The sequence below is a fragment of the Oncorhynchus mykiss genome, chromosome 17 (assembly GCF_013265735.2).
Source record: "Oncorhynchus mykiss isolate Arlee chromosome 17, USDA_OmykA_1.1, whole genome shotgun sequence".
Taxonomy (NCBI): Eukaryota; Metazoa; Chordata; class Actinopteri; order Salmoniformes; family Salmonidae; genus Oncorhynchus; species Oncorhynchus mykiss.
The window spans coordinates 16,446,004-16,716,126 of NC_048581.1; the positions used below are offsets into that span (position 1 = coordinate 16,446,004).

A 270,123-nucleotide genomic window follows, 5' to 3' on the forward strand; every position below is an offset into this window, starting at 1 on the left:
ATATAGGTTGACAAGATATCAGAGCTCTGTCTCATTCCGGATAGTGAGGAAAGAAGGAGGAGAACATAAGGGGGGAAACCTTTAAAGAAAGAAAGGTGAGTAAAAAGTGAAGGAAAAAGGAGGGAGGAGAAAGAGAGGTGGTAAAATTATACCTTCTTCCCTCATTCGTTTCAGTGACCCTCTATAAAGGGGTCGTGCCTGGGGGAGTCTGTGCTTTGTGCTTAGGACTGAGTTGACCGTTGTCTATTACTGCAAACCAAATGGCACCCTATTCCCTACAGAAAGAGGTAGTTGTATTGGGGGGTATCTAGGTAGTTGTATTGGGGGGTATCTAGGTAGTTGTATTGGGGGGTATCTAGGTAGTTGTATTGGGGGGTATCTAGGTAGTTGTATTGGGGGTATCTAGGTAGTTGTTTTGGGGGAATCTAGGTAAAGAAAGAGGTAGTTGTATTGGAGGGTATCTAGGTAATTTTATTGGGGGTATCTAGGTAGTTGTATTGGAGGTATCTAGGTAGTTGTATTGGAGGGTATCTAGGTAGTTGTTTTGGGGGGGTATCTAGGTAGTTGTATTGGAGGGTATCTAGGTAGTTGTATTGGAGGTATCTAGGTAGTTGTTTTGGAGGTATCTAGGTAGTTGTTTTGGGGGAATCTAGGTAAAGAAAGAGGTAGTTGTATTGGAGGGTATCTAGGTAGTTGTATTGGGGGGTATCTAGGTAGTTGTATTGGAGGTATCTAGGTAGTTGTATTGGAGGTATCTAGGTAGTTGTATTGGAGGTATCTAGGTAGTTGTATTGGAGGTATCTAGGTAGTTGTTTTGGAGGTATCTAGGTAGTTGTTTTGGGGGAATCTAGGTAAAGAAAGAGGTAGTTGTATTGGAGGTATCTAGGTAGTTGTATTGGGGGGGTATCTAGGTAGTTGTTTTGGAGGTATCTAGGTAGTTGTATTGGAGGTATCTAGGTAGTTGTATTGGAGGTATCTAGGTAGTTGTTTTGGAGGTATCTAGGTAGTTGTTTTGGAGGTATCTAGGTAGTTGTATTGGGGGGGTATCTAGGTAGTTGTTTTGGGGGAATCTAGGTAAAGAAAGAGGTAGTTGTATTGGAGGGTATCTAGGTAGTTGTATTGGGGGGGTATCTAGGTAGTTGTTTTGGAGGTATCTAGGTAGTTGTATTGGAGGTATCTAGGTAGTTGTATTGGAGGTATCTAGGTAGTTGTATTGGAGGTATCTATACCAGAATAGAGGGCTGCTCTGACTTTCGAAAGGTCCAGTCTCTATGGGCTTCTTTCTATCTCTTTCTCTATGCTGTTTCTGAGACTCTTTCCTTCCCTCGTTCCTCTAACTTTCTCTCTCATTCTCCCACATTCACCCCCTCAACCTCTCCTCCTCATCCTCCCCCTCTTCTTTCTCTCTCTCCAATCCTCCCTCGTCCTTTCACCTATATTTATACAGTTTCTCTCCTCTTCCTCCTACTCTCTCTCTCTTCCTTTTTTCTCCTCCTTTAAATATTTTTATCTCTCAGTCTTTCTCCAACTCTTTCTCTCCCTCAGAACGATGAGGTGGTATACACGCCGTCGCTCTCGGACTGTCTGTCTATCGCTGGTCGTTGCCTCCCTCTCTCTCCATCTCCTCCTCACCGTACTATCTCGCTCCATCTACCAGAACCACTGTGACACCCCCTCCCCTCGTCAGACACACCTCCACACCCTCCGAGCCCTGGTGGATACCAACTACACCTCCAGGATGTCGGACAACCACGCCAGCTATGCCAAGACACCCCCGGGCACCAGAAAAGTGAACTCTTCCCATATGGACAGCAATGGCCCTCAAAAAATGTCCGAAAAGGACGCGGTCACAACCAAAATGGCCGTCAAGGTAGGTCATGGACATAAGGAGGAAGGGCCTGTAGACTCACTCACCATGACGGAAAGGGTAGGAAAGTTTGGCTCGATGGGGATTAAGCCTATGGGATCCGGGATGTCAAAATTAGAGGCTCTTTTTAGCCACCCGCTCTACAACATGCCAACCCCGCCCATCCATGAAGATGATTGGCTGCTGAAGGTGAAGCCCAAAGGGAAGGCGCGCGAGACGAGCACACAGATGTGGTGAGTTTAGGGAAGTAGCGTGATTGTTCTGAAAAAACAGATGCATGCGGCATGATCCTTTAGTTCATTACGGCAAATATCCCTCCTATTTCTCCTGGCGCCTCCTCCACTTCCTCCTCTGAACTACTTCTCTCTTGTCCTCTCCTCCTGTTGTCTCCTCCTCTTAACTACTTCTCTCTTGTCCTCTCCTCCTGTCGTCTCCTCCTCTTAACTACTTATCTCTTGTCCTCTCCTCCTGTCGTCTCCTCCTCTTAACTACTTCTCTCTTGTCCTCTCCTCCTGTCGTCTCCTTCTCTTAACTACTTCTCTCTTGTCCTCTCCTCCTGTCGTCTCCTCCTCTGAACTGCTTCTCTCTTGTCCTCTCCTCTTGTCGTCTCCTCCTCTTAACTACTTCTCTCTTGTCCTCTCCTCTTGTGTCTCCAACCCTCTTCTCCTCTCCCTCTCTTTCCCCCTCCACCCTCCCCAGGGTGAGTGACAGTGACATCGGCGATGACTCAGCCCATTGGAACAGGAGCAGTGACAGCCACCCCCCCTGGCTGAGGTTCCATCTTGGTATCTCCCGTTGGCAGCTCTACCCCCACCTGGACCCCAACATGGCACCTCTTGCTCAGCAGCTCAGCACACACCGTATCGTCAGCGCAGGTGTGCATGTGGTGTGTGGTGTGTGGTGTGTGGTGTGTGTGTGTGTGTGTGGCGGAATAGGGGGAAGTTCCCCTTTGACACTGATCTTGGATCAGTATAGCAATTTCCCCACTAAGGGGGTTAAGGTTAGAATTGGGGGAGGGGAAGCTGATCCTAGATGTCTGTCAAAGGGAAACTTCACCCTGGAGTGTGTGTGGGTGGTGTGTGTGGGTGGGTGATGTGTTTGGGTGGTGTGTGTGTTGGGGAGGGGTCTTGGGAGCCTGACTGTTGGGTGTGGGAGATATGGGGGCATTATGTCCTGTACACACAGAGAATTAAGTAGCACCCTAGAACACTATGTAGTTTACTACACCAGTGCCCTACTGTTAAAATCGCTGGGTGAGTTCCATTAATATCTCCTGTAGTGTACACTCGTATACTATTACACCAAACGCATTGGATTGGTGGAGGCATGGGCTAGTGGGAGTTTCCAACATATTTCTTATACCAGTCATGTCCTTTCAAATTAGTGAAGGGAAGTGAACAGGTGCACACTTTGGGAGAAAGGACAGATTGGGAGAATTGCAATTGCATTTCATTAATCCCTCCCCTCTTCTCATCCGATGGGTTTTGAGAAGGAGGTGAAGAGAGAGGACGTGAGGAATCAAGGCAATGCAGTTGAGATTCTCCCATAGCTGGGAGGTAGTCTCTGTTGTGACGTTTAGAGTCAGGTATGAGGAGACCCCTAGTGGAATAATGTAGAACTGCAGGATGAAAACATACAAACTGGATGACCTTATTTAGTTTCAAACAGGGGAACCCTGTGTGTGTGTGTGTGTGTGTGTGTGTGTGTGTGTGTGTGTGTGTGTGTGTGTGTGTGTGTGTGTGTGTGTGTGATAGAGAGAGCTCAGTGTGTACTCAGTATGTGAAGTTCAAGTGTTGCTATGGTAACCCGTCTCTCTCTCTCTCAGTGCAGAAGTCTGGAGGGACACAGCTCAAGCTGGTGATGTCATTTCCAAACTACGGACAGGCCATCCTCAAACCAATGAAGTGAGAGACTTACACACACACACGTACACACGTACAGTACCAACAGTTTGGACCCACCTACTCACTCAAGGGTTTTCACTTAATTTGTACTATTTTCTACATTGCAAAATAATAGTGAAGACATCAAAACTATGAAATAACACAAGTGGAATCATGTAGTAACTAAAAAAGTGTTGAACAATATCTTTTATATTTGAGATTCTTCAAAGTAGCCACTCTTTGCCTTGATGACAGCTTGGCACACTCTTGGCTTTCTCTCAACCAGCTTAATGAGGTAGTCACCTGGAACGTATTTCAATTAACAGGTGTGCCTTGTTAATGTTCATTTGCGGAATTTCTTTCCTTCTTAATGCGTTTGAGCCAATCAGTTGTGTTGTGACAAGGTAGGGGTGGTATACAGAAGATAGCCCTATTTGGTAAAAGACCAAGTCCATATTATGGCAAGAACAGCTCAAATAAGCAAAGAGAATGACAGTCCATCATTACTTTATGAAATTAAGGTCAGTCAATCCGTAAAATTTCAAGAACTCCGAAAGTTTCTTCAAGTGCAGTCGCAAGAACCATCAAGCACAGAGTTCAAGTAACAGACACATCTCAACATCAACTGTTCAGAGGAGACTGTGTGAATCAGGCCTTGATGGTCGAATTGCTGCAAAGAAACCACTACTAAAGGACACTAATAATAAGAAGCGACTTGCTTGGCCCGAGAATCACGAGCAATGGACATTAGACTGGTGGAAATCTGTCCTTTGGTCTGATGAGTGCAAATTTGAGATTTTTGGTTCCAACCGGTGTGTCTTTGTGAGACGCAGAGTAGATGAACAGATGATCTCTGCATGTGTGGTTCCCACTGTAAAGCATGGAGGAGGAGGTGTGATGGTGTGGGTGTGCTTTGCTGGTGACACTGTCAGTGATTTATTTAGAATTCAAGGCACACTTAACCAGCATGGCCACCACAGCATTCTGCAGCGATACGCCATCCCATCTGGTTTGTTCTTAGTGGGACTATAATTTGTTTTTCAAAAGGACAATGACCCAAAACACACCTAAAGCCTCTTGAAGCTAGGGGGCACTATTTTTATTTTTGGAAAAATAATGTCCCCAAAGTAAACGGCCTATTTCTCAGGACCAGATGCTAGAATATGCATATAATTGACAGCTTAGGATAGAAAACACTCTAAAGTTTCCAAAACTGAAAAAATATTGTCTGTGAGTATAACAGAACTGATGTTGCAGGCGAAAGCCTGAGAATAATCCAATCAGGAAGTGACTCTTATTTTGAAACCATTGTGTTCCTATGCATCCCTATTGACCATTGAAAGGGATATCAACCAGATTCCTTTTCCTAATAGTCTTCAGACATAGTTTCAGGCCTTTATTTTGAAGAATGAGCGTGAACGACCACATTGCGTAAGTGGATAGGTGGGGGCTCTCAGAGTGATTCTTGCGCAAAAGAGAGAGGCAGCCATTGTTCCTCCCGGTCCTAGTGAAAAGCCAACTGTCCCGGTTGATATATTATCAAATAGATATTTGAAAAACACCTTGAGGATTGATTATAAAAAACGTTTGCCATGTTTCTGTCGACATTATGGATATAATTTTGAATTTTTGTCTGCGTTGTCGTGACCGCTCTTTCCGGTGGATTCCTGGGCATAACGCACCAAACTAACGGAGGTATTTGGATATAAAAAATATCTTTATGGAACAAAAGGAACATTTGCTGTCTAACTGGGAGTCTCGTGAGTGAAAACATCCGAAGATCATCAAAAGAGACAGTTCATTTGATTGTTTTTCTGATTTTCGTGACCAAGCTTCCTGATGCTAAGTGTACATAATGCTATGCTTAGCTATCGATAAACTTACACAAATGCTTGTATTGCTTTCGCTGTAAAGCATAATTTCAAAATCTGAGACGACAGGGTGATTAACAAAAGGCTAAGCTGTGTTTCACTATATTTCACTTGTGATTTCATGGATATGAATATTTTCTAGTAATATTTTTTGACTGTTGCGCTATGCTATTCAGCGTTGCTGATGACAAATATACCGGATCCGGGATGGGTAGTTCTAAGATTAAGATGTGTAAGGGCTATTTGACTAAGAAGGAGAGTGATGGAGGGCTGCATCAGATGACCTGGCCTCCACAATCACCCGACCTCAACCCAATTGTGATGGTTTGGTGTGTATAGTCTGTGAATATCTGTGTTCCTGTGTTGACTGTGTATGGTCTGTATAGCTGTGTTCCTGTGTTGACTGTGTATAGTCTGAATATCTGTGTTCCTGTGTTGACTGTGTATAGTCTGAATATCTGTGTTCCTGTGTTGACTGTGTATAGTCTGTATAGTTGTGTTCCTGTGTTGACGGTGTATGGTCTGTATAGCTGTGTTCCTGTGTTGACTGTGTATAGTCTGTATAGCTGTGTTCCTGTGTTGACTGTGTATAGTCTGTATAGCTGTGTTCCTATGTTGACTGTGTATGGTCTGTATAGTTGTGTTCTTGTGTTGACTGTATCTCTGTCAGACAAGAGCGTGATGAGGAGACCAACTTCAACCTCTACTACTTCTCTGACTTTGAGAGACACAACGCAGAGATCGCTGCTTTTCACCTGGACAGGTAAACAATGAGTCTGTTTCTCACCTTGATAGCAACAGTCAGGGAGTATACAGCATACCACACCACTGACTGAATGGTGGAGAGTAGAGCAGACATTGAGAAGCATTAAATATGGACTCCTCTCTCTCTCTCTCTCCCCAATCTCTCTCCTCTCCATCTTTCTATCCCCCCACCCCCCTCTCTCTCTCTCTCTCTCCCCCTCTCCCATCTTTTCCTGCCTCTCTCTCCTCTCCCTCTCTCTACACCCCCACCCCTCTCTCTCTCTCTCTCTCTCTCCCATCTTTTTCTGCCTCTCTCTCCTCTCCCTCTCTCTACACCCCCACCCCTCTCTCTCTCTCTCTCTCTCTCTCTCTCTCTCTCCCCCTCTCCCATCTTTTTCTGCCTCTCCTCTCCCTCTCTCTACACCCCCCCACCTCTCCCTCTCCCATCTCTCTCCCCTGTCCCTCCTCTCCTCTCCACTCCCCTCGCTCTCAGGGTGTTGGGTTACAGGCGGATCCCCCCAGCCGTTGGGAGGCTGGTTGACGTGGTAACAGAGATCAAAGACATCACCACTGACCACAAACTGGCCCGGACCTTCTTCACCTCTCCTGGTCTGTTTATCATTATTTCACTCCTTCCTTCCTTCACTCTATCCCTCTGTCACACTCCCCCCATCTCCCTCTCTCTCACTCCTCATTCTTTACCAACTCTCTCCTTATATTACATGTTTCACATCTCTGTTTTCTCTAGTGGGGAATATGAAAATAGATGCTGCATATTATTCAGCTGAAAGGCAATTTTTGCTGAATTAATTTCTTTCATTTTCAATCTTTCTCTCTGTCAGCTCTTGAATTGCTGCCTCTCCTGTCATCTACACTGATGATGAAGAGAAGAGTGCACTCAAACTCTCCTCTCCTCTCCCCCCTCCACCCCCCTCTATCTCCCCTAGTGAATAATGTGTGTTTCTATGGCCAGTGTTCCTACTACTGCAGTACGGAGCACGCTGTGTGTGGTCGACCCCAGAACCTTGAGGCCTCCCTGGCCATGATGCTGCCGGACACCTCCTTGGCCACCAGACGTAGCTGGAGGTCTCCCTGGAAACGCTCCTACAGCCGCAGCAAACTGGCAGTGTGGGTATAGAGTCTATAGCTATATCTATAGATAGATAATAACTCTAACCCTAACCTCAACCCTAACTCTAACCCTAGCCTCAACTCTAACCCTAGCCTCAACTCTAACACTAGCCTCAACTCCAACTCCAACCCTAGCCTCAACTCTAACCCTAGCCTCAACTCTAACCCTAACCTCATCCCTAACTCTCAACCCTAACTCTAACCCTAGCCTCAACTTTAACTCTTACCCTCAACCCTAAATCTAATCCTAGCCTCAATCCTAACTCTAACCCTCAACCCTAAATCTAATCCTAGCCTCAACCCTAACTCTAACCCTCAACCCTAACTCTAACCCTCAACCCTAATTATAACCCTCAACCCTAATTCTAACCCTCAACCCTAACTCTAAACCTCAAAACTAATTCTAACCATCAACCCTAACTCTAACCCTATCCTCAACCCTAATTCTAACCCTCAACCCTAACTCTAACCCTCAACCCTAATTCTAACCCTCATCCCTAACTCTAACCCTATCCTCAACCCTAATTCTAACCCTCAACCCAAATTCTAACCCTCATTCCTAACTCTAACCCTCAACCCTAATTCTAACCCTCAACCCTAATTCTAACCCTCAACCCTAACTCTAACCCTATCCTCAACCCTAACTCTAACCCTCAACCCTAATTCTAACCCTCAACCCTAACTCTAACACTAGTCTCAACTCTTACCCTGTTGTCATGTTGCAGGTGGGAGAAAGACCCAGACTACTGTGACACAGTGAAGAAGACCCCACCATACAACAAGGGAACCAGACTGGTGGACCTGATAGACATGACAATACTAGACTTCCTCATGGGTAGGTCTGGGCTGGGGAGGGAGACTGGTGGACCTGATAGACATGACAATACTAGACTTCCTCATGGGTAGGTCTGGGCTGGGGAGGGAGACTGGTGGACCTGATAGACATGACAATACTAGACTTCCTCATGGGTAGGTCTGGGCTGGGGAGGGAGACTGGTGGACCTGATAGACATGACAATACTAGACTTCCTCATGGGTAGGTCTGGGCTGGGGAGGGAGACTAGTGGACCTGATAGACATGACAATACTAGACTTCCTCATGGGTAGGTCTGGCCTGGGGAGGGAAGGAGACTGGTGGACCTGATAGACATGACTATACTAGACTTCCTCATTTGTAGGTCTGGGCTGGGGAGGGAGACTAGTGGACCTGATAGACATGACAATACTAGACTTCCTCATGGGTAGGTCTGGGCTGGGGAGGGAGACTGCTGGACCTGATAGACATGACTATACTAGACTTCCTCATGGGTAGGTCTGGGCTGGGGAGGGAGGGAGACTGGTGGACCTGATAGACATGACAATACTAGACTTCCTCATGGGTCGGTCTGGGCTGGGGAGGGAATGAGACTGGTGGACCTGATAGACATGACAATACTAGACTTCCTCATGGGTTGGTCTGGGCTGGGGAGGGAAGGAGACTAGTGGACCTGATAGACATGACAATACTAGACTTCCTCATTTGTAGGTCTGGGGCTGGGGAGGGAAGGAGACTGGTGGACCTGATAGACATGACAATACTAGACTTCCTCATGGGTAGGTCTGGGCTGGGGAGGGAGACTGGTGGACCTGATAGACATGACAATACTAGACTTCCTCATGGGTAGGTCTGGGCTGGGGAGGGAGACTAGTGGACCTGATAGACATGACAATACTAGACTTCCTCATGGGTAGGTCTGGCCTGGGGAGGGAAGGAGACTGGTGGACCTGATAGACATGACTATACTAGACTTCCTCATTTGTAGGTCTGGGCTGGGGAGGGAGACTAGTGGACCTGATAGACATGACAATACTAGACTTCCTCATGGGTAGGTCTGGGCTGGGGAGGGAGACTGCTGGACCTGATAGACATGACTATACTAGACTTCCTCATGGGTAGGTCTGGGCTGGGGAGGGAGGGAGACTGGTGGACCTGATAGACATGACAATACTAGACTTCCTCATGGGTCGGTCTGGGCTGGGGAGGGAATGAGACTGGTGGACCTGATAGACATGACAATACTAGACTTCCTCATGGGTTGGTCTGGGCTGGGGAGGGAAGGAGACTAGTGGACCTGATAGACATGACAATACTAGACTTCCTCATTTGTAGGTCTGGGGCTGGGGAGGGAAGGAGACTGGTGGACCTGATAGACATGACAATACTAGACTTCCTCATGGTTTGGTCTGGGCTGGGGAGGGAGACTAGTGGACCTGATAGACATGACTATACTAGACTTCCTCATGGGTCGGTCTGGGCTGGGGAGGGAGACTGGTGGACCTGATAGACATGACAATACTAGACTTCCTCATGGGTAGGTCTGGGGCTGGGGAGGGAAGGAGACTGGTGGACCTGATAGACATGACAATACTAGACTTCCTCATGGTTTGGTCTGGGCTGGGGAGGGAGACTAGTGGACCTGATAGACATGACTATACTAGACTTCCTCATGGGTCGGTCTGGGCTGGGGAGGGAAGGAGACTGGTGGACCTGATAGACATGACAATACTAGACTTCCTCTTGGGTCGGTCTGGGCTGGGGAGGGAGATTGGTGGAACTGATAGACATGACTATACTAGACTTCCTCATGGGTAGGTCTGGGCTGGGGAGGGAAGGAGACTGGTGGACCTGATAGACATGACTATACTAGACTTCCTCATGGGTAGGTCTGGGCTGGGGAGGGAGACTGGTGGACCTGATAGACATACTAGACTTCCTCATGGGTAGGTCTGGGCTGTGGAGGGAAGGAGACTGGTGGACCTGATAGACATGACTATACTAGACTTCCTCATGGGTAGGTCTGGGCTGGGGAGGGAAGGAGACTGGTGGACCTGATAGACATGACTATACTAGACTTCCTCATGGGTAGGTCTGGGCTGGGGAGGGAAGGAGACTGGTGGACCTGATAGACATGACTATACTAGACTTCCTCATGGGTCGGTCTGGGCTGGGGAGGGAAGGAGACTAGTGGACCTGATAGACATGACTATACTAGACTTCCTCATGGGTAGGTCTGGGCTGGGGAGGGAAGGAGACTAGTGGACCTGATAGACATGACTATACTAGACTTCCTCATGGGTAGGTCTGGGCTGGGGAGGGAAGGAGACTAGTGGACCTGATAGACATGACTATACTAGACTTCCTCATGGGTAGGTCTGGGCTGGGGAGGGAAGGAGACTAGTGGACCTGATAGACATGACTATACTAGACTTCCTCATGGGTAGGTCTGGGCTGGGGAGGGAAGGAGACTGGTGGACCTGATAGACATGACAATACTAGACTTCCTCTTGGGTCGGTCTGGGCTGGGGAGGGAGATTGGTGGAACTGATAGACATGACTATACTAGACTTCCTCATGGGTAGGTCTGGGCTGGGGAGGGAAGGAGACTAGTGGACCTGATAGACATGACAATACTAGACTTCCTCATGGGTAGGTCTGGGCTGGGGAGGGAAGGAGACTGGTGGACCTGATAGACATGACAATACTAGACTTCCTCATGGGTAGGTCTGGGGCTGGGGAGGGAGACTAGTGGACCTGATAGACATGACTATACTAGACTTCCTCTTGGGTCGGTCTGGGCTGGGGAGGGAAGGAGACTGGTGGACCTGATAGACATGACTATACTAGACTTCCTCATGGGTAGGTCTGGGCTGGGGAGGGAAGGAGACTGGTGGACCTGATAGACATGACTATACTAGACTTCCTCATGGGTAGGTCTGGGCTGGGGAGGGAAGGAGACTAGTGGACCTGATAGACATGACTATACTAGACTTCCTCATGGGTCGGTCTGGGCTGGGGAGGGAAGGAGACTGGTGGACCTGATAGACATGACTATACTAGACTTCCTCATGAGTAGGTCTGGGCTGGGGAGGGAAGGAGACTAGTGGACCTGATAGACATGACTATACTAGACTTCCTCATGGGTCGGTCTGGGCTGGGGAGGGAAGGAGACTGGTGGACCTGATAGACATGACTATACTAGACTTCCTCATGGGTAGGTCTGGCCTGGGGGAGGGAAGGAGACTGGTGGACCTGATAGACATGACTATACTAGACTTCCTCATGGGTCGGTCCGGGCTGGGGAGGGAAGGAGACTAGTGGACCTGATAGACATGACTATACTAGACTTCCTCATGGGTCGGTCCGGGCTGGGGAGGGAAGGAGACTAGTGGACCTGATAGACATAACTATACTAGACTTCCTCATGGGTAGGTCTGGGCTGGGGAGGGAAGGAGACTGGTGGACCTGATAGACATGACTATACTAGACTTCCTCATGGGTAGGTCTGGGCTGGGGAGGGAGACTGGTGGACCTGATAGACATGACAATACTAGACTTCCTCATGGGTCGGTCCGGGTCAGGACATAATAATATATTAGAACTATAATAGTAATGAGACTGTAACAGTAATACCTTTCTATTGTGCTGTTCATGGAGACCAAAGTCTTTTCAATTAGCAGAAAGAGGAAAAAGGTGAAGATAAAACACAAACAAACACACGTTCAACACTAACTATTGTGTTCCAGGTAATATGGACCGACACCACTATGAGACGTTTGACAAGTTTGGCAACAACACTTTCCTTCTGCACTTAGACAATGGGAGGGCGTGAGTATCCTGACAATGACATTGATGATCTGTTTTTCTTAATGGTGTGTGCGTGCATGTGTGTGTGTCTGACACTGTCTGTGTGCTGACTACAGGTTTAACTGACGTTAGTTGATTGTAACATTGACACTGTGTGTGTGCTGACTACAGGTTTAACTAACGTTAGTTGATTGTAACATTGACACTGTCTGTGTGCTGACTACAGGTTTAACTAACGTTAGTTGATTGTAACATTGACACTGTCTGTGTGCTGACTACAGGTTTAACTAACGTTAGTTGATTGTAACATTGACACTGTGTGTGTGCTGACTACAGGTTTAACTAACGTTAGTTGATTGTAACATTGACACTGTCTGTGTGCTGATTACAGGTTTAACTAACGTTAGTTGATTGTAACATTGACACTGTCTGTGTGCTGACTACAGGTTTAACTAACGTTAGTTGATTGTAACATTGACACTGTCTGTGTGCTGACTACAGGTTTAACTAACGTTAGTTGATTGTAACATTGACACTGTCTGTGTGCTGACTACAGGTTTAACTAACGTTAGTTGATTGTAACATTGACACTGTCTGTGTGCTGACTACAGGTTTAACTAACGTTAGTTGATTGTAACATTGACACTGTCTGTGTGCTGACTACAGGTTTAACTAACGTTAGTTGATTGTAACATTGACACTGTCTGTGTGCTGACTACAGGTTTAACTAACGTTAGTTGATTGTAACATTGACACTGTCTGTGTGCTGACTACAGGTTTAACTAACGTTAGTTGATTGTAACATTGACACTGTCTGTGTGCTGACTACAGGTTTAACTAACGTTAGTTGATTGTAACATTGACACTGTCTGTGTGCTGATTACAGGTTTAACTAACGTTAGTTGATTGTAACATTGACACTGTCTGTGTGCTGACTACATGTTTAACTAACGTTAGTTGATTGTAACATTGACACTGTCTGTGTGCTGATTACAGGTTTAACTAACGTTAGTTGATTGTAACATTGACACTGTGTGCTGACTACAGGTTTAACTAACGTTAGTGGATTGCAACATTGACACTGTGTGCTGACTACAGGTTTAACTAACGTTAGTTGATTGTAACATTGACACTGTGTGCTGACTACAGGTTTGGACGTCACTCTACAGATGAACCCTCTATCCTGACACCTCTGGAGCAGTGCTGCAGGTATAACATGGGGTGCATAATTAAGCCCCAAGACTCGATGTCCGCACCCCCGCAGGAATCTAAGTAGCATAATAAAAACATCTCCATAAAAATACATCTGTTTCTGATAGAGATATCTGTTTCTGATAGAGATATCTGTTTCTGTTAGAGATATCTGTTTCTGATAGAGATATCTGTTTCTGTTAGAGATATCTGTTTCTGATAGAGATATCTGTTTCTGATAGAGATATCTGTTTCTGATAGAGATATCTGTTTCTGTTAGAGATATCTGTTTCTGTTAGAGATATCTGTTTCTGATAGAGATATCTGTTTCTGTTAGAGATATCTGTTTCTGTTAGAGATATCTGTTTCTGATAGAGATATCTGTTTCTGATAGAGATATCTGTTTCTGATAGAGATATCTGTTTCTGATAGAGATATCTGTTTCTGATAGAGATATCTGTTTCTGTTAGAGATATCTGTTTCTGATAGAGATATCTGTTTCTGTTAGAGATATCTGTTTCTGTTAGAGATATCTGTTTCTGATAGAGATATCTGTTTCTGTTAGAGATATCTGTTTCTGATAGAGATATCTGTTTTTGCATGGGCTGCGTCTCAATCCACCCCATCCACCGGTGTTGGCCTTCCTCATCTACAGTGGGAGGTGGCAGAGCCACACCGGTGTTGGCCTTCCTCATCTACAGTGGGAGGTGGCAGAGCCACACCGGTGTTGGCCTTCCTCATCTACAGTGGGAGGTGGCAGAGCCACACCGGTGTTGGCCTTCCTCATCTACAGTGGGAGGTGGCAGAGCCACACCGGTGTTGGCCTTCCTCATCTACAGTGGGAGGTGGCAGAGCCACACCGGTGTTGGCCTTCCTCATCTACAGTGGGAGGTGGCAGAGCCACAGCGGTGTTTAACAGACCAGCAGACATCCAGAAATGTGTATTTCTAAAAACATAGATAGCATCCGAACGGTTTGGCGTACAAAGTAATGTGACCACTCTATGGAAAGATAAGACTCAGGAACACGATGGTGTTCTAACAGAGTAATGTGACCACTCTATGGAAAGATAAGACTCAGGAACATGATGGTGTTCTAACAAAGTAATGTGACCACTCTATGGAAAGATAAGACTCAGGAACATGATGGTGTTCTAACAAAGTAATGTGACCACTCTATGGAAAGATCAGACTCAGGAACACAATGGTGTTTTAACAGAGTAATGTGACCACTCTATAGAAAGATAAGACTCAGGAACACGATGGTTGTTCTAACAGAGTAATGTGACCACTCTATAGAAAGATAAGACTCAGGAACATGATGGTGTTCTAACAGAGTAATATGACCACTCTATGGAAAGATAAGACTCAGGAACACGATGGTGTTTTAACAGAGTAATGTGACCACTCTATGGAAAGATAAGACTCAGGAACACGATGGTGTTCTAACAGAGTAATGTGACCACTCTATGGAAAGATAAGACTCAGGAACACGATGGTTGTTCTAACAGAGTAATGTGACCACTCTATGGAAAGATAAGACTCAGGAACACGATGGTGTTCTAACAGAGTAATGTGACCACTCTATGGAAAGATCAGACTCAGGAACATGATGGTGTTCTAACCAAAGGGGTTAAACATGTGTAAAAAACAATAGAATAATTCAGTATCATTTCTCATCTCAACTCTTTGATAAAGGAGACACTTGAAAACAAACTTCCTTCTGCTGCATTGTTTTTCCGTGTATGAATCTGTTATTCAATGTGTTTCTGTAGGATAGTATTTAAAAAAAAATATATATATACCAAGAGGTCCTAAAATTCTAAATAAAATAACTAAATGACCATCTTAAAACAATTCAGTATGTTATCTTAGTAGAACCCCCATCACTACCCCAGCATCATCATATATTCCTCTTCTGTCTCATAGCTCTCACTCCATCACTCTCTCTCTCTCTAGGATCCGTCGCTCCACACTCCTACATCTGCGTCTCCTCTCCCTGCCCCAGTACCGTCTCAGTGATGTCATGAGGGACTCCCTTTCCCATGATCCTCTATTCTCCGTGGCCCCCCTCCTCTCAGAGCTGCACCTCTCCGCCCTGGACCGTCGCCTAGTGACCGTGCTCCAAACCGTGAGCCGTTGCCAGGAGCGACAACGTAGTCGCCATGGAGAAGGCGATGATGATGTCATCTATGATGATGTCACTGATTATGAGACTTTGGTTAAACACGTGACACCTGCAGGGTAGTGTTGTCACGTCCCCTCGACAACAGCATTTCAACCATCTGAAGGAAATATGTCATGGCGCATCACCATGGTGATGATGATTTGTGTGTGACATCATTGCATCAGCAAGTCACAAGAGTGACATAATTACATTTAGAGTTCTTGGCATCATTCATTTGGCTCCTAACTGTTAGAGAGAGGATAGCTGTGTCCGCAGTGTCACAGTAGTTAGGGAATAGGATGCCTTTCCAGACACAGACTATGTGTAGGTTTAGTGTGGTGTATGAATGGATTAATGTTTATGTTTAAATCACTGTGTACATTTATTATAAGGCCTCATTAAATGTTGTCTTATTTAATACATGGAGCGTACTTAGTGAAATCAAGCTCAGTTTTAGCATATACTTTTATTTAAGAGGATAGTTCAACCCTAAATCAAAGTCATTCTAATTGAGTAATGATATTGCATTTTATAAAAGTGTTTTACAAAGAACAAAAAAAAAATATGATATTAAATAGAAACATGTGATTGAAGGGCCCGATTCAGACTTGAGATGAGTAGACTCAACATTGTGACTTAAGTCCATGTGAAGTCAAATTATCTTCAGTATGAATAGGGCCTGAAGTGAATAACAGTGTGGTTGTACAGTCTTGTACATTAATTGTTAACAGTAATGAAGCTACTGTAATGATTCCCCAATTTGTTGTGCCGTCACCCACGGCGACCCAAAAGACTATGGGCAACATTTTCCTCTCGCTAAACCTCACGCAAAGAGTTAAAGAAATACTGCTTAATGACAAGTTTGGTATTGTCTTTATACAAAGCAAAGCTCAGTCAAAAGCCATGAGACATGTAGAAATAGGCCAAGATGCTATATTATACTATATTAAACTCTATATTAGACCCTATATTATACTATATTAAACCCTTTAGTAGACCCTATAGTATACTATATTAAACCCTATATTATACTATATTAAACTCTATATTAGACCCTATATTATACTTTATTAAACCCTATAGTAGACCCTGTAGTATACTATATTAAACCCTATAGTAGACCCTATCTTATACTATATTAAACCCTATAGTAGACCCTATATTATACTATATTAAACTCTATATTAGACCCTATATTATACTATATTAAACCCTATAGTAGACCCTGTAGTATACTATATTAAACCCTATAGTAGACCCTATCTTATACTATATTAAACCCTATAGTAGACCCTATCTTATACTATATTAAACCCTATAGGAGACCCTATATAATACTATATTAAACCCTATAGTAGACACTATAGTATACGATATTAAACCCTATAGTATACTATATTAGACCCTATATTATACTATATTAAACCCTATAGTAGACCCTATATTATACTATATTAAACCCTATAGTATACTATATTAGACCCTATATTATACTATATTAAACCCTATAGTAGACCCTATATTACACTCTATTAAACCCTATAGTAGACCCTATATTATACTATATTAAACCCTATATTATACTATATTAAACGCTATAGTATACTATATTAAACCCTATATTATACTATATTAAAACCTATAGTATACTATATTAAACCCTATATTATACTATATTAAACCCTATAGTAGACCCTATAGTAGACTATATTAAACCCTATAGTATACTATATTAAACCCCATAGTATACTATATTAAACCCTATAGTATACTATATTAAACCCTATAGTATACTATATTAAACCCTATAGTATACTATATTAAACCCTATAGTATACTATATTAAACCCTATAGTAGACCCTATAGTATACTATATTAAACCCTATAGTATACTATATTAAACCCTATAGTAGACCCTATAGTATACTATATTAAACCCTATAGTAGACCCTATAGTATACTATATTAAACCCTATAGTAGACCCTATAGTATACTATATTAAACCCTATATTATACTATATTAAACCCTATAGTAGACCCTATAGTATACTATATTAAACCCTATAGTATACTATATTAAACCCTATAGTAGACCCTATAGTATACTATATTAAACCCTATATTATACTATATTAAACCCTTTAGTAGACCCTATAGTATACTATATTAAACCCTATATTATACTATATTAAACCCTATAGTAGACCCTATAGTATACTATATTAAACCCTATAGTAGACCCTATAGTATACTATATTAAACCCTATATTATACTATATTAAACCCTATAGTAGACCCTATAGTATACTATATTAAACCCTATATTATACTATATTAAACCCTATAGTATACTATATTAAACCCTATAGTAGACCCTATAGTATACTATATTAAACCCTATTGTATACTATATTAAACCCTATAGTAGACCCTATAGTATACTATATTAAACCATATAGTAGACCCTATAGTATACTATATTAAACCCTATAGTAGACCCTATAGTATACTATATTAAACCCTATATTGTACTATATTAAACCCTATAGTAGACCCTATAGTATACTATATTAAACCCTATATTATACTATATTAAACCCTATAGTAGACCCTATATTATACTATATTAAACCCTATAGTAGACCCTATATTTAGTCATATAAAGTAAACATGTCTAAAAAGTGTCTTCTGCTGACATTGCAGTTTTTCAAGAATTTTCCTGATGTTTGCAGAGATCATATTTGCGATAAATGCTGCGGATGTTGGCTTAAATCAACTTTAAAATTCAAGTGTAGTATGCTTGTTGACTATGTGCTTTCAATTCAATCCCAAGCAGAGTCATCTTGTGTTCAGAACTTCTTGTTGTGTTCAGGTCTCCTTTCATTCAGGTCAATTTGCTTCCGTGTGTGTTGACAGTGCTATAAACCACAGCGAGGTCCTCCTGTGAGAGAGGTCTGATGAGAAAGGATATGTTGTCATCAAACCTCACTTCTAGGATCTCATTTAAAGTAATTGTTTCAAGTTTCAAGTTATATTAGTCGTATGTACAGGATACACATGGTATACACCGTCCAACTAAATGCTTACTGGCAGGTTCCTTCTCAATAATGCAACAAGACATAATAACAGATAACAATACAAACATAAAGAAAATGTCTCAGAAAATTAGAACAAAGATTTTAGCATAAGTATAATACAGGAAGAAAAATAAACTAAAGTATAAAATAAATAAATAAATAAAACCTATAAAAATAACAATAATGAGGCTATACAGGGGTACAGGTTAGTCGAGGTTATTGAGGTAATATGTACATGTACTGTAGGTAGGGGTAAAGTGCAAATGGTCCGGGTAACCATTTGTTTAATTGTTCAACAGTCTTATGGCTTGGGGGTAGAATCTGTTAAGGAGCCTTTTGGTCTTAGACTTGGCGTTCGGTACCGCTTGCCATGCAGTAGCAGAGACAACAGTCAATGACTTGGGTGGCTGGAGTCTTTGACAATGTTTTGGGCCTTCCTCTGACAGCGCCTAGTATAGTCCTGGATGACAGGAAGCTTGGCCCCAGTGATGTACTGGGCCGTACGCACTACCCTCTTTAGCGCCTTACGGTCAGATGCTGAGCAGTTGTCAAGATGTGCTCAATGATGCAGCTGTAGAACTTTTTGAGGATCTGGGGACCCATGCTAAATCTTGTTAGTCTCCTGAGGGGGAATAGGCATGGTTGTGCCCTCTTCACAACTGTCTTGGTGTGTTTGGACCATGATAGTTTGTTGGTGATGTGGACACCAAGGAACTTGAAGCTTTCGACACACTCAACTACAGCTATGTTCATATGAATGGGGGCGTGTTCGGCCGTCCTTTTCCTGTAGTCTACAATCAGCTCCTTTGTCTCGCTCACCTTGAGGGAGAGGTTGTTGTCCTGACCTCCTCCCTATAGGCTGTCTCAGTGTTGTCGGTGATCAGGCCTACCACTGTTGTGTCATCTGCAAACTTAATGATGGTGTTGGAGTCATGCTTGGCCATGCATTCGTGGGTTAACAGGGAGTACACGAGAGGACTAAGCACGCACCCTTGAGGGGTCCAGTGTTGAGGATCAGTGGCAGATGTGTTGTTGCCTACCCTTACCTCCTGGGGGCAGCCCGTTAGGAAGTCCAGGATCCAGTTGCAGAGGGAGGTGTTTTGTCCCAGGGTCTTTAGCTTAGTGATGAGTTTTGTGGACACTATGGTGTTGAACTCTGAGCTGTATTCTCACATAGGAGTGCCTTTTGTCCAGGTGGGAAAGGGCAGTGTGCAATTGAGATTGTGTCATCTGTGGATCTGTTGGAGGGGGGTATGCAAATTGGAGTGGGTCTAGGGTTTTCGGGATGATGGTGTTGGTGTGAGCCATGACCAGCCTTTAAAAGCACTTCATGGCTACAGAGGTGAGTGCTACAGACAGGTTACCTTGGCGTTCTTGGGCACAGGGACTATGGTGGTCTGCTTGAAACATGTAGGTATTACAGAGAGGTTGAAAATGTCAGTGAAGACACTTGCCAGTTGGTCCGCGCATGCTGTGAGTACACATCCTGGTACTCCGTCTGGCCCCGCGGTCTTGTGAATGTTGACCTGTTTAAAGGTCTTGCTCACATCTGCTACAGAGAGCACCTAAAATACCAAAGTAACCCATCGGTTTCATCAATTAGTCAATTATCTTTAAATCAATTCATTCAGGACTGAACAATAACACTTCAGTGATAGTAAGAATCGTGGTAAGATGCAAATTTTAAAATTATGAATAATCTTTCGCAAAAAATACTGTAGTTACAGACTCACACACTGCAGGAGAGTGCAGATCCTCGTGGCCTTTTACAGCTGTTCGGTTGTGGAGGAGGAGACTCAGCCAAGGAGAAAGAGTTAAATATCAGTACTTGTGTGAGATTTTTGGGGGGTCTGAATTACAGCTGTATTGACCCTTTGGGAAGAATTAAACTTGGTTAAGCTTCTCTAGTGTCGGTGAGTTATTTACTCTGAAAAATTAGAACATAACAGTAAAATCAAATCAAATCAAATTTTATTTGTCACATACACATGGTTAGCAGATGTTAATGCGAGTGTAGCGAAATGCTTGTGCTTCTAGTTCCGACAATGCAGTAATAACAAGTAATCTAACTAACAATTCCAAAACTACTGTCTTGTACACAGTGTAAGGGGATAAAGAATATGTACATAAGGATATATGAATGAGTGATGGTACAGAGCAGCATAGGCAAGATACAGTAGATGGTATCGAGTGCAGTATGTACAAATGAGATGAGTATGTAAACAAAGTGGCATAGTATAAAGTGGCTAGTGATACATGTATTACATAAGGATACCGTCGATGATATAGAGTACAGTATATACGTATGCATATGAGATGAATAATGTAGGGTAAGTAACATTTATATAAGGTAGCATTGTTTAAAGTGGCTAGTGATATATTTACATAATTTCCCATCAATTCCCATTATTAAAGTGGCTGGAGTTGAGTCAGTGTCAGTGTGTTGGCAGCAGCCACTCAGTGTTAGTGGTGGCTGTTTAACAGTCTGATGGCCTTGAGATAGAAGCTGTTTTTCAGTCTCTCGGTCCCAGCTTTGATGCACCTGTACTGACCTCGCCTTCTGGATGATAGCGGGGTGAACAGGCAGTGGCTCGGGTGGTTGATGTCCTTGATGATCTTTATGGCCTTCCTGTGACATCGGGTGGTGTAGGTGTCCTGGAGGGCAGGTAGTTTGCCCCCGGTGATGCGTTGTGCAGACCTCACCATCCTCTGGAGAGCCTTACGGTTGAGGGCGGAGCAGTTGCCGTACCAGGCGGTGATACAGCCCGCCAGGATGCTCTCGATTGTGCATCTGTAGAAGTTTGTGAGTGCTTTTGGTGACAAGCCGAATTTCTTCAGCCTCCTGAGGTTGAAGAGGCGCTGCTGCGCCTTCTTCACGATGCTGTCTGTGTGAGTGGACCAATTCAGTTTGTCTGTGATGTGTATGCCGAGGAACTTAAAACTTGCTACCCTCTCCACTACTGTTCCATCGATGTGGATAGGGGGGTGTTCCCTCTGCTGTTTCCTGAAGTCCACAATCATCTCCTTAGTTTTGTTGACGTTGAGTGTGAGGTTATTTTCCTGACACCACACTCCGAGGGCCCTCACCTCCTCCCTGTAGGCCGTCTCGTCGTTGTTGGTAATCAAGCCTACCACTGTTGTGTCGTCCGCAAACTTGATGATTGAGTTGGAGGCGTGCGTGGCCACGCAGTCGTGGGTGAACAGGGAGTACAGGAGAGGGCTCAGAACGCACCCTTGTGGGGCCCCAGTGTTGAGGATCAGCGGGGAGGAGATGTTGTTGCCTACCCTCACCACCTGGGGGCGGCCCATCAGGAAGTCCAGTACCCAGTTGCACAGGGCGGGGTCGAGACCCAGGGTCTCGAGCTTGATGACGAGCTTGGAGGGTACTATGGTGTTGAATGCCGAGCTGTAGTCGATGAACAGCATTCTCACATAGGTATTCCTCTTGTCCAGATGGGTTAGGGCAGTGTGCAGTGTGGTTGAGATTGCAGTATATACTGTATTCTATTCCACTGTATTTTAGTCAGTGCCACTACGACATTGCTCGTCCTAATATTTATAATCTGGATGGGTATCTCATATTTTACATCTGCAATGTTTAAGAGTTTGTTTTGTAATATTTAAAATGCCAGATGGTCATGTTATCCTGTTGATACTTTCAGATTGACATGAGGATGTTAGCTTCTTGCTAGCTGAATACCAGGGCTCTCAGAACCACGTTGTGGAGAGATGAGGATCTACTGTTCCATATGGGGTTAGGGTAGCACGTGGCCAGCGTGTAAGTATTCATATTGTAATTGATGACAGAATGGATTTGAGTTTTTTTGTTGATGGACATCTTGTACTCAAGACATTTGAAACGCTAGAAAGTCCATTCTAACTGTGAACATTGTGGTCTTTGTATTTGATTGTATTTTTGTTGTTGAAAGCAGAGCCACTCCTCTTTCTGCAGTTCATTTTGTACTTATTGTACATATTGTTTTAATGCACTTTACTAACAGCTTTTTTTCACTTGATGGTGATTTAGACTGAACTTTACTTTATGGTGACTTCACCTTACATTATCCTATTTTAAATGTAAGCTTTGACAAAATGAACAAACCCAAATGAGTTTTGTGTCCTGTGCTGGGTTTACTTTCGCCAGGCTACACTGATGTTGTCATTCCACAGTCATTGAGTCCATCTCCACACAGACCACTGTAGCTCTCAGTCAACTGACTCCAACAGACTCACCTGTCCAGGAGACTGGAGACATTCAGGTCCTTCTACTGTTTAGGAGTATCTGCCTGCATCCTCACTGCTGACTGGGTCTTTGAGTTGGTGTACCAGATGTAGGTGGAGTTGTCAGAGTACAGGTGGTGCTACAGGTCACTTTGAGTTGGTGTACCAGATGTAGGTGGAGTTGTCAGAGTACAGGTGGTGCTACAGGTCACTTTGAGTTGGTGAACCAGATGTGCTACAGGTCAGTGTCAGATTCCTCTGCCCCTTTGTCACTCACTCCCTACATCACAAGGGACTTGCTGTGGGGTCGTACTCTGGTGACCTGGTTCTCATGCTCAGAGCGGTGTATGTGTCACTGTTAGGATCAGGCGGACTCTGTTGGAGAGAGAGACACACAGAGTCATGGGTAACTGCATACGTGGACTGTGTCTGGAAGTGGGCGTTCTGAAACAAGTGGGAGGCTCAACATCAGTGGGTGTATTGAATCCTAACCGCTAATTTGGCAGATTGGTTGCAACCAAAGACTGTTTAAAGTAATTGCTTGCTGCTTCCTTGTAGCATTTTAACTAAGCCTAACCCTTTTCCTAACCTGCTAGGTTAGTTATCCTAATCTGACACGTTAATTATCCTAACCTGCCTAACTCAAATCAAATGGTATTTGTCACATCCGCAGAATACAACACCTTACAGTAAAATGCTTACCAACAATGCAATTCAAGAAAGAGTTAAGAAAAGATTTACTAAATAAACTAATGTAAAAAAAAGAGTAACAAGAAAATTAAATAATAATAACGAGGCTATATAACAAGGGACACCGATACTGAGTCAATATGCGGGGGTACAGGTTAGTTGAGGTAATTTGTAAAGTGACTATGCATAGATAATAAACAGCGAGTAGCAGCAGTGTAAAAACAGGAGGGGGGGGGGGGGGGGGGGGGTCAATGTAAATAGTCTGGGTGGCCATTTGATTAATTGCTGTAAAACTTTTTGAGGATCTGGGGACCCATGCCAAATCTTTTCAGTGTCGTGAGGGGGAAAAGGTTTTGTTGTGCCCTCTTCACAACTGTCTTGGTGTGTTTGGACCATGATAGTTTGTTGGTGATGTGGACACCAAGGAACTTGAAATTCTCGGCCCGCTCCACTTCAGCACTGTCGATGTTAATGGGGGCCTGTTCAGCCCTTCTTTTCCTATAGTCCCCGATCAGCTCCTTCGTCTTTCTCACATTGAGGGAGAGGTTGTTGTCCTGGCACCACACTGCCAGGTCTCTGACCTCCATATAGGCTGTCTCTTCATTGTCGGTGATCAGGCCTACCACTGTTGTATCGTCAGAAAACTTAATGATGATGTTGGAGTCGTGCTTGGCCACACAGTCGTGGGTGAACAGAGTACAGGAGGGGACTAAGCACGCACCCCTGAGGGGCCCCAGTGTTGAGGATCAGCATGGCAGATGTGTTGTTGCCTACCATTACCACATGGGGGCGGCCCGTCAGGATGTCCAGGATCCAGTTGCTGAGAGAGGTGCCCAGTCCCAGGGTGATTAGCTTAGTGATGAGCTTTGTGGGCACTATGATGATGAACGCTGAGCTATAGTCAATGAACGGCATTCTCACATAGGTGTTCATTTTGTCCAGGTGGAAAAGGGCAGTGTGGAATGCGATTGAGATTGCATCATTTGGGGATCTGTTGGGGCGGTATGCGAATTGGAGTGTGTCTAGGATTTCTGGCATGATGGTGTTGATGTGAGCCATGACTAGCCTTTCAAAGCACTTCATGGCTACCGGCGTGAGTACTACGGGGCGGTAATCATTTAGGCAGGTTACCTTTCTTGGGCACAGGGACTATGCTTGTCTGTTTGAGACATGTAGGTTTTACAGACTCGGTCAGGGAGAGATTGAAAATGTCACTGAAGTCACTTGCCAGTTTGTCCGCACACGCTTTGAGTACACATCTTGCTAATCCGTCTGGCCCAGCAGCTTTGTGAATGTTGACCTGTTTAAAGGTCTTGCTCAAATCGGCTACGGAGAGCGTGATCACACGGTCATCCGGAACAACATGTGCTCTCATGCATGCTTCAGTGTTGCTTGCCTCAAAGCGAGCATAAAAGGCATTTAGCTCGTCTGGTACGCTCGCGTCACAGGGCAGTTCGCGGCTGGGTTTCCCTTTGTAGTCCGTAATAGTTTTCAAGCCCTGCCACATCCGATGAGCATCATAGTAGTACGATTCGATCTTAGTCCTGTATTGATGCTTTGCCTGTTTGATGGTTCATCAGAGGGCAGAGGGGGATTTCTAAAAGCTTCAGGGTTAGAGTCTCGCTCCTTGAAAGCGGCAGCTCCACCCTTTTGTTCAGTGCAGATGTTGCCTGTAATCCATGGCTTCTGGATGCAGTTTTTACATAGAGTTGTGGCCAAAAGTTTTGAGAATGACACAAATATTAATTTCCACAAAGTTTGCTGCTTCAGTGTCTTTAGATATTTTTGTCAGATGTTACTATGGAATACTGAAGTATAATTACAAGCAATTCATAAGTGTCAAAGGCTTTTATTGACAGTTACATGAAGTTGATGCAAAGAGTCAATATTTGCAGTGTTTGCCCTTCTTTTTCAGGACCTCTGCAATCCGCCCTGGCATGCTGTCAATTAACTTCTGGGCCACATCCTGACTGATGACTGCCCATTCTTGCATAATCAATGCTTGGAGTTTGTCAGAATTTGTGGGGTTTTGTTTGTCCACCTGCCTCTTGAGGATTGACCACAAGTTCTCAATGGGATTAAGGTCTGAGGAGTTTCCTGGCCATGGACCCAAAATATCGATGTTTTGTTCCCCGAGCCACTTTGCCTTAAGGCAAGGTACTCCAGGATCATGCTGGAAAAGGCATTGTTCGTCACCAAACTGTTCCCTGGATGGTTGGGAGAAGTTGCTCTCGGAGGATGTGTTGGTACCATTCTTTACTCATGGCTGTGTTCTTAGGCAAAATTATGAGTGAGTCCACTCCCTTGGCTGAGAAGCAACCCCACACATGAATGGTGTGACCATTGTCCTCATGCAGTGCGACATCTCCTTCCCATAAGATAAAGGATTTAATGTGTTTTGTATTGAATACATGTATCGTGGAAATTACTACCAGGAACTCAGTCAAACTTTAATGAATAATTATTTTTTATCAGCAAGCTGGAGAGATTGCAACAAACATAATGCACCAGAGTACACATCGGTCAGGAGCTCTTTCGGGGCAGTCCCGTTAGTTCTCTTATATACTGCTTACACAGACAAGTTATATTTACATGATTTACATTATTCATCATGAATTCATCATTAACATTTGGTTCCTGCATGTGACTGGCGTCATCTATCTTAACTTATACAACCTCTTCTGGTCATTCTGCCAAAAGGTCTGAGGGTCCTTGACCATCTCCCCCCTCACATATCTACCCAGCATCTACAGGAACCAATGATTGTATAAGACAAGATGAACAATTTCTCTTCAGACAACATTTCCCCCAGATAGATCAGATAATGGATTTAATTATTAATCTTTTGAATACATGAATACACACCTGGTATTGTTGAAATATTATTCTACATAAAAGTTATTTAATGGATAATAGGAATTAATTAAATAAGATACAGCTCTGAACAACCCCACCCCACCAGACACACACGGCACTCCTACTCCGAGACGCTTGACACATATGGATCCAGAGCTGCATATTATCCACATTATCTACACGTTACCATAACTGACTTAAACAGTTAGAGAATGGGAGTTGGATGACTCTTCACAAGATGTTTTCTATTCAACTTTTAGGGATCTGGAATCGGTGCCAGAGAGGAGGGAGATGAAAGAAAACATGTTTGAGCTTTCTGGTGTTTTTTCAATGACCCTGAATAAGCAAAGCTCTTTCCACATAGACAGGAGTAAGGTTTCTCTCCAGTGTGTGTGAGCTGGTGTGTAGTCAGGCTGGAATCTTGAGAAAAACTCTTCTCACACTGATCACAGCTATAAGGTTTCTCTCCTGTGTGTATGCGTTGGTGTTTAGTCAGGTGTTCTGACGTCCTGAAACTCTTCCCACACTGATCACAGCTATAAGGTTTCTCTCCAGTGTGTGTGAGATGGTGTTTGGTCAGGGTGAAATCTCGAGCAAAACTCTTTCCACATTGATCACAGCTATAAGGCTTCTCTCCTGTGTGTATGCGCTGGTGTATAGTCAGGTGTCCTAAATTCCTGAAGCTCTTCCCACACTGATCACAGTTATAAGGCTTCTCGCCCGTGTGTATGCGCTGGTGTATAGTCAGGTATCCTGAACGATTGAAGCTCTTCCCACACTGATCACAGCTATATGGCTTCTCTCCTGTGTGTATGCGCTGGTGTGTAATCAGGGCTCCTGAATGATTGAAACTCTTCCCACACTGATCACAGCTATAAGGCTTCTCTCCTGTGTGTATGCGCTGGTGTGCAGTCAGGTTTCCTGAACGATTGAAGCTCTTCCCACACTGATCACAGCTGTAAGGCTTCTCGCCTGTGTGTATGCGCTGGTGTGCAGTTAGGTCTCCTGATTGATTGAAGCTCTTCCCACACTGATCACAGCTGTAAGGCTTCTCTCCTGTGTGTAAGCGTTGGTGTATAGTCAGGTGTCCTGATTGATTGAAGCTCTTCCCACACTGATCACAGCTATAAGGCTTTTCTCCTGTGTGTGTGCGTTGGTGTTCGCTCAGGGTTCCTGAATGATTAAAGCTCTTCCCACACTGATCACAGCTATAAGGCTTCTCTCCTGTGTGTATGCGTTGGTGTGTAGTCAGGTGTCCTGAATGATTGAAGCTTTTCCCACACTGATCACAGCCATAAGGCCTCTCTCCTGTGTGTATACGCTGGTGTGTAATTAGGGATCCTGAAAGAATGAAGCTCTTCCCACACTGATCGCAGCTATAAGGCTTCTCTCCTGTGTGTATGCGCTGGTGTGTAACTAGGGATCCTGAATGATTGAAGCTCTTCCCACACTGATCACAGCTATAAGGCTTCTCTCCTGTGTGTATACGCTGGTGTGTAGTCAGGTGTCCTGAACGATTGAAGCTCTTCCCACACTGAACACAGCCATAAGGCCTCTCTCCTGTGTGTATGCGCTGGTGTGTAGTCAGTTGTCCTGAACGATTGAAGTTCTTCCCACACTGATCACAGCTATAAGGCTTCTGTACTGTGTGTATGTGCTGGTGTGCAGTCAGATCTCCTGACATCCTGAAGCTCTTCCCACAATGATAACAGCTATAAGGCTTCTCTCCTGTGTGTATGCGTTGGTGTGTAGTCAGTGCTCCTGATTGATTGAAGCCCTTCCCACACCAATCACAGCTATAAGGCTTCTCTCCTGTGTGTATGCGTTGGTGTGTAGTCAGGTGTCCTGATTGATTGAATCTCTTCCCACACTGATCACAGCTATAAGGTCTCTCCCCAGTGTGAATCCGCTGGTGAATTATCAATTCTGTCTGTTTGGCAAAACTCTTCCCACAGTCAGAACAGCAGTGGTGAGGTTTCTTCCCTATACGTCTCTGCTGGTGTTTACTGAGATGTTCTGATCTGGAGAGACTCTTCTCTTTCTTGTCAGCATCATGTTGTTGTTGAGGCTCCCCAGATGATAAGCCCCTCCCATTGAGAGAGCAACGGTTAGGGCTGTCTGCTGTGAAACAAAGATATTGAATAGCAGGTTAACTAATGGGACTTTGATAAATACAGAAAATTGCAGCCTTATCTCTTTATCTTGCCCCTTCCTTTCATTGTGTGACAAGCCGTCATATCGGGTTAGTCAACTAGGGACTTTTCCTTGCATGATGTTAGTAATCAATTCAACCTATACTGTGTGAGTATGTATTTCTGTGTGGTAGTTAGTAAATAAATTAGCCAATTTGTGTATCACTGAATTCAGAATGAAACTGATGAGGTAAGACTTAATAATTGACTGATTGAGGTAAGAGATATCTATATCTATAGAGTTTAGTCGGGAGATAGTAACTCATTAAATAACTTCTCCCGTGGTGCCCCAAGTTACTACTGAGTTAATTGTTACATTATTAATTTAATCACATAATGATTAAACAGTTAATTGTTTTTATAAAATAGCAGTCAACACATTAATAGTCATGTCACGACAGTGAATTCGTGCAAAATAATGACACGTGCGCTGCTCGTGCTAGCACATGCACAAATTAAATATTCCTCTATGAATCTGATGAAGGCCTTTACATGTCCTAATGAATTCTCAAGATTGCTCAGAAAACCAGGTGTTTTTAAAGGCGTATGCTTACCTCGATTATGACCTTAAGCCAATTAAGATATTTACACGACTATTGCCATACTCGGGCCAACTGCCAGAACTAGTTTAATGTCAAATGATGTGTGCATGTAAACACATGCACTAGTTATTTTGTTGCTTTGACAAAGTCCTTTTGAAGACTATTATCAATGTGATTAGTGACCCTCATTTTAAGGTCAAACCTGTTACATGAACTGAACTCTAGTTTTAATATGGTTTAACTATTCCTTTAAAAAAGAATAAAGAAAAAAAAGAAACATTGAACATCTAATAGTAAAATCACAGAGTAAAAGCAGGTGAGCTGGTTCTACTGTCTATCAATTTACTGCTGTTTTGTGGTGGAGAACTGGGGAAGTCAACTCCTCTATCCAGACAGACATGCTACCAATGTTTTAACATTCATTTTTTTTTGTGAAGATTGCATTCAATTGCCACTCCCTGTTGCACAAAACAACCTTCCATTCCCCATGTCACATGCATTATTCTGGATCCTTTAAAGCACTATTTTACCCATGTAATCGGCTTGTTTTGTTGTTTTCAGTAGTCCCCTGTTACATGCTGACCAAAGCAAACCAGACACGCGTGTATCTGCGCGCGCCATCACGTGCATGTTGATTTTGTTCACCCACACCAGAAGTGATCAGGACATGCAGGTTGAAATATGAAAACAAAATTAACCAATTATATTAATTTGGGGACAGGTCATAAAGCATTAAACATGTTTGGCAATTTAGCTAGCTAGCCTGCTGCTGCTAGCTAACGTGTCCTGGTATATAAACATTGGGTTATTTACCTGAAATGCAACTGACAATTAATCCACAGATAAAATGGTAAACCGAATTCGTTTCTCGTCATCTCTCATCCTTCCTTGAGGCTTCTTTTTCTTCTTTAAACTTTATATGGCGGTTGGCAACCAAGTTTACAGCATTACTACAACCTACCGGAGTGTGGACCTAAATTCATCTTTCAATCACCCACGTGGGATATGCTCCTAAAAACCAACAAGGAGATGGGAAATGCCGAACTTGCAGGCAGTTGAGTGTCACCAATTGAACCAATTTTTATTTGACGATCGCTGCTCGCGGTGGTGCAATGATTGAACCACATTTATGTGCATGTGACGGGAGCAGTGTGGTCAGCATGTTACTTTATTTGGCACATAGGCACTTGGTATAGTAATATTTTAATTCAATGTTTTGAAATGGGGAAAAAAATACATGTATTAAGATGTACATGACAGAATGTTAAAATTAGGTGAAAAATATTTTTGGACCAAGGTACACTTAAAAATCGGTGGAATGACCGATATTTTCATCAATATATAATTATTAAATTAATGACTAAAGTTCATAGAGATGGCAGAATTCTGATATGACGTCATTGTTTTAGCACTATACACTGAGTTCTGAAACAATGGTGCGCAACATTGTGTTGATTGATTGGAACATTGAACAATTTACTTTTTTGGTTTTTCAAATTGCCGACATCTTGAAGCTAAAATTAGGATCATGTTTACTGTGCTAATGACCATACCAACAGTAAAGGACAGCAAAGTAGAATACAGTAAACTCAGCAAAATGAGTAATTTGTGGTAAGTAATGCAGGCCGCCATCTTTATGCACCTCCGCTATTGTTTCAGAAGCAGACTGTAGTCTAATCTACACACCATGGTTCTTACTTAATGAAATCAAATCTCCATCTTCCTTCTCTTCTCCTCTCTCAGTTCCATTCTGCCCCGGTGTTTTCCTGCAGTCAACCAGACCCAGCAGTAAAGCAGTCCCGGGAGACGTTTGACCTGGGGACTCCAGGAGTGTAGAATGGAACGGAATAGCTTTGTCCTGTTGGACACAAGAAATATTAAATCATAGTTAATTATTAAACTAAATATTTGATTAATTTAGTCTACAACTCTGATTGATTTGGGTGTATCCCTAGAATAACTCATTTTCTTCAAATGTTCAATCGTTCACTACTTCCCACTAATCTAATAGTATTGGGTTGGTGGAGGCATGGGCTAGTCAGTTTCCACCATATTTATTGATTAGGTTGTTACGAGTGTACTGATAAAAAGAAGGACACGTGACATGCCGGCAACTTTGAGAAAAAACACTGAATGGCCAGGTTGACACCAGCTACCACAGGCCTTCTCAAAAATGTATCTTCCTAAAATGTCATCTTAAACCTGATCTTAACCACACTGCTAACCTTATGCAACTTAAAATCAAAAAATAACATTTTCTACAAAAAGAACAATATCTACGATATACATTTTTGACTTTGACTGTTAACAACTGCCTTCCATTTTAAAAAAAAGAAAGTATTTGTCATTGCCATTACATATTAGAAGGCAATCGCTGGGAATTAATTGGGTTTAGTTACAGGAATGTGGTGTCTCACCCCACAAAAGGGGAGCTACAGAAAAGTTAGGAGAATGAATGTGGACAGAATAAAAGCTTTGGATGGGTGGGTGATAACCAGAAGAGGCAGATGGGATTGTATTGCAGGAACTTTAGCCCCACGGTATCGTGGGGAGTCCACAATGGCTCCTCCCACCTCCAGTAGTTGATTTACACGTGTTGGAGAGAGTATAGAAAGACAGGGAGGGGGTTGATCCATGACAGTTCTTTAAAAGGTGACTGTAAATCAGTATTTTTTTGCCCATATATACAGATGGATCAAAAGACCCAAGGACAGGTCAGACTGGACCAGCCTTTGTTGAACAGGAAAGTGAGGTGGCTGTCAGGAGACGTATTACAGACCACCTGGCTGTGTACATGGCAGAGCTGATGGCCGTACTGCAGTGGGCAGAAGAAGTCAAACCAGACAGTGTAGTTATATGTTCTGACTCATGTGCTGTGTTTATGAGTCTACAATCATTTAGCTCACATGGGGGGGGGCGGCAGGGTAGCCTAGTGCTTAGAGCGTTGGACTAGTAACCGGAAGGTTGCAAGTTCAAATCCCAGAGCTGACAAGGTACAAATCTGTCGTTCTGCCCCTGAACAGGCCTTTTCCTAGGCCGTCATTGAAAGTAAGAATTTGTTCTTAACTGACTTGCCTAGTTAAATAAAGGTAAAATTATTATTTTGAAATATAAAAAAATAGCAGACAAGGAGCACTACATGAGGGAATTCAAATTCCTGCCCGGGTGAGACAGATGGGTGTCCACATAAGCTTTGCTCGGGTCCCAGCCCATGTGGGGGTGGAAGGGAATGAGGAAGTAGATGTGCTAGTTAAACACGTCCTTAGGAGACAGGAGGTGGAGGAGCCAATGAGCAAGGCAGAGGCTGAGGGAATGATATGGGCAGTGGTGGTGCAGAGATGGCAGGAGCAGTGGAACAGTGACAATAAGGGCAGGCATAAGGGCAGGCATTCATTGTTTATATTTGAGTCATTTAGCAGAAACTCTTATCTAGAGCGACTTACAGGAGCAATTAGGGTTAAGTTGCTCAAAGGTACATTGACAGATTTTTCACCTAGTCGGCTCAGGTTACTGGCCCAATGCTCTAAACCACTAGGCGACCTGCCACCCCTATTCCAGGTACAGAGTAAAGTAGGGGAGGATGGTAGGAATGGACAGAAGAGAGGAGGCTTTCCTTACAAGGGTAAGAGTAGGACACAGCCAGCTGAATAAGTGATTACATGTGATGGGAAATCATTCAACAGGAAGATGTGAATACAGTACAGTAGGTGGCCTAATGCACCATAACGTTGTATGCCAACAGCCGATAAACCCCACAGAAGAAGGTGAACAGTGGAGGTGAACAGGAGGAAGGAGAGATAATTAAGTAATAGACACAGATTCCTAAACATGATAAAGTTGTAGGTTACTTTGCCGAAGGAAAACAAATTCCAACAAGTTTTACCGTCGTTTTTGTCCATCCATTAACACAGTCCACAGGGATGTGGTGGATCACAGATTATGAATACTAGGCCTAGACATTTTATATAGCACATCTGGCCTATACTGTTAAAAGGAAATCAGACTTACCGGATCCATAGTTGAAACTATGCATTTCTTCGCTTGTCTAATTTTATAAGTGTGTTGGCTACAGTAGTACAGTTACTTTGTTTTAAGTGTTCCGGGAGTCGACATTTCCTTCCGCAGGAAGGGCACTCAGTCCTTAACGAAACACAAAACATGGCGACAATGTCTCTTGCTTCGGATCTGAAACCAGTAGTAAACAAAAACATCAATGCCAGTTCAACTTAAAACACATATGACATTCCTGCGCCACAATAACATTGTCGCCGAGGATGGCTAACTAACGTTAGTGTTTGATTCAGATCATCCGTTTTGTCATAAAACAGCCTAGCTAGGTAGCGAAATGCTAACTAGACTCGGGAGTTCGTGTGGGACATGTGCTTCAGGAGACTGTGGGTTTGATATTATTCCACCATGGACAACAACAACAACTGGCTACTAGTTGGTTTTCTGACAAATGTTCAACTCAGCTAGTTTATCCACTGACCATCGCATTTGAAAGAACAACAGGCTGGCTAGTTAGTATTCTGACTCACACTGGCCATGCAGTAGCAAAATACACAGCTATCTCGATTTAAGAGTTCCTAGTAGAGATATTTAAAGAAATTAGAATATAGGAACCCCATTCGTTAATGAATGGAGGAACGTATATCGCCTCACCCAGCAAGACGGTCGACCAATCTTGTTCACGGTGTCATGCTGGGTCACAAGGTTCCCAAACGAATCGTCACTCACAATCCCTTCTCATAGTCAGGGTATGAGTCGAGAAACCTGCATATTTTCCTCCACCGTAGATAATGTCACGATTCCAAATCTATACGATATTACAGAGAACAAGTAAATTATCTCACATACAGGAAAATATTTGTAAAGACGAAATTGTTCTGCTTTTTCTTCTTCAGTTGACTTTATTGGTGTGTCAACCAATATTTTTCATTATCGCCCCCAACTGGACTATTGAATAAAGCCATTACACTTTAGGGCCGCCTTGTTTACAGTATGGGTCGCGACCCGGACCTGTTAATGGTGGGTCGCGGCGTGTCAGTGTACATTTATAATTGTTTCATTAACTACTGTTATTGATTTGGCCAAGTGCATCTGTGCTTTCTGCTTAATTAAGCAGCGGTCTCTGCTCAGTTTGGCAGCTGCGCGAGTGAGAGATGCCTATGTGCTTCCGGGTTTACCGGATCTCTTTTTCTGCAGTTCTCTTGAAGATCACTCCGCGACACACACGACGCAGCGCAGTCGTTCAGGCAGTAGATGAAGCGCTGTCAGCCACTGACTTGTCATTCCCACTCGCTGTCGTCATCAAATGGAATCATGCTAGCCATAGGTTCTGACTGAGCTCAATTGTCATGAAACGCATATACAGCGATGAGGTTCTCTCTCTTTCATACAAATGTATAACGAGGAGCGCCCACAATATGTTTTGTGTGTGGAAGTGCTTAGCAATGATACTTGCATAACGAACAAATTATTAAAACGACACGTCCTGACCAAACATCCACAGCATGATGGTAAACCCAGAGAGTTATTTCAGAACAGGGTAGAATGCTTCAGGAACTCTCATAGTAGTAGATGTGAGTTTCTCTTTCAAACAATCCCCTGGCCTTGTACACAGCTAATAGCTAACATTCGCCAAAACAAGATAGCTACTGATACTGCAACCATAAGTAACAGTACAGACGAAGATGAAAAATGATCAGGCCTACTTTACATCTTACCGTATACATTATTGTTGTTAACTAGTCTAGGTTGGAACTGTTGCTGTTAAAATACAATAATAATTGTTATTCTGGAATTAACTGATTGAAGCAAGATACTTTTTGAGGCAAACACTCAGTTCTGGGTTGTTCATGTACAGTAGGAAGCGATCTCCTGCCTGACTGAGAAAGCAGTAGATGTTCTGGTCCAGTTTGGCACCACATCCCTATGTGAGTCAGGGTTCTCAACTCTGACACTTAACAACATGTACAGAAACAGTCTCAAGGCTGAGCTTGACCTCAGTGTTACACTGTCAAAAACAGAGCCCAGAATAGACCTGCTCTCATTAGGACTGTGTGGGGGTTTTCTGGTCTACAGATGTGATCAATCACTTTATTCCAGGACAGAATAAAAACATATGTATTGTATTTTGACAGCAACAGTTCCAACCTAGACTTTCTTTCAACAATAATTTATACAATAAGATGCACAGTAGGCCTGATCATTTTAATTTCTACAGTAATATGTACAGTGTGTGTGTGTTCTGTTATTCATCTGTGTGATGTGATCAATCCGTTTATTCCAGTTAAGAATGAAAATGACTGATTGTATTTTAACAGCAACAGTTCCAACCTAGACAGATATGTGTTTTTAATGGAGGAAAATAAACTAATGCATATTTATATGGATATTTCATTATTATTTGTTTTTGTCTATATTGCATTTGTTTTAGGCATAAGAGCAATAAAATGTACAATATTTATTTATATTTATGAATAGCTTGGGTCCCAGGAAAACACAGAATATCTAATTCGGGTCCCAGGCTGAAAATGTTTAAGAACCCCTGCTTTAGGAACAGGCAGAAATGTATGCACTTACTCTATTTCCTTTAAGAAATGTGGGAGGGTCATGCTTTTTCCATTTCAGTCAGGGAGAGGGTTTAGTGTTTTTATATTCAGTCCAGGGGAGGGTCATTATTTTTCCATTTCAGTCAGTGAGAGGGTTTAGTGTTTTTATAGTCAGTCCAGGGGAAGGTCATATCATTTGTAATGGATTAAATGTCAGTATTTGTCACCATTTTGGAATGTACGTATTGAATTCCCATCTAACTTCTGTGCACAACCCTCCTCTCTCTCTCTCTCTCTCTCTTTTCTTTCCCTCTCCCTCTCTCTCTCTCTCTCTCTCTCTCTCTCTCTCCCTCTCTCTCTCTCTCTTTTCTTTATCTCTCTCTCTCTCTCTCTCTCTTCTTTATCTCTCTCGCTCCCTCAATTTCAATTTAAGGTGCTTTATTGGCATGGGAAACATATGTTTTCATTGCCAAAGTAAGTAAAATAGATAATAAACTAAAGGAAAATGAACAATAAAAAAATTAACAGTAAACATTACACTCACAAAAGGTCAAATTGAATGAAGACATTTCAAAAGTCATATTATGTCTATATACAGTGTTGTTATGATGTGCAAATAGTTAATGTACAAAATAAAATTAAAATAAACATAAATATAGGTTGTATTTACAATGGTGTTTGTTCTTCATTGCTGCTGCGATTGCACACTGTGGTATTTCACCTAATAGATATGTGAGTTTATCAAAATCGTATTTGTTTTCTAATTCTTTGCGGGTCTGTTTAATCTGAGGGAAATATGTGTCTCTAATATGGTCATACATTTGGCAGGAAGTTAGCAAGTGCAGCTCAGTTTCCACCTTATTTTGTGGGCAGTGTGCACATAGCCTGTCTTCTCTTGAGAGCCATGTCTGTCTACGGCGGACTTTCTCAACAGCAAAGCTATGCTCACTGAGTCTGTACATAGTCAAAGATTTCCTTCATTCTGGGTCAGTCACAGAGGTCAGGTATTCTGCCACCGTGTCCTCTCTGTTTAGGGCCTAATAGCTTCTAGTTTGCTCTCTTTTTCCTTCTTCATCCCCTGAAGATTTCTCCAGCAGTTCACTTAATCCTGGCTCATCAACCCCATTACTCCTCAAAACTAATAACAATCGCTCCCTTTCCCTCACATATTTCTGGCAATGATCACACCTCCCAGTCAGATGTCTCCCCACCAATTTCAATGTAATATTGAGCCTTGTGTTTCTCAGCCTTGTGACAACACTTTCCTCCCTTCTCTCTCGGCCTGAGGACCTCCCTGCCCCCACTTTTTCCTGGATCTCATACAAGTGTCTTCCCTTTCTCTCCTTGTTCCTGTATCTCATACAAGTGTCTTCCCTTTCTCTCCTTGTTCCTGGATCTCATACAGGTGTCTTCCCTTTCTCTCCTTGTTCCACAACTCTTGCCATTTGTTTTATTAACCCCTTGGCTTCTGCTTTACGGATTGACAATCCCATCTCAACATTATGCAGTTACCTGTATGTGCTTGTGATAAAATGTCAACTTCCACAGTTCTTTTTTTGAAACTATTGATCCTCTGTGGATAAATGATGCTGTCTGGTGTATTTTGAAAATTTAGAGTGAGCTCCTGTGGTTGGATAAAAAAAAATAATTTGTATTATATTTTTTTGCCTCTTGGGCTTAGTCAGCACCTGACTCACACAATTGCCCAGTAACAGTTATTTATTATGCAGTTGATTTGTTTATTTTTTCTTAATCAGTTATCCATCAAGGCATTGTCCCCCAGTTACCCACGTGGTTACCCGACCTCTTCTCCTCCCCCAATCTTACGATTGTCATGTCTACTCCCACTCCCCCTCTCTGATGCTTGACGTCTCCGGTCTACTAACCACCGGTCCTGGCAACCAATCATTACGCACACCAGGCAACTTTCATTACGCACACCAGGCAACCTTCATTACACACACCTCCGCCTCATCATTAGGTACACCTGGACTTAATCACATCCCTGATTACTTCTCCCTTATTTAGCCCTCTGTTATCATCAGTCCTTAGGTGTTATTGTTTTTTCTCACGTTCAGTACGCTCCCTGTGTTTGTGCTTTTGTATTTGTTCAGTATTAAAACTCACCTTCTGCACCTGCTTTCTGACTCCTGCCGTATATGTTATAATGATTAGCAGAGTGGCAGCAAGCAGCAGCAGCAGACTGTCTACACTGAGAGCGGGTTCCTTCGTGCTCCTGTCATTGGCGGTTGCAGTAAAAAAAATACATATATTCATATATATATATATATATATATATATATATATATATATATATACAGTACCAGTCAAAAGTTTACATACCTACTCATTCAAGGGTTTTTCTTTGTTTTTACTATTTTCTACATTGTAGAATAATAGTGAAGACATCAAAACTATGAAACAACACATGGAATCATATAGTAACCAACAAAGTTTTAAACAAATCAAAACAAATTTTACATTTGAGATTGTTCCACCCTTTGCCTTGATGACTGCTTTTCACACTCTTGGCATTCTCTCAACCAGCTTTAGTCACCTGTAATGCATTTCAATTAACATGTGTGCTTTCCTAAAATGTTATTTGTGTAATTTAATTCCTTCTTAATGCGTTTGAGCCAATCAGTTGTGTTGTGACAAGGTAGGTGTGGTATACAGAAGATAGCCCTATTTGGTAAAAGACCAAGTCCATATTTTGGAAAGAACAGCTCAAATAAGCAAAAGAAAATGACAGTCCATCATTACTTTAAGACATGTCAGTACGGAAAATGTCAAGAACTTTGAACGTTTCTTCAAGTGCAGTCGCAAAAACCGTCAAGCGCTGTGAAGGAAGGCTGAACACACCGTTCGCATTGCGTGCGTGAGCGTTGCAAAATACATTTAGAAATATATATCATTTAATTATTGCATCCCCACTGCTCGCTCGTGCCAACGAGCGTCTGTGATGCCAAGGGCTACAATAGAAGTCAGTTCTATTTGTGAGGCAGGTACTCATGTGCCATTTCCTCATTGCTTATACCCACGTGGGTGACTGAAAGAAGAATGAGGTCAGTGGCGGTAATGCACCTAATTTATAAAAGTTGCCAATCGCAATATAAAGTCAAGAGGACAAAAAGCCTGGAAGGAGGACAAAAAGCCTGGAAGGAGGAGAGATGACTAGAAACGATTCGGTTGACCATTTTGTGTGGATTAATTGGCGGAGTAGAGGACCTTGTGCATTTCAGGTAAAATAACAACTCAATGTTTATATCCCAGGACAGATTAGCTAGCAACAGCAAGCTAGTTAAATAGGACAAATTAGCTAGCAAGTGCAAACTAGCTAGCTAAATTGCTATAAATGTTTAATGCCTTTCGACCTGTCCCCAAATTAATATAATTGAATCAGAGTTTGTTTTGATATTTTTACCTGCGTATCATTATCGCCGTTGGTTTGGGGGGACAAAATGCATGTATGCACGATGGTGCACAGGCGCAGCCTGTTTCGGTTCCTTGTTCTTAATGCTTCACAGAGTTCAAGCAACAGACACATCTCAACATACCTGTTCAGGGGAGATTGCGTGAATCAGGAATTCTTGGTCAAATTGCTGCAAAGAAACCACTACTAAAATACATCAATAATAAGAAGAGAGTTGCTTGGGCCAAGAAAGATGAGCAATGGACATTAGACTGGTGGAAATCTGTCCTTTTGTCTGATGAGTCCAAATTTGAGATTCTTTGTTCCAACTGACGTGTCTTTGTGAGACGCAGACTAGGTGAACAGATGATCTCTGCATGTGTGGTTCCCACCGTGAAGAATGGAGAAGGAGGTGTAATGGTGTGGGTGTGCTTTGCTGGTGACACTGTCAGTGATTTATTCAGAATTCAAGGCACACTTAACCAGCATGGCTACCACAGTATTCTGCAGTGATACTCCATCCCATCTTGTTTGTGCATCCCATCTTGTTTGTGGAACTATCATTTGTTTTTCAACAATGACCCAAAACATGCCTCCAGAATGTGTAAGGGCTATTTTGACCAAGAAGGAGAGTGATGGAGGGCTGCATCAGGTGATCTGGCCTCCACAATCACCCAACCTCAACCCAATTGAGATGGTTTGGGATGAGTTGGACTGCAGAGTGAAGGAAAAGCAGCCAAAGAGTGCTCAGTATATATGTGGGAACTCCTTCAAGACTGTTGGAAAAGCATTCCTCATGAAGCTGGTTGAGAGAAGGCCAAGAATGTGCTCAGGTGTCATCAAGGGAAAGGGTGGCTACTTCGAAGAATCAAAAATATAAAATATATTTTGATTTGTTGAACACTTTTTTGGTTACTACATGATTCCAAATGTGTTATTTGATAGTTCTGATGTCTTCACTGTTATTATACCATGTAGAAAATAGTACAATTAAAGAAAAACCGTTGAATGAGTCGGTGTGTCCAAACTATTGACTGGCCCCTGCATTAATCCAGCCCTGATGGCATCACACAATTCTGCCAGGACCACAGCTCGTGAGAAAGAGAGTGGAATGAGTATAACTAACCTATAGCGTATGGTTCATTTTGCCCACATGGGGCCAACCCACAGAGGACCCGGGCCACACTAGAAGAGATCCAGGACTCCAACCACAATGGAAACATTGCTGGCACACAATGTGAGGAACACGGAGGAGAGGGTGCTCCTTTGTCATTGGCAGTCAGGGCATGTCAATATCAGGCAGGAGCTGTGTCCAGTGACGGGATGCTCCCCCAGTTTTAGCAGGCTGGACCGGCACATGGACTCACACACAGAGCTCAACAGAGCATAGAGGAGACAGGCTTTAGATGCCGTTAGGAGACGGCTGACGATGGAGCGGTTGGTGACGTTGAGGGCTTTGATCCCTGTCATCCTACTGGCGACCCATTTGGATATTGTGAAGGTTGCGATGCAGGACTTTTTAGATTCACCTCCTTTGGCAGAGGAAGAGGAGGACGTGGGCATCAAAGATTATTCCTGCAACTGCCAAGTGCCGATCCGCATCTAGGGGAACGTCTCGCTCGTTTAACTTCCGCATCTAGTTCAACATACACTCAAGGGCTCCCCCTGGCTGGGCCATCCAGGGGCGCTATGCTGTCAGTCTTGCAAGGACGTCTCCGTGAGGGTCATGGCTAGCATTCTAGCAAACCATCATCATGGGTTGGTTAGCTAGCTAACTTGGCTAGCTAGTGTCATCGGCAAAACTTGTACTTAGCTGAGTCGATCTCTCTCAGGTCTGTGATTTTAAGGGTGCAGACATTCTCTTTTTTTCCCACCGAACTCAGCACAACCTGCATACTCTGGCATCGACTTTGACCCAGCCTATTGGAACAGCAGCAGTGAGAGCCACCCCCCCTGGCTGAGGTTCCATATTGGCATCTTCCGTTGGCAGCTCTACCCCCACCGAGAACCCAACATGGTACCTCTTGCCCAGCAGCTTAGCACTCACTGTATCTTCAGCGCAGGTCTGGCGATGTGTGTGTGTGTTCTGGAGGGGGCTCTGGCTCCTGATTGATGAAGGACTGAAGTGTCAGATGTGGTGGGTAGCACCCTGGAACTTCATGTGGTTCACTGAGCCAATGCTTGTTCTACTGTTACAGTCACCGCTTGAGTTCCAATATTTTCACCTGTAGTGTACACTCCTTCACTACTTCCCACAAATCTAAAAGCATTGGATTGGTGGAGGCATGGATTAGTGGGAGTTTCCACCATATTTCTTATAACTGTAATTTCATTTGTAATCATTGAAGGGAAGTGAACAAGTGTACACTTTTGGAGGAAGGAGAGATAATTGGGACAGACTGTAGTTGTGGTGTTTTGAGTCAGGTGTAGAGAGACCACTAGTGGATTAATAGACTGTAGTTGTGGTGTTTTGAGTCAGGTGTAGAGAGACCACTACTGGATTAATAGACTGTAGTTGTGGTGTTTTGAGTCAGGTGTAGAGAGACCACTACTGGATTAATAGACTGTAGTTGTGGTGTTTTGAGTCAGGTGTAGAGAGACCACTAGTGGATTAATAGATTGTAGTTGTGGTGTTTTGAGTCAGGTGTAGAGAGACCACTAGTGGATTAATAGACTGTAGTTGTGGTGTTTTGAGTCAGGTGTAGGGAGACCACTAGCGGATTAATAGACTGTAGTTGTGGTGTTTTGAGTCAGGTGTAGGGAGACCACCAGTGGATTAATAGATTGTAGTTGTGGTGTTTTGAGTCAGGTGTAGGGAGACCACTAGTGGACTGTAGTTGTGGTGTTTTGAGTCAGGTGTAGGAGACCACCAGTGGATTAATAGATTGTAGTTGTGGTGTTTTGAGTCAGGTGTAGGGAGACCACTAGTGGACTGTAGTTGTGGTGTTTTGAGTCAGGTGTAAGGACAACACTAGTGGATTAATAGAGTGTAGTTGTGGTGTTTTGAGTCAGGTGTAAGGACAACACTAGTGGATTAATAGATTGTAGTTGTGGTGTTTTGAGTCAGGTGTAGGGAGACCACCAGTGGACTGTAGTTGTGGTGTTTTGAGTCAGGTGTAGGGACAACACTAGTGGATTAATAGACTGTAGTTGTGGTGTTTTGAGTCAGGTGTAGGGACAACACTAGTGGATTAATAGACTGTAGTTGTGGTGTTTTGAGTCAGGTGTAGGGAGACCACCAGTGGATTAATAGATTGTAGTTGTGGTGTTTTGAGTCAGGTGTAGGGAGACCACTATTGGATTAATAGACTGTAGTTGTGGTGTTTTGAGTCAGGTATAGGGACAACACTAGTGGATTAAAAGAAGAACTGCAGGATGAAAGCAAACCAACCAGATGAGTGACCCAGTGTGAGTCATGTGTGCAAGCACATGTATGTTTGTGTTTGAGCAAACTGTGTGTGTAAGGTTAAAGCTATGATGACTCTCACACCGCTTTTTTCAAGTGTTCTGACTGAAAGTTTTGTGATGACAATTTAATTGATTTAGCTTTCGCCCATAGTTTAGGGATCCCCATTGTTCCTGTGGCTGTGCCCTTCCCCATTCACGCATTAGATAGTCGACCGTTAGGGTCAGGGTTGATTAGGGAGGTCACCGCTCCTCTGGGCTTGGTGACAAAGGGAGTTCACAAGAAGAGAATTAGTCTCTTCCTTATTGACTCTCCTGCGTTTTCCGTGGTGCTAGGCCTACCCTGGTTAGCTTGTCATAACCCCACTGTTTCTTGGCCACAGAGGGCTCTCACGGGGTGGTCGTGAGAGTGCTCGGGGAGGTGTTTAGGCTATGGAAACATATGTCTCCGAATCCCTGCATCAAGGGTACATTCGGTCCTGAACCAGATCACTGTGAGGTATAGTTACCTGCTACCGCTCATAGCCACAGCGATTAAGGCAATGCACAGGGTGCGCTTCTTCACCAAACTCGATCTCAGGAGCGCTTACAACCTGGTGCGTATCCGGGAGGGAGACGAGTGGAATAAAATAAAATCCCCACTCGGGGTTTCGATCAGCAGACCAAGCTTCCCCCAATTACTAGATGGCTAAAGGTTGCAGACCATGTTTTTCTCCATTAGGAGGACAAAGGTTGTAGACCATTGCTGAATCTTTTAACCATACCACGTGGTTAAACTCTTAGACTATCGATCCCGACAGAATAAGAACAAGTCTTTGATATTGATTACTAGTCTGCAGCTAGGAATTCGGTATCATTGAACGCGAAGAACGGCAACCGCCGAAACATTCATTCTATAACAAATGAATGAATGTCACTTTGAACTATCCCCTCTAACCACAACAGAGAGAGAGAGAGGGAGAGAGACAGACAATTCCACAAAAGACACAAACCTTTCACCAGCGATCAAGACGACACACTGAGCGTAAATATATATATTGATTGCAATTGTTCCCGAATGAGTGAGTGTTCATGTGTAAAGGATTAGCATTTCAATTGTTATAATAATTAACTGTAGTGAATTCTTAGTCGACCCCCACTACCACTTTTATCTAACAAGCCGCCATGCCGGTTTAGCCACTAGGGCACATTCCCCTATCATTACATTTACCTTGTTTGTTTGTTTATGCATTTCTGTGAATTACTTAGTTAGTAATAAATAAATTATTTAAGACAATTTATGTATGGATGACTCATAGTGAAGACTGGGTTCGTGCAGATAACCAACAATTTGACGAGACTTACGTAACGTAAATAATTAATTAATTAGACTAATTAGACTAACTAATTGATCAGAAAAAATATCTGAAAAGTTATTTTAGGAAATGATAACTTTGTCATCTGAATATTTTTCTTTGGTGCCCCGATTGAGAATCATACTTCTGAGCTGGAGGCAGCGAAAGCCGAGAGGCGGTGGTATGAGAAGGCAGCACGGCGGCGCGGTTGGAAGCCCGAGAGACAGCCCCAAAAATGTATTGGGGGTGCACACACTGGGAGTGTAGTGAAGTCAGGTAGGAGACCTGCGCAAACTTCCCGTGCGTACCGGAGAGAGAGAGGGACCGGGCAGGCACCGTGTTATGCGGTGGAGCGCATGGTGTCCCCAGTAGCGTGCTTAGCCCGGTGGGCTACATCCCAGCTGGGCTAGAGTGGGCATCGAGCCAGGTGCCATGAAGCCGGCTCTGCGCATCTGGTCTCCAGTGCGTCTCCTCGGGCCAGGGTACATGGCACCAGCGTTACGCATGGTGTCCCCGGTTCGCCAGCACAGCCCTGTGCGGGCTATTCCAACTCGCCACACTGGCCTGGCTACGGGAAGCATTCAACCAGGTAAGGTTGGGCAGGCTCGGTGCTCAAGAGCTCCAGTGCGCCTTCACGGTCCGGTCTATCCGGTGCCACCTCCACGCACCAGCCCTCCGGTGGCAACTCAGGACAGACGGGAGACTCTGGCAGCTCAGGACAGACGAGAGACTCTGGCAGCTCAGGACAGACGGGAGACTCTGGCAGCTCAGGACTGGCGGGAGGCTCAGGAAATAGGAGACTCTGGCAGCTCAGGACAAACGGGAGACTCTAGCAGCGCTGGAGAGAAGGAAGGCTCTGGCAGCGCTGGACAGGCGGGAGCACCTGTAGGAAGGAGACGGAGAGACAGCCTGGTACGGGCTGAGTCTCCCGTCTGTCCTGAGCTGCCAGAGTCTCCCGTCTGTCCTGAGCTGCCAGAGTCTCCCGTCTGTCCTGAGCTGCCAGAGTCTCCCGTCTGTCCTGAGCTGCCAGAGTCTCCCGTCTGTCCTGAGCTGCCAGAGTCTCCCGTCTGTCCTGAGCTGCCAGAGTCTCCCGTCTGTCCTGAGCTGCCAGAGTCTCCCGTCTGTCCTGAGCTGCCAGAGTCTCCCGCCAGTCCTGAGCTGCCAGAGCCGACCCCAGTCCCGAGCCGCCAGAACCGCACCCAGTCCTGAGCCGCCAGAACTGCCCGCCAGTCAGGAGCTGCCAGAGCCGCCGGTTGGTCAGGAGCTGCCGGAGCCGCCGGTCGGTCAGGAGCTGCCAGAGCCGCCCGCCAGTCAGGAGCTGCCAGAGCCGCCGGTCGGTCAGGAGCTGCCGGAGCCGCCGGTCGGTCAGGAGCTGCCGGAGCCGCCGGTCAGCCAGGAGCTGCCGAAGCCGCTGGTCAGCCAGGAGCTGCCAAAGCCGCCGGTCAGCCAGGAGCTGCCAGAGCCGCCAGTCAGCCAGGAGCTGCCAGAATCGCCTGTCACGCCGGCGATGCCAGAATCGCCCTTCACTGCTGGAGTCTCCTGTCCGTCCGGTGCTGCCGGAATCTCCCCTCCATCCGGTGCTGCCGGAATCTCCCGTCCATTCGGGACCCGTGGCTGTGGTCCCCAGTCCGATGTCGGCGGCCACAGAGGGGAATAAAGAGGCGGTGAAAAACTGTGGTGAAGTGGGGTCTACGTCCCGCGCCAGAGCCGCCACCGCGGACAGACGCCCACCCAGACCCTCCCCTATAGGTTCAGGTTCCACCTTTGGGGGGGGGGGGGTACTGTCATGTTCTGACCTTAGTTCCTTTGTTTTGTCTTTGTTTTAGTTGGTCAGGGTGTGAGTTGGGGTGGGCAGTCTATGTTTGTTTTTCAATGTTTGTTTTTGAATTTGTCCTGGTATGGTTCTCAATCAGAGGCAGGTGTCGTTAGTTGTCTCTGATTGAGAATCATACTTTGGTAGCCTTTTTCCACCTGGGTTTCATGGGTGTCTATTTTCTGTTTTGTGTGTATTCACTAGACAGGACTGTTTCGTTTGTTCGTTCTTCCTAGTTATTATTTTGTTTAGTGTTCAGTGTTGATTATATTATATTAAAAATCATGAACACTTACCACGCTGCACCTTGGTCCTCACCTTCTTCCACCGACGACAGCCGTTACAATAGTAAAGACACGACACCAGGCTCCCAGAAGGTGAAGGCAGATGCATTGTCTCGGCTGTATGACACAGAGGAGCGGTCCATGGATACCACTCCAATACTCCCCGCCTTCTGCCTGGTGACGCCGGTAGTGTGATGAGCTGGACACGGACATTGAGCAGGCGTTACGTGCAGAGCGCGCTCCCGTCCAGTGTCCTGCTGGGCGTCTGTACGTCCAGTCTGCTGTTCGTGACCGGTTGATCTATTGGGGCCGGAAGCTGGGTCTGCAGTTTGTGGGGCCAAAATCCCTGCTGCAGTGTGTGCAAACCTGGTCAAGAACTACAGGAAAACGTATGATCTCTGTAATTGCAAACAAAGGTTTCTCTACCAAATATTAAGTTCTGCTTTTCTGATGTATCAAATACTTATGTCATGCAATAAAATGCAAATTCATTTCTTAAAAATCATACAATGTGATTTTCTGGATTTTTGTTGTAGATTCCGTCTCTCACAGTTGAAGTGTTCCTATGATAAAAATTACAGACCTCTACATGCTTTGTAAGTAGGAAAACCTGCAAAATCGGCAGTGTATCAAATACTTGTTCTCCCCACTGTAATTACATTTAGAGTTCCTGGCATCATTCATTTGGCTCCTAACTGTTAGAGAGGATAGCTGTGTCTGCAGTGTCACAGTAGTTAGGGAATAGGATGCCTTTCCAGACACAGACTATGTGTAGGTTTAGTGTGGTGTATGAATGGGATGTTTAAATCACTGATTTATAGTACATTTACTATAAGATCTCATGAATAACGTTGGTTATATTGTGTTATTTAAACCTGGAATCTTTAATGCTGAAACTGTTTGTTTGAGATATGACAACAACAAAGTTACTGTAAAAAATTAACCGTTTTTATCCCCTCTGACCATAATAGAACAGTAGAATATGGACTGAACAGTTTAATTTACAGGCCTGTACTTTAATTTAAATAGATAGTTCAAGCCGAAATCAAAGACATTCGAATTGAGGAATTATATAGCAATTTCCAAAAGCATTTAAAAAAAAATAATTACATTAAAAGCCACAATGTCTATAACCTATGATTGGATTGAATCCCTCCCAATGTCTATAACCTATGATTGGATTGAATCCCTCCCAATGTCTATAACCTATGATTGGATTGAATCCCTCCCAATGTCTATAACCTATGATTGGATTGAATCCCTCCCAATGTCTATAACCTATGATTGGATTGAATCCCTCCCAATGTCTATAACCTATGATTGGATTGAATCCCTCCCAATGTCTATAACCTATGATTGGATTGAATCCCTCCCAATGTCTATAACCTATGATTGGATTGAATCCCTCCCAATGTCTATAACCTATGATTGGATGGAATCCCTCCCAATGTCTATAACCTATGATTGGATTGAATCCCTCCCAATGTCTATAACCTATGATTGGATGGAATCCCTCCCAATGTCTATAACCTATGATTGGATTGAATCCCTCCCAATGTCTATAACCTATGATTGGATTGAATCCCTCCCAATGTCTATAACCTATGATTGGATTGAATCCCTCCCAATGTCTATAACCTATGATTGGATTGAATCCCTCCCAATGTCTATAACCTATGATTGGATTGAATCCCTCCCAATGTCTATAACCTATGATTGGATTGAATCCCTCCCAATGTCTATAACCTATGATTGGATTGAATCCCTCCCAATGTCTATTGAGCAGCACTGGGGCTGTTGAATTTCACAGTAGCGTACTGGAAATCCTCGTCCTGTTTCTGGGGGTGAGACGGTGGGACGGTGGAGTCCAGAGGCACTTCCTGGTTTCTGTGTTGGATGCTGGCGTAGGTAATGTCATCCTGCTCGTCTGTGATCGCTCTCTGTGCTGCAATAGGGGCCATGGTCATGCCTGAGATGTTGTCATACACTGGATTAGAGTCTCTCTGATGGGGAGAGAAGACAGACAACATGAGGGGTGAAAGATATTACCACAGTCATTGAGTCCATCTATACACAGATGATTGCAGTTCTCAGTCAACTGACTCCAAAAACATCACCTGTCCGTTCTCTACTGTGTCTCTTCTGTCTCTTGTGTCAGAGGTGGATTTGGAGGCCTTCTTCCTGTTTTGTGAAATAATTAATCAATTAACAGAGCAATATACATATTTTGATCGATTATACCACAGAATGTGAAAAGGGATAAATTCATCTCACTCACCTGAACCACACAAACCCAAAGAGACAGAGTATGAGAATTAGAATAACCACTATGATTCCTACAACTGCATTCTTCAAAGACTTTGGCTCCCCAAAGAACGTAACAGGAGAACGGAGATTCTCGTAGCCTTCAACACCACAGGAGTAGCTGCCTGCGTCCCCACTACTGATTTGGTCTAAGTAGAGGAAGTTATCTTGGGTGTTTGGGTTGGTGAGAAGTTGTCCGTTCTTGTACCAGATGTAGGTGGGGTTGTCAGTCAGAGTACAGGTGGTGATACAGGTCAGTGTCACCTTCCCTTCCTCTGTGCCAGGAGTCTCCTTCACCTGCAGGTCTGAAAAGAAGGAAATGAAGACAAAATAACACAATCATCATTATTTCCACCAATCATATAATGACTTAGACTAGATTATATAATACTGTAAGGACAGTATTACCTGTGACAATCAGAGTTGTTCCAGGGAAGCTGTATCCCCATTTTACCTCCGTTGTTGTAAATCTAAACTTATATTCAGCAGAGTCACTCTCTCTCAGGTCTGTGATTCTCAGGGTGGAGCCCTTGTCTGTAGTTGGATGGTACTTCACACGACCTGCATACTCTGGGTCCTGGATTAGATCTGTAGTAACTCCAGTCTCCCATTTGTTGAACCAGGATACTTCTGTGACGTTATGCCAGCTGGGATGTCTATACGTGCAGGTAATGTCCACTGTTGACCCCTTCAAGGCACAGATACTCCTCTTGGTGTAAGTCACATTCAAACAGCTCTGACCATGAACACCTGAAACAAAATGTAACTGATCAATTCCTCAAACCATAATGAGACGATTTCAAGTGTTTTAGATGTATTGGACTGGTTCATTTAAAATGAATAAAATATATAGACACACACAGAGCATTCAGAAAGTATTCAGAACCCTTGACTTTTTTATTTTGTTACGTTACAGCCTTAATCTAAAATGGAATAACTAGATAACATCCCATCAACAATTTCTACCTTGTATATTATACCATATACTTTCTACTAGTGTTACTATCCAAGAGTGAACAGATTTGTCTATTTTTCCCCACATGTTCTACTATTGGTCCACAGGCCTTAATGATTGATACTTAAGATGATTATTATAGGTGAGTTCAGACTCACACACTGTAGGAGTGAGAAAATCATCGTGGTCTTTTACAGCACAGGAGTAACTGTCTGTAGAGTAACACCCGACCACTAGAGTATTACAGGAGTATTGTTGGGAAGTAGGGTCATGGAGATGTTGTCCGTTCTTGTACCAGATGTAGGTGGGGTTGTCAGTCAGGAAACAGGTGGTGCTACAGGTCAGTGTTCTCTTCTTTTCCTCTGTGGAGGAAGACACCTTCACCTGCAGGTCTGAATAATAATTATTAGAACTTGCAATATGATATTGTACTGGATTACAATTAAAATATTTGTATAAGTAGTTGTGGTAGATATGATATATTACCTGTGTTAGTAGTTATAGTAGTAGATATTATATATTACCTGTGTTAGTAGTTATAGTAGTAGATATTATATATTACCTGTATTAGTAGTTGCAGTAGTATATATTATATATTACCTGTGTTAGTAGTTGTAGTAGTAGATATGATATATTACCTGTGTTAGTAGTATATATTATATATTACCTGTGTTAGTAGTAGATATTACATATTACCTGTGTTAGTAGTTGTAGTAGTAGATATGATATATTACCTGTGTTAGTAGTAGATATTATATATTACCTGTGTTAGTAGTTATAGTAGTAGATATTATATATTACCTGTGTTAGTAGTTGTAGTAGTAGATATTATATATTACCTGTGTTAGTAGTTATAGTAGTAGATATTATATATTACCTGTGTTAGTAGTTGTAGTAGTATATATTATATATTACCTGTGTTAGTAGTTATAGTAGTAGATATTATATATTACCTGTGTTAGTAGTTATAGTAGTAGATATTATATATTACCTGTGTTAGTAGTTGTAGTAGTAGATATTATATATTACCTGTGTTAGTAGTTATAGTAGAAGATATTATATATTACCTGTGTTAGTAGTTATAGTAGTAGATATTATATATTACCTGTGTTAGTAGTTGTAGTAGTATATATTATATATTACCTGTGTTAGTAGTTATAGTAGTAGATATTATATATTACCTGTGTTAGTAGTTGTAGTAGTAGATATTATATATTACCTGTGTTAGTAGTTATAGTAGTAGATATTATATATTACCTGTGTTAGTAGTTATAGTAGTAGAAGTAGTAGATATATATTACCTGTGTTAGTAGTAGAAATTATATACTACCTGTTTTAGTAGTTGTAGTAGTAGATATTATATACTACCTGTTTTAGTAGTTGTAGTAGTATATATTATATATTACCTGTATTAGTAGTTGTAGTAGTAGATATTATATATTACCTGTGTTAGTAGTTATAGTAGTAGATATGATATATTACCTGTGACAGTCAGAGTTATTCCATGGAAGCTGTACCCCCATTCTGCATACTGTGTTTTAAATCTGAACTTGTACTCAGCTGAATCTCTCTCTCTCAGGTCTGTGATTCTCAGGGTGCAGTCTTTCTCTTTAGTCCCAAGGTACTCAGCACGACCTGCATACTCTGGCACCGAGCTCAGGATTTTAGGCGTCTCATTATATTTATCTTGGATATACCAGTTTGGTTCTGAGACTACATGATTATTTGGATGTTGATATGTGCAGGGCAGTTCCACTGTTGAGCCCTTCAAGGCACAGATACTCTGATGGATGTAAGTCACGTTAAAACAGTTCTGACCCAGAACACCTAAAACAGTAGGAGGCCCATTCATTATTCATTTCGTTTGAATTATTATTATTATTATTATTACACTGAACAACAATAGAATCACAATAATAAACCATTTCTAAGATTTTACTGAGTTACAGGTCATATAAAGAAGTCAGTCAATTGTTCTAAATGAATTAGGCCCTAATCTATGGATTTCACATGACTGGGAATACAGATGTGCATCTGTTGGTCACAGATACCTTAAAAAAGGTACCCGGTGCCTGGTGTGACCACCATTTGCAGTGGGACACATCTCCTTCACGTAGTGTTGATACGGCTGCTGATTGCGACCTGTGGAGTGGCTGTGCAAAGTTGCTGGGTATTGGCAGGAACTGGAATACGCTGTCGTACATGTCGATACAGAGCATCCCAAACATGCTTAATGGGTGGCATGTCCGGCGAGTATGTAGACCATGGAATAAATTTTAATTTTTCAGCTTCCAGGAACTGTGTACAAAAAATTGCCATCAATGAAATGCAATTGTGTTCGTTGTCTCTACCTTATGTCTGCCCATACTATAACCCCACTGCCACCATGGCACTATGTTCACAACGATGATATCAGCAAACCGCTGGCCCACATGACGCAATACACTGTCTGCCATCTGCCCGGTACAGTTGAATTTGGGATTCGTCCGTGAAGAGCACACTTCTCCAGCATGTCAGTGGCCATCGAAGGTAGAGCATTTGCCCACTGAAGTCTGTTACAACAAAGTAAGATCAAGACCCTGGTGAGGACGATGAGCATGCAGATGAGCATCCCTGAGATGGTTTTTGACAGTTTGTGCAGAAATGATTTGGCTGAGAAAACCCACAGTTTCATTAGCTGTCCGGGTGGCTGGTCTCAGACAATCCCACAGGTGAAGAAGCTGATGTGGAGGTCCTGGGCTGGCCTGGTTACACGTGGTGTGCGGTTGTGGAGGTCCTGGGCTGGCGTGGTTACACGTGGTGTGCGGTTGGGGAGGTCCTGGGCTGGCGTGGTTAAACGTGGTGTGCGGTTGTGGAGGTCCTGGGCTGGCGTGGTTACACGTGGTGTGCGGTTGTGGAGGTCCTGGGCTGGCGTGGTTAAACGTGGTGTGCGGTTGTGGAGGTCCTGGGCTGGCGTGGTTACACGTGGTGTGCGGTTGTGGAGGTCCTGGGCTGGCGTGGTTAAACGTGGTGTGCGGTTGTGGAGGTCCTGGGCTGGCGTGGTTACACGTGGTGTGCGGTTGTGAGGCCAGTTGAACATATAACCAAATTCTTTCAAACGCTGTTGGAGGTATGGCTTATGGTAGAGAAATTACTATTCAAGTCTCTGGCAACATCTCTGGTGGACATTCCTGCAGTCAGCATGCAAATTGCACACTCCTTCAAAACCTAAGACACCTGTGGCGTTGTTTTGTGTGAAAAAGCTAATTTTAGAGCGGCCTTTTATTGTCCCTAGAACAAGGTGCACCTGTGTAATGATCATGCTGTTTAATCAGCTTCTTGATAAGCCACACCTGTCAGGTGGATGAATTATCTAGGCAAAGGATACATGCTCATTAAGAGGGACGTGAAGAAAATTGTGCTCAAAATTTAAGAGAAATAAGCTTTTTGTGCATATGGAAAATGTCTAGGATCATTTATTTTAACTCATGAAACATGAGACCAACACTTTACATGTTGCGTTTATATTGTTGTTCAGTATATTTTCTTATCAGCTGATTTAGGACTGAACAATACAACTTTAGTAATAATCTAATAAACTTTAAAACTGTAGCTGAATCCAGACTCACACACTGCAGGAGAGAGGAGATCCTCATGGCCTTTTACAGCACAGGAGTAAATGTCTGAATAGTAAATGTGGATAGGATATTGTTGGGAAATGTGCTCATCTAGACGATGTCCATTCTTGTACCAGATGTAGGTGGGGTTGGGGTTGTCACTCAGAGTACAGGTGTTGCTACAGGTCAGTGTCACCTCCTGTCCCTTCACTACGTTGGTGGGAGGCACCATCACCTGGCTTTGTTGTCCACACCTTGTTGCTGTATTTGCTGAGTTGAGTGTAAATGAAAACCGTAGATTAGCATAACTTAGTGATGTGTGACAGACAGCTGGGTCATTCCACACAGACTGCCTTTTGCTTCCCTTTGTGTAGCAATATTGAATTTTAAAAGCCTGTTATAGTAAATGAAGTGCCCTTTAATATAGACAACATGAAGAATTCAATAAATCTGATTGCCCCTCTAAGGTCAATGTCCGTGCCCCGCGAAAATCTAATTAGCACAATACAAAAATCCCCATAAACATCCATCTATTTAAGATAGAGATATGTTTTTTTTTGCATTGGATGAGTCTCAATCCACCGTATCTGCCTATTTCGCACTTCTGCATCTGCTGTGAAAGGTGACCGAGCTAGAGCGGTGTCTTCTCACCAAATCATCTGAAGCGTCCGAACGGTCTAGGAAGTCCAGAGGTCTCACAAGACTCGTCTGAAGGTCCCCCGTACCAGTTAAACGTGAATGGAAGTATATATGGACACTGATTAGTGCCAAAAATAAGGAGTTAAATACATGTAAAAATATATATATAATAATCCTGATCTCTCAGATATACAGTACCAGTCAAAGGTTTGGACACACCTACTCATTCAAGGGTTTTTCTTCATTTGTACTATTTTCTTGTCACACCCTGACCTTAGAGACTTTTTATTTCTCTATTTGGTTAGGTCAGGTGTGATTTGGGTGGGCATTCTAGTTGTTTTATTTCTTTGTTGGCCGGGTATGGTTCCCAATCAGAGGCAGCTGTCTATCGTTGTCTCTGATTGGGAATCATACTTAGGTATCCTTTTTTCCACTTGTTTTTGCATAGTTGCTGTCGAGCCATGCAGAACTTTACGTTCGGTTTTGTATTTTGTTGTTTTGTCAGCCTTCAGTATTAAAAATCATGAACACTTTCCACGCTGCGCTTTGGTCTCATTCATCTAACGACGGAAGTAACATTTCTACATTGTAGAATAATAGTGAAGACATCAAAACTGTGTGCAATGCTGTCATCAAGGCAAAGAGTGGCTACTTTGAAGAATCTCAAATATAAACTATATTTGTATTTGTTTAACACTTTTTTGGTTACTTCATGATTCCATGTGTGTTATTTCATAGTTTCGATGTCTTCACTATAATTATACTATGTAGAAAATAGTAGAAATAAAGAAAAACCCTTGAATGAGTAGGTGTGTCCACACTTCTGACTGGTGCTGTAGGTCAGATACTTCAGAACAAACTTCTGACTGGTGCTGTAGGTCAGATACATCTGTTAATCAATGTGATTGTATGGGCTAACACCTGTAAGTGATTTATTTCATTTTGGGGGGGGGGGGGGTGCTTTAAGGAGTCTTAGAATTCAATATCAAGTAGTAAAATGGTCCTTGGTATGACCTTCTTAAAACAATTACATGTAACTTCGTTGAATATCTAATAGTTAAATCATCGTGTAAAAGCAGGCGAGCTGGTTCTACTCTTTTTACCCATTTTCTGGTGTTTTGGAAAACTGAGCGGGACGAGAATCACACGTCAACCCTGTTACCCACAGATAGACAGGCTAGAATAACACGTCAACCCTGTTAGCCATAGATAGACAGGCTAGAATAACACATCAACCCTGTTACCCATAGATAGACAGGCTAGAATAACACATCAACCCTGTTAGCCATAGATAGACAGGCTAGAATAACACGTCAATCCTGTTAGCCATAGATAGACAGGCTAGAATAACACATCAACCCTGTTACCCATAGATAGACAGGCTAGAATAACACGTCAATCCTGTTACCCATAGATAGACAGGCTAGAATAACACGTCAACCCTGTTACCCATAGATAGACAGGCTAGATATGTTTTAACAATTCAAACATTTTTGTGAAGCTTGCTTTCGAATGCAACTCCCTTTTGCACACAACAACCTTCCATTCTCCTTATCACAAGGGGATTAACAGCGGATTTAAGATGAAATCATCAACCCTGTTATGTTCAACTCTGTTATGTTCAACCCTGTTATGTTCAACCCTGTTATGTTCAACTCTGTTATGTTCAACTCTGTTATGTTCAACCCTGTTATGTTCAACTCTGTTATGTTCAACTCTGTTATGTTCAACCCTGTTATGTTCAAACCTGTTATGTTCAACTCTGTTATGTTCAACTCTGTTATGTTCAACTCTGTTATGTTCAACCCTGTTATGTTCAACCCTGTTATGTTCAACTCTGTATCTTTATTTGGAACTTAAGAGGCACTTACTGTAGTCATTTTTTATTGAATCTCTTGAGATGAGAAAACACATGTTTTTATTAAGTTGAACACGTGCTCTTTGACAGAATGTTAAAATTAGGTGAAATCTGAATAATCTTTTGACCAAGATACACTTCTCAGAAGGCACCGAATTGGTGGAACAACCCAGCTTCTGAAGGGAAATGGGAATGCCTAAAAGACCCCTGAACACACCAGAATATTCATATTCATGTTGTCCTGAACTGTCTCATGGCATTTTGTAATTGTCTGTAGATGTAATAGCAACAAGGATAGCTATCATAAGAAGACTATTACAAATCAAAGAATGTGACCATACAGTACCTGCCATTGACAAGAGAAAGACCACAAACACACGTCCTGGTTTTCTCAAGGCCATTGTTGCATCACCCACCCTGTAGTGTTAGAAACATAAACAACAACTCACTCTATACCTGGTGAATAACTAACTACTCCTTATAAATGAATTAAGAGGTAAACAATTACTTATTGAACAGAGCTGTCTATAGCACTGTATACCCGTAATAATCATTTTATTGCTCAAAATCTGTTTTATTCTTACAATCCTATAGCATTGAGACATGAGTCCCTAGTATTATCATTAACCAGAATAATATGGTTAATCACTAAAAACATACTACCAAACACAATTTTATAAGATATATTCAAGTGTACTTACAGAGCAAAGTGGAGAGGTTTTGTAAGACAACTCACTGGCAGTATGAAAACAAGAAGTAAGTGAGTGGTTGACACATGATGTAGTCAGGGCACAAGTTCCTGTAATTTCCTTCCTTTTCATGCAAAAAGACAACTACTTTTGGACGGTTTACAGGCAGAACACATTTCAGAAGTTGCATCACGGCTGACAAAAAAAACGTGTTGCATGGCGGCATTTGCCCCAGCACATTAGATTCTGTTTAATGAAATAGTTAGACGCAAAGGGGACAAACTGCTGTTTTTTAAACCGATTTGCCTCATGGTTTTGTCAACTAACACAAAGATTGCTGCTGCAGGCTCTTTGTATGTCTTGACCAATCAGATTAATTGAAATCGCAAGTCGCGCAGTTTGGGCACAACCCACAAAGGTCAAGGAGCGCACTCCACTGTCCTCCTTTATTTATTTAGTAAGCATGATAACACATCAGTCCAGACAGACAGAAGTACCCGCTTGAGAGAGAAATTTGCAGAAGAATTTGCAAAATGTATAATGATTATTTATTTACTAAATTATGTTCAAATGTTAAACAATTTACTTTCATATGAATTTTGAATTAACTGATGTTAATTAACTGATTAACTGTTGTTTATCAGCCCATTGCTAAGCTAGCTAATGCTAGTAGGCAACCTCGTCCTGCTTATCAGGTGTTTAGAGATCAACAACTCAACTAACAAGGCCTAGTTGTAGATTCAGTAATGCATCAGTTGTGAAGACCCGGACAGTTTTAAAATCATTAATTGGGGAACATGCTAGCCAGCTAAATACATTTCCCCCATTTGTTTCCAGGGACTAAAGTGGGCACCTGATCGCGTTTCACTCCATTGCAGTGGTTTGGCAGGAGAAAACAGTCGTGCCCGTTTTGTTTGCAGGGAAGACATGTTAAAAAATAAATGCCATCTGATGAAATAGTGGCAAATGCAGCCAACTATTTTATTAGATCTAGGCTTGCAAGCCAGCCAAGTTATTTGTGCATTCTCTGTTGATGAGTCTGTTTAGCTACTTTGCTAGCTAGCAGCATGCAGTGTCTGATTGGGTTTGGTGTTACCAGTTAAAATGAAATATTGTTTTTCTACTCTCATTCTAAACTGACCAAGCCTATGAAAAACTGTTAACAAAACTATTGCACATTTAATAAAGGTAGTTGAGGCTTCAGAAACATGAATCAGCACTGAGATTTGGTCAGTGAGGTTAATTTCTCCCCCCTTGTCTCTGCTTGTTCCACCTTGAAGGACACCTGACCCCGTCATCCTGCAGATGTAAGGAACTTGTTGTGAACCTCCCAGCCACCAGGATGATCCCCATATCCAATGATGTTATTAAGGACTGTGCAATATCACAATGTTAGGAATGGATTCACCAGTTATTGTTTATCATGCAGATTTGTCTGAACATCGTAATTTATGAAACTCATTCTTAAATACAGACATGAATTTCTGTCCCCGGGGAATTGCACTATGTGCACATCTTCAATTTAGATCACAATTATTTGAATGAGGTGTTAGTAAAGGGCTGGAACAGAAACGTGTAAACTCCTGTCCTGTGTATAAAAAACATCCTGTGGCGGTCATGACAAAATCATGTAGTGAGCAATCTGATGAACGTTGGAGGTTCATCTCCCTGGAGATGTCACTCACGTGGGAATGACTTATTTTGTACAATGGACTGTGTATTAAGGACTCGTGCACAGGTACAGAAACAACTATAAAAGTGTAACATTTATTCCAAATTGCAAGTGATGCCTTCACGTGTTTTGGTTTTGAGAAATCAACAGAAGAAAGGCCTCAATAATATTACCATGCTGTATTCATTTAATTGAATATATATCCTATTTGATATGCATTTAAATATACTGAACGAAAATATAAACACCTCATGCAACAAGTCAACTGTAAGTGCTGTTATTGTGAAGTGGAAATCAATGGCTCTGCCAGGAAGTGGTAGGTCACACAAGCTCACAGAACGGGACCGCTGAGTGCTGAAACAAATAGAGCGTAAAAATTGTCTTTCCTCGGTAGCAACACTCACTACCAAGTTCCAAACTGCCTCTGGAAGCAAAGTCAGCACAGGAAATGTTTTTGGGTGCTTCATGAAATGGGTTTCCATGGCCGACCATCCGCACACAAGTCTAACATCATTATGCACAATAATAAGTGTTGGCTGGAGTGGTGTAAAGCTCACCGCCATTGGACTCTGGGGCAGTGGAAATGTGTTCTCTGGAGTGATGAATCACGCTTCACCATCTGGCAGTCCGACAGCCAACTGTAAAGTTTGGTGGAGGAGGAATAATGGTATGGGGCTGTTTCTCATGGTTCCTGCTAGGCCCCAAAGAACACAGACTGCGAGCCAGGCCTAATCACCCAACATCAGTGCCCAACGTCACTATTGCTCGTGGCTAAATAGAAGCAAGTCACCGCAGCAATGTTTCAACATCTAGTGAAAAGCCTTCCCAGAAAAATTATGGGCTGTAATAGCAGCAAAGGGGGGACCAGCTCCATATTAATGCCCATGATTTTGGAATGAGATGTTTGACGAGCAGGTGTCCACATACTTTTGGTCATGTAGTGTATGTTAGTGCTGGGCTTGAACAGAAGTCTGCACATCCAGCATACCTTCAGGAGAAGGATTGGCCTGCTACAGTTGTGATACGTTTGTAGCTTACATTGTGTGTGACTTTTAACTTTGTTGTATACAACATTTGTCTAGTTAGAGAAACAAGTCCTCAAGTGGCAGCTTCATTAAATAGTACCCGCAAAACACCAGTCTCAATGTCAACAGTGAAGAGGCGACTCCGGGATGCTGGCCTTCTAGGCAGTGTTCCTCTCCCCAGTGTCTGTGTTCTTTTGCCCATCTTAATCTTTTCTTTTTATTGGCCAGTCTGAGATATGGCTTTTTCTTTGCAACTCTGCCTAGAAGGCCAGCATCCCGGCGTCACCTCTTCACTGTTGACGTTGAGACTGGTGTTTTGCGCTGCCAGTGTGGCAGAGTCAGGAGTCAGACCTGAGCCAACTCCCCCCGTTTATCGTGAGGAGCCAAGGAGGAGCTCAGAACCAGAGCTGGTGTTGGAGGTGAGCGAAGCAGAGACTGTGAAGGAGTTAATGGGGAAATTGGAGGAGAGAGATATGAGGGAGTTGCTGGTTTGGTGCATGAGGCACGGCATTCGCCCGACGAAGTGTGTCAGGGATTTAATGGCACCGGGGTCAGCTCTCCATACTCATCCTGAGGTGCGTGCTAGGGGTCTGGTGAAGACTGTGCCAGCCTCACGCACCAGGCCTCCTGTGCATCTCCCTAGCCTTGCACGTCCTGTGCCATCTCAGCACTACAGTGCTCCTAGCAGTGCTAACCGTGGCGGGCGTGATGCTGGTCAGGTACCGTGTTATGCGGTGGTTCGCACGGTGTCCCCAGTACGCGTGCTTAGCCGGTTGCGCTACATCCCAGCTCCCCACATCTGCCGGGCTAGGGTGGAGATCCAGCCAGGGCGGTTGGTGCCAGCCCTGCTCTCAAGATCTCCAGTACGCCTTCCCGGTCCGGTCCATCCTGTGCCACCTCCACACACCAGCCCTCCGGTGGTAGCTCCCTGCACCAGGCTTCCTGTGCGTGTCCTCGGCCCAGTACCACCAGTGCCAGCACCACGCATCAGGCCTACAGTGCGTCCCGCCTGTCCGGCGCTGCTAGAGCCTTCCTCCTCTCCAGCGCAGCCGGAGTCACCTGCTTGTTCGGCGCTGCCAGAGCTACTCAGTCCAGCGCTGCCAGAGCTACTCAGTCCAGCGCTGCCAGAGCTACTCAGTCCAGCGCTGCCAGAGCTACTCAGTCCAGCGCTGCCAGAGCCTTCCTCTCCAGCGTTGCCGGAGCTTCCCGTCTGCCCAGCGCCGCCTGAGCCACCCGTCTGCCCAGCGCCGCCTGAGCCACCCGTCTGCCCAGCGCCGCCTGAGCCGCCCGTCTGCCCAGCGCCGCCCGTCTGCCCAGCGCCGCCAGTGCCGCCAGTCTGCCCAGCGCCGCCAGTGCCGCCAGTCTGCCCAGCGCCGCCAGTGCCGCCAGTCTGCAAGGAGCCGCCAGTCAGCCAGGGGCCGCCAGTCAGCCAGGGGCCGCCAGTCAGCCAGGGGCCGCCAGTGCCGCCAGTCAGCCAGGGGCCGCCAGTCAGCCAGGGGCCGCCAGTGCCGCCAGTCAGCCAGGGGCCGCCAGTCAGCTAGGGGCCGCCAGTGCCGCCAGTCAGCCAGGGGCCGCCAGTCAGCCAGGGGCCGCCAGTGCCGCCAGTCAGCCAGGGTCCGCCAGTGCCGCCAGTCAGCCAGGGGCCGCCAGTCAGCCAGGGGCCGCCAGTGCCGCCAGTCAGCCAGGGGCCGCCAGTGCCGCCAGTCAGCCAGGGGCCGCCAGTGCCGCCAGTCAGCCAGGGGCCGCCAGTGCCGCCAGTCAGCCAGGGGCCGCCAGTCAGCCAGGGGCCGCCAGTGCCGCCAGTCAGCCAGGGGCCGCCAGTCAGCCAGGGGCCGCCGGGGCCGCCAGTCAGCCAGGGGCCGCCAGTGCCGCCAGTCAGCCAGGGGCCGCCAGTGCCCCTCAGCCCAGAGGCGCCAGTGCCCCTCAGCCCAGAGGCGCCAGTGCCCCTCAGCCCAGAGGCGCCAGTGCCCCTCAGCCCAGAGGCGCCAGTGCCCCTCAGCCCAGAGGCGCCAGTGCCCCTCAGCCCAGAGGCGCCAGAGCCCCTAGTGCCCCTCAGCTCAGAGGCGCCAGAGCCCCTCAGCCCAGAGGCGCCAGGCCCCTCTGTCCCGAGCAGCTGCCCCTCTGTCCCGAGCAGCTGCCCCTCAGTCCAGTGTCATTAAGTAGGGTCGCCGTGGCTAGGAGGCCACGGAAGCGGACAAGGGAATGGTGATTCTAACTATATCGTGGGTATTATATGCTAGCGTACTGGGAATGGTGATTCTAACTATATCGTGGGTATTATAGGCTAGCGTACTGGGAATGGTGATTCTAACTATATCGTGGGTATTATAGGCTAGCGTACTGGGAATGGTGATTCTAACTATATCGTGGGTATTATAGGCTAGCGTACTGGGAATGGTGATTCTAACTATATCGTGGGTATTATAGGCTAACGTACTGGGAATGGTTAGGCTAACTCGGATGCAGTTTCTTACACAGTTGCTGAGAGATGTGTGTAAACCACAGGCCTATTTATCTATTCCTGCTCTTCTCAAGCCCATTGTTGCATCTCCCTCCCTACAGCCTTACAAACATAAAGAGAGACAACAAACACACTTTATAACTGGTGAAAAACTACACCTGATACTTCAATTAAGCAGGAAAAAGTCTCTATTATAACAGATGAGTAGCACTGTAAGACACGTGTTTCTCTGTTGTTGTTTTAAACCTGTTTTATTCTCAGGACCAGGACTATATATAAAAAATCCAGAAAATCACATAATAAAATTATAATTAAAATAAAAATAAAAAATGACAACAGTTTTATCTGAGTGCACAAATCAGTATGCCTACCTACCAAAGTCCAGCGATACTAGTATACTATATTAAACCCTATAGTAGACTATATTAAACCCTATAGTATACTATATTAAACCCTATAGTAAACTATATTAAACCCTATAGTATACTATATTAAACCCTATAGTAGACTATATTAAACCCTATAGTAAACTATATTAAACCCTATAGTAGACCCTATAGTAAACTACATTAAACCCTATAGTATACTATATTAAACCCTATAGTATACTATATTAAACCCTATAGTATACTATATTAAACCCTATAGTATACTATATTAAACCCTATAGTATACTATATTAAACCCTATAGTATACTATATTAAACCCTATAGTATACTATATTAAACCCTATAGTATACTATATTAAACCCTATAGTATACTATATTAAACCCTATAGTATACTATATTAAACCCTATAGTATACTATATTAAACCCTACAGTAGACCCTATATTATACTATATTAAACCCTATAGTAGACCCTATAGTATACTATATTAAACCCTATAGTAGACCCTATATTATACTATATTAAACCCTATAGTAGACCCTATAGTATACTATATTAAACCCTATAGTAGACCCTATATTATACTATATTAAACCCTATAGTAGACCCTATATTATACTATATTAAACCCTATAGTAGACCCTATATTATACTATATTAAACCCTATAGTATACTATATTAAACCCTATAGTAGACCCTATATTATACTATATTAAACCCTATAGTATACTATATTAAACCCTATAGTATACTATATTAAACCCTATAGTATACTATATTAAACCCTATAGTATACTATATTAAACCCTATAGTATACTATATTAAACCCTATGGTATACTATATTAAACCCTATAGTATACTATATTAAACCCTATAGTATACTATATTAAACCCTATAGTATACTATATTAAACCCTATAGTATACTATATTAAACCCTATAGTATACTATATTAAACCCTATAGTATACTATATTAAACCCTATAGTATACTATATTAAACCCTATAGTATACTATATTAAACCCTATGGTATACTATATTAAACCCTATGGTATACTATATTAAACCCTATAGTATACTATATTAAACCCTATAGTATACTATATTAAACCCTATAGTATACTATATTAAACCCTATAGTATACTATATTAAACCCTATATTATACTATATTAAACCCTATAGTATACTATATTAAACCCTATAGTATACTATATTAAACCCTATAGTATACTATATTAAACCCTATATTATACACTATTAAACCCTATAGTATACTATATTAAACCCTATAGTATACTATATTAAACCCTATAGTATACTATATTAAACCCTATAGTATACTATATTAAACCCTATAGTATACTATATTAAACCCTATAGTATACTATATTAAACCATATAGTATACTATATTAAACCCTATAGTATACTATATTAAACCCTATAGTATACTATATTAAACCCTATAGTATACTATATTAAACCCTATAGTATACTATATTAAACCCTATAGTAGACTATATTAAACCCTATAGTAGACCCTATAGTATACTATATTAAACCCTATAGTATACTATATTAAACCCTATAGTATACTATATTAAACCCTATAGTATACTATATTAAACCCTATAGTATACTATATTAAACCCTATAGTATACTATATTAAACCCTATAGTATACTATATTAAACCCTATAGTATACTATATTAAACCCTATAGTAGACTATATTAAACCCTATAGTAGACCCTATAGTATACTATATTAAACCCTATAGTATACTATATTAAACCCTATAGTATACTATATTAAACCCTATAGTATACTATATTAAACCCTATAGTATACTATATTAAACCCTATAGTATACTATATTAAACCCTATAGTAGACCCTATAGTATACTATATTAAACCCTATAGTATACTATATTAAACCCTATAGTATACTATATTAAACCCTATAGTATACTATATTAAACCCTATAGTATACTATATTAAACCCTATAGTATACTATATTAAACCCTATAGTATACTATATTAAACCCTATAGTATACTATATTAAACCCTATAGTATACTATATTAAACCCTATAGTATACTATATTAAACCCTATAGTATACTATATTAAACCCTATAGTAGACTATATTAAACCCTATAGTAGACCCTATAGTATACTATATTAAACCCTATAGTATACTATATTAAACCCTATAGTATACTATATTAAACCCTATAGTATACTATATTAAACCCTATAGTATACTATATTAAACCCTATAGTAGACCCTATAGTATACTATATTAAACCCTATAGTATACTATATTAAACCCTATAGTATACTATATTAAACCCTATAGTATACTATATTAAACCCTATAGTATACTATATTAAACCCTATAGTATACTATATTAAACCCTGTAGTAAACTATATTAAACCCTATAGTATACTATATTAAACCCTATAGTATACTATATTAAACCCTATAGTATACTATATTAAACCCTATAGTATACTATATTAAACCCTATAGTAAACTATATTAAACCCTATAGTATACTATATTAAACCCTATAGTATACTATATTAAACCCTATAGTATACTATATTAAACCCTATAGTATACTATATTAAAACCTATAGTAAACTATATTAAACCCTATAGTATACTATATTAAACCCTATAGTATACTATATTAAACCCTATAGTATACTATATTAAACCCTATAGTATACTATATTAAACCCTATAGTAGAGCCTATAGTATACTATATTAAACCCTATAGTAGACCCTATAGTATACTATATTAAACCCTATAGTATACTATATTAAACCCTATAGTAAACTATATTAAACCCTATAGTATACTATATTAAACCCTATAGTAAACTATATTAAACCCTATAGTATACTATATTAAACCCTATAGTAAACTATATTAAACCCTATAGTATACTATATTAAACCCTATAGTATACTATATTAAACCCTATAGTAGAGCCTATAGTATACTATATTAAACCCTATAGTATACTATATTAAACCCTATAGTATACTATATTAAACCCTATAGTAAACTATATTAAACCCTATAGTATACTATATTAAACCCTATAGTATACTATATTAAACCCTATAGTATACTATATTAAACCCTATAGTATACTATATTAAACCCTATAGTATACTATATTAAACCCTATAGTATACTATATTAAACCCTACAGTAAACTATATTAAACCCTATAGTATACTATATTAAACCCTATAGTAAACTATATTAAACCCTATAGTATACTATATTAAACCCTATAGTAGAGCCTATAGTATACTATATTAAACCCTATAGTATACTATATTAAACCCTATAGTATACTATATTAAACCCTATAGTATACTATATTAAACCCTATATTATACTATATTAAACCCTATAGTAAACTATATTAAACCCTATAGTAAACTATATTAAACCCTATAGTATACTATATTAAACCCTATAGTATACTATATTAAACCCTATAGTAAACTATATTAAACCCTATAGTATACTATATTAAACCCTATAGTATACTATATTAAACCCTATAGTAGAGCCTATAGTATACTATATTAAACCCTATAGTATACTATATTAAACCCTATAGTATACTATATTAAACCCTATAGTAGAGCCTATAGTATACTATATTAAACCCTATAGTATACTATATTAAACCCTATAGTATACTATATTAAACCCTATAGTAAACTATATTAAACCCTATAGTAAACTATATTAAACCCTATAGTAAACTATATTAAACCCTATAGTAAAATATATTAAACCCTGTAGTATACTATATTAAACCCTATAGTAGACCCTATAGTATACTATATTAAACCCTATATTAAACTATATTAAATCCTATAGTAAACTATATTAAACCCTATAGTAAACTATATTAAACCCTATAGTATACTATATTAAACCCTATAGTAAACTATATTAAACCCTATAGTAAACTATATTAAACCCTATAGTATACTATATTAAACCCTATAGTAAACTATATTAAACCCTATAGTATACTATATTAAACCCTATAGTATACTATATTAAACCCTATAGTAGACCCTATAGTATACTATATTAAACCCTATAGTAAACTATATTAAACCCTATAGTAGACCCTATAGTATACTATATTAAACCCTATAGTATACTATATTAAACCCTATAGTATACTATATTAAACCCTATAGTATACTATATTAAACCCTATAGTATACTATATTAAACCCTATAGTAGAGCCTATAGTATACTATATTAAACCCTATAGTATACTATATTAAACCCTATAGTAGACCAATATTTAGAATAAAAAGACAAAAATGAATTAAATATGAAATCAAATCAAAGTTTATTGGTCACACATATTTTGCATTGTTATTGCGGGTGTGTTGGTGTAGTGAAATGCTTGTTGATAGTCTTCTGCCGATAATAAGGCTTTTAAAGACAATTTTCCTGACGTTTGCAGAGATCACACTTGCGCTAAATGCTGCGGATGTTGGTTTAAATGAACTGTAAAATGAAAGTGCAGGATGCTTGTCCATAATTTGCTTGAATCCCAGGCAGAGTCATCTTATTTTCAGGTCGCCTGGTGTTCAGGCTTGCATCCAAAATGGCACCCGATTCCCTACATAGTGCACTAGAGTGAACAAAGTACCATTTGGGATGCATCAAAGATCATCTTGTGTTCAGGTCTTCTTAGTTCTGGGTTCGTTGACTGTTCTATAGAACACAGAGGAGACCTCCTCAGCTTCCTGTGAGAGAGGTCTGATGAGAAAGAAGATGCAATATGTCATCATCAATCCTCACTTCTGGGGTCTCATTTAAAGTTTCAAGTTTTGTTAGTCGTATGTACAGGACACTCATGGTGCACAGCATCCAACTAAATGCTTACTGGCAGGTTCCTTCTCAATAATGCAACAAGACATAATAAAAGATAACAATACGAACATAAAGAACATGTCTCAGTAGAATAGAATAAACATTGTAGCTTAAGTATAACACAGGAAGACACTTTATAGTCCGATATTTACATGTGTTCTGGGGAAAAGGGGGGGGGGGGGGGCAAGAGTCTGGTAGCAGCAGTTGTGGTGTGTGTGTGTGTGTGTGTGTGTGTGTGTGTGTGTTAAGGTGCGAGGAAACGGTGCAGGTGGTCAGTCCAGTTCAAGTGTTAAGCAGTCTGATGGCTTGTAGATAGAAACTGTCTCTGAGCCTGTTGGTATCTGAACTCGTGCTCTGATACCGTCAGCCCGACGGTAAGGGTGTGAAAAGCTCGTGGCTGGGGTGTGTGGGGTCCTTGATGCTGGGGGACTTCCTCAGGCACCATGTAGTCCATATAGATATTAATACATTTAAACTAAACTGCTTTGAAGTCATTGTAAATCTTAATACATTTAAACCAAACAACTGCTGGTTTGCTTAACATACAAGTGTTGTATGCATTTTTAACTGCCAAGTACAAGGACCATCTAATTTTGAAAATATCTGGGATGTTGTAATGGCTTAACTTGCTCACCGGGGGGGCAGCACTGGAGCGGTTGAATTTTACAACAGCGTATTGGACATCCTCATCCTCTTTCTGGGTTTGAGGCAGTTGGACAGTGGAGTACAGAGGCACTTCCTGGTTATTGGAGCCAGAGAAGTGGATGCTGGTGTAGTGAACGTCATCCTGGTTGTCTGTGTCTGCTCTCTGTACTGAAGTAGGGGTCATGGCCATGCCCGATATGTTGTCATTCATGGGACTAGAGTTTCCCTGATGGAGAGAGGACAGACAAGATAAGCAGACCTGGGGACTATTACATTGGTTCTGTTGTGCCAGGCAAGATTAATCAAGCAGTGAAAGAACTCTGAAAATAAAACAAGTACGGTTTGACCTGAACTCACCTGTCTATTGTCTACTGTGTCCCTTGTCCCTTGCCAGCAGTGGGATGCAGGGTGGTATGCTGCTGGTAAAATGGTAAGAAGAGTGTAACCAGCATCACTCTGCTGCTTCCTTCCTCACAAGCTCGCAAGGAGATTAGATCTCAGATTCTCTGTCTTGCAAACACGTGACATCTCTCTTAAACTATTAACCATCTCCGTCACCAAAAAGCGAGCATGATGCAGTTTGGGGGTATTTCCAGTTCAGGAGGGAGTTTAAAGAGCACACACAGTACAATGAAGTTTAAACCGTCATTTTTTACAAATACTTACAAATTACAGTCAGAGTCTCTTCAGGAATGTAGAGATTATTGTGGCCTTTTACAGCACAGGTGTATCTGCCTGCATCTTCACTGCTGACTGGGTTTAGGATCAGGGAGTTATCTAGAGTCTTTGAGTTGGTGAGATGTTGTCCGTTCTTGTACCAGATGTAGGTGGGTTTGGGGTTCTCAGTCAGAGTAAAGGTGGTGCTACAGGTCAGTGTCAGATTCCCTTTCTCTGTGGCAGGAGTCACCTTCACCTGCAGACCTGAAATTAGGTGTAGATGCATCACTCTGTCAATACTCTGTGCCATAGACCAAGACTCCATATCTTAAACGGTTTGTGTAATATTACCTGTATTAGTAGTTGTACTAGTAAAAGTAGAAGATATTATATATTACCTGTATCAGTAGTTGTAGTAGTAGATATTATATATTACCTGTATTACTAGTTGTAGTAGTATATATTATATATTACCTGTATTAGTAGTTGTAGTAGTAGATATTATATATTACCTGTATTAGTAGTTGTACTAGTAAAACTAGTATATATTATATATTACCTGTATTAGTAGTTGTACTAGTAAAACTAGTATATATTATATATTACCTGTATTAGTAGTTGTACTAGTAAAACTAGTAGATATTATATATTACCTGTATTAGTAGTTGTACTAGTAAAACTAGTAGATATTATATATTACCTGTATTAGTAGTTGTACTAGTAAAACTAGTAGATATTATATATTACCTGTATTAGTAGTTGTACTAGTAAAACTAGTAGATATTATATATTACCTGTATTAGTAGTTGTAGTAGTAGAAATGATATATTACCTGTATTAGTAGTTGTACTAGTAAAACTAGTAGATATTATATATTACCTGTATTAGTAGTTGTAGTAGTAGAAATGATATATTACCTGTATTAGTAGTTGTACTAGTAAAACTAGTAGATATTATATATTACCTGTATTAGTAGTTGTAGTAGTAGAAATGATATATTACCTGTATTAGTAGTTGTACTAGTAAAACTAGTAGATATTATATATTACCTGTATTAGTAGTTGTAGTAGTAGAAATGATATATTACCTGTATTAGTAGTTGTACTAGTAAAACTAGTAGAAATGATATATTACCTGTATTAGTAGTTGTAGTAGTAGAAATGATATATTACCTGTATTAGTAGTTGTACTAGTAAAACTAGTAGAAATGATATATTACCTGTATTAGTAGTTGTAGTAGTAGAAATTATATATTACCTGTATTAGTAGTTGTACTAGTAAAACTAGTAGATATTATATATTACCTGTATTAGTAGTTGTAGTAGTAGAAATGATATATTACCTGTATTAGTAGTTGTACTAGTAAAACTAGTAGAAATGATATATTACCTGTATTAGTAGTTGTAGTAGTAGAAATGATATATTACCTGTATTAGTAGTTGTACTAGTAAAACTAGTAGAAATGATATATTACCTGTATTAGTAGTTGTAGTAGTAGAAATGATATATTACCTGTATTAGTAGTTGTACTAGTAAAACTAGTAGATATTATATATTACCTGTATTAGTAGTTGTAGTAGTAGAAATGATATATTACCTGTGACAGTCAGAGTTATTCCATGGAAGCTGTACCCCCATTCTGCATACTGTGTTTTAAATCTGAACTTGTACTCAGCTGAATCTCTCTCTCTCAGGTCTGTGATTCTCAGGGTGCAAACTTCTCTTGAATCGCAAGGTATTTTGGGGGGGTCTTAAGGTACTCAGCACGATCCAAGTTCAGGACTTTTAGCACTTCATCACGTTTCTCTTGGATATACCATTTTGCTTTTAAAACTTTGTGATTATTTGGGTGTCTATATGTGCAGGGCAGTTCCACTGTTGAGCCCTTCAAAGCACAGATACTCTGATGGGTGTAAGTCACGTTGAAACAGTAATGACCGAAAACACCTAAAACAATTGGAGGTCCATCAAATGGATACAATAGTTTCATGGTACTGTAAATAAGCACTGACTAAAGTTATCTGTCGTGGTATCCTTGCATTGGGTAATCTTAGATAAAAAAAATGTACTGTAGTTGAATCCACACTCACACATTGCAGGAGAGAGGAGATCCTCAAAGCCTTTTACAGCACAGGAGTAACTGGTTGAATGATAACTGGTAGATGACAATGTGGACTTGGATGACGATGATAGACGTTGTCCGTTCATGTACCAAATGTAGGTGTGGTTATCAGTCAGAGTACAGGTGGTGTTACAGGTTACTGTCACATTCTGTCCCCACACTGCATTGGTGGGAGACACCATCACTTGGATTTTCTGTCCACGCTGTGTTGCCGTAGTTGCTGAGTTGAGTGTGAATGGAAACCATAGAGAAGTGTCAGAGAGGTGTGAGAGACAACTACTAAAGTGACATGGAGACGCCTAACAGACAATTCCACTGAACACACCAGAATAACATGAAGTAGCATCTTGGATTGTATGTTGATTGAACAATAAAGAAAGAGGGTAAGAAATGAATGAGCCCATACCTGCCACGGACAAGAGAAGGAGCACCAACACACTTCCTGCTGTTCTCAAGGCCATTGTTGCATCACCCTCCCTGCAGTTTTAGAAACATAAAGGACCCACCAGCTGCACTAAAACCTGGTGTTTCCAGTATACTGTACCACAGCACTCTACTGGCAATGTACTGTACCACAGCACTCTACTGGCAATGTACTGTACCACAGCACTCTACTGGCAATGTACTGTACCACAGCACTCTACTAGCAATGTACTGTACCACAGCACTCTACTGGCAATGTACTGTACCACAGCACTCTACTGGCATCTCAGCACAACAGCCATCAATGTGACTCAAACCATCTCTCATCCTGCAATCTTTGCAACATAACTAACTATAGCTGGTGAATAAATACTCCTTATACATCAAATGAGAGGTGAAAGGAATTCTATAAAATATGTACATTATAGGAACACCTGTAATTACAAAAGTACAATGGTTCATGTTTTGCTTTAGCTTGAGATTTAGAATCAGTGCTAGAGACTTTAAGTGTATGAAGAGATCAACTGTACAGAAGTCAGATGTCTGTGTGTTTAAACTATACTTTCAGTGCCTGTTGATACAATGTTCCAGTCTTACTTCTGCTGGCACCTGATAGCAATAGGAGGAAGAAGGATTGGTAACTAACTGCAAATAACAAGAAGCTGAACTCCGCCTAGCAGAGACATCTTTGTATTAGCAACTATTAATTATGAGCTTATGGTATTAAAGTGAAGGGACATCACCCTGGGCGGTGTGATCCTCAGTAGGGGATACAAAGGGAAAACACCATCTTTTGTACTGAGTGTGTTACTTGCAAATTACTGTAAGTGTATACTCCGTCTTGCAATCCTTAATGAACAAACTAATATCTGATCAAATAGGTTTCCTGTGGTCTCTTGTATAACATAGGGCAAAATTCCCTTACAGAGGTGAACAATTCCTTATTGCAGTGTTTCCCAACCCTGGTCCTCCAGTTCCCACAACATACATTTGAATTGTAACTGGTCAAGCACACCTGATTCAACTTGCCAACTAATCGTCAAGTCCTCAATGAGTTGAGTGAGGTGTTTGTCCAGGGCTATAATTAACATGTGTACTGTTGGGGGTGTTGGAGGACCAGGGTGAGGTGTTTGTCCAGGGCTATAATTAACATGTCTACTGTTGGGGGCGTTGGAGGACCAGGGTGAGGTGTTTGTCCAGGGCTATAATTAACATGTCTACTGTTGGGGGTGTTGGAGGACCAGGGTGAGGTGTTTGTCCAAGGCTATAATTAACATGTCTACTGTTGGGGGTGTTGGAGGACCAGGGTGAGGTGTTTGTCCAGGGCTATAATTAACATGTCTACTGTTGGGGGTGTTGGAGGACCAGGGTGAGGTGTTTGTCCAGGGCTATAATTAACATGTGTACTGTTGGGGGTGTTGGAGGACCAGGGTGAGGTGTTTGTCCAGGGCTATAATTAACATGTCTACTGTTGGGGGTGTTGGAGGACCAGGGTGAGGTGTTTGTCCAGGGCTTTAATTAACATGTGTACTGTTGGGGGTGTTGGAGGACCAGGGTGAGGAAACACTGACTTATTGAATAGATCTGTCAGTAGCTCTGTTTACACTGTATACATGATTCATTTATAGCTTCAGATGTGTAATATTCTCATAATCCTGACTATAGTACTAATACCTGGGGCCCTATCATTATCAGAAGAGATGGTGTATCACTAAATCTATCAAACACAACACTACAAGATATACAAGTCAAGTGTACTTAGAGTGAAGAGAAGGGGGGGGGGGGGTCAACTTATTGGCAGTTTATAGAAACAGGAAGTGCGAGTTCTGTGGTTGACATATATTTGAAATAGTCAGGACAAAAGTGGCTGATACAGAACTTCCTCTATAAGTCATTAGCCTGCATGACACAGTCTACTTATTACTATTATAATAAGACATGGAATTTACAGAGTGCTTTTCAAAGACCTAAAGACACATGCAACATGACTAATGATGTCACATGGGCCTACAGATCTGTGCCCCAGTTAACAGAGTAGATGACTATATATTGAACAGAGAGGAGAAAGATGGTCATTATTATTATTATGTAGATTACACCTATGTCAAGTTATGCTATCGTTTGAATAAAGACAACCTATTTAATTACTGATAATGCTAATTACTGAATGCAATTAAGTGGTATCAGGCATTTCATTAATTGGCTCCATTTTAGGACCACTATCGTTTTCACTATATATTTTACCTCTTGGTGATGTCATTCGGAAACATAATGTTAAACTTTTACTGCTATGCGGACGACACACAGCTGTACATGTCGATGAAACATGGTGAAGCCCCAGAATTGCCTGTGAAACACAGGAAGCCTGTGTTTCAGACATAAGGAAGTGGATGGCGGCATATTTTCTATTTTCAAATTCAGACAAAACAGAGATGCTAGTTCTAGGTCCTAAGCAACAAAGATATCTGCTGTTTGACCTGACAATTAATCTGAATGGTTGTACATTAGTTTTAAAACTGAAGGACACCTGAAGGACAACAAAAAGATGGCGCCGATAGAGATGGTCGCCTCGCTTCAGGTCCTTAGAAAACTATGCAGTCATTTTGTAAAATGTATTATTTCTTACATTGTTAGCCCAGAAAATCTCAAGTGTTATTAGATACAGCCGGGAACAAACCACCAAGAACAAGTAGAATGGTAATGTAACAAGTACTTACAGAGTGAAGAGAGGAGTTTGGTAGGAGACCTTATACTGGCTGTGTGAAACAGAAGAGTGTGAGTTCTGTGGTTGACACCAACCAGATGTACTGAGGGGCTTCCTGTCCTCACAAAGCTTCTTCCTGACAACCAACACATCCGTAAATGGCTTATAAACAATATGTGAACATCTTTTTGGAGCACACTTATTAGAAAAGGAGGAATGTTGGAAAATAACCCTATTAAAATTATTTTAAATGTTAACATAATTTGATCATACTAATAAGGCTGTAGTTCTGTGTGTCCAACCAGCTACACTAAAACCTGGTGTTTCCAGTGTACTGTACCACAGGGCTCTCTACTGGCAGCTCAACAAAACAACCATCAATCTGACTGAAAGACAGTCTATTGAGTAGCACTGTGTCACAGCTGTTGAAGGAGGAGGACCAAGGTGCAGCGTGGTAAGCGTACATATTCCCTTTTTATTCAGGATGACGCCGACAAAAACAATAACCAATCCAAATCCAAGCTTAAGGCAATAGTGCCAACAAACAAAGACAACTTCCCACACAGAAAGGAGGGAAATGGCTACCTAAGTATGGTTCCCAATCAGAGACACCGATAGACAGCTGTCCCTGATTGAGAACCATACCCGGCCAAAACATAGAAATACAAAATCATAGATAACAAAACATAGAATGCCCACCCCAAATCACACCCTGACCAAACCAAATAGAGACATTAAAAGGCTCTCTAAGGTCAGGGCGCGACACACTGGGGAGGTTGAATTTCACAGCAGCGTACTGGACATCCTGGTCCTGTTTCTGGGGCTGACGCAGCTGCTTCCTTCAAATATAATTGTTCCCCAACAGACAATACAGGAGTGTGGAGATTATTGTAGCCTTCTACGGTACATGAGACAAAACTGACATATTGGTTTCTCATCTATAAATAACTACTAACTACTAATAATTTGAAATAAAATTGTATTTCTACATATTTTAGGATGATTTTGTTAGCAGTTATTCTTCAATAACACAGACCCCAAAGCAAATCCGTGGGAGAAAGATATATGTATTCAAAGAGAAGAAATCATAGTTGTTATGCTGGGAAGTAGATGGTAGATGTTTATTCTTCCCTGTCCTCAGTGTTTTCTCCACTGAACAAAGAGACAGGATGTAGTTATACCCAAGCCTAGCCTGTGGTTGACCAAATAGAATTCCTTGCAGTAAAATTGGGCCTATGGCCAAATACCAATATCCTGTTTCAGGCCCAATGTATAGACACGATCCGGCTGTTTGGTCACACATATGACTTTCTGGGGTCTGAAAAAAAAAAAAAAGAAAAAAAAAAAGCATCCTATGGGCCAGATGCGGTCCAAATGTTGAAGATATTTGCCTGGTTAAAATGTTATTTTACAGGGAACAGTGGGATAAGTGGCTTGTTCAGGGGCAGAATAACAGATTTTAACCTTGTCAGCTCGGGGATTTCATCCAGCAACCTTTTGATTACTGGCCCAATGCTCTAACCACTAGGCTACCTGCCGCTCCAAAAGTTGTGGATGGTTTGTCCTCTGAGAAATCAATGGTAAGTTTCGGTGTTCCTCAAAGTTCAGTTTTAGGACCACTAATGTGTTCACTATATATTCTACCTCTTGGTTATGTCATTCGGAAACACAATGTCAGCTTTCAATGCTTTGCAGACGACACACTGTTGTACGTTTCAATGAAACCGAAGCCCCAAAATTGCCTACCCTGGAGTCTGTGTTTCAGACATAAGGAAGTGGATGGCAGCAAATGTTTTGGTTTTAAATTCAGACAAAACAGAGATGCTAGTTCTAGATCCTAAGAAACAAAGATATCTGCTGTTTGACCTGACAATTCATCTCAATGGTTATACATTAATTTCTAATAAAGCTGAAGGATCACTTTTGACAAAACATTTTCAAGAGCAGTTTTTTCCATCTTGGTAACATCTAAAATATCTGAAACCTTTTCTCCAAAAATGATGCAGAAAAGCTTATCCATGCTTTTGCACATCAAGATTAGACTTCTGCAATGCTCTACTCTCCAGCTACTCGGATAAATAACTAAATAAACTTCAGCTAGGGATAAATACGGCTACTAGAATCTTGACTAGAACCATAAAATGTTGCTCCAGTGCTAGCCTCTCTACACTGGCTTCCTGTTAAGGTTTTACTGCTAACCTACAAAGCATTACATGTACTTGCTCCTACCTATCCCTCTGATATGGTCCTGCCGTATATACCTGCATGTACGCAACAGTCACAACATGCAGATCGCCTTACTTTTCCTAGAATTTCTAACCTGGAGGCAGGGCTTTCTCCTACAGAGAAACATTTTCATGGAATGGTCTGTCAATCCATGTGATAGACGCAGACTTGGCATCAACCTGTAGCCTTTTCCTGCAGTCAAATGACCTAGTGGCCTCATGGGTGGAATGATATTAATATTTTTCATAATTTCATAATTAATAGACATATTTTTTGTAATGTAATGTATATAAAGTGTAATATTGGGATGGAAACTCAAAATGGAATCAATTTAAACTCTGTAGCTGACATGGTACAGGTGTCTTCTTTTTTGTAAGCCCATAACCATGTGTTTGAGGTGAATACTTTTGTTTCAAAGTAGATTTGTTTGGCTACCAAGAAACACTCTGTGTGACCCTGATTTAGCCCACTGCAGTAACAGGTTAAGTCTTTACTGAAGACTCATCTCTTCAATTGGTCCGATGATTGAGTGTCCCAGGGGTGCGAAGGTGAACGGCAAGGCACTGGAGTGACGAACCACCCTTGCTGTCTCTGTCTGGCTCCCCCCTCTCCATTTGGGATTCTCTGCCTCTGACCCTATTGCGGGGGCTGAATCACTGGCTTGCAAGTGCTCTCCCATGCCTTCCCTAGGAGAGGTGCATCACACCGTGCCAGGCTTTTTTCGCTATGCTCTAATTGAGTGAGTTGAGTCACTGACATGATCTTTCTGTCCGGTTCTGCTGTATTTGGGCTTGTGCAGTGGAGGAGATCTTCATGGGCTATACTCCACCTTGTTTAGTTGTATTTAGTCATTTATTGAGGACCTCACCTCATTAAACAAGGTGGCATAGCAGCTACAACCTTCAACCTGTTGAACTGGTATCATTTGTTTGGCCCTTAACAGTTAAAGAGGAAATCTGTGTCTGAAATGTCACCTGACAGTAGTTAGGGAATAGGATGCCTTTCCAGACACAGACTATGTGTAGGTTTAGTGTGGTGTATGGATGGGATGTTTAAATCACTGATTGATAGTACATTTACTATAAGATCTCATGAATAACGTTGGTTATATTGTGTTATTTAAACCTGGAATCTTTAATGCTGAAACTGTCTGTTTGAGATATGACAACAACAAAGTTACTGTAAAAAAAAAATGTATCTTCCCCCCCCCCTCTCTTTTGAGCAGCACTGGGGCTGTTGAATTTCACAGTAGTGTACTGGAAATCCTCGTCCTGTTTCTAGAGGTGAGACGGTGGGACGGTGGAGTCCAGAGGCACTTCCTGGTTTCTGTGTTGGATGCTGGGGTAGGTAACGTCATCCTGCTCGTCTGTGATCGCTCTCTGTGCTGCAATAGGGGCCAAGTTCATGCCTGAGATGTTGTCATACACTGGATTAGAGTCTCTCTGATGGGGAGAGAAGACAGACAACATGAGGGGTGAAAGATATTACCACAGTCATTGAGTCCATCTAAATACAGATCACTGTAGCTCTTAGTCAACTGATTCCAGAAGACTCACCTGTCCGTTCTCTGCTGTGTCTCTTCTGTCTCTTGTGTCAGAGGTGAAATTGGAGGCCTTCTTCCTGTTTTGTGAATGAATGAATCAATTAATACATCAATCAACAATCAATCAAGCAATATAAATGATTTTGATCATTATAAAATATAATTTGAAAAAGGATCAATTCATCTCACTCACCTGAACCCAAAGAGACAGAGTATTAGAATCAGAACAACAACTATGATTCCTACAACATCATTCTTCAAAGACTAACGTAACAGGCAATTCTCGTAGCCTTCAACAGCACAGGAGTAGCTGCCTGTATCCTCACTGCTGACTGGGTCTAGGATCAGGAAGTTATCTTGGGTGTTTGGGTTGGTGAGAAGTTGTCCGTTCTTGTACCAGATGTAGGTGAGGTTGTCAGTTAGAGTACAGGTGGTGCTACAGGTCAGTGTCACCTTCCCTTCCTCTGTGCCAGGAGTCTCCTTCACCTGCAGGTCTGAAAATGGGTAAATGAAGACAAAATAACACAATCATCATTATTTCCACCAATCATATAATGACTTAGACTAGATTATATAATACTGTAAGGACAGTATTACCTGTGACAATCAGAGTTGTTCCAGGGAAGCTGTATCACTCTCTCTCAGGTCTGTGATTCTCAGGGTGGAGCCCTTGTCTGTAGTTGGTTGGTACTTCACACGACCTGCATACTCTGGGTCCTGGCTTAGGTCTGTAGTAACTCCAGACTCCCATTTGTTGAACCAGGATACTTCTGTGACGTTATGCCAGCTGGGATGTCTATACGTGCAGGTAATGTCCACTGTTGACCCCTTCAAGGCACAGATACTCCTCTTGGTGTAAGTCACATTCAAACAGCTCTGACCATGAACACCAGAAACTAAATGTATCTGGTCAATTCCTCAAACGATAATGAGACTATTTTCAAGTGTTTTAGACGTATAGGACTGGTTCATTTAAAATGAATTAAATATATAGACACACACAGTGCATTCAGAAAGTATTCAGAACCCTTGACTTTTTTATTTTGTTACGTTACAGTCTTATTCTAAAACTAATTCCAAAATTATAATTCTAAAACGATATAACAAGATAACATACCATCAGCCATTTTCTACCTTTTCTATTATACTGTATAGTTCCTACTAGTGTTACTATCCAAGAGTGCACAGATTTGTCTGTTTTCCCCACATGTTCTACTATTGGTCCACAGGCCTTAATGATTGATACTTAAGATGATTATTATAGGTGAGTTCAGACTCACACAATGTAGGAGCGAGAAAATCCTCATGGCCTTTTACAGCACAGGAGTAACTGTCTGTAGAGTAACACCAGACCACTAGAGTATTACAGGAGTATTGTTGGGAAGTAGGGTCATGGAGATGTTGTCCGTTCTTGTACCAGATGTAGGTGGGGTTGTCAGTCAGAAGACAGGTGGTGCTACAGGTCAATGTTCTCTTCTTTTCCTCTGTGGAGGAAGACACCTTCACCTGCAGCTCTGAATGATTCTAATGAATTATTAGAATTAGATATTATATATTACCTGTGACAGTCAGAGTTATTCCAGGGAAGCTGTACCCCCATTCTGCATACTGTGTTTTAAATCTGAACTTGTACTCAGCTGAATCTCTCTCTCTCAGGTCTGTGATTCTCAGGGTGAGTCTTTCTCTTTAGTTCCAAGGAACTCAGCACGACCTGCATACTCTGGCACCGAGCTCAGGATTTTAGGCTCCTCATTATATTTATCTTGAATAAACCAGTTTGGTTCTGAGACTACATGATAACTTGGATGTTGATATATGCAGGGCAGTTCCACTGTTGAGCCCTTCACAGCACAGATACTCTGACAGGTTTAAGTCACGTTGACAGTTCTGACCCACAACACCTAAAACAGTAGTAGGCCCATTCATTATTCAATTAGTTAGTTCTATAATTATATCACTCAACAAAACATACATTTGTACGATTTTACTGAGTTACAGTTCATATAAAGAAATCAGTCAATTGTTATAAATGAATTAGACCCTAATCTATGGATTTCACATGACTGGGAATACAGATACAATTAAAGTCAGAAGTTTACATACACTTAGGTTGGAGTCATTAAAACTTGTTTTTCAACCACTCCACAAATTTCTTGTCAACAAACTATAGTTTTGGCAAGTCGGTTAGAACATTTACCTTGTGCATGACACAAGTCATTTTTCCAACAATTGTTTACAGACAGATTATGTCACTTATAATTCACTATATCACAATTCCAGTGGGTCAGAAGTTAACATACACTAAGTTGACTGTCTTTAAACAGCTTGGTGTCACGTTCCTCGTAAGAACATTCGGACCAAAGCGTATTGTGATATGGGTTCCACATGTTTATTAAATGAAACGCACAAAAACAATAAAGAACGAACGGAACGTGAAGTAGATGAATTGCTGACGCAACTACACATAAACAAGATCCCACAATACACAGTGGGGAAATGGCTGCCGAACCAAAATAGAGAATAAAAAGGCTCTCTCCCGGACTGGGCACCGGCGCAGAGGAAGGCTCCTGCCATGGAGCTGGACTGGACGCCGTGCCTGGACTGGGCACCGGCGCAGAGGAAGGCTCCTGCCTTGGAGCTGGACTGGACGCCGTGCCTGGACTGGGCACCGGCGCAGAGGAAGGCTCCTGCCATGGAGCGGGACTGGACGCCGTGCCTGGACTGGGCACCGGCGCAGAGGAAGGCTCCTGCCATGGAGCTGGACTGGACGCCGTGCCTGGACTGGGCACCGGCGCAGAGGAAGGCTCCTGCCATGGAGCGGGACTGGACGCCGTGCCTGGACTGGGCACCGGCGCAGAGGAAGGCTCCTGCCATGGAGCTGGACTGGACGCCGTGCCTGGACTGGGCACCGGCACAGAGGAAGGCTTCTGCCATGGAGCGGGACTGGTTCCGGACTGTTGACCGTCGCTGGAGGTTCCAGACTGTTGACCGTCGCTGGAGGTTCCAGACTGTTGACCGTCGCTGGAGGTTCCAGACTGTTGACCGTCGCTGGAGGTTCCAGACCGTTGACTGTCGCAGGAGGTTCCGGACTGTGAACCGTCACAGGAAGCTCTGGACTGTGAACCGTCACAGGAAGCTCTGGACTGGGAACCGTCGCCGGAAGCTTTGGACTGTGAACCGTCACAGGAAGCTCTGGACTGTGAACCGTCACAGGAAGCTCTGGACTGGGAACCGTCACAGGAAGCTCTGGACTGGGAACCGTCACAGGAAGCTCTGGACTGGGAACCGTCACAGGAAGCTCTGGACTGGGAACCGTCGCCGGAAGCTCTGGACTGGGAACCGTCACAGGAAGCTCTGGACTGGGAACCGTCGCCGGATGCTCTGGACTACCAAATACTAATTGAGTGTATCTAAACTTCTGACCCACTGGGTATGTGATGAAAGATATATAAGCTGAAATAAATCACACTCTACTATTATTCTGACATTTCACATTCTTAAAATAAAGTGGTGATCCTAACTGACCTAAAACAGGGAATTTTTACTAGGATTAAATGTCATGATTTGTGAAAAACTGAGTTTAAATGTATTCGGCTAAGGTGTATGTAAACTTCCGACTTCAACTGTATGCATCTGTTGGTCACAGATACCTTAAAAAAAACGGTAGTCAGTATCTGGTATGACCACCATTTGCCTCATGCAGTGCGGCATAAGATAAAGGATTTAATGTGTTTTTGTATTGAATACATGTGTCGTGGAAATTACTACCAAGGACTCAGTCAAACTTAAATTAATAATTATTTATTATCAGCCAGCTGGAGAGATTCCAACAAACTTAATGCACCATAGTACACATCGGTCAGGAGCTCTTTCGGGGCAGTCCCGTTAGTCCTCTTATATACTGCTTACACAGACAAGTTATATTTGCATGATTTACATTATTCATCATTAACATATGGTTCCTGCATGTAACTTATAGAACATATTCTGAGCGTTCTGCCAAAAGGTCTGAGGGGGTCATGACCGTCTCCCCTCATATCTCTACCTACAGGAATTAATGACAGTATGAGACAAGTACAATTCAAGGCTCTCTCTTCAGATAACATTTCCCCCACACATGAATATACACCTACCATTGGTGAAACATTTTATTATACATTATTTAATGGATAATATGAGATCATAAATTAAAAGATAGCTCTGAACACCTCCTCCCCCACCCCACCACACACAGCACTTCTACTCCAAGACGCTTGTAACATACGGATCCAGAGCTGCATATTATGCTACACATGTTACCATGGCAATTAGACTTACTAAAGTGTTAGAGAATGGGAGATGGATGACTGTTTACAAGATGTTTTCTATGTAAACTTTATTTAGGGATCTGGAACCGGTGCCAGAGAGAAGGGAGATGAAAGACGACATGTTTGTGCTTTCTGGTGTTTTATCAGTGACCCTGAACGAGCAAAGCTCTTTCCACACTGATCACAGCTATAAGGCTTCTCTCCTGTGTGTATTCATTGGTGTATAGTCAGGTCTCCTGATCGACTGAAGCTCTTCCCACACTGAACACAGCTATATGGCTTCTCTCCTGTGTGTATGCGTTGGTGTGCAGTCAGGTGTCCTGATTGATTGAAGTTCTTCCCACATTGATCACAGCTATAAGGCTTCTCTCCTGTGTGTATGAGTTGGTGTGCAGTCAGGGTTCCTGATTGATTGAAGCTCTTCCCACACTGATCACAGCTATAAGGCTTCGCTCCTGTGTGTATGAGTTGGTGTGTAGTCAGGTCTCCTGATCGACTGAAGCTCGTCCCACACTGAACACAGCTATATGGCTTCTCTCCTGTGTGTATGCGTTGGTGTGCAGTCAGGTGTCCTGATTGATTGAAGTTCTTCCCACATTGATCACAGCTATAAGGCTTCGCTCCTGTGTGTATGCGTTGGTGTAGAGTCAGGTCTCCTGATCAACTGAAGCTCTTTCCACAATGATCACAGCTATAAGGCTTCGCTCCTGTGTGTATGAGTTGGTGTCTAGTCAGAGATTCTGATCGACTGAAGCTCTTCCCACACTGATCACAGCTATAATGCTTCTCTCCTGTGTGCATGCGTTGGTGTTTGATCAGGTCTCCTGATCGACAGAAGCTCTTTCCACAATGATCACAGCTATAAGGCTTCTCTCCTGTGTGTATGCGTTGATGTAGAGTCAGGTCTCCTGATCGACTGAAGCTCTTTCCACAATGATCACAGCTATAAGGCTTCGCTCCTGTGTGTATGAGTTGGTGTCTAGTCAGGGATTCTGATCGACTGAAGCTCTTCCCACACTGATCACAGCTATAAGGCTTCTCTCCTGTGTGCATGCGTTGGTGTTTGATCAGGTCTCCTGATCGACTGAAGCTCTTTCCACAATGATCACAGCTATAAGGCTGCTCTCCTGTGTGTATGCGTTGGTGTAGAGTCAGGTCTCCTGATCGACTGAAGCTCTTTCCACAATGATCACAGCTATAAGGCTTCGCTCCTGTGTGTATGCGTTGGTGTGCAGTCAGGTGTCCTGATTGATTGAAGTTCTTCCCACATTGATCACAGCTATAAGGCTTCTCTCCTGTGTGTATGCGTTGGTGTAGAGTCAGGTCTCCTGATCGACTGAAGCTCTTTCCACAATGATCACAGCTATAAGGCTTCGCTCCTGTGTGTATGCGTTGGTGTGCAGTCAGGTGTCCTGATTGACTGAAGTTCTTCCCACATTGATCGCAGCTATAAGGCTTCTCTCCTGTGTGTATGCGTTGGTGTGCAGTCAGGGTTCCTGATTGATTGAAGCTCTTCCCACACTGATCACAGCTATAAGGCTTCGCTCCTGTGTGTATGAGTTGGTGTGTAGTCAGGTCTCCTGATCGACTGAAGCTCTTCCCACACTGAACACAGCTATATGGCTTCTCTCCTGTGTGTATGCGTTGGTGTGCAGTCAGGTGTCCTGATTGATTGAAGTTCTTCCCACATTGATCACAGCTATAAGGCTTCTCTCCTGTGTGTATGCGTTGGTGTGCAGTCAGGGTTCCTGATTGATTGAAGCTCTTCCCACACTGATCACAGCTATAAGGCTTCGCTCCTGTGTGTATGAGTTGGTGTGTAGTCAGGTCTCCTGATCGACTGAAGCTCTTCCCACACTGAACACAGCTATATGGCTTCTCTCCTGTGTGTATGCGTTGGTGTTCAGTCAGGGTTCCTGATTGATTGAAGCTCTTCCCACACTGATCACAGCTATAAGGCTTCGCTCCTGTGTGTATGAGTTGGTGTCTAGTCAGGGATCCTGATCGACTGAAGCTCTTCCCACACTTATCACAGCTATAAGGCTTCTCTCCTGTGTGCATGCGTTGGTGTTTGATCAGGACTCCTGATCGACTGAAGCTCTTTCCACAATGATCACAGCTATAAGGCTTCTCTCCTGTGTGTATGCGTTGGTGTAGAGTCAGGTCTCCTGATCGACTGAAGCTCTTTCCACAATGATCACAGCTATAAGGCTTCTCTCCTGTGTGTATGCGTTGGTGTAGAGTCAGGTCTCCTGATCGACTGAAGCTCTTTCCACAATGATCACAGCTATAAGGCTTCTCTCCTGTGTGTATGCGTTGGTGTGCAGTCAGGTCTCCTGATTGATTGAAGTTCTTCCCACATTGATCACAGCTATAAGGCTTCACTCCTGTGTGTATGCGTTGGTGTAGAGTCAGGTCTCCTGATCGACTGAAGCTCTTTCCACACTGATCACAGCTATAAGGCTTCGCTCCTGTGTGTATGAGTTGGTGTGTAGTCAGGGATCCTGATCGACTGAAGCTCTTCCCACACTGATCACAGCTATAAGGCTTCTCTCCTGTGTGTATGCGTTGGTGTGCAGTCAGGTGTCCTGATTGATTGAAGTTCTTCCCACATTGATCACAGCTATAAGGCTTCGCTCCTGTGTGTATGAGTTGGTGTTTGATCAGGTCTCCTGATCGACTGAAGCTCTTCCCACACTGAACACAGCTATATGGCTTCTCTCCTGTGTGTATGCGTTGGTGTTTTCTGAGGGTTCCTAATTGACTGAAGCTCTTCCCACACGGAACACAGCTATAAGGCTTCTCTCCTGTGTGTTTGTGTTTGTGTTTAGTCTGGGCTCCTGACTGGTTTAAGTATTTCCCACAATCCAAGCAAGTATAAGGTCCCTCCCCTGAATTAATTCTCTGGTGAGATTTTAAGGTATTAGATGCATGCTCTAGAGTGTGAATTTGCTCATGATTTGTCAAGTCCTGTTTAGCCAAACTCTTCCCACAGTCAGAGCAGCAGTGTTGAGGTTTCTTCCCTGTACCTCTATGCTGGTGCTTCTTGAGGTGTTCTGATCTGGAGAGACTCTTCTCTTTCTTGTCAGCATCATGATGTTGTTGAGGCTCCCCAGATAAGCCCCTCCCTCTAAGAGAGGAACGATTAGGGATGTCCCCTGTGAAACAAAGGCATTGAATAGTTAGGTTTTGCAAATATGAGTCCGTAAACAGATGGGTCCTTCCATGAAATTAAGGCCTTTTGGGTCCCTTTCATATTTTCCAGCAGAAATTGTACATCAGTATTATATTTTAAATCATTGACATGCTTTGAAAGAACAATCTCTCTAATAAACCTGTTTACATGGACACATCTGAAATCAGGCTGATGGGACTTTGATAAACGCAGAAAATGGCTAATCAAAATAAACTTTCTACCACAGCCACTTATTTTTTATGAAGCAATAGGGAAAAATAAGGTTTGTATATGCAAACTATTTCTAAGCTGCATATTTTCAGTTTTTCCTGAACTCACTGCATTCGGTCAAAATAATTTTTTGTGCTGCTTGTGTTAGCACACACACAGATGAAATACACCTCTGTAACTCTGATTAAAGTGTTTACATGTCCTAATCATTCTAAAGAATTCTCAGAAAACCAGGTGTTTTTAAAGGCGTATCCTTACTTCGGTTATGACATTACACCAATTAAGATCAGCAGTGTAAGGTGTTTAATGGCAAATTATGAGTGTGCATGTAAAGCCCTAGTTATTTGGTTACTTTGACAGTCATTTCTGAACATTATTTATTTCATTTAATTAGTGATTCATTTACGTCTGTCCCTCATTTTAAGGCCATGTTGTAATATGGTGAAACTGTTCCTTACATTTTTGGGGCAAAAGAAACATTGGACATTAAACAGTCAAATCATAGAGCAAAGGCAGGTAAGCTGGTTCTAGTCTTTTTATCAATTCTCTGGTGTTTGTTGTAGAAAACCGAGCAAGTGAACCATTTACCCATGAATTGATATGGTAGAATTGAAGCTTGTATTCAATGTTCAATCCCGGTGGAACAAAAGTAGCTTCCATTGACCCTGTCATAAGCACATTTGTGCCCGATTTAAAAGGACTATTTTACCAATGTAAACTAGTGGTTTTGTTGTTTTCAGTTGTCCCCTGTTACTTTATTTAGCACATTGGCACTTACTACAGTATGTATTTTCATATAACCTCTTGGGAAAACATGTTTTTATGAAGTTGAACATGTGCTCTTCATGAAAGAATGTTAAAATTAGGTTCTCTTCTCAAAATTAGGTGAAATCTGAAAGTGTTTTGGGGGGAGCTTCTCAAAATTAGGTGGAACGACCAGATATTTTCATCAGTACATAATTAACCAATTAATTGTTACAGAAGCAGAATGTAATCTAATCGACATGGTTCTTACTTAATGAAATCACATCTCCATGTTCCTCTTCTCCTCTCTCAGTTCCACTCTGCCCCGGTGTTTTCCTGCAGTCGACCAGAACCAGCAGTAAAGTACGGAGAGGCGGTTGACCTGGGGACTCCTGGAGGGTGGAGGGGGACGGGCTAGCTTTGTCCTGTTGGCCGCAAGAAGTTTTACAGTTGACCATTAAACCAAATATTGTATTAATTCAGTCTAACCCTCTGATTTGGGTGCATCCCTCGAATATCTAATTTTTACCTGAAATGTTCAATCGTTCACTATAAGCCACAAATCTAAGAGCGTTGGATTGGTGGGTATGGGCTAGTTTCCATCATATTTCTTTATAGCAGTCATTTCCTATCAAACAGCGCGGAAGAGGAGAAGCAAGAGGGATAACTGGGCCCAAAATCTGGCTTCTGGCTTATTTGATCATATATACATTTTCGAAACGAGTAGGTTGTTAGGAGTGTATTGGTAAAAAAAAAAGGCCACGTCACATCCAGGCAACTTTGAGAAAAAAAAAAACTGAGGGAATGGAGACTAAAACAATTGCAAACTCTTTAGGCGAAATAGGGATCTTGTCAAGTGATAAGGATAGGATATTATTTCTGAACTAATATTCTAAAAACAAAGATGAATTGTTATACAATTTGTGCTGATTATTACAGATATAATATATGTGTGGAGAGAAATGATGCTTCTAAATGAAGGTTAATGACTAGAAAACCTGCTGATGAAAAGCAGAGTTTCACTGGAACTTCGTCAATAGCAAACCAACATGAAGTTAAGGCCACCAAAAGTAGAAAAGGCATGATGAGGAATAAAGTTTCACATAGAAGTAGGTCTTCTTAGGAAGTGTTTTATCAAATTGATCTTAAAAGTATTATTTAAGGTAGGAATGTCCAGAAAATTCAGCCCACCATACTGATAAGTGTTCATTACAACAGTTTCCTAATGTGACGGGTTCGGTTTCTCCACAGAAAGTTAAAAAGCATCTGGTCTGTTGAAAGGGTTCTACATGGAACCCTAAAGAGTTCTACCTGGAACCAAAGAGGTTCTAACTGAAACACAAAAGGGTTCTTCAAAGGGTTCTCCTATGGGGACAGCCGAAGAACCCTTTCAGGTTCTAGATAGCACCTTTTTTTCTTAGAGTGTAGTACTGCTACACCCACTCCTCTACAACACTTCAACCGACCAAATAAATGATGTCATGGAGCATCACCATGGCGATGATGATTTGTGAGACGTCATTGGGTCGACAATCCACAATAGCGACTTAATGACATTTGGAGTTCCTGACATCATTTGTTTTGGCTTCTAACTGTTAGAGAGGATGGCTGCATCTGAAATGTCACCTGACAGTATATAGGTAATAGGATGCCATTTCAGACAGACTCTGTGTAGGTCTGTTCTAGTCTGGTGGATGGATGGATGGTGTAATAGATTGGTCCTGAGTGGAGTAGCGTTCTAAGGTACAGCATCTCAGTGCAAGAGTCGTCACTGATGGAAGACAAGACTAAATGAAAAGTGGATCGGCGATGGCTAGAAGGTCGGTGACGTCGAACGCCAAACGCCGCCCGAACAAGAGGGGACCAACGTCGGCGGAAGTTGTGACACACGAGTGCTTTCTGGTGTTTTATCATTGACTCTTTCCACTGTGGTGGACATTTTAATATTTTATTTTTATATTATTCTACTATACTGTTAAATTAGACATACTATACTGTTAAATTAGACATACTATACTGTTAAATTAGACATACTATACTGTTAAATTAGACATACTATACTGTTAAATTAGACATACTATACTGTTAAATTAGACATACTATACTGTTAAATTAGACATACTATACTGTTAAATTAGACATACTATACTGTTTTTACTTAGAGAATTGTCTATTGTTATATGCTAATATATTACTGAGAGAATTGTCTATTGTTATATGCTACTATATTACTGAGGGAATTGTCTATTGTTATATGCTAATATTCTTTGCTGATACAGGCTTGTCTTGTGCGACTTCGTCATAACTCTGAGTGTACAGATGTATGAGCTGTTTAGGTGCTACCACAGTATGTGACCTCCGCTGTTTACAATCAGCAGGAATGTAGCTATGTGGGAAGTGCAAGAAGGAACAGTGAGTGGTGGTGATATCAGCCATCATGATCTACACAGACCAGCTAAATTACTTCATACAAATCTGTTTCCAGTGCCTGTTTCTGCACATCTGCTAACTGTCAAAGATAAAAAAGGATGTACTTTCAATAAAAGGCAAAAGACAGCTCTGTTCATTGAGCTTTCAACACGGACTATTCTTAGTGATGGTTGATTGCTTCATTTTTGCATATCTTACAATAAATATATTGTTTGAAAAGTCTCTCTTCCTATAGCATTTCTCTGACACCACAAAGACAGGAGTGAGGATTCTCTCCAGCGTGTGCAAGCAGGAATTGAGTTTAATAAGAAGAACATTGTTAGATACAGTCGTAAATATTGATACGTTTAAGAGAACAGGGCTGGGAGATAGGATTTAGTTGCTGGCCCACACTCCAGTACAGTAGGTGGTGTAATGTACCATAAAGTTGATAGGATTTAGTTGCTGGCCCACACTCCAGTACAGTAGGTGGTGTAATGTACCATAAAGTTGATAGGATTTAGTTGCTGGCCCACACTCCAGTACAGTAGGTGGTGTAATGTACCATAAAGTTGATAGGATTTAGTTGCTGACCCACACTCCAGTACAGTAGGTGGTGTAATGTACCATAAAGTTGATAGGATTTAGTTGCTGGCCCACACTCCAGTACAGTAGGTGGTGTAATGTACCATAAAGTTGATAGGATTTAGTTGCTGGCCCACACTCCAGTACAGTAGGTGGTGTAATGTACCATAAAGTTGATAGGATTTAGTTGCTGACCCACACTCCAGTACAGTAGGTGGTGTAATGTACCATAAAGTTGATAGGATTTAGTTGCTGGCCCACACTCCAGTACAGTAGGTGGTGTAATGTACCATAAAGTTGATAGGATTTAGTTGCTGACCCACACTCCAGTACAGTAGGTGGTGTAATGTACCATAAAGTTGATAGGATTTAGTTGCTGGCCCACACTCCAGTACAGTAGGTGGTGTAATGTACCATAAAGTTGATAGGATTTAGTTGCTGACCCACACTCCAGTACAGTAGGTGGTGTAATGTACCATAAAGTTGATAGGATTTAGTTGCTGACCCACACTCCAGTACAGTAGGTGGTGTAATGTACCATAAAGTTGATAGGATTTAGTTGCTGGCCCACACTCCAGTACAGTAGGTGGTGTAATGTACCATAAAGTTGATAGGATTTAGTTGCTGACCCACACTCCAGTACAGTAGGTGGTGTAATGTACCATCAAGTTGCTAGGATTTAGTTGCTGACCCACACTCCAGTACAGTAGGTGGTGTAATGTACCATAAAGTTGATAGGATTTAGTTGCTGACCCACACTCCAGTACAGTAGGTGGTGTAATGTACCATAAAGTTGATAGGATTTAGTTGCTGGCCCACACTCCAGTACAGTAGGTGGTGTAATGTACCATAAAGTTGATAGGATTTAGTTGCTGGCCCACACTCCAGTACAGTAGGTGGTGTAATGTACCATAAAGTTGATAGGATTTAGTTGCTGACCCACACTCCAGTACAGTAGGTGGTGTAATGTACCATAAAGTTGATAGGATTTAGTTGCTGACCCACACTCCAGTACAGTAGGTGGTGTAATGTACCATAAAGTTGATAGGATTTAGTTGCTGGCCCACACTCCAGTACAGTAGGTGGTGTAATGTACCATAAAGTTGATAGGATTTAGTTGCTGGCCCACACTCCAGTACAGTAGGTGGTGTAATGTACCATAAAGTTGATAGGATTTAGTTGCTGGCCCACACTCCAGTACAGTAGGTGGTGTAATGTACCATAAAGTTGATAGGATTTAGTTGCTGACCCACACTCCAGTACAGTAGGTGGTGTAATGTACCATAAAGTTGATAGGATTTAGTTGCTGGCCCACACTCCAGTACAGTAGGTGGTGTAATGTACCATAAAGTTGATAGGATTTAGTTGCTGGCCCACACTCCAGTACAGTAGGTGGTGTAATGTACCATAAAGTTGATAGGATTTAGTTGCTGACCCACACTCCAGTACAGTAGGTGGTGTAATGTACCATTAAGTTGATAGGATTTAGTTGCTGACCCACACTCCAGTACAGTAGGTGGTGTAATGTACCATCAAGTTGATAGGATTTAGTTGCTGACCCACACTCCAGTACAGTAGGTGGTGTAATGTACCATAAAGTTGATAGGATTTAGTTGCTGACCCACACTCCAGTACAGTAGGTGGTGTAATGTACCATAAAGTTGATAGGATTTAGTTGCTGGCCCACACTCCAGTACAGTAGGTGGTGTAATGTACCATAAAGTTGATAGGATTTAGTTGCTGGCCCACACTCCAGTACAGTAGGTGGTGTAATGTACCATAAAGTTGATAGGATTTAGTTGCTGACCCACACTCCAGTACAGTAGGTGGTGTAATGTACCATTAAGTTGATAGGATTTAGTTGCTGACCCACACTCCAGTACAGTAGGTGGTGTAATGTACCATCAAGTTGATAGAATTTAGTTGCTGGCCCACACTCCAGTACAGTAGGTGGTGTAATGTACCATAAAGTTGGATGCCAACCACCGATAAACCCCAAAGAAGAATATGTATTTTCATTGTCAGAGTGAGTATCTGGTCATATAATGGATAATCTGACTTTCAAATCAGTGGAGGTGAACAAGTGCACATTTTGGGAGGAAGTAGAGATATATTAGGTAATATGACAGATTTCCAAACATGATATAGCTGTAGATTAACGTTACTTTGCTGAGGGAAAAAATATCCTAACAAGTTTTACAATCATGTTTATTTTTGTCCAGCAGTTTAAACCGAACACAGGAATGTAGAGGATTAAAGGTGATGAAAACTAGTCCTAGACATTTTATACAACACAGCGGGCATATGTTAAAACCAGATTTACCTGATCCATTGAGGAAGCCATTGTTTCTTTGTATGGCATGAAATGTTGTAGGGTACAGTTTGACAACTTTGTTGTAGTGTTCGGATAATGACAGCTAGTAATGAGTTGCTGAGAGAAAATTCGATTCTCAAGACTGCAACAGATGCGCCCCTAGACCAGAGCAATCAAACATCTATTTAAATATCCAAACGTAAGTCAGAACAAATAAACGTCTCATGTAGCCTAGTATTACTTCAGAAAGTTCCTGGATAACATTTTACGTGATCAATAAAAGTCGAGTAAAGTCAAGAAAATGTTCAACAACACCCCTTTCACTAAGAATCCTGTTGTCTGCTATCGTCTACTTTTACCTGGCAGCCACTTGGAACAGATGCACAAAGAGGGAGGATCTCAACAGGCCTCTCTCTCGTGAGGGAGTGTCGGAATGAAATGTTCCGTCTTTCGCTGCTGATACAATGGCACCTGCTGTTCACTACCAGCACAGATAGGAAAAAAAGAGCTATTTATGCAAGTCTTTGCAATGGGTGCATCAAACCTAATTCACAAGTAATTCTCCGGTCAAAAATAAGTCCAGTGGTGAACAACTGACCCAATTGTCATACCTGAGTAAAGTGAAGATACCATAATAGAAAATGACTCAAGTAAAAGTCACACAGTTAAATCTACTTGAGTAAAAGTATTTGGTTTTAAATATACTTAAGTATCAAAGGTAAATGTAATTGTTCAAGTATAAGTATGAGTAATTCAAATGTCTTTATACAAAGCAAACCGGAAGGCACAAATGTATTGTTTTTTAAATTATTTACGGATAGGCAGGGGCACACTCCAACACTCAGACATAATTTACAAAAAAGTATTTGTATTTAGTGAGTCCGCTAGATCAGAGGCAGTAGGGAGGACCAGGGATGTTATCTTGATAAGTGTGTGAATTGAACCATTTTCCGGTCCTGCTAAGCATTCAAAATGTAACGAGTACATTTAAGGAGTAAAAAGTACATCATTTTCTACAGGAATGTAGTAAAGTAAACATTTTCAAATATATAAATAGTAAAGTACAGATACCCAAAAAAACTAATTATGTAGTACTTTAAAATATTGTTTATTTAAGTACTTCACACCACTGTGTAAGTCTTTCTTCTTAACTAAACTACAGTCAAATATACTGTATTTATAACTAACACCCTTCTGTCTATGTATATAACTGGTATACAATAAATACACAAAAGCAAAGCACAGCACAGCAGGCCTATACTGTTAAAAGTAAACCAGACTTACCGGATCCATCGTGGAAGCTATTGTTTTCTTCAGTGTTTCTTACTAAGACAAGAAATGGGTAGGCTACATACAGTACAGTTACTTTGTTCTCACAGAGTTCAGATAAGGATTAGGGGGTTGCAGGGGGAGAATTCCTGTCTCAAGTCTGCAACTGATGCACCCCTAGACCAGAGCAATCAAACATCTATTGAAATATCCAAGCTTGATTACGTTATGACAGCATAACGTCTCACATCTTTATTTAACTAGGCAAGTCAGATAAGAACACATTTTTATTTACAATGACGGCAGAGGAACAGTGGGATAACTGCCTTGTTCAAGGGCAGAACTAAAGTTGTTTACCTTGTCGGCTCGGGGATTCGATTTAGCAACCTTTCGGTTACTGGCCCAACGGTCTAACCACTAGGCTACCTGCTGCCCCAGGCTAATCTTACTTCAGAAAGTTCCTCGATAAGATTTTACCAAAACTATACAGATTGAGTAAAGTCAAGAAAATGTTCAACAACACCCCTTTCCAAAAGTATCCTGTTGTCTACTATCGTCTACTTTTACCTGACAGCAACTTGGAACAGAGTTCTATTTGAGTCCAGATGTTCTCAAGGCTGTTGTTGCATCTCCCTCCCTGCAGCCTAGAAACATAAAGAGAGACAACAAACACACTTTATAACTGATGAAAAACTACACCTGATACTTCAATTAAGCAGGAAAAAGTCTCTAAATAACAGATGTGTAGCACTGTAAGACACGTGTTTCTCTGTTGTTGTTTTAAACCTGTTTTATTCTCAGGACCAGGACTATAACACTGAGTATTGGGACCCAGGCTAACAACATATCCTGGTCTCTATTCTCAGGACCAGGACTACAACACTGAGTATTGGGGCCCAGGCCAACAACATATCCTGGTCTCTATTCTCAGGACCAGGACTATAACACTGAGTATTGGGGCCCAGGCCAACAACATATCCTGGTCTCTATTCTCATGACCAGGACTATAACACTGAGTATTGGGGCCCAGGACAACAATATATCCTGGTCTCTATTCTCAGGACCAGGACTATAACACTGAGTATTGGGACCCAGGCCAACAACATATCCTGGTCTCTATTCTCAGGACCATGACTATAACACTGAGTATTGGGACCCAGGCCAACAACATATCCTGGTCTCTATTCTCAGGACCAGGACTATAACACTGAGTATTGGGACCCAGGCCAACAACATATCCTGGTCTCTATTCTCAGGACCAGGACTATAACACTGAGTATTGGGACCCAGGACAACAACATATCCTGGTCTCTATTCTCAGGACCAGGACTATAACACTGAGTATTGGGGCCCAGGCCAACAACATATCCTGGTCTCTATTCTCAGGACCAGGACTACAACATTGAGTATTGGGACACAGGGTAACAACATATCCTGGTCTCTATTCTCAGGACCAGGACTATAACACTGAGTATTGGGACACAGGGTAACAACATATCCTGGTCTCTATTCTCAGGACCAGGACTATAACACTGAGTATTGGGACACAGGGTAACAACATATCCTGGTCTCTATTCTCAGGACCAGGACTATAACACTGAGTATTGGGACACAGGGTAACAACATATCCTGGTCTCTATTCTCAGGACCAGGACTATAACACTGAGTATTGGTGCCCAGGACAACAACATATCCTGGTCTCTATTCTCAGGACCAGGACTATAACACTGAGTATTGGGACACAGGGTAACAACATATCCTGGTCTCTATTCTCAGGACCAGGACTACAACACTGAGTATTGGGACCCAGGACAACAACATATCCTGGTCTCTATTCTCAGGACCAGGACTATAACACTGAGTATTGGGGCCCAGGCCAACAACATATCCTGGTCTCTATTCTCAGGACCAGGACTACAACATTGAGTATTGGGACACAGGGTAACAACATATCCTGGTCTCTATTCTCAGGACCAGGACTATAACACTGAGTATTGGGACACAGGGTAACAACATATCCTGGTCTCTATTCTCAGGACCAGGACTATAACACTGAGTATTGGGACACAGGGTAACAACATATCCTGGTCTCTATTCTCAGGACCAGGACTATAACACTGAGTATTGGGACACAGGGTAACAACATATCCTGGTCTCTATTCTCAGGACCAGGACTATAACACTGAGTATTGGGACCCAGGCCAACAACATATCCTGGTCTCTATTCTCAGGACCAGGACTATAACACTGAGTATTGGGACACAGGGTAACAACATATCCTGGTCTCTATTCTCAGGACCAGGACTATAACATTGAGTATTGGTGCCCAGGACAACAACATATCCTGGTCTTTTCTACAGAATTCAACTAAACTTTGAAAAAAATATATATTTAAAAAAAAATGTATATCCAATCAGCAACGTAAAAGAAAACATGAAACCACATTCGTATGTATGTTTTACAATGACATTTACATGCAAGCATTCGTTCCACATAACAAATCACCAATAAAAAGTTGAATGGTGAGGTATAAGATATTATCAAGTGTATTTCCAGTGTGAAGAGAGAGAGGTTTGGTAGGAGAACTTACTGGCTGTGAGGAAACAGAAGAGTGTGAGGTCTGTGTTTGACATGACCTACAGGTACTGATGGGCAGAGCTGACTTCCTGCCCCCATGATGCCTCTTCCTAACAACCAACACATCATTCGATTCACAATCAAATGTGTGAACATCTCTCTGGAGCACACTTAATACACAATAAGGAAAGTTCAAAGATATCACAAATTAAATCCTTTAAAATAAATTCAACAACTTAATTTGACGACACTAATAGTCCTATGTCTTCTGTACTTCTATGTGTCCCATCAGCTACACTAAAACCTGGTGAAAGGTTTTAAAATAAATATGTGAACATCTTTTAGGAGCAAACTAATTATACAAGAGGACTATGGTCCTTTTAAAAATTGATTATTAGATTTTTAAAAACATATAATCAATGTCATAAGCAGACGTTATTGAGCAGATAATGGAATGTATTTATTGATCTATTGAATACATGAATACACACCTTGTATTGTTGAAACAATTCATTAATAGATAATAGGAGTTATTGAAGTAAGATACAGCTCTGAACCCCCCACCCCACCACACACACACACCACTCCTACTCCAAGAAGATTGATACATGGTTCCAGAGCTGCATATTATCAACACAGGTTACCATGGTAATCAGACTTAGAGAATGGGAGATAATAACTCTTTACAATATGTTTTCTGTTCAAACTTTATTTAGATATCTTGAACTGGTGCCTAAGAGGAGGGATGAAAGAAAACATGTTTGTGCTTTCTGGTGTTTTTTCAGTGACCCCGATTGAGCAAAGCTCTTTCCACATACACCTTACTCCTGTCTCTCTCCAGTGTGTAGGCGTTGGTGTGTGCTCAGGGCTGCTGATTGATTGAAGCTCTTCCCACACTGATTACAGCTATAAGGCCTCTCTCCTGTGTGTATAAGTCGGTGTTTGGTCACGGTGAAATCTCAAGCAAAACTCTTCCCACACTTATCACAACTATAAGGCTTCCCTCTAGCATGAATCCGCTGGTAAATGACCAATTTTCTCTGTTTAGCAAAAACTCTTCCCACAGTCAGAGCAGCGGTGGTGAGGTTTCTTCCTATAAGTCTTTGCTGGTGTTCATTGAGACGTTCTGATCTGGAGAGACTCTTCTGGAGAGACGACTTGTCAGCATCATGTTGTTGTTGAGGCTTCCCCTTATGATAAGCCCCTCCCACTGAGAGAGCTACGGGTAGAGTTGACCGCTGTGAAACAAAGCTAATGAATAGCAGGTTAACTGATGGGACATTGATAAATGCATACATTTGCCTATCAAAATAAACATACTACCACAGCGTCCATGTTATTTTTGATTACCATATTTGAATCCGATTTTGGACATATTAAGTTTGTATGTGAAAACTATTTCTAAGATGCATACTTTCAGTTTCCCTGAACTTACTGCACTCGAGCAATAGGAGGAAGCTTGCACTGCTTGTGCTAGAACATGTGCAGATTAAATATGCCTCTATGAATCTGAAGGCCTTTACGTGTCCTAATATATTTAAAAAATTGCTCAGAAAACCAGGTGTTTTTAACAGCGTCACTTCGATTGTCAACTTAAGCCAATTAAGATAAGCAGAGTAAGGTGTTTAGGTGACCATACTGCCATACTCGGCCAAATGCCACAACTAGTTTCATGTCAAATGATAAGTGTGCATGTAAACACACTCATTGTAGGAGCACTAGTGTATGCACTACCTGGGTTTGAGCCACAAGGAGAGGGCGGTGGAGCACCCTACTGGGTGCCTGTTTTGTGTGGTGTTCTCAGAACGCCTACGCCTGGCGCGATTGGAGGCCATGCACGGGTGCGTCGGCCAGGCTCGGGCTCAGGCTGGGGACGAGCTCCCTCAGGAGTGGTGTGCCAGCGAGCTGTTAGTCCCTCTACTGGGTCCAGTAACCCTCCCAGGAAGTGTGGCCGGAGCCACCGCAGGCAGTGCCCATCTGCTGCCAAGCCTGGATGGGGGCAGGAGTCGGACCACTGGGGCCACCTTGAACAGAGGGTGCATGCCCTGCCTTCAGCAGGGCTTCATCACGAAGCCTATTCACTCAGGTAGCCACTGCACTGGACATCAAACTGGTGGCCAGTGATGACTTTCCATCTGTCCCCATCTCTGCTGAGTTCCGCGAGGCCTTGCAGGAGAGCGGGGTCTCTCCAGGGGGCTCTCTGACTCACAGCAGAGACTGGACCATGGAGTTGTTGCAGGCGTACTGTCCCTCTGCCTCTGGGAGTACCACACAATGATAGCTGCCATGGTCCTCCCGGACCAGGAGATTATAGAGCGGAACCCGCGACTGATGCCGGGACCCCCAGGATCTTTGATGCGGACTTGTAAGCCACATATGGGTACCTCTGCTCTCTTGACCGCCTTACCAATGCGACTATGTTACTGAGATCACGCGGGGTGCAGTATGTCCTCCAATACTTGCAGCCTCGCTTGGATGAGGGCTTAGCAGCCTCTACACTGAGAGGGTATTTGGCCTCTATATCTGCCTGCCATGTGTGGTGGATAGACAGGCCAGTGGGGCGCCATCCCTTGGTCTCCAGGTTTATGAAGGGGGTTCGTCGCCTGCGTCCAGCTAGGACGCGCTCAATGGCGAGCTGGGATCTGGATGTGGTCTTGGCAGCTTTGGCAAAGCCGCCTTTCGAACCGTTGGAGTCTGCCTCCCTGAAACACATCTCTACGAAGGTGGCTTTCGTGGTAGCAATAACTTCCATGAAGAGGGTGGGTGAGCTCCATGCTCTTTCAGTATGTTCTGAGTGCTACCGGATGGACCCCGGTAGGAGGAGTATATCTCTTCGCCCCAACTCTTCATTCCTCTGTCTGTCAGACAGTTATGTCAACATCCCTTTTATCCTGTCTGCTTACGACCCCCCGGGAGCGGCGGAAGAGCCTGGCGCTCCCTCCGGCATGCTGTGCCCTGCACGGGCTCTGGCTGTCTATGTGGAGCGGACACGGGCAGTGAGAACAACAGACCAGCTCTTTTTCTGCTATGGTGAGAGTCCTGGGGACTGGGTTATCAAAGCAGAGGCTCTCTCACTGGATCGTGGACACGATTACGACAGCATACCGCCTGGCTGGAAGGCCAGTGCTGGGATCTGTGGTGGCATATTCAATAAGAGGTGTGGCTGCATCCTGGGCTCTACTGAGAGGAGGGCCGCTCGCTGATATCGTTGCTGCAGCCAGCTGGGCTTCCTCTTGCACCTTTGCTAGGTACTATCGGGTAAATGTGGCACCGCTCTCTGCAGTTGGTTCAGTGGTCCTGGGCATCGCATCCCCTTCCGGGGACTGTGCCGGAACCCACCTTCCACATTGACGGCCCCTGCGTCTCGTTCCCGCGCTGGGACTTCGCCGTTGGCTGGCAGGGTCCCTCTAGCACCGACTAAATCTGGTACGGGTATACCAGTATATTGGAGTGATCCAATATAGTGAAACATAATGAAGGTAACGTATGTAACCGCGGTCATGGGAGCTATATGGATCACGCCATTCCTCTACGGTGCTAGAGGCTCCTCAAAAATTATGTAGAGAACGTGTGTCGCGGCCATGGGTTCTATATATTGGGGCGGACCCCAGTCATGACACAGGTGTACAGGGGAGTGAATCTGTAAGTCCTCACCTTTGATGTATCCCTCCGCCGCGGAGTGATACCAATATATTGGACATATCCATATAGCGTACATAACCATGGTAACATACGTAACCTTTGTTTTGTTGTTTTTAGTAGTCCCCTGTTACTGTCAACCCTGTTACTTTATTTGGCACATAGTATAGGAATATTTTAATTCAATGTCTTAATAAAAAACATGTTTTCTTAAGTTGACAGAATGTTAAAATTAGGTGAAAAATATTTTTGGACCAAGTTACACTTTTAAAAATGAGTGGAATGAAACATTTAAAATATATCTAACGGTCGCCACCAGCGTGAGTTTTATGCACGTGATGTCAGAATGCACTCACTGTTACAAAATGTGATTATTACGCAACAGGACAGTTAACACGCGCTGCCTGCTAATTATCTATAGGGTGTAATACTTAGTCCAACATTTGCCAACAATTTCAGGTATGTTCATCCCAATTTATTTTCGTTTGCGTCTGTTCAAGAAACATTTTAACAGAATTGGCGGAACGAACACATCCCTGATGACGCGTAGACACAGGAGAGCAATGTAGAATACAGCGAACTCAGCAAAAGGAGTAATTTGTGGTAAGTAATGCAGGCCGCCATCTTTATGCACCTCCGCTATCGTTTCAGAAGCAGACTGTAGTCTAATCTACACACCATGGTTCTAAATGAAATCAAATCTCCATCTTCCTTATCTTCTTCTCCTCTCTCAGTTCCACTCTGCCCCAGTGTTTTCCTGCAGTCGACCAGAACCAGCAGTAAGCGGAACCAGGAGATGTTTGACCTGGGGACTACGGGAGAGTAGAGGGGAACGGGCTAGATTTGTCCTGTTGGCGGCAAGAAATATTAAACATAGTCTATTTAGTCTATTTGGGAATCCCTAGAATCTCTTTTTTCCTCAAATGTTCAATTGTTAACTACTTCCCACTAATCTAATAGTATTGGGTTGGTGGAGGAATGGGCTAGTTTCCACCAGATTTATTATACCAGTCATTACCTTTCAAAACAGAGGAAGAGGCGACTTGTGACGCAAATGATTGAATATACATTTCGTAATTATTAGGTTGTTACGTGTGTACTGATAAAAGTAGGACGCGTGACATGCCAGCAACTTGGAGAAAAAAACAACAGTATTGCCAGGTTGACATTAGTTACCACAGCCACAAAGTCATGAACCACGACTATTTCAAAAATGTATCTACTTAAAATGTCATCTTAAACCTAACCACACTGTTAACCTTATGACTCACCCTAACCTTAAAATAAAAAAGCGAATGTTTGTTTCCATGAACTTCCACGACATACATTTTTGACTTTGTGGCTGTGGTAACGACTGCCTTAACATTTAAGAAATGCATTTTCATTGCCATTACATATTAGAAGGCAATCGCTGGGAATTAATTATTGGGCTAATTTATAGGAACATGATATGTCTCACCCCACAAGAGATGCTACAGAAAAGTTAGGAGAATGAACGTGGACAGAATAATAGCTTTGGGTGAGAACCAGGCGAGGCAGATGGGATTGTATGGCAGGGACTTAAGCCCCACGGTACCTATAGCTGTGAGTCCACCATGGCTACTGCCACCTCCAGTAGTTGATTTACACGTGTTGGAGAGAGTACAGAAAGACAGGGAGGGGATTTATCCATGACAGTTCTTTAAAAGGCAACTAGAAACTGTAAATCAGTATTTTTTGCCCATAAATACAGATGAAAGACCCAAGGACAGGTCAGACTGGACCAGCCTTTGTTGAACAGGAAAGTGAGGTGGCTGTCAGGAGACGTATTACAGACCACCTGGCTGAGCTGATGGTCGTACTGTTGGCCTTGCAGTGGTTGGAGGAAGTCAAGCATAGTTATATGTTCTGACTCATGTGCTGTGTTGATGAGTCTGCAATCATTTAGCTCACATAGCAGACAAGGCCTGCTATATGAAGGAATTCAAATTCATGCCCGAGTGAGACAGATAGGTGTCCTCATAAGCTTTTCTTGGGTCCCGGCCCATGTGGGGGTGGAAGGGAATGAGGAAGTAGATGTGCTAGCTAAACAGGCCCTTAGGAGACAGGAAGTGGAGGTGCCAATGAGCAAAGCAGAGGCTAAGGGAATGATATGGGCAGTGGTGGTTGCAGAGTTAGCAGGAGCAGTGGAACAGTGACAATAAGGGAAGGCATCGATTCATTAATTACATTTTAGTCATTTAGCAGAAACTCTTATCTAGAGCGTCTTACAGGAGCAATTCGGGTTAAGTTGCTCAAAGGTACATTGACAGATTTTTCACCTAGTCGGCTCAGGTTACTGGCCCAATGCTCTAAACCACTAGGCTACCTGCCACCCGTATTCCAGGTACAGAGTAAAGTAGGGGAGGATGGTAGTAATGGACAGAATAGAGGAGGCTTTCCTTACAAGGCTGAGTAGGACACAGACAGCTGAATAAGTGATTACATGTGATAGGAAATCATTAAACAGGAAGATGTGATTACTGTCAGGAAACAGAGACAGTGGAGAATGTACTGATACAGTGTGGGCAGTATGATAGGGAAACAGAGACAGTGGAGAATGTACTGATACAGTGTGGGCAGTATGATAGGGAAACAGAGACAGTGGAGAATGTACTGATACAGTGTGGGCAGTATGATAGGGAAACAGAGACAGTAGAGAATGTACTGATACAGTGTGGGCAGTATGATAGGGAAACAGAGACAGTGGAGAATGTACTGATACAGTGTGGGCAGTATGGTAGGGAAACAGAGACAGTGGAGAATGTACTGATACAGTGTGGGCAGTATGATAGGGAAACAGAGACAGTGGAGAATGTACTGATACAGTGTGGGCAGTATGATAGGGAAACAGAGACAGTGGAGAATGTACTGATATAGTGTGGGCAGTATGATAGGGAAACAGAGACAGTGGAGAATGTACTGATACAGTGTGGGCAGTATGATAGGGAAACAGAGACAGTGGAGAATGTACTGATACAGTGTGGGCAGTATGATAGGGAAACAGAGACAGTGGAGAATGTACTGATACAGTGTGGGCAGTATGATAGGGAAACAGAGACAGTGGAGAATGTACTGATACAGTGTGGGCAGTATGATAGGGAAACAGAGACAGTGGAGAATGTACTGATACAGTGTGGGCAGTATGATAGGGAAACAGAGACAGTAGAGAATGTACTGATACAGTGTGGGCAGTATGATAGGGAAACAGAGACAGTGGAGAATGTACTGATACAGTGTGGGCAGTATGATAGGGAAACAGAGACAGTGGAGAATGTACTGATACAGTGTGGGCAGTATGATAGGGAAACAGAGACTGATCCAGTATGAGGGAGAAAGGGGTACAGGAATTGAGTTTGATCAGCATACTGAGTAGAACATTGTTAGATACAGTGTGGGCAGTATGATAGGGAAAGAGAGACTGATCCAGTATGAGGGAGAAAGGGGTACAGGAATTGAGTTTGATCAGCATACTGAGTAGAACATTGTTAGATACAGTGTGGGCAGTATGATAGGGAAAGAGAGACTGATCCAGTATGAGGGAGAAAGGGGTACAGGAATTGAGTTTGATCAGCATACTGAGTAGAACATTGTTAGATACAGTGTGGGCAGTATGATAGGGAAAGAGAGACTGATCCAGTATGAGGGAGAAAGGGGTACAGGAATTGAGTTTGATCAGCATACTGAGTAGAACATTGTTAGATACAGTCACAAATATTTTTATTTTTTAAGAGAAACAGGGCAGATAGGATTTAGTTCCTCAATCCCTGTCGCTGGCCCACACTCCAGCACAGGAGATGGCTTAATGCACCATAATGTTGGTTTGCCTACCGCTGATAAACCTGACAGAAGACGTATTTTCATCGTTAGTGTCTGGTCATGTAATGGATAATCTGACTTTCAAATCAGTGGAGGTGAATAAGTACACACTTTACGAGGAATGAGAGATAATTAAGTAAGAGACACAGATTCCTACACTTAATAAAGTAGTGAGTTACTTTGCGGTTGGAAGAAAAATCCCAACCAGTTTAACCGTCATGTTTTCTTTGTCCAGCCATTAACAGGGATGTGGTGGATCAAAGACTATGAAAACTAGTTGGAACCGGTTCTGTACCGGTACCGTTCTGCATTGTGTTCTTGTAAGGTGTAGGTGGAAGACAAGGCTCTGGACACAATTCTGCCGGTTGTCTCTCTTTTAATGACTGCATGGAATAGATACAAATACAAGACTAAGGTTGGTGCTGCTGTCTGGACTCCCATACAAGTATATTTGCCTCTCCTCATCACGCTCTGAGCAAACTCATTAGTAAAAGCATAAACAAAAAAATATATTGAAAATATGAACTTGTACAAAAGACTCACATTTCATTTGATAAATGTTGTACACCAATACAATAATAATTTGCTAATAAGTGATACATATTTCTTAGTGTACTATTGTACCATTATACTTGAGGCATACAAATGAAGCAACAATGCCATTTTTGACATGACCGGACAGGTAGCAAAATGAACGACAGCTAACTAGGCACATTAAACATGAAATACAATATCGTCCCATTTCACAACATACCTGCATGGAACAGATACAAGGCTAAAGTTAATGCTACCGTCTGGACTCCCATACAACTATATTTGCCTGATAAAAGACAGTGCAGAATGCCAGTGAGAAAAGTATTTTTGTATCTCAGCTGCCGTCCACCTATCAGCTGTTTTGAACTTGAAAACTGAAGAAAGAGAAGGATCTGGGCAGTGTTTCACAAACATCATCTCGTTACCTCTCGGCTGAAGTACTCGATGTGCCGACCCTGCCTCCTCAAACACTCCTCGGCCACATCTATTGCCTTGTTCAACCGGATCCAGTACTCCATGACGTTTTCTCCTAGTACTGGCAAAGTGTTATAAAAAGAAAATCGGCAAGAGGCATGGTTGAATATGTCGACTCACTGAAAAGTTATTTCAGTATATCTATCACTTTGGGGTTCTCGTGAGGTTTCAGAGATGTATTGCTGCGGAGTTTTATCTTTACAATGTCTCTACCTCTCCGCAGAAGCTTGGTCATGATCTCCTGTGACTGTTCTATGACCGACACGCCCCTCTTTCTCAGGTAAGCGTCCATAAGCTCCTCCCATTCATGTACTGAGTACTTGTCAGACCCCTCCCCTCTGAAACATGGAGTCTCTCTCACGTCAGACTGCACGAACTTCATACCAGATACATGAAGGGAGGGTGTGTCAGTGAATGTCTGTCCTGCACTGGAGCTCTGTGAATGTGTGCCTCTATCCTCCTTCCTCTCACCTTCCTTCCTAATTTGAGCTGATATAGACTGTCCTATCTGATGGGCAAGTTGTGTGGTAAGATTTCCCAAGTCAGGGCTGGCCACCTCTGAACTATCTGAGTGTCACTAAGCATAATGAAAGGAGCCGAGGGTGTGTCGTTAGGCACCCGAGTAGAGCAAAAATGTGGTGAATCGACATAGTTCTAGCTATAGTTCTAGCTGGGGTCTGAGGCAACTACCTGAAAAACATCCCTCTCCCAAGACCCAGTTGAAGCTCATCACTGAAAACACGGTCTCCTTTTTCAACAATATACAGTTGAAGTCGGAAGTTTACATACACCTTAGCAAAATACATTTAAACTCAAGTTTCACATTTCCTGACATTTAATCCTAGTAAAAAAATCCCTGTCTTTGGTCAGTTAGGATCACCACTTTATTTTAAGAATGTGAAATGTCAGAATAATGGTAGAGAATTATTTATTTCAGCTTTTTTCTTTCATCACATTTCCAGTGTGTCAGAAGTTCACGTACACTCAATTAGTATTTGGTAGAATTGCCTTTAAATTGTTTAACTTGGGCCAAACATTTTGGGTAGCCTTCCACAAGCTTCCCACAATAAGTTGGATGAATTTTGGCCCAATCCTCCTGACAGAGCTGGTGTAACTGAGTCAGGTTTGTAGGCCTCCTTGCTCACACATGCTTTTTCAGTTCTGCCCACACATTTTCTATAGGATTGAGGTCAAGGCTTTGTGATGGCCACTCCCAATACCTTGACTTTGTTGTCCTTAAGCCATTTTGCCACAACTTTGGAAGTATACTTGGGGTCATTGTCCATTTGGAAGACCCATTTGAAAACCAAGCTTTAACATCCTGACTGATGTCTTGAGATGTTGCTTCAATATATACACATAAGTTTCCTCATCATGATGCCATCTATTTTGAGAAGTGCACCAGTCCCTCCTGCAGCAAAGCAGCCCCACAACATGATGCTGCCAGCCTTGTGCTTCACGGTTGGGATGGTGTTCTTCGGCTTGCAAGCCTCCCCCCTTTTCCCCCAAACATAATGATGGTCATTATGGCCAAACAGTTGTTTTTGTTTCATTAGACCAGAGGACATTTCTCCAAAAAGTACGATCTTTGTCCCCATGTGCAGTTGCAACCCGTTTTTTAATGGCGGTTTTGGAGCAGTGGCTTCTTCTTTGCTGAGCGGCCTTTCAGGTTATGTCGATATAGGACTCGTTTTACTGTGGATATAGATACTTTTGTACCTGTTTCCTCCAGCATCTTCACAAGGTCCTTTGCTGTTGTTCTGGGATTGATTTGCACTTTTCGCACCAAAGTACGTTCATCTCTAGGAGACAGAACGAGTCTCCTTCCTGAGCGGTATGACGGCTGTGTAGTCCCATGGTGTTTATACTTGAATACTATTGTTTGTACAGATGAACGTGGTACCTTAAGGCATTCGGAAATCGCTCCCAATGATGAACCAGACTGGTGGAGGTCTACAATTTTTTTTCTGAGGTCTTGGCTGATTTCTTTTGATTTCCCCATAATGTCAAGGAAAGAGGCACTGAGTTTGAAGGTAGGCCTTGAAATACATCCACATGTACACCTCCAATTGACTCAAATGATGTCAATTAGCCTAACAGAATCTTCTAAAGCCATGACATCATTTTCTGGAACTTTCCAAACTGTTTAAAGGCAGTAAACTTAGTGTGCATAAACTTCTGACCCACTGGAATTGTGACACAGTGAAATAATATGTCTATACAATTGTTGGAAAAATGACTTGTCATGCACAAAGTAGATGTCCTAACAGACTTGCCAAAACTATAGTTTGTTAACAAGAAATTTGTGGAGTGGTTGAAAGACGAGTTTTAATGACTCCAACCTAAGTGTACGTAAACTTCCGACTTCAACTTGAAGTCATATTCACTATCAAAATACACAAATAAAATGGAATATATGTAACAACAATTTCAAATGTATCAGTTAATCTAAGAGATATACCAAACAAACCATTAGCTATTTTTTGGTGTGTTTAAGAGATTTCACTTCCAACCTATTTATAGCATAGCAACTCCCGGTGACCAAGCTGGTGTTGATCAACGGCGATTCATAATGATCCACGTTGATCTGGATCACGGCACCAATGTAACCGGCTCGGCACCGGTACCGTTCTGCATTGTGTTCTTGTAAGGTGTAGGTGGGAGACAAGGCTCTGGACACAATTCTGCCGGTTGTCTCTAGTAATGACTGCATGGAATGGATACAAATACAAGGCAAACGTTAATGCTGCCGTCTGGACTCCCATACAAGTAAGTATATTTGCCTCTCCTCATCACGCTCTGAGCAAACTCATTAGTAAAAGCATCAACAGAAAAATATTTCGTTTTAAAAATGTTGTACACCCATACAATAATAATTTGCTAATAAGTGCTAAATATTTCTTAGAGAGAGTACTATTGTACCATTATACCTGAGGCATACTAATGAAGCAACAAAGCTTTTTTTACATAACCGGACAGCAAAAAAAAAATTTGCGACAGCTAACTAGGCACATTAAACATGAAATACAAAATCGTCACATTTCACAACATACCTGCAAGGAATGGATGCAAATACAAGGCCAATGTTAATGCTGCCGTCTGGACTCCCATACAAGTATATTTGCCTGATAAAAGACAAAAGACAGTGCAGAATGCCCGTGAGAAAATCACCAGAAAACTCAAGATGTCTGCACCTGAAAGAGACCCTCTCCCGCAACAAAGCTAACGGTAGCTGGGCTAGCCTTGCAAAGTTGCACTCGGAACATGATCCCCATTCACATGAATATATATTCATATAAACAGCAATGCAACAGTAAATCAGTGACGATGTCACTTTTGCTTGTCTCTTCTTGTGCATTTGTGAAAAGACCGGAGCATACATAACACATACATACATACATACCTCTCCTCATCAGGCTCTGAGAAAACTGAGGAGTAAAATAATGGCTCCCGTTGATGACATCACAGCATTAACACAATTTAGAAAATAATGACAATAAAATAGTTCACTCATGAAAGTAATGTAATATATCCCAAAATAACCTTAAAATAAATATGAGGGATTTTCGGTGAAATACATAACGTATATTTTACACCTGTTACATAGGCCTATACATTTTATATTGCAACAGCAGGCCTATACTGTTAAAAGAACCAGACTTACCGGATCCATTGTGGAAACTACGCGTTTCTTCGCTTGTCTTAGAAAATAAGAGTGTTGGCTACAGTAGTACAGTTACTTTGTTTTAAGTGTTCCGGGAGTCGACATTTCCTTCCGCAGGAAGGGCACTCTGAGTCCTTAACGAAACACAAAACATAACGGGCAATTGATCTTACTTCGAATCTGAAACCTAATAGTAAGCATCAACTTCAATGACAGTTAACATAAAGTTAAAACACAAATATGACATTCCTGCGCCACAATAACATTGTCGCCGAGGATGGCTAACTAACGTTAGTGTTTGATTCAGATCAACCGTTTTTTCATAAAACAGGGACATATGTGCTTCAGGAGTCTGTGGGTTTGATATTATTCCACCATGGGCAACAACAACTGGCTACTAGTTGGTTTTCTGACATATGTAATCCAATATCTTGCATTACTGCATCAATACTATAGTATACATCCATGTATAATTTAGAGACAGGCAGAAATGTATGCAATTACTGCATTTCACGGAGGAAAACGGGGGAGGGTCATGCTATTTCAATTTCAGTCGGGGAGGATTTTGTGTTTTTTAAAGTTTAGTCCAGGGCAGGGTCATTTAATTTGTAATTGATTAAATGTCAGTATTTGTCATCATTTTGGAATGTACGTATTGAATTCCCATCTAACCTCAGTGTACAACCCTGCTCTCTCTCTCTTTTCTTCCCCTCTCTCTTTCTCTCTCAATTTCAATTTAAGGTGCTTTATTGGCATGAAAAACACATGTTTACGAGTGAAATGGTTAATAAACAAAGTGAAATAAACAATACAAAAATGAACAGTCAATTTTACACTCAAGAAAGTTCAAAATGAATGAAGACAATTCAAATGTCATATTATGTCTATATACAGTTTTGTAATGATGTGCAAATAGTTATTGCACAAAAGGGAAAATAAATAAACATTAATATAGGTTGTATTTACAATGGTGTTTGTTCTTCACTGGTTGCCCTTTTCTTGTGGTCACAAATCTTACTGCTGGGATTGCACAACTGTGGTATTTCACCTAATAGATACAGTGCCTTGCGAAAGTATTCGGCCCCCTTGAACTTTGCGACCTTTTGCCACATTTCAGGCTTCAAACATAAAGATATAAAACTGTATTTTTTTGTGAAGAATCAACAACAAGTGGGACACAATCATGAAGTGGAACGACATTTATTGGATATTTCAAACTTTTTTAACAAATCAAAAACTGAAAAATTGGGCGTGCAAAATTATTCAGCCCCCTTAAGTTACTACTTTGTAGCGCCACCTTTTGCTGCGATTACAGCTGTAAGTCGCTTGGGGTATGTCTCTATCAGTTTTGCACATCGAGAGACTGACATTTTTTCCCATTCCTCCTTGCAAAACAGCTCGAGCTCAGTGAGGTTGGAAGGAGAGCATTTGTGAACAGCAGTTTTCAGTTCTTTCCACAGATTCTCGATTGGATTCAGGTCTGGACTTTGACTTGGCCATTCTAACACCTGGATATGATTATTTTTGAACCATTCCATTGTAGATTTTGCTTTATGTTTTGGATCATAGTCTTGTTAGAAGACAAATCTCTGTCCCAGTCTCAGGTCTTTTGCAGACTCCATCAGGTTTTCTTCCAGAATGGTCCTGTATTTGGCTCCATCCATCTTCCCATCAATTTTAACCATCTTCCCTGTCCCTGCTGAAGAAAAGCAGGCCCAAACCATGATGCTGCCACCACCATGTTTGACAGTGGGGATGGTGTGTTCAGCTGTGTTGCTTTTACGCCAAACATAACATTTTGCATTGTTGCCAAAAAGTTCAATTTTGGTTTCATCTGACCAGAGCACCTTCTTCCACATGTTTGGTGTGTCTCCCAGGTGGCTTGTGGCAAACTTTAAACAACACTTTTTATGGATATCTTTAAGAAATTCTGTTGCTTTCTTCTTGCCACTCTTCCATAAAGGCCAGATTTGTGCAATATACGACTGATTGTTGTCCTATGGACAGAGTCTCCCACCTCAGCTGTAGATCTCTGCAGTTCATCCAGAGTGATCATGGGCCTCTTGGCTGCATCTCTGATCAGTCTTCTCCTTGTATGAGCTGAAAGTTTAGAGGGACGGCCAGGTCTTGGTAGATTTGCAGTGGTCTGATACTCCTTCCATTTCAAGATTATCGCTTGCACAGTGCTCCTTGGGATGTTTAAAGCTTGGGAAATCTTTTTGTATCCAAATCCGGCTTTAAACTTCTTCACAACAGTATCTCGGACCTGCCTGGTGTGTTCCTTGTTCTTCATGATGCTCTCTGCGCATTTAACGGACCTCTGAGACTATCACAGTGCAGGTGCATTTATACAGAGACTTGATTACACACAGGTGGATTGTATTTATCATCATTAGTCATTTAGGTCAACATTGGATCATTCAGAGATCCTCACTGAACTTCTGGAGAGAGTTTGCTGCACGGAAAGTAAAGGGGATGAATAATTTTGCACGCCCAATTTTTCAGTTTTTGATTTGTTAAAAAAGTTTGGAATATCCAATAAATGTCGTTCCACTTCATGATTGTGTCCCACTTGTTGTTGATTCTTCACAAAAAAATACAGTTTTATATCTTTATGTTTGAAGCCTGAAATGTGGCAAAAGGTTGCAAAGTTCAAGGGGGCCGAATACTTTCGCAAGGCACTGTATGTGAGTATATCAAAATTGTATTTGCTTTCAAATTCTTTGTGGGTTTATTTAATCTGAGGGAAATATGCGTCTCTAATATGGTCATACATTTGGCAGGATGTTAATTAAGAAGTTAGGAAGTGCAGCTCAGTTTCCACCTCATTTTGTGGGCAGTGTGCACTTGGCCTGTCTTCTCTTCTCTATGCTCACTGAGTCTGTACATAGTCTAAGATTTCCTTCATTCTGGGTCAGTCTCAGAGGTCAGGTATTCTGCCACCGTGTCCTCTCTGTTTAGGGCCTAATAACTTCTAGTTTGCTCTCTTTTTCCTTCTTCATCCCCTGAAGATTTCTCCAGCAGTTCACTTCATCCTGGCTCATCAACCCCATTACTCCTCAAAACTAATAACAATCGCTCCCTTTCCCTCACATATTTCTGGCAATGATCACACTTCCCAGTCAGATGTCTCCCAACCAATTTCAATGTACTATTGAGCCTTGTGTTTCTCAGCCTTGTGACAACACTTTCCTCCCTTCTCTCTCGGCCTAAGGACCTCCCTGCCCCCTCCTTTTCCTGGATCTCATACAGGTGTCTTCCCTTTCTCTCCTTGTTCCTGGATCTCATACAGGTGTCTTCCCCTTCTCTCCTTGTTCCTGGATCTCATACAGGTGTCTTCCCTTTCTCTCCCTGTTCCTGGATCTCATACAAGTGTTTTCCCTTTCTCTCCTTGTTCCACAACTCTTGCCATTTGTTTTTAACCACTGTTCTTATTAACCCTTTGGCTTCTGCTTTAAGGATTGACAATTCCATCTCAACATTACACACATGCTGATTGCCTAGTCACTTTTACCCCTACCTACATGTACATACTACCACAATTACCTAAACGACCTTGTACTCCTTCACATTGACTTGGTACCGGTAGTCCTTCACATTGACTTGGTACCGGTACTCCTTCACATTGACTTGGTACCGGTACTCCTTCACATTGACTTGGTACCGGTACTCCTTGTATATAGCTTCGTTATTATTATTTAGTGTTACTATTTTCCAAAGCATTTAAAAAACAACTTTTTAACTCTGCATTGTTGAGAAAGGGCTCGGCAGTTACCTGTATTTGCTTGTGATAAAATGTAAACTTAATCCACAGTTATTTTTTGAAACTATTGATCCTCTGTGGCTAAATGATGCTCTCTGGTGTATTTAGAAAATTGAGAGTGAGCTCCTGTGGTTGGATACAAAAATAAAAAAACAGAAAAACCTTTGTTATTATATTGTCATGAGCCTCGATCCATTTCAACTTTTGTGCACGTCTATGGCACCGACAGCAGGGGGAGGCTTGGAGAACATCCATAACACTGACATGACGCTACCCACTGGTTGAGGTGCAACCTATGGCACCGACAGCAGGGGGAGGCTTGGAGAACATCCATAACACTGACATGACGCTACCCACTGGTTGAGGTGCAACCTATGGCACCGACAGCAGGGGGAGGCTTGGAGAACATCCATAACACTGACATGACGCTACCCACTGGTTGAGGTGCCAACCTATGAATAAGCAACATGTGTTTTACATGTGTCTATTTTCCCTGCTCTCAGACTCTGTGTTTCTCTGTCTGTCTGCCTTGGACTTCCAGATGTGGCTGGAGGAGTGGTGGCCACTGGAAGGCAACTTTAATACTGGAGAAAATGGAAGAGCTCATCATCATAAAATGTGCATATATATATAACAGCTGGTACAAATATTCTATATGTATTGGTACTACTACAGTGGTAGCAGGTGAGCCCTCATTTATTAAGCATATTTCATGAATGTACAGGGTCCATTTTGACACAAGACAACAATCCAGACTAAGAATTTACTAAAGGTCAGATACTAATGAATACAAGTGTTTATATGGACAGAGTCGACCTGATCCCAGATCAGCACTCCTACTCTGATGGCGAATTCTCTCTCCCTGATCATCCTTTCCATCATTTCACAACGTCATCAGGTGGGGAGGTGTAACCAGGGTGTAGTGATGTAGTAAGTTAATGTCACCAGGTGTGGAGGTGTAACCAGGGTGTAGTGATGTAGTATATTAATGTCACCAGGTGTGGAGGTGTAACCAGGGTGTAGTGATGTAGTAAATTAATGTCACCAGGTGTGGAGGTGTAACCAGGGTGTAGTGATGTAGTATATTAATGTCACCAGGTGTGGAGGTGTAACCAGGGTGTAGTGATGTAGTAAATTAATGTCACCAGGTGTGGAGGTGTAACCAGGGTGTAGTGATGTAGTATATTAATGTCACCAGGTGTGGAAGTGTAACCAGGGTGTAGTGATGTAGTAAATTAATGTCACCAGGTGTGGAGGTGTAACCAGGGTGTAGTGATGTCACCAGGTGTGGAGGTGTAACCAGGGTGTAGTGATGTAGTAAATTAATGTCACCAGGTGTGGAGGTGTAACCAGGGTGTAGTGATGTAGTATATTAATGTCACCAGGTGTGGAGGTGTAACCAGGGTGTAGTGATGTCACCAGGTGTGGAGGTGTAACTAGGGTGTAGTGATGTAGTATATGAATGTCACCAGGTGTGGAGGTGTAACCAGGGTGTAGTGATGTCACCAGGTGTGGAGGTGTAACCAGGGTGTAGTGATGTAGTATATGAATGTCACCAGGTGTGGAGGTGTAACCAGGGTGTAGTGATGTCACCAGGTGTGGAGGTGTAACCAGGGTGTAGTGATGTCACCAGGTGTGGAGGTGTAACCAGGGTGTAGTGATGTAGTATATGAATGTCACCAGGTGTGGAGGTGTAACCAGGGTGTAGTGATGTCACCAGGTGTGGAGGTGTAACCAGGGTGTAGTGATGTAGTATATGAATGTCACCAGGTGTGGAGGTGTAACCAGGGTGTAGTGATGTCACCAGGTGTGGAGGTGTAACCAGGGTGTAGTGATGTCACCAGGTGTGGAGGTGTAACCAGGGTGTAGTGATGTAGTAAATTAATGTCACCAGGTGTGGAGGTGTAACCAGGGTGTAGTGATGTAGTAAGTTAATGTCACCAGGTGTGGAGGTGTAATCAGGGTGTAGTGATGTCACCAGGTGTGGAGGTGTAACCAGAGTGTAGTGATGTCACCAGGTGTGGAGGTGTAACCAGGGTGTAGTGATGTCACCAGGTGTGGAGGTGTAACCAGGGTGTAGTGATGTAGTATATGAATGTCACCAGGTGTGGAGGTGTAACCAGGGTGTAGTGATGTCACCAGGTGTGGAGGTGTAACCAGGGTGTAGTGATGTAGTATATGAATGTCACCAGGTGTGGAGGTGTAACCAGGGTGTAGTGATGTCACCAGGTGTGGAGGTGTAACCAGGGTGTAGTGATGTCACCAGGTGTGGAGGTGTAACCAGGGTGTAGTGATGTAGTAAATTAATGTCACCAGGTGTGGAGGTGTAACCAGGGTGTAGTGATGTAGTAAGTTAATGTCACCAGGTGTGGAGGTGTAATCAGGGTGTAGTGATGTCACCAGGTGTGGAGGTGTAACCAGGGTGTAGTGATGTCACCAGGTGTGGAGGTGTAACCAGGGTGTAGTGATGTAGTAAGTTAATGTCACCAGGTGTGGAGGTGTAATCAGGGTGTAGTGATGTCACCAGGTGTGGAGGTGTAACCAGGGTGTAGTGATGTCACCAGGTGTGGAGGTGTAACCAGGGTGTAGTGATGTCACCAGGTGTGGAGGTGTAATCAGGGTGTAGTGATTTCACCAGGTGTGGAGGTGTAACCAGGGTGTAGTGATGTAGTAAATTAATGTCACCAGGTGTGGAGGTGTAACCAGGGTGTAGTGATGTCACCAGGTGTGGAGGTGTAACCAGGGTGTAGTGATGTAGTATATTAATGTCACCAGGTGTGGAGGTGTAACCAGGGTGTAGTGATGTAGTATATTAATGTCACCAGGTGTGGAGGTGTAACCAGGGTGTAGTGATGTAGTATATTAATGTCACCAGGTGTGGAGGTGTAACCAGGGTGTAGTGATGTAGTAAATTAATGTCACCAGGTGTGGAGGTGTAACCAGGGTGTAGTGATGTCACCAGGTGTGGAGGTGTAACCAGGGTGTAGTGATGTAGTAAATTAATGTCACCAGGTGTGGAGGTGTAACCAGGGTGTAGTGATGTAGTAAATTAATGTCACCAGGTGTGGAGGTGTAACCAGGGTGTAGTGATGTAGTATATTAATGTCACCAGGTGTGGAGGTGTAACCAGGGTGTAGTGATGTCACCAGGTGTGGAAGTGTAACCAGGGTGTAGTGATGTAGTATATTAATGTCACCAGGTGTGGAGGTGTAACCAGGGTGTAGTGATGTCACCAGGTGTGGAGGTGTAACCAGGGTGTAGTGATGTAGTATATTAATGTCACCAGGTGTGGAGGTGTAACCAGGGTGTAGTGATGTCACCAGGTGTGGAGGTGTAACCAGGGTGTAGTGATGTCACCAGGTGTGGAGGTGTAACCAGGGTGTAGTGATGTCACCAGGTGTGGAGGTGTAACCAGGGTGTAGTGATGTCACCAGGTGTGGCGGTGTAACCAGGGTGTAGTGATGTCACCAGGTGTGGAGGTGTAACCAGGGTGTAGTGATGTAGTATATTAATGTCACCAGGTGTGGAGGTGTAACCAGAGTGTAGTGATGTCACCAGGTGTGGAGGTGTAACCAGGGTGTAGTGATGTCACCAGGTGTGGAGGTGTAACCAGGGTGTAGTGATGTAGTAAGTTAATGTCACCAGGTGTGGAGGTGTAACCAGGGTGTAGTGATGTAGTAAGTTAATGTCACCAGGTGTGGAGGTGTAACCAGGGTGTAGTGATGTAGTATATTAATGTCACCAGGTGTGGAGGTGTAACCAGGGTGTAGTGATGTCACCAGGTGTGGAGGTGTAACCAGGGTGTAGTGATGTAGTATATTAATGTCACCAGGTGTGGAGGTGTAACCAGGGTGTAGTGATGTCACCAGGTGTGGAGGTGTAACCAGGGTGTAGTGATGTAGTATATTAATGTCACCAGGTGTGGAGGTGTAACCAGGGTGTAGTGCTGCTGGAGCTTTAATTAATAAAATACTTTGTGATCTTAACTCACCTGTCGGCCGTCTGCTGTGTCTCTTATGTCAGAGTTGGATTTGGAGGCCTTCTTTCTGTTTTATACGTGAATGAATAAAGAATCAAGTTATTAAATCAAAATGATAACGTGAAGTGAAAGTCTTAGATTCTCACCTGAATCACATGAATCCAGAGAGATGGAGTATGAGAATCTGTGATTCCTACAGCTGAACACTTCTACACTTCACATAACTGAGGTCTGTTTCCCTAAAGGTTCAACAACAAGGTGGAGGATATGAATACATGTTATTATATAGAGCATCTTGAAATGAAATAGCACCATTCTCAGGTTTCACACCAGACCATCTATAGGACCATGATGCTTTTATGACTGTATGACCTCTGGGATATGTGTAAGTGCAGGATAGATCCACTGTTGACCCCTTCACGGTAAAGATACTCTGAGTAGTCACACTCCAGCCATCCTGACCCAGTACCACCGAAACACAATCGCTCAAAATAAGGACATTAAATTAAGCACAAACCTGTTGGCTCATACTGACAGTAGAGTTTGTCCACACTTGTTTACCATAGTTGCAGAGTTGAGTGTGAATAGCAACCGCAGACAAGCATCCCTCTGATCCCTCTGACTCAGTTAGTTTCACAGTTGCTCAGAGAGTTATGGAAACCACTAGTGCATCTGTGAAGAACAGCTCCTAAATATGAACAATGCATGCCAGAAAAACATTGAGAAACAACTTTCCTTTATTAAAAAATGTCTATAGATTGAATTGCAAAGCATAGGAGAAAAATGGTTACTGAAATATTATGAATGGGGCCAAACCTGTCACAGAACAGAGAAAGACCAACACACTTCCTGCTGTTCTCGAGGCCGTTGTTGCATCTCCCACCCTGCAGTCTTAGAAACATGAAGATGAACAACTAAAACATACTTTATAACTGGTAAATAACTAATACTGATACTTCAATTGAAAAAACACTTATTATAACAGATGTGTAGCACTGTAAGACACGTGTTTCTCTGTTGTTGTTTTAAACCTGTTTTATTCTCAGGACCAGGACTATAACACTGAGTATTGGGGCCCAGGACAACAACATATCCTGGTCTCTATTCTCAGGACCAGGACTATAACACTGAGTATTGGGGCCCAGGCCAACAACATATCCTGGTCTCTATTCTCAGAACCAGGACTATAACACTGAGTATTGGGGCCCAGGACAACAACATATCCTGGTCTCTATTCTCAGGACCAGGACTATAACACTGAGTATTGGGACCCAGGCCAACAACATATCCTGGTCTCTATTCTCAGAACCAGGACTATAACACTGAGTATTGGGGCCCAGGCCAACAACATATCCTGGTCTCTATTCTCAGGACCAGGACTATAACACTGAGTATTGGGGCCCAGGACAACAACATATCCTGGTCTCTCTATTCTCAGGACCAGGACTATAACACTGAGTATTGGGACCCAGGCCAACAACATATCCTGGTCTCTATTCTCAGAACCAGGACTATAACACTGAGTATTGGGGCCCAGGCCAACAACATATCCTGGTCTCTATTCTCAGGACCAGGACTATAACACTGAGTATTGGGGCCCAGGACAACAACATATCCTGGTCTCTCTATTCTCAGGACCAGGACTATAACACTGAGTATTGGGGCCCAGGCCAACAACATATCCTGGTCTCTATTCTCAGGACCAGGACTACAACACTGAGTATTGGGACCCAGGCGAACAACATATCCTGGTCTCTATTCTCACGACTATAACACTGAGTATTGGGACCCTTGCCAACAACATATCCTGGTCTCTATTCTCAGGACTATAACACTGAGTATTGGGACCCAGGCCAACAACATATCCTGGTCTCTATTCTCAGGACTATAACACTGAGTATTGGGACCCAGGCCAACAACATATCCTGGTCTCTATTCTCAGGACCAGGACTACAACACTGAGTATTGGGACCCAGGCCAACAACATATCCTGGTCTCCTCTACATACTCAAATAGTCTTTCTTTTAAACAGTATTTATTAAAACATTTATGTGGAATCAGCATGAAATCAGCATGAAAATATATGAATATTGGTCTCTCCATGTTCACCAAACATTAGTATGTCCAGATGTAACAAATGAAGTTATGGGTCTTTGCTAATGTAGTCCTGTACATTAGCTAATGTAATTAATTGGCAAGAGTTTTGCTCAGAAACAGCAAATGCACTAGGTGACATCATTTCTGCATTAGCCAAATGTAATTATTGGCCTGATCTCTTCTCAGAAATGGCAAATGTAATTAGTGACATCTAATTATCTCCCACACACTCTCCTTGGGCCATCTAGTGTTGGGAATGACATACACATGAACATACAGTGTAACCAAAGTATAATACTAGAATTAAATTACAGTGAGATTATATATATGTATAGTACTTACATGTGACAGTGAGTCTCTTCAGCAGAGGGGAGATCCTCATGGCCGTTTACGGCACAGGAGTATCTGTCTGTATCCTCACTGCTGACTGGGTCTAGGTAGATATTTTGGTATTTGGGTTGGTGAGACGTCCGTTCTTGTACCAGATGTAGGTGGGGTTGTCAGTCAGAGTACAGGTGGTGCTACAGGTCAGTGTCAGTCTGTCCCTCTGTCACTATAGTTGGAACATTTGCCTTCAGGCCTGGGATTAGAAATAAACATTATAACCTTTTCAATTTATCCAACAACCATTGTAATCAAATGACACAAGACATTCATATTACATACAGACTATCATTCCTAATGTACTGTATATGTATATGTATATGTATATGTCAAATTAAAACAGATTTCCAAAGGCTTTAATGTAACTGATAAGCATGACAAAATAGTGTACCTGTGACAGACAGCCTGACTCCAGGACTGCCAGAATATCTGTCACTTGTCACACTTTGAAAGACATGACCTTGAATGATCTGAGTCTTGAATGTGAACCAGTCCTCAGCTGAGTCTCTCTCTCTCAGGTCTGTGATTCTCAGGGTGCAGCTACTCACTATGTCCCCATAGTACTCCACACGATAATCATTCTGAGGTTTCACACCAGACCATCTATAGAACCATGATGTCTCTGTGACTGTATGACCTCTGGGATATGTGTAAGAGCAGGACAGATCCACTGTTGACCTCTTCAAGGCACAAATACTCTGAGGGGTGTAAGTCACACTCCAACCATCCTGCCCCAGTATCACTGCAACACAATCACACATCAAAAGGATATTAAATTAGGCACAGACCTATTAGCTCACACAGACAGTTTGTCAACACTTTGTTGCCATAGTTGCTGCGTTCAGTGTGAATAACAACCATGGAGAAGCATCACAAGATGTGTTGTTGTCTCTACCTTCTTGCCCTTTGTGCTTTTGTCTGTGCCCAATAATGTTTGTACCATGTTGTGTTGCTACCATGTTGTTGTCATGTTGTGTTGCTACCATGCTGTGTTGTCTTGTGTTGCTGCCTTGCTATGTTGTTGTCTTAGGTCTCTCTTTATGTAGTGTTGTCTCTCTTGTCGTGATGTGTGTTGTAGTGGTTGGATGGTTGGAGTGTGATATATATATATATATATAAATCCCAGCCCCAGTCCCCGCAAGAGGCCTTTTGGAAGCCCGTCATTGACTTTCCTAGTTAAATAAAGGTTCAATAAATGTTAAAAATCCCTCTGAAGCAGTTTGTTACACAGTTGCTGAGAGATGTGTGTAAACCACAGGCCTGTGTATCTATTCCTGCTTTTCTCAAGCCAGTTGTTACGTCTCCCTCCCTTCAGCCATAGAAACATCAAGACAACAAACACACTTTATAACTGGTGAATAACTACACCTGACAGTCTAATTAAGCAGGAAAAATAACTTCTCATAACATGTGTAGCACTGTAAGTAACGTGTTTCTCTGTCGATTGTTTTGAACCTGTTTTATTCTCATGACTATAACGCTGATGGTACTTCACAACACCAGACCACTAGAGTATTACAGGAGTATTGTTGGGAAGTAGGGTCATGGAGATGTTGTCCGTTCTTGTACCAGATGTAGGTGGGGTTGTCAGTCAGAAGACAGGTGGTGCTACAGGTCAGTGTTCTCTTCTATTCCTCTGTGGAGGAAGACATCTTCACCTGCAGCTCTGAATGATTCTAATGAATTATTAGAATTGGATATTATATATATTACCTGTGTCAGTCAGAGTTGTTCCAGGGAAGCTGTACCCCCATTCTGTGTTTTAAATCTGAACATGTACTCAGCTGAATCACTTTCAGGTCTGTGATTCTCAGGGTGCAGTCTTTCTCTTTAGTCCCAAGGTACTCAGCACAACCTGCATACTCTGGACCGAGCTCAGGAATTTAGGCACCTCATTATATTTCTCTTGAAAGAGTTCTGACCCAGAACACCTAAAACAGTAGGAGGCCCATTCATTTAGATTCTTCAATTATTATTATCAACAAAAATATAAAGAACCATTTCTAAGATTTTACTGAGTTACAGTTCGTACAAAAATATCTGTCAATTGTTATGAATTAATTAGGCCCTAATCCATGACTGGGAATACAGATATGACTCTGTTGGTCACAGACACTTTTTAAAAAGGTAGTCAGTATCTGGTGTGACCACCATTTGCCTCATGCAGTGCGACATCTCCTTCATGTAAGACAATGGATTTAATGTATTGAATACGTGTCGTGGAAATTAACACCAGGGACTCAAAGTAAAACTTAAATGAATAATGATTTATTATCAGGAAGCTGGAGAGGTTTCAACAAACTTAAAACACCAGAGTACACATCGGTCTGGAGCTCTTTCGGGGCAGTCCCGTTAGTTCTCTTATATACTGTTTACACAGACAAGTTATATTTGCATGATTTACATTAATCATAAATTTATTCATCATTGACGTTTGGTTCCTGCATGTGACTGGCACCGTCTCCTATCTTAACTTATTGAACATATTCTGCCAAAAGGTCTGAGGGGTCATGACCGTTTCCCCCTCACATTTCTACCCAGCATCAACAGGAACCAATAATTGTATGAGACAAGATGTACAATTCAAGGCTCTTTCTTCAGACAACAACATTTCCCTCACACATTAATATGAACCTACAATTGTTGAAACATTATTCTACGGACAATAGGAGTTAATGAAATAAGATACCGAACTCCAAGACGCTTGATACATATGGATCCAGAGCTGCATATCATGCTACACAGGTTACCTTGGTAATCAGACTTAGTAAACTGTTAGCGAATGGGAGATAGATGACTCTTTACAATATGTTTTCTATTGAAACTTCATTTAGAGATCTGAAACTGGTGCCGGAGAGGAGGGAGATAAAAAAAGAACATATTTGTGCATCCTGGTGTTTTTTCAGTGACCCTGAATGAGCAAAGCTCTTTCCACATAGACAGGAATAAGGCTTCTCTCCTGTGTGTATGCGTTGGTGTGTAGTCAGGGTGAAATCTAGAGCAAAACTCTTTCCACACTGATCACAGCTATAAGGCTTCTCTCCTGTGTGTATGCGTTGGTGTTTAGTCAGGTTTCCTGATTCATTGAAGCTCTTCCCACACTGATCACAGCTATAAGGCTTCTCTCCTGTGTGTATGCGTTGGTGTTCAGTCAGGTGTCCTGATTGAATGAAGCTTTTCCCACACTGATCACAGCTATAAGGCTTCTCTCCTGTGTGTATGCGTTGATGTGTAGTCAGGTCTCCAGTTCGACTGAAGCTCTTCCCACACTGATCACAGCTATAAGGCTTCTCTCCTGTGTGTATGCGTTGGTGTTCAGTCAGGTCTCCTGATCGACTGAAGCTCTTTCCACACTGATCACAGCTATAAGGCTTCTCTCCTGTGTGTATGCGTTGGTGTTTAGTCAGATTTCCTGATTCATTGAAGCTCTTCCCACACTGATCACAGCTATAAGGCTTCTCTCCTGTGTGTATGCGTTGGTGTTTAGTCAGGTTTCCTGATTCATTGAAGCTCTTCCCACACTGATCACAGCTATAAGGCTTCTCTCCTGTGTGTATGCGTTGGTGTCTAGTCAGCTCTACTGACTGATTGAAGCTCTTCCCACACTGATTACAGCTATAAGGCTTCTCTCCTGTGTGTATGCGTTGGTGTTTAGTCAGGTTTCCTGAGTGATTGAAGCTCTTCCCACACTGATCACAGCTATAAGGCATCTCTCCTGTGTGTATACGTTGGTGTTTGCTCAGGGTACCTGAATGATTGAAGCTCTTCCCACACTGATCACAGCTATAAGGCTTGTCTCCTGTGTGTATGCGTTGGTGTCTAGTCAGGCCTCCTGATTGATTGAATCTATTCCCACACTGATCACAGCTATAAGGCTGTCCTGTGTGTTTTTGTGTAGTCTGGGATGCTGATTGTTTGAAGCATTTCTCACAATCAAAGTAGGGGGAAGGCCTCTCCCCTGTATGAATTCTCTGATGAGATTTTAAAGTTTTAGATGCAGTGAAACTCTTCCCGCACCGAGAGCAGTGGAACGGTTTCTCTCCGGTGTGAATTTGCTCATGAATAGTCAAGTCTTGTTTTGCAAAACTCTTCCCACAGACAGAGCAGTGGTGAGGTTTCTTCCCTATACCTCTATGCTGGTGTTTGAGGTGTTCTGATCTGGAGAGACTATTCTTTTTCTTGTCAGCATCATGATGTTGTTGAGGCTCCCCAGATGATAAGCCCCTCCCTCTAAGAGAGCAACGATTAGGGATGTCCCCTGTGAAACAAAGGCATTGAATAGTTAGGTTTTGCAAATATGGGTCCATAAACAGATGTGTCCTTCCATGAAATTAAGGCCTTTTGGGTCCCTTTCATATTTTCCAGCAGAAATTGTACATCAGTATTATATTTTAACAAGTTCCTCCATCAACCCTGTGTCACATCAACCCTGTGTCACATCAACCCTGTGTAACTTCTAGAAAGATTTTAACCCAACTAATACAATAATTACTCCAAGTTTTACCATCGTTGAGTAAAGTTACAAGTCCAGAATAATACGATTATTGTGAAGTCAATTAGTATAAGAGTTTGATTTAAACGTTGACATGCTTTGAATGAACAATTTCCCTAATAATCCTGTTTACATGGACACATCTAAAAAAACTGACAATCAAAATAAACATTCACTGCACTCGGTCAAAATAAGTTAGCTGGCGCTGCTTGTGTTAGCACATACACAGATTAAATACACCTCTATAACTCTGATTAAAGTGTTTACATGTCCTAATCATTCTAAAGAATTCTCAGAAAACCAGGTGTTTTTAAAGGTGTATCCTTACTTCGGTTATGACCTTACACCAATTAAGGTCAGCAGTGAAAGGTGTTTAATGGCAAATTATGAGTGTGCATGTAAAGCCCTAGTTATTTGGTTACTTTGACAGTCATTTCTGAACATTATTTCATTTAATTAGTGATTCATTTACATCTGTCCCTCATTTTAAGGTCAACCCATGTTGTAATATGGTGAAACTGTTCCTTACATTTTTGGGCAAAAGAAACATCGAACATCAAATTGTCAAATTATAGAGCAAAGGCAGGTAAGCTGGTTCTAGTATTTTTATCAGTTATCTGGTGTTTGTTGTAGAAAACTGAGCAAGTGAACCATTATACCCATAAATTGATATGGTAGAATATATTTTTGTGTGATTTGTGGCTGATTTAAAAGGACTATTCTACCTATGTAAACTAGTGGTTTTGTTGTTTTCAGTTGTCCCTGTTACTTTATTTAGCACATTGGCACTTACTACAGTATGTATTTTCATATAACCTCTTGGGAAAACATGTTTTTATGAAGTTGAACATGTGCTCTTCATGAAAGAACGTTAAAATGGAGGTGAAATCAAACGTTTGGGGGAGCAAGTTCCACCTAATTTTGAGAAGTGTAACGACCAGATATTTTCATCAGTACATAATGAACCAATTCATTGTTACAGAAGCAGACCGTAATCTAATCCACATGGTTCTTACTTAATGAAATCATATCTCCATGTTCCTCTTCTAGTCTCTCAGTTCCACTCTGCCCCGGTGTTTTCCTGCAGTCGACCAGAACCAGCAGTAAAGTACGGAGAGGCGGTTGACCTGGGGACTCCTGGAGGGTGGAGGGGGACAGGCTAGTCTTTTGCTGTTCGACAAGACGTATTACAGTTGATCATTAAACCAAATATTATATTAATTCAGTCTAAACCTCTGATTTGGGTGCATCCCTCAAATATCTCCTTTTACCTGAAATGTTAAATCGTTCACTGCAACCCACAAATATAAGAGCGTTGGATTGGTGGAGGCATGGGCTAGTTTCCACCGTATTTCTTATACCAGTCATTTCCTATCGAACAGCACGGAAGAGGAGAAACCAGAGGGATAACTGTGCCCAAAATCTGGCTTATTTGATCATATATACATTTTCGCAACGAGTAGGTTGTTAGGAGTGTATTGGTAAAAGTAGGCCACGTCACATCCAGGCAACTTTGAGAAAAAAAAACACTTTGTATGGAAGTAGTGCCTGGTCATCACTAGTTACCACAACCCACGCCCAGTTAGTTATACAACTGGTCTTTTTAAACGTGATTTTAACCCTAACCTAGCAAACATTAACTTTATGCATAACCCTAAATGAATAAAAATACGTTATAGGCGTTTGACTCTGTGGCTGTGTAACTAGTGGAAACACGCATATCTGCCCTCTCATTGTCTATAATGGTCCCATCTGATCTTGCATCTTCCTGATTGCCTTCCAGCTACATTTCAAATTCAACAGCCCTCGGCTCTAAACCCTCAGCCCTTGAATGACGTTTTACATCCGAGTGTACCTTAAAAATGTCCATTGCCCAAGCGAGGGAGAGTGAATATGGGAGAGGCAACGTCCTTGGTGGAAATCTTGAAGTTTAACTTAAAAACAATCAACCTAAAGCGATTAATGAACCTAGTACGCTAACGTGTCTAGCTAGCACTCCTGTCCGGTAGCTAGCTACAGTTACCCATAGTTTGGTCATTTATTCCAATACATTTCTGAATTGCACTCATCACTACGAAACTGAGCCAATTTTCCAAAGCTAAAATCAATAGATTTTTTTAGACAGCTCGATTCATATTCCTGAGATGCTGAAAGTGCAGGTTGTTGATTAAATTTGACACTTCGCGGCCACCAGAGTTTGACATGTGACTACAGTTTGCATTGAATTGTGGGTCATATCATCCCCGCAAGCGACCAAAGTTGTTCACTCGCTCCTTCAAGCAAAATCGCGGGCCAATTTAAGGGAATTAGACCTCCCTTAAAATGGCAATCAAACTGCATCCGGTTTCGACGGGGATACCACGAGGGAAAAACAACGTGTTTGGAACTGCAGCCATTTATTTTCTTTGTTAGAACGGCCACTTGAATATCTGGTCAAATAATGGCTCATGTGTAAGAAATCAGTGAAGGCATGTGAACATGTGCACACTGGGCGGAAGGAGAGAATTAGGTCATAGTCACAGATTCCTAAACATGATTGTATGAATTGTCTTAATTTTGCTGGACCCCAGGAAGAGTATCCATAATAAATACAAATGATATAGTTGTAGGCTATTTAAAAAAACATATAATAACTAGGCAAGTCAGTTGAGAACACATTCTTATTTCCAATGACTGACCATCAACAGTGGGTCAACTGCCTTGTTCAGGAACAGAACGACAGATGTTTACCTTGTCAGCTCGGTGATTCGGTTACTGACCCAACGCTCTAACCACTAGTCTACCTGCCGCTCCAAACAGAACACAGCAATGTGGAGGTTCAAATATGATGAAAACTAGGCCTAGACATTTTATACAACACGGCGGGAATATAATGTTAAAACCAGACTTACCCGATCCATTGTGGAAGCTACTGTTCCTTTGTATGATATGAACTGTTCGACCCAAGCTGTTCTCGTCAACAATTTCCTGTTGTCTTGTTCTTCTTTAAGGTTTTATGGCAGACTACACCTATTGCCGTATTGCTGCCACCTACTGTACGGCGAGTGAATGAATAATAAAAATGTCAATCCAAATGATTTCTATCGTCGGTAAAGAATGAATGTAATACGTCTCTCCATAATAGTGTCAAATCTAAATGCAGATTTTCCATTATAAATCTACTGATGTCTTGCCAAAATTCTTTACATTAATACCATTCAAAAAAAGATGCAAAACTGTTGCAAAAGGTACAATTTGAATGTATCGATTTTTAAATCTTCATTTAGTGGTTGGCAGGGTAATATTAATGAATTATTTTATAATAACCTTCCTTAATTGTGTTAGAAAGTACGTATGTATGAGACAACAGATATTATCAATAAAACGATTCCAATAAGGAATTACATAAGGTGTATAGACAGATACAAAATCCTGTTGATACAAGGCAAGTATCACTCTGTTGTTGAATGGACTAAAACAAACAAAAACAAATCTTTACTACTATTGAGTCAACAGGGGTAATCGAAGGTAGGTTCTGAGGGTCTTAACATGTTCCTGAATAATGGGGCGGCAGGTAGCCTAGTGGTTAAAGCATTGGACTAGTAACCGGAAGGTTGCGAGATTGAGTCCCCGACCTGACAAGGTAGAAGAAGTCTGTTGTTCTGCCCCTGAACAAAGCCGTTTTTAACCCGCTGTCATTGAAAATAAGAATTTGTTCTAAACTGACTTGCCTAGTTAAATAAGTAAATAAAAAATAAAGCAACACTTGAGGGAATGGAGACTAAAATAATTGTAAACTCTTTAGGCCTTACAGGAATCTTGTAAAGTGATAAGAATGAGTTCTGAGGGTCTTAACATGCTCCTGAATAATGGGGCGGCAGGTAGCATGAAGTAAAATACTCTGCATTTACAGGTTGTCTCACCAATAGGATATTATTTCTGAACCAATATTTTAAAAACAAAGATTTATTGTTATTCAATATGTGCTGATTATTCCAGATATAATATATGTGTGGGGAGAAATTATGCTTCTAAATGAAGGACCATGACTAGAAAACCTGTTGATGAAAAGCAGAGTTTCACTGGAACTTTGTCAATAGCAAACAAACATGAAGTTAAGGCCACCAAAGTAGAAAAGGCATGATGAGGAATGCAGTTTCTACTCCGCTAGCCAGCACATCGTCTTAATAGGTGTGCGTTTATTTTTCTTCTAGATCGTTCTGTTACCCAGTAAACAGCACCCTACCGATAAAAAAGCTCTTAAACGATGCCGAATGATAATTATTTTCCTGACACTGGTCATAGACCCATACAAGATTACTTTGAATATAGCCAAAGGGAGCGTGATAATATCATTATTTCGGAGTCCCTTTTTGACATGCCGGGAGGTAATTCTGACCTCTCGAAAGAACTGTTACATTTATCTAAGCGCCAGACGAGAACGCATCTACATATAGTCACTCTTAGTGATTATGTGCGTCGAGGCATTATTCCACGGGGACTCAGGTGGCAAAAATAACCATCATTGGGACAGCGCACAGATGATTACTGTGAACGCTGGTGTGCCATCCTGAATAAATGCTCTATTGATTTAATGACATTAATTGTTGACCAGTTAAAAAGGGATTTTATTGAAATGGATTACACGATTAAAGACAAACGCACAGCTCTACAAACAGCTGTTAATGATGATGGCATATTCAATGAATTGATGAAAACTAACCAAGCGCTCCAGGACAAGTTGTCTACAGAAATAAAGGAACTTAAAATCAAGAAATTCAAAAAGACAAAAAAGACAAGGCCGATTGTAAAGTCTACTTCTGGAGAAACCCTGACAAAAGAGGTCCTGCTCCCCCTCTCCATGACAGACGCAGGAGGGACGCCGCTAACTTCTATCCACCCTTGTCTGATCAACGCTCTACAACCAGCGCCTCATCGGCTTCCAGCGGAATTTTTTATTCAACGAGAGACTGGACGGACGGAAGGGCGGAGGAGGCCGCAGGCACGCGCATCGACGAGATGTCGCACCCGACGGGGTAAGAAGAAACGAATATCAGAGGCAGAGGAGACCGTTCACACGGTCCCAGAACCCACGGGACTGAGTGTCTTTAATTTATCAAGCAAGATATTGAGCCCTGCCCATGTCTCTTTGCTTAATAAAGGGTTATCTTTTGTGCCTACAACTCAGTGCAACGATTTTGATGTTAAGGTAGACATGTTTAAGTTTTTCAGAAACATCCGTTTAAGGGAATACTTTAGCTCCCCTAATTCTGACACTTCTATTGAACCAGTAGGTTGCTCTCCTGCACATACTCCGACTCCCTAGAAGCAAGAGTTATTTTATACCTCCAGCCAATCGCAATCACTCTATCGAGACATATTGCAGACTTGTGGAAAATGATGTTGGACTTCTCCTTAAGAATAAACAGGGGTCCAAATCTTTCCATAATTTACCCAAGAATGAAAAACAAGTTTTGCTTGATTTACAATCTGATACGTCAGTACTTATTCGTCCTGCTGATAAGGGTGGGTCGGTTGTACTCATGGATAGGACAGCTTATGTACATGAGTGTCATAGACAGCTGCTTGACAACACCTTTTACAAGAAACTCAGAAGTGACCCCACTTCCCAATTTCAGAATACTATCTTGTCTGTCCTAGATGGGTATTTAAGTTCTGGTCAGATAACCAAAAAATAACATGCTTTTTTGGCTATTCAACACCCTAAAATTGCCACTTTCTATACTTTGCCGAAATTACACAAGAATGTTACACAACCTCCAGGGCGCCCTATTGTAGCGGGCATTGATGCAGTAACGGCCCCTCTATCTACTTTTGTTTACTTTTTTATTAGACCACTCGCAGAACAGCTCCCCTCCTTTGTAAAGGACACCAGCAGTATGATCTCTATCATTGAATCTCTTGATCCGCTCCCTGAGAAGACCTTGTTAGTTACTTTTGATGTTGAGTCATTATACACTAATATTCCACACGAGGGCGGTATTGAAGCTATGGAACATTTTCTTCTGCAACGTGACCCTAACGTACTCACGCATAACTTTTTCATGTTTCTAAATTATTTCTTTATTCAGACTAAAGGGACTGCTATGGGATCCCCCATGGCTCCTAACTATGCTAATTTGTATGTGGGTTGCATGGAGAAAAAGTCTATTTTCAATCCTCTCAAAAATGTTTTCTTGCCTCACATCATTATTTGGAAACGGTATATTGATGATATTTTTGTTCTATGGAGGGGTGATGCAAAACAGCTCCAGGCCTTCCATGCTTTTCTTAACTCCTGTTCTGAGCATCTGAGATTTACTATGCAATCTGACACACGTCTAATCAGTTTTCTTGATCTTCTGATCTTGTGTGAAGATAATGTTCTATACACTGATCTTTACAGGAAACCTACTGATCGTAACAGTTTGTCGAGGGCTGATAGTTGTCACCCACTTCCCTTAAAAAATAGTTTGCCCTAACAGCCAATTCTGTCGAATCAAAAGAATTCGCAAAATACAGTCCGATTTCGACAGAAATATGGCTGAGACGGAAAGAAAGTTCAAGGAGAGGGGCTACAAGAATGATCAGATTAATATTGCCATTGAGAAAATTCGAAACAAAACGAGACATGACCTTTTTCAAGGTCAGTCTCGCAAAAAGACGCATTATTGCGTTCTAACTACCCGCTATTCAAAGTGCTCTGAACAAATTAAGGGAATTGTTCACAAACATTGGCACATTCTAAAATCCGATGATAGTCTCGGTAATGTGTTTTCGGACCTTCCCTTGGTCGTATTCTCGCGGGGCAGAAATCTCAGAGACCAATTGGTAAACTCTGATTTACCACCCCAAGATATTCCTGAACAACGTCTATTTGCACCCCTAATGGATGGAAATTACAAATGTAATGGCTGTGCGCAATGCAATGGCACTTATAAATGTGGATCCTTCAAACACCCACAAACAGGGAAATCGATCCCAATAAAAGGTGTTATTACGTGCTCCACTAAGGCAGTTATTTATCTTATAACTTGTCCTTGTGGTAAAAATGATGTAGGTAAAACAAAGCGCGAATTAAAAGTACGTATCTCAGAGCATCGTAGCACCATTAGGTGTAAAAACTTTACTTATCCAGTTGCGGCCCACTTCTTGGAGGCAGGCCACTCGATTTCGTCTCTGCGTTATATTGGCATCGAACATGTCACCCTCCCTAGGAGAGGGGGTGACCTTGATAATTTATTGTTAAAACGAGAGGCTGCCTGGATCTTTAATTTAAAGACCCTTGCGCCCTTCGGTCTCAACGTAGACTTTGATCTGAAGCCATTCTTGTGATTATTGTGACTTTGCCATTGTAATTGTGTGTAAACTTGTATAGTCAAATTAATCTATGGTCGTATGCTATCCATTTGTTTGTATGCTGTTCTTTGTATGACATTTTAATATTTGATTATTAACCAATGATATTAGGCCACTCCTGGCCATGATTACAGACACCTGTGTCTTTTGACACTATATAAACGAGTCATCCCGCAGTGTTTGTGATTATACCCTGATGAAGACAGCTTGGCTGTCGAAACGTTGGTATTAAAATTTTTGCATCTGAGCTCCAAGAGTGTGCCGCTCTCTTTTATTTTCGAGGAATGCAGTTCCACATAGAAGTGGGTCTTCTTAGTCAGTGTTTTATCAAACTGATCTTAAAAGTATTATTTAAGGTAGGAATGTCCAGAAAATTCAGCCCACCATACTCATAAGTGTCAATGCAACAGTTTCCTAATGTGACGGGTAGCACCTGGTCTGTAGAAAGAGTTCTACATGGAACCCTAAAGAGTTCTAGCTGGAACCAAAGAGGTTCTACCTGAAACTCAAAAGGGTTCTCCTATGGAGACAGCTAAAGAACTCTTTAAGGTTCTAGATAGCACCTTTTTTCCAAAGAGTGTAGTGTTATGCCCACTCCTCGACAACACTTCAACCATCCAAATAAATGTCATGGAATATCACCATGGCGATGATGATTTGTGAGACGTCATTGCATCGACAATCCACAATAGTGACTTAATGACATTTGGAGTCCCTGACGTTTGTTTGGCTTCTAACTGTTAGAGAGGATGGCTACATCTGAAATGTCACCTGACAGTATATAGGTAATAGGATGCCATTTCAGACACAGACTCTGTGTAGGTCTGTTCTAGTCTGATGGATGGATGGATGGATGGATGGATGGATGGATGGATGGATGGATGGATGGATGGATGGATGGGTGGATGGATGGATGGATGGATGGATGGATGGGTGGATGGATGGATGGATGGATGGTGTAATAGATTGGTCCTGAGTGGAGTAGCGGTCTCAGGTACAGCATCTCAGTGCAAGAGTCGTCACTGTCGTCCCTGGTTTGAATCCAGGCTGCATCACATCCGGCTGAGTCCCATAGAGTGGCACACAATTGGCCCAGCATCGTCCAGGTTTTGACTTGCCTAGTTAAATAAAGGTTAAAAAAAAAATATTTGAGCATGGTAATCTGCCTAGATACAATTATCGCTTACCTGATTGGTTGTTACCCTTTCTATTAGCTTATAATATAAACAGTGAAGTTGTAAGAAAAATAAATGTTAATTAAGGAAAAAAATAAAAATAATGAAGGAGTAGCAGTAAAATAGCATTAGTGAGGGTATATACAGGGGGTACCGGTACAGAGAATCAATGTGCGGGGGCACTGGTTAGTCGAGGTAATATGTACATGTAGGTAGAGGTAAAGTGACTATGCATAGATAATAAACAGAGTAGCAGCAGCGTAAAGGGGGTCAATAGTCTGGGTAGCCATTTGATTAGCTGTTCAGGAGTCTTATGGCTTGGGGGTAGAAGCTGTTAAAAAGCCTTTTGGACCTAGACTTGGCGCTCCGGTACCGCTTGCCGTGCGGTAGCAGAGAAAACAGTCTAAGACTAGGGTAGCTGGAGTCTTTGACCATGTTTAGGGCCTTCCTCTGACACCGCCTGGTATAGAGGTCCTGGATGGCAGGAAGCTTGGACCCAGTGATGTACTGGACTGTACGCACTACCCTCTGTAGGGCCTTGAGGTCGGAGGCCGATGGTGCAGCTATAGAACATTTTGAGGTTCAGAGGACCCATGCCGAATATTTTCAGTCTGCTGAGGGGGAATAAGATTTAAAGATGTTTGAAGTGTATACAGTTTACACAACTTCCAATGGGAAAAAGGGCGTTACAATGAATGTGACATTGGCTGGAAAGGATTTGGACATGCAATTAGACACAGAGGACGCTGTTTCTCTGGTCTCGGAAATGTGTTACCATGATGCTCTGAATCACCTGCCATTAAGGACAACGCAGTGAGAAAATTCCTTTGCTAGGTGAGACGATTCCTTTGCGAGGTAAGTAAGAACATTCCTTTGTGAGGTGAGAACATTCCGTTGTGAGGTGAGAACATTCCGTTGTGAGGTGAGAACGTTCCGTTGTGAGGTGAGAACATTCCGTTGTGAGGTGAGAACATTCCGTTGTGAGGTGAGAACATTCCGTTGTGAGGTGAGAACGTTCCGTTGTGAGGTGAGAACGTTCCGTTGTGAGGTGAGAACATTCCGTTGTGAGGTGAGAACATTCCGTTGTGAGGTGAGAACATTCCGTTGTGAGGTGAGAACATTCCGTTGTGAGGTGAGAACATTCCGTTGTGAGGTGAGAACATTCCGTTGTGAGGTGAGAACATTCCGTTGTGAGGTAAGAACATTCCGTTGTGAGGTGAGAACATTCCGTTGTGAGTTGAGAACATTCCGTTGTGAGGTGAGAACGTTCCGTTGTGAGGTGAGAACGTTCCGTTGTGAGGTAAGTAAGAACATTTCGTTGTGAGGTGAGAACATTCCTTTGTGAGGTGAGAACCTTCCTTTGTGAGGTGAGAACCTTCCTTTGTGAGGTGAGGACATTCCTTTGTTAGGTAAGGACATTCCTTTGTGAGGTGAGAACATTAATTTACGAGGTGATAATCGACAGCCATTCAAAGTGTTTGGAAGTTTTTCACATAACTTCCATGACATCAACGAACTTCATCAAAAACCTACGAAGGCTGTTTGCAGTCTATGGATTGTGCAAATAAATTGTCTCTGATAATGGACTCCAGTTGGTCTCTTCTGATTTCAAACAATTCCTACAAAACAACAGAATCAAACAGACCCTTGTTCCTGCTTACCATCCTGACTCGAATGCGCAGCAGAAAGGTCAGTCCAGATACTCAAGCGAGCTCTGAAAAAAAACGTTTGAGGACAACAGACAATCTACTGTCTTTCTCAAGCATCGCTGAGCCAATGTTCTGCAGGACCCCCCACAGAGTCACATGTCGGACCCCTGCTGAGCTCTTCCTGAAGCGCCAGATCTGAACACGCTTCAACCTACTCCGACCTGACTTAGCTAAAACAGTGGAAGAAAAACATGCCAAACAAAATAAACACCATGACCATGGTAGACTACACCTTTGAGTTTTCCAGGAGGAAGAACAAGTGTGACAGGGAAATGGATTCAGGCGACAGTAATCTGGAGACTGGGACCTGTGACTTACCTCATTCAGGACGGAAAGAGAAAACGTTTAAATCACTGTGTAGATTTATTGTTAGGGCTCATTAAATAAAGCTGATTATATTGTGTTATTTAATACATGGAGCGTACTAAGTGATATCAAGTCCAGCAAATACTTTTGTTTTAAAAGGGATGATTTAACTCAATCTCTCATGATAAATGATATTGATTTTACTAAAAACTACAACAATTACAATGTTAATTGCATGATGTGTATGAAGGGCCCGATTCAGACTTGAGATATGTTGACGTAACATGGAGTTAAGTCAATAAAACGTGGACATTTGGCAATATTTTGGGACTTAAGTCGATGTTAAGTTCTCAAGTCTGAATAGGGTCCAAAGTGTGGGTGTATAGTCTTGTGCATTAATGAAGTTACAGAAATTATTTCCCAGTTTGTTGTGCCATGACCCATGACACTTTACAACATTATGGGCAGCAGTTTCCTCTCGCTAAAATACACACACAGAGCTAAAACAAAACCTGTGTAATGACGAGTTTGGTATTTTATCTTGTCCCCTTTCAGATATACCAAGCAAAGCTTTTAGCCACAGCTCAGTCTCAAGCCATGAGCCTGCGACCCATGACGAAATTGTCCAAGACCTTTATTATATATACTATATATATTATATCAAACCCTATAGTCGACTCTATAGTATATTATATTAAACCCTATAGTATACTATATTAAACCCTACAGTAGACCCTATAGTATACTATATTAAACCCTATAGTATACTATATTAAACCCTACAGTAGACCCTATAGTATATTATATTAAACCCTATAGTATACTATATTAAACCCTACAGTAGACCCTATAGTATATTATATTAAACTCTATAGTATACTATATTAAACCCTATAGTATACTATATTAAACCCTACAGTAGACCCTATAGTATATTATATTAAACTCTATAGTATACTATATTAAACCCTATAGTATACTATATTAAACCCTACAGTAGACCCTATAGTATATTATATTAAACCCTATAGTATACTATATTAAACCCTACAGTAGACCCTATAGTATACTATATTAAACCCTACAGTAGACCCTATAGTATACTATATTAAACCCTATAGTATACTATATTAAACCCTATAGTATACTATACCTACAGTAGACCCTATAGTATACTATATTAAACCCTACAGTATACTATATTAAACCCTACAGTAGACCCTATAGTATATTATATTAAACCCTACAGTAGACCCTATAGTATACTATATTAAACCCTACAGTAGACTCTATAGTATATTATATTAAACCCTATAGTATACTATATTAAACCCTACAGTAGACTCTATAGTATATTATATTAAACCCTATAGTATACTATATTAAACCCTACAGTAGACCCTATAGTATATTATATTAAACCCTATAGTATACTATATTAAACCCTACAGTAGACCCTATAGTATACTATATTAAACCCTACAGTAGACCCTATAGTATATTATATTAAACCCTACAGTATACTATATTAAACCCTACAGTAGACCCTATAGTATACTATATTAAACCCTACAGTAGACCCTATAGTATACTATATTAAACCCTACAGTAGACCCTATAGTATACTATATTAAACCCTATATTATACTATATTAAACCCTACAGTAGACTCTATAGTATATTATATTAAACCCTATAGTATACTATATTAAACCCTACAGTAGACTCTATAGTATATTATATTAAACCCTATAGTATACTATATTAAACCCTACAGTAGACCCTATAGTATACTATATTAAACCCTACAGTAGACTCTATAGTATATTATATTAAACCCTATAGTATACTATATTAAACCCTACAGTAGACCCTATAGTATATTATATTAAACCCTATAGTATACTATATTAAACCCTATAGTATACTATATTAAACCCTACAGTAGACCCTATAGTATACTATATTAAACCCTACAGTAGACCCTATAGTATACTATATTAAACCCTACAGTAGACTCTATAGTATATTATATTAAACCCTATAGTATACTATATTAAACCCTACAGTAGACTCTATAGTATACTATATTAAACCCTATAGTATACTATATTAAACCCTATAGTCGACTCTATAGTATACTATATTAAACCCTATAGTATACTATATTAAACCCTATAGTATACTATATTAAACCCTATAGTAGACCCTATAGTATACTATATTAAACCCTACAGTAGGCCCTATAGTATATTATATTAAACCCTATAGTATACTATATTAAACCCTACAGTAGACTCTATAGTATACTATATTAAACCCTACAGTATACTATATTAAACCCTACAGTAGACCCTATAGTATACTATATTAAACCCTACAGTAGACCCTATAGTATACTATATTAAACCCTACAGTAGACCCTATAGTATACTATATTAAACCCTATATTATACTATATTAAACCCTACAGTAGACTCTATAGTATATTATATTAAACCCTATAGTATACTATATTAAACCCTACAGTAGACTCTATAGTATATTATATTAAACCCTATAGTATACTATATTAAACCCTACAGTAGACCCTATAGTATACTATATTAAACCCTACAGTAGACTCTATAGTATATTATATTAAACCCTATAGTATACTATATTAAACCCTACAGTAGACCCTATAGTATATTATATTAAACCCTATAGTATACTATATTAAACCCTATAGTATACTATATTAAACCCTACAGTAGACCCTATAGTATACTATATTAAACCCTACAGTAGACCCTATAGTATACTATATTAAACCCTACAGTAGACTCTATAGTATATTATATTAAACCCTATAGTATACTATATTAAACCCTACAGTAGACTCTATAGTATACTATATTAAACCCTATAGTATACTATATTAAACCCTATAGTCGACTCTATAGTATACTATATTAAACCCTATAGTATACTATATTAAACCCTATAGTATACTATATTAAACCCTATAGTAGACCCTATAGTATACTATATTAAACCCTACAGTAGACCCTATAGTATATTATATTAAACCCTATAGTATACTATATTAAACCCTATAGTATACTATATTAAACCCTACAGTAGACCCTATAGTATACTATATTAAACCCTACAGTAGACCCTATAGTATACTATATTAAACCCTACAGTAGACTCTATAGTATATTATATTAAACCCTATAGTATACTATATTAAACCCTACAGTAGACCCTATAGTATACTATATTAAACCCTATAGTATACTATATTAAACCCTACAGTAGACCCTATAGTATATTATATTAAACCCTATAGTATACTATATTAAACCCTACAGTAGACCCTATAGTATACTATATTAAACCCTATAGTCGACTCTATAGTATACTATATTAAACCCTATAGTATACTATATTAAACCCTACAGTAGACCCTATAGTATATTATATTAAACCCTATAGTATACTATATTAAACCCTACAGTAGACCCTATAGTATACTATATTAAACCCTACAGTAGACCCTATAGTATACTATATTAAACCCTATAGTATACTATATTAAACCCTATAGTATACTATATTAAACCCTACAGTAGACCCTATAGTATATTATATTAAACCCTACAGTAGACCCTATAGTATACTATATTAAACCCTACAGTAGACCCTATAGTATATTATATTAAACCCTACAGTAGACCCTATAGTATACTATATTAAACCCTACAGTAGACTCTATAGTATATTAAACCCTATAGTATACTATATTAAACCCTACAGTAGACCCTATAGTATACTATATTAAACCCTACAGTAGACCCTATAGTATATTATATTAAACCCTATAGTATACTATATTAAACCCTATAGTATACTATATTAAACCCTACAGTAGACCCTATAGTATACTATATTAAACCCTACAGTAGACTATATTAAACCCTATAGTATACTATATTAAACCCTATAGTATACTATATTAAACCCTACAGTAGACCCTATAGTATACTATATTAAACCCTACAGTAGACTCTATAGTATATTATATTAAACCCTATAGTATACTATATTAAACCCTACAGTAGACTCTATAGTATACTATATTAAACCCTATAGTATACTATATTAAACCCTACAGTAGACCCTATAGTATACTATATTAAACCCTATAGTATATTATATTAAACCCTATAGTATACTATATTAAACCCTATAGTATATTATATTAAACCCTATAGTATACTATATTAAACCCTATAGTATATTATATTAAACCCTATAGTATACTATATTAAACCCTATAGTATACTATATTAAACCCTATAGTATATTATATTAAACCCTATAGTAGACCCTATAGTATACTATATTAAACCCTACAGTAGACCCTATAGTATACTATATTAAACCCTATAGTATACTATATTAAACCCTATAGTATACTATATTAAACCCTACAGTAGATCCTATAGTATACTATATTAAACCCTACAGTAGACTATATTAAACCCTATAGTATACTATATTAAACCCTATAGTATACTATATTAAACCCTATAGTATACTATATTAAACCCTATAGTATACTATATTAAACCCTATAGTATACTATATTAAACCCTACAGTAGACCCTATAGTATACTATATTAAACCCTACAGTAGACTATATTAAACCCTATAGTATACTATATTAAACCCTACAGTAGACCCTATAGTATACTATATTAAACCCTACAGTAGACTATATTAAACCCTATAGTATACTATATTAAACCCTATAGTATACTATATTAAACCCTATAGTATATGCCATGGAGGTTGGCTTAAGTGTTATTACCTTTAAAATGTGAGTGCAGTATGCCTGTCTATAATGCAACTTTGACTGAATCTTTTTGTGTTCAGAGTGCATCCAAAATGGCACCTATTCCCTACATCGTGCACTAGAGGGAACAAGGTACCATTTGGAACATTTCTACATCTGGTGAAATGTCTAATTGTTCTGTTGTAGTATCACAGAACAATGAGACAGATATTTCACCGGATGTAGAAATGTGAAGCATCCGCTTGGCGTTTCCAAATATGGTAGTGAGAGGAAGCCCATCCTGAATTTAGGTCTTGTTGTGTTCAGGTCTGTTGATTGTGGTCTTTTTGGTTCTGGGTTTGTTGACTGTGGTATATAGTACAGAGGGGTCCTCCCAAGCTTCTTGTGCCGGAGGTCTGTTATTTATTTTTATTGAACCTTTATTTAACTAGGCAAGTCAGTTAAGAACAAATTATTATTTACAATGACGGCCTACCCCGGACAACACTGGGCCAATTGTGCGCCGCTCTGTGGGACTCCCAATGACGGCCGGATGTGATAGCCTGGAAGAAAGGAGATGCAACAAGTCATCATCAATCTTCACTTCTGGGGTCTCATTTTAAGTAATCATGTAGATGTTAATACATTTAAACAAACAACTGCTTGTCTGCATAACATAGAAGTGTTGTATGCATTCCTACCTGTCAAGCAAAAGTACCATCTAATTAAAAGATGATCTGAGATGTAATGGATTGACTTGTTCACCAGGTGGCAGCACTGGGGCGGTTGATTTCACATCATACTGGACATTGTCATCCTCTTTCTTGGTTGGTGCAGTTGGACAGGGGAGTAGAGGCACTTCCTGGTTATTAAGAGAGGTGGACATTGGTGTAGTGAACGTCATCCTGCTCATCTGTGCTGCAGTAGGGGCCATGGCCATGCCTGAGACGTTGTCATAAACTGAACTGAGTCTCCCTGGAGGAGAAAAGACAGATCAACATACCTTGGGACTATTCCATTGGTTCCAATGTGCCAGGCAAGATTAATCAAGCACTGATAAAAAGATCTGAAAGAAAACAAATACTTTTTGACCTCAACTCACCTGTCCATTCCCTGCTATGCCCCATGTCAGATTGAGGCTTTCTTCATGTTTTTTACACAAATGAATGAATCAGTCACTGAATAACAATCAACATGATAAAGTGAAAGATAAGTCTTTAGAAAAATGGTCACCTGAACCACATGAACCAGAGAGACAGAGGATGAGAACAACATTTCCTATAGCTGCATTCTTCTGTATGGTCCATCAGCTGCACTAAAGCCTGTTAAATGGTTTTACAATAAATGTCTAGATCTTTTTGGAGCAAAATATTCTAGAAGAGACCTCTGGTCCATATAAAAAAAACACAAAAAAATGAAGTGAAAAGCAGATGTTGTTGAGCAGATAATGGATTTAATATATTGATCTACTGAATACACACCTAGTATTGTTGAAACATTATTAAATATTACACAATTATTTAATGGATAATATGAGTTATTTAAATAAGATACACATCTGAACACCCCAACCCACCTCAACATCCCCCTCTACACACAAACGGTTCACTATGACATTGTCCATGATGACATTAAGCCATTTAGATCAAAATGAGAATACATGGACAGGGGACCTGATCCTAGATCAGCACTCCTACTCCAACACACTTGATACATATGGATCCAGAGCTGCATATTATACTATACATGTTACCATGGTATTCAGACTTAGTAACTGTTAGAGAATGGGAGTTGGATGATTCTTTACAAGATGTTTTCTATGTAAAGTTTATTTAGGGATATGGAACCGGTGCCAGAGAGGAGGGAGATGAAAGACAACATGTTTGTGCTTTGTGGTGGTTTTTCAGTGATGCTGAATGAGCAAAGCTCTTTCCACATAGACAGGAGTAAGGTTTCTCTCCAGTGTGTATTCGCTGGTGTGTTGCCAGATTGAAATCTAGAGCAAAACTCTTTCCACACTGATCACAGCTATAAGGCTTCTCTCCTGTGTGTATTCGTTGGTGTCTAGTCAGGTGTACTGATTGATTGAAGCTCTTCCCACACTGATCACAGCTATAAGGCTTCTCTCCTGTGTGTATGCGTTGGTGTGAAGTCAGGTCTCCTGACTGATTGAAGCTCTTCCCACACTGATCACAGCTATAAGGCTTCTCTCCTGTGTGTATGCGTTGGTGTTTAGTCAGGCCTCCTGAATGACTGAAGCACTTCCCACACTGATCACAGCTATAAGGCTTCTCTCCCGTGTGTATGCGTTGGTGTGTAGTCAGGTGGTCTGATTTCCTGAAGCGCATCCCACATTGATCACAGCTATAAGACTTCTCTCGAGTGTGTATGCATTGGTGTGTAGTCTGGGCTCCTAATTGATTGAAGTATTTCCCACAATCAAAGCAGGGATAAGGGCTCTCCCCTGTATGAATTATCTGATGAGATTTTAAGGTTTTAGATGCAGCGAAACTCTTCCCACGCTGAGAGCAGTGGTACGGTTTCTCTCCGGTGTGAATCCGCTGGTGAAATATCAATTCCTTCTGTTTAGCAAAACTCTTCCCACAGTCAGAGCAGCAGTGGTGAGGTTTCTTCCCTATACCTCTATGCTGGTGCTTCTTGAGGTGTTCTGGTCTGGAGAGACTCTTCTCTTTCTTGTCAGCATCATGATGTTGAGGCTCCCCAGATGATAAGCCCCTCTCACTGAGAGAGCAACGATTAGAGATGTCACCTGTGAAACAAAGACATTGAATAGTTAGGTTTTGTAAATATGGGTCCATTAACAGATGAGTCGTTCCATGAAATGAATGCCCTTTGCATCTCTTTGATTTTTTTCAGTAGAAATTGTGCACCAATATTGATTTTTAAATCTCTGTTATATTAAATAGAGCCCTTTAATACTGAACACATGAAGAATTCGACTAATCAGATTTTTATTATGAATAAAGACTTTCTAAAGTGACAAGTTTCTGCATTTTGACAAGTTCCTCCATCAACCCTGTGTCACATCCACCCTGTGTCACATCCACCCTGTGTCACATCAACCCTGTGTCACATCAACCCTATTTAACTTCTAGAAAGATTTTAACCCAACTAATACAATCATTTCTCCAAGTTTTACCATCATTGAGTAAAGTTACAAGTGCAGAATAATACGATTATTGTGAAGTCAATTAGTATAAGAGTTTGATTTAAACGTTAACATGCTTTGAATGAACAATTTCCCTAATAAACCTGTTTACATGGACACATCTGAAATCAGGCTGCTCTGAGGGGACTTTGCTGAAAATGGCCAATCAGAATAAACGTTCTATCACAGCATGTTCTTTTTTTTAAGCATATTTAATTCTGAGTTATGACAAATTCAGTTTGTATGTGAAAACTATGTCTAAGATGCATACTTTGTTTTTCCTGAACTCACTGCACTCGGTCAAAAGAAGTTAGCTGGCGCTGCTTGTGTTAGCACATACACAGATTAAATACACCTCTATAACTCTGATTAAAGTGTTTACATGTCCTAATCATTCTAAAGAATTCTCAGAAAACCAGGTGTTTTTAAAGGCGTATCCTTACTTCGGTTATGACCTTACACCAATTAAGATCAGCAGTGAAAGGTGTTTACATGACTAATGTCATACTCGGTCTACTGCCATAATCAGTTTAATAGGAAATGATTAGTGTGCATGTAAAGCCCTAGTTATTTGGTTACTTTAACAGTCATTTCTGAACATGATTTATTTCATGTGATTAGTGAGTCTGTCCCTCATTTTAAGGTCTACCCTGTTACATGAACTGAACTCTTGTTTTAATATGGTGAAACTGTTCCTACATTTTTGTAGTTAAATGCTTTATGAAGTTGAACATGTGCTCTTTATGACAGAATGTTAAAATTAGTTCATTAAAAAAAATCCTCAAAATTGGGTGGAACGACCATACTTTAATCAATATATAATTAATTGTTACAGAAGCAGACTGTAGTCTAATCCACATGGTTCTTACTTAATGAAATCACATCTCCATGTTCCTCTTCTCCTCTCTCAGTTCCACTCTGCCCCGGTGTTTTCCTGCAGTCGACCAGAACCAGCAGTAAAGTACGGAGAGGCGATTGACCTGGGGACTCCTGGAAGGTGGAGGGGGACGGGCTAGCTTTGTCCTGTTGGACACAAGAAATATTTAACATAATTTATCAATAAACCAAATGTTGTATTAATTCAGTCTGAACCTCTGATTGATTTGGGTGCATCCCTAGAATATATCCTTTTTCCTCACATTTCCAATCGTTCACAACTTCCCACTAATCTAATAGTATTGGGTTGGTGGAGGAATGGGCTAGTTTCCACCATATATCTCATACCAGTCATTTCTTATCAAATAGCAAGGAAAAGGCAAAGAGAGAGGGGTAACTGGGCCCAAAATCTGGCTTCTGCCTTATTTGATGTAATTTAAATTTCTTAACGATTAGGTTGTTAGGAGTGTATTAATAAAAGTAAGACACTTTATATGGGAGTAGCGCCCGGTCGTCACTAGTAACCGCAAACAGTCAAACCACGCCCATTTCTACCATTGATCTTATTAACAACACTTCTAACTTTATGCCTAATTATGGTCCCACCTGATCTTATTGTGAATTTTCCAGTACTTATGTGGTAAAGATTTATTTCAGAAGGAGCCAGCAAAACTAGTGCACTCTATATGCACTCTGGGTCATTAGACATGCACCTGTCTGGGGGTTTGACACAGCTGGTTATTCCTGTAACTGTGTTATGGCCAACTATGTACTGTTGCTATGGTTAAACCTCTTGGGTATTTTCCAGAATAGGGGTGTCCCTTTCAGAGGAGTTAGCAGGGTGACATGTATGGTTATTCCTGTAGAGTGCCAAGGTCTGTTACTATGGTCCTACATGCATGAACCTGGCTTAAGGTGAGTGAAGGTCTATTTTTGTCTATTTCTGTGGCTCTACGTGTTCCACGCCCTAATATGAAGGCTATATGATAACGGTGGCTAAATGCCAGAGGGGATGAGCCATTAAGAGGAGTTACCTGAGGACAAATGTATAAAACGTATGTGCCAAGACTGGAAGGCAGTTGAATTCATGAACCAACTCGGCTTTTATTATGAAGTAATTAGAAGTCTATTTGAACTCACATGCTCCGGTATTTGTAAAATATGATTGACCGAATATTTCCACGACTATCTTGCCTCTCTTTCGATTGCCTTCCATATTTGAAGACTTTCTTTTCTTTGTTAGAGCAGTCACTTGAGTATCTGGTCAAATAATGGATAATGTGTTCGAAATCAGCGAAGGAATGTGAACATGTGCACACTGGGAGGAAGGATAAATAATTCGGTCATAGTCACAGATTCCTAAACATTATATAGCAAAAGTCTACTTGGTTGAAGAAAAAACAAATCCCAACAAGTTTTACCGTCATGTTTTTTTTTGTCCAGCAGTTTAAACCAAACACAGGAATGTGGAGTATCAAACATGATGAAAACTAGGCCTAGACATTTTATACAACACAGCAGGCATATAATGTTAAAACCAGACTTACCCGATCCATCGTGGAAGCTATTGTTTCTTTGTATGATATGAAATGTTGTAGGCTACAGTTCAGTTAGACTATTTTGTTGTAGTGTTCAGATAACGACCAAGGAGTTTCCGAGAGAAAATTCGATTCTCAAGGCTGCAAGTTATGCGCCCCTGGACCAGAGCAATCAAACATCTATTTAAATATCGTAATTAAGTTAATAAAAATAAACGTCTCACGTAGCCTAATATGACTTCAGAAAGTTATTATAAAAGTCAAGTAATGTCATGAAAACGTCAAACAACACCCCCTTTCACTAAGAATCCTGTTGTCTGCTATCGTTTACTTTTTACCTGACAGCTACTTGAAACACATGCGCAAAGAGGGAGTATCTCAACAGGCCTCTCCCTCGTAAGGGAGTGTCTTGGAATGACCGATTCCGGTCTTTCGCTGCTGCTGTAATGGCAGCTGCTGTACACTACCAGCACTGATAGGACAAGGAGCAGTGTATGCAAGTCTTTGCAATGGGTGCATCAAACCTAATTCACAAGTAATTCTCCGGTCAAAAATAAACGTAAGTCCAGTGGTGGAAAAAGTACCCAAGTGTAAAACTTGAGTAAAGTAAAGATACCATAATAGAAAATTAAGTGAAAGTCACCCAATAAAATTCTACTTGATCTAAAAGTATTTGGTTTTAAATATACTTAAGTAACAAAAGTAAACATAATTGCTCAAATATACTTAAGAATTAAAAGTAAAAGTATGAATAATTAAAATGTCTTTAAACAAAGCAAACCAGGCGGCACACTTTTCTAGTTTTTTTAATTTAAGGATAGCCAGAGGAACACTCAGACATCATTTACAAACAAAGCATTTGTGTTTAGTGAGTCCGCTAGATCAGAGGCAGTAGGGATGTCCAGGGATGTTCTCTTGATAAATATGTGAATTGAACCATTTTCGGTCCTACTAAGCATTCAACTTCTAACAAGTACTTTTGTGATTCAGGGAAAATGTATGGAGTAAAAAGTACATCATTTTCTTTAGGAATTTAGTGAAGTAAAAGTAAAAGTTGTCAAATATAGTCAGCACTCGAATGCAAGCTAACGAACGGTCTGTGTGCTGACTACAGGTTTAACTAACGTTAGTTGATTGTAACATTGACACTGTGTGCTGACTACAGGTTTAACTAACGTTAGTTGATTGTAACATTGACACTGTCTGTGTGCTGACTACAGGTTTAACTAACGTTAGTTGATTGTAACATTGACACTGTCTGTGTGCTGATTACAGGTTTTTGTCCATTTGCTTGCTAACAACATGTTATGGGATTTTCATGAATAATGACTAAATTATGTATACATTTAGCTTAGAATTATAACTAAACAGAGTACTACTCTGTTAATGTATGAATGTATGAATCTTATTATAATCATAATACTGAATATAATGTGTGTAGTTTTAGGCAAGAATTAGAACAAGGACTTTCTGTTCCTTGTTAGAAACGAGCAGAGCTATCGTCAGACCGGCTGGAATACTGTGTTCCTTACAGGACATTCTGTCCCTACCCAGGGAGGGGAGAGACCTTGGGCTTGTAGTAGATTGTCTGCCACCTTTTAAACAATGTGAGAAGGCTTGTGAACTATATTGCCATTGTATCTGAGAGGAGGAGGGACATTTATGATGAAATGTGAGGTATATAAACCAATGTACATGGTATTGTGACCAGAGCTCTCGGGAATAAACGCTACTGATTAATTTTGAGGCTGATCTTTGTCTATTTTATGCAAATAAGAACCTTACAAATTCTTATAAACGGACAAAGTGGTTTGCTTTGTTACAATTGAATTGGTTAATGAACATATAGGAATTCAATTCCTCCAACACAACAAGAAACCCAGACGAGGGAAACGTGAAATCCAGGCAGCAGCGATGAGCTTGTCATTAGTTCTCCAACGTTAGCTTTATTGTAGCGATAAAGCATTGTGTTTATTGTTATTTATTTGATTGTATACAAGTTACATACATAGACAGAAGGGAGTTAGTTATAAATACAGTATATTTGACTGTAGTTTAGTTTAGAAGAAAGACTTACGCAGGGGTGTAAAATACTTAAGCAGTACTTTAAAGTATTTTTACTTACGGCGTTTTTTGGTGGGAATCTGTACTTTACTTAAGTATTTAAATATTTGACAACTTTTACTTCACTACATTCCCAAAGAAAATGATATACCTTTTACTCCATACATTTCCCCTGACACTCAAAAGTACTCGTTACATTTTGAATGCTTAGCAGGACCGAAAATGGTTCAATTCACACACTTATCAAGAGAACATGCCTGGTCATCCCTACTTCCTCTAATCTGGCAGACTCACTAAACACAAATGTGTTGTTTCTAAATTAAGTCTGAGGGTTGGAGTGTGCCCCTGCCTCACCGTTAAATTAAGTCTGAGGGTTGGAGTGTGCCCCTGCCTCACCGTTAAATTAAGTCTGAGGGTTGGAGTGTGCCCCTGCCTCACCGTTAAATTAAGTCTGAGGGTTGGAGTGTGCCCCTGCCTCACCGTTAAATTAAGTCTGAGGGTTGGAGTGTGCCCCTGCCTCACCGTTAAATTAAGTCTGAGGGTTGGAGTGTGCCCCTGCCTCACCGTTAAATTAAGTCTGAGGGTTGGAGTGTGCCCCTGCCTCACCGTTAAATTAAGTCTGAGGGTTGGAGTGTGCCCCTGCCTCACCGTTAAATTAAGTCTGAGGGTTGGAGTGTGCCCCTGCCTCACCGTTAAATAAAAAGAAAAAAAGAAAATTGTGCCGTCTGATTTGCTAAGTATAAGGACATTTTAATTATTCATACTTTTACTTTTAATACTTAAGTATATTTGAGCAATTACATTTATTTTGATACATAAGTATATTTAAAACCAAATACTTTTAGACTTTTACTCAAGCAGAATTTTACCAGGTGACTATCACTTGGACTTGTCATTTTCTATTATGGTATCTTTACTTTGACTCAAGTATGACAATTGGGTACTTTTTCCACCACCAGACTTACGTTTATTTTTGACCAGAGCATTACATGTGAATTAGGTTTGAGGCACCCATTGCAAAGACTTGCAAAAACAGCTCTTTGTCCTGTCTGTACTGGTAGTGTACAGCAGCTGCCATTATATCAGCAGCCAAAGACCGGAAATAGTCATTCTCAGACACACCCTCACGAGATGCCTATTCAGATACTCCCTCTTTGCTCATGTGTTCCAAGTTACTGCCAGGCAAGGGTAGACGATAACAAACAACAAGATTCTTAACGTTTTCTTGACTTTACTCGACTTTTATAGATCACCTATAATGTTATCCAGGAACTTTCTGAAGAAATATTAGGATACATGAGACGTTTATTTGTTTGAACTTAATTCCGTGTTGATATTGAAGTAGATGTTTGATTGCTCTGGTCTAGGGACGCATCATTTGCAGCCTTGGGAAGCTAATTTTCTCTCCGCAACTCCCTAGTTATTATCTCTACACTACAACAAAGTAGTCGAACTGTACTGTAGCCAACAATATTTCATTCCATACAAATAAATAATAGCTTCCACAATGGATCGGGTAAGTCTGGCTTTAACAGTATAGGCCTGCTGTGTTGTCCAAAATGTCTCGTCCTAGTTTTAATCGTCTTTGATCCTCCACATTCCTGCGTTGGGTTTAAACGTTTCGACCAAAAAAGCATGACGGTAAAACTTGTTGGGATTTTTTTTCTTCTTCAAAGTAGCCTGCCAATATCATGTTTAGGAATCTGTGATTATGACCTAATAATCTCTCCTTCCTCCCAAAGTGTTCACATTCATTCACTGATTTCGAACACATTGTCCATTATTTGACCAGATAATCAAGTGACCGTTCTAACAAAGAAAATAAATGTCTTCAACAATGGAAGAGAAAAGAGAGGCAAGATCAGGTGGGAACATTATAGCCAATGAGAGGGCAGATATGAGTGTTTCCACTAGTTTCCACAGCCACAAATGTCTATATCGCATTTTTATTTATTTAAGGTTAGACATAAAGCTAGAAGTGGTGTTAAGGTTAGGGTTAAAAAAATAATATTTTTAAATAATTGCCACATAAGTACTGGAAAATTCACAATAAGATCAGGTGGGACCATTATTAGGCATAAAGTTAGAAGTGTTGTTAATAAGATCAATGGTAGAAATGGGCGTGGTTTATGGCTTTGTTTGCGGTAACGAGTGACGACGACAAGTCACTACTACCATATAAAGTTTCCTATTTTTTATCAATACACTCCTAACAACCTAATCGTTACGAAATGTATATTCGATCCAATAAGGCAGAAGCCAGATTTTGGGCCCAGTTATCCCTCTTGCTTCACCTCTTCATCGGTGGTTGAAAGGAAATGACTGGTATGAGATATATGGTGGAAACTAGCCCATTCCTCCACCAATCTAATGCTCTTAGATTTGTGGGAAGTAGTGTACAATTGAACATTTGAGGAAAAAGGAGATGTTCGAGGGATGCACCCAAATCAGAGGTTTAGACTAAATTAATACAATATTTGGTTTAATGTTAATCTATGTTGAATACTTCCAACAGGACAAATCTAGGCCGTCCCCCTCCACCCTCCCAGAGTCCCCAGGTCGATCGCCTCCCTGTACTTTACTGCTGGGTCTGGTCGACTGCAGGAAAACACCGGGGCAGAGTGGAACTGAGAGAGGAGAAGAGGAACATGGAGATGTGATTTCATTAAGTAAGAACCATGTGGATTAGATTACAGTCTGCTTCTGTAACAATTAATGAATTAATTAAATATTGATGAAAATATCTGGTCGTTCCACCCAATTTTAAGAAGTGTACCAAAAAAAAGTTTGATTTCACATAATTTTAACATTCTGTCATAAATAAGCACATGTTCAACATATTAATACATGTTTTCCCATCTCAAGAGGTTTAATGAAATATAAATACTATAGTAAGAGCCAAATAAAGTAACAGGGTTGACTGTAACAGGGGACGACTGAAAACAGAACCACCAGATTACATGGGTAAAACGGTCCTTTAAATCAGCCATGAATCTGCTTGTGACGGGGGGAATGGAAGCTAGTATTGTGCAACAGGAAGTAGTAATTGAATGCAGTCTTAACATAAAAAGTTATTGTTAAAACATCTCTATCATGTCTGTGTCTGGATAGAGGGGTTGAGATGCTCACTTTCCCACCACAAAACAGAATTTACAAAAATAGTAGAACCATCATCTGCTTTTACTCTATGATATGACTATTAGATTTTCTTATGCAAAAAAATATATATTTTCAAAAAATATATTTTTTAAAGAATAGTTTCACCATATTAAAACAAGAGTTCAGTTCATGTAACAGGGTTGACCTTAAAATGAGGGACAGGCGTAAATGAATTACTAATCACACAAAATAAATATGTTCAGAAATGACTGTTAAAGTAACCAAATAACTAGGGCTTTACATGCACACTAATCATTTCCTATTAAACTGATTATGGCAGTAGGCTGATTATGTCATTAGTCATGTAAACATCTTACTCTGCTGATCTTAATTGGTGTAAGGTCATAACCGAAGTAAGGATACACCTTTAAAAACACCTGGTTTTCTGAGAATTCTTTAGAATGATTAGGACATGTAAACACTTAAATCAGAGTTATAGAGGTGTATGTGCTAACACAAGCAGCGCCAGCTAACATCTTTTGACCGAGTGCAGTGAGTTCAGGAAAAACTAAAAGTATGCAGCTTAGAAATAGTTTTCACATACAAACTACATTTGTAATAACTCAGAATTAAATATGCTTCAAAAAAATAACATGATCGCTTTTACAGAACCTTTATTTTGATAGCAATGTTTATTTATTTATCAAAGTCCCATCAGAGCAGCCTGATTTCAGATGTGACCATGTTAACAGGTTGATGAGGGAAATTGTTCTACTTTCCAAGCATGTCAACATTTAAATCAAACTCCTATACTAATTGACTTCACAATAGTCATATTATTCTGGACTTGTAACTTTACTCAACGATGGTAAAACTTGGAGTAATTATTGTATTAGATGGGTTAAAATCTTTCTAGAAGTTACACAGGGTTGACGGAGGGACCTGTCAAAATGCTGATTTGTGTCACTTTAGTTTTTCCCCCCCAAAAAATCATATTAATTGAATTCTCCATGTGTTCTGTATTAAATGGCACTTTATTGAATATTAGTTTTAAAATGCAATATTAGCATGCAATTATTGAAGGAAAAATGTCAAAGGGACCCAAAAGGCAGTCTTTCATAGAACGACATCTGTTTATGCATCCATATTTGCAAAACGTTATTCAATGTCTTTGTTTCACAGGGGACAGCCCTAATTGTTGCTCTCTCAGTGGGAGGGGCTTATCATCTGTGGAGCCTCGGCAACATCATGATGCTGACAAGAAAGAGAAGAGTCTCTCCAGATCAGAACACCTCAAGAAACACCAGCATAGAGGTATAGGGAAGAAACCTCACCACTGCTGCTCTGACTGTGGGAAGAGTTTTGCTAAACAGAAGGAATTGATGATTCATGAGCGGATTCACAATGGAGAGAAACCATACCACTGCTCTCAGAGTGGCAAGAGTTTTGCTGCATTTAAAATCTTAAAATCTAATCAGAGAATTCATACAAGGGACAGGACTTACACCTGCTTTGATTGTGGGAAATACTTCAGTCGATCAGGAGACCTGACTGCACACCAACGCATACACACAGGAGAGAAGCCTTATAGCTGTGATCAGTGTGGGAAGAGCTTCAATCATTCAGGATCCCTGACTAAACACCAACGCATACACACAGGAGAGAAGCCTTATAGCTGTGATCAGTGTGGGAAGAGCTTCAATCAATCAGGATTCCTGACTACACACCAATGCATACACACAGGAGAGAAGCCTTATAGCTGTGATCAGTGTGGGAAGAGCTTCCGTCATTCAGGATCCCTGACTACACACCAACGCATACACACAGGAGAGAAGCCTTATAGCTGTGATCAGTGTGGGAAGAGCTTCAATCATTCAGGATCCCTGACTACACACCAACGCATACACACAGGGGAGAAGCCTTATAGCTGTGATCAGTGTGGGAAGAGCTTCAATCAATCAGGATCCCTGACTACACACCAATGCATACACACAGGAGAGAAGCCTTATAGCTGTGATCAGTGTGGGAAGAGCTTCCGTCATTCAGGATCCCTGACTACACACCAACGCATACACACAGGAGAGAAGCCTTATAGCTGTGATCAGTGTGGGAAGAGCTTCAATCAATCAGGAGCACTGACTACACACCAACGCATACACACAGGGGAGAAGCCTTATAGCTGTGATCAATGTGGGAAGAGCTTTGCTCTATCTGGAAACCTGACTACACACCAAAGCATACACACAGGAGAGAAGCCTTATAGCTGTGATCAATGTGGGAAGAGTTTCAGGAAGATAGAATACCTGACTACACACCAGCGCATACACACTGGAGAGAAGCCTTATAGCTGTGATCAGTGTGGGAAGAGTTTTGCTCAAAATTCCACCCTGACTACACACCAGGTCACACACACTGGAGAGAAACCTTTCTCCTGTCTATGTGGAAAGAGCTTTGCTCATTCATGGTCACTGAAAAACCACCAGAAAACACAAACATGTCATCTTTTATCTCCCTTCTCTCCGGCACCGGTTCCAGATCCCTAAATACAGTTTCAATAGAAAACATCCTGTAAAGAGTCATCCATTTCCCATTCTTAAACAGTTTACTAAGTCTGATTACCATGGTAACCTGTGTAGCATAATATGCGTCTCTGGATCCATATGTATCAAGCGTCTTGGAGTAGGAGTGGTGTGTGGTGGGGAGTAGGAGTGTTCAGAGCTGTATCTTATTTCTATATCTCCTATTATCCATTAAATAACTTTAATATAGAATGTTTCAACAATACAAGGTGTGTGTATTCATTTATTAAATAAAAAAAAATTACATCCATTATCTGCTCAACGACGTCTGCTAATCACATTAATTATATGTTTTTTAAATCTATAATAATTTTTAATGAGGATCATTGGCCTCTTGTATAAATAATTTGCTCCTAAAAGATGTTCTGCCAATTGGTCTGAGGGTCACAGTTACCTGCATGAACCAAAACCGAGTGAGAGAAGAGCGAGCACTCTCTTCAGAAATACAATTCCAGCACAATGTCCTATACATAACCATTCTACTTCTTTTTGGTGAGTTGTTACGTGGAACAAATGCTTGTATGAAAATATTGTAAAACATCTGGAATGTGGTTTCATGTTTTCTTGTTTTGTTTTACATTGCTGATTGCATATTCATTTTTTAAATATGTATCTTTTTAAAATTTGTATTGTTTAGTTGTATTCTGTAAAAGAGACCAGGATATGTTGTTGGCCTGGGCCCCAATACTCAGTGTTATAGTCCTGGTCCTGAGAATAGAGACCAGGATATGTTGTTGTCCTGGGTCCCAATACTCAGTGTTATAGTCCTGGTCCTGAGAATAGAGACCAGGATATGTTGTTGGCCTGGGTCCCAATACTCAGTGTTATAGTCCTGGTCCTGAGAATAGAGACCAGGATATGTTGTTAGCCTGGGTCCCAATACTCAGTGTTATAGTCCTGGTCCTGAGAATAAAACAGGTTTAAAACAACAACAGAGAAACACGTGTCTTACAGTGCTACACATCTGTTATGATAGAGACTTTTTCCTGCTTAATTGAAGTATCAGGTGTAGTTTTTCACCAGTTATAAAGTGTGTTTGTTGTCTCTCTTTATGTTTCTATGGCTGCAGAGAGGGAGATGCAACAACAGCCTTGAGAACATCTGGACTCAAATTGAACTATTTCCCAAGTTGCTGTCAGTTAAAAGTAGACGAAAGCAGACTTACAGGATTATTTTTGAAAGGGGTGTTGTTGAATGTTCCCTTTGCAGAAAAACAGCCCCAAAGCATGATGTTTCCACCCCCATGCTTCACAGTAGGTATGGTGTTCTTTGGATGCAACTCAGCATTCTTTTTTTACCAAAAAGTTATATTTTGGTTTCATCTGACCATATGACATTCTCCCAATCTTCTTCTGGATCATCCAAATACTCTCTAGCAAACTTCAGATGGGCCTGGACATGTACTGGCTTAAGCAGGGGGACACGTCTGGCACTGCAGGATTTGAGTCCCTGGTGGCGTAGTGTGTTACTGATGGTAGGCTTTGTTACTTTGGTCCCAGCTCTCTGCAGGTCATTCACTAGGTCCCCCCGTGAGGTTCTGGGATTTTTGCTCACCGTTCTTATGATCACTTTGACCCCACAGGGTGAGATTTTGCGTGGAGCCCCAGATCGAGGGAGATTATCAGTGGTCTTGTATGTCTTCCATTTCCTAATAATTGCTCCCACAGTTGATTTCTTCAAACCAAGCTGTTTTCCTATTGCAGATTCAGTCTTCCCAGCCTGGTGCAGGTCTACAATTTTGTTTTTTGTGTCCTTTGACAGCTCTTTGGCCATAGTGGAGTTTGGAGTGTGACTGTTTGAAGTTGTGGACAGGTGTCTTTTATACTGAAAACAAGTTCAAACAGGTGCCATTAATACAGGTAATGAGTGGAGGACAGAGCCTCTTAAAGAAGAAGTTACAGGTCTGTGAGAGCCAGGAATCTTGCTTGTTTGTAGGTGACCAAATACCATTTTCCACCATAATTTGCAAATAAATTCATTAAAAATCCTACAATGTGATTTTCTGTATTTTCTTTTCTCATTTTGTCTGTAATAGTTGAAGTGTACTTATGATGAAAATTTACAGGCATCTCATCTTTTTAAGTGGGAGCTTGCACAATTGGTGGCTGACTAAATACTTTTTTGCCCCATTGTACACCCACACTTCGAACCCTATTCAGACTTGAGAACTTAACATCGACGAGAGTCCAAAAATATTGCCTAATGTCCACATTTTATTGACTTAAGTCCATGTTACGTCAACATATCTCAAGATTGAATCGGGCCCTTCATACACATCATGCAATATACATTGTAATTGTTGTAGTTTTTAATAAAATGTTTTGTAAAATGCAGTATAATTTATCATGAAAATGATTTGGGGTTAAACCATCTCTTTTAAAACAAAAGTATTTGCTGGACTTGATTTCACTTAGTACACTCCATGTATTAAATAACACAATATAATCAGCTTTATTTAATGAGGCCTAACAATAAATCTACACAGTGATTTAAATGTTTTCTCTTTCCGTCCTGAATGAGGTAAGTCACAGGTCCCAGTTTCCAGATTACTGTCGCCTGAATCCATTTCCCTGTCACACTTGTTCTTCCTCCTGGAAAACTCGAAGGTGTAGTCTACCATGGTCATGGTGTTTCTTTTGTTTGGCATGTTTTTCTTCCACTGTTTTAGCTAAGTCAGGTCGGAGTAGGTTGAAGCTTGTTCAGATCTGGCGCTTCAGGAAGAGCTCAGCAGGGGTCTGACGTGACTCTGTGGGGGGTCCTGCAGAACATTGGCTCAGCGATGCTTGAGAAAGACAGTAGATTGTCTGTTGTCCTCAAACGTTTTTTTTCAGAGTGCGCTTGGGTATCTGGACTGACCTTTCTGCTGCACCATTCGAGGCAGGATGGTAAGCAGGAAGGGTCTGCTTGATTCTGTTGTTTTTTGGGAATTGTTTGAAAGCAGAAGAGACCAGCTGGGGTCCATTATCAGAGACAATTCCATTGCACAATCCATAGGCTGCAAACAGCATTCGTAGGTTTTTGATGAAGTTCGTTAATGTCTTTGAAGTTTTGTGAAGAACTTCCAACCACTTTGAATCACTATCAATTATCACCTCATAAAGGAATGTTCTCACCCAGCAAAGGAATGTTCTCACCCAGCAAAGGAATGTTCTCACCTCGGAAAGGAATGTTCTCACCCAGCAAAGGAATGTTCTCACCCAGCAAAAGAATGTTCTCACCCATCAAAGGAATGTTCTCACCCAGCAAAGGAATGTTCTCACCCAGCAAAGGAATGTTCTCACCCAGCAAAGGAATGTTCTCACCCAGCAAAGGAATGTTCTCACCTCGCAAAGGAATGTTCTCACCCAGCAAAGGAATGTTCTCACCCAGCAAAGGAATGTTCTCACCCAGCAAAGGAATGTTCTCACCCAGCAAAGGAATGTTCTCACCCAGCAAAGGAATGGTCTCACCCAGCAAAGGAATGGTCTCACCCAGCAAAGGAATGGTCTCACCCAGCAAAGGAATGGTCTCACCTCGCAAAGGAATGGTCTCACCCAGCAAAGGAATGGTCTCACCCAGCAAAGGAATGGTCTCACCAAGCAAAGGAATTTTCTCACTGTGTTTTCTTTAACGGCAGGTGAGTCAGAGCATCATGGAAACACAGTTCCGAGACAGCAGCCTCTGTGTCTAACTGCATGTCCAAATCCTTTCCATCCAATGTGACATTCATTGTAACGCCCTTTTCCCATTAGAAGAAGTGTAAACTGTATACACCCCAAAAAACTGAATCATCCTCCTTACTCTTGCCCTGGCTCTGAGCAGTATCAACATAGTGTGTCTGTCCTGCTCTGCCGTTCCTACATGCAATGTGTCCAACTTTAAAACAGACATGTATTTCTCATTTTTGAATCTGCAACCACGAGCAGAATGTTTTCCTCTGCGCTTGTAGCATGGTTGCTGACCAGAATTCTCTTGCCCTGTGTTATTTTTTTATACTGTTTCTCTCCATTGTCATTTCTGCCCTTGAACTGTCCGTTTCCTGTCCTGGGAAATGTTTTAGCATTTTTATTCACTGCATTTACTGATGGAGCCTCTTTTGTTACTCTGTAATATCCCTGGTGTACTTGGAAGCTAACTCCATTGATAATGCCATCTCACATGCCTTTCTGAATGTTCGATCCTTCTCTGCTAGCATCTTGTGCTGCAAAGCTTCAGAGCTCAGTCCACTAACAAACTGATCTCTCAATGCTTTTCCTAGATATGGCCAAAAACACAACTACCTGACAGCTATCACAAAGCCAGCGCATAATCAGACACATACTCTCCTTCCTTCTGGTTATGTTTTTTTCAAATGAAATTGCTCCGCAATCACCAGAGGTTTTGGTTTGTAGTGAGCTAGCAACACTAGCTTCAGTTCCTCATACTGGAAAGTACTTGTATCAGGTGTGATAGCTCTTTAATAGTCCATATGTCTCTGCACCAATCACAGAAGGAAACACACGGACATTCTTGTCGTCTTTAATGTCATTTGCAAACATCCATAGCTCCAAAATCTCAAGATAGCTTTCAAAATCCTCCAGCGATTCTTTGTACTCGTCCACTTGTCCGCCTTGTATAGTAGCCATTTTCCATCGCCACTGTTCTCTGGGCTAATATCTCTGCAATAGTTCTGTATGTTCTTCCTGACAGGTGCATGGCTGCTCCATTTACAATCCTCACGTTTGTTCTTTTGAATCCATTTGTCGTATTTGAGGTTTTATCACCTATAGAACAACTAATAATAACAACTGGACAGGAGAGAGGAGCTCATCTGGGAAACTTTACTAATTCAGAAAATGGTAGAATAACACCGGCATGTTTGAGGCAGCACGTTCTATCAAAGTTCAGAGGTCACAGGATTAACTGAGGCTTAATACAGTTGTTTGCCAGCCACTAGGGCGTTCTCGGGTGAAGCTCATGGGAAATAAATAAGGAAAGTTTACGTGGACTGGGGAAGAGGAACAAAAATGCTGTAAATGGCTGTAACACTACACTGACATGATTACCATTCAAGTAAACAGTACCTTTCACGTAGGTGTTTATATTATAAGCTCATAAAAAGGGTAACAACAATTCAGGTTAGTGATAATTGTATCTAGGCAGATTACCATGTTAATAAAAATATATATATATATATTTTAAACCTTTATTTAACTAGGCAAGTCAGTTAAAAACAAATTCCTATGTACAATGGTGGCCTACCCCGGCCAAACCTGGGCCGATTGTGTGCCGCCCTATGGGACTCCACCGGATGTGATGCAGCCTGGACTAAAACCTGGGACTACAGTGATGACTCTTGCACTGAGATGCAGTGCCTTAGACTGCTACTCCACTCAGGAGCAATCTATTACACCATCCATCCACCAGACTAGAATAGACCTACACAGAGTCTGTGTCTGAAATGGCACACCAGATGCTTTTCAACTTTCTGTGGAGAACGCGTGCCTGTCATATTAGGAAACTGTTGCATTGAACACTTATGAGTATGGTGGGCTGAATTTTCTGGACAATCCTACCTTAAGCAATACTTTTAAGATCAGTTTGATAAAACACTTCCTAAGAAGACCCACTTCTATGTGGAACTGCATTCCTCATCATGCCTTTTCTACTTTTGGTGGCCTTAACTTCATGTTGGTTTGCTATTGACAAAGTTCCAGTGAAACTCTGCTTTTCATCAACAGGTTTTCTAGTCATTAACCTTCATTTTTAGAAGCATAATTTCTCTCCACACATATATTATATCTGGAATAATCAGCACATATTGTATAACAATGAATCCTTGTTTTTAAAATATTGGTTCAGAAATAATATCCTATTGGTGAGAGAACTTGTAAATGCAGAGTAGTTTACTTCATTATGACTCATTCTTATCAATTTACAAGATCCCTATAACACCTAAAGAGTTTACAATTCTTTTTGTCTCCATTCCCTCAAGTGTTGCTTTATTTTTTATTTACTTATTTAACTAGGCAAGTCAGTTAAGAACAAATTCTTATTTTCAATAACAGCGGGTTAATAACTGCTTTGTTCAGGGGCAGAACAACAGACAGCAGAACTACCTTGTCAGCTCGGGGACTCAATCTCGCAACCTTCCGGTTAATAGTCCAATACTTTAACCACTAGGCTACCTGCCGCCCCATTATTCAGGAGCATGTTAAGACCCTCAGAACCTACCTTCGATTACCCCTGTTGACTCAATAGTAGTAAAGATTTGTTTTTGTTTGTTTTAGTCCATTCAACAACAGAGCGATACTTGCCTTGTATCAACAGGATTTTGTATCTGTCTATACACCTTATGTAATTCCTTATTGGAATCGTTTTATTGATAATATCTGTTGTCTCATACATACGTACTTTCTAACACAATTAAGGAAGTTTATTATAAAATAATTCATTAATATTACCCTGCCAACCACTAAATGAAGATTTAAAAATAGAAACATTCAAATTGTACCTTTTGCAACGGTTTTGCATCTTTGAATGGTATTAATGTAAATAATTTTTGGCAAGACATCAGTAGATTTATAATGGAAAATCTGCATTTAGATTTGACACTATTATGGAGAGACGTATTACATTCATTCTTTACCGACGATAGGAATCATTTGGATCATTTGGACATTTTTATTATTCATTCACTCGCCGTACAGTAGGTGGCAGCAATACGGCAATAGGTGTAGTCTGCCATAAAACCTTAAAGAAGAACAAGACAACAGGAAATTGTTGACGAGAACAGCTTGGGTCGAACAGTTCATATCATACAAAGGAACAGTAGCTTCCACAATGGATCGGGTAAGTCTGGTTTTAACATTATATTCCCGCTGTGTTGTATAAAATGTCTAGGCCTAGTTTTCATCATATTTGAACCTCCACATTGCTGTGTTCTGTTTGGAGCGGCAGGTAGACTAGTGGTTAGAGCGTTGGGTCAGTAACCGAATCACGGAGCTGACCAGATAAACATATGTCGTTCTGTTCCTGAACAAGGCAGGTGACCCACTGTTGATGGTCAGTCATTGTAAATAAGAATTTGTTCTTAACTGACTTGCCTAGTTAATTTATATATTTTTAAATAGCCTACAACTAAATAATTTGTATTTATTGTGGATACTCTTCCTGGGGTCCAGCAAAATTAAGACTCTGTGACTATGACCTAATTCTCTCCTTCCGCCCAGTGTGCACATGTTCACATTCCTTCACTGGTTTCTTACACATGAGCCATTATTTGACCAGATATTCAAGTGGCCGTTCTAACAAAGAAAATAAATGGCTGCAGTTTAAAACACGTTGTTTTTCCCTCGTGGTATCCCCGTCGAAACCGGATGCAGTTTGATTGCCATTTTAAGGGAGGTCTAATTCCCTAAAGTTGGCCCTCGATTTAGCTTGAAGGAGCGATTGAACAACTTTGGTCGCTTGCGGGGATGATATGACCCACAATTCAATGCAAACTGTAGTCACATGTCAAACTCTGGTGGCCGCGAAGTGTCAAATTTAATCAACAAGTTGCATTTAAGGCATCTCAGAAAAATATTAATCGAGCGGTCTAAAGAAAATATATTGATTTTAGCTTTGGAAAATTGGCTCAGTTTCGTAGTGATGAGTGCAATTCAGAAATGTATTGGAATAAATGACCAAACTATGGGTAACTGTAGCTAGCTACCGGACAGGAGTGCTAGCTAGACACGTTAGCTTACTCGGTTCATTAATAGCCTTAGGTTGGTTGTTTTTAAGTTAAACTTCAAGATTTCCACCAAGGACGTTGCCTCTCCCATAATCACTCTCCCAAGCTTGGGCAAGGGACATTTTAAGGTAGACTCGGATGTAAAACGTCATTCAAGGGCTGAGGATTTAGAGCCGAGGGCTGTTGAATTTGAAATGTAGCTGGAAGGCAATCAGGAAGATGCAAGATCAGATGGGACCATTATAGACAATGAGAGGGCAGATATGCGTGTTTCCACTAGTTACACAGCCACAGAGTCAAACGCCTATAACGTATTTTTATTCATTTAGGGTTATGCATAAAGTTAGTGTTTGCAAGGTTAAGGTTAAAATCACATTTAAAAAGACCAGTTGTGTAACTGGGCGTGGGTTGTGGTAACTAGTGATGACCAGGCACTACTTCCATACAAAGTGTTTTTTTTTCTCAAAGTTGCCTGGATGTGACGTGGCCTACTTTTACCAATACACTAACTAACTAACAACCTACTCGTTACGAAAATGTATATATGATCAAATAAGCCAGATTTTGGGCACAGTTATCCCTCTGGTTTCTCCTCTTCCGTGCTGTTCGATAGGAAATAACTGGTATAAGAAATACGGTGGAAATTAGCCCATGCCTCCACCAATCCAACGCTCTTATATTTGTGGGTTGCAGTGAACGATTTAACATTTCAGGTAAAAGGAGATATTCGAGGGATGCACCCAAATCAGAGGTTTAGACTGAATTAATATAATATTTGGTTTAATGATCAACTGTAATACGTCTTGTCGAACAGCAAAAGACTAGCCTGTCCCCCTCCACCCTCCAGGAGTCCCCAGGTCAACCGCCTCTCCGTACTTTACTGCTGGTTCTGGTCGACTGCAGGAAAACACCGGGGCAGAGTGGAACTGAGAGAGGAGAAGAGGAACATGGAGATGTGATTTCATTAAGTAAGAACCATGTGGATTAGATTACAGACTGCTTCTGTAACAATGAATTGGTTCATTATGTACTGATGAAAATATCTGGTCGTTCCACCTAATTTTGAGAAGTGTAACTTGCTCCCCCAAACGTTTGATTTCACCTCCATTTTAACGTTCTTTCATGAAGAGCACATGTTCAACTTCATAAAAACATGTTTTCCCAAGAGGTTATATGAAAATACATACTGTACTAAGTGCCAATGTGCTAAATAAAGTAAAAGGGGTCAACTGAAAACAACAACAACCACTAGTTTACATAGGTAGAATAGTCCTTTTAAATCAGCCACAAATCACACAAAAATATATTCTACCATATCAATTTATGGGTATAATGGTTCACTTGCTCAGTTTTCTACAACAAACACCAGATAACTGATAAAAAGACTAGAACCAGCTTACCTGCAAGGAACAGTTTCACCATATTACAACATGGGTTGACCTTAAAATGAGGGACAGATGTAAATTAATCAGTAATTAAATGAAATAAATAATGTTCAGAAATGACTGTCAAAGTAACCAAATAACTAGGGCTTTATATGCACACTCATAATTTGCCATTAAACATCTTACTCTGCTGATCTTAATTGGTGTAATGTCATAACCGAAGTAAGGATACGCCTTTAAAAACACCTGGTTTTCTGAGAATTCTTTAGAATGATTAGGACATGTAAACACTTTAATCAGAGTTATAGAGGTGTATTTAATCTGTGTATGTGCTAACACAAGCAGCGCCAGCTAACTCCTTTTGACCGAGTGCAGTGAATGTTTATTTTGATTGTCAATATTTTTAGATGTGTCCATGTAAACAGGTTTATTAGGGAAATTGTTCATTCAAAGCATGTCAACGTTTAAATCAAACTCTTATACTAATTGACTTCACAATAATCGTATTATTCTGCACTTGTACTCAATGATGGTAAAACTTGGAGAAAATATTGTATTAGTTCGATTTTAACCCTTCTAGAAGTGACACAGGGTTGATGTGACAGGGTTGATGTGACAGGGTTGATGTGACAGGGTTGATGTGACAGGGTTGATGTGACAGGGTTGATGTGACAGGGTTGATGTGACAGGGTTGATGTGACAGGGTTGATGTGACAGGGTTGATGTGACAGGGTTGATGTGACAGGGTTGATGTGACAGGGTTGATGTGACAGGGTTGATGTGACAGGGTTGATGTGACAGGGTTGATGTGACAGGGTTGATGTGACAGGGTTGATGTGACAGGGTTGATGTGACAGGGTTGATGTGACAGGGTTGATGTGACAGGGTTGATGTGACAGGGTTGATGTGACAGGGTTGATGTGACAGGGTTGATGTGACAGGGTTGATGTGACTGGGTTGATGTGACTGGGTTGATGTGACTGGGTTGATGTGACTGGGTTGATGTGACTGGGTTGATGTGACAGGGTTGATGTGACAGGGTTGATGTGGGGACTTTTCAAATTCAGAATTTTGTCACTTTATCAAGTCTTAATTCATATTATTTAATAACAGATTTAAAATGTAATACTGATGTACAATTTCTACTAGAAAAATATGAAAGGGAAGCAAAAGGCCTTAATTTCATGGAAGGACCCATCTGTTTACGGACCCATCTTTGCAAAACCTAACTATTCAATGCCTTTGTTTCACAGGGGACATCCCTAATCGTTGCTCTCTTAGAGGGAGGGGCTTATCATCTGGGGAGCCTCAACAACATCATGATGCTGACAAGAAAAAGAATAGTCTCTCCAGATCAGAACACCTCAAACACCAGCATAGAGGTACAGGGAAGAAATCTCACCACTGCTCTGTCTGTGGGAAGAGTTTTGCTAAACAAGACTTGACTATTCATGAGCAAATTCACACCGGAGAGAAACCGTTCCACTGCTCTCAGTGCGGGAAGAGTTTCACTGCATCTAAAACTTTAAAATCTCATCAGAGAATTCATACAGGGGAGAGGCCTTACCCCTACTTTGATTGTGAGAAATGCTTCAAACAATCAGGATCCCAGACTACACAAAAACACACAGGACAGCCTTATAGCTGTGATCAGTGTGGGAAGAGTTTTACTCGAGATTACACCCTGACTGTACACCAGCGCATACACACGGGAGAGAAACCTTATAGCTGTGATCTGTGTGGGAAGAGCTTCAATCAATCAGGAGCCCTAACTGCACACCAGCACATACACACAGGGGAGAAGCCTTATAGCTGTGATCATTGTGGGAAGAGCTTCAATCAGTCAGGAAACCTGACTAGACACCAGCGCATACACACAGGAGAGAGGCCTTATAGCTGTGATCAGTGTGGGAAGAGTTTCAGTCAATCAGGACAACTGATTATACACCAACGCATACACACAGGAGAGAAGCCTTATAGCTGTGATCAGTGTGGGAAGAGCTTCAATCATTCAGGACACCTGACTATTCACCAGCGCATACACACAGGAGAGAAACCTTACTCCTGTCTATGTGGAAATAGCTTTGCTCATTCATGGTCACTGAAAAACCACCAGAAAACACAAACATGTTTTATTTTATCTCCCTCCTACAGCACCGGTTCCAGATCTCTAAATGAAGTTTCAATAGAAATCATCTTGTAAAGAGTCATCTATTTCCCATTCTCTAACTAAGTCTTATTACCATGGTAACCTGTGTCGCATAATATGCAGCTGCATATTATGCTGTATCTTATTTCATTAACTCCTATTATCCTTTAAATAACAATAGAATAATGTTTCAACAATACTAAGTGTGTATTCATGTATTCAGGAGATCAATAAATTAAATCCATTATCTGCTCAACCCCATCTGCTTCTCACTTCTTTTATATGTTTTTTATATGGACCAGAGGCCTCTTCTAGAATATTTTGCACCAAAAAGATCTTGACATATTTATTGTAAAACCCTTTAACATGTTGTAGTGCATCTGATGGGCCATACAGAAGAATGCAGCTATAGGAAATGTTGTTGTTCTAATCCTTTGTCTGTCTGGCTTCATGTGGTTCAGGTGACCATTTTTCTCAAGACTTATCTTTCACTTTATCATCTTGATTGTTATTCAATGACTGATTCATTAATTTGTGTAAAAAACATGAAGAAAGCCTCAATCTGACATGGGGCATAGCAGGGAATGGACAGGTGAGTTGAGGTCAAAAAGTATTTGTTTTCTTTCAGATCTTTTTATCAGTGCTTGATTAATCTTGCCTGGCACAGTGGAACCAATGGAATAGTCCCAAGGTATGTTTGTCTGTCTTTTCTCCTCCAGGAAGACTCAATCCAGTTCATGACAACGTCTCAGGCATGGCCATGGCCCCTACTGCGGCATAGACAAACAGGGTGATGTTGACTACACCAATGCCCACCTCTCTTGATCCAATAACCAGGAAGTGCCTCTGTACTCCACTGTCCAACCTCCTCAACCCCAGAAAAGATGAGGATGTCTAGTTGGATGCTGTGTAATTCAACCCCCCCCCCCCCCCTCCAGTACTGCCACCTGGCGAGCAAGTCCAGCAATTACAACATCTCAGGGAATTTACAAATTAGATGGTACTTGTGCTTGACCGTTAGGAATGCATACAATACTTGTATGTTATGCACACCAGCAGTTGTTTCATTTAAATGTATTAACATCTGTATAATTACTTAAAATGAGACCCCAGAAGTGAAGATTGATGATGACGTTGCGTCTCCTTTCATAACAGACCTCCGGCACAAAAAGCTGAGGATCTCTCTGTGCTCGATACCACAGTTAACAAACCCAGAACCAAGAAGACCACAACCAACAGACCTGAACACAATATTACTTTGAATACGTCCCAAATGGTACCTCTAGTGCACTATGTAGGCGATAGGGTCTAAATTTGGATGCACTCTGAACACCAGAAGACCTGAACACAAGATGACTCTGCCTGGGACTCAATCAAAGTTCCATAATGCACTTGCATTTGAAAGGTAATAACGATTGCAATTATCAGGGAAATTGTCTTTAAAAGCTGTGTTGTCAGCAGCACAAAAGAAGTCTTTCTATTTTTGTTACTTTTTATGATTAAAAATAGGGTCTACTGGCCTCCCGGGTGGCACAGTGGTCTAAAGCACTGCATCACAGTGCTAGCTGTGCCACCAGAGACTCTGGGATCGAGCCCAGGCTCTGTCGCAACCGGGAGGTCCGTGGGGCAATGCACAATTGGCCTAGCGTCGTCCGGGTTAGGGAGGGTTTGGCAGGTAGGGATAGCCTTGTCTCATCGCACACTAGCGACTCCTGTGGCGGGCCGGGCGCAGTGCACACTGACCCTGCCGGCTGGCTTCCCGGTTGGATGCGCGCTGTGTTAAGAAGCAGTGCGGCTTGGTTGGGTTGTGTTTCGGAGGACGCATGGCTCTCGACCTTCGTCTCTCCCGAGCCCGTACGGGAGTTGTAGCGATGAGACAAGACAGTAACTACTAATAACTGGATACCAAGAAAGGGGGTAAAAAAATATATATATATGGTCTACTATAGGGTTTAATATAGTATACTATAGGGTCTACTATAGGGTTTAATATAGTATACTTACTCTTGGGTTTAATATAGTATACTCTTGGGTTTAATATAGTATACTATATGGTTTAATATACCCCGGCTAAACCCAAAGTGCTATACAGAAACCCAGCCTAAAACCCCAAACAGCAAGCAATGCAGGTGTAGAAGCACGGTGGCTAGGAAAAACTCCCTAGAAAGGCCAAAACCTAGGAAGAAACTTAGAGAGGAACCAGGCTATGAGGTCCTCTTCTGGCTGTGCCGGGTGGAGATTATAACAGAACATGGCCAAGATGTTCAAATGTTCATAAATTATGTTGTGGAAATTTCCTCTATTTACCAAATCATTGGAGCTAACCACACACACAAGTCAGAGTTAGTTATCAAAGTCCATCTTTAATTATATGAGCTCTATCACAAACCCTGTGACTCTCAGATCAATTCGGTGTCTATCAATGAATTCTCTGAGAGTCCCCTCTACATTGAAACTGAGATCCTTTCATAGCAAAAATCCCCCCCCCCCCCCCCCTAGACGACATGACAAACCACAGGTCTTAGGAACTTACACAAAGAAAGACTTTACTTCAGAGAGGAGTATCCCTTAGCCAGACAGAGTTGGCTATAAATTATCGTTCAGTTTGGTCTCCTAAACAAAGCTCTTATTTCGTCCTTGGTACAAAATGGTACCAAGACATTACCCCCACCCTATGATATATATCAAATTGTCATTTAGATACAACCAATTCTAAATACAACCAATCCTGGACAAGCTCACGGAGAGGAGAGTGAGGCTTTAGGTTAAGATAGGGGCAACAGAGAGGGAGCATAGAATGATTCCAGACACTGCCATCCTCCTCTCCCTGATGGGAAAAGTAGGGAGTGACTGGCACACAGACACAGTGGAGCAAAATATATGTTTACACATGATGACACCTTGACCTCTCCCCTCTCTGCGGCCCAAGCAACTTTGTCCTGACAGAGAACAGATAACTGCCAATGGCCACCACTATAGTACAACAAAATACATTCTTATGAGAAATAACTCATAAGCATATCATGATAATAAAACATCCTATCTATGTTACCCAACTAATTATGATTATTTCCCAACATTGACCAGCATGGTTAAATAATAGTAATCACAGTGAACAGGTCAGGATTCCATAGCCGCAGGCAGAACAGTTGAAACTGGAGCAGCAGCACGGCCAGGTGGACAGGGGACAACAAGGAGTCATCATGCCAGGTAATCCTGAGGCATGGTCCTAGGGCTCATGTCCTCCGAGATAGAAAGAATTAGAGAGAGCATACTTAAATTCACACGGGACACCGGATAAGACAGGATAAATACTCCAGATATAACAGACTGACCCTAGCCCCCTGACACAAACTACTGTAGCATATGTTTGTGGAGAGAGGAACCGGTCAGGCAGAGGCAGCAAGGGCGGTTCGTTGCTCCAGTGCCTTTCCGTTCACCTTCACACTCCTGGGACACTCAAGCATAGGACCTACTGAAGAGATGAGTCTTCAGTAAAGACTTAAAGGTTGAGACCTGTGTTGTTGTGTGTTAATAACATTTAGACTACGTTACCCAGCAGGCTATGCGGCCACGGGAGTTGGTTAAAGAATGCCTTGCATGGCTAAACATGGAGTTGTCTAGCTGAAGTATATGTTCATTAAAAGTAGTTAAACCTATGCCCCGGTTTGTCATTATATAAGGAACAAACATAACATGGTGTCAGATTGGTCGTCGCTTTGACAAGACAGAGAAAAGAAAGGAGTAACTCTGCAAATTTCCGCGACGGAAATTGAACATTCTACCACAAGTCAAGTGACGTGAGTAGTCGAAGATGCTAGCTTGCAAGAGCGAGGACAACGAGCCGCAGCAGCGAGAGTGACAGCAGCGAGAGTGACAGCAGCGAGAGCGAGGCTGCATTGGAATCTGTTGACGAGCAAGTTGATGATTAACGTACTGAAGTAAGAGAAATTGACACTGTTCCTGTTCTCCGTCATGGATAGCCTTAGTCCTCCTACTCCTATGCAGTTAACAGTCAATTTAGCTGACAATTGGAAACGTTTCAAGCAGAGATTCAATATCTACCTAGCAGCCAGTGGTGCAGGGGGAGATGATGACAAATTGAAAGCTTCCATTTTTCTGCATGTTATTGGAGAGGATGCATTGGACATTTACAATAGCTTTCAGCAAGACGAGGCAAACTTGACATTGACTGTGCTAATGGCTAAATTTGAGGAGTACTTTGTACCAAGCCAGAACGTCACGTTTGAGAGATACAAGTTTTTCTCTCATGATCAGAAACAAGGAGTCAGTTTTGACCAGTATTTGACTGAGCTGAACACACTGAGCAAAACATGTGAATTTAAAAAATCTGAAAGACTCACTAGTGAAAGACAGGATAGTCTGTGGCATACTTGATAATGGACCCGAGGAGAGATTGCTGCGTGAGCAAGATTTAACTTTGGATAAAGCAGTGAATATGTGTCGAGCTGCTGAAACCACCAGAGCACAAGCTAAAGAGCTGTGCAGGGAAGAGACGTCAGTGTATGCAATAAAAAGAGAGGAGCACCACACACAACACCTTACAAAACAAAAACAAGCAAAAGAGAGAAATCAAAACACTACATTTGGAAAATGTAGATTTATCCACAAGCCTAACAAATGCCCTGCATATGACAAATCATGTAACAACTGTGGGAAAAATAATAATTTCTCAAAATGCTGCAAAGCTGAGGCTACAAAGAAAAAGGTTCACACAGTGGAGGAGATAGAAGAATTCTTTGTTGATTCTGTGGAAGTATGCAATGCAGTAAATGCTGAATGGATTGTGCCATTGACTGTGAATGAAACTAATACCATTCAAGCTTGATACTGGGGCACAGGTAACCCTGTTGTTGCTGGATGACGACAAAACACTGAAGGTGAAGAGCAAAATACACCCGGTGAATATTAAGGTGTCTGGTTATACTGGGGAGAACATACCAGTCAAAGTTAGCTGCATAGTAACTTTACAGCACAAAGGAAAACTGTTCAGAGCACAGCTGCTGATTGTGGAAAAGAGTTTACAGCCTCTTCTAGGAATCATTGCATGTGAAAAGCTCAATTTGTTGAAAAGAGTGTATGTAATGACATCACAGACTGAAAATGACCAAGAATCAATACTGGCAGAGTATGAGGATGTGTTTGAGGGTCTTGGATGTTTACCAGGAGAACACAAAATATGTACTGATGACAAAATGACTCCAGTTGTGCATGCAGGAAAGTTCCATTTGCACTGAGGAAAAAGCTCAAAGAGGAACTCGGACGCATGGAAAAGATGGATGTCATCCCAAAAATGGATGAACCTACAGACTGGGTAAGCTCACTGGTTATTGTGGTGAAAAAGAACGACGATCTCAGGATCTGTCTAGACCCGAGAGATCTCAACAAAGCAATCAAGAGAGAGCATTTCAAGTTGCCAACCAGAGAAGACATAATGTCGCAGTTTGCTGGAGCAAAGTGGTTCAGTAAGCTTGATGCCTCATCAGGATTCTGGCAAATGAAGCTAGATGATGCAAGCTCAAGGCTATGCACATTCAACACACCTGAGGGCAGGTACAGATTTCTTTGTCTACCATATGGGATTCTCTCAGCACCAGAGGTCTACCACAAGCCAATCCACATGATCTTCGAGCACATTCCAGGAGTGGAGACTATGATTGATGACATTATCGTCTGGGGGTCCACAAAAGAAGAACACAATGCGAGAGTAAGACAAGTGCTGGACCTGACACGGAAAGTCAACCTAAAACTAAACAAGGACGAATGCGAGTTTGGTGTGAAAACACTTACCTTCGTGGGAGATGTACTTTCAGACGGAGTCAAACCAGACCCGAGGAAAACATCAGCCATCAACAACATGGAGCACCCGAAGAACAAGGACGATGTGATTCGCTTCATGGGAATGATCACCTACTTTGCAAAGTTCATACCTCAACTGTCAGCACAGTCCGCTCCACTCAGATGTCTTCTGGAACAGAAAAATGAATGGGAATGGTCCCATGAACAGGAAAACTGCTTCAAAAACCTAAAGAAGACAATCACAGAAGAGCCAGTGCTCAGGTTCTATGATCCAGAGAAAAGCACAAGGATTTCTGTAGATGCGTCACATTTTGGCCTGGGAGCAGTTCTTCTGCAACAGCATGACGACACATGTCGCTTATGCATCCAGAGCCTTGACAGGCGCAGAGACAAGGTATGCACAAATAGAGAAAGAACTACTGGCGAGCACATATGCTTGTGAAAGGTTTCACCAATTCGTCTACGGACGAGACTTCGAAGTAGAAACCGACCACAAACCATTGGTGTCAATCATGTCTAAGCCACTGAATGATTGTCCAATGAGAATCCAGAGAATGTTGATCAGACTGCAAAAGTATGATCTGAAGATGATCTATACCATGGGAAAGTTCATGTTCGCCGCCGACACTCTTTCTCGAGCAGTTGACAAGGAGAGCTTCGACACACAGAAAAACACTGAGATTCAGGCCTACGTCGACATGATCGTAGCATCACTTCCTGTGTCTTCTGAGAGAATGGAGCAGATCAAAAGAGAGACCGCAGCTGACCAAACAATGACAGAGTTGAAAGAAACAACACTGATAGGATGGCCTGCACAGAAAAACAACTGTCCAAGGAGAATACAAGATTACTGGATATGCAGAGCTCACCGTTGTGGATGACATAGTGTTCAAAGGCAACAAGATTGTCATTCCCATGACACTGCGCAAAGAAATGCTACAGAAAATACACGAGGGCCACTTGGGTGAGGAAAAATGCAAACGACGAACACGGGAAGTAATGTCCTGGCCAAGAATGAACCAGGAAATCAGCCAGACCACTGATTCATGTGAACTGTGTTTGACCTATAGGCCAAAGCAGCAAGCAGAGCCGCTAATGCCTCATCCAGTACCCAACAGACCCTACTACAAAGTTGGAGTTGACCTTTTTGACTGCAATGGCAAAAGTCACATTGTTGTTACCGACTACTACTCAAATTACCCTGAAGTAGCAACACTGCCAACTACCTTCAGCAAAGCTGTAATCACCTACCTGAAATCAGTCTTTGCAAGACATGGGGTTGCGTCTGAACTGTACTCGGACAATGGCCCGCAGTTCTCAAGTTCTGAATTCCAATCGTTCGCTGACGAACTGGGGATTCCGACAACACCTCCAGCCGCAACTACCCAAGGTCCAACGGCTTAGCAGAGAGTTCAGTCAAAATTGTCAAAGGTCTGATGAAAAAGGCACACGATGGAGAGGAGGATTTCCTAAAAAATCTGATGATTTACAGCATCGCACCGCTGCAGAATTGACTTTTACCTGCACAAATGTTGATGGGACATCGCATCAGAACCAACCTACCCATCCATGAGGACATGCTAACACCCAGAGGTGTTCACAAAGTCAAACTCGCAAAGGAAAAACAGAAAGACAAACAAAAAGAGCCACACAACAAAAGTGCAAGACACTTACCTGGACTGAATGTTTTGTTAATGTGAATAGAAATAGAGCCACAATAGAGTATTGTTGGACAGACTATATTTAGTTGAAAAACTATTTTATTTTGAAGGAAAAAAAAATTGAGGGAAAGAAATGTGTGTTATTGAAAATTGCATGTTATGCAGGTTGAGTAAACAAATGTGATGTGACGTGTAGTTACATAGAAAAGTTGTTTTCTTTTAAAGGAAAGAATATGTGTTGTTATGTGTTAATAACATTTAGACTACGTTACCCAGCAGGCTATGCGGGCGCGGGAGTTGGTTAAAGAATGCCTTGCATGGCTAAACATGGAGTTGTCTAGCTGAGGTATATGTTCATTAAAAGTAGTTAAACCTACGCCCCGGTTTGTCATTATATAAGGAACAAACATAACAAGACCGAGTCTGCGTCTCTTACATGGGTAGGCAGACCATTCCATAAAAATGGAGCTCTATAGGAGAAAGCCCTGCCTCCAGCTGTTTGCTTAGAAATTCTAGGGACAATTAGGAGGCCTGCATCTTGTGACCGTAGCGTACATGTAGGTATGTACGACAGGACCAAATCGGAAAGATGGGTAGGAGCAAGCCCATGTAATGCTTTGAAGGTTAGCAGTAAAACCTTGAAATCACCCCTTGCCTTAACAGGAAGCCAGTGTAGGGAGGCTACCACTGAAGTAATATGATCACATTTTTTGGTTCTAGTTAGGATTCTAGCAGCCGTATTTAGCACTAACTGAAGTTTATTAGTGCTTTATCCGGGTAGCTGGAAAGTAGAGCATTGCAGTAGTCTAACCTAGTAACAAAAGCATGGATTAATTTTTCTGCATCATTTTTGGACCGAAGATTTCAGATTTTTGCAATGTTACGTAAATGGAAAAAAGCTGTCCTTGAAACAGTCTTGATAAGTTCGTCAAAAGAGAGATCAGGGTCCAGAGTAACGCCAGGCTTCCAGCGAGGGCAATTTTGGGACTTGTTTCATTGATGTTTCATTGACCATGTTTCATTGAAATGTTCAGCTGTGTGTCATCCGTTTTCGAATGACATCCCCAAAAGGTAAAATTTATAGTGAAAACAATAGTGGTCCTAAAACGGAACCTTGAGGAACACCAAAATTTACAGTTGATTTGTCAGAGGACAAACCATTCACAGAGACAAATTGATATCGTTCCGACAGAAAATATCTAAACCAGGCCAGAACTTGTCCGTGTAGACCAATTTGGGTTTCCAATCTCTCCAAAAGAATGTGGTGATCGATGGTATCAAAAGCAGCACTAAGGTCTAGGAGCACGAGGACAGATGCAGAGCCTCGGTCTGACGCCATTAAAAGGCAATTTACCACCTTCACAAGTGCAGTCTCAGTGCTATGATGGGGTCTAAAACCAGACTGAAGCATTTCGTTAAAAAAAATGAGAGGAATGGAAGATTCGATACAGGCCGATAGTTTTTTATACACTGCTCAAAAAAATAAAGGGAACACTTAAACAACACAATGTAACTCCAAGTCAATCACACTTCTGTGAAATCAAACTGTCCATTTAGGAAGCAACACTAATTGACAATAAATTTCACATGCTGTTGTGCAAATGGAATAGACAACAGGTGGAAATTATAGGCAATTAGCAAGACACCCCCAATAAAGGAGTACTTCTGCAGGTGCTGACCACAGACCACTTCTCAGTTCCTATGCTTCCTGGCTGATGTTTTGGTCACTTTTGAATGCTGGCGGTGCTTTCACTCTAGTGGTAGCATGAGACGGAGTCTACAACCCACACAAGTGGCTCAGGTAGTGCAGCTCATCCAGAATGGAACATCAATGCCAGCTGTGGCAAGAAGGTTTGCTGTGTCTGTCAGCGTAGTGTCCAGAGCATGTAGGCACTACCAAGAGACAGGCCAGTACATCAGGAGACGTGGAGGAGGCCGTAGGAGGGCAACAACCCAGCAGCAGGACCGCTACCTCCGCCTTTATGCAAGGAGGAGCAGGAGGAGCACTGCCAGAGCCCTGCAAAATGACCTCCAGCAGGCCACAAATGTGCATGTGTCTGCTCAAACGGTCAGAAACAGACTCCATGAGGGTGGTATGAGGGCCCGACGTCCACAGGTGGGGGTTGTGGTTACATCCCAACACCGTGCAGGACGTTTGGCATTTGCCAGAGAACACCAAGATTGGCAAATTCGCCACTGGCGCCCTGTGCTCTTCACAGATGAAAGCAGGTTCACACTGAGCACATGTGACAGACGTGACAGAGTCTGGAGATGCCGTGGAGAACGTTCTGCTGCCTGCAACATCCTCCAGCATGACCGGTTTGGCAGTGGGTCAGTCATGGTGTGGGGTGGCATTTCTTTGGGGGGCCGCACAGCTCTCCATGTGCTCGCCAGAGATAGCCTGACTGCCATTAGGTACCGAGATGAGATCCTCAGACCCCTTGTGAGACCACATGCCCGGTGCGGTTGGCCCTGGGTTCCTCCTAATGCAAGACAATGCTGGACCTCATGTGGCTGGAGTGTGTCAGCAGTTCCTGCAAGAGGAAGGCATTGATGCTATGGACTGGCCCACCCGTTCCCCAGACCTGAATCCAATTGAGCACATCTGGGACATCATGTCTCGCTCCATCCACCAACGCCACGTTGCACCACAGACTGTCCAGGAGTTGGCAGATGCTTTAGTCCAGGTCTGGGAGGAGATCCCTCAGGAGACCATCCGCCACCTCATCATGAGCATGCCCAGGCGTTGTAGGGAGGTCATACAGGCACGTGGAGGCCACACACACTACTGAGCCTAATTTTGACTTGTTTTAAGGACATTACATCAAAGTTGGATCAGCCTGTAGTGTGGTTTTCCACTTTAATTTTGAGTGTGACTCCAAATCCAGACCTCCATGGATTGATACATTTGATTTCCATTGATCATTTTTGTGTGATTTTGTTGTCAGCACATTCAACTATGTAAAGAAAAAAGTATTTAATAAGAATATTTCATTAATTCAGATCTAGGATGTGTTATTTTAGTGTTCCCTTTATTTTTTTGAGCAGTGTATTTTCTGGTTTGGCTTTTTCAAGAGAGGCCTTATTGCTGCCACTTTTAGTGAGTTTGGTACACATCCGGTGGATAGAGATGATTATGTTCAACATAGGAGGGCCAAGAACAGGAAGCTGCTCTTTCAGTAGTTTAGTTGGAATAGGGTCCAGTATGCAGCTTGAAGGTTTAGAGGCCATGATTATTTTCATCATTGTGTCAAGAGATATAGTACGGAAACACTTGAGTTTCTCCTTTGATCCTTGGTCCTGGCAGAGTTGTGCAGACTCAGGACAACTGAGCTTTGGAGGAATATGCAGATTTAAAGAGGAGTCCATAATTTGCTTTCTAATGATCATGATCTTTTCCTCAAAGAAGTTCATGAATTTATTACTGCTGAAGTGAAAGCCATCCTCTCTTGGGGAATGCTGCTTTTTAGTTAGCTTTGCAACAGTACCAAAAATAATTTCCCTCAATTAAGTTCGAAAAATAGGATGATCGAGCAGCAGTAAGGGCTCTTCGATACTGCACGGTACTGTCTTTCCAAGCTAGTCGGAAGAATTCCAGTTTGGTGTGGAGGCAGTTCCGTTCCAATTTTCTGGAAGCTTGCTTCAGAGCTCGGGTATTTTCTGTATACCAGGGGGCTAGTTCCTTATGACAAATGTTTTTAGGGGTGCAACTGCGTCTAGGGTATTGCGCAAGGTTAAATTGAGTTCCTACGCTAGGTGGTTAACTGATTTTTGTTCCGACGTCCTTGGGTAGGCAGAGGGGTCTGGAAGGGCATCAAGGAATCTTTGGGTTGTCTGAGAATTTATAGCACAACTTTTGATGCTCCTTGGTTGGGGTCTGAGCAGATTATTTGTTGCGATTGCAAACGTAATAAAATGGTGGTCCGATAGTCCAGGATTATTAGGAAAAACATTAAGATCCACAACATTTATTCCATGGGACAAAACTAGGTCCAGAGTATGACTGTGGCAGTGAGTAGGTCCGGAGACATGTTGGACAAAACCCACTGAGTCGATGATGGCTCCGAATGCCTTTTGGAGTGGGTCTGTGGACTTTTCCATGTGAATATTAAAGTCACCAAAAATTTGAATATTATCTGCTATGACTACAAGGTCCGATAGGAATTCAGGGAACTCAGTGAGGAACGCTGTACATGGCCCAGGAGGCCTGTAATCAGTAGCTATAATAAGTGATTGAGTAGGCTGCATAGATTTCATGACTAGAAGCTCAAAAGACAAAAATCATGTGGTCATGTGGTGGTGATCAACCCAGAGTAGACATTAGCCGTGGTCCCAGGCTGGTCATGTGGTGGTGATCAACCCAGAGTAGCCATTAGCCGTGGTCTCCAGGCTGGTCATGAGGTGGTGATCAACCCAGAGTAACCATTAGCCATGGTCTCCAGGCTGGTTATGTGGTGGTGATCAACCCAGAGTAGACATTAGCCGTGGTCTCCAGGCTGGTCATGTGGTGGTGATCAACCCAGAGTAGCCATTAGCCGTGGTCTCCAGGCTGGTCATGTGGTGGTGATCAACCCAGAGTAGACATTAGCCGTGGTCTCCAGGCTGGTCATGTGGTGGTGATCAACCCAGAGTAACCATTAGCCGTGGTCTCCAGGCTGGTTATGTGGTGGTGATCAACCCAGAGTAACCATTAGCCATGGTCTCCAGGCTGGTTATGTGGTGGTGATCAACCCAGAGTAGACATTAGCCGTGGTCTCCAGGCTGGTCATGTGGTGGTGATCAACCCAGAGTAACCATTAGCCATGGTCTCCAGGCTGGTCATGTGGTGTTGATCAACCCAGAGTAGCCATTAGCCGTGGTCTCCAGGCTGGTCATGTGGTGGTGATCAACCCAGAATAGCCATTAGCCGTGGTCTCCAGGCTGGTCATGTGGTGGTGATCAACCCAGAGTAGCCATTAGCCGTGGTCTCCAGGCTGGTCATGTGGTGGTGATCAACCCAGAGTAGCCATTAGCCGTGGTCTCCAGGCTGGTCATGAGGTGGTGATCAACCCAGAGTAACCATTAGCCGTGGTCTCCAGGCTGGTCATGCGGTGGTGATCAACCCAGAGTAGCCATTAGCCGTGGTCTCCAGGCTGGTCATGCGGTGGTGATCAACCCAGAGTAGACATTAGCCGTGGTCTCCAGGCTGGTCATGTGGTGGTGATCAACCCAGAGTAACCATTAGCCGTGGTCTCCAGGCTGGTCATGTGGTGGTGATCAACCCAGAGTAGACATTAGCCGTGGTCTCCAGGCTGGTCATGTGGTGGTGATCAACCCAGAGTAACCATTAGCCGTGGTCTCCAGGCTGGTCATGTGGTGGTGATCAACCCAGAGTAGCCATTAGCCGTGGTCTCCAGGCTGGTCATGAGGTGGTGATCAACCCAGAGTAGCCATTAGCCGTGGTCTCCAGGCTGGTCATGTGGTGGTGATCAACCCAGAGTAGCCATTAGCCGTGGTCTCCAGGCTGGTCATGTGGTGGTGATCAACCCAGAGTAGCCATTAGCCGTGGTCTCCAGGCTGGTCATGCGGATGTCCAGTGCCTTGTGGTTGGATCTAGTCTGTTCAGTGGCAGTTTTCAGCTCCTCTCTCAGCTGGCTAACCTAGTTTCGTAGCTCTGCCGACTGTATATCTGTCCATTTTGTCAATTAATTCCTGCTTCATTTCAGTTAATGCCTGTAGAACAGCTTCTTGTCCAGTCGCCTCGGCTGTGCATTGTTCAGTTGTTGGTGTAGATTCATGGTCCTTGGCTAGGCTAGCTGGTCTGTTAGAATTAGCCCTTGGCTGATTCTTGCGGTTGGTGCCTGACATCTTCGACAAAAAGGTGACATTAAGCATTAAAATGGAGTTGTAGATGGTTGTAGAGGGGTATTTTGATCAAAATTAAAATTGTATTTGATTTTACTAGGCAAGTAAATACGAATTTGTTATTAACTGACAAGGATCCTGGACGACTCTGGGCCAATTGTGCTCCACCCTTTGGGACTCCTAAACACGGCCAGTTGAGATACAGCCTGGAATCAAACCAGGGTCCGTAGTAACGCCTCTAGCACTGAGATGTAGTACCTTAGACCGCTGCGCCATTCGGGAATCCCGAAATACAATCTGCTCAAATATTTAAATGTTCTGTTGAGGAGCTCAGAAAAGTACATCCTCACAGGACGCTGCTCCCTCGTCGCCCCTGCGGGTATTTGGGGATTAACAACATTTTTGTTATTGTATATGATGATGATGGTGGTACTGTATCCCCCCCTCCCGCATTCATTTCCCACAATGGACTTTTTTCCCCCGTTCACTACCCGTCCAGTAGGTGGCGGTAATACGTAGTCTGACATTAAACCTTAAAGAAGAAGACAACAAAGTAGCCTAACTGTACTGTTGTAGCCGACCACATTTCATGTCTTACAAAGAAACAATAGCTTCCACAATGGATCGGGTAAGTCTGGATTTAACAGTATATGCCTGCTGTGCTGTATAAAATGTCTAGGCCTAGTTATCATCTTTGCACCTCTACATTCCTGTTTTCGGTTAAATGTCGTTACAAAAAAAAGACAAGACAGTAAAACTTGTTGGGATTTTTTTTTACTTCAACAAAGTAGCCTGTTGAGGAATCTGTGGCTATAACCTAATTATCTCTCCTTCCACAAAGTGTGCACATGTTAACATTATTTCACTGATTTCGAACACATTATCCATTATTTGACCAGATGCTCAAGTGGCCGCTCTAACAAAGAAAAAAATATATAAGGCAATCGTGAAGAGTCAAGATCACGTGGGACCATGAAATGCAACGAGGGCAGATGTGCGTGTTTCCACTAGTTACCACGGACACAAAGTCAAATGTCTATATCGTGTTTTTATTTATTTAGGGTTAGGCATAAAGTTAGAAGTGGCGCAGTCTAAGTCACTGCGTGTCAATGCTAGAGGCGTCACTACAGACACCCTGGTTCGAATCCCACTGGGCGGCGCACAATTGCCCCAGCGTCATCCGGGTTTGGCCAGTGTAGGCCGTCATTGTGAATAATAATTTGTTCTTAACTGACATGCCTAGTTAAATAAAATAAAGTAGTATGGTTAGGGTTCAAATAAAATTTTAATAAGATCCATTGTAGAAATGGGCGTGGTTTATGACTTCTATGACTAGTGACGACCAGGCTCTACTCCCATATAAAGTGTTCTACTTTTATCAATACACTCCTCTAACAACCTAATCGTTACGAAATTTATATTCGATCAAATAAGTCAGAAGTCAGAAGCCAGATTCTGGGCTTCGCCTCTAAATTGCTGTTTGAAAGGAAATTACTGGTATGAGATATATGTTGGAAACTAGCCCAAGCTTCCACCAATCTAATGCTCTTAGATTTGTGGGTTGTAGTGAACGATTGAACATTTCAAGGAAATTAGATTTAAGGGATGCACTCAAATTAATCAGAGGTTTAGACTAAATTAATACAATATTTGGTTTAATTATACACTTTTTAATACTTCTTGCGGCCAACAGGACAACGCTAGCCCGTTCCCCTGCACCCTCCCGGAGTCCCCATGTCAAACGCCTCCCAGTTCCGCTTTACTGCGGGGTCTGGTCGACTGCAGGAAAACACCGGGGCAGAGTGGAACTGAGACAGGAGAAAAGAAGGAAGATGGAGAGTTGATTTCATTAAGTAAGAACCATGGTGTGTAGATTAGACTACAATCTGCTTCTGAAACAAGGCTTAAAGATGGTGGCCCGCATGTACTTACCACAAATTACTCCTTTTGCTGAGTTCACTGTATTCTACATTGCTCTTTTATACTGTTTTTTTTGTATGGTCATTAGCGCAGTAAACATGATCCCAATTTTTGCTTCAAGACGGCGGCGATTTGAAAATTCAAAGAAGTAGATTGTGCTGATATATTGGAACATTGAACCATGTCGGAAACCGTAGTTCCAAAACTCAGTAGTTAGTGCTAAAACAAAGATGTCATATCTGAATTCTGCCATCTTTATGAACTTTAGTCATTAATTGAATAATGAATGATATATTGATAAAAATATTTGGGTAGTTCCACGCATTTTTAAAAGTAACTTAAAATTAGGTGAAATATCTATAAATATTGTCATAAAGACATGTTCAATTTCACGAAAACATGTTTTCCCATCTCAAGATATTGAATAAAAATATAACTATACTAAGTGCCTATGTACCAAATAAAGTAACAGGGTTGACTGTAAAAGTCTTAAATCAGCCATCAATTCACTTGTGACAGGGAATGGAAGCTTGTTTTTTTGCAACAGTTAGTGTTAATTTAATGCAATCCAGAAAATGGAATTGTTCAAAGATTACTAGCATGTCTATGTATGGGTAAATGGGTTGACATGCTCAGTTTTCCACCACAAAACAGCTTAAGTTGACAATCGAAGTAACGCTGTTAAAAACACCTGTTTTTCTGAGCAATATTTCAAATTATTAAGACACGTAAAGGCCTTCATCAGATTCATAGAGGCATATTTAATCTGCATATGTTCTAGCACGAGCAGCGCAAGTTTCCTTCATGCTTCTCTGTGATAGTGCATTTATTTAGATTGGCAATTTTCAGCATTTATCAAAGTTCCATCAGGTAGCCTGATTTCAGATGGCCATGCTATTCAATATCTTTCTTTCACAGGGGACAGCCCTAACCGTTGCTCTCTCAGTGGGAGGGGCTTATCATCTGCGGAGCCTCAACAACATCATGATGCTGACAAGAAAGAGAAGAGTCTCTCCAGACCAGAACACCTCAAGAAACACCAGCAGAGACTTACAGGGAAGAAACCTCACCAATGCTGCTTTGACTGTGGGAAGAGTTCTGCTAAACAGAGGGAATTGGTCATTTACAAGCAGATTCACACTGGGAGGAAAATGTACTGCTGCTCTCAGTGTGGGAAGAGTTTTGCTGCATCTAAAACCTTGCAATCTCAGATAATTCATACAGGGCAGAGGCCTTACACCTGCTTTGATTGTGGGAAGAGCTTCAGTCAATCAGGAGCCCTGACTACACACCAACGCATACACACAGGAGAGAAGCCTTATAGCTGTGATCAGTGTGGGAAGAGCTTTGCTCTATCCGGAAACCTGAGTACGCACCAGCGTGTACACACAGGAGAGAAGCCTTATAGCTGTGATCAGTGTGGGAAAAGCTTCAACCAATCAGGAAACCTGACTACGCACCAGCGTGTACACACAAGAGAGAAGCCTTATAGCTGTGATCAGTGTGGGAAGAGCTTTGCTCTATCCGGGAACCTGACTAGACACCAGCGCATACACACAGGAGAGAAGCCTTATAGCTGTGATCAGTGTGGGAAGAGTTTCAATCAATCAGGAGAACTGACTAGACACCAACGCATACACACAGGAGAGAAGCCTTATAGCTGTGATCAGTGTTGGAAGAGCTTTGCTCTGTCCGAAGACCTGACTAGACACCAGTGCATACACACAGGAGAGAAGCCTTATAGCTGTGAACAGTGTGGGAAGAGCTTCATGGATTCAGGTAGTCTGACTAGACACCAGCGCATACACACAGGAGAGAAGCCTTATAGCTGTGATCAGTGTGGTAAGAGCTTCATGGATTCAGGAAGTCTGACTAGACACCAGCGCATACACACAGGAGCAAAGCCTTATAGCTGTGATCAATGTGGGAAGAGTTTTGCTCAATATTCCACTCTGACTGCACACCAACGCATACACACAGGAGAGAAACCTTATACCTGTGATCAGTGTGGGAAGAGCTTCAATCGTTCAGGAGCCCTGACTACACACCAACGCATACACACAGGAGAGAAGCCTTATAGCTGTGATCAGTGTGGGAAGAGCTTCAATCATTCAGGAGCCCTGACTAGACACCAGCTCACACACACTGGAGAGAAACCTTACTCTTGTCTATGTGGAAAGAGCTTTGCTCGTTCAGGGTCACTGAAACAACACCAGAAAGCATCTCCCTCCTACAGCACCGGTTACAGATCTCTAAATAAAGTTACAATAGAAAACATCTTGTAAAGAGTCATCCATCTCCCATTCGCTAACAGTTTACTAAGTCGTATTACCATGGTAACATGTGTAGATAATATGCAGCTCTGGATCAATATGTATCAAGCGTCTTGGAGTAGGAGTGGTGTGTGTGGGGGGGGAGTAGGAGTGGTGTGTGTGGGGGGGAGTAGGAGTGGTGTGTGTGGGGGGGAGTAGGAGTGGTGTGTGTGGTGGGGAGTAGGAGTGGTGTGTGTGGGGGGGTTCAGAGCTGTATCTTATTTCATTAATTCCTATTATCCATTAAATAATTGTGTAATGTAGAATGTTTCAACAATACTAGGTATGTATTCAAAAGATCAATAAATGACATCCATTATCTGCTCAACAGCTGCTTATCACATTCATTTATGTTTTTATTATCTATAATAATGAACTATGTATAAGGAGCATAGGACTCCTGTAGAATTAGTTTGCTCCTAAAAGATGTTCATATATTTATTGTAAAACCCTTCACCAGGTCAAATCAATTTTATTTGTCACATACACATGGTTAGCAGATGTTAATGCGAGTGTAGCGAAATGCTTGTGCTTCTAGTTCCGACAATGCAGTAATAACCAACGAGTAATCTAACTAACAATTCCAAAACTACTACCTTATACACACACACAAGTGTAAAGGGATAAAGAATATGTGCATAAAGATATATGAATGAGTGATGGTACAGAGTGGCATAGGCAAGATGCAGTAGTGTAGCTGATGGGACATAGGACTTATAGTGTGGTCTAATTATGTTGTATTTATTTTAGAGGATTTTAATAGTGATATCTTTGAACTTTCCTTATTGTGTATTAAGTGTGCTCCAGAAAGATGTTCACACATTTGGTTGTTAGGATGAGGCGTCATGGGGGCAGGAAGTCAGCTCTGCCCATCAGTACCTGTAGGTCATGTCAACCACAGACCTCACACTCTTCTGTTTCCTCACAGCCAGTAAGTTCTCCTACCAAACCTCTCTCTCTTCACTCTGGAAATACACTTGATAATATTGTTGTGGAAATTCTACACAGGGTTCACTGGAAGTCAAACTTAAATGAATCATTGTTTATTCACAGTTAACTAGAGAGTTTCCAACCAACTCAATGCACCATAGTACACATCGATCGGGAGCTCTGCTGGGGCAGTCCCAGCAGTTGTCCTATATACGGCTAAACTCAAATCTACAGAACATGAATTGGTTCCTGCATGTGACTGGCTGTTATCCTGCAGGCTCAGTTTCCCAGGAAACGGATCAATGTCTCCTATCTTAACATCCAGAACATATTCTGGGTGTTCTGCCAATTGGTCTGAGGGTCACAGTCACCTGCATGACCCAAAACCGAGTGAGAGAAGAGCGAGCACTCTCTTCAGAAATACAATTCCAGCACAATGTCCTATACATTACCATTCTACTTCTTTTTGGTGAGTTGTTACGTGGAACAAATGCTTGTATGAAAATATTGTAAAACATCTGGAATGTGGTTTCATGTTTTGTTTTACATTGCTGATTGCATATACATTTTTTAAATATGTATATATTTGTTCAAGTTTAGTTGTATTATGTAGAACAGACCAATATGTTGTTGTTGGCCTGGGCCCCAATACTCAGTGTTATAGTCCTGGTCCTGAGAATAGAGACCAGGATATGTTGTTGGCCTGGGCCCCAATACTCAGTGTTATAGTCCTGGTCCTGAGAATAGAGACCAGGATATGTTGTTGGCCTGGGTCCCAATACTCAGTGTTATAGTCCTGGTCCTGAGAATAGAGACCAGGATATGTTGTTACCCTGGGCCCCAATACTCAGTGTTATAGTCCTGGTCCTGAGAATAGAGACCAGGATATGTTGTTGTCCTGGGCCCCAATACTCAGTGTTATAGTCCTGGTCCTGAGAATAGAGACCAGGATATGTTGTTGGCCTGGGTCCCAATACTCAGTGTTATAGTCCTGGTCCTGAGAATAGAGACCAGGATATGTTGCTGGCCTGGGCCCCAATACTCAGTGTTATAGTCCTGGTCCTGAGAATAGAGACCAGGATATGTTGTTGGCCTGGGCCCCAATACTCAGTGTTATAGTCCTGGTCCTGAGAATAGAGACCAGGATATGTTGTTGGCCTGGGTCCCAATACTCAGTGTTATAGTCCTGGTCCTGAGAATAGAGACCAGGATATGTTGTTGGCCTGGGTCCCAATACTCAGTGTTATAGTCCTGGTCCTGAGAATAGAGACCAGGATATGTTGTTACCCTGGGCCCCAATACTCAGTGTTATAGTCCTGGTCCTGAGAATAGAGACCAGGATATGTTGTTGTCCTGGGCCCCAATACTCAGTGTTATAGTCCTGGTCCTGAGAATAGAGACCAGGATATGTTGTTGGCCTGGGTCCCAATACTCAGTGTTATAGTCCTGGTCCTGAGAATAGAGACCAGGATATGTTGCTGGCCTGGGCCCCAATACTCAGTGTTATAGTCCTGGTCCTGAGAATAGAGACCAGGATATGTTGTTGGCCTGGGCCCCAATACTCAGTGTTATAGTCCTGGTCCTGAGAATAGAGACCAGGATATGTTGTTGGCCTGGGTCCCAATACTCAGTGTTATAGTCCTGGTCCTGAGAATAGAGACCAGGATATGTTGTTGGCCTGGGTCCCAATACTCAGTGTTATAGTCCTGGTCCTGAGAATAGAGACCAGGATATGTTGTTACCCTGGGTCCCAATACTCAGTGTTATAGCCCTGGTCCTGAGAATAGAGACCAGGATATGTTGTTGTCCTGGGCCCCAATACTCAGTGTTATAGTCCTGGTCCTGAGAATAGAGACCAGGATATGTTGTTGGCCTGGGTCCCAATACTCAGTGTTATAGTCCTGGTCCTGAGAATAGAGACCAGGATATGTTGTTGGCCTGGGTCCCAATACTCAGTGTTATAGTCCTGGTCCTGAGAATAGAGACCAGGATATGTTGTTGGCCTGGGTCCCAATACTCAGTGTTATAGTCCTGGTCCTGAGAATAGAGACCAGGATATGTTGTTTCCCTGGGCCCCAATACTCAGTGTTATTGTCCTGGTTCTGAGAATAGAGACCAGGATATGTTGTTGTCCTGGGTCCCAATACTCAGTGTTATAGTCCTGGTCCTGAGAATAGAGACCAGGATATGTTGTTTCCCTGGGCCCCAATACTCAGTGTTATAGTCCTGGTACTGAGAATAGAGACCAGGATATGTTGTTGGCCTGGGCCCCAATACTCAGTGTTATAGTCCTGGTCCTGAGAATAAAACAGGTTTAAAACAACAACAGAGAAACACGTGTCTTACAGTGCTACACATCTGTTATTATAGAGACCTTTTCCTGCTTAATTGAAGTATCAGGTGTAGTTTTTCACCAGTTATAAAGTGTGTTTGTTGTCTCTCTTTATGTTTCTATGGCTGCAGGGAGGGAGATGCAACAACAGCCCTGAGAACATCTGGACTCAAATAGAACTCTGTTCCAAGTTGCTGTCAGGTAAAAGTAGACGATAGCAGACAACATGATTCTTAGTGAAAGGGTTGTTGTTGAGTGTTTTATGGGCTTTACTCAACTTTTATAGATCAGGTCAAATCTTATCCCAAAACTTTCTGATGTAATATTATCCTACATGAGATGTGAGATTTTATGTTGTCATAACTTAATTGAGCTTGTATATTTAAATAGATGTTTGATTGCTCTGGTCTAGGGGTGCATCACTTGCAGCCTTGAGACTGGAATTCTCTCAGCAACCCTCTAATCCTTATTTGAACACTGTGACAACAAAGTAACTGTACTGTAGTTTACACATTTCTTGTTTTAGGAATGAACACTGAAAAAACAATAGCTTGGACAACAAAAACATTACTGTAAAAGTTGTTGGGATTTTTCCTTTCCTTCAGCAAGGTACCCATTCATGTTTAGAAATCTGTCATATTACGTATCTCCTAAAGTGTGCACTTGTTCACCTCCACTGATTTGAAAGTCAGATGATTAAATATATGACCAGATACTCAGGAGCATCCGAGTGGCTCAGCAGTCTAAGGCACTGAATCTCAGTGCTAAAGGCTCCACTACATACCCTGATTCGATCCTTCGCTGTATCACAACCGACCGTGATAGGGAATCCCATAGGGCGGCGCACAATTGGCCGGTCCGGGATAGGGGAGGGTTTGGCCGGGATAGGCCGTCATTGTAAATAAGAATTTGTTCTTAACTGACTTGCCTAGTTAAATAAAAATATATATTTTAAACTCAAGTCGCCACCCTAACAATGAAAATAGATCATCTTCTGTGAAGTTTATCAGCGGTTGGCATCCAACGTTATGGTGCATTAGGCCACCTACTGTAATGGCATGTGGGCCAGCAAAAGGAATCGATGAACTCAGCCAGCCCCGTTTCTCTTAAAAAATATTTATATTTGCGACTGTGTCTAACGATGTTCTACTCCGAATGATTATAAAACTCAATTCTTACTCACACACACTGGAGAGAAACGTTGTGGGAAATTATTTTTGTTATGTTTATTGATGGATAGCCAGGGGCACACTCCAACACTCAGATATAATTTACAAATGAAGCATTTGTGTTTAGTTAGTCTGCCAGATCAGAGGCAGTAGGGAGGACCAGGGATGTTCTCTGTTTAGTTAGTCTGCCAGATCAGAGGCAGTAGGGAGGACCAGGGATGTTCTCTGTTTAGTTAGTCTGCCAGATCAGAGGCAGTAGGGAGGACCAGGGATGTTCTCTGTTTAGTTAGTCTGCCAGATCAGAGGCAGTAGGGAGGACCAGGGATGTTCTCTGTTTAGTTAGTCTGCCAGATCAGAGGCAGTAGGGAGGACCAGGGATGTTCTCTGTTTAGTGAGTCCACCAGATCAGAGGCAGTAGGGAGGACCAGGGATGTTATCTGTTTAGTGAGTCCACCAGATCAGAGGCAGTAGGGAGGACCAGGGATGTTATCTGTTTAGTGAGTCCACCAGATCAGAGGTAGTAGGGATGACCAGGGATGTTATCTGTTTAGTTAGTCTGCCAGATCAGAGGTAGTAGGGATGACCAGGGATGTTATCTGTTTAGTTAGTCCTCCAGATCAGAGGCAGTAGGGAGGACCAGGGATGTTATCTGTTTAGTTAGTCTGCCAGATCAGAGGCAGTAGGGATGACCAGGGATGTTATCTGTTTAGTTAGTCTGCCAGATCAGAGGCAGTAGGGAGGACCAGGGATGTTATCTTGTTAAGTGTGTGAATTGGAATTGAATTGTGAAAATGTCATAGTGAACAGTTTGTGTATAGAGGGGGATGTTGGTGTGGGTGGGGTGTTCAGAGCTGTATCTTATTTAATTAACTCCTATTATCCATTAGATATTTGTATAATGTAGAATAATGTTTCAACAATACAAGGTGTGTATTCATGTATTCAATAGATCAATATATTAAATCCATTATCTGCTCAACAACATCTGCTTCTCACTATGGGCCAGAGGCCTCTTCTAGAATAAGTTTGCCCCAAAAAGATCTAGACATTTTTATTGTAAAACCCTTTACCAGGTTTTAGTGCAGCTGATGGGACATACAGAATAATGCAGCTATAGGAAATGTAGTTGTGGTTCTCATCTTCTGTCTCTCCGGCTTCATGTGGTTCAGTTGAGCATCTTTCTAAGAAGTATATTTTACTTTATCATTTTGAGTTGTTATTAACGTGATTTGTTGTTAAATTATTGATTTATTCATTCACTTGTGTAAAAAAAACATTAAAGTCAGCAGGGAATGGACAGGTGAGTTGAGGTCAAAAAGTATTTGTTTCCTTTCAGATCTTTTAACAGTGCTCGATTAATCTTGCCTGGCACAGTGGAACCAATGGAATATTACCAAGGAATGCTTATATTGTCTCTTTTCTCCTCCAGGGAGACTCAGTCCAGTTTATGACAACGTCTCAGGCATGGCCATGGCCACTACTGCGGCACAGACAAACAGGGTGATGCTGACTACGCCAATGCCCACCTCTCTTGCTCCAATAACCAGGATGTGCCTCTGTACTCCACTGTCCAACCTCCTCAACCCCAGAAAGAGGATGAGGATGTCCAGTATGATGCTGTGAAATTCAACTGCCCCAGTGCTGCCACCCGGTGAGCAAGTCCAGTCATTACAACATCTCACATAATTTTTTTATTAGATGGCACTTGTGCTTGACCCTTAGGAATGCATTAAACACTTGTATGTTAAGCAGACCAGCAATTGATTGGTTTAAATGTGTTAAAATCTACATGATTACTTAAAATGAGACCCCTAAAGAGACTGGTATAAAAAATATGGTGGAAACTCTGACTGTCCCAAGCCTCCAGTAACCCAATGCTATTAAATGTGTTTGTTGTAGTGAACGATTGAACATTTCAGGAAAATTTTGATATTCTAGGGATACACCCAAATCAATTAGAGGTGTAGACTAAATTAATAAAATATTTAGTTTCATTTTAATCTATGTAGAATACTTATTGTGTCCAACAGGATAAATCTAGCCCGTCCCCCTCCACCCTCCAGGAGTCCCCGGGTCAAACGTCTCCCGGGACGGCTTTACTGCTGGGCCTGGTTGACTGCAGGAAAACACCGGGGCAGAGTGGAACTGAGAGACTAGAAGAGGAACATGGAGATGTGATTTCATTAAGTATGAACCATGTGGATTAGATTACAGTCTGCTTCTGTAACAATTAATTGGTTAATTATGTACTGATGAAAATATCTGGTCGTTCCACCCAATTTTAAGAAGTGTAACTTGGTTTAAAAAAAAGTTTGATTTCACATCATTTTAACATTCTGTCATAAAAAGCACGTGTTCAACTAAAGAAAAAACACGTTTTCCCATCAAGAGGTTTAATGAAATATAAATACTATAGTATGTGCCAAATAAAGTAACACGTTTGACTGTAATGGGGGACAACTGAAAACAACAAAACCACTATTTTACATTGTAATATTAGTCCTTTAAATCAGCCATGAATCCTCTGGTGACGGGAATGGAAGATAGTATTGTATTGTGCAACAACGAGTAGCAATTGAATGCAATTTTCACAAAAAAAGTTGTTAAAATATTTGTAGCATGTCTATGTCTGGGTAAAAGGGTTGACTTCCTCAGTTCTCCACCACAAAACAGCAGTAAATTGATAAAAACAGTAGAACCAGCTCACCTGCTTTTACTCTGATTTGACTATTAGATGTTCAATGTTTCTTTTTCAAAAAATTATTCAGGACACCTGACTATACACCAACGCATACACACAGGAGAGAAGCCTTATAGCTGTGATCAGTGTGGGAAGAGCTTCAGTCGATCAGGACTCCTGACTATACACCAACGCATACACACAGGAGAAAAGCCTTATAGCTGTGATTATTGTGGGAAGAGCTTTGCTCAAGATTCCACCCTGGTCACACATCAGCGAATACACAGAGGAGAGAAGCCTTATAGCTGTTATCAGTGTGGAAAGAATTTCAGGACGTCAGGACACCTGACTAAACACCAACGTGCACACACAGGAGACAAGCCTTATAGCTGTGATCAGTGCGGGAAGAGCTTCAGTCGATCAGGAGACCTGACTCTACACCAACGCATACACACAGGAGAGAAGCCTTATAGCTGTGATCAGTGTGGGAAGAGCTTTGCTCGTTCAGGGTCACTGATAAAACACCAGAAAGCACAAACATGTTTTCTTTCATCTCCCTTCTCTCTGGCACCGGTTCCAGATCCCTAAATAAAGTTTACATAGAAAACATCTTGTAAACAGTCATCCATCTCCCATTCTCTAACACTTTACTAAGTCTGATTGCCATGGTAACATGTGTAGATAATATGCAGCTCTGGATCCATATGTATCAAGCGTCTTGGAGTAGAAGTGCTGTGTGTGTGGTGGGGTGGCGGAGGAGGTGTTCAGAGCTATCTTTTAATTTATGAACTCATATTATCCATTAAATAATGTATAATAAAATGTTTCACCAATGGTAGGTGTATATTCATGTGTGGGGGAAATGTTATCTGAAGAGAGAGCCTTGAATTGTACTTGTCTCATACAATCATTGGTTCCTGTAGGTAGAGTTATGAGGGGAGACGGTCATGACCCCCTCAGACCTTTTGGCAGAACGCTCAGAATATGTTCTATAATTTACATGCAGGAACCAAATGTTAATGATGAATAATGTAAATCATGCTAATATAACTTGTCTGTGTAAGCAGTATATAAGAGGACTAACGGGACTGCCCCGAAAGAGCTCCTGACCGACATGTACTATGGTGCATTAAGTTTGTTGGAATCTCTCCAGCTTGCTGATAATAAATAATTATTCATTTAAGTTTGAGTCCTTGGTAGTAATTTCCACGACACATGTATTCAATACAAAAACACATGAAATCCTTTATCTTATGCCGCACTGCATGAGGCAAATGGTGGTCACACCAGATACTGACTACCGTTTTTTTTAAGGTATCTGTGACCAACAGATGCATATAGTTGAAGTTGGAAGTTTACATACACCTCAGCCAAATACATTTAAACTCAGTTTTTCACAAATCATGACATTTAATCCTAGTAAAAATTCTCTGTTTTAGGTCAGTTAGGATCACCACTTTATTTTCAGAATGTGAAATGTCAGAATAATAGTAGAGATAATTATTTATTTCAGCTTTTATATCTTTCATCACATACCTCACATGGGTCAGAAGTTTAGATACACTCAATTAGTATTTGGTAGTCCAGAGCGTCCGGCGACGGATCCCAGTCCAGAGCTTCCGGCGACGGATCCCAGTCCAGAGCTTCCGGCGACGGTTCCCAGTCCAGAGCTTCCGGCGACGGTTCACAGTCCAGAGCTTTCTGCGACGGTTCACAGTCTGGAACCTCCAGCGACTGTCAACAGTCCGGAACCTCCAGTGACGGTCAGCAGTCCGGGAACCTCCAGCGATGGTCAACGGTCCGGAGAGCCAGGCACGGCTCCAGTCCAGCTCCATGGCAGAATCCTTCCTCTGCGCCGGTGCCCAGTCCAGGCACGGCGTCCAGTCCCGCTACATGGCAGGAGCCTTCCTCTGCGCCGGTGCCCAGTCCAGGCACGGCGTCCAGTCCCGCTACATGGCAGGAGCCTTCCTCTGCGCCGGTGCCCAGTCCAGGCACGGCGTCCAGTCCCGCTACATGGCAGGAGCCTTCCTCTGGGCCGGTGCCCAGTCCAGGCACGGCGTCCAGTCCCGCTACATGGCAGAAGCCTTCCTTCCTCGCAAATTGGAGTGGGTCTAGGGTTTCTGGGATAATGGTGTTGATGTGAGCCATGACCAGCCTTTCAAAGCACTTTATGGCTACAGACGTGAGTGCTGCGGGTCGGTAGTCATTTAGGCAGGTTACCTTAGTGTTCTTGGGCACAGAGACTTTGGTGGTCTGCTTCAAACATATTTGTATTACAGACTCGGACAGGGAGAGGTTGAAAATGTCAGTGAAGGCATTTGCCAGTTGGTCAGCGCATGCTTGCAGTACACGTCCTGGTAATCCATCTGGCCCTGCGGCCTTGTGAATGTTGACCTGTTTAAATTGTTTTACTCACATCGGCTGCAGAGAGCGTGATCCCACAGTCTTCCGGAACAGCTGGTGCTCTCATGCATGTTTCAGTGTTACAGTGCCTTGCGAAAGTATTCGGCCCCCTTGAACTTTGCGACCTTTTGCCACATTTCAGGCTTCAAACATAAAGATATAAAACTGTATTTTTTTGTGAAGAATCAACAACAAGTGGGACACAATCATGAAGTGGAACGACATTTATTGGATATTTCAAACTTTTTTAACAAATCAAAAACTGAAAAATTGGGTGTGCAAAATTATTCAGCCCCTTTACTTTCAGTGCAGCAAACTCTCTCCAGACGTTCTGTGAGGATCTCTGAATGATCCAATGTTGACCTAAATGACTAATGATGATAAATACAATCCACCTGTGTGTAATCAAGTCTCTGTATAAATGCACCTGCACTGTGATAGTCTCAGATGTCCGTTAAATGCGCAGAGCGCATCATGAAGAACAAGGAACACACCAGGCAGGTCCGAGATACTGTTGTGAAGAAGTTTAAAGCCGGATTTGGATACAAAAAGATTTCCCAAGCTTTAAACATCCCAAGGAGCACTGTGCAAGCGATAATATTGAAATGGAAGGAGTATCAGACCACTGCAAATCTACCAAGACCTGGCCGTCCCTCTAAACTTTCAGCTCATACAAGGAGAAGACTGATCAGAGATGCAGTCAAGAGGCCCATGATCACTCTGGATGAACTGCAGAGATCTACAGCTGAGGTGGGAGACTGTCCATAGGACAACAATCAGTCGTATATTGCACAAATCTGGCCTTTATGGAAGAGTGGCAAGAAGAAAGCCATTTCTTAAAGATATCCATAAAAAGTGTTGTTTAAAGTTTGCCACAAGCCACCTGGGAGACACACCAAACATGTGGAAGAAGGTGCTCTGGTCAGATGAAACCAAAATTGAACTTTTTGGCAACAATGCAAAACATTATGTTTGGCGTAAAAGCAACACAGCTGAACACACCATCCCCACTGTCAAACATGGTGGTGGCAGCATCATGGTTTGGGCCTGCTTTTCTTCAGCAGGGACAGGGAAGATGGTTAAAATTGATGGGAAGATGGATGGAGCCAAATACAGGACCATTCTGGAAGAAAACCTGATGGAGTCTGCAAAAGACCTGAGACTGGGACGGAGATTTGTCTTCCAACAAGACAATGATCCAAAACATAAAGCAAAATCTACAATGGAATGTTTCAAAAATAAACATATCCAGGTGTTAGAATGGCCAAGTCAAAGTCCAGACCTGAATCCAATCGAGAATCTGTGGAAAGAACTGAAAACTGCTGTTCACAAATGCTCTCCATCCAACCTCACTGAGCTCGAGCTGTTTTGCAAGGAGGAATGGGAAAAAATGTCAGTCTCTCGATGTGCAAAACTGATAGAGACATACCCCAAGCGACTTACAGCTGTAATCGCAGCAAAAGGTGGTGCTACAAAGTATTAACTTAAGGGGGCTGAATAATTTTGCACGCCCAATTTTTCAGTTTTTGATTTGTTAAAAAAGTTTGAAATATCCAATAAATGTCGTTCCACTTCATGATTGTGTCCCACTTGTTGTTGATTCTTCACAAAAAAATACAGTTTTATATCTTTATGTTTGAAGCCTGAAATGTGGCAAAAGGTCGCAAAGTTCAAGGGGGCCGAATACTTTCGCAAGGCACTGTATTTGGGCTGCAATCTGAGGTGCAGTTAACTCTAATGAACTTACCCTCTTCATGTAACTCTGGGTCCTCCTTTCCTGTGGGGGTCCTGATGTGAGCCAGTTTCATCATAGAGCTTGATGGTTTTTGCGACTGCACTTGAAGAAACTCAAAGGTACTTGACATTTTCCGTATTGACTGACCTTCATGACTTAAAGTAATGATGGACTGTTGTTTCTCTTTGCTTATTTGAGCTGTTCTTTCCATAATATGGACTTGGGTCTTTTACCAAATTGGGCTATGTTCTGTATACCACCCCTACCTTGTCAAAACACAACTGGAACCCAAAATGGTTCTACCTGGAACCGAAAAGAGTTCTCCTATGGGGACAGCCAAGAACCCATTTGGAATCCTGTTTTCTAAGAGACTACCCTGCATGTGTCACAGGTGTAACCAAGGTCTTATAATGAGTGACATGATCCTCGCCTCCTCCTTGGCGGCTACACTGTTGCTCCTGGCAACGGCTCAAAGGTTCTGAGCACGGTCGCTAGGCAACAGTCCAGGGCGGACAGGTGCAGCTCGGAGAGGGGCTACGGAGAATAGAGGATCATGAAAAAGAGAGTCCCTTATGACATCACAGACTGTACTGGGGCAGGGAGAGGAGACGCAGACAGACACAGGAGGGTAGAGTGACGGATCCTAGAGAAGGAGAAAGAGAGCGAGAGATAAACGGAGTGAAAGTTGAGAAAGAGGAATAAATTATATTTTTCATTTATCATGTTCTCTCCTCTAGCTGAGTATATATATTCATGATAACACAACTTATTGCACCTTAATGTTTAATCATGTACAATGTTATACCTGCAGCACTGCTCCACAGGTGTCAGGATAGAGGGTTCATCTGTAGAGTGACGTCCAAACCTGTAGTCAGCACACAGACAGTGTCAATGTTACAATCAACTAACGTTAGTTTAACCTGTAGTCAGCACACACACAGTGTCAATGTTACAATCAACTAACGTTAGTTTAACCTGTAGTCAGCACACACACAGTGTCAATGTTACAATCAACTAACGTTCGTTAAACCTGTAGTCAGCACACAGCGTCAATATTACAATCAACTAACGTTAGTTAAACCTGTAGTCAGCATACATACAGTTGATTGTAACATTGAGACTAACGTTCGTTAGCTAGCTTTCGAGGGATGACTGTTCTCAATGATTTGTGCAGAGTAAAAATAAAATGTTGATAATTTGTGTAGTCTTACTACTGCAGTAGGCTACTGCTTGTCCATGTGCTAGCTAACAACAAGAAACCCAGACGAGAGAAACGTGAAAGCATTCAGGCAGCAGAGATGAGCTTGTCATTAGCTAGCTAACGTTAGCTTTATTGTAGCTATAAAAGCATTATGTTTATTGTTGTTTATTTATTGTATACCAGTTATATACATAGACAGAAGGGTGTTAGTTATAAATACAGTATATTTGACTGTAGTTTAGTTTAGAAGAAAGACTTACGCAGGGGTGTAAAGTACTTAAGTAAAAATACTTTAAAGTACTACTTTAGTAGTTTTTTGGGGGAATCTGTACTTTACTTTAGTATTTATAGATTTACAACTTTTACTTTTACTTCACTACATTCCTAAAGAAAATAAATTTTCCCTGACACGCAAAAGTACTCATTACATTTTGAATGCTTAGCTGTACAGAAAATGGTTCGATTCACACACTTATCAAGAGAACATCCCTGGTCATCCCTACTTCCTCTAATCTGGCAGACTCAGTAAACACAAATGTTTTTTTTTTGTCAATTATGTCTGAGTGTTGGAGTGTGCCCCTGCCTATCCGTTAAAAAAATTAAACAAGAAAATTGTGCTGTCTGGTTTGCTTAGTATAAGGACATTTTAATTATTCATACTTTTATTTTTAATACTTAAGTATATTTGAGCAATTACATTTATTTTGATACATAAGTATATTAGAAACCACTTACTATTAGACTTTTACTCAAGTAGAATTTTACTGGGTGACTAACTTTTACTTGAGTCATTTTCTATTTTGGTATCTTTACTTTACTCAAGTATGACACTTGGGTACTTTTTCCACCACTGGACTTACATTTATTTTTGACCGGAGAATTCCTTGTGAATTAGGTTTGAGGCACCCATTGCAAAGACTTGCAAAAACAGCTCCTTGTCCTGTCTGTGCTGGTAGTGAACAGCAGCTGCCATTATAGCAGCAGCGAAAGACCAGAAGAAGTAATTCTCAGACACTCCCTCACAAGAGGCCTATTCAGATAAGGAATTCTTATCACTTTACAAGGTCCCTGTAACACCTAAAGATTTTGCAATTGTTTTATATGCCATTCCCTCAGGTGTTGCATTGTTATTCAGGAACGTGTCAAGACCTGACCCTCAGAGCCTACCTTCTATTGACCCTGTTGACCCATCAGTAGGAAAGATTTGTTTCTCTTTTGGTCCATTCAACAACAGAGCGATACGAACCTTGTTTCAGCAGGATGTTGTATCTATACATTATGTCATGCCTTATTGGAATGGATTTATTGATAATATCTGTTGGAAAAAAGTTTGGATGTTGCAACACACACCTGTTAACAAAATTAAGTAAGTTTCCTTTTAAATTATTAATAAATATTATCCTGCTAACCACTATATGAAGAAGTTTAAGGAAAACATCAACTCAAATTGCTCCATGTAAATTTACAAACAAAACACCACGTTTTATTACCTTACAAAAATAAATTGAACTGTACTTTAAGACAATTAAATACTCTACTAACAAAAAAGCTGTTTGAATAATAAGTGTATGTATGTCACTTATGGTCCTTGTGTAATGTGATATTGTACTCCCTAGCCCCGCCCCCAGCCACGCCCCTAGCCCAATTGTCCTTTGTATATTATTTATATAAACTTGTTTTCCCATATGTACTTCCTGTATTGATTTGTTGTTAATAAAACTTTTTTTTTAAAGGCCTATTCAGATGCTCCCTCTTTGCCCATGTATTCCAAGTTACTGCCAGGCAAGGGTAGACGATAACAAACTACAGGATTCTTAGCGAGAGGGGGTGTTGAACGTTTTCTTGACTTTACTCGACTTTTATAGATCACGTAAAATGTTATCCAGGAACTTTCTGAAGATAAATATTAGGCTTCATGAGACGTTTATTTGTTTGAACTTAATTCCGTTTTGAAATGAAAATATATGTTTGATTGCTCTGGTCTAGGGGCGCATCAGTTGCAGCCTTGAGAATCGAATTTTCTCTCCGCAACTCCCTAGTCATTATCTCTACACTACAACAAAGTAGTCTAACTGTACTGTAGACAACAATATTTCATTCCATACAAATAAATAATAGCTTCCACAATGGATCGGGTAAGTCTGGCTTTAACAGTATAAGTGCTGTGTTGTACAAAATGTCTAGGCCTAGTTTTTTCATCGTCTTTGATCCTCCACTTCCTGTGCTCGGTTTAAACGGCTCAACAACAAAAAAAACATCACGGTACGACTTGTTGGGATTTTTTTCTTCGTCAAAGAAGCCTACTACTATATCATGTTTAGGAATCTGTGACTATGAACTAATTATCTCTCCTCCCTCCCAAAGTGTTCACATTCATTCGCTGATTTCGAACACATTGCCCATTATTTGACCAGATACTCAAGTGTCCGTTCTAACAAAGAAAATAAATGTTTTCTTAAATGGAAGGCAATCGGTAAAGAGGCAAGATCAGGTGGGAACATTATAGAGGGCAGACATGCGTGTTTCCACAGCCACATACGTCTATATCGCATTTTCATTTATTTAAGGTTAGGCATAAAGTCAGAAGTGTTGTTGGGGTTAAAATCACATTTTAATAAGATACATTTTAGAAATGTGCGTGGTTTATGGCTTTGTTTGTGGTAACTAGTAACGTCCAGGCACTACTACCATATTATTTTTTTTATTTAACCAGGTAGGCCAATTGAGAGCAAGTTGTCATTTACAACTGCGACCTGGACAAGATAAAGCAAAGCAGTGCGACAAAAACAACACAGAGTTACACATGGGATAAACAAAGTACAGTAAATAACACAATAGAAAATCTGTATACAGTGTGTGCAGATGAAGTAAGGAGGTAAGGCAATAAATAGGCCAAGGTGGCGAAGTAATTTCAATTTAGCAATTAACACTGGAGTGATAGATGTGCAGTTGAGGATGTGCAATTATAAATACTGGAATAAATACTGGTGTGCAAAAGAGCAGAAAAAAAAGCAATATGGGGATGAGGTAGGTATTTGGTTGGATGGGCTATTTACAGATTGGCTGTGTACAGCTGCAGCGATCAGTAGCTGCAGGGGGTGCGGAGCTGTTGGCCGGGGTTGGGGTAGCAAGGTGGAAAGCGTGGCCAGCCGTAGAGAAAAATGCTTCTTGGATTTATCGGTGGTGACAGTGTTTCCTAGCCTCAGTGCAGTGGACAGCTGGGAGGAGGTGCTCTTATTCTCCAAGGACTTTACAGTGTCCCAAAACGTTTTGGAGTTTGTGCTGCAGGATGCAAATTTCTGTTTGAAAAAGCTAGCCTTTGCTTTCCTAACTGACTGTGTATATGTAACAGTATAACTTTAGACCGTCCACTCGCCCATACCCGGGCGCGAACCAGGGACCCTCTGCACACATCAACAACAGTCACTCACGAAGCATCGTTACCTATCGCTCCACAAAAGCCGCGGCCCTTGCAGACCAAGGGGAACTACTACTTCAAGGTCTCAGAGCCAGTGACGTCACCGATTGAAACGCTATTTAGTGCGCACCACCGCTAACTAGCTAGCTATTTCACATCCGTTACATATATTGGTTCCTGACTTCCCTGAAACGTGTCCTACTTTTATCAATACACTCCTAACTACCTAATCTTTATGAAATGTATATTCGATCAAATAAGGCAGAAGCCAGATTTTGGGCCCAGTTATCCCTCTCGCTTCACCTCTTCCTCGCTGTTTGAAGGGAAATGACTGGTATGAGATATATGGTGGAAACTAGCCCATTCCTCCACCAATCTAATGCTCTTAGATTTGTGGGTTGTAGTGAACAATTGAACATTAAAGGAGATATTCGAAGTATGCACCCAATAGATTAATATTAAACCAAATATTTTTTGTTGAATACTTCTTGCGGCCAACAGGACAAATCTAGCCCGTCCCCCTCCACCTTCCAGGAGTCCCCAGGTCAATCGCCTCCCTGTACTTTACTGCTGGGTCTGGTCGACTGCAGGAAAACACCGGGGCAGAGTGGAACTGAGAGAGGAGAAGAGGAACATGGAGATGTGATTTCATTAAGTAAGAACCATGGTGTGTGGATGAGACTACAGTCTGCTTCTGTAACAATTAATTGATGAATTATATATTGATGAAAATATCTGGTTGTTCCACCCAATTTTAAGAAGTGTAACTTGGTAAAACAAATAGTTTGATTTCACATCATTTTAACATTGTCATGTTATAAAGAGCACGTGTTCAACTTAATAAAATACATTTTGCCATCTCAAGAGGCTTAATGAAATATAAATACTATAGTAAGAGCCAAATAAAGTAACAGGGTTGACTGTAACAGGGGACGACTGAAAACAACAGAACCACCAGATTACATGGGTAAAACGGTCCTTTAAATCAGCCATGAATCTGCTTGTGACGGGGGGAATGGATCTAGTATTGTGCAACAGGAAGTAGTAATTGAATGCAGTCTTCACATAAAAAATTATTGTTAAAACATCTCTATCATGTCTGTGTCTGGATAGAGGGGTTGAGATGCTCAGTTCTCCACCACAAAACAGCAGTAAATTGATAAACAGTAGAACCAGCTCACCTGCTTTTACTCTGTGATTTGACTATTAGATGTTCAGTGTTTCTTTTGAAAACCTATGTTTTTAAAGAATAGTTTCACCATATTAAAACAAGAGTTCAGTTCATGTAACAGGGTAGACCTTAAAATGAGGGACAGATGTAAATGAAAAATGCAGAAATGTCACTTTAGCAACTGTTTATTCATATTAAAAATCATATTAATTGAATTGTCCATGTGTTCTGTATGTGTTCTGCACTTTATTTCATATAACAGAGATTTAAAATTGAATATTGGTGCACAATTATTACTGGAAAATATCTAAGGAACGCGAAAAGCATTCATTTAATGGAAATACCGATCTGTTTATGGACCCATATTTGCAAAACCTAACTATTCAATGTCTTTGTTTCACAGGGGACAGCCCTAATCGTTGCTCTCTCAGTGGGAGGGGCTTATCATCTGGGGAGCCTCAACATCATAATGCTGACAAGAAAGAGAAGAGTCTCTCCAGATCAGAACACCTCAAGAAACACCAGCATAGAGGTATAGGGAAGAAACCTCACCACAGCTGCTCTGACTGTGGGAAGAGTTTTGCTAAACAGAAGGATTTGATCATTCACAAACGGATTCACACCGGAGAGAAACCGTACCACTGCTCTCAGTTTGGGAAGAGTTTCGCTGCATCTAAAACCTTAACATCTCATCAGAGAATTCATACAGGGGAGAGGCCTTATCCCTGCTTTGGTTGTAGGAAATGCTTCAATCAGTCAGGAGACCTGACTACACACCAACGCATACACACAGGAGAGAAGCCTTATAGCTGTGATCAATGTGGGAAAAGCTTCAATAAATCAGGAGCCCTGACTAGACATCAACGCATACACACAGGAGAGAAGCCTTATAGCTGTGATCAATGTGGGAAAAGCTTCAATAAATCAGGAGCCCTGACTAGACATCAACGCATACACACAGGAGAGAAGCCTTATAGCTGTGATCAGTGTGGGAAGAGCTTCAATCAATTAGTACATCTGACCACACACCAACACATACACACAGGAGAGAAGCCTTATAGCTGTGATCAATGTGGGAAAAGCTTCAGTAATTCAGGCGCCATGACTAGACACCAACGCATACACACAGGAGAGAAGCCTTATAGTTGTGATCAGTGTGGGAAGAGTTTTGCTCAAGATTTCTCCCTGACTACACACCAACGTATACACAGAGGAGTGAAGCCTTATAGCTGTGATCAGTGTGGGAAGAATTTCTGGACCTCAGGACACCTGACTACACACCAGCGAATACACACAGGGGAGAAGCCTTATAGCTGTGATCAGTGTGGGAAGAATTTCTATACGTCAGGACACCTAACTACACACCAGCGAATACACACAGGGGAGAAGCCTTATAGCTGTGATCAGTGTGGGAAGAGCTTCAATCATTCAGGATCCCTGATTATACACCAACGCATACACACAGGAGAGAAGCCTTATAGCTGTGATCAGTGTGGGAAGAGTTTCAATCATTCAGGAGCGCTGACCACACACCAACGCATACACACAGGAGAGAAGCCTTATAGCTGTGATCAGTGTGGGAAGAGCTTCAATTATTCAGGAAACTTGACTGCACACCAACGCATACACACAGGAGAGAAACCTTATAGCTGTGATCAGTGTGGGAAGAGCTTCAGTCGATCAGGAGACCTGATTACACACCAACGCATACACACAGGAGAGAAGCCTTATAGCTGTGATCAGTGTGGGAAGAGCTTCAATCGATCAGGACCCCTGACTATACACCAACGCATACACACAGGAGAGAAGCCTTATAGCTGTGATCAGTGTGGGAAGAGTTTTGTTCGAGATTCCAATCTGATTGCACACCAACGAGTACACACAGGAGAAAAGCCTTATAGCTGTGATCAGTGTGGGAAGAGCTTCAATCAATCATTAGAACTGACTAGACACCAACGCATACACACAGGAGAGAAACCTTATAGCTGTGAGCATTGTGGGAAGAGCTTCAATCAATCAGGAAACTTGACTAAACACCAACGCATACACACCGGAGAGAAGCCTTATAGCTGTGATCAGTGTGGGAAGAGTTTTGCTCTAGATTTCACCCTGACTACACACCAGCGAATACACACTGGAGAGAAACCTTATTCCTGTCTATGTGGAAAGAGCTTTGCTCATTCAGGGTCACTAAAAAAACACAATGCAGCACAAACATGTTTTCTTTGATCTCCCTCTCAGGCACTGGTTCCAGATCCCTAAATAAAGTTTAAATAGAAAACATCTTGTAAAGAGTTATTATCTCCCATTCTCTAAGTCTGATTACCATGGTAACCTGTGTTGCTAATATGCAGCTCTGGATCTATATGTATCAAGCGTCTTTGAGTAGGAGTCCTGTGTGTGGTGAGGTTTTCAGAGCTGTATGTTATTTCATTAACTCCTGTTATCCATTAAATAATGTAGGATAATGTTTCAACAATGGTAGGTTCATATTAATGTGTGAGGGAAATGTTGTCTGAAGACAGAGTCTTGAATTGTACATCTTTCCTCATACAATCATTGGTTCCTGTAGGTAGAGATATGAGGGGAGACGGTCATGACCCCCTCAGACCTTTTGGCAGAAGGCCCAGAACATGTTCTATATGTTAAGATCGGAGACGGTTCCAGTCACATGCAGTTTCAGTCACATGCAGGAACCAAACGTTAATGATGAATTAATTATGAATAATGTAAATCATGCAAATATAACTTGTCTGTGTAAGCAGTATTTTAGAGAACTAAAGACTACCCTGAAAGAGCTCCAGACCGATGTGTACTCTGCTGCTTTAAGTTGGTTGGAACCTCTCCAGCTGGCTGATAATAAATCATTATTCATTTAAGTTTCACTGAGTCCCAGTTAGTAATTTTCAGAACACATGTCTTCAATACAAGCATACATTAAATCTATTGTCTTATGTGAAGGAGATGTCACACTGCATGAGGCAAATGGTGGTCACACCAGATACTGACTACCTTTTTTTTAAAGGTATCTGTGACCAACAGATCTGTATTCCCAGTCATGTGAAATCTATAGATTAGGGCATAATTCATTAATTTAAATTGACTGATTTCTTTATATGAACTTTAACTCAGTAAAATTGTACAAATTGTTGCATGTTGCGTTAATATTTTGTTGAGTGCAATAACAATTGAAGAAACTAATGGAAGATATCATTTCTGCCTCCCAGGTTGCAGTTCCAATGGCTTCCACTAAATGTCACTAGATGTCAACAGTCTTTATACAAGGCTGGCTTGTTTTTTTTTTAAATTAAGAAGTATTTGTAGTCTTTCCAAGGTGAGCGCCAATGCAAATATGATCTCTGCAAACATCAGGACATTTCTTTAAAAACTGCATTGTCAGCAGAAGAGCGTTCTTCGTTCTTTTACTTTCCTATTGGACATAGTAATCTCAGTCTGAAATATTATTGTGTTTTTTTTAGATGTTAGACATTCTGAGGATTAATAAAAAACATTGTTTGACTTATTTGGATGAACTTTGCTGGTAACCTTTTGGAATCCTTTGTATGTATGTTGAAGGAGTGGATTATTGAATTCAATGGAGCCAACTAAAACAGCGTTTCTAGGATATAAAGAAGGACTTTATCGAACAAAACCACCATTCATTGTGTAGCTGGGACCCTTGAGATTGCAAACAGAGGATCTTCAAAAGTAAGTGATTCATTTTATCTTTATTTGTTATTTTGTGATGCCTGTGATGGTTTGGGAAATATGGAAAATATGCTAATGTGAGGCGCTGTCCTCAGACAATCGAATGCCATGCAGTTCGATTACCCAGATTCTAAGCTTTTGAACCATGTAAGACACTTGTATTTTCATGAATTTTTAATATTACGATTTTATATTTTGAATTTGGCGCTATGCAACTTCACCGGATGTCGTCGAATTTGATCCTGCTAGCGGGGTCCGTGTGCTTGGAGGTTTTAAACAAGAGAAATGTAATGAGGTGCCTAAAATCCTGACCTCGGTGCCAGAGTATGCACGTTCGTGCTGAGTACCTTGGGACTGAAGAGAAAGACTGCACCCTGAGAATCACAGACCTGAGAGAGATTCAGCCGAGTACAAGTTCAGATTTAAAACACAGAATTCAGAAATGGGGGTACAGCTTCCCTGGAACAACTCTGACTGTCACAGGTAATATACTGTTGAAGTCAGAAGTTTACATACACTTAGGTTGGAGTGATTAAAACACATTTTTAAACCACTCCACAAATCTACTTTGTGCATGACAAGTAATTTTTCCAACAATTGTTTACAGACAGATTATTTACTTATAACTTACTGTTTCACAATTCCAGTGGGTCAGAAGTTTACATACACTAAGTTGACTGTGCCTTTAAACAGCTTGGAAAATTCCATAAAATTATGTCATGGCTTTGGAAGCTTCTGATAGGCTAATTGACATAATTTAAGTCAATTGAAGGTGTACCTGTGGACCAAGGCCTACCATCAAACTCAGTGCCTCTTCGCTTGACATCATGGGAAATCAAAATAAATCAGCCAAGACCTCAGAAAAATACATTGTAGCCCTCCACAAGTCTGGTTCATCCTTGAGAGTAATTTCCAAATGCCTGAATGTACCACATTCATCTGTACAAACAATAGTACGCAAGTATAAACACCATTGGATCACGCAGCCGTCATACCGCTCAGGAAGGAGACGCGTTATGTCTCCTAGAGATGAACATACTTTGGTGCGAAAAGTGCAAATCAATCCCAGAACAACAGCAAAGGACCTTGTGAAGATTCTGGAGGAAACAGGTCCAAAAGTATCTATATCCACAGTACAACGAGTCCTATATCGACATAACCTGAAAGGCCGCTCAGCAAGAAAGAAGCCACTGCTCCAAAACCGCATTAAAGAAGCCAGACTACGGTTTGCAACTGCACATGGGGACAAATATCGTACTTTTTGGAGAAATGTCCTCTGGTCTGATGAAACAAAAATAGAACTGTTTGGTCATAATGACCATCGTTATGTTTGGAGGAAAAAGGGGGAGGCTTGCAAGCCGAAGAACACCATCCCAACCATGAAGCATGGGGGTGGCAGCATCATGTTGTGGGGGTGCTTTGCTGCAAGAGGGACTGGTGCACTTCACAAAATGGATGGCATCTTGAGGAAAGAAAATTATGTGGATATATTGAAGCAACATCTCAGGACATCAGTCAGGAAGTTAAAGCTTGGTTGCAAATGGGTCTTCTAAAATGACAATGACCCCAAGCATACTTCCATACGAACCTCTGACAGTCTCTATGGGTGTGACACAGGGTTAAATTCTCGGGCCGACTCTCTTTTCTGTATACATCAATGATGTTGCTCTTGCTGCTGGTGATTCTCTGATCCACCTCTACGCAGACGACACCATTCTGTATACTTCTGGGCCCTCCTTGGACACTGTGTTAACTAACCTCCAGACGAGCTTCAATGCCATACAACTCTCCTTCCGTGGCCTCCAACTGCTCTTAAACGCAAGTAAAACTAAATGCATGCTATTCAATCGATCACTGCCCGCACCTGCTCGCCCGTCCAGCATCACTACTCTGGACGGCTCTGACTTAGAATACGTGGGCAACTACAAATACCTGGGTGTCTGGTTAGACTGTAAACTCTCCTTCCAGACTCATATTAAGCATCTCCAATCCAAAATTAAATCTAGAATCGGCTTTCTGTATCGCAACAAAGCATCCTTCACTCATGCTGCCAAACATACCCTCGTAAAACTGAACATCCTACCGATCCTCGACCTCGATGATGTCATCTATAAAATTGCCTCCAACACTGTACTCATCAAACTGGATGCAGTCTATCACAATGCCATCCGTTTTGTCACCAAAGCCCCATACACTACCCACCATTGCGACCTGTATGCTCTCGTTGGCTGGCCCTCGCTTCATACTCGTCGCCAAACCCACTGGCTACAGGTTATCTACAAGTCTCTGCTAGGTAAAGCCCCGCCTTATCTCAGCTCACTGGTCACCATAGCAGCACCCACTCGCAGCACACGCTCCAGCAGGTATATCTCACTGGTCACCCCAAAGCCAATTTCTCCTTTGGTTGTCTTTCCTCCCAGTTCTCTGCTGCCTATGACTGGAACGAATTGCAAAAATCTCTGAAGCTGGAGACTCACATCTCCCTCACTAGCTTTAAGCACCAGCTGTCAGAGCAGCTTACAGATCACTGCACCTGTACATAGCCCATCTGTAAACAGCCCATCTACCTACCTCATCCCCATACTGGTATTTATTTATTTATTTAGCTCCTTTGCACCCCAGTATCTCTACCTGCACATTCATCTTCTGCCGATCTATCATTCCAGTGTTTAATTGCTATATTGTAATTACTTCGCCACCATGGCCTATTTATTTCCTTAACTTACCTCATTTGCACTCACTGTATATAGACTTTTTGTTTTATTTTGTTCTACTGTATTATGTTTTGTTTATTCCATGTGTAACTCTGTGTTGTTGTATGTGTTGAATTGCGCTTTATCTTGGCCAGGTCGCAGTTGCAAATGAGAACTTGTTCTCAACTAGCCTACCTGGTTAAATAAAGGTGATTTTTTTTTTTGTGGCAAAATGGCTTACGGACAACAAAGTCAAGGTATTAGAGTGGCCATCACAAAGTCCTGACCTCAATCCTATAGAACATTTGTGGGCAGAACTGAAAAAGCGTGTGCGAGCAAGGAGGCCTACAAACCTGACTCAGTTACACCAGGTCTGTCAGGAGGAGTGGGCCAAAATTCACCCAACTTATTGTGGGAAGCTTGTGGAAGGCTACTGAAAAGGTTTGACCCAAATTAAAAAATGTAAAGGCAATGCACCAAATACTAATTGAGTGTACATAAACTTCTGACCCACTGGGATGTGATGAAAGAAAAGCTGAAATAAATCATTCACTCTACTATTATTCTGACATTTCACATTCTTAAAATAAAGTGGTGATCCTAACTGACCTAAGACAGGGAATTTTTACTAGAATTAAATGTCATGAATTGTGAAAAACTGAGTTTAAATGTATTTGTCTAAGGTGTATGTAAACTTCCGACTTCAACTGTAATCATCCAGCCTCCCAGACCTGCAGTCAAGAGGAGACTACCAGGGCACAGACCGTATGTGAAGTGGCCTGGCGCCAGTGACAAGAAGTTGTGGGAAACAGTGAATACTGATCTTACCTTGATCCAGGAGGCAACAAGAAATCAAGCGCCTCGTTCAAGAAAGGCGACAGCTTAAGAAACAGTGGAAGAAGGCCTCGGAAGTGGAAAAGGAGGGCATAGAGGCACTTCAGGCTGACATTAAAACCCGGTTGGCATCCCTCCGTAGAGCAGAGAACCTACAGAAACACAGAAGGAAGAAAGAACAAACTAGAACTCGATTCTATAAAGATCCCTTCAAGTTCCTTAAAAGTCTCTTCACGAAGGAAAAAAGTGGAGCTCTAAAAACAACAAAGAAAGACCTAGAGGACCACCTGAGAACAACAAACTTTGACTCAAAGCGACATAAACATCTGGCCATCCCATCAGATATCCCACCCATTGAACCCCCAGAACATCATATTGAGACCAGCCCTCCGACATGGAAAAGGTGGAAAACACAGTTTGACGGGCAAGAACAGCATCAGCCCCGGGGCCAAATGGAGTCCCGTACAAAGTGTATAAGAACGCACCAGACGTCCTGAGGTTCCTCTGGAGGCTTATGAGAACAGCTTGGCAAAAGAAGTGTGGCGTAGGGCAGGCGGGGTCCTGATCCCTAAGGAGAAGGATGCAGTGAACATCAGCCAATTCCGCCCAATCTCCTTACTGAATGTCGAGGGTAAAATCTTCTTTAGGGTCATTGCCCAGAGGATGGCTGAGTACCTGCAAAGGAATGCGTATGTCGATACATCTGTACAGAAGGCAGGAATATCAGGGTTCTCTGGCTGCTTGGAACATTCCAGCATGATCTGGCACCAGATCCAAATGGCCAAGGTGGAGAAAAGGGACCTCCATGTAGTCTTCCTCGACCTCGCCAATGCATTTGGCTCTGTGCCCCATGAACTCCTGTGGGTTGCCTTCAGATTTTTCCACATACCGGACACCATCACAACCCTGGTGAAGTCGTACTTCCAGGATCTGCAGTTCTGCTTCACCACCTCAGAGTTCACCACCTCATGGCAGTGGCTGAATGTAGGTATAATGGCGGGATGTACCATTTCTCCGTTGGCATTCATAATGGCAATGGAGGTTATCATCAGATCCTCAAAATGGGTTGCTGGTGGACAGCGAGTCGACTCTGGTTTCCGCCTCCCTCCACTCAGAGCCTACATGGACGACATTACAACATTGACCACCACTGTCCCATGCACCAGGAGACTGCTCAGAAAACTCAAGGAGAACATCAGCTGGGCCCGTATGAAGATTAAACCATCCAAGTCACGCAGCATCTCGATTGTGAAGGGAGTACTCTCTGACCTGAAATTATTCATCGGAGATGACCAAATCCCAACAGTGTCTGAGCAGCCGGTAAAAAGCCAAGGAAGGTGGTATGATGCAAGCCTGAAGGACAAAGACCAGGTGCAACAGCTGCGCAAAGACATCAGTAGTAGCCTACAGTCCATCGACAACACCCAGCTACCTGGAAAGTTAAAGGCCTGGTGTCTGCAGTTTGGTCTCCTACCCCGGGTGTTGTGGCCCTTAGCAGTGTATGAGGTTCCAATCTCAACAGTGGAGAAGATGGAAAGAGGAGTCACAGGCTACTTAAAGAAGTGGCTCGGAGTTCCACGATGCCTTACCACCATAGGCCTCTATGGAGATGGTGTCCTCAAGCTGCCCCTCACCAGTCTAACAGAGGAATTCAAGTGTGCAAAAACCAGGCTCCAGATGACACTGAATGAATCTCGAGACCCAGTGGTGAGCAACAACGCGCCGACCTTGGCAACTGGGCGCAAATGGAAGCCAGGAAAAGCAGTCCAGGAGGCAACAGCAGCCCTCAGACATGCTGACATTGTGGGTCATGTTCAGCAAGGGAGAGGAAGCCTTGGGCTAACTAGCCTTGCTGCTTGGAGTAAGGCCACTGCACCAGAGCGGCGGAAGATGGTAGTGCAGGAAGTACGCCATCAGGAAGAGGCTGCAAGGTGGGATAAGGCAGTCTCTCTTTCCAAACAGGGACAGTGGACTCGATGGGACAGTGTGGAGAAGAGAAAGATCAGCTGGAAGGATCTGTGGGCCATGGAAGCGAGGCGGTTGAGCTTTTCCATCAGAGCAACATATGACGTCCTTCCAACACCAGTTAATATTCACCAATGGTATGGTGAAGATCCGGACTGTGCCCTCTGTTCCATGCCAGCCAACCTCAGGCACATTCTCACAGGGTGTAAAACAAGCCTCACCCAAGGACGCTACACTTGGCGTCACAACCAAGTCCTCAAAAACCTTGCGTCCGCCCTGGAGGACAAGCGAGCTGCCACCAACTCCCTACCACCCCCAGCAGCATCACACCCCTTTACGGACGAACTTTGTCCGCGAAGGGGCTAAACCTCAGAAGAGCGGCCCTACACCATTAGAGCGAGACCAGCTGCGCTTGGCCCGCGACTGGAAAATGCTAGCTGACATTGGCCGGCAACTTGTGTTTCCTCCGGAGATCGCAACCACCACCCTAAGACCTGACATGGTGCTCTGGTCCCGTTCGCTCAAGAAGGTCTTCATCATTGAGCTCACAGTACCCTGGGAGGACTCAGTAGATGAGGCTTATGAGCGAAAACATCTGCGCTATGCCGATCTAGCTGCCGAAGCACGGCATCATGGCTGGAACACAGAAGTCCGAACAGTGGAGGTGGGCTGCAGAGGTTTTGTGGCAACATCTACAACCAGACTGCTTAGAGACCTGGGAATTAAGGGCCAGAACCAGCGTTCGGCAATCAAAGCTGTATCGGAGGCGGCAGAAGGCGGCAGTCAGTGGCTCTGGATGAAGAGGAAAGACCCCAGCTGGGCCCCGAAGTGAGAGGGCCAGGAGGTATGCGGTCAACAATGCTTGACTAAGGGAGGAGGACGCCCCTGCCATGCATAGTCCCGTGGGATGTTGGCTATCAACAACAAGGCAACTCCTATGACTAATTGGGAATGGGACGAAAGCGTAGGATTGATCACCCTGTCGCTGGCCGCCTTTGGGGAGGGTGTATAGTGTAAAAGGCCGAAACACCCTAGGAACCAAAGGTACACTACTGACGATGCGCTCCCCAAATTTCACCAGGCTCACTGTTCATTAACTCTTGGAAGTGCTTGCACAAAGGATAGTAACATCTCATCCTGTGTTCTTGGAATCTTTATATGAAAACCACTGATTTAGAAGGTTAACATCACATGACATCTTTTCACAAATAGTTTCATGTTTAATCACATACGTTTCTCAATATATATATATATATGTAAACCTGACAGCTGGGAAATGTACACATTAAGAGATATAGTTGTGTGTCAAACTACTTCGACAGGATTGTTCTTTAAATGTCCACGGGCAATTCCCACATTCTCAAAAATAGAAATGGTTTAGCTCTCCCATTTTGGGGATTAAAAAGAAGCTCTTTGCTCTGGTAGACTCTCTCCCTCAATACTGCATGGGAGTTTCTACCAGGTATTTATGACAGTTGTAAAACCTGACGTGGGAGAGAGAGAGAAGGGGGGAGCCACAATCTACACCCAAAAGGCCACATCGTGACAGTGAGAGGAGATCCTCATGGCCGTTTACGGCACAGGAGTATCTGTCTGTATCCTCACTGCTGACTGGATCTAGGTAGATATTTTGGTATTTGGGTTGGTGAGACGTTGTCAGAAGACAGGTGGTGCTACAGGTCAGTGTTCTCTTCTTTTCCTCTGTGGAGGAAGACACCTTCACCTGCAGCTCTGAATGATTCTAATGAATTATTATAATTTGATATTATATATTACCTGTAGATATTACCAGTAGATATTATATATTACCTGTAGATATTATATATTACCTATATATATTATATATTACCTGTAGATATGATATATTACCTGTATATATTATATATTACCTGTAGATATTATATATTACCTGTATATATTATATATTACCTGTAGATATTATATATTATCTGTGACAGTAAGCTGTTCCAGGGCACAGATACTCTGATGGGTGTAAGTCACATTGAAAGAGTTCTGACCCAAAACACCTAAAACAGTAGGAGGCCCATTCATTTATTCAATTAGTTTCTTCTATAATTATTACACTGAACAATAGAAACACAACATGCAACAATTTGTTAGATTTTACTGAGTTACAGTTCATATAAACAAATCAGTAAACTGTTCTAAATGAATTAGACCCTAATCAATGGATTTCACATGACTGGGATTACAGATATGCATCTGTTGGTCATAGATCCCTTAAAAAAAGGTAGTCAGTATCAGTGCCAGTCAGTGCCTCAGTATCAGTCAGTGCCTCATGCAGCGCGACACATCTCCTTCACATAATTTGTTTTTGTATTGAATACGTGTCATGGAAATTACCACCAAAGCCTCAAAGTCAAACTGAAATGAATCATTCTTTATTATCAGCAAGCTGGAGAGATTCCAACAAACTTGATGCACCATAGTACACGTCGGTCAGGAGCTCTTTCGGGGCAGTCCCGTTAGTTCTCTTATACACTGCTAACACAGACAAGTTATATTTGCATGATTTACATTGTTCATCATTAACGTTTGGATCCTGCATGTGACTGGAACCGTCTCCTATCTTAACTTATAGAACATATTCTGGGCATTCTGCCAAAGGGTCTGAGGGGGTCATGACCGTCTCCTATCTTAACTTATAGAACATATTCTGGACATTCTGCCAAAAGGTCTGAGGGGGTCATGACCTTGTCCCCCATCACCTACAGGAACCAATGTTTGTATGAGACATGATCTACAATTCAAGGCTCTCTCTTCAGACAACATTTCCATCACACATGAATGTGCACCTACCATTTTTTAAACATTATTCTACATGTTTTAATGGATAGTAGGAGTTAATGAAATAGATACAGCTCTGAACACCCCACGACACACACAGGACTACTACTTCAAGACGCTTGAGAAATATGGATCCAGAGCTGCATATCATGCTACACAGGTTACCATGGTAATCAGACTTAGTAAACTGTTAGCGAATGGGAGATGGATGACTCTTCACAAGATGTTTTCTATTGAAACTGTATTTAGGGATCTGGAACCGGTGCCAGAGAGAAGGGAGATGAAAGACATGTTTGTACTTCCTGGTGTTTTATCAGTGACCCTGAATGAGCAAACCACTTTCCACAAAGACAGGAATAAGATTTCTCTCCAGTGTGTATTCGCTGGTGTCTAGTCAGCTCTACTGATTGAATGAAGCTCTTCCCACACTGATCACAGCTATAAGGCTTCTCTCCTGTGTGTATGCGTTGGTGTGTGGTCAGGTGTCCTGACTGATTGAAGCTCTTCCCACACTGATCACAGCTATATGGCTTCTCTCCTGTGTGTAGGCGTTGGTGTGTAGTCAGGTCTCCGGATTGATTGAAGCTCTTCCCACACTGATGACAGCTATAAGGCTTCTCTCCTGTGTGTATGCGTTTGTGTGTAGTCAGCGATCCTGAATGATTGAAGCTTTTCCCACACTGATCACAGCTATAAGGCTTCTCTCCTGTGTGTATGCGTTGGTGTTCAGTCAGGGATCCTGAATGATTGAAGCTTTTCCCACACTGATCACAGCTATAAGGCTTCTCTCCTGTGTGTATGCGTTGGTGTATAATCAGGGATCCTGAATGATTGAAGCTCTTCCCACACTGATCACAGCTATAAGGCTTCTCTCCTGTGTGTATGCGTTGGTGTGTCGTCAGGGTGGAATCTCGAGCAAAGCTCTTCCCACACTGATCACAGCTATAAGGCTTATCTCCTCTGTGTGTTCGCTGGTGTGTAGTCAGAGTGAAATCTCGAGCAAAGCTCTTCCCACACTGATCACAGCTATAAGGCTTCTCTCCTGTGTGTATGCGTTGGTGTAAAGTCAGGTGTCCTGACTGATTGAAGCTCTTCCCACACTGATCACAGCTGTAAGGCTTCTCTCCTGTGTGTAGGCGTTTGTGTGTAGTCAGGTCTCCTGATCGAATGAAGCTCTTCCCACACTGATCACAGCTATAAGGCTTCTCTCCTGTGTGTATGCGTTGGTGTGTAGTCAGTTGTCCTGAATTATTGAAGCTCTTCCCACACTGATCACAGCGATAAGGCTTCTCTCCTGTGTGTATGCGTTGGTGTCTAGTCAGGTCTCCTGATCGACTGAAGCCCTTCCCACACTGATCACAGCTATAAGGCTTCTCTCCTGTGTGTATGCGTTCGTGTATAGTCAGGTGTCCTGATTTATTAAAGCTCTTCCCACACTGATCACAGGTATAAGACTTCTCTCCTGTGTGTATACATTGGTGTCTAGTCAGGTCTCCTGATCGACTAAAGCACTTCCCACACTGATCACAGCGATAAGGTTTCTCTCTTGAGTGTACGTGTTTGTGTGTTGTCTGGGCTCCTGATTGATTGAGGTATTTCCCACAATCAAAGCAGGGGTACGGTATCTCACCTGTATGAATTTTCTGATGAGAATTTAAGGTTTTAGAATCAGCTAAACTCTTCCCACACTGAGAGCAGTGGTACAGTTTCTCACCGGTGTGAATCCGCTCATGAATGATCAATTCCTTCTGTTTAGCAAAACTCTTCCCACAGTCAAAGCAGCAGTGGTGAGGTTTCTTCCCTATACCTCTCTGCTGGTGTTTCTTGAGGTCTTCTGATCTGGAGGGACTCTGCTCTTTCTCGTCAGCATCATGACGTTGTCGAGGTGCCCCAGATGATAAGCCCCTCCCACTGAGAGAGCAACGATGAGGGATGTCCCCTGTGAAACAAAGACATTAAATCATTAAGTTCTGCAAATATGGGTCCATAAACAGATCGGTATTTCCATTAAATGAATGCCTTTTGCTTCCTTCTGATATTTTTCCAGTAATAATTGTGCACCAATATTCCATTTTAAATCTCTGTTATATGAAATAAAGTGCCATTTAATACAGAACACATCAAATCAAATGTATTTATATAGCCCTTCGTACATCAGCTGATATCTTAAAGTGCTGTACAGAAACCCAGCCTAAAACTCCAAACAGCAAGCAATGCAGGTGTAGAAGCACATGGATGGAGTATTTAATTAATTTGATTTTTTACATGAATAAACACTTGCTAAAGTGACACAATTCAGCATTTTGACAGGTCCCTCCGTCAAAACTTCTAGAAAGATTTTAACCCACCTAATACAATAATTACTCGTAGGTTTACCATCATTGAGTACGGTTACAAGCGCATAATAATATGACTATTGTGAAGTCAATTAGTATAGGAGTTTGATTTAAACATTGACAAGCTTGGAAAGTAGAACAATTTCCCTCATAAACCTGTTTATATGGACACGGCTGAAATCAGGCTAGACTTTGATAAATGCAAAAAATAGGCGATCAAAATAAACTTTCTACAACAGCGAACATGTTATTTTAAGCATATTTGATTGAGTTCAGATAAATAAAGCAGCATACTTTCAGTTTTTCCTGAACTCACTGCACTCGAGCAAAACATGTTAGCTGGCGCTGCTTGTGTTAGCACATACACAGATTAAATACACCTCTATAACTCTGATTAAAGTGTTTACATGTCCTAATCATTCTAAAGAATTCTCAGAGAACCAGGTGTTTTTAAAGGTGTATCCTTACTTCGGTTATGACCTTACACCAATTAAGATCAGCAGAGTAAGATGTTTACATGACTAATGACATAATCAGTTTAATAGGAAATGATTAGTGTGCATGTAAAGCACTAGTTATTTGGTTACTTTGACAGTCATTCCTGAACATGATTTATTTCATGTGATTAGTGATTAATTTACGTCTGTCCCTCATTTTAAGGTCAACCCTGTTACATGAACTGAACTCTCCTTTTAATATGGTTAAACTATTCTTTAAAAAAAATTGGGGGAGAATTATAGATAAATATATTTTTTTTTTTGCATAAGAAACATTGAACATCTAATAGTCAAATCACAGAGTAAAAGCAGGTGAGCTGGTTCTACTCTTTATCAATTTACTGCTGTTTTGTGGTGGGAAACTGAGCATCTCAACCCTTCTATCCAGACACAGACATGAGAGATGTTTTAACAATAACTTTTTATGTGAAGACTGCATTCAATTACTACTTCCTGTTGCACAATACTAGCTTCCATTCCCCCTGTCACAAGCAGATTCATGGCTGATTTAAAGGACTATTTTAGCCATGAAATCTGGTGGTTTTGTTGTTTTCAGTCGTCCCCTGTTAAGTGAACCCGGTTACTTTATTTGGCACTTACTATAGTATTTATTTCTATGTAACCTCTTGAGATGAGAAACTTGTTTTTTATTTAGTTGAGCACTTGCTCTTTATGACAGAATGTTAAAATTATGTGAAATCAAACGTTGTTCTTTTTTTACCAAGTTACACTTCTTAAAATCGACCAGATATTTTAATCAATATATGCTTAAATCAATAATTTGTTACTGAAGCAGACTGTAGTCTCATCCACACACCATGGTTCTTACGTAATGAAATCACATCTCCATGTTCCTCTTCTCCTCTCTCAGTTCCGCTCTGCCCCGGTGTTTTTCTGCAGTCGACCAGACCCAGCAGTAATGTACAGGGAGACATTTGACCTGGGGACTCCAGAGGGGTGAAGGGGGACGGGCTAGCTTTGTCCTGTTGGCCACAATAAGTATTCTACATTGATTAACATTAAACCAAATATTTTATTAATTTATTCCAAACCTCTGATTTTGGGTGCATCCCTAGGATATCTCATTTTTCCTCAAATGCTGAATCGTTCACTACTTCCCACTCATCGAAGAGCATTGACTGATGGAGGAATGGGCTAGTTTCCACCATATATCTCATACCAGTCATTTCCTTTCAAACAGCGATGAAGAGGTGAAGCGAGAGGGATAACTGGGCCCAAAATCTGTCTTCTGTTTTATTTGATCGAATATAAAATTCGTAACGATTAGGTTGTTAAGAGTGTATTGATAAAAATAGGACACTTTATATGGTAGTAGTGACTTGTCACTAGTTACCGCAAACAAAGCCATAAACCACGCCCATTTCTACCATTGTCCTTATTAACATGTGCTTTTAACCCTAACCTTAACAACACTTCTAGCGTTATGCCTAATCCTACATAAATTTAAATGCTAAATAGAAGTTAGACTCTGTGGCAACACGCATGTCTGCCCTCTCGTTGGCTATAATGGTCCCACCTGATCTTGCCTTTTTCCGATTTCCTTCCATTTTTAAAGACATTTATTTTCTTTGTTTGAGCGGCCACTTGAGTATCTGGTCAAATAATGGATAATGTGTTTGAAATCAGCGAAGGATTGTGAACACTTTGAGAGGAAGGAGAGATAATTAGGTCAGTCACAGATTCCTAAACATGATATAGTAGTAGTAGGCTACTTTGTTGAAGAAAAAAATCCCAACAAGTTTTTCCGTCGTGTTTTTTTGTCCAGCCGTTTAAACCCAACACATGAATGTGGAGGATCCAAGATGATGAAAATTAGGCCTAGACCTTTTGTACAACACAGCAGGTATATAGACTTACCCGATCCATTGTGGAAGCTATTGTTTATTTGTATGGCATGACATGTTGTAGGGTACAGTTGAACTACTTTGTTGTAGTGTTCAGATAATGACTAGGGAGTTGCTGAGAAAAAAATCCGATTCTCAAGGCTGCGACTGATGCGCCCCTAGACCAGAGCAATCGAACATCTATTTAAATATCAAAACTTAAATAAGTTAGAACAAATAAACGTCTCATGTAGCCTAATATTACTTCAGAAAGTTCCTGGATAACATTTGACGTGATCTATAAAAGTGAAGAAAACGTTCAACACCCCCTTTCCCTTAGGATCCTGTTGTCTGATATCGTCTACTTTCACCTGACAGCCACTTGGAACACATGCGCAAAGAGGGAGTATCTCAACAGGCTTCTCTCTCGCGAGGGAGTATCTGGTTCTCGAACAACATTGTCCTTGTCCGCCAATTAGTTCATATTAGTGGGAATCTATTTACACGGAGAGGAATTATGGAAAGATACAACGTTGAGGTAATTGTTCAAATATAAGTATGAATAATTAAAATGTCCTTATACTAAGCAAACCAGACGGCACAATTTTCTTGTTTTTTCAAATGTACGGATAGCCGGATAGTCAGACAGCATTTACAAACAAATAAGTTCTGTTTATTGAGTCTGCCAGAGCAGAGTCAGTAGGGATGACCAGGGATGTTCTCTTGATAAGTGTGCGCATTGAACTATTTTCGGTCCTGCTAAGAATTCAAAATGTAATTAGGACTTTTGGGCTTTAGGGAAAATTACATTATTTTCTTGTGGGATGTAGTGAAGTGAAAGTTGTCAAATATATACATAGTAAAGTACAGATACACCCAAAAACTACTAAAGTAGTACTTTAAAGTATTTTTACTTAAGTACTTTACACCCCTGCGTAAGTCTTTCTTCTAAACTAAACTACAGCCAAATGTACTGTATTTATAACTAACTCCCTTCTGTCTATGTATATAACTTGTATACAATAAATAAACAATAAAGATGTCATTTCAAAATAACAAACAAAGCTATATTGTAGCTATAAAGCAAACGTTAGCTAGCTAATGACAAGCTCATCTCTGCTGCCTGAATGCTTTCACGTTTCTCTCGTCTGGGTTTCTTGCTGGTAGCGATCACATGGACAAGCAGTAGCCTACTGCAGTAGTAAGACTGCACAAATTACCAACATTTTATTTTTCAACTGCACAAATAGAGAACAGTCAGCCCTCGAATGCTAGCTAACGAACGGTCTGTGTGCTGACTACAGGTTTAACTAACGTTAGTTGATTGTAACATTGACACTGTCTGTGTGCTGACTACAGGTTTAACTAACGTTAGTTGATTGTAACATTGACACTGTCTGAGTGGTGACTACAGGTTTAACTAACGTTAGTTGATTGTAACATTGACACTGTGTGCTGACTACAGGTTTGGACGTCACTCTACAGATGAACCCTCTATCCTGACACCTGTGGAGCAGTGCTGCAGGTATAACATGGTACATGATTAAAAATTAAGACATAAGTTGTGTTATCATGAATATATATACTCACCTAGAGGAGAGAACATGATAAATGAAAAATGTAATTTATTCCTCTTCTTTCTCAACTTTCACTTCATTTCTCTCTCGCTCTCTTTCTCCTTCTCTAGGATCCGTCACTCTACCCTCCTGTGTCTGTCTGCGTCTCCTCTCCCTGCCCCAGTACAGTCTGTGATGTCATGAGGGACTCTCTTTTTCATGATCCTCTATTCCCGTGGCCCCTCTCCACCCTGGACCGTCGCCGAGCGACCGTGCTCAGAACCTTTGAGCCGTTGCCAGGATCAACAGTGGAGCCTCCATGGACCAGGCGAAGATTATGCCACTCATTATAGGACCTTGGTTACACCTGTGACACATGCAGGGTAGTCTCTTAGAAAACAGGATTTCAAAATGGGTTCTTCAGCTGTCCCCATAGGAGAACTCTTTTGGGTTCCAGTTGTGTTAAGGTAGGGATGGTATACAGAACATAGCTCTATTTGGTAAAAGACCAAGTCCATATTATGGCAAGAACAGCTCAAATAAGCAAAGAGAAATGACAGTCCATCATTACTTTAAGACATGAAGGTCAGTCAATCCGGAAAATGTCAAGAACTATGAAAGTTTCTGCAGGTGCAGTCGCAAAAACTATCAAGCGCTGTGATGAAACTGGCTCACATCAGGACCCCCACAGGAAAGGAAGACCCAGAGTTACCTTTGCTGCAGAGGGTAAGTTCATTCGAGTTAACTGCACCTCAGATGGCCGCCCAAATACATGCTTTGGAGAGTTCAACTAACAGACAAATCTTAACGTAAACTGTTCAGAGGAGACTGCGTGAATCAGGCCTTCATGGTCGAATTGCTACAAAGAAACCACTACTAAAGGACACCAATAAGAAGAGGAGACTTGCTTGGGCCAAGAAACACGAGCAATGGACATTAGACCGTTGGAAATTTGTCCTTTGGTCTGAGGAGTCCACATTTGAGATGTTTGGTTCCAACCGCCGTGTCTTTGTGAGACACAGTTGGTGAACAGATGATCTCCCCATGTGTGCTTCCCAACATGAAGCATGGAGGAGGAGGTGTGGGGGTGCTTTCCTGGCGACACTGTCGGTAATTCATTTAGAATTCAAGGTACACTTAACCAGCATGGCTACCACAGCATTCTGCAGCGATACGCCATGCCATCTGGTTTGTGCTTAGTGGGACTATCATTTGTTTTTCAACAGGACAATGACCCAACACACCTCCAGGTTGTATCAGGGCTATTTGACCAATAAGAAGAGTGATGGAGTGCTGCATCAGATGACCGGGCCTCTACAATCATCCAACCTCAACCTAATTGAGATGGTTTGGGATGAGCTGGACCGCAGAGTGAAGGAAAATCAGCCAACAAGTGCTCAGCATATATAGGAATCCTTCAAAACTGTTGGCATTCTCTCAACCAGCTTCATGAGGAATGAATCACTCTGTCATTCCTCATGAAGCTGGTTGAGAGAATGCCAAGAGTGTGCAAAGCAGTCTTTAAGGCAAAGGGTGGCTACTTTGAAGAATCAAAAATATACTTTGATTTGTTTAACACGTTTTTGCTCACTACATGATTCCATGTGTTATTTCATAGTTATGTGTTCACTACTATTCCACAATGTAGAAAATAGTACAAAATAAAGAAAAACCTTTGAATGACCGTCTCCTAATGGACCGTCTCCTAATGTTGATTCAGCTGCGGGATCGGGGCACCACCAACACAGAGCTTGCTCAGGAATGGCAGCAGGCAGGTGTGAGTACAGTGAGGCAAAGACTTTTGGAGGATGGCCTGGTTTCAAGAAGGGCTGCAAAGAAGCCATTTCTCTCCAGGAAAAACATCAGGGACAGACTGATATTCTGCAAAAGGTACAGGGATTGGACTGCTGAGGACTGGGGTAAAGTCATTTTCTCTGATGAATCCCCTTTCCGATTGTTTGGGGCATCTGGAAAAAAGCTTGTACGGAGAAGACAAGGTGAGCGCTACCATCAGTCCTGTGTCATGCCAACAGTAAAGCATCCTGAGATCATTCATGTGTGGGGTTGCTTCTCAGCCAAGGGAGTGGGCTCACTCACAATTTTGCCTAAGAACACAGCCATGAATAAAGAATGTTACCAACACATCCTCCGAGAGCAACTTCTCGGTGACGAACAATGCCTTTTCCAGCATGATGGAGCACCTTGTCATGAGGCAAAAGTGATAACTAAGTGGCTCGGGGAACAAAACATCGATATTTTGGTTCCATGGCCAGGAAACTCCCCAGACCTTAATCCCATTGAGAACTTGTGGTCAATCCTCAAGAGGCGGATGGACAAACAAAAACCCACAAATTCTGACAAACTCCAAGCATTGATTATGCAAGAATGGGCTGTCATCAGTCAGGATGTGGCCCAGAAGTTAATTGACAGCATGCCAGGGCGGATTACAGAGGTCCTGAAAAAGAAGGGTCAACACTGCAAATATTGGCACTGCATCAACCTCATGTAATTGTAAACATAAGCCTTTGACACTTATGAAATGCTTGTAATTATACTTCAGTGTTCCATAGTAACATCTGACAAAAATATCTAAAGACACTGAAGCAGCAAACTTTGTGGAAATTAATATTTGTGTCATTCTCAAAACGTTTGGCCACGACTGTAGATGGTTAATATTATGTAGATTACACGTCATACTGCAACTAAGCACGGGAGGGGCGGGTGGTCACTTATTGGAGCAAATGTGTAGCTCCTGTAAGACATGTTTCTCCATCAATTGTTTCAAACTTATTTCATTGTTGTTTTGGAACTCAGGCGCACAATATGTCCTGGTCTCTTCTACGTAATTCAACTAAACATAATTCAACTCAACATAACAAAATAGATTACACCACACTACAGATCTCTATTTTACATTTGGATTTACATGCAAGCTTTCATTCTGCAGAACAAATCACCAATAAAAAGTAGAACGGTAGAGTATAAGTTATTATCAAGTGTACTTACAGAGTGAAGAGAGAGCGAGAGTTTTGATAGAATACCTTATTGGATGTGTGAAACAAAGTCTGAGGTCTGTGGTTGACACCATCCAGATGTACAGAGGCTAAAATGGTAATGAAGAGCTGTCTTCCTGTCATGTCTTCTCCTGACAACCAACATGTCAGTAAAGGGCTTTTCAGCAAATCTATTAACTTCTTATGGAGCACTTATTATACAAGAGGCCTATGTTCTTTCTAGAAGCCAGGGGTTTAAGTCAGTCAAGCTATTCTACAAGAAGGAGCGTTGTAAAATATCCCTATTAAAATCCTACAATATAATTGGACCACAGTGCTCTCTACTGGCATCTCAACACAACAGCCGTCAAGCTGACTCAAACCATAGAGGTAGGTAGAGGGAGCACTTGGACCAAAGCCTATTTTAGCATGGATAGCAGCATTGAGGGTTTTCACCATTTTGAAGTAGTCGACTAGGTGGGACTTGATATGAGTTCAGGAAGGATAAAAAAAAGTATATCCAGGTCAACATGAAGGGTCTGCTAATTAATTATACTCCTGAGCAAACATTCCATGACTGCAGGTGGCAGGAAATCACCAACCTTGACTTTGCACCTGTTCAGACGATACAGACTCCAACACAGATGACGGCAGTGTGCACCTTTTTAATTTATTTTAAAAACTGCCAATACACACATAGAAGAACCCAACCTATTTCTGGGTTTGAGTCATTTGGACGGTGGAATATAGAGGCACTTCCTGGTTTCTGTGGTGAATACTGATGTTGTGAACATCATCCTGATCATCTGTGTCTGCTGTCTGTGCTGCAGAAGGGGTCATGGCCATGCCTGAGCCGTTGACATAAATTGGACTAGCGTCTCGCTGATGGGGAAAGAAGACCGATAACATTACGGTTGAAAAATACAGTAACGCCATAGTCATTGGCATAGAAAGATGCCTGAGCAGAGCGCACACTTCCGTTTTTCAGCACACTTCACACATTCCGTTTCACACATACCGTTGTCAGTCAGCTGATTTCAACAGACTCACAAGTCCATTCTCTGCTGTGTCTCTTCTGTCAGAGGTGGATTTGGAGGCCTTCTCCCTGTTTTTGCGAATGATGGAAAGAATAAATAAATGAACAGATGATTGGATGAATGAATTAATAAATTAAAATCAAGTTTAATATTGAGATCAATGATTATAAAACAGAATATGAAAAGGGGTTAATTCCTCTCACTCACCTGAACCACATGAAGCCAGAGAGCCAGAGGATGAGAATCAGAACATACACTATAATTCCTACAGCTGCTTCCTTCAAAGACGATTGTTCCCCCACAGACAACACAGGAAAGTGGAGATTATTGTAGCCTTCTACTGTACAGGAGTTCCTGCCTGTATCCTCACTGCTGACTGGGGTCGAGGGTCAAACGTACCACCACAGCGACCATGTCATTTTTTTTAAAAGCATATTTAAGTTTGGAGAAAAAAGTTTGTATGTGAAAACAATTTCTAAACTGTATACTTTTAGTTTTTCCTGAACTCAGTCAAAATAAGTTAGCTGGCGCTGCTTGTGTTAGCACATACACAGATTAAATACACCTCTATAACTCTGATTAAAGTGTTTACATGTCCTAATCAGTCTAAAGAATTCTCAGAAAACCAGGTGTTTTTAAAGGCGTATCCTTACTTCGGTTATGACCTTACACCAATTAAGATCAGCAGAGTAAGATGTTTACATGACTAATGCCATACTTGGCCTACTGCCATAACTAGTTTAATATGAAATGATTAGTGTGCATGTAAAGCCCTAGTTATTTGGTTACCAGTGGTGTGAAGTACTGAAGTTAAAATACATAAAGCACTACATATGTCGTTTTTTTGTGTATATGTACTTTACTATTCATATTTTTGACAACTTTTACTTCACTACATTGCTAAAGAATATAATGTACTTTTTACTCCATACATTTTCCTGACACCCAAAAGTACTCATTACATTTTGAATGCTTAGCAGGACAGAAAAATTATCCAATTCACATATTTATCAAGAGAACATGCCTGGTCATCCCTACTTCCTCTGATCTGGTGGACTGACTAAACACAAATGCTTTGTTTGTAAATGATGTCTGAGTGTTGGATTGAGCCCCTGGCTATCTGTAAATAAAAAAAATAAGAAAATGGTACTGTCTGCTTTGCCTAATATAAGGAATTTAAAATGAGTCTAAACCTCGGATTTGGGTGCATCCCTCGAATATCTCTTGTTCCTTTAATGTTCACTCGTTCAAAACGACCCGCAAATCTAAGAGCATTGGCTGGTGGAGGCATGCGCTAGTTTCCACCATATTTCATATACCAGTCATTTCCTATCAAACAGTGCAGAAGAGGAGAAGCAAGAGGGATAACTGGGCCCAAAATCTGGCTTCTGGCTTATTTGATCAATATACATTTCGTAACAAGTTGGTTGTTAGGAGTGTATTGGTAAAAGTAGGACACGTGACATCCCGACAACTTTTGAGGGTTGCTATACAGAAGACAGTCCTATTTGGTAAAATACCAAGTCTATATTATGGCAAGAACAGCTCAAATAAGCAAAGAGAAACAACAGTCCATCATCATTTAAGACATGAAGGTCATTCAATCCGGAAAGTGCAATCACAAAAACCCTTGAGCGCTATGGTGAAACTGGCACTCATGAGGACCGCCACAGGAAAGAAAGACCCAGAGTTACCTCTGCTGCAGAGGACAAATTCATTAGAGTTACCAGACTCAGAAATCGGTAATTAACTGCACCTCAGACTGCAGCCCAAATAAATGCTTCAGAGTTCAAGTAACAGACACATCTCAACATCAACTGTTCAGAGGAGACTGTGTGAATCAGGCCTCCATGGTCGAATTGCAGCCAAGAAACCACTACTAAAGGACACAAATAAGAATTTGAGACTTGCTTGGGCCAAGAAACACGAGCAATGGACATTAGACCGGTGGAAATCTGTTCTTTGGTCTGATGAGTCCAGATTGAGTCAGGCACAGGGTGGCTACCTAGAAGATTTTAACATATATTTTGCTTACTACATGATTCCATATGTGTTATTTCATAGTTTTGATGTCTTCACTATTATCCTACAATGTAGAAAACAGTAAAATAAAGAAAAACCCTGTAATGATTAAGGACAAACCTTTGGCTGGTACTGTACAATAAGGAAAGTTGAAAGACATACCCATTAAAATCATTGAAAACAAATGCAACAACATCATTTGACCACACTAATAGTATTTTAGACCACACTTCCTTATGCCTCATAAGTGACAGTAAAACCTGATGAAGGGTTTTAAAAAGAAATGTTAACATCTTTAGGACCAACACAAATTATACAAGAGGCATATGCTCCTTATAAAAAAAATGAATTATTATAGATTTTAAAAGTCTATAATTAATGTGATAAGCAGACGTTGATCAGATAATGGATTTAATTATTAATCTTTTGAATACATGAATACACACAGAGTATTGTTGAAACATTATTCTACATTATACAGTTATTTAATGGATAACAGGAGTTGATGAAATAATATACAGCTCTGAACCCCCCCACCCCACCACACACACCACTCCTACTCCAAGACGCTTGATACATATGGATCCAGAGCTGCATATTATCTACACATGTTACCATGGTAATAAGACTTTACAAGATGTTTTCTAATGAAACTGTATTTAGAGATCTGGAACCGGTGCCGGAGAGGAGGGAGATAAAATAAAACATGTTTGTGATTTCTGGTGTTTTTTCAGTGACCCTGAATGAGCAAAGCTCTTTCCACATAGACAGGAGTAAGGTTTCTCTCCAGTGTGTGTGACCTGGTGTGTAGTCAGGCTGGAATCTTGAGCAAAACTCTTCCCACACTGATCACAGCTATAAGGTCTCTCTCCAGTGTGTATTCGTTGGTGTATAGTTAGGGATCCTGATTGATTGAAGCTCTTCCCACACTGATCACAGCTATAAGGCTTCTCTCCTGTGTGTATGCGTTGGTGTGCAGTCAGGGTGGAATCTTGAGCAAAACTCTTCCCACACTGATCACAGCTATAAGGTCTCTCTCCAGTGTGTATTCGTTGGTGTATAGTTAGGTATCCTGATTGATTGAAGCTCTTCCCACACTGATCACAGCTATAAGGCTTCTCTCCTGTGTGTATGCGTTGGTGTTTAGTCAGGACTCCTGATTGATTGAAGCTCTTCCCACACTGATCACAGCTATAAGGCTTCTCTCCTGTGTGTGTGCGCTGGTGTGCAGTCAGGTGTCCTGAGTTACTGAAGCTCTTCCCACAATGATAACAGCTATAAGGCTTCTCTCCTGTGTGTATGCGTTGGTGTGTAGTCAGGTCTCCTGATTGATTGAAGCTCTTCCCACACTGATCACAGCTATAAGGCTTCTCTCCTGTGTGTATGCGTTGGTGTGTAACCAGGGATCCTGAATGATTGAAGCTCTTCCCACACTGATCACAGCTATAAGGCTTCTCTCCTGTGTGTATGCGTTGGTGTTTAGTCAGGTCTCCTAATTGATTGAAGCTCTTCCCACACTGATCACAGCTATAAGGCTTCTCTCCTGTGTGTTTGCACTGGTGTTCAGTCAGGTGTCCTGACTTCCTGAAGCTCTTCCCACACTGAATACAGCTATAAGGCTTCTCTCCTGTATGTAAGCGTTGGTGTGAAGTCAGATTTCCTGAATGATTGAAGCTCTTCCCACACTGATCACAGCTATAAGGCTTCTCTCCTGTGTGTATGTATTGATGTGTAATCAGGGATCCTGAATGATTGAAGCTCTTCCCACACTGATCACAGCTATAAGGCTTCTCTCCTGTGTGTATGCGTTTGTGTGTAGTCAGAGTTCCGGACAGTGCAAAGCTCTTCCCACACTCTTCACAGCTATAAGGCTTCTCTCCTGTGTGTATGCGTTTGTGACTAGTCAGGTGTCCTGAGTTCTTGAAGCTCTTCCCACACTGATCACAGCTATAAGGCTTCTCTCCTGTGTGTATGCGTTGGTGTGTTGTCAGATCGCCTGATTGATTGAAGCTCTTTCCACACTGATCACAGCTGTAAGGCTTCTCTCTTGTGTGTATGCGTTTGTGTCTAGTCAGGTGTCCTGAGTTCCTGAAGCTCTTCCCACACTGATCACAGCTGTAAGGCTTCTCTCCTGTGTGTATGCGTTTGTGTCTAGTCAGGTGTCCTGAGTTCCTGAAGCTCTTCCCACACTGATCACAGCTGTAAGGCTTCTCTCCTGTGTGTATGCGTTGGTGTGTTGTCAGGGCCCTTGATTGACTGAAGGTCATCCCACAATCAAAGCAGGGGTAAGGCCTCTCCCCTGTATGAATTATCTGAGATTTTAAGGTTTTAGATGCAGCTAAACTCTTCCCGCACTGAGAGCAGTGGTACGGTTTCTCTCCAGTGTTACGCCGCTGGTAAATGATCAATTCCTTCTGTTTAGCTAAACTCTTCCCCCAGTCAAAGCAGCAGTGGTGAGGTTTCTTCCCTATACCTCTATGCCGGTGTTTATTGAAACGTCCTGATCTGGAGAGACTCTTCTCTGTCTTGTCAGCATCACGATGTTGTCGAGGCTCCCCAGATGACAAGCCTCTCCCGCTGAGAGAGCAACGGTTAGGGCTGTCCCCTGTGAAAGAAAGATATTGAATAGCATGGACATCTGAAATCAGGCTACCTGATGGGACTTTGATAAATGCTGAAAATTGGCAATCAAAATAAATGTACTACCACAGTGACCATATTATCTTTTAGAAGCATATTTGATTCCGATTTCAGACATTAAGTTTGTATGTGAAAACTATTTCTAAGATGTTTACTTTCAGTTTTCCCTGAACTCACTGCACTCGAGCAAAAGGAGGACGCTTGCGCTGCTTGTGCTAGAACATATGCAGTCTAAAAATGCCTCTATGAATCTGATGAAGGCCTTTACGTGGCCTAATACATTTTAAAAATAGCTCAGAAAACCAGGTGTTTTTAACAGCGTCACTTCGATTGTCAACTTAAGCAGGAGGAGCGAGGAATTTGGGGCCGATGAAGTGGAGTGAGAAGAAACAGTCCTACTTGACACATATACTTCCACGCCCACCAAGGTTCTAGCATCAGGCAAGGCCATGACAACACCAATGAGAGGAACCAATTAAGTTCCTGCCGAGCAACAGAAATGTATTGGCTGTTTAGATGTGCGAGGGAGTTGACTCCGCCTAGTAGGAAGGTATAAATACATGTGCTTGTGTAATCATGTCTTTGCAGCTGTATGACCCAGTGGGTGAAGAATCTTGGATTGAGCCTTTCCAAGTTCTGAGTTTTTACTCTGTTTGTTCAGAACCTAACACATGTAAACATACTCATTGTAAAGCGCTAGTTATTTTGTTGCCTTGACAAAGTCATTTCTGAAGGTTATTATGGATGTGATTAGTAATTCATTTACGTCTGTCCCCCATTTTAAGGTCAACCCTGTTACATGAACTGAACTCTTGTTTTAATATGGTGAAACTATTCTTTAAAAACATAGGTTTTCAAAAGAAACATTGAACATCTAATAGTCAAATCACAGAGTAAAAGCAGGTGAGCTGGTTCTACTGTTTATCAATTTACTGCTGTTTTGTGGTGGAGAACTGAGCATCTCAACCCCTCTATCCAGACACAGACATGATAGAGATGTTTTAACAATATTTTTTTATGTGAAGACTGCATTCAATTACTACTTCCTGTTGCACAATACTAGATCCATTCCCCCCGTCACAAGCAGATTCATGGCTGATTTAAAGGACCGTTTTACCCATGTAATCTGGTGGTTCTGTTTTCAGTTGTCCCCTGTTACGGTCAACCCGGTTACTTTATTTGGCGCATTGGCACTTAGTGTAGTCATATTTTTATTCAATGTCTTGTTTTTTTATGAAGTTGAACATGTGCTCATTATTACAGAATGGTAAAATTGGGTGAATTTTTTACACATTTAAAAATGGGTGGAATGACCCAGATATTTTCATATATAATTTATCAATTAATGACTAAAGTGCATAAAGATGGCAGGATTCTGATATGACGTCACTGTTTTAGCACTATCCACTGAGTTCTGAAACTACGGTCCGCGACATTGAACAATGTTCCAATAAATCTACAATCACCGCCATCTTGAAGCTAAAATTGGGATCATGTTAAATGTGCTAATGACCATATCAACAAAACAGTAAAGGAGAGCAATGTAGAATACAGTGAACTCAGCAAAAGGAGTAACTCCGCTATTGTTTCAGAAGCAGACTGTAGTCTAATCTACACACCATGGTTCTTACTTAATGAAATCAACTCTCCATCTTCCTTCTCTTCTTCTTCTCCTCTTTGCCCCGGTGTTGTCCTGCAGTCAACCAGACCCAGCAGTAAAGCGGTCCCGGGAGACGTTTGACCTGGCGACTTCGGGAGGGTGGAGGGGAATGGGCTATATTTGTCCTGTTGGACACAATAAATATTAAACAGTATCATTAAACCAAATATTGTATTAATTTAGTCCACACCTCTAATTTGGGTGTATCCCTAGAATAACTCATTTTCCTAAAATGTTCAATCGTTCACTACTTCCCACTAATCTAATAGTATTGGGTTGGTGGAGGCATGGGCTAGTTTCCACCAGATTTATTATACCAGTCATTACCTTTCAAAACGACTTGTATTTTTTTCCCATATAAGGAAGAGTGGGTTAACTGCCTGTTTAGGGGCAGAACGACAGAGTTGTACCTTGTCAAGTCGGGGATTTGAACTTGCAACCTTCCGGTTGCTAGTCCAACACTAGCCACTAGGCTACCCTGTCGCCCCAATATACAGATGGATCAAAAGACCCAAGGACAGGTCAGACTGGACCAGCCTTTGTTGAACAGGAAAGTGGCTGTCAGGAGACGTATTACAGACCACCTGGCTGTGTACATGGCAGAGCTGATGGCCGTACTGCAGTGGGCGGAAGAAGTCAAACCAGACAGTGTAGTTATATGTTCTGACTCATGTGCTGCGTTGATGAGTCTGCAATCATTTAGCTCACATAGCAGACAAGGAGCACTACATGAGGGAATTCAAATTCATGCCCGGGTGAGACAGATACAGTGGGGAGAACAAGTATTTGATAACCTGCAAAATCGGCAGTGTTTCCTACTTACAAAGCATGTAGAGGTCTGTCATTTTATCATAGGTACACTTCAACTGTGAGAGACGGAATCTAAAACAAAAATCCAGAAAATCACATTGTATGATTTATAAGTAATTAATTTGCATTTTATTGCATGACATAAGTATTTGATACATCAGAAAAGCATAACGTAATATTTGGTACAGAAACCTTTGTTTGCAATTATAGAGATCATACGTTTCCTCTTGACCAGGTTTGCACACACTGCAGCAGGGATTTTGGCCCACTCCTCCATACAGACCTTCTTCAGATCCTTCAGGTTTCGGGGCTGTTGCTGGGCAATACAGACTTTCAGCTCCCTCAAAAGATGTTCTATTGGGTTCAGGTCTGGAGACTGGCTAGGCCACTCCAGGACCTTGAGATGCTTCTTACGGAGCCACTCCTTAGTTGCCCTGGCTGTGTGTTTTGGGTCGTTGTCATGCTGGAAGACCCAGCCACGACCCATTGAATGCTCTTACAGAGGGAAGGAGGTTGTTGGCCAAGATCTTGCAATACATGGCCCCATCCATACGGTGCAGTCGTCCTGTCCCCTTTGCAGAAAAGCATCCCCAAAGAATGATGTTTCCACCTCCATGCTTCACGGTTGGGATGGTGTTCTTGGAGTTGTACTCATCCTTCTTCTTCCTCCAAACACAGCGAGTGGAGTTTAGACCAAAAAGCTTCTATTTTTGTCTCATCAGACCACATGACCTTCTCCCATTCCTCCTCTGGATCATCCAGATGGTCATTGGCAAACTTCAGACAGGCCTGGACATGCGCTGGCTTGAGCAGGGGGACCTTGCGTGCGCTGCAGGATGTTAATCCATGACGGCGTAGTGTGTTACTAATGGTTTTCTTTGAGACTGTGGTCCCAGCTCTCTTCAGGTCATTGACCAGGTCCTACCGTGTAGTTCTGGGCTGATCCCTCACCTTCCTCATGATGCCCCACGCGGGGAGATCTTGCATGGAGCCCCAGAACGAGGGTGATTGACCGTCATCTTGAACTTCTTCCATTTTCTAATAATTGCGCCAACAATTGTTGCCTTCTCACCAAGCTGCTTGCCTATTGTCCTGTAGCCCATTCCAGCCTTGTGCAGGACTACAATTGTATCCCTGATGTCCTTACACCCTCTCTGGTCTTGGCCACTGTGGAGAGGTTGGAGTCTGTTTGATTGAGTGTGTGGACAGGTGTCTTTTATACAGGTAACAAGTTCAAACAGGTGCAGTTAATACAGGTAATAAGTGGAGAACAGGAGGGCTTCTTAAAGAAAAACTAACAGGTCTGTGAGAGCTGGAATTCTTACTGGTTGGTAGGTGATCAAATACTTATGTCATGCAATAAAATGCTAATTAACTACTTAAAAATCATACAATGTGATTTTCTGGATTTTTGTTTTAGATTCCGTCTCTCACAGTTGAAGTGTACCTATGATAAAACAATTACAGACCTCTACATGCTTTGTAAGTAGGAAAACATGCAAAATTGGCAGTATATCAAATACTTGTTCTCCCCACTATAGGTGTCCATATAAGCTTTGCTTGGGTCCCGGCCCATGTGGGGGTGGAAGGGAATGAGGAAGTAGATGTGCTAGCTAAACAGGCCCTTAGGAGACAGGAAGTGGAGGTGCCAATGAGCAAAGCAGAGGCTAAGGGAATGATATGGGCAGTGGTGGTGCAGAGATGGCAGGAGCAGTGGAACAGGGACAATAAGGGAAGGCATCGATTCATTAATGACATTTTAGTCATTTTGCAGAAACTCTTATCTAGAGCGACTTACAGGAGCAATTAGGGTTAAGTTGCTCAAAGACACATTGACAGATTTTTCACCTAGTCGGCTCAGGTTACTGGCCCAACGCTCTAAACCACTAGGCGACCTGCCACCCCTATTCCAGGTACAGAGTAAAGTAGGGGAGGATGGTAGTAATGGACAGAAGAGAGGAGGCTTTCCTTACAAGGCTGAGTAGGACACAGCCAGCTGAATAAGTGATTAAATGTGATGGGAAATCATTAAACAGGAAGATGTGATTACTGCCAGGAAACAGAGACAGTGGAGAATGTACTGATACAGTGTGGGCAGTATGATAGGGAAACAGAGACAGTGGAGAATGTACTGATACAGTGTGGGCAGTATGATAGAGAGAGACTGATCCAGGAGAACGGGGTACAGGAATTGAGTTTGATACGTGTACTGAGTAGAACATTGTTAGATACAGTTGCAAATATTTATCTTTAAGAGAAACGGGGAAGGCATATAGGATTTAGTACCTTGATCCCTGTCACTGGCCCACACTCCAATACAGTAGGTGGCGTAATGCACCATAACGTTGAGTGTCAACAGCCAATAAACCCCACAGGAGATGATGTATTTTCAGTATCTGGTCATATAATGGATAATCTGACTTTCAAATCAGTGATGAACAAGTGCACACTTTGGGAGGAAGGATAAATAATTAAGTAATAAACACAGATTCCTACGCATGATACATTAGTAGGTTACTTTTCTGAAGGATGTGGAGGATCAAAGATGATGAAAACTAGGCCTAGACATTTATAAAACACAGCAGACCTGTACTGTTAAAAGGAAACCAGACTTACCTGATCCATTGAGGAAGCTATTTCTCCTTTATCAGACAACTTGTTATATAAATGATATCCTGAATTGCAAAAAATAAATAAAAAATGTCAACAGTAGTATAGTTACTTTGTTTAAGTGTTCACAAGAGGTCTGCTGGAAGGCGTGATTTCCTTCAGCAGTAAGGGGCAATATCGTGTATATTCATACCTCTCTACATAAAACCCATTGGGTGACTGGTTGAGTTATCTTAAATGCTTGACGTTACTGAGGCATAAACGAAACAAAACATGGCTGACAATTTATCTTACTTCGGATCTGAAACCTAATAGTAAACATCAACTTCAATGACAATTAACATAACGTTAAAACACGAATCTTACATTCCTGCGCCACAATAACATTGTCGCCGAGGATGGCTAACTAACGTTAGTGTTTGATTCAGATCAACCGTTTTGTCATAAAAACAGCCTAGCTAGGTAGCGAAATGCTAACTAGACTCGGGAGACTGTGGGTTTGATATTATTCCACCATGGACAACAACAACAACTGGCTACTAGTTCGTTTTATGACAAATGTTCAACTCAGCTCGTTTATCCACTGACCATCGCATTTGAAAGAACAACAGGCTGGCTAGTTAGTATTCTGGCTCACACTGGCCATGCTGGGTCACAAGGTTGCCAAACGAATCGTCACTCAATCCCTTCTCATAGTGAGGGAATGAATCGAGAAACCTGCATATTTTCCTCCGCAGTAAATAATGTCCCGATTCCAAATCTATACGATATTACAGAGAACAAGTAAATTATCTCACATGCCGAAAACGATTTGCAATGACCAGATTCGATGTATTCTTCTTCAGTGGGCTTTAATGGTGGGTGGCATCCAATATCTTGCATTACTGCCCCCAACTGGACTTTAGTATAAATCCATTATACTTCAGGGACAGGCAGAAATGTACGCAATTACTGTATTTCTCGGTGGAAAATGGACGAGTGTCATGCTCTTCAATTTCAGTCTGGGGAGGGATTGGTATTTTTTTTTATTTAGTCCAGGGGAGAGTCATGTAATGACAGTATTTGTCACCATTTTGGAACTTACGTATTGAATTACCATTCAACTTCGGGGTATCTCTATCTCTCTCTCTCTTTTGTTGACATTGAGTGAGAAGTGCAAATAGTTAAAGTAGATAAAGGGAAAATAAAGAAATATAGGTGTTATTTACAATGGTGTTTGTTCTTCACTGGTTGCCCTATTCTTGTGGCAACAGGTAACAAATCTTGCCACTGTGATTGCACACCGTGGTATTTTACCCAATAGATATGGCAGTTTATCAAAATTTGATTTGTTTTCGAATTCGTTGCGGGTATCGGCCTAATTCTGCTCGGCAGGCATTATTTGGTGTTTTACGTTGTACACAGGATATTTTTGCAAGGGGTTCTAGAACAGATCCTAATTGGTATGTCAAAATGTGTGTTCCTTTTGATGGCATAGAAAGCCCTTTTTGCCTTGTCTCTCAGATCGTTCACAGATTTGTGGAAGTTACCTGTGGCGCTGATGTTTAGGCCGAGGTATGTATAGTTTTTTGTGTGCTCTAGGGCAATGGTATCTAGATGGAAGTTATATTAGTGGTCCTGGCAACTGTACCTTTTTTGGAACACCATTATTTTTGTCTTACTGAGATTTACTTTCAGGGTCCAGGTCTGACAGAATCTGTGCAGAAGATCTAGATGCTGCTGTAGTTCCTCCTTGGTTGGTGTCAGAAGCACCAGATCATCAGCAAACAGTAGACATTTGACTTTAGATTTTAGTAGGGTGAGGCCGGGTGTTGCAGACTGTTCTAGTGCCCTCGCCAATTTGTTGACGTATATGTTGAAGAGGGTGGGGATTAAGCTGCATCCCTGTCTCACCCCCTGACCCTGTGGAAAGAAATGTGTGTTTTTAGCCAATGTTAACTGCACACTTGTTTTTTGTGTACATTGATTTTATAATGTTGTATGTTTTTCCCCCAACACCAATTTCCATCAATTTGTATAGCAGACCCTGATGCCAAATTGAGTCTAAAGCTTTTTTGAAATCAACAAAGCATGAGAAGACATTGCCTTTGTTTGGTTTGTTTGTTTGTTAATTGGGGTGTGGAGGGTGAATACGTGTTCTGTTGTACGGTAATTTGGTAAAAAGCCAATTTGACATTTGCTCAGTACATTGTTTTCGCTAAGGAAATGTACGGTTGTTTCCCAAGGTTGCTGTTGAAGCATATCCCCCCGGTAGTTATTGGGGTCAAATTTGTCTACAATTTTGTAGATTGGGGTGATTAGTCCTTAGTTCCAAATATTGGGGAAGATGACAGAGCTGAGGATGATGTTAAAGAGTTTCAGTATAGCCAATTGGAATTTGTGGTCTGTATATTTTATCATTTAATTTAGGATACCATCAACCCCACAGTTCTTGGGGTTGATGGAGGGTTGAGGGTTTGTATTTTCTCCTGTAGTTCATTCAATGTAATTGGAGAATCCAGTGGGTTCTGGTAGTCTTAAATAGTCGATTCTAAGATTTGTATTTGATCATGTTTTGCTGTTTGTTCTTAGGGATAGCCCCCTTTTTTTCAAATTTTGCCTAAAATGACATACCAAATCGAACTGCCTGTAGCTAAAGCCCTGAAGCAAGGAAATGCATATTCCTGGTATCATTTGAAAGGAAACACTTTGAAGTTTGTGGAAATGTGAATTGAATGTAGGAGAATATAACAAGATCACCGCCTGGTATCACCGCCTGGTATGGCAACTGCTCGGCATCTAGCCATAAGGCGATACAGAGGGTAATGCGTATGGCCCAGTATATCACTGGGGCCAAGCTTCATGCCATCCAGGACCTATATAATAGGCAGTGTCAGAGAAAAGCCCATAAAATTGTCAGAGACTCCAGTCACCCAAGTCATAGACTGTTTTCTCTGCTACCACACGGCAAGCGGTACCAGAGCGGTACCAGAGCGGTACCAGAGCAGTACCAGAGCGGTACCAGAGATGGTGTTAAGGACCAAAAGGCTCCTTAATAGCTTCTACCCCCAAGCCATAAGACTGTTGAACAATTAATCAAATGCCCACTGGACTATTTACATTGACAACCCTCTCCCCTCCATTTGTTTTGTACTTGCTGTTTATTATCTATGCATAGTCACTTCACCCCTACCTACGTACATGTACAAATGAGGTGCAATAGTCATACTAAATGCCACAGACTATGAAAAGGAAATTCCAAGACAACTTAGTGATGATGAATTTGACAAAATAATCCCAAAGGACCCTACTAATCAATTCAAGTCTCTGATCCATGATCAATTGTAAAAATTGTTTAATGAAGGGGAAATTACAAAGACAGAATATGAGTATATGAAAGTTGACTGCCCAACCACACTTGCCATATACGCTCTACAGAGAATTCACAAGAGCATGACACTACCTATACCAGGCAGGCCTATTGTGAGCCATAATGGATCTCTGACAGAGAATATCTCTACCTTTGTAGACCATTTTGTGAAACCCTGGGCGATCTCCCTCCCCACGTATACTAGGAACTATTGATTTTATCAATGTTTTTTAAATCTGTGAACCATATACCTGAAAATTCTATTCTGTGTACTTTTGATGTTACCAGCCTGTATACTAACATCCCCCATCAAGTTCTTCCTCAATGAACGTCCCCCTAAAGCTCTTCCCAGCACCAATCAATCGTATGGTGGACTTGGGTGAACTGGTACCTCCAACTGTTTTCTCTTCAGAGGAGACTTCTTTCTCCAGACCAAAGGGACAGCGATGGGGAGCACTATGGCTCCTAATTATACTAACCTGTATCTAGGTATGTTTGAAAAACAGGTGGTGCTGAATCCAGACCTTAACCCTTTTCTCTCCAATATTCTCCTAATTCTGAGATATTTGGATGACATTTTTGTGATCTATACAGGCACCCAGGAATAACTTTTGGAATTCCATGCTTACCTAAACTCTATGAATGAACACCTTCACTTCAGCATTAACTATGACCTATTGCAAATCAGTCTTCTTGGTGTGATGGTTATTAAGGACAAAACCTCCCTCTCTGCAGATCTCTATAGGAAACCTACGGACAGAAATACCCTCCTTAGAGGTGACAGCTTTCATCCACGTCCACTTATTAAAAATCTCACTATCAGTCAATTCAGTCGTATCAGAAGAATATGCAGCTCTGATGCTGCTTATCTGCAACAGACCACGGACCTCACACAAAGATTTAAGGAAAGGGGGTACAAAGACAATTGGGTAAAACATGCCAATGATCGTTTTGAAGGTCAAACACAGTTGGAAAGCCTGAAACCAAAAGGAAAAGAAAAAGCAGAACATGTCCCATCATGCTTTACCCACTACTCACCAATGGGGAAGGCATTTAAGGACATTATCAGGAAGCACTGGTACATTATTGATACTGACCCACAATTGAAACCCATTTTAAATATCCCCCACGTATGGTTTTTAAAAGACCCCCAAGCGTGAGAGATATTGTGGTTAAATCTGATTACCCACCAGAGAAAAGGGAAACGTTTTTGGACAAGGTTCCGGGGGGTAATTACAAATGTGGCTGATGTGCCCAATGCAGCTTCACATACAAATGCAACTCATTTACCCACCAACCGCACAGGACAAATATTTAAGATTAAGGGCCTGATTACTTGTATGTCCACCAGTGTTGTTTACATGTTGAAATGTCCTTGTGGTCTGTCTTACATAGAGAAAACCCATAGAAGCCTTAAGACACGGATCAGTGAGCACCGCAGCAACACACGGACAGATAAGACAACACATCAGCTTGTACAAAATGAGCAGCAACCAGGACTTCCTATTAGTTCTCTGTGATACATTGGAATAGAAATGGTCAAGATGTCACGCTGGGGAGGGGACACTGAGAGGAAACATCTTCAAAAGGAATCTTTCTGGATTCACAGGCTGAACACACTGTCTCCTCTTGGCCTTAACGAGGAGCTTGACTTGAAAACGTTTTTATAGTTTCAATAATTCTAATTCTTCTTGTGTTTAAAAAAAATCCTTATTGAATTTTGTATGTGTATGTATATTACTATAAATATTGATGACATTCTCTGTGCATTGAATGTTAATATTGTGAAACTGTTATACATTTTTTACCTCCTGTTTCAGGAAGTGATGTCACAGAGTGCTGCCCCTATATACAGGACCTTCCACCCCCACCTGGGTTATGGATGCCTGATGAAGACCTAAAGGTGGAAACGTTGTAAATAAATGTCACCTGGGAGCATGAGCAGCAGTGTTTTTACTTTCTGTTTTCCAAATGTTTTATTTCTACAATTTCCAAAAGAACCAAGCAAAAACACATTTACTTTTTAACACGCGTGTTTGGGCCTTCATGTGCATTAGTAGCACCATTTCTAACTTAGTAGCATTCTATTTCACTTACACTTGTATGTTGACTTCTCCATTGATGTTGTTTTTAAGTTTTCCCTGACTTTTCTCAGCGGATGTACAATCGTCGCAAATTGAATTATGGGGAGTATCAGGCCCCGGAGTGAACATAATTGCACACTCGTAAAGCCGACTAAAAATAAGGGCTGAGGGGCTTACGTTGCAATCTTCCCTTGCTTGGCTGATCATTGTGTTTTTTAAGGGTTTGGACCGCAGCCTTGGTATTCTCTGAACCAGCTTCATGAAGTAGTCACCTGGAATGCATTTCAATTAACAGCTGTGCCTTGTTAAGAGTTAATTTGTGGAATTTCTTACCTTCTTAATGCATTTGTGCTAATCAGTTGTGTTGTGACAAAGTAGGGGTGGTATACAGAAGATAGCCCTATTCGTTAAAAGACCAAGTCCATATTATGGCAATAACTGCTCAAATAAGGAAAGACAAATGACAGTCCATCATTAATTTAAGACATGAAGGTCAGTCAATATGGAAAATGTCAAGATCTTTGAAAGTTTCTTCAAGCGCAGTCGCAAAAACCATCAAGCGTTATGATGAAACTGGCTCTCATGAGGACTGCCACAGAAAAGGAAGACCCAGGGTTACCTCTGCTGCAGAGGATAAGTTCATTAGAGTAACCAGCCTCACAAATTGCATCCCCCAAAAATATTTCACAGAGTTCAAGTAACATCTCAACATCAACTGTTCAGAGGAGATTGCATGAATCAGGCATTCATGGTTGCATTGCTGCAAAGAAACCACTACTAAGGGACACCAATAAGAAGAAGAGACTTGCTTGGGCCAAGAAACATGAGCAATGGACATTAGACCAGTTGAAATCTGAGAATTTTGGTTCCAACCACTGTGTCTCTGTTAGACGCGGAGTACGTGAACGGATTATCTCCACATGTGTGGTTCCCACCATGAAGCATGGAGGAGGTGTGATGGTGTGGGGGTGCTTTGCCAGTGGGTAAAACATGCCAATGATTGTTTTGAAGGTCAAACACAGTTGGAAAGCCTGAAACCAAAAGGAAAAAAAAAAGCAGAACATGTCATGCTTTACCCAAATACTCACCAATGGGGAAGGCATTTAAGGACATTATCAGGAAGCACTGGTACATTATTGATACTGACCCACAATTGAAACACATTTTAAATATCCCCCACGTATGGTTTTTAAAAGACCCCCAAGCGTGAGAGATATTGTGGTTAAATCTGATTACCCACCAGAGAAAAGGGAAACGTTTTTGGACAAGGTTCCAGAGGGTAATTACAAATGTGGCCGATGTGCCCAATGCAGCTTCACATACAAATGCAACTCATTTACCCACCAACCGCACAGGACAAATATTTAAGATTAAGGGCCTGATTACTTGTATGTCCACCAGTGTTATTTACATGTTGAAATGTCCGTGTGGTCTGTCTTACATAGAGAAAACCCATAGAAGCCTTAAGACACGGATCAGTGAGCACCGCAGCAACACACGGACAGATAAGACAACACATCAGCTTGTACAAAATGAGCAGCAACCAGGACTTCCTATTAGTTCTCTGAGATACATTGGAATAGAAATGGTCAAGATGTCACGCTGGGGAGGGGACACTGAGAGGAAACATCTTCAAAAGGAATCTTTCTGGATTCACAGGCTGAACACACTGTCTCCTCTTGGCCTTAACGAGGAGCTTGACTTGAAAACGTTTTTATAGTTTCAATAATTCTAATTCTTCTTGTGTTTAAAAAAAATCCTTATTGAATTTTGTATGTGTATGTATATTACTATAAATATTGATGACATTCTCTGTGCATTGAATGTTAATATTGTGAAACTGTTATACATACATCTCTGTTAGACGCGGAGTACGTGAACGGATTATCTCCACATGTGTGGTTCCCACCATGAAGCATGGAGGAGGTGTGATGGTGTGGGGGTGCTTTGCCAGTGACACTGTCTGGGATTTATTTAGAATTCAAGGCACACTTAACCAGCATGGCTACCATAGCATTCTGCAGCGATACGCCATCCCATCTGGTTTGCGCTTAGTGGGACTATCATTTGCTTCTCAACAGGACAATGACCCAACACACCTCCAAGCTGTGTAAGGGCTATTTGACCAAGAAGCAGAGTGATAGAGTGTTGCATCAGATGACCTGGCCTCCACAATCACCTGACCTCAACCCAATTGAGATGGTTTGGGATGAGTTGGACTGCAGAGGGAAGGAAAAGCAGCCAACAAGTGCTCAGCGTATGTGGGAACTCCTACAATACTGTTGGAAAGTTATTCCAGGTGAAGCTGGTGGAGAGAATTCCAAGAGTGTGCGAAGCTGTCATCAAGGCAAATGGTGGCTACTTTGAAGAATCTATAAAGAAAAACCCTTGAATGAGTAGCTGTGTCCAAACTTTTGACTGGTACAGTTCATAAAATGTACTTAAGGTGTTTTCAAAGTATTTGTTTTGCTCTATCTAATATACTAAGAATATACTGAAGTACAAAAAATGTGTCCCAATTTAGATCATTTTAAATTCATTCTAATATACTTAATGCTAATAAAATACACATACATTTATTTAAAATTGCTCCAATTTAGATCATGTTAAATATACTTATATTTGTCACAGACATACTTAAATATTATAAAATATATTAATTTAAGTATATTTAAATATATTTGTTCCGCTTGGGACATCTATGAATATGAACAAGGAAATGAACAATTGCACACCAGGAAAAACCTTCAGAAACGACTCATTGTGAATTGTAATATAGCAATTGTCTATAGATTGAAAAGCAAAGAATAGGAGAAAGATGATTACTGAAAAGTTATGATTGAGACCGTACCTGCCACAGACCAGAGAAAGACCACCAACACACTTCCTGCTGTTCTCAAGGCCATTGTTGCATCTCCCAACCTACAGTCTTAGCAACATGCAGGTAGTCAACTGTAGCTGGTGAATTACTACACCTTATACATCAAACGAAGTAAGATCTGTCTATAGCACTGTATACACATAATTATTCATTTATTGCTTCAAATCCATTTAAGTTTTACAATCTTGACTGTAGCATTGAGTCCAATTATTAACAGAATATACACAGAGTGTAGAAAACATTAGTAACACCTTCCTAATAATGAGTTGCACCCCTTTTTGCCCTCAGAACATCCTCAGTTCATTGGGGCATGGACTCTACAAGGTGTCGAAAGAGTTCCACAGGGATGCTGGTCCATGTTGACTCCAATGCTCCCCACAGTTGTGTCAAGTTGGCTGGATGTCCTTTGAGTGGTGGACCATTCTTGATACACACAAGAAGCTGTTGAGAGTGAAAAACCCAGCGGCATTGGAGTTCTTGACACAAACCGGTGAGCCTGGCACCTACTACCACACCCCCTCTGAATGGCACACACACACAATCCATGTCTCAATTCTTTCAAGACTTAAAAATCCTTCTTTAACCCGTCTCCTCCCCTTCATCTACACTTATTGAAGTGGATTTCACAAGTGACACCTGGATTCACCTGGTCAGTCTATGTCATGGAAACAGCAGGTGCTCCTATTGTTTTGTACACTCAGTGTATTGTTTATCACTAAAAACATACTATCAAACACTATATTATAAGATATCATCAAGTGTACTTACCGAGCGAAGTGGAGAGGCTTTGTAAGACAACTTACTGTCAGTGTGGAAACAGGAAGTAAGTATGTGGTAGACATATTAAATGTAGTCAGGGCTTATGTCGTTTCCTTCCTCTCTGAGACATGGTACTAGAAGGTTCCAGGCCGAATACATTGCAGACGTTGCATTGTAACTAATGGTTACGCAACACGTTATCGAGTTTGCAGATGGGCGTCAGATTGCTCTATCACATATCTTTTTATAATAGTAATTTGACCATTTAAAATACATAAAGAAGCCACACCAGGCAACCAATCCATGTACCAAAATTGCCCAAGATTATACAAACAAAAAGTTCAAAGACTTGTTTCCATTGTGATCCCCTATTCTAAGAGTGTAGCCAAAATTGCTTAATTGAGTAAGGAACCACACCTGGGTGGGGTGCACCTGCTTTCAATATACTTTGTATCCCTTATTTACTGAAGTGTTTCCTTTATTTTGACAGTTACATGTACACTGTGAAGCATTAGACAGGCCAGATCCGGTCCAAATGGGAGATCTACACTGGCAATGTGAAGCATTAGACAGGCCAGATCCGGTCCAAATGGGAGATCTACACTGGCAATGTGAAGCATTAGACAGGCCAGATCCGGTCCAAATGGGAGATCTACACTGGCAATGTGAAGCATTAGACAGGCCAGATCCGGTCCAAATGGGAGATCTACACTGGCAATGTGAAGCATTAGACAGGCCAGATCTGGTCCAAATGGAAGATCTACACTGGCAATGTGAAGCATTAGACAGGCCAGATCCGGTCCAAATGGGAGATCTACACTGGGAGACATTTCTTATGGGCCAACTATGGTGAATTTTTAAAATGTTTTTTTATTTAACCTTTATTTAACTAGGCAAGTAAGTTCTTATTTACAAAGACGGCCGACACCGGCCAAACCCGGACGACGCTGGGCCAATTGTGCGCCACCCTATGGGACTCCCAATTATGGCCGTTTGTGATACAGCCTGCATTCGAACCAGGCTGTCTGTAGTGACGCCTCAAGCACTGAGATGTAGTGCCGCTGCGACACTCGGGAGCCCAAAATGAAGTATAAATAAATAAACAAACACATTTTCAGAAATCACAAATGATTATTCATTATTAATGATAATAATAATACATATTAATAGTATTTATTGGCAATACAGCAGTATACATGTCCACACACAATACATTTACCCTGTGATACATCTAAATGTGTGTATTGCAGCCTACCTAATTTAAGACATGCCAGGACTGTGCAGGCTGAACATTATGTGTACTGCAGGGCTGGACCTAAAGCCTGCACAGCAGTGGCTCTCCAGGACAGGAGTTGGTAGTTGGTAGATGGTCACCCCACTGGAGGCTGGTGGGCAGAGATATAGGAGGACAGGCTCATTGTAATGGTTGGAATAGAATAAATGGAACAGAATCACGCACATGAAACACATGGTCCATTCCATTTATTCCATTCCAGCCATTACAATGAGCCCATCCTCGTATAGCTCCACCCACCAGCCTCTTCTTCTCTCCCTCATCACATGGCTCCCAGTAGATGGCCAAGCTGCAAAGTCAGAATTGGCTTTATCATAAAAATGTCTGCCAACAGAAATGTTATTTTTGGTCTTAATTTAAGGTTTAGGTTAGGCATACGGTTAGCAGTGTGGTTAAGGTTCGGTTAAAGTTAAGGTTTAAAATCAGAGTTTAAGAAGAGGAATCGTAGAAATGATTGGGCCTTCTGACTTTGTAACTTGGCAGGATAGTGATGAGCCCCGTCACACTTTAACCTCGTAGGGTTTCTTGGCCGAGCTCTCCCCCGCACAGCACCAGCCAGGAACACACGCAGGCCTGTCCATCTTGGTCATATACAGAAGTGGCTCCAGACTACAACTCAGATCCATGATGGAGAACACACTGATAGTCACCTGACAGCGGAACTGGACGAACGTGTAGTAGGAGAAGAACGGAACAAGAGCCACAGGAGGAAGGTAGTTGACGAAGATTATACCCAAGATGACCAGCACCATTTTGAAGGCCTTCTTCTTCACGGGGTGCATCACCTCCTTCCCGGCTACGGAGCGGCGTAGGACCCATATGATGGAGAGGTTACAGTAGATCATGAGGGCGAAGGCGAAGAGGATGAGGCCGCTGAACACCTCGTTGACAGACATGACTCCCAGGATGCTCTTTGTGAGGCTGTAGGCCAGGATGAGGGCCCAGGTTACCACGGAGACACCAACTCGGATCTTGTTGTCACGGATACCGGTGAACAGCACCGGATGGACCACGGCCACGTAGCGGTCCAGACAGATACACACCTGGGAGGAGAGAGATGGAATATAACTCAGATTATAATATAACCCAGTTCAATATATAACCCAGATTATAACATAACCCAGATTATAATATAACCCAGACTACAAAAGAATGAACATCATAAAATAACCCAGATTATAACATAACCCAGATTCAAATATGACCCAAATTATAACAGTTGTTTACATTTACATTTGAGTAATTTAGCAGACGCTCTTATCCAGAGAGACTTGCAGGATAATTTAGGGTTAAGTGCCTTGCTCAAGGACACTGACAGATTTTTCACCTAGTCTGCTCAGGGATTCAAACCAGCGATCTTTTGGTTACTGGTCCATTGCTCTTAACTGCTAGGCTACCTGACGCAGATTATTATAACATAACCACCCAGGTCTAGACAAATACACATCTGGGAGGGGAGAGATGGAGAGGGATTAGGTCTAACCCACATTATAATGTAACCCAGAATATAATATGAACATAACCCAGACTATAACATAATAAACCAGGTCTATATAACATAACCCAGATTATAACGTGACCCAAGTGTCACGTTCTGACCATAGTTCTTTTGTGTTTTCTTTGTTTTAGTGTTGGTCAGGATGTAAACTGAGTGGGCATTCTATGTTGTGTGTCTAGTTTTCCCGTTTCTATGTTTGGCCTGCTGTGGTTCTCAATCAGAGGCAGGTGTTAGTCATTATCTCTGATTGGTTACCATATTTAGGTAGCCTGTTTTGTGTTGGGTTTTGTGGGTGATTGTCTCTGTCTTTGTGTGTCTGCACCAGACAGAACTGTTTTGTTTTTTTTCACATTTGTTGTTTTGTATTTTGTAGTGTTCACGTTTATCGTCTTTATTAAACATGATGAACACTAACCACGCTGCGCTTTGGTCCTCTCCTTCTTCCACATAAGAAAGCCGTTACACCAAGAAAAAATATATAATGTTCCAGACAATGTATTTTAAAGACCCTAATGTCACAAGTTCCCTCATCAAAATCTACAGTTGTAAGGTCATTTAATTCACAAACCAATCTTTTCAGATCTACACAGTCATGTTTAGATTTGAGATTTTCTACCCACCAAGAATAGTGGTGCGGTGATTTGACCCAGTAGGCAAAGCATTGGATGAACTATCCAGGTTTAAACATAGCCCATATTATAATATAACCCAGGTCTATATAACATAACCCACAGTATAATATAACCCAGGTCTATGTAACATAACCCACAGTATAATATAACCCAGGTCTATATAACATAACCTATATTATAATATAACCCAGGTCTATATAACATAACCCACATTATAATATAACCCAGGTCTATATAACATAACCCACATTATAATATAACCCAGGTCTATATAACATAACCCACATTATAATATAACCCAGGTCTATATAACATAACCCACAGTATAATATAACCCAGGTCTATATAACATAACCCACAGTATAATATAACCCAGGTCTATATAACATAACCCACAGTATAATATAACCCAGGTCTATATAACATAACCTATATTATAATATAACCCAGGTCTATATAACATAACCCACATTATAATATAACCCAGGTCTATATAACATAACCTATATTATAATATAACCCAGGTCTATATAACATAACCCACATTATAATATAACCCAGGTCTATATAACATAACCCACATTATAATATAACCCAGGTCTATATAACATAACCCACATTATAATATAACCCAGGTCTATATAACATAACCCACATTATAATATAACCCAGGTCTATATAACATAACCCATATTATAATATAACCCAGGTCTATATAACATAACCCACATTATAATATAACCCAGGTCTATATAACATAACCCTCATTATAATATAACCCAGGTCTATATAACATAACCCATATTATAATATAACCCAGGTCTATATAACATAACCCAGATTATATCATAACCCAAATTATAATATAACCCAGGTCTATATAACATAACCCAGATTATAACATAACCCACAATATAATATAACCCAGGTCTATATAACATAACTAAGATTAGAACGTAACGGAGATTATAACATATCCCAGGTCTATATAACATAACCCAGATTATAACATAACCCAGGTCTATATAACATAACCCACAGTATAATATAACCCAGGACTAGATAACATAATCCAGATTATAACATAACCCAGATTATAACATAACCCAGGTCTATATAACATAGGCCTTATTATCTACCCACCAGGAAGAGGGGTCCTGTGTCTTTGACCCCGTAGGCAAAGCGTTGGAAGTACCAGATGCCTTGGTGGTCCAGGACCAGCCTGTTGACAATGTCTATAGGCCCCATGAGGCAGAAGTAGGTGTCCATTAAAGCCAGATTAAAGATGAAGATGTCAGACGTGGACGAGTCACTTTTCCTGCTGGAGATCTGCCACAGGACCAGTATATTGCAGGGTGTGCCTGTTACATCAATAAGGACTGTGTTAGGATGCGTCCCAAATGACACCCTATTCCCTATGTCGTGCACTACTTTTGACCAGACCCCATAGACAGTAGGGACACCACTGTGTTAGTGACAGGAATATCTTTACCAAGGTTGAGTCCAAAATGGCACCCATTCCCTATATAGTGTCCTACTTTCCCTATTCCCTGTATAGTGCACTACTTTTGATCAGAGCCCTCTATACAGAGCACTACTTCATAGGGTTCTGGTGAAAAGATACATCATGTTACTACACTTACTATCACAGCATTATGGGTACTGTAGTATATCACGCTACTTCACTTACTACCACAGCATTATGGGTAATGTAGTATATCACGCTACTTCACTTACTACCACATCATTATGGGTACTGAAGTACATCATGCTACTACACTTACTACCACAGCATTATGGGTACTGTAGTACATCATGCTACTACACTTACTACCACAGCATTATGGGTACTGTAGTACATCATGCTGCCACATAGTTTCTCAACCAAAAGGCGGAAGATTGAAAGACTTCCGGGAAGCAGACCAAGCAGATCAGGCCAGGGTTTGGGGTATGAGAAGTCAATGAGAGAAGGGAAACTTTCTTTCTTAGTTGTTCATTTTTGCTAAATCTAAAGGCACAACCTAGATTCCAGCCAATGTCTTAAGTAGTTGAACATGTTATTACTCCAACTACGTGAACGTGTCAAACTGTAACATTTTCATTTTCATCATAAACAACATTCTACTAAACCTACTCCCAGAGCATTATGGGTAATGTAATACATCGTCCTACTACAACTACAACCAGAGCATTATGTTTAATGTAGTATATCATTCTACTACACCTACTACCACAGCATTGTGGGTAATGTAGTATATCATGCTACTACACCTATGGCCAGGTTGAAGACTTTGACTCCAAAGTAGAAGATGAATCCGTAAGGGGCCACGGAGCAGACGTGGAATTGGTACCAAGGAGGCGGGGTCCAAGGTTCCGGACTAAGGGTCGACGTTGAGTTCAGGGAGAGGTCATTGGAGGTCATCCCCGTGGAGTTAGCAATCATCGCCATGGAAGGTGGGGTCAAAGTGGAGAAGAGATTTGGATCTAAACAGGGGGGAAAGGGAACAATTGACATGAGTTACAAATGTATAATTGCATATAATATATACTGTATAGCTGTATATAATTGTAGTGTATATCATTTTATCTGTATTGTGTATGACAGAGTTGAGGACCAACAGACTTTGACCTGCTGCCTGCTATCATCAAGCTATTATATTCCACTACATTAACTTTTGCATGTTGTCATAAAAAGTATTTTATATAATTTACGGATCTGTTCAGTTTATTGTATGAATGGATTTTCATACCAAAATAAATTGCCACAAAAATCACTCCATATTGTTGGCTGACGTCAAAAAATCTCTTATATAATTTCATTACGCTTGCTGCACCTATTCAAATTGATGCTTAAAACATCTGTTATCATAATGCATTACTTGTTCACATCGAATAGATAGCCACTTACATTTCTTCTGAGCAATATTACCACTTATAAAAACTGCCAAATTGCTATCAAATACAGTAAAACGTCAAAGTCTCACCTACCTCAACAGAGATGATACGTCCCTCTACTGGTCCTCCTCCACTCTCCTTCAGTCTGTCCCTCAGTAGAACAAACTATTTCACTGGTCCTCCTCCACTCTCCTTCAGTCTGTCCCTCAGTAGAACAAACTATTTCACTGGTCCTCCTCCACTCTCCTTCAGTCTCTGTCCCTCAGTATAACAAGCTATTTCACTGGTCCTCCTCCACTCTCCTTCAGTCTGTCCCTCAGTAGAACAAACAATTTCAGTGAGTGTGTGTTTTCCGTTTCCAATCTACATGTCTAGTTAACCCTGGACTCAATGACTGTTGATTACAAACTATCGAGTCGAGCACGCCAACTGACTCCAAGTAGCAAAGCCACAGCTCTTCCCGCGTAGCCTAGTGGTTAGAGCGTTGGACTAGTAACCGGAAGGTTGCGAGTTCAAACCCCCGAGCTGACAAGGTACAAATCTGTCGTTCTGCCCCTGAACAGGCAGTTAACCCACTGTTCCCAGGCCGTCATTGAAAATAAGAATTTGTTCTTAACTGACTTGCCTGGTTAAATAAAGGTAAAATAAAAATAAAAATCCTCCGTAGCAGAGCTCTCTATCTCTCTGTTGGCCCCCAGAAGCCAAGCTGTATGCCAAACCGGACCCTTACTCCATATGGCACCGTCTCACAGGGGCCAATGCTTAATAAAGACAGTCTCCTGGGAGAGAGAGAGGTAGGGATGGAGAGAGAGACAGTAGGAGGATGACACTTATGGATACGACCAATCTGGGGAACCTCGACAACCTCAACATTATGGCCTCTCTTTGGCGCAGCCGCAACGAAAGGCCGTGATTGGTTGATGGCACTGAACAGGATGGGCGGTGCCTATGAAAGGGGTATCGTGATTATGTTTCGGGAAATGACTCAAAGGTAGGGGTGGGGTGTAGAGTTGGATAGATGTGGTGATCAACATGGTGTCCATACACTAAGCCTGTGTCCGAAATGGCACCCTATTCCCTACATAGGGCCATATGGCTTTGGTCAAAACTAGTGGACGATATAGTGAGTAGGGACGCGTCTTGGCTGTCTTACAATGTAATATGTTCTCTCTCTGATGCAACTTAGAGGGCCAAGTAGACTAGGCCCTCCACACTGTCAACAGGTGATGCAAGTCAACAGTAGCACCAGAGACATGAGAAATACAACGCAAGATCTTGCAGACAAGGCTCAGGTTGTCTTGTAGGGTAGACACAGGTTAGCAGAAGAATGATGCCTTTAGGGCATTTACTTCTCAACAAGTCAACACACACAAAACCACACACACTCACACACTCACACACACACACACACACACACACACACACACAACGACATGCATACAGTCTTCCTTACCTCAAGTTGACCTGCAGTAGCAAAAGCTTACGGTAATAACAGCCACACCATAGCAAACCTTCACAAACGTTTCTAAACTTTATTAGGTTAATATCAAAAGTAAGTCAACCCATTGTTTATAGAGAAAATACAAGGAGATGAGCAAATGTAAACCAGGGGCAAAACGTACTACCCTCCCTTGTGCCCAATAAAATATATTTGTAAAAATCTATATTTTTTAAAACGTTTGACAACACTCCCCGAGTACATTTTGATCTGTCCCTTACAGTGGCATGTTACAGGCAGCTACAGTTCACATGATGCTTACTCACCGTTCTACACTCTGGAACAGGGCCTGTCGTGTACTGTGAAGTGTGTGGCCTGAAGGGGTTATTGGGTATTGATCCATTGACTTTTTACAGTCACTGGAATATGGCTGCATATTGATTCTCAGTTATATATATATATATATATACATATATATACATATATACATATATATATATATATATACATACAGTGGGGCAAAAAAGATTTAGTCAGCCACCAATTGTGCAAGTTCTCCCACTTAAAAAGATGAGAGAGGCCTGTAATTTTCATCATAGGTACACTTCATCTATGACAGACAAAATGAGAAAAAAAATAGGATTTTGTTTTTTGTAGGATTTTTTATTAATTCATTTGCAAATTATGGTGGAAAATCAGTATTTGGTCACCTACAAACAAGCAACATTTCTGGCTCTCACAGACCTGTAACTTCTTCTTTAAGAGGCTCCTCTGTCCTCCACTCGTTACCTGTATCAATGGCACCTGTTTGAACTTGTTATCAGTATAAAAGACACCTGTCCACAACCTCAAACAGTCATACTCCAAACTCCACTATGGCCAAGACCAAAGAGCTGTCAAAGGACACCAGAAACAAAATTGTAGACCTGCAGCAGGCTGGGAAGACTGAATCTGCAATTGGTAAGCAGCTTGGTTTGAAGAAATCAACTGTGGGAGCAATTATTAGGAAATGGAAGACATACAAGACCACTGATAATCTCCCTCGATCTGGGGCTCCACGCAAGATCTCACCCCGTGGGCTCAAAATGATCACAAGAACGGTGAGCAAAAATCCCAGAACCACACGGTGGTGAATGACCTGCAGAGACCTGGGACCAAAGTAACAAAGCCTACCATCAGTAACACACTACGCCGCCAGGGACTCAAATTCTGCAGTGCCAGACGTGTCCCCCTGCTTAAGCCAGTACATGTCCAGGCCCGTCTGAAGTTTGCTAGAGAGCATTTGGATGATCCAGAAGAAGATTGGGAGAATGTCATATGGTCAGATGAAGCCACAATATAACTTTTTGGTAAAAACTCAACTCGTCATGTTTGGAGGACAAAGAATGCTGAGTTGCATCCAAAGAACACCATACCTACTGTGAAGCATGGGGGTGGAAACATCATGCTTTGAGGCTGTTTTTCTGCAAAGGGACCAGGACGACTGATCCGTGTAAAGGAAAGAATGAATGGGGGCATGTATCGTGAGATTTTGAGTGAAAACCTCCTTCCATCAGCAAGGGCATTGAAGATGAAACGTGGCTGGGTCTTTCAGCATGACAATGATACCAAACACACCTCCCGGGCAACGAAGGAGTGGCTTCGTAAGAAGCATTTCAAGGTCCTGGAGTGGCCTAGCCAGTCTCCAGATCTCAACCCCATAGAAAATCTTTGGATGGGAGTTGAAAGCCCATGTTGCCCAGCAAACAGCCCCAAAACATCACTGCTCTAGAGGACATCTGCATGGAGGAATGGGCCAAAATTCCAGCAACAGTGTGTGAAAACCTTGTGAAGACTTACAGAAAACGTTTGACCTCTATCATTGCCAACAAAGGGTATATAACAAAGTATTGAGATAAACTTTTGTTTTTACAAAATACTTATTTTCCACCATAATTTGCAAATAAATTCATTAAAAATCCTACAATGTGATTTTCTGGATTTTTTTCTAATTTTGTCTGTCATAGTTGAAGTGTACCTATGATGAAAATTACAGGCCTCTCTCATCTTTTTGAGTGGGAGAACTTGCACAATTGGTGGCTGACTAAATACTTTTTTGCCCTACTGTATATATATATATATATATATACATACATTGCCTTCGGAAGGTATTCAGACCCCTTGACTTTTTCCACATTTTGTTACATTACAGCCTTATTCTAAAATGGATACAAAAATAAATCATCCTCAGCAGTCTACACACAATACCCCAAAATGACAAAGCAAAAACAGGTTTTTAGAAATGTTTGCAAATGTATTAAAAATAAAAAACAGAAATACCTTATTTCCATAAGTATTCAGACCCTTTGCTGTGAGACTCGAAATTGAGTTCAGGTGCATCCTCATTCTACTGATCATCCTTGAGATGTTTCCACAACTTGATTGGAGTCCACCTGTGGTAAAATCAATTGATTGGACATTATTTGGAAAGGCACACACCTATCTATATAAGGTCCCACAATTGACAGTGCATGTCAGAGCAAAAACCAAGCCATGAGGTCAAAGAAATTGTCCGTAGAGCTCAGAGACAGGATTGTGTCGAGGCACAGACCAAAACATTTCTGCAGCACTGAAGATCACCTCCTAGAGCTGGCCGCCCGGCCAAACGGAACAATCGTAGGGGCAGGTAACCTAGTGGTTAGAGAGTTGGGCCAGTAACCGAAAGGTTGCTGGATCGAATCCCCAAGGTAAAAATCTGACATTCTAGGTGATTTTCCCATGATGTCAAGCAAAGAGGCACTGAGTTTAAAGATAGGCCTTGAAATACATCGACAGGTACACCACCAATTGACACATAAAATGCCAATTAGCCTATCAGAAGCTTCTAAAGCCATGACATAATTTTCTGGAATTTTCCAAGCTGTTTAAAGGCACAGTCAACTCAGTGTAAACTTCTGACCCACTGGATTTTAATTATAAGTGAAATAATCTGTAAACAATGGTTGGAAAACTGACTTGTGTCATGCACAAGGTAAATGTTCTAACCGACTTGCCATAACTATAGTTCTATGACATGAAATTTGTGGAGTGGTTGAAAAACAAGTTTTAATGACTCCAACCTAAGTGCATGTAAACTTCCGACTTCAACTGTATATACATTATGACATGTTTTATCCAGGTTTGGAAGTTACATCATACTAAACATGAGGAACACAAGCATGAGCTACACCCGCCATAACATCTGCTAAATATGTGTATGTAACCAAAACAATTTGATTTGTTTTGAGGGTCTTCTGAAATCCGCCAGTTCTTGGAACTAACGGATTCCTCACTGATTGGAATAGATAGAATCTAATGTTATGGAACATCGGAACACCATTACAATGCCAGGGGTGGCATTGTGTATGACCAGATGTAGGTCTATAGGTCTGTGTACAGAAAGAGCATGGCAGCTCCTGGGTGTGCAGGCTTTTGCTTCAGCCCTGCTCAAACTCTATTTCATCAAAACCTATTCCCATCTCTACTCCCAGAGACAGCATTATAAGGAGTCCTCATCACCATCACCAAGGACAACCTGACCCATCTCTACTCCCAGAGACAGCATTATAAGGAGTCCTCATCACCATCACCAAGGACAACCTGACCCATCTCTACTCCCAGAGACAGCATTATAAGGAGTCCTCATCACCATCATCATCACCACCATCACCAAGGACAACCTGACCCATCTCTACTCCCAGAGACAGCATTATAAGGAGTCCTCATCACCATCATCATCATCACCACCATCGCCAAGGACAACCTGACCCATCTCTACTCCCAGAGACAGCATTATAAGGAGTCCTCATCACCATCACCAAGGACAACCTGACCCATCTCTACTCCCAGAGACAGCATTATAAGGAGTCCTCATCACCATCACCAAGGACAACCTGACCCATCTCTACTCCCAGAGACAGCATTATAAGGAGTCCTCATCACCATCATCATCATCACCACCATCGCCAAGGACAACCTGACCCATCTCTACTCCCAGAGACAGCATTATAAGGAGTCCTCATCACCATCACCATGGACAACCTGACCCATCTCTACTCCCAGAGACAGCATTATAAGGAGTCCTCATCATCACCAAGGACAACCTGACCCATCTCTACTCCCAGAGACAACATTATAAGGAGTCCTCATCACCATCATCATCACCACCATCACCAAGGACAACCTGACCCATCTCTACTCCCAGAGGCAGCATTATAAGGAGTCCTCATCATCACCATGGACATCCTGACCCTCAATTCCAGCCATTCCTCCTACAACACCACAGAAGAAGTTGCCTTCGACCATTACACCCTCTACATCCTCCTCTCGGTCGCCATGGTTCCCGTCCTGGGTCTCCCAGGCCACGCTCTGTTTCTATGCTCCCTCCTGGGTAAACACACACACACTAGGAGACACACACACGCTCTGTCTCTCTCTCTTTACACCCTACCGGAACTTTCACCAAAGATGAATACATTCCATGGCATGTGAAATGACCTGATCACCTGACCTCAGCGGGCCTCTGTTGCTATGTTGTCTATGTGTGGACAGCTACCTCGCTGTGTTTCACCCACTGTTCTTTCTGAAAATCAAGAAGCCCAAGTTTCATCTGTCTGTGTTTTTCGACGTGTTCCCTAGCCGCTTCATACTGCCTCTCGCTGAAGTTCGCGAATGCCTAAAGCAAGTGGATGGTCATCATGAGCCTCCTCCTCGTTGCCATGGTGATCACCTCAAACTGCAACATACTGGTCCTTAAGTCCCTGAGCCAATCAGGTCCAGGCAGACAGGAGCTCCACCCAATCAAAAAAGCAGGCCTTTAAAAAGTGCTGACTGTTTTTGTGTTGATTAGCATTCACTACATTCAACCCCTGGTTGACTTTGTGTTAAGGTTCTATATCAAAACGTTGCAGGCCTACTCACCACTGACCTGCGTGGTCTACACGGTGCTCTCTATGAGCAGTTTCATTCAGCCTCTGTGTTATCTCATCCGGGCCAGGAAACTGCCCAAGCTGCCGTGTCAGCGTTTCCCCGCTGCTCAGAGTTACACGCCATCTTCCCTTCCTAAGACTGTGATAGAAGTGTAGAGAAATCCTGTCTCTTTACAATCCTGGGTTGTTATCGGGAGGTAGACCTGTGTCGTGTTTATTAAGCACCAAACGGAAGAAAGAGGACAAACAAAAAACGACTATCATGAACTTGTCCAATAAGAAACGCTTTCTTAAGTTTTCAGTTGCAAAAAGTTGTGTTCATTAATGACAGAGACCCTAATAATATTGCCTTCAAGATTGTTTGTTGTCAAAGGATGACATGTCTTTCAAGCCCTTTCACCTGTTTGGGGTACTGAAAGAAAGGAAGCCATGACAGTATCGAAATGAAGCCATGCTCCTGGTGGAAGTTTCCCCTAGGTAAAGACCTAGGATCAACTTCCCCTCCCTCAATCCTATCCTTAATCATCTTTCTGTTTCTCTAGTAACCATGGAAATAGTATTGAGATGAAGCCTCAGTCTTTCTGTTTCTCTAGTAACCATGGAAATAGTATTGAAATGAAGCCCCGGTCTTTCTGTTTCTCTAGTAACCATGGAAATAGTATTGAAATGAAGCCCCAGTCTTTTTGTTTCTCTAGTAACCATGGAAATAGTATTGAAATGAAGCCCCAGTCTTTTTGTTTCTCTAGTAACCATGGAAATAGTATTGAGATGAAGCCCAGTCTTTCTGTTTCTCTAGTAACCATGGAAATAGTATTGAAATGAAGTCCCAGTCTTTTGTTTCTCTAGTAACCATGGAAATGGTATTGAAATGAAGCCCCGGACTTTGTTTCTCTAGTAACCATGGAAATAGTATTGAAATATAGCCCCGGTCTTTCTGTTTCTCTAGTAACCATGGAAATAGTATTGAAATGAAGCCCCAGTCTTTGTTTCTCTAGTAACCATGGAAATAGTATTGAAATGAAGCCCCGGTCTTTCTGTTTCTCTAGTAACCATGAAGAGTATTGAGATGCGGCCTCAGTCTTTGTATAACAATAGCCTCGGGTAATGCCCTGTTTATAACCCACTAATTAACCACTTAACTGCTCATTAATTCAACCTCTTAATTGAAACACTGAGGGACCAATTAGAAGCCTTGTTAGGCAGAGATCTTAAGACCTCGTTAGGGGAATATGCAGATGTGTTGCGAGTGCTGAACTCTGTAAATAGATCCCGCAAAACATAATTGAACGCTGAGTGATGATGATTCAATGATATGACTGAAGCATATGTAATATAATGATTAAATGGATAGTTCACTAAATGACATTACTTACCAGGTAAGAAAAAAAAAAACTGTCTGTACAAGGTATGTCTATCTGGCCCCTGTGCAAGGTATGTCTATCTGGCCCCTGTGTAAGGTATGTCTATCTGGCCCCTGTGCAAGGTATGTCTATCTGGCCCCTGTGCAAGGTATGTCTATCTGGCCCCTGTACAAGGTAAGTCTATCTGGCCCCTGTACAAGGTAAGTCTATCTGGCCCCTGCTTCAAATGTAAACCTTTGAAGGAATCCAATACTTCATTTTGTAATTTGAGTGAACTAGCCCTATATAAAAGGTGCTTGGTTTCATGGTCGTTTGTACTAATTTAATACAATTAGAGGGGTAACGAGTAATGACATATGTATTGTAACATTTGACAATGAAAGACGGCGGTTCATTTCCTTCTGTTTTTTCAGCCTGTTGTGCTCTTAGAAATATCATCTGAAATTACACTTTACAAAACATAATAGAAATCACATGTTTATTTTGATCAAACAATCATGTATTTTTTCATGCTACTGTTAAGTACTTCTCAAAGGATATGTTTAAAACCCTTACAGTACCATGTTTATCAAATAAAGCTCTTGATTGTGGTCCTATTTCAAGTTGATAATAAAATTGACAGAAACAGTCACATCTACAGAATTTGGTATACCAAATCAGTATGTACATGAATCAACGGGCTTCGTATTGAAACATTACCAAGTCAACCAATAATGCAATTGGAATGTATGTAGTCAAGTGCAATACATCAATACTATAATCACCCAGTTTCAGATCCTTCATAATATGCAATTACATACATATTTCATAACATGTCAATACAGTACATTATCTTTACTGTGTGATTTTGGCCTGTAACTCCTTCAAACACTCCAGGCTTGCCTCAGGGCCATCCTCCGAGGTCACAAACCCAGGATAGGTGGCACTAAACTGGGCCTGAGGAGGTAGAGAGCCAGTGGTGGTGGTGGAGCCCCCATCAACCTGGTGAGAGGAGGGCGGAGAGAGCAGAGGTATCAATTTAGCATGAGCATAGTCAATCTCAAACCCCTCGAATATCAACCCCACCCCCCACGCTCCGAGACCCTCTTCCAAAACCTTGGCCACCTTCTGGGTTGCCAGTACCAAACTCGTATAATCTGCCTCTTCAAGTCTAAATATATCCGAGGTCAGAGGTCGACGGGGGACCAGTACGGTGAGGCCGGGGGCGTTGGGGAAGGGGGTGAGGAATGCCACGTGTCCCTCATCCTCCCACACCCTCCACTGCTGCTCCTCTCCACGGACGATCCGGGAGAAGAGGCCGGGGTGTGATGGGTCTTCCCCCAGGAAGGTGAGGTTTGGTAGGGCATTGGGGGAAGGGAGCTGGGCCCGAATCTCGGCCTGGATCTCCTGGAGGGACGTGTCAGTCCAGCGAGGGCCGCTTTTAGAGGTGACGTAGCCGGGGTCGTGGTGGGTGTAGTGCTCATCTCCCGCCAGGTGGGGGTGCCACTCGCTGTCAAGGCCGTGTAGCGGCAGCACCCGGATCTGTGAGTCAATAACAACAGGGACTATTACTAGGCTACCTGTTCATACTAAAAAGGAGGACAGAATTATGGTGCTATCTAAACACAAATATAATTTATGTTGATGAACAAAAACATTACATTGTCAGTTTTTATTCAAAACTAGATGACACAGAATAGAAGAGTAAAATAGAAAATAGCAGAATAGAATAAGAGTAATGTAGAAGAGAGCAGGATTTAAAAGAGTAGAATAAAATAGAAAAGAGTAAAGTAGAATAGAGTAGAATAATAGTAAAGAAGAGTGTAGAGTACAAACACAACAGACCTGGGGTGGACTGTTACTGTCTGGGTGGGGCCTGCAGACCAGGGCACATCTCTTCACCCCCAGCCTCTCACACAGCAGGGCCCCCACCTCCCTGGCCCCCAGCAGCAACCTCAGGTAGGCTCCCTCACCCAGCCTGAAGAGACTGCCCTGAGCTGGGCTTGGTTCCTCATCTGGGCCCCTGGGGGTCTTTGGCTCCAGGATGGTAGTGCCTGTGATTGATATTCCATATATGAAGATAAAGATTGTCCCTATTCCCTATGCAGTGCACTATAGAGGATGATAGTATACTATAGAAGGATTGCACAGTTCACTGTACATGTTCAGTGGTTGCGTAGCAACTGACTATTATAAAATGTAAAAGCAATGGATGGACGTGAGGTGTGTTACTTGGCTGGGATCCTGACGATGAATTACATTGAATTCTACGTTGGGCAGAAATGAGCGTTTGAATCAGGACAGTTTCCTCTCACAACTTCGACAAGACAGAATGTTGAATAAAATTACAATTATATTTGAATGTACTTTACTTGTTGTCTGTGTGGTTGGTCCTTTTGATCGGTATATGAGACAATATACCCACAGGAAAGTATAATTCCATCAACCTTTCAAAGCGCAGGTAGTGCATTCAGATTCCTATCACCTGAAGCAGGCGCACGAGATAAAAATACATGCACGAGACACATGCATACTGGCCGAGCTCTTACACATGTTTACATGCATGCTTCAAGTGATAGGAATCTGAATGCACTACATGCGCTCTGAAAGGATAATGGAATTATACTTTCCTGTGGGTATATTGTCTCATATTGATTGAAAACACATAGCCTACTGTTTATAGCATATCTTTGTCTACGTGGCTTGTTTGTATCAACTGCAAAGACATTGGCAACTTCCTCTTAGTAGTCAGCTTTTGTTCTGAAGTTATCAGTGGTCGTAGAGATAGAATCACATGGTTGATCCATGTTTAGTTTAGATTTTCTGTATGTTAAGTGACACAGGAGGGCAAACAAAGCATCTAACGACGCTGTTCTACGAGTGGTCTGAGGCAGGCTTTAGGTTACGAGCGTTTTCAAGTGCAGCATTAATAGCGATGGTTTAGGGAAACAGCTTGGATATTTAACGATGCTTCTACGAAAATTCTAACAATTAACTTAGCCTTAAGATGCTTTTGGGAAACCGGGCCCTGGACCAGTTAGCTATTGTGGTAAATAAGATGCATCTACCTGGGGTCCAGGGCTGGGGGTGGAGGTAGGCCACCAGCTCCTCTGTCTCCCAGATCACATGACGAGGTCGGGGAAGAGATGATGACATCCTGATGGAGGAAGGGAAAAGACAGAGGGGGAAGAAGAGAGGGAGGTCAGGAGAAGGAGGAGAAAGAGGGGAAATAGAGAGACAGAAAGATGGGAAGTCTGTAATACAAGGATGGTAAGAGAGACAGAAAGATGGGAAGTCTGTAATACATGGACGGTAAGAAGAGATACACACATACCTACTTGTAAACAAAATGAAGGAAGTTTCCTTTAAAATTATTCATAAATATTATCCTGCCAACCACTATATGAAGAAGTTTAAGAAAAACATCAACTCAAATTGCTCCTTTTGTAATGACCACCCAGAAACAGTGTTGCATCTTTTTTGGCATTGTATGCATGTAAGAAAACTGTGGCAAGACATCAGTAGATTTATAATTTAACACATTTATGAAGATTTTACACTATTGTGGAGAGATGTACTGTTTGGATTCTTTACCTACGATAGAAATAAGCTGAAACCATTTTATGTAATTCATTTCATTATTCTTTTGGCCAAATTTCATATTCACAAATGTAAATTTACAAACAGAAAACCACATTTTCGTACCCTACAAAAATAAATGTAACTGTATTTTAAGACGGTTAATGCTCTAACAAAAAAGCTGTTAGAATTGTAAGTATATGCATGTCCCTTAAGGTCCTTCTGTAATTGTAATGTGATATTGTACCCCCTAGCCCCGCCCCTAGCCCCGCCCCCAGCCCGATTGTCCATTGTTTGTAATCTATCTATGTATGCTTGTGTTCCCTCATGTGCTTTATGTATTGATTTGTTGTTAATAAAAAAAATACATTTAAAAAGAGTGTAATCATGACATTCTGCACTTTAGGGTGGACCTGTCTTAATCAATTAGATATTTGAAATAGACAAGATGGCGCCATACACATTGTTGAATTACTTAATGGAGCAAAACATGTTTTTATTTTGATAACTGAGCATTTTCTACATTCAAACCCACCACCTGAAACTGGACATTCAAGTAAAGGTTGGTCGAAAATGATCTGTGCTACAAACAGTACCTAGCCTGTAACTCCCAGTAATGGATCTCAAAAATGTTTGTCAACCTACTTACGGTACCTTCGTAGAAACCGTGCAAGCAGCATGCAGCAAGAACGTGGGTTCAAAACGGTGTTCAGTCAAAAGAGTTCAGAATGATGGAGGTGGGCGCTGGGTAACAGCGTCGTTTCTACCGTAACAACAACCTTAGTTCGGTCAACTTTCTGTTTCTCGTAAAAGCCGTGTTCGGGAGCATCAAAACCGTGAAGCAAATGCTGACTGACTGATCTACAAATAATAATATCGTTATTTATGATGCAAGGTGATTTGCAGATCAGTCAATCGGCTGCAATGTCGGTACAAGCCCAGTGTTTGCTGGTCACATGACAGTCTACGGCGATTATGTTTTCATAAAAATGGGGAAGTGTAGTTTTCAGTAAGGACGCCAGGTGGCACTCTAGCATTAGAGGTAAAAGGCGGGAAGGTAGTGTACATTTATGAAATAAAGACTTGGAGGCCTACTTTGATCACGGGTGCATTTCTATATGTTTGCTAGCATAACTTAAAAAGCACAACACAAATCAGACAATGGACGGAGAAAAAAACTTTTAAAGTTTACAAAAGAGGAGTACCCTCGGAAGACACACATATTTGGCAATGCAATTGTTTGTCCTTAATGCTGTGTTTATATTCATCATATTATCCAAAATGTTCACATTATCCGTGACAAGTTTACTTTGTTTATCTTTATTGCTGATTGAGTCGAGGTTTGAAAATATTATTACAGTACCTCAAGTCCTTCCTCCCCAATTCTCTAGAAGTGTAGAATGACACCATAACACTGGTTCTTTCACAGTGACTCATAGTTTCCTTATTACACACCTCTCGCTTACACACACACACACACACACACACACACACACACACACACACACACACACACACACACACACACACACACACACACACACACACACACACACACACACACACACACACACACAGTCTAGAGACTCTAGTCTAGGGTTACTTTTTATTCATAAACACATATAATTCACATCGCTTTTATTCATATGGTAGTGTCTATTACCTCATAAACAAAACCGGTATTTATAGGCTAGTGTTTATAATGTTGCCTCATTAGCATAGCAGGCATTTGGTAATGATTATAATGTTACCTCATAAGAATAGCAGGTATCTATGGTAGTGTTTATAATTTTACCCCATTAACATAGCAAGTATGGTAGTGTCTATAATGTTACCTCATCAGCATAGCAGGTATGGTAGTGTCTATAATGTTACCTCATCAGCATAGTGTCACGTCTCTCCTCCTCCTTTACTATTAGCAAGAATGCAGAATGTCATTCACCTATTCACTTCAGCCTATGAGCATGGCACACGAAGGCAATCCCACCCCGCTTGCTGATTAACCTATGGGCTCACTCGTGCAGTAATCACTTTCCTTTCTTTCAACCAATGAGCACAAATCCAGGGGGGTATTTATGTCAACTCAAACTTTGACTCCCACTTGCTGTTTTGCAGCAACAGCCTTTCAACGACCTTCCACCTCCCCACCACCAGCTGAAGGCCTGTCATCGCGTCCCCGTTCTTCCAGCATAGGGCAACTTGTCATCAGCATCTGGCTCCGAGGAGCATTCCACGGAGATGAGGCTACCCCAAACTATTCAATAAAATTACATATTGTATTCTGTCTTTGTTGTCATTCAGTTGAACCTGTATTTGATTTAACTAATTATTTAAGCTCTACCCCCTTCTTCCTCTCTCACATGTCTGTATACTGACTGACATGTCCCTAGATGACTCACTCTGATCCCGAGCCTTCAGGCTAATTACCTGATCTCTCGCTCTCTCTCTCTCTCTCTCTCTCTCACTCTCGCTCTCTCACACACACACACAGTGTAATTATCTGGTCACAGTGACATTAATTGAGCTCATTACCAGGCTGATGGCTGGGGATTAGGGAACTATATATACTCTCAGGGAAGTAGGGCCATTGCTAACGCTGTCACTACCACGTCTCTGTTACCCCTCAGTCAACCCAGTCTACTCAACCATCTTTATGACGCAGACCAGTGCGCTTGTCCTGTGACTGACTGCGTTGAAGAGTCGCTGGGCTAAATCCTGCTTCAGATTAAAGTTAGCCTAAAATAGACCTACTTGAAAATAGACCTACCAGTCATCTGGTTTTAGACTCCTACATACAGTAGCGAGTGAGAGAGGGAGAGAGAGCCAGAAGAGAGGGGGTTGGAAAGAGAAAGAAGGGAAGAGGAGAGAGAGGTAGAAAGAGACGATCCCCACTGGGCACACACTGGTTGAATCAAAGTTGCTTCCCCATAATGTTTGTTAGGTATAGTATTTTGTGCTTTGAAAGGCAAGTGCCTAAAATAACATTTTGACAAGTCTGTGAGAAGTAGCAATGGACTGCTAGAGGTCACGTCCCAATTAGCACTATTCCCTATACAGTGCGCTACTTTTGACCAGAACCCTATAGGTGCCATTGGGATGCAGTCTCAGTTTCATGGCACTGTAGTCCCTCTTTGAATCTACTCAGTGGGGGACAGATACATCTATACTATTCCTTACTCAGACCTTCTTTGCCTTTGTTAACCAATGAGGCCTCTACCTGGGTTCTAGCCAAGAGTTATAATTAACACTACATACCACCAGTCACTGCTATGTGGCTGCGGCCTGATCAAACCTTAGTTTAGGGCCAGTGAATCATGAAACACACACACGCCAGTGAGAGTCCCTGTTATTGTGAATGGCTCAAAACACCAAAAGCATACTGACAAGCCAACCCAAGCCATTAATGAATGAAGCCCATTGTGGTTGGTAGGTTGCATCCCAAAATGGCACCCTATTCCCTATGTAGTACACTCCTTTTGACCAGGTCCCATGGGGAATAGGGTGCCATTTGGTACGCAGACCAAATAACAGTAGATTCATGAGGAATGAACACTACAAGTCAAGGCTCATCTTCAGTCAGCCTGCCTTAAAACGCTTTGTCGATCCCAGCACTCACACCCATGATCTCCTAATGAGCTATTCAGACCTGGGTTCAAATACTATTTGAAAACGTTCAAATAGAGTATTTGCTTGAGTCTGCCTGGAGTGCCAGGTCACAGGTGGGCCGGTTTTGCACTTTTGGGACTTCTCTATTGGTTCCATTTTAACAGGCAACCTCAATCAAGCACAGATCAAGTATTTGAAATGATTTCAAATGGTATTTGAACCCAGGTCTGGAGCCATTTCAAGTCCCATTTCAAACAGGCATTCATTCCCTGCATGGCATTTGCCTTGGCTTGACATGTCTCTCACTTGTTCTCTCTCCCTCCATCTAGCGGTTAAGAGCATTGGGCCAGTTACTGAAAGGTCGCTGGTTCAAAACCCAGAGCCAGCAAGGTAGATAAATCTGCCGTTCTGCCCTTGAGCAAGGCAGTTAACTCCCAACAACAACTGCTCCCCAGGCGCGATGACATGGACGTCGATTAAGGCCCCCTCCCCCCCGCACCTCTCTGATTCAGACGGGTTGGGTTAAATGCAGAAGACACATTTCAGTTGAACAACTGACTAGCTATTCTCTCCCTCTCTCTTCTACTCTCGCTCTCTAACTCTAGCTTTCTTTCTACCTCTCTCCCCTTATCATTTCCACTCTCTCCTTCTCTCCCCCCCCCCCCCCCTTTCTCTCTCTCTATCAGGGTGGTTCTTATCAGGGCCTGTGCAGGAGTGGAAGGCCTCACTACTGTGGACTGTGTGTGTGTGTGTCTGTGTGTGTGTCTGTGTGTGTCTGTTCTCCCGGCTTACATGGTTGTAAATAAAGGTCAAATAAATAAACCTGTGATGTTTTACTGCCCAAGCTAAATGTACACATCTGTCTGCCATGTTTCTTTCAACCCACTGAACTCTTTCACACAAACGTTTGTACACCTGGACAGACACTCTCGCATACACGTGCACTAGTCTTACATATAGACACACACATATTTTCATTGCACATACTCACACACTAACCCACAACCTTTTTCTCTCTCTCTCTCACTGACACATGCTGTCAACCCACAACTTTTTGCCACACACACACACACACACACACACAGAGAGAGAGAGAGAGAAAGAGACAAATGTTTCCCCTCAGTCTGTCTGGTTTCAGATAAAACAAATGGGGGAGATAGACAAGAGATTCTTTCCTGTGAGACGTCTCTTTCTCACTCACACACCTTTCTCTGTCTCACTTCTGCATTTTGGGTTTTGTTCCTTCAGTCAATGGCACGAAAATGTGTCGAATGTTGGCCGGTTCAAACCTGTTTTCTAAGACTTTCTGAAATAGCTCAACTCGCACCAAGGCTTATTTTCAGAAGATTAGTCATTAACTTGTTTAATTAGGGATATATTTATTTTTTAAACAAATGTTATTGTAAAACAGCTAATGACACAGTATAAGCAGGGTGTACTGGCTAACCCTTAAAGCACAATGACAAACACTGATATTATATAGATTCTATAGACGGGGATCATCAACTAGATTCAGCCACAGGACCATTTCTTTCTTGAGCGGATGATCAGGGCACCGGAACATAATCATTAATCATTTGTACTCTGAAAATTGATGTAAGAAGCCCAAACAGATATTGTATTTGATGGAAACAATCATTTAAAACCTTACAAGATCACGTCTCTATTTATGAGTGGAAATACTGGGGAATAGATTTCCTAAATAACATTTTGAGGTGAATTCCTAGTGATTTTGTTACTTTATGCCCCAATTTTTAATGCTAAAAATGTATTCTGAAAAACAATGTGAGGGACACCAGTTAACAATCCCTGCTATATATCCTTATGTGTTATGGTTGAATAAAGGATAAATAGCTTGTTTAATAATTATTTAAATAACATTTAAAAACAAATATTATAAGCTAATCACTCTAAAAGTTCAAACGTGTAGTAGTGTACTTGCCAACCCCTGCATTAGCTATTGCACAATGACAAGTTGTATAGCTGTACTAGTTATAGCATGGATGTTTGCACTACCAACTACCCAGCCATTTCCTGTTTGCGCAATCTTACATGTAAATCAGGTATACCTGGGGCCGTATGTATCGAGAGCCAATCTAGGATCAGTCCTCTTATTCATTGTGATTTAAAAGGAAAACTGAACTCAAATCAGCACTCCAAGATGCTTAAAATAGACCCGATATTCAAAGCTTAGGTTGGCGCTCGAGTGTCAGTCTGTATTCATAAAACTTCAAAGTAGGGAGTGCTGATCTAGGACCCGTTTATATTTCAGATCAAGATTATATGGACACAAGACCTGATCCTAGATCAGCACTCCTACTCATGTGCTTCATGAGTATTTTTCCCAGGACCAGTATCACCTGCCATTCCAGTCACACAGGCTTAAAATACCAGAGTACTGTTGCTTAGTCATGATCAAATTGATTCAACGCTTATATGGTATCAGTCGTATGTGTACACGACTAGTGCTTTACTAAACTAGCATATCAATTTAATGTGCATTTGTCATGGCATTTAGATTTGCCACTAATAGTTAACATGTACTTCTTAATCCAAATAAAAGATAACATGTACTTCTTAATAAAAGATAACAGATCAATTGAGATTCAATAAGGAGCTTTAATAGTAAACAATAGCAAAGCATTTATACAAGCCAAACAAACATGTAGCTTAAAGCTACACTAGAGTTGCCAACTAGGTCTAGGACAGTCTAGGAGATGGATGGTTTCCTACTACCCAGCGTTAAATAGAACCCTGATGAAGCCAGAGTAGAGTTCAGGTGAAGATATATACATACCAAACATAACATTGTGACAGAGGGAATTCAGTGTAACAATTAAAAACCTGTCACAGGGCGAGGCCCCTTTCTGGACTAAAGCTGCATAGAGGATGTCAAAGAGTAGTGGGGTAACGAGAAAAAAGGGGGAAGGTAAGGGGTGAGTGGGGTAAGAGTAACAGTAGGGTGACAGTTGGGGGGGGGGTTGTTGTAACTGGTCTTTGAAACTGGAGTATTTTTGGGGAAGGTTATGGGTTGGATCTTGGTAAGTGTGGCCATACTAATTTGTCTTTGTCGTAATTCTACATTTTCCTACCTACGCAGTAGCCATGGCCTAGTCAAGACAATACCATACAACACTTGTGTGTGTGTGTTTAATAATGTGTATGTATACCAGTGTAACACTGTAATAGGGTTCATACAGAACAGACCAGCATGACTGATGCTCCGCCTGACTAAAATCAGTCCCGCATCTTCTCCCCCTGATAATAATCTCATCAACTTTTCTATCATCTTTCTAGCCATTACCAGACTGCCTTCTCCATTCTCTAATCTTCTCCCAAAGTATGCAAATGCACACTTCCCATCATAGACTGCAAGTATGCAAATGTACACTTTGGTAGAAGGGTGGACAACCAGGACGTAGCCCCTCCTCCACAAGGTACTGGATCTCATTCTATGCATTCCCCTTCTATCCATAATTTCCATTGACTACGCCACACTAACAGTGGTCTTCTTCCTGTTCTTCGCTGAGCGGACCTCCTCCATCAGATCTCTGAGGTACTGGATCTCTCTGCTGATGCCGTCAGCCTTCTCTGCCAGCTCACGGTTCCTCTGCTCCAGCTCGGAACACTCCGCACTCAGCACTTCCTGTTCGCCCTTCTTCTTCTGTCGGTAACGTGTCGCTGCCGTCTTGTTCTGCGCCATCTTCTTGAGCTTCTTCTCCACGACCTTGGGTGCCCCGGATACTGATTTGACCTTGCCGCTGAGGGTTGTGGGGGATGTAGTCTCAGGTTCAGGTTTGGAGTAAGGTTTGGTCCTGGAGGACCCGGCTATGGAGGGAGAAGGAGAGGGAGATGGGTGGTGAGGAGGGGAGCCGGATACAGAGTCGATGCCGGAGTCGCTGTCATCAGACTGGTCATCACAGCTACTGGAGGCTGAGAGGGTTGATGTGGGGAGGATGGTTGGCTCCTCTTTAGGGGAGAGGACCACCACGAAGTGACCTGAGGGCAGGAGGGAGAGGACGATAGGGGCGGTGGTCTGGAGGCTGTTGCTGGGCTCAGAGATGATGGTAGTTGGAGTGTGGGTGGTCTTGACTTCCAAGACATCAACGTCCACTTCGCTCCCCAGCTCGAGTGTATACCCCATGGAGAGGGGTGCTGGAGACTGTGGCTCAGACTTCACCATGACCTCTTGATCCTGAACCGTCACCACAGGACCTCTGACCTCATCCCCTACCTCTTCTTCAGGGAGCTCCAGGGAGGGGAGGTCGGCCAGAGGGATGCCCAGGGAGAGCACCTCGTGTGGGGCAGGGATTGGGGCGGTGAAGGGGTCCATCAGGTCTAGGTCCATTCGGGTCTCCAGGGAGGCCAGGAGATCCTCGGGGGAACTGGGCGGGGCGTCGGAACAACAGGAGCCAATCAGAGAGTCCAGGTCAAAGTCACTCAGGTCTATCTTCTCAGCCATCCAGTCCATGCCCGAAAATGTATCTGGGGAAGAAGCGATAAGTAAATTCCATCTAAATATACAACATATTATACTCAATGTTTATGACATGACAATTTTAATAATTATTGTACAGCGATAACGGAAAGAAGAAATAAATAAAAAAATATATAAAATAAAAAATGGTACTCTGAAACAAGTCCTTTCCCAAACAAAAACCTGCTCTGAAAGACAATATTCCAGTCTAATCATGATTTGAAGGGACGTGGAAGTTGCTGATACTGGATCCCTACTATAAAACCCTATTGTTTGCCAAAATGTTTCCTGTCTGTACAACAGGAGGTAAAGCACCACTGACACTAGTCTTGTTTTACTGTAATAACCAGGAAACCTGGTGCAAACCAGTTTGTTCAGGTGATGGGTGGCTTGTCATCGCGTGTGGATGTGCAAACGGGTAATACCGGTAGTTACTAACGACCTCTATGGTTAATGATTACCATACACGTTGGTATGACAAACCGAGCCCAGGGGAGAGCGTAGGTGGGGGATTGCTTAAAATGATAGGTTTAAGCCTAATAGATGTGATAACACCACAGATGGAACCACGTATAGGGTTAGTCAGCAAACAAAGGAGGAGTTTGTATGTCTTTTGCAACACTTGAGCTGTGCGTTTTTGTTGTGGTTTTCTTTTCAGCTGTGTTCTCACCTCTGCAGACGTTTGTTCCCATGTGGGCATGGAGCAGCTCGCTAGAGTCCAGCCACGGAGTCAACGGCATCAGGTGGTCCTCTACCCCGGAGCCGGCCTTGCTGCTCCCCAGGAACGAGGGATGAGGGGATGGAGGCAGGGAGTCGGAGGACGAGAGATGGGAGGGGGAAGGAGACAAACTAAACAAAGAAGAGGGAGAGAGGGAAGAGGCAGAAGAGTTGGAGAGAGAGAGAGAAGAAGAGAAGGAGGAGAGAGAGGGGGGTAGATCATCCTCTTCATCTTGGTCCAGACGGGGCCCCATGGGGTCAGCCGTCAGAAACCAGTTGTCCAGTAACAGGGCCCCAACGTCCTCCAAGACCAGTTGGGAAGTCAACAGGGACATGACTGCTTCTTCTGGTGGCTGTCAACAGTAACAGGGTACTATAACGGGATAACAGAGAGTCTTCGGACGTTGTCGTCGTTAGGGGGAACGGTGATATCGTGCTGTGGTAGACAACAGCAGAGCTGAGGGTGGTTGGTTTGAGAGAACTGGAAGCAGAAAGGAGAGAGATGGAGGGATAGGGGTTACAAATTGCAGTATGACAAGTAGTTCCACAGAGGAGAGAACATTACTTTATTGGACCATTTACTACATGAGCAACAGAAATGTATTTTGCATATCCCATTCTCTCCGGTAGACATACACATACTGTAGGAGAGAAGGTGGGATAGGGGTGAGATGTCATGTATGACAGGGCCTTAGTACCATCATAGCTAGGCTACATAAAAAGGAAAACAATCAATACAAAATTATTTATAAAGCCTCTTTCTTTTCTTAAATCAGCAGATGTCACAAAGTGCTTACACAGAAATCCAGCCTAAAACCCCAAACAATGCATATATAGAAGCACGGTGGCTAGGAAAAACTCCCTAGAAAGGAAGGAACCTAGGAAGAAACCTAGAGAGGAACCAGGATCTGAGGGGTGGAGATTATAAGAGTACATGGCCTTTAAGGTCAGATCGTTCTTCAAGAATTTCTTCGCCACATGTCATTGTTTTGAGGGATAGGTAATCATATCAATATATATGGTGTCAGTTAAATGGTGCTACTCATTGACTACCCTCATTGTAACACCCATCGAGGAAGTTCTATTACGCTGGCCTGGGTTGAACCGGGGAATAGTCCTTCACATCACGCGAAAGTGGGGAGGGAGGAGCACCCTTGACAAATCAAACAATAATCTGCGCTGCTGTCATGTTGTCAACAAAGGCAGCATGGTGTGTCTTCCAGAAACATGCATCGCTTCTCCATATAATACATATTTAACTAGTTTTCACTTTGAAGGCAGATGCACCATTTATCAAAAGCAATCACTTTGCATGTGAAAACACAGAATCCTACAGATCACTCCACATGCTTATTTATGTCACTTTTGTTTTGAGCTGGCTTCACAGCTGGACTGAGCAGGGCATCTGGCTCAACGAATGCACCGGTTCAAACTCCTCCCACCCACCGAGGTAGGGACAAATAAACAAATGCCCCAGTGTTAGGAGGAAGTATTTTAAGAGGAAGTATGCGTCTGGGAAATACACATGAAAACAGTCTGCTAGAGATACCTTGTAAAACCTGTGGTATTTGAAGTTATGTCCTAGTGACCAAGTCAACAGTAACATTCGGTCGTTTCCTGGTAAATTTGAGGCCATTTGTTCAACTAAGTGCTAAAGGAACAAGTCGAGTCAATAACTTTGACTTAATATCTCCTAAAACGCATTCATGTATTTCACAAAATAGTACGAGATATTCTGGTCTAATACTTCAGTGGAAATTCCGCCAGTGCTGGTAAACTCCCCGCCCACCGCCACGGGATAACGTTGCCTAACTTGGTCATGATGTGACCGGTAACACCGCCTCCTCGCTGACTCACTATGGAAACGGAGAGGGGAGGGTGAGGACACCGCCATTTTCACAACAACCATCTGGTCATGAAAGGAAAGTAGAAAGCGAGAGGACACAAGTACGCCATTTTGAAAGTGCCACGTTGCCATGTCTGGCATAGTAACTTCACCCATTTATGAGCCTGGGTTTAATAACATTAGTTAAAAATCATAACAAGATTGTTATTCAATATGAGAAGGGGGTAGTTGATTATTTATGACGTAGATATCGGTTTAAAAATGGCCCACTGTAGATGGCACGGGATCCACGTGGTTTTATTGTCACTTTGTTGAAAGGCACTGAAACGCCGACACTGAATAACGTTAGCATATGCTGTCTAACGCTGGTTATTTCAGGCAGACAGTTGATACGAGTAACCATTTCCACAGTTGGGTAGGTGCCAAAGACAGCCCAAATCTAGCTGACAGTATGACATATCAAATATCTGAAGTAAAGTTAGCGAACAGTATAAGCTATTGTATTGTAGAGTTAGCTAGCTAGAACGCTAACAACAACTTCCCAAGCCTGCTTGCCAGCCACACCTACCCGACGGCTGACATGTGACTGACTTTACATTTTCTGAGAAGAAATACGTATAATTTTTACTTACGCCATTTTGCGTAAAAAAGCCAGTGCTTGACCGTTGCACTGCCGGGTTGTTGCCGCTGCTGGATAAGCCGCTGCACGTTAAACTGCCATTTTGCGAAGGAGAACTGAGCGCTCGGAATGCTACGAAATAACGTTGAATGTCACAGAGAAACAACGGTCGAACGAGGTCACAATATTATTTATAGTCCCGCATCACACCCAAGCGTATCCTTCCGTTAAACAGCGCTGTGGTGTATCACTCCGATCCAGTTACTGCCTCTGATTGGTTTAGATCGTTATTCCGCTCGTTGGAAATAAATAGGTCCAGGGCCATAGTGTAACCGACGAAATGTAGGTCAAATTAACATGTATACATTGAATTAAGATTGAAGAGGAAATTAATGTTTACATAGGTAACTTGTACATCCAATCTAAAAAAGCCAGTGTATTCCGTTTGATTACGTGAAACTTGTTGACCACAAAACGAAGGACTGCAATGTGTAGAGTAGACGACTTCACAAAGTTAGATAAAAGTCAATCTAAGATCGATCAAAATGTATTATAACTTGTCTAAAGTGATCAAATAATTGTTTTTCAGCCTTAATACACCCATTACTTATGGTAGAAAAGGACACGTTGAATTTCTAGAGGAGTCTCTTTTCCAAAGATTATTTGTCCTCAATGATTCGAGTGTCTTTATTAACTTAACTGAAGACTAATCAACGGTAACTAATCAACAGATTAAAACGAAAATTGTGGTAACTTAATTTCAAATTTATAAACACATGGTTTAGTTATATTCTGATGACAACTCATTATTACAATTGAATACATGTCCAATCTCTCCACCTGGTGGTTGAAAAGCCAAATAAAGAAGTAGGAGGTCATTGAGTTCTCCATTGTCTATGGTACATCAAACTAGTACCCTATTCCCCATGTAGTGCACTACTTTTGACCATAACCCTATATGGTGCCATTTGAGAAACAGACAATGTTACTGTTCCATTTGACCAGTAGTATTCAAAGTCGGGGTCTAGTGGGTAGTAAAAATAAAAATGTCAATTTATTTGACATTTTTAACAACAAATGTATAGTACAGATATACACTGAGTATAAAAAACATTAAGAACACCTGTTATTTCCATGACAGACTGACTAGGTAAATCCAGGTGAGAGCCATGATCCCTTATTGATGTCACTTGTTAAATTCACTTCAGTGTAGATGAAGGGGAGGAGACAGAATAAAGATGGATTTTTAAGCCTTGAGACAATTGAGACATGGATTGTGTATGTATACCATTCAGAGGGGGAATGGGCAAGACAGGCACACTGGTTTGTGTCAAGAACTGCAACACTGCTGGGTTTTTCACGCTCAACAGTTTCCCGTGTGTATCAGGAAGGGTCCACCATCCAAAGGACATCCAGTCAACTTGACACAACCGTGGGAAACATTGGAGTCAACATGGGCCAGCATCCCTGTGGAACGCTTTCAACACCTTGTAGAGTCCATGCCCCAACGAATTGAGGCTGTTCTGGGGGTGAAAGGGGGGTGCAACTCAATATTAGGAACGTGTTCCTACGTGACAATATAGAAATGGTTCTTTAGAAAGATAATTTGAAAAAATATAGTTTATTGAGCAAAAATATTGTCTCTCAATTTTGTTAATAGAGATGTAAATATAATGAATTCAAGGTTATTTGTTTATTACATATTTTGAGGTTGAGTCAATCGAGTGGCGCATTTGTTAAAGTTATTAGTAAAAATATCTACATCTGGAAAAGCAGCTGTCAAGAGTCCTGACAAATCATGATTAACAACCTCATCATGCCTTCTTATTCACAGAAAATCTCAACTATTAATAGAATAAGACATTATAGGACAGAATAAAATATAACAAACAATTGTTTATTTTTCTACATATTTTGTATGACTTTTTTATTGCAAAAATTTTTGACAAAGTGTTATATCTTATAAAACACAATTAAAGAAATAATCTGCCTAAATATATCATCAATAAAGTCATACACAACAGATAATGCAGTGCAAAGTCCTTCAGATACATAAATGCTAAAACTGAGAAAGTTGTCTCACCGTACGCGTTTCCTGCGTAACCAAAACCTCTTCATAAAGAGGGTGATTGGACTCCTCTCTGTCAACGACAGCAGGCGACCCAAACTGGAAAAAACAAAACAATGTACAGCTCGGAAAAACAGTTGTTACAGTATTGGTAATACATTAGTGTTATGATTAAATACTGTATTCTTCATATAGCTCATTCTAATATTTCTACTGCTGTACATTGCATTGTAGTTACTGTTTATACACTCACCACATAGGTATTATATACTGATTCTTGACAGCTCACTGTAATATATATACTGCTGTACTCTGTCATTCTTAGTATACAGTACAATGTGTAAATGCTCCCTGTGTACATACGTATAGATTGCATTTGGATTACTGTTATTTGGGTTGTTAATTGGATTTAAGCTTAGCGTTAAACATCTCTTTTCTCTGTCTGTCTCACCATACGAGATTCCTGCGTAACCAAAACATTTTCATAGAGTGGAAGATTGGACTCCTCTCCGGCAATGTAATGCAAGTCATTTTCAGAGAGTGCATTTTCTGAGGCAAATCCTAACTTCCACTCAAGTCTAATTTTTACTACATAGCACTGCGTTGATGTTAATGGGAGACAACGTGAACATTTGACTTCAGGGGAAGTTAGGATTCACTCCTATATGGAAATATATATGAGAGAAAATGGAAGAGAAGAGTATGTTGTGGCAAGATACCTTCTTGACCATTTCAGTCACAGTGATTTCAGGATTACTTCTCACAGACAACTTCTGCTGGGCCATAGGAGGCCACTTCTGAACTGTGTCTGGAGTTCTCTGGAGAACTCAAGTCAATGTATATTTCCCACCATAGGACTCTCAGAGAAGAGGGAGGTCGAGAACCATGGTGGATGTCCTATGCTCTCCAGTGGGCCAAGAGGATAAAGTCAGGTGAGTCATACCATAGTTAAAACTGCAGTTCAAATAGAAAGGAATTCAACTTGATGTACAGTATGTTGACAATGGTTGAATCCAATCTTACTCTGCCTCCACCAACCCCTGGGCCAAGTGAGACTGAGGGAGGGGGGGGGGACCACAGCTCCATCTCCTCTGGGGATCACTCTCCTCAGGCTTGCCCATATAGATGTTCCTGGAGTGGCGCACCAGAGGTGGAGGCTGTGGGGGGATGAATCTGCCACACACTCAAAAAGTAGCTAAGGTGTAAAGGTTAAAAGCAAATACTTGTGTACATACTTCTTTAAATCGATACTGTCATGTTTATAACGGTGAATAGTAAGGAGCCGGACAGAGATGAAGCACCTGCTGAATAACTGTAGTTGAGTTCTAAATAGTAGTGTTTTGGGGTATGCAGAAATATAACATTTTATTGTATGTCCCACGTTGAATTAAGTATGTTTCAAATGCCAGGATGTCATACTAATTTAGTCTTTTCCTCTAGTAGAATTCGCTGGCTGCTATTGAGGAAGGCAATCATATTTTCCAACCCAGGTGTGCTTGATAACAGTTGATAATCTGCTTTATTTGTCTTTTGCAGTGGAGGAAGAACCCTGGATGTTGCCTGTCTACCCATTTGGATAAGAGTCAAGACACATTTAGGCTGTGAAGTTGTGCAACTTGGAATGAATCATTAATAATGCCTTGCATCCTTTTCACTTTCACTCTGACAGTGTCACACACAAGTCTTAAATTCGGCCTTGTGTTTTGCGCCATCATATGACACGCCTGGATTTGAACCTTCATTTAAAGCTTTTTGATCAAACTGTCCTCCCTTTCTTTTTATGTCAGATTGTCCAGCACTCAGACAATTGCACCAATTATTTTTATGTAAGGCTAAAAATGCAGCATTATAATCAGGCATCATGTCATGACAAAACACAGGGCCCTACTTATAAAAAAAATATATATATATATATTTTTTTTGCAATGCATTTGTGTTTGGTTAATGTAGTCAATACAAGGTTTGACATAAATCCCTAAGTGAGTACAAATAATAAAGTATGTTGGGGCAAAAACGTATGTACTTATTGAACAAAAGAAACGTTCATGAAGTCTGCTCATCCATTTGAGGATATGCATTGAGTGCTAAATCATACCAGACTCAGAGACACAAAACTCCACAGGCAAATACAAAAAGGCCCTTACCTTTGCCATCACAGATGTACAACTACACTCCTGTCTGAACTTCCCTGGAGATGTGTCTTGTCACAAAGCACAGTTTCTCTCACACTTCCTCTCTCCACTCACAATAAAATATCATTATTATTTTGTGTGCTTGGATCTACATTTCGGAGGGTATCAAACTTCCTACTTCACTAACTTGAGCCACAACATGATCATGCCCAGGGCCGGTCCTGGACGTGCTGCCGCCCAAGGCGAGACAAT

At 41.8% G+C, this 270,123-nt stretch overlaps 12 protein-coding genes, 4 long non-coding RNA genes and 1 pseudogene across 41 annotated transcripts; 9 read left to right on the forward strand and 8 right to left on the reverse strand.

Moving 5' to 3' along the window:
- Window positions 1-256: 256 nt before the first annotated feature.
- On the forward strand, window positions 257-870 carry LOC118940082. 2 transcript variants are annotated; one of them, XR_005036693.1, is made up of 3 exons: window positions 257-406; window positions 442-630; window positions 666-870. It is a non-coding gene; the product is annotated as an uncharacterized LOC118940082 (long non-coding RNA). The 2 variants fall into 2 exon arrangements; XR_005036692.1 differs by having other exon boundaries at window positions 259-406; window positions 442-607.
- A 679-nt stretch (window positions 871-1,549) lies between these two features.
- On the forward strand, window positions 1,550-15,889 carry LOC118940339 (extracellular serine/threonine protein kinase FAM20C-like). The gene is made up of 10 exons (XM_036949155.1): window positions 1,550-2,100; window positions 2,567-2,742; window positions 3,693-3,771; window positions 6,292-6,384; window positions 6,859-6,974; window positions 7,313-7,493; window positions 8,222-8,331; window positions 12,060-12,141; window positions 13,270-13,329; window positions 15,270-15,889. Exons 1-10 carry the CDS (start codon window positions 1,550-1,552, stop codon window positions 15,556-15,558), a joined length of 1,737 nt encoding a protein of 578 aa, XP_036805050.1. The 3' UTR covers window positions 15,559-15,889.
- A 10,024-nt stretch (window positions 15,890-25,913) lies between these two features.
- LOC110512923 (zinc finger protein 883) lies at window positions 25,914-34,165 on the reverse strand. Its single transcript, XM_036949133.1, has 4 exons — window positions 33,720-34,165; window positions 33,066-33,242; window positions 30,744-30,915; window positions 25,914-28,444 (listed from the first exon to the last, which is right to left on the reverse strand). The coding sequence occupies exons 2-4, from the start codon at window positions 33,072-33,074 to the stop codon at window positions 26,580-26,582; spliced, it is 2,046 nt and encodes a 681-aa protein (XP_036805028.1). The 5' UTR covers window positions 33,075-33,242; window positions 33,720-34,165; the 3' UTR covers window positions 25,914-26,579.
- Window positions 34,166-46,785: 12,620 nt separating this feature from the next.
- LOC118940336 (sialoadhesin-like) lies at window positions 46,786-56,092 on the reverse strand. 3 transcript variants are annotated; one of them, XM_036949136.1, is made up of 9 exons: window positions 55,913-56,092; window positions 55,558-55,628; window positions 52,727-52,984; window positions 50,601-50,945; window positions 49,277-49,510; window positions 48,572-48,913; window positions 48,138-48,468; window positions 47,977-48,040; window positions 46,786-47,862 (listed from the first exon to the last, which is right to left on the reverse strand). In XM_036949136.1, exons 2-9 carry the CDS (start codon window positions 55,610-55,612, stop codon window positions 47,635-47,637), a joined length of 1,857 nt encoding a protein of 618 aa, XP_036805031.1. In that variant the 5' UTR covers window positions 55,613-55,628; window positions 55,913-56,092; the 3' UTR covers window positions 46,786-47,634. The 3 variants fall into 3 exon arrangements, with proteins under 3 accessions (XP_036805031.1, XP_036805032.1, XP_036805033.1); XM_036949137.1 differs by lacking the exon at window positions 52,727-52,984; XM_036949138.1 differs by lacking the exons at window positions 49,277-49,510; window positions 50,601-50,945 and having other exon boundaries at window positions 55,913-56,082.
- A 9,765-nt stretch (window positions 56,093-65,857) lies between these two features.
- LOC118940337 (carcinoembryonic antigen-related cell adhesion molecule 1-like) lies at window positions 65,858-73,033 on the reverse strand. The gene is made up of 7 exons (XM_036949151.1): window positions 72,964-73,033; window positions 70,230-70,300; window positions 69,792-70,043; window positions 67,711-67,965; window positions 67,402-67,463; window positions 67,034-67,270; window positions 65,858-66,285 (listed from the first exon to the last, which is right to left on the reverse strand). The coding sequence occupies exons 2-7, from the start codon at window positions 70,282-70,284 to the stop codon at window positions 66,265-66,267; spliced, it is 882 nt and encodes a 293-aa protein (XP_036805046.1). The 5' UTR covers window positions 70,285-70,300; window positions 72,964-73,033; the 3' UTR covers window positions 65,858-66,264.
- A 7,471-nt stretch (window positions 73,034-80,504) lies between these two features.
- LOC110494901 (zinc finger protein 271) lies at window positions 80,505-90,610 on the reverse strand. Its single transcript, XM_036949112.1, has 3 exons — window positions 90,494-90,610; window positions 85,448-85,601; window positions 80,505-84,184 (listed from the first exon to the last, which is right to left on the reverse strand). The coding sequence occupies exons 1-3, from the start codon at window positions 90,530-90,532 to the stop codon at window positions 81,687-81,689; spliced, it is 2,691 nt and encodes an 896-aa protein (XP_036805007.1). The 5' UTR covers window positions 90,533-90,610; the 3' UTR covers window positions 80,505-81,686.
- A 14,429-nt stretch (window positions 90,611-105,039) lies between these two features.
- LOC118940340 lies at window positions 105,040-106,791 on the reverse strand. Its single transcript, XR_005036857.1, has 3 exons — window positions 106,479-106,791; window positions 105,868-105,939; window positions 105,040-105,521 (listed from the first exon to the last, which is right to left on the reverse strand). It is a non-coding gene; the product is annotated as an uncharacterized LOC118940340 (long non-coding RNA).
- A 12,156-nt stretch (window positions 106,792-118,947) lies between these two features.
- On the reverse strand, window positions 118,948-228,562 carry LOC110508387 (zinc finger protein 501-like). 14 transcript variants are annotated; one of them, XM_036949123.1, is made up of 3 exons: window positions 142,140-142,504; window positions 140,586-140,739; window positions 118,948-120,959 (listed from the first exon to the last, which is right to left on the reverse strand). In XM_036949123.1, exons 1-3 carry the CDS (start codon window positions 142,146-142,148, stop codon window positions 119,503-119,505), a joined length of 1,620 nt encoding a protein of 539 aa, XP_036805018.1. In that variant the 5' UTR covers window positions 142,149-142,504; the 3' UTR covers window positions 118,948-119,502. The 14 variants fall into 14 exon arrangements, with proteins under 14 accessions (XP_036805018.1, XP_036805019.1, XP_036805022.1 ...); XM_036949124.1 differs by lacking the exons at window positions 140,586-140,739; window positions 142,140-142,504 and adding exons at window positions 122,210-122,363; window positions 124,085-124,257; XM_036949127.1 differs by lacking the exons at window positions 140,586-140,739; window positions 142,140-142,504 and adding exons at window positions 122,210-122,330; window positions 124,085-124,215.
- On the forward strand, window positions 145,308-150,103 carry LOC110494907 (annotated as a pseudogene).
- LOC110513273 (zinc finger protein 501) lies at window positions 156,518-161,363 on the forward strand. Of its 3 annotated transcripts, none has more exons than XM_036949141.1 (3): window positions 156,518-156,682; window positions 158,383-158,536; window positions 160,207-161,363. In XM_036949141.1, exons 1-3 carry the CDS (start codon window positions 156,674-156,676, stop codon window positions 161,154-161,156), a joined length of 1,113 nt encoding a protein of 370 aa, XP_036805036.1. In that variant the 5' UTR covers window positions 156,518-156,673; the 3' UTR covers window positions 161,157-161,363. The 3 variants fall into 3 exon arrangements, with proteins under 3 accessions (XP_036805036.1, XP_036805037.1, XP_036805038.1); XM_036949142.1 differs by having other exon boundaries at window positions 156,553-156,682; window positions 158,416-158,536; XM_036949143.1 differs by lacking the exon at window positions 156,518-156,682 and adding an exon at window positions 156,689-156,895 and having other exon boundaries at window positions 158,416-158,536.
- Window positions 174,952-178,787, forward strand: LOC110495078 (zinc finger protein OZF-like). Of its 2 annotated transcripts, none has more exons than XM_036949140.1 (3): window positions 174,952-175,055; window positions 176,121-176,292; window positions 177,266-178,787. In XM_036949140.1, the coding sequence occupies exons 1-3, from the start codon at window positions 175,017-175,019 to the stop codon at window positions 178,630-178,632; spliced, it is 1,578 nt and encodes a 525-aa protein (XP_036805035.1). In that variant the 5' UTR covers window positions 174,952-175,016; the 3' UTR covers window positions 178,633-178,787. The 2 variants fall into 2 exon arrangements, with proteins under 2 accessions (XP_036805035.1, XP_021426100.2); XM_021570425.2 differs by having other exon boundaries at window positions 176,121-176,280; window positions 177,266-178,786.
- LOC110494949 lies at window positions 181,809-185,243 on the forward strand. The gene is made up of 3 exons (XR_005036858.1): window positions 181,809-182,122; window positions 184,520-184,741; window positions 185,121-185,243. It is a non-coding gene; the product is annotated as an uncharacterized LOC110494949 (long non-coding RNA).
- On the forward strand, window positions 185,284-186,933 carry LOC118940338 (zinc finger protein 664-like). The gene has a single exon (XM_036949153.1). The coding sequence runs from the start codon at window positions 185,825-185,827 to the stop codon at window positions 186,356-186,358; it is 534 nt and encodes a 177-aa protein (XP_036805048.1). The 5' UTR covers window positions 185,284-185,824; the 3' UTR covers window positions 186,359-186,933.
- Window positions 193,041-199,251, forward strand: LOC110495077 (zinc finger protein 883). Of its 2 annotated transcripts, none has more exons than XM_036949134.1 (3): window positions 193,041-193,244; window positions 195,029-195,194; window positions 196,102-199,251. In XM_036949134.1, the coding sequence occupies exons 1-3, from the start codon at window positions 193,236-193,238 to the stop codon at window positions 197,925-197,927; spliced, it is 2,001 nt and encodes a 666-aa protein (XP_036805029.1). In that variant the 5' UTR covers window positions 193,041-193,235; the 3' UTR covers window positions 197,928-199,251. The 2 variants fall into 2 exon arrangements, with proteins under 2 accessions (XP_036805029.1, XP_036805030.1); XM_036949135.1 differs by having other exon boundaries at window positions 193,048-193,244; window positions 195,029-195,182; window positions 196,102-199,248.
- Window positions 212,754-214,541, forward strand: LOC110514959. Its single transcript, XR_005036856.1, has 3 exons — window positions 212,754-212,921; window positions 213,849-213,908; window positions 214,071-214,541. It is a non-coding gene; the product is annotated as an uncharacterized LOC110514959 (long non-coding RNA).
- A 22,745-nt stretch (window positions 228,563-251,307) lies between the features above and the next one.
- On the reverse strand, window positions 251,308-255,825 carry LOC110495074. Of its 6 annotated transcripts, none has more exons than XM_036949144.1 (4): window positions 255,770-255,825; window positions 253,896-253,984; window positions 252,673-252,881; window positions 251,308-252,369 (listed from the first exon to the last, which is right to left on the reverse strand). In XM_036949144.1, the coding sequence occupies exons 1-4, from the start codon at window positions 255,814-255,816 to the stop codon at window positions 251,683-251,685; spliced, it is 1,032 nt and encodes a 343-aa protein (XP_036805039.1). In that variant the 5' UTR covers window positions 255,817-255,825; the 3' UTR covers window positions 251,308-251,682. The 6 variants fall into 6 exon arrangements, with proteins under 6 accessions (XP_036805039.1, XP_036805042.1, XP_036805044.1 ...); XM_036949147.1 differs by lacking the exon at window positions 255,770-255,825 and adding an exon at window positions 255,061-255,392 and having other exon boundaries at window positions 253,896-254,081; XM_036949149.1 differs by lacking the exon at window positions 255,770-255,825 and adding an exon at window positions 255,056-255,392.
- A 4,786-nt stretch (window positions 255,826-260,611) lies between these two features.
- Window positions 260,612-265,891, reverse strand: LOC110494903 (cyclic AMP-dependent transcription factor ATF-4). Its single transcript, XM_021570233.2, has 3 exons — window positions 265,685-265,891; window positions 263,160-263,687; window positions 260,612-262,497 (listed from the first exon to the last, which is right to left on the reverse strand). The coding sequence occupies exons 2-3, from the start codon at window positions 263,539-263,541 to the stop codon at window positions 261,500-261,502; spliced, it is 1,380 nt and encodes a 459-aa protein (XP_021425908.1). The 5' UTR covers window positions 263,542-263,687; window positions 265,685-265,891; the 3' UTR covers window positions 260,612-261,499.
- Between the last annotated feature and the right edge of the window lie 4,232 nt (window positions 265,892-270,123).

What these genes read in the sequence shown, in the direction of transcription:
- LOC118940339 (XM_036949155.1), top strand. Translation starts at nt 1,550, where the DNA reads ATGAGGTGGTATACACGCCGTCGCTCTCGGACTGTCTGTCTATCGCTG. An exon ending in GCCATCCTCAAACCAATGAA is followed by an intron (nt 3,772 to 6,291) that starts GTGAGAGACTTA and finishes TATCTCTGTCAG; the next exon opens with ACAAGAGCGTGATGAGGAGA. An exon ending in GCTGCTTTTCACCTGGACAG is followed by an intron (nt 6,385 to 6,858) that starts GTAAACAATGAG and finishes CCTCGCTCTCAG; the next exon opens with GGTGTTGGGTTACAGGCGGA.
- LOC110512923 (XM_036949133.1), bottom strand. An exon ending in TTCATTAAGTAAGAACCATG is followed by an intron (nt 28,445 to 30,743) that starts GTGTGTAGATTA and finishes TTTGTTTCACAG; the next exon opens with CAGACAGCCCTAACCGTTGC.
- LOC118940336 (XM_036949136.1), bottom strand. Translation starts at nt 55,612, where the DNA reads ATGGCCTTGAGAAAACCAGGACGTGTGTTTGTGGTCTTTCTCTTGTCA. An exon ending in AATAACTCTGACTGTCACAG is followed by an intron (nt 49,511 to 50,600) that starts GTAATATATCAT and finishes ATTATTATTCAG; the next exon opens with ACCTGCAGGTGAAGGTGTCT. An exon ending in AACAACTCTGATTGTCACAG is followed by an intron (nt 48,469 to 48,571) that starts GTAATACTGTCC and finishes CCTTCTTTTCAG; the next exon opens with ACCTGCAGGTGAAGGAGACT.
- LOC118940337 (XM_036949151.1), bottom strand. Translation starts at nt 70,284, where the DNA reads ATGGCCTTGAGAACAGCAGGAAGTGTGTTGGTGCTCCTTCTCTTGTCC. An exon ending in CCTTCTCTTGTCCGTGGCAG is followed by an intron (nt 70,044 to 70,229) that starts GTATGGGCTCAT and finishes CACTCAACTCAG; the next exon opens with CAACTACGGCAACACAGCGT. An exon ending in GCTCCAGTGCTGCCCCCCCG is followed by an intron (nt 66,286 to 67,033) that starts GTGAGCAAGTTA and finishes CTTTCTCATCAG; the next exon opens with ACCTCTCTCACAGGAAGCTG.
- LOC110494901 (XM_036949112.1), bottom strand. Translation starts at nt 90,532, where the DNA reads ATGCCATACAAAGAAACAATGGCTTCCTCAATGGATCAG. An exon ending in TGGCTTCCTCAATGGATCAG is followed by an intron (nt 85,602 to 90,493) that starts GTAAATCTGGTT and finishes TGCGGCCAACAG; the next exon opens with GACAAAGCTAGCCCGTCCCC. An exon ending in TGGAGATGTGATTTCATTAA is followed by an intron (nt 84,185 to 85,447) that starts GTAAGAACCATG and finishes TTTGTTTCACAG; the next exon opens with GGGACATCCCTAATCGTTCC.
- LOC110513273 (XM_036949141.1), top strand. An exon ending in TGGAGATGTGATTTCATTAA is followed by an intron (nt 158,537 to 160,206) that starts GTAAGAACCATG and finishes TTTGTTTCACAG; the next exon opens with GGGACATCCCTAATCGTTGC.
- LOC110495078 (XM_036949140.1), top strand. Translation starts at nt 175,017, where the DNA reads ATGTCTTACAAAGAAACAATAGCTTCCACAATGGATCGG. An exon ending in TAGCTTCCACAATGGATCGG is followed by an intron (nt 175,056 to 176,120) that starts GTAAGTCTGGAT and finishes TGCGGCCAACAG; the next exon opens with GACAACGCTAGCCCGTTCCC. An exon ending in TTCATTAAGTAAGAACCATG is followed by an intron (nt 176,293 to 177,265) that starts GTGTGTAGATTA and finishes TTTCTTTCACAG; the next exon opens with GGGACAGCCCTAACCGTTGC.
- LOC118940338 (XM_036949153.1), top strand. Translation starts at nt 185,825, where the DNA reads ATGTTCAATGTTTCTTTTTCAAAAAATTATTCAGGACACCTGACTATA.
- LOC110495077 (XM_036949134.1), top strand. An exon ending in TTCATTAAGTAAGAACCATG is followed by an intron (nt 195,195 to 196,101) that starts GTGTGTGGATGA and finishes TTTGTTTCACAG; the next exon opens with GGGACAGCCCTAATCGTTGC.
- LOC110508387 (XM_036949118.1), bottom strand. An exon ending in TTCATTAAGTAAGAACCATG is followed by an intron (nt 222,597 to 224,250) that starts GTGTGTAGATTA and finishes TTTCTTTCACAG; the next exon opens with GGGACAGCCCTAACCGTTGC.
- LOC110495074 (XM_036949144.1), bottom strand. Translation starts at nt 255,816, where the DNA reads ATGGTGTCATTCTACACTTCTAGAGAATTGGGGAGGAAGGACTTGAG. An exon ending in CCCCCAGCCCTGGACCCCAG is followed by an intron (nt 252,882 to 253,895) that starts GTAGATGCATCT and finishes TATCAATCACAG; the next exon opens with GCACTACCATCCTGGAGCCA. An exon ending in ACAGTAACAGTCCACCCCAG is followed by an intron (nt 252,370 to 252,672) that starts GTCTGTTGTGTT and finishes ATTGACTCACAG; the next exon opens with ATCCGGGTGCTGCCGCTACA.
- LOC110494903 (XM_021570233.2), bottom strand. Translation starts at nt 263,541, where the DNA reads ATGTCCCTGTTGACTTCCCAACTGGTCTTGGAGGACGTTGGGGCCCTG. An exon ending in GGGAACAAACGTCTGCAGAG is followed by an intron (nt 262,498 to 263,159) that starts GTGAGAACACAG and finishes CTTCTTCCCCAG; the next exon opens with ATACATTTTCGGGCATGGAC.